General features: G+C 37.3%; 1 protein-coding gene and 1 pseudogene across 2 annotated transcripts; both read left to right on the top strand.

Moving 5' to 3' along the window:
* Nucleotides 1-60,527: 60,527 nt before the first annotated feature.
* Nucleotides 60,528-282,682, top strand: TP63 (tumor protein p63). 2 transcript variants are annotated; one of them, XM_037131775.2, is made up of 15 exons: nucleotides 60,528-60,571; nucleotides 60,805-60,879; nucleotides 146,899-147,027; nucleotides 147,838-147,970; nucleotides 208,241-208,495; nucleotides 250,310-250,496; nucleotides 252,423-252,538; nucleotides 253,632-253,741; nucleotides 254,406-254,542; nucleotides 256,424-256,506; nucleotides 259,499-259,635; nucleotides 272,753-272,910; nucleotides 275,097-275,241; nucleotides 276,599-276,692; nucleotides 279,548-282,682. In XM_037131775.2, the coding sequence occupies exons 2-15, from the start codon at nucleotides 60,818-60,820 to the stop codon at nucleotides 279,842-279,844; spliced, it is 2,043 nt and encodes a 680-aa protein (XP_036987670.1). In that variant the 5' UTR covers nucleotides 60,528-60,571; nucleotides 60,805-60,817; the 3' UTR covers nucleotides 279,845-282,682. The 2 variants fall into 2 exon arrangements, with proteins under 2 accessions (XP_036987670.1, XP_036987671.1); XM_037131776.2 differs by lacking the exons at nucleotides 60,528-60,571; nucleotides 60,805-60,879; nucleotides 146,899-147,027; nucleotides 147,838-147,970 and adding an exon at nucleotides 190,393-190,584.
* Nucleotides 80,682-112,304, top strand: LOC119039097 (acyl-CoA synthetase short-chain family member 3, mitochondrial-like; annotated as a pseudogene).
* Nucleotides 282,683-288,358: the final 5,676 nt, after the last annotated feature.

Below are 288,358 nucleotides of genomic sequence, written 5' to 3'. Positions count from 1 at the left end.
GTAAATAAATAATGAAATTTTAAAAATTGACCTGGGCATCAGAACATGGATGGATTCCCTGGCTCTGACTACTAAATGCTAGTAACATGGCCTAGTCATTGTGACAATCCAAATATCTTTTCTCACATTTTTAAAGGGTGCTTCCAAGCTGCAAAGTGCTAGCTCAAGCTCCCAAGTTCCTTGCCAGGATCATGGGAGAGATTGATCAAGTGTAGAGAACATTACCTTTGTTGAACACTTGACTATGTCAGAGATTGAGCTTGCAAAATCTGATCACACCTCCTGTAGCTGTGAATATGTGTAAGTGAGGAGGAGTGAGGGAGAATATAAAGAACACTGAATCTGTAATTGAAAGCTTGAGTTTGAGGTCACTTATTCGTTGTACACCATCAGGGTACCATTTCTTTTGCCTGGGATTTTCCACACTATAAAATGGGAATAAAAACAACAGGTTCAGTTGCCTCACAGGACTATTGAGAGATGAAAAATAGTGAAACATTTATTATATTATAAAATTTTACTTAAATAAAACTTTACATCTTTGAAAATAATTACTTTTCTCTCTTTTTGGGTTTTTATACCATCTTATTGTAATAAAACATACCTAACATAAAATTTACCATTTTAACCCTTCTTAAGTATACAATTTAATTGCATTAGGTACATTCACATTGTTGTACAACCATCACCAGTATCCACCTTCAGAATTTTTTAATCACCCCAGACTGAAACTCTATATGCATCAAACAATAACTCCCCATTACTGCTCCCTTCAGTCCCTGGTAACCACCATTACACTTTCTGTATCTATGGACTTGACTATTCTAGGTACCTCAGATACATGGAATCATACAGTATTAGTCTCTTGTGTCAGGCTTATGTCACATAGTGTAATGTTTTCAAGGTTCATCTACTTTGTAGTATGTATAAGAATTTTCTTCTTTTTTAAGGCTGACTCATCTTCCACTATAATTATGTGCCATATTTTGCTTATCTACTCTGCTATCATTTTTCATAACTATTTTTCAATTTTTATTTTTCAATTACAGTTTCATTCAATATTATTGTGTATTAGTTTCAGGTGTATAGCATAGTGGTTTGACAATCATGTACTTTACAAAGTGGTTCCTCCAATATCTCAAGTATCTACCTGGCAGCATATGTAGTTATTACCTTATTTCACTATATTCTCTACATTGTTTTTTACATCCCTGTGACTATTTTGTAACAATCTGTACTTCTTAATCTCTTCACCTTCTTTAAGAACTCACACAGCTTAACACCAAATAAATAATCCAATTAAAAATGGGCAGATGACCTGAACATACACCTCTCCCAAGAAAATATACTATTGGCCAACAGATAACATGAAAAGATGCTCAACTTCACCAGTTATTAGGTAAATGCAAATCAAAACTCTAAGAACTTAGCACTTCACACCTGTTAGAATTGCTTTTATCAACAAGACAATTAATAACAATGACTGGAGTGGTTGTAGAGAAAAGAGGAGACTTCATTCACTGCTGTTGGGATAGTGAATGGGCACAGACACTATGGAAAACAGTCTGGAGGCTCCTCAAAAAATTAAGACCACAGTTACCATATGATCCAGCAATCCCTCTTCTAGGTATCTTCCTGAAAATTTGGGGAACATTTATTTGCAAATATATGTGCGCCCCTATATTTATTGTAGCATTATTCATGGTGGCCAAGATATGGAAACAACTAATGTACCCTTCAATAGATGATTGGATAAAGAAGATGTGATACATATATACAGTGAAATACTATTCAGCCATAAGAAAAGGTGAAATACTGCCCTTTGCAACAACATGAATGGATATTGAGAATATTATGCTAAGTAAAACAAGTCAAATGGAAAAAGTCAAGAATCATATGATTTCAGTCATATGTGGGATATAAAACTGAATGCAGTAAATGGTCAAAAACAAATGAACAAAAACTCATAGACTCAGACAACACTAATTTGAAAGAATGTATGTACCCCAATGTTTACTGCAGCATCATTTACAATAGCCGAGATTTGGAAGCAACCTAATTGCCCATTGATAGAGAAGTTAATAAAAAAAGTCATGGCACCTGTGTACAATAGAATATCACAAGGTCATTAAAAAAAAGAATAAAATATTACCATTTGTGACAGCATGGATGAAGCTAGAAGGTACTCTGCTAAGTGAAATAAGCTGGTCAGTGAAAGACAAAAACCATATGATCACCTATGTGTGGAATCTAAAGAACAAAATAAACAAACAAACTCAACAGAAACAAACACATAGATACAGAAAATGGACTGTTGGCACTGTTCTCTTTGTTATAAGGAGTCTCTAAGGTGGATATCAACTTATACCACAATATTGTATGTTTTAGAAATTCTCGAGCAGCCCTGTCGGTCCCAGCTAACAAGCTCTCCCATGGGTTGAAAAATATGTGTATCAAGTTGCTCAAATAAAAATAAACTGCAGCTGCAATTCTAAAGGTTGTTTTTGACTCTAGCCCCTGTACCCTAAAGCCTTTTAGAATTTCCCCCATACACACTTGAGAGCAGGTGGTCAATGGGAAATTCCCACAAGTCCCCTGCACAGCATTTTTTCTCAGCCTGTTTCATAGTTCTGATCTATAATTTGTTTTTAGCTATCTCTTCCTGTGTCTTTTTCTTGCCCCCTATAGTGAAATGAAAATGCATGCCTTTGTGCCAGATAGCATTCCTTTTCCCTTCTCTATATGCTCCCCCTCTGCTCTTTGCCCCAGGAGCCTGACACTATGAACTGTATCAACAGGCTTTTACCTTCTACCTTCCTGTTGTGTTCAGCCAGTAAGTAGCCCCAGTAGGAAGTCAGAAGAAGGGAGAGAAATGAAGTATGACTCTTCATTTCTCTGGTCACCACATCCTGTGAGATTTACTCAGGCTGGCTGTGCCTCTTTAGAGAAGGTCACCTGTTTTTTTTTTTTAAGGCAGCTCCTGTGCAGGCCTTTCTTTGTCCAGGTGAATTTCTCATACACTTTGATTCTTTGGGTCTTGGAATGGGACACTGCCAAACACTGGACTTTGAATAAAGGGACACAAATTAACTGTATTTCTGCCAACAATTTGCCAAGAGACTTTCCCTGTTAAGGCTTCGGTCTTCTCCATATCAAATAAAATGAAATTTTGGATGGGGTAATCTTAAATGTACACTTCCCAGTTGCCAACTATAGTGTTTACAAAAGGATAAAATAAGAGAAATTACTGTACAGGTGTGAAATTTTGCTATGATTATCATTAGCTAGAATTTACATACCCATGCTCTCTTCGCTGTCATTCATCAGCTATGACTTATTGCATCTCTGCAGGTGGAAAAGGAGCTGTCTGAATTCCTTTGACACTTATTAATGTATGTGAATCCTGGTGGCTGGTAGTGTTGATCATTGTTTGCATACTTGGAAACAATATGCATATGAAATTCAGAAATGTATGATTGTTGGCTCATGTGGTCCAGATTTGAATGGCTTGAAAAAAGAAACATAGCTTTCTGTTCTTTCAGACATATTTGTCATTGTCCATCAATCAATCAATGAGCTCTCTTGGAACACTTTATTGTCATTCATGCTGATGCCAGCTTCTCAGTTATCATTGTTTTGACTCTGAGGAAGCAACAAAAAGCAACCTGAGAAAAAGAAGTGAAAAGGAGTGGTTGGCCAGGGTAGCCTTTTTATTTGGAGCCAGCCACGAAACTGTCAGCTTCCTTCAAAGTAGAGCTACTATCTTGTCATGTTATAATTGTTAGTAAATCTCCCCTGAAATAACCTAAATCTGAAAACTTGTAGTTTACTGTTGTTAGTGATAAAAGGTCTATTGAGTGGATAGGGTGACCTGCCAAGACTCATTAACAAAAAAAACACCCCCTTTCATTTCAATCATTCCTAGTGAATCCAAACCTAATGTTATGCTGTTCATTTTTTTACTGCTCTATTGCCTTCTAAATAACAAAATTAAATAAACCACGAGTTCTAAAGATCATGATAAATATTTGTTCAGTACATGACATCTGCAAATAGTTTTATTCTTTATTATTTTATTTTACTCTCACCAATCTCTTGTGAACTTTGGTTATGGTGATGTTTGGTAAACAGTGTCATTAAGACATAAAGCTAAGTTTTCTGATCCAAGACCAGTGATGCATTACAGTATGTAGACATGTTTTCATGCTTATTTTACAAGCTTAGAATATAAGCTTTTGCTATTCTTTTCAGCATCTGAGATCAGAAGGAACACATGAAGTTGCCTGAGTAAGAGAGAAGACAAAAATTAGCTCAGTCACCTGAAATGGCAAATGTGAGATTAACTCCTCAGTCTCTGGCAAGAAATATATAAACTCAAGACAAGAAGGCAAATTTATGTCTAATTCAAACTTCCATTCAATTCAATCATTATCTTTACACACCTTTCACATGGGTCTACCCCACAACCCTTCAATAAATAATGTCTGTGAATTCTGACTACACGATGCCATCTATAATCAGTTACTTCTTCCCACATCCACGGCATCTTATGATATTAAGGTCTTTATCATTTATCTCCTTGACTTTTCAATAATCTCAATTTAAATGGTTCCCATGTCCATCCTCACACTGTTATTAGATTAGTCTTCTTATAGTCATAGTAGATGTTCACTAACATTTGCTTAAAGGGGAAGCTGATGCATTTGTTTGCAGAAGCTGATGATAGATCAAGGCAACAAAGAAATATTACAGAGCCACCACAAGTTGTCCCAATAATAATTTTTTTCTGGATGAGATCTAAGGTAGCTCTTAGAAATTTCCTGTTATAGTATACTATGTTAATGCAATGCTCTCTCTCCATACTAATATTTAAGTTAAGATGCTGTCTTAGTCCGCTAGGGATGCCATAACAACATACCGCAAACTAGGTGGTTCAAACAGCAGACATTTATTTTCTTACAGTTCTAAGGCTAAGAGTGTGTACCTGTAGAGAGATGTAAAGAGAGATTAAACTCTGTTGTCTTTCCTTATAGGGGCACGAACACCTCCTTCATGAGGCCCCCGTAGTCATGAGCTCATCTAACTCGACCTCCCAGGAGCCCCATCTTCAAACACCATCCCATTTAAGATGACCACCTCAATATATGAATTTCGGGGTGGGGAGTGGGTCACAGAGAACAAACACTCAGTCCTTTATACATGCCTTGTGTTGGGGCAGGGGATATTAATTTAAATTTTACAGTGTCACACCCTACCTGCTGGCCTCACAGCCTTAGAATCACTACTTCTTAACTGTATCAGTGCACACCTCATCCCTCTGCATACTGCTGCTTTTAGGAAGGAAGGAATGTTTGTAAGTGAGACTTTAACTATCAGCAGCAAAGGGGGCAAGTTCTTCTTCAGGGGTGATGAGAAGCAACAGAGCCATGGCTCTGCTCTCTTTCTGGTGGCCACTCTCCAGCCTTTGTTTGCTTCACCAGTACTTTCCAAGGCTCAAGTGTTCTTCATTAGCTTACACGCAAGCCTTTTCACCCTGGAAATCTAAGTAACCTCTGTGCTTTTTTGGGGGTAACCCATTTATAACTCACACAAAACATATTATTCTAGAGGTTATATTTTATCTCAATGACCTGTTAGCACTTTGTAGTATACTAACATTTTCTGGCCCTGCCCTTGCTGGTGTCACTGTGCTGATTATCTCCTGGGTCTGGACCTCACAGAAATTACATGGCCCATCTCTCTCTATGGCCTGGTAACTCCCTATATTGAAGTGAATACAGAAAAGGAAGCATTTTTGTCTCTTTCTCTAGTAGCTCAGGTTCAGACTTAAAAGTACTCTTTTCATAGACTGTATTTCTATCATTCTGGCTATTCATTGGATTTCCCCCCACCCCACATAGATGTCTGTAATAGCAGGACTTACATATTAACTGTCCTTCTGCATGTTCCTTGGAATAGGAAGAGAACTAGCATTATTCAGTCTTGTAATCTGCCAGGTGAATCCTGGCTTTCATGTCATTAAAATGATAGAATTAGAGTTGAAAGTGATATGAAATGAGGCCTTATGACTTACTAGCTGTGTGACACTGAGCAATTCACTTTTCTCCTGGAAATTCTATCCCCAGTTGTGAAATAAAAGTAACATCTGCTTTACCTTCATTTCTGCAAGTCTGTAAGGATAAAAATTAAGTAATATATTTTATAGTAACAAATGAAAAAGCAAAGCATAAATGCCAGTTGTGATTATTATTATGAATAAAAAAGAAGAGAGAATGGGTGTTTATTTCAAAATAATATGTAGTCTCACGTCAGTGAGAAGTAGAAAGTGAAGACTGACAAACCCTTAGAGCAGCAGTCTTCAACCTGGTGTTCCTTTTGTCCACAGACCCCTCTTTCTGCTTTGTAGATGGCCCTGATTTTCTCTCTGTCTTCATATCATCTTTCCTCTGTGAGTGTCTATGTCCTTATAACTTCTTATCTAATGGCACTAGTCAAATTGAATTAGAACACACTTATATGACCTCCTTTTACCTTAAGTACCTCTCTAAGTCCTATCTCCAAATATAGTCACATTCTGAGGTAGTGGCTATTAGAACATCAGTATGAATTATCCTCCCATGAATTTTGGGGAGGTATAATTCAGCCCTTAACACTGATAGGTCAAAGTAGTCATCTCTATATTGTAACTTTATTGTAGTGCCATCTTTCAGCCAAATGATGTGTCAGGGTTCTCCAGAGAAACTGAACTAATAAGATAGATATGGATGGAGATAAATATAGAGATAGAGATAAAGATGATAGAGAGAGAAATAGAAATAATGGTAGAGATGGTGACAGAGACAGAGAGATAGAGGGAGAGACTGGGGTAGTTTATAGGAATTGGCTCACTTGAGTACAGAGGTGGGAAGTTCCATGACCTGCCATCTGCACGCTGCAAAACTGGCTGCAAAACCAATGGTATAATTTTGTCTATGTATGAAAGATCTGAGACCCAGGAAGCCAGTGGTGTAAGTCCCAGTCTGAGTCTGATGGCTCAGGAATGAAGAGAACCAATGTCCAAGGGCAGGTGGAGATGGGTATTCTAGCTTAAGCAAATAAATATCCCCCCTTCTCTGCCTTTTTGCTCTATTCAGGCCCTCGGTGCATTGAATGATGCTCACCAGCATTGTTGAGGGAGATATTCTCTACACTGTCTGTCTCAAATGCTAACCCCTTCCAGAAACATCCCCACAGACACACCCATAAATACTTTGCTAGCTATTTGAGCATCTTTAACTCTGTCAAAACAACAAATAAAACTATCACAATGACTAACCCTTAAATTGAAATAAGGAGGAGGTATTTGCTTATCTAAAAGTATTCAAAGGATCAGAAGAACACAAATTTCATCAAAATATGCGTTTAAAATTTCTAGTACTCATTATGAGAAATAACTAGCAATATAACTTGTATATTATGTTCCCTATTCTTGGTTAGGCACTATATTTCTTTAATTAATTTAATCTTTATAAAAGTCCTATCTGGTAGTATTATCTCGGTATTCAGTTAACATAAGTCTTCTGTTCACAAACTTATATATGGCTTCTATTTTAACTCAGAGTAAAAGAAAAAATCTGTAGAATGGCTTATGCATCCTGACGTGATCTCAGCCCCTCCTCTTCTTTCCTATTACTTCTCTGATCTCTGGTCCTTCCACACGCTACCTTGCCTCACAGTGCTTCAGCCACACTGGCCTTTTTGCCCACCTTCTAATGCTCCAGGTGAACTCCAGACTCAAGGCCCTGTACATACTCTTGTTTGTGCCTGGAGTAATAGTCTTCCAGATATCTACATGGATTCCTTCAACATGCCTTTTGTTCTTGGCCCACATGTCACTTTTTTCATTAAGCACAATTTAAGCAATTTAAAATTGCTCCCTCATCCTCCACCACAGAAATTTTTATCTTTATTTCCTGATTTATTTTTTCACAGCACTTATTACCTTCTAACATATTTTGCTTATGTATTTTGTTTGCTGGACTGGTATGTGCCTGTTGGCTCACTGTTCCATTTCTACCCTTCCTTGTTCCTTTATAGGTACAAGGCTGGAAGCCTATAAGTGATTTCTCAGATTTGATTACCACACAACCTGTGGATAAATTCTGTCATTGAGAGGATCCATCAGGAGTCTGGAAGACAGAAGGAAAAAAACAGCCATCTCTGGAGGAGTGACAGCAACTACGGCTGTCATTGTGGGCTCCAGGAAGCTCCCCACCTAGTGTGATTCTAATGGAAAAAAATTACAGCAGTACCAGCAGCATTAGTTGCATAGGGCTCCTGGAATTTCTCTTAGTGAGACAATGACAATGGACTTGTGTGTGGGGTTCCCACTCTGTCAGTTGGAATAGAGGCCCTTAGCTTCCTGCAAAGCCGCAGAGGCAGAGGTCCCAGTAGGAGTGGCACCAGCCTGGAGGCCCCAGCAGCCTCAGTGGCACAACTAACAGAGGTGGTACATTTTCTCTGGGTAACAACAGTTTCCTTTTACTCTTCTTGTCCTTGGGATGGTAGTTTCTACTATCTGGATAAATTCTCTCTTTCTCTTTTAGTTTAGTAGCTACTTTGATGTTGTTATAATCAAATCCATATAATACATTTTCTCTGTTGGAAATATATATAGTGACTTCTAATTTCCTGAATGGACCCTTGTTGATGTAATACTTTAGAGATTGCTGCCTGAGCATCAATCCAGAAACACATACTCACTGCCACTGCTGTTGCCACTGCATGAGGCACTTACAAAGACTAGGTAAGAGGACCCTTTTCTTCCCTCTGCTTTCCAGTCTTCCATGACTGTCTCCCATTCACAGAACCTAGCCAGATGGAAGCTGGCAAGGCAGTCAAGGAAATGTCTGCATCTAGTCTCCTGGGTTACAGAAGGGGCAACAATGGAGCTGAGATCATAACCTGTTCATTTATTTGAAACAAATTCCATGATTAAAGTGATTTGGACAATTCTGCCTCTAATTGTTTTCTTAGCATGAGCACCAAGTTTATTTATCATCACTGGTGAATCTTTGTTTAATACATTTTCATTGCTACTGAGCAAGAGCCCACTGTCCAATGAACATAGAAGGCACAATGGTGACATTGGCTTTTGAGAAAAGTAAGAATGATTTATTTAATGTGCAGTTGACTCTCATCAAAGAAGAAACACTGCTTAAATCTGTCCTCCTGATGGACGGTTTGGGGTGGAATTTAAGGGAAACAGGAGCTGGTTTGCAGAAGCACTGGCCAAGCAAGTTTGGATTGGAGGGTTTTGAAATATGACCCTTTATGGTATAGGCTCAAGGGAGAATAGAGAAAGCATGAAAGATTTTTGATCTGGCAGGGTTTGATTGGTCATTTCTATATTTGTCCATATGAGATTTAGGCACTAGATCTTCCTTATCGAAGGACCCTCTCTTTATAGAGGGATGTGGGTAGTCACATTTCTCCTACTCGAGTTTCCTAGACTGAAGATTCTTGGTTCCGAGATCATCCCTAGGACAGGGATGGCACATGCACAGTGCAGTCTCTGTAAAATAACTAAAAAATTGCATTAATCTCCAGTGTGCTTTAAGAAACCAGTGTGCTATTTTATCATTATTTTTATGAGGAAATTAATTCATTGAGACCTTGACACATTATTTGAGTAAGAAGCCAAGAATATAATTCAAAGTTAGTTCCCGTTGATATAAAATGGCACACATTTTCATTTGTATGGAAGAACTACCATGCTAAAGTTCTATTGCTGGTGAGGCAGAGAGGTAGATTAGTAGGCAGAATAAAGGCTTTGAATAAGAGTTAAGAAATTGGGGTTCTAGAATGCTCTCTGTCTTTCTTGACCATGTGACCTCACTTCACTAGTGAATCCTAATCACTGAGTCAACAAATTTTTACTAAGTGTCCTCCTTGTGTCATATTATATAGATATAGTAATAGACAGTATACTGTATTTTTCCATGTACCATGCACACTTTTTTGCCTGAATTTTTAGGTGAAAATAAGGATGCGCATTATACATTGGTAGTATCAATTCTGTATCCATGCAAATTTTTAAAATTTTTTTATTTATGCTTGCAATGTAATGTAGAAATTGAAGAAGATGAAACTGCTGATATTGAATGGGGTGAAGAGTTCATAGCCTTCCATGATGCATAAATTTTATAAATTTGTTCCCGGTAGGGACATAAATTTTCTTGTACCTTGCATCTGTTCTTGTGTTTTGTAATTATTTGTTACATAAAATTTCTGGTACCATAATATGCTAAAAATAAATGTTAAAATTAGTTTATAATACAAAAAAAACCCCACAAGTATCTAAATATAAATAAATAAATAAATAATTGGATTTAAAAAATAAAACAAAATTTTTTTTCTTGGAATTTTGGACCAAAAAAGTGGTTGTGCCTTATACACAGCAAAATATGGTAAGTCATCACTTCCAATGATTCACCAATCCCAGATGATTCAAAATATATCTTAGATCTTTCCATTGATTTTCCACCTTCTCTGCCATGACCTTGGTCCAAGGTGCCATTACCTTCTCTTGGGTTACTACGCTAGCTTCCTAACTCATCATTCTGCTTCACATCTTACCTCTCTTTAATAGGCTTCCACAAAGTGGTCAGAGTAGGAGAGCATTTTTAATGCCAATACAATAATAGTACTCACGCAAAAAAATTTATTCCTATCTTTTTAAAGATACCCAGATCTTGCATGATCTGACCCCACTGTAACTCACCTCATTTTATATTACTTTTCTGCTCACCCTGACATACTATACTTGCTACTAGAAGGCAACCAAGTCTTTTTTTTTGGTTCCAAAGAACTTCTCATTTGATATTATTCCTTCTACCTCATGTGCTTTTTCTCTCAGACCTTACTTAGGATATACCACTAGTCATCATAGCTGAAATATCTGAATCACTGCCCACCTGTTTCACAATAGCACTCTTCATTCATTACTCTTCTCTGTAAATTTGTAATTATATTTTATAACAATTTGTTTGATACCTTTCTGTCCTACCAGAATGAAAGTTGCAGAGAAAGGAAAGTGTGTTTTGTGTAGAACTGTATCTCCAGTGTACAGCCAGATGCTAGAAAAATATCTCTTCAGTAAATAATTAGTAAGTCATTGAAGAATTTTAAATAAAGAAGTGACTTGATCTGATACAACATTTTTAGAAAGTTGCTCTGAGGTGGGTTTGTTTTTTTTTGCCAAAAAAGGAAGATTAGAGAATGTACAAGTTTCCAAATATTCTCAGATTCTTTGATTTTGTTTTCCTAAATCTGCAGCAGAATTCTTGAAACTTATCTAGTGTCTTTCTTAATATGCCTTACTGTGACATGCATGAAAGATTAGTATTAGAACCCTCTTGTTACAAAGGAGAAAAATGGAAGTGGACTTGCTTGGAAGATCATGCAAAGAAGCTAAATTCCGTATTACCAAACACAGGACTGTGGATGCAAAGTCAAGGACTGTATGAATCTATAATCTTGTTAATATCCAATGTGCACTTTTCCCCCTTTGACATTCCTTTCAGTCAGAATAATTGGCAAGTTTAAAGAGACATCTCAAACTCGTCAACAATGCCCTTGAATGCTGGCCGCACATACTTGATTTAGATGACAAGAGCCCTTTGTATTTTTATTTAACCTCATTAGATGAGCACATACAAAATCCATAATTTGTAGGGGTCTGGAAATAAATTTGCCTACCTAAATTAGATGACATTTTCAGAGGGATTAGATTTTGAAGAAAAGTAGCAGCCATCCAGCCCAAGTGTATCAGGCATTTGTTGACTTAGAAAACTTTATTATTTACCATATATCAGAGGCTATGCTAGGTGCTGTGGACATAGGGATGTGCTACATATATGGAAACTAAGGAAGCAAATAACCCTTGAAGGGTGATGATTGGTTCATTAGAATGCATAAGACCAGGAAATATGAACCTCAATATTTGGTCCCTAGCAAGAATGGGTGAACTATGTCCCATGGTCGAAATCTGGTTAGCCTCCTGTTTTTGTAAATAAAATGTTATTGGAACACAGCCATGCCCATTTGTTTGTCTGTTTGTCTATAGCTGCTTTTATGCTACAATGGCAGAGTGGAGCAGAGAACCTATGGCCTGCAAAACTAAAAACATTCATTATTTGATCCTCTGTATAACATTTGCTAACTCTTATACTATGGTAGAAAGGCTTTATGGGCTGATTCTAGAAATGATTTTCAAGTAATAAACTTGGATGTAGTGAGAAGTACTGTCTTTCCTTTTTAGACTGAAATTTCCATAAGGCATTTCCTTACTTGTCTTATGACAATTACAAAAACTGATGGAGTTGAGGAGTATGTAGGGCTTTGTTAGAAAAATTCAAGGGAACTTGGGAGATTTCTTCCACCAATGTAGGAACAATTCCTGCTTAAAAGGTTTACTTGCAGTCATAGTGTGCTAATATGCTTAGTATCTGTTTCTGGATTTACTTTGGATCATTGTAACAACAAGAGACCTTTCCATTTTTGATTTTTGACTGTAGAGAGCATCAATGGCCTGGGCCTCAGCTGTTGCACCCTGACTTCCTTTTCGGCATTTGCACTGAGACTACCCTTCCCACAGCCACTCTTGTCCAAGGACTGAACTCTGCAGGGACCTTAAAGCAGGCCCGTTTCTTAACAATGAGAGCTCCTTGATGAGCAACTTTTGCTCAAGAGTTTATGACAACCTTGTTGAAATTTCCTTATAATCCCCACCTCTACTTTTTTCCTTCCATTTTTATGGAAGTATAATTAGCAAAATTATATTTAAAGAAAACACTGTAAGATATATATGGTAATGATTTGATATAATGTATGCATTGTAAAAAATGTTTCTGCCATCTAGCTGGTTACAATTCATCACTATATGTATTTGGTGGGAACATGTAAATTCTATTGTCTTGGCAAATTTTAATTACACAATACAGTGTCATCCACTGTAGTCACTGTGTTATGCATTTTGTTCTCATACTCACCTATCCTTTCTTCCTTCACTCCTTCATTTGGGATTGATTAGAATGATGCAGGGTATTCCCTCCAAAGTGAAGAAAAATGCCGCAGTTTCTAACCCATACCACAGAGAAGGAAACACAGCACATGCTAGTCCTCTGGAGACAAAACATGATGTACCTCAGAATACTGCTCTGGCCTATCGACTGGGTGATAGGCAAACCTGCCAGCCTTGAGTGGGGCCCCCAGCAGGACAGGGTTCTGCAGCAGATTGGGACCACAGTAGAATTAGTCCTGCCACTTGGGTCAAGTGATCCTGTAGACTACACGGTGTTAGAAATGTCAGTGGGGGAAAAGATACGGTATGGGTCTTACAGAAAATTCCATTTAGAGAATTGCAGCACAGGCCCTTTGGATTATGAAGCAAGGCTATGTCATTGATAGCAGAGAATTGTATATACCCTTTGGACAAAGCTTGTGGCATGTAACTGGTTCTTGGTAGAGAAAGAATGTTTGACCATGTATTACCAAGCTACCATGAATCTGGACTAACTGTTCTGAGCTGGGTTCTCAAACAGCCACCAAATAAAGTCAGATGGGCCCAGCCATAATCAGCAGAAATTGGAAACGGAATATGCGAGTGAGCAAGATACCTGATAAACTGCATGAGCACCTAGTCCAGGTTTCCACACCACTTGCACGACTACACTAGTGACACTGCTGTGGCTTGCACCTACAATCACATGGAGAATCCTGAATAAGGAGGAAAAAAAATCCCTACGCGTGCATTACATATGGATTAGCTTGCTTTCTGAGTACCAAAAAAAAGTCAAAAACAGGTGGTACTTCATTATAACCAGATTCAAGGATAGCCCTGAAAGACAGTTAAGAAAAAAAATATCCTCAATGCATGGATTTGAGCAATAAGCATTGCTATACCTTTTATGTGGAAGGAGATGTGACTAAATGAGTGAATATATGTAGCTCCCTGAGTAGTGGCCAATGGCCTACTTGTCTGGTTAAGAATATTGAGGAAAAAGTCCTGGCTTGTGTGGCTGTGTGGATTGAATGCCAGTATGCAAACCAAAAGGTCCCCAGTTCAATTTCCAATCAGGGCACATGCCTGGGTTGTGGTCCAGGTCCCCAGCTGGGGGGGGGTGTGAAAGGCAATTGATTGATGACAATTCTCTCACATATGGATGTTTCTCTCCCTTTCTTTCTCCATCCCTTCCCCTTTCTCTACAAATAAATAAGTTTTTTAAAATTTTATTTAAAAAGAATGCTGGGGAACAAGGATCTAGGGTATGGATTTGAAGCATGGACTGGACATATAGGAGTGGATACAAAGTATGAATACTTTTGCATCACATGTTAATGCCCACCAGACAGTCTAAAGAAGCACTGAGCAAATAAATAGACAAAATAACTTCGTCAACTGAAGTTAGGCAGTCTTTGTCATTGATCACTCCGGAATTGGCACAAGGCACATGAGCAGAGTGGGCATGGTGGCCAAGATAAAATCTACACATGGGCTCAACAGCACAGACTCATACTTAACAAAGCTGACTAGCTACTGCTGCCTCTGAATATTTAATGTCAGCAGGAAAGACCAACACTGATTCCTTAAAATAGCCTTATTCTTCTAGGAGACCAATTGCTCATTAGTGGCAAGTTGACTACATTGGGCCCCTTCTATGCTTGAAAGGCCAACAGCTTGTTTTACAAGAAAAGGTATGTACCTTAAACATGCATTTACTTTTTAAAATATTATTATTCAATTACAATTGTCCTCATTTTCCCCCGATTACTCTCCCCTGCATTACCCACCCCCACCTCCCACATTCAACCCTTTTCCATCTGTTGTCTTTGTCCATGGGTCCTTTATACATGTTCCTAGATCACCCTTCCTCTTCTTTCCCCTCTTATTCCCCTCTGACCTCCTCTCTGGTTACTATCAAGCATGGATTTACTTTTTCTATATGCCGAATCTCAGCTAGCTCCACTATGCCTGACACCATAAAGTCACATGCCCTCCAATTACAAATATAGTGTGTTGACATTATTTACTTGAATAATTACTATGTAGAGTTAACAATTTTATATACTTATCTCACTTAATTCTTAAACTTAATCTCTAATGCGGTTTCTGACAATTTCTCTATTTCACAACTAAGGGAACTGGGGCTGTAAGAAGCTGAAAATTTGTCCAAGATCATTTGCTAGAAATTTCTAAAACAATAATTCAGTTCTACTAGTCTGACTCCAGAATTCATGTATTTAACCATCGTGGCAATTATTTCCATTGTAATTATTTTTTTCCATTGTAATTATTAATGTATACATTTTTTATATCATAGGATGATTTAAGCCATTGTTACTAGCTAGTACAGAGTCTAGCACATGGTACTCCCAACGGGTTTACTGAATTTATAAAGAAAGAAAAAAGAAAGGGGGGAGGGGCTCATCTTGGGCAGAGGCAGTTGATTTCTGGACTTAATGGGGTGAAGTAGTAGTTAAAGTGCCATGACTTGAAAATTTTAGCTTCTAATTTCACTGAAGAAACAAACAACACATTACATAGTACCATCGTGACTCCTTACGTGTTTCTTTATAATATGGTATTCTAGTTATCCATTACTGAGTAACAAATTATCCCAGAGTTATATGACTTAAAACTACTTGATTATATCTCATGGTTTTGTGGGTCAGGAATTCTGAAATAGGCTTAGCTGAGCAATATTTCTGATCTGTATGATATGAACTAAAGTTATCTGATAGTCTTTAAGGGGCAGATGATTGGTCTAGAGTTCTTTAGACAGCTTTGTTTGCATGTCTTGTGCCTTGGTGGTGATGGCTGGCAGGCTAGAATTGGTTGGAATTGTTTACAGGCTCACCCACACATGGCCTTACCAGCATGGCAACTTCAGGATAACTGATCTTTTTCATGACAGCTCAGGGCTCCAAGAGAAAATGCTCCAAGAAACCCAGTGGCAAGAGTTCTTATGACCTAGCCAGAAATCACTTCTGTCAAATGTATTGGCCAGGCAAGTCACTAAGGCCAGACCAGGCTCAAGGAGAGAAGAATTATTCTCCACCTTTCAGGGTATAAAGTAGTAATAAGTGTTTTGTGGCCATTTTTAAATGACTACACTTGATTTTATACCTGAAAAAAATTTTCTTAACTTCTTATTGGCAGTTTCATTCAGGTCTCACCATTGAACAATCATTGACTGCTTGTGTGGGGAGACAACATAAAAATCTTCTTACATAACCCTAAAATAATATGCTTTTTAGGAAGGAAGAGGACAATTTTCTACCCTTCCATTGTGGTGTTAATTGAGTTTCTACTATGTACAGAGTGATGTCTGGAGGCAGGCAGAGCTGTGGCAGGGAGGTCTGATCTGTGAGGTTGGGCAGATCAGTTAACCTCTTTGACCTTTGATTCTCTTATCTGTACAAAAGGGACAGTAATATATGCCCAAAGTTTTAAAGTTCTTATTAGACTCCAAAAGTAGTATTAATGCATGAAATAATCTTATGCATAATAAAATACTTTTTGAAAAGCAGCCTTTATTAATGTGCCTATTAAGTCAAGAAAATAAGACACAAAGTGGGATATAATACAATTACACACAAATATTAATATAGGATATGGTGGCTGCCTTAAAGTAGCATGAACCAAAATCCTGTTGTTTCACAAGAGGGGAAGATTATATCTGACTGCAACAGCAGGGGAAGCTTTATTATTAATATTCAATGATTCTGCTAAGTTAACTATGCAGGAACCTAATGGGTGATATCATACTCAAAGTTCAGGGAAGTCAGAAAGTCTTTTTAGTCCAGGCATAACTGAGTTTTCTGGATGATGTCGCACTGGGCAAAATAGTTTGGCTTCTGGAAATACATCTGGACAATCCAGCGCTGTTATTAGATTTGGCCTGTGTCTTTAATGCTAATAATAAGGCCTGCGAAGTAATCTGATGAAGAAAGTGAAGGTATGCAAGATTTAATCAGAGTGGGCTGCACCCATGGCCTCTGGGAATTTTTGTCCTGTGGTTCAAGGCCCTGTGTGCCTACCTGGTAATCAAAAGGCCCACTGCCTCAGTCATCATCCCAGTTCCATATGGCAAAGGACCATGTTTCCTGCACTAAACACACCTTGCTGCAGTGAATTGACTCAGATGTGGTATTTTAATTGGCATTAAACAGAATTATTATTTAATTAAAGTGGAGGCTAATTAATTTTCTGAGTCATTGTTTGTACAGAAGATGCTATATTCCAGTCAAAACCAATTTAGATGAATAGCATCAAATACTCAATCTGGTGCCTTCGGGAGGCCTATTTTGTTTATTTACTTTTTACCCAAATGGATACCTGTACTGGGAATAATTTAAGATGGGATATTCAGAGCCATTAGATGTTACAGTGGGAGGGGGATTTACAGAACTCCTCCAGCTTGGACATTTTATAGATGGGAAAACTGAAACTCAGAGAATAAAAAGTAGTTGTCCAAGACCACAGACTGAGATAGGGCCAGGCCACTCCTGAGACCAATGGCTTCTGACTCTCATCCTAGTACTCATTCCTCTCTGCTACAAAACATGAGCTTTCTGAAAGAGGACTTATGACATACCGGCACTAGAGGCACCCTCACACACTATCTGCCCAGTAACCCCATTTCATTGTTGAAGAAATTGAAGACCAGCAAAAGAAAAGATTTGTCATGATCACACAGCTGAGCCAGGATGAGAGCCCCAATTCACCTTCTAGTAATCTGTCTACTGCAGCATGGTCTTTATGAGTAAGACCCAGAGGGTGGATGGCCCTGTTGGGTTGAAGAGTGTGGCCTGTAGAACCGTTTTTGTGATTACTGTACATTGCAAAATTAAGACTTGGGAAAAAACCTCTCTTTACGATGGGGAAAAAAAAGTCAAGTGATGCATTAGGAAGACCATAATCTTCCCTAGGTTTAGCATTCTGCCTACACTAAGCCTTACTTTTTTAAAGAATGGTTTTTCCATGAAGACTTCCTAGGACCTATGGTCATGCTTCCCTCATTGAGTGTCCCCTTTGCATTTACGTCCAGTCTGCATCTCACCACACGCATCTGAACCTACTTATAAATTCCTTGCATGTAGTTCTCTGTAATTAGTTTTGAATCTTGTCAAGAAGAGGGTCTCAGCGGTCTTTTACTTCTAGTACATCATTTCACATATAGGGTATGTGAATGGTACTCTGTTCACACTCAGTAAAGGGTAACTACAATGATTCCTGAAAGACCTGGAATGAAATAGACTAGGAAAGGCTAGAGATCTAGAACATAATGGCTATTCATTAAGCATGGGGTAGTTGAAGAATCTCTATAGTCAGGGGGAGAAGAATTTGAATCCAGGCTCTAGTAATTACTGTTCTGGCATTTTGAGCTTCAAATTCCTCATTTGAAAATGGTCACTATAGTACCAAGTTCACACATTTTAAGAACAAAATGAGGCAAGTATATAAACCACTTGCATGATGCCTAGTAAGTAGCAGGTACCCAAGCAGCATATTCTAGTTTCCATATTGCCTCAGAGCAGAAAGGAACAGATGCTTCTCAATCTCCTTATTAATAGAGAGCAGGGCCCCCAGCACTCCTAGCCAGTTTTTAGTTCTCTGTGACTTTGCCAAACATATTAGACAGGTAGAAAAAAAACTATGCTCGATGTTTTCTGTTCTGTTGCACTCTTTGTCTGAAATTTCCTCATCCACATGCAGTTCTCTGAGCTTTGTTATAAGGGCCTGGCTCCTGAAAAGCCTATGTGTCTCAATCCTAATTTAGATAGTCATTTTTTTCTGACTAAACAAGACCAAGAAGCTAATGGTGCTCTACTGTTGAAAGCTCTGAGGCCTATTTCTATCTCTTCCATAGAGCAGTGCAGGCCAGCATTCTCTTGTGAAGCTCAGAGAGAAGCCAGCAGTTTGTTCTTTTGTCCCAAATGCAGCTGGAGTGAAGAACTCCACCCTTGCCTGAAATGGTTGCCTTCATGCGGTACAACCCTTAGTGGTGAGTTATCAGTTATGCATCATCTCCAGCCATGCCCTGGGGAATGAAAGGCCGCTGCCAAGTTATTCCCTCAGGAGCACGCGTGTGACTCTTTTGCACTGCATATGAGGGTGAGATGTGGGTGGCTGGGTGTGTGGCGAAGGGAGGTAGGTGAAATCAGTCAGCAACTGTTGCATCAAGAGTTTTATGGGTTTTCCTATACCCAGACCTCCCAAATTTGGGGTTACTGAATTGCTTGGGCTTATTTCAAAGATCAGTCTGAATCTGTAGGTCTCAGCCAAGGGCTTAGGGGGCATCATAACTGCTGTGCCAGGGAAAACAGTCCTTAATGAACTTCAGGGATAACCCCATGAGGAAACAGGACTTTTCCCCAAAAGGCCTCAGGGCGATTGCAAAATTCAGGGAATGATGGGGGGTGAAGAGTGAGTTGTGGATCAATCTAGAGACAAGTAAGGGCAAGGCTGGAACAAATAAAGAACTCCTCTGGAAAAGTTCTTTATTTGTCAGACACAGGCGTTGAGAGCCAGGGAGCAACATGGCTGTTCCCAAGGGATTAGGCTGTACAGCTTGACATCCCGGAGCAGCTCTACCAGGAAGAGTTCCTGTAGATGAGGCAAGGCTAGAACACACTGGCTCCTGGAAGGGGAGGAAGTTCTCTCTGATCTAGTGGGAGACCTCACATCTTTTTTAGTCCCTCAATAAATAGATGCATTGAATTTTTCCCAAGGACAGAAAGGAAGAAGGGTTCACTTTAGCAGCAAAACAAAGGAGAAAAGTCATGCGTCCTGGAATAAGACAGGATGTTTTGAATTTCAGTTCTTTTCTAACCAGTGAGTGACTTTAAGTGAGTCACTTAATCCTTAGCCTCCATTTTTCTCAGCTATAAATGAAAGAGAGTAACATCTACCACAGGGTGTTGTTGTGAGGGTCAAATGAGGTGAGTTATATAAACAAGCACTCTAGAAAGAACTGCTAATGACAGATTAGTCTCTCCTCCTTACTTAGCTAATTTATTTTTTAACTTTTTTATTATTTATTAATATTAAAAGGTAACTGAGTTTAAGGAAGAGAGGGAGTAGAAATATCTAAGTTACAGAAAATGAGAAGAACTTCCTGTAGAAATGCTTGAATTTCCTTTCCTCTGGGGCAAAGGGAATGTTGGATGGAATTAATAACTCATCAACTTTTTTCTTTGTGCCAGGTGTTCTGCATGTACTATCTCATTTTATCTGCACAAAAACTCTTGATGGATGCACCCATTCCTGTTTTATGGATGAGGAAACTGAACCTCAGAAAAATCCAGTCACTTACCCAAGATTGTACAAGTAGCGAGTGGAGAAGCTATGACTCTATAACCACAACCAATTTTTGCTTGGTTCACAGATTCTAGCAGTTCACAGGTCCTTAAGCAGTTCACAGATCCTCTGGGGTGACAAAGCAAATGTATATAATGTAGTGGTCTAAGAAATTGCAGAGGGGCTGGTACAATAAGTTTCTGGAGGAAATTTGAGGTGTGTATTGAAGAGTGTATAGGATTTGGGCCAGTGCAAAAAAGTGGAAGTATATTGCAGATCTGAGAAAAAGAATAGACAAAGGCTCAGAAATGGTAAAACAAAGAGAATGTTCAGATGATTGTGTCTGAATGCCTATTAAGTATCTCAATTGCTGGAGTAACTTTCCTGATAGATTTCAAAGCTCTTAATCCTTTTTCTGGTTTTCTGAGGGCAACTCTAGGTTCTCAGAAGTCAGGGAGGAGATGGCTTACAGTGCTGCTTGGACAATCTAAGGAGTCATGAGGGGCCCCTATGGATGCTGCCTTGAGAAGCCTCGGGGCGAAGAAAGATCCCATCCCTACTATAACTCAGGTACATTTAAAAATAACTTATTTGAATTATTTATTACTTTGAGGTAATATTTTTAGTTTCAAAACCACTGATCTAAGTACAAAACCCTGTCTTTTGTAGAAGGAAAAATAAACTGAGAGAAGGAAAGTAATTTGCTTAAAGTTATAAAACTGTTCATGGAAAGCACAAAAACTGAAACTTTAAAATAGGTAGGACTCTTCCTCCTACTTAGATGAACCTTTTCTTAAGACTCCAGCAAATCCATATCTCGAGGTACCATCTTGCTCCAAAGTCAATTTTTGTATTTAAAGGACTTACTGAACTGGTATGTTCATCAGATGCCTGAGTTGCCAATTATACATCCCCAGCCAGGGACTCTCAGTTTCAACCTTTTTCTGTTGTGTGAGGTGTCCTATTATGTCGTTAGATGGTTCATATTGTTTATAGAGTGCTCCCTTATATAGAAATTTCTTTTTCATAGCAACAAAGGGCATCAAAGGAGATAGACGTAAAAAAAGGGAACAAGAAGTTGAGATTTCCCCCTGCCAAAATAGAAATCCGGCCAAGTGCTTTCTGGTTCTTAACTGTTTTTGATGAGTCAAACTGATCCATCAACTCACTGAAGATACAAGAATTTGAAGGCTTTACTTCATCCTTACTGTCTAAATTTCACCCCATCTGTGCCAATGAGAATAATAACGTGACCACCTGAAAATTATTTCACATCCCATAATTATCATCTTCTCTCTAAATCAATTTTGTGATTCAAGGTCCTTCTTTGGGAGAAAATTTCAAGTATTCTCACTTCAGAGAATTCACATGCTGTCTTAAAATATTCTAAGGGTTACCAAAGGTAAAAATTAAAATGTGGCCCTACAAGGTAGGATTAAGAATTCTATTAAGTAGAAATTGCAATGATGCATATTATACTTCCACCTAAAGAGACGAACTCTATTAGATTCAGTGCTGTGTGTAAATGGAGCTGGTTGTCTTGTGAAGAAGTGAGTTTCCTAGCAAAGAAAATCTCAGGCAAAATCTGGATTCCTCTCCAAATGGCTATGGGAGATTCTGCATCAGAATTAAAAAATATATATTTTTGGTGAGATTTCCTATCAAGTCCTTGTTAATCTGATATTCTAAACCTCTGTGAGGTCAGAATAACTAGAAAGCAAGATAGAATATCTTCATATATTTAGTACCAATAAACATGTACTTCCTACCTTTAAGCCCTGTTCTATCATGGTAGCAAAATACTAAGCTCAGAAACAGCCCCTAGTATATTCTCTCTGAAGAATCACAGGCAAAATGCCCAGTCTTGCCATATCAGCAGAAATACTCTGGTCATACCAAATAATGCACTTAGATTTTTCTCCTTCCTCTTTCCCAAAACTGATGGAACAGCAGGAGTACCAGAGTGAAAGAGAGCCGGACTTCACAGGGGTTTGTTTTCCAGTAGCTTAATGCTACATGATTTTTCCCTTACTCATTGCATGTCTGAAATGAGTGAGTGAAAGTTGTGGTTATCATAGGAACTCAGGCATGAAGACTCATTGAGGCCACATTTTGATACTTCCTTCCATGATTGCAGAGGCAAGGGGAAAATACCATGTTGACTCACGCCCTGTGTCTTGGAAGTTCTGTCCAGATTCTGTGATGATAGCAGAGGTATCATACCACTTAGTTTTGTAATTCTCAGTTTTAAAAAATTTCCCTAGGGGGTTCATTGATAAGTATCCCAGAGTGAATAGTGTTTATATTTTAAGAGAAATAATATAAAAAATGTGTTTCCTGAGGTGGGGGGGGGGTAAATGCAGACAACTGTAATTAAACAACAATAAAATAATTTTTAAAAAAAGAGAGAGAGAGAAAGCAGGATTCTACTCTACTAGGAAATAGTGTACCAACTTACAAAGTGCCCAGAGTGAATTAAACAAAAGGATGATCCGCCTAAAAAATGTGTTTTCTTTTGTGACTCAGAACCATAAAATGACATCAGCCAGAATTTGCATTTTTTTTGTTCTCACAACTCTCAGAAATGGGAGAAAGACAGTTGATTTTCTTTTCATATGTTTTCAGTTTTGGATTTTTGATCCTAGAAACTTAGATCTGGGAGAATCTTTATAAAGCCATAGATCTGCTCATTTTGTAAGTGTAGCAACTGAAGCTCAGCAAAAAAAAATACTGCTGAGCAGCATGGGAGTCAGCAGTGAAGCCTTCATGACCTCATGAAATGCTATTCCCAGGGCTCTTTCTAAAGCATTTGTTATCCATGCTTGCCTTCCTATGGCAGGGAAGAAATAGAATGCATTCTACCTACTGCATGCATGCAAGAAGTAACTGAGATCAGTCAGATGAGCCATGAATATACAGTTATCCCCTAGACCTTTTTTTTTTTTTTACTTACAATAGCATTGGGATAAGTAGCTAAAGAATAGATGGACATCAGATGCTTGAGTGGGGAAATATATATGACCATTAAATGTAGAAGAGATGAGAAAAAAATGAAAAGCCAAGGAGAGAGGACAAGCTAGCAAAACCACAGGAACACTGGGGTCAGTTCTATTGACTGTGCCGCCAATGGTAGCTGTGCACAACAGTATTTTGCCATGTGCATACATGCAGCTTAATTGGAATGTTGTCACTGAGCTGAATGACACATGGTAGCATGCTTTGCATGTTTATGAGCTATTGTCAATGCTGCCAACTTGATTATAAAAGAGCTTTGTTCCAAAGGCTTTGTTAATTGAGGTATCACTGTAATGTTACAGATGGCTTATAAAAGATGCTGATGAAATTGGAGAGTACTGCGATGCCTGGTTTATCACCCACCAAGCTCTCCAAATCTTACAGCTGGGGTCATTAAACTCCATCTGTGAGGTGAGCACTGTCCTAAATGTTGGGGCCAAAAGCCATTCAGTTTCCCATGTATTTATTCATTCATCCATGTATTCACCCATTCATTCAACAAGCACAAGCATACTTCTGTTAGAAACTCAGCTGTGTCTACTAATGGGCAGGATAGTCTTACAAGGGCATGTGTTAAGTTTGACCCAACCCCTTCCATATTATTCCTGTTAGCAATACACTGTTAGCAATACAATGCCCATCTATCTACACCTATTTCTAACTTTATCAGATGAGTGTCTATATATATATATATATATATATATATATATATATATATATAGTATATATATATATATATATAGTTCACTATATATATATAGTGAACTGTCCTCAATGCCTCAATACCCTCAGATATTATTGTTAACAATTAAATGCCTAATAAAGTAAATACAGATTTTCATTATTTCCATTTCTAAATGTATAAGAAGGAAAACATAACAAAAGAAGAGGAAAGCAGAAGCTTATATTATCCTTCAGGTTTTGGTATTTGCTATTGTTATTTATCATCAATGCAATAAAACATATTTATTCTCCTTTATGTAGTGACAGATCTTGGATTTTAATATAGGTTGTAAAAAATGCTTCAGAACTTGAGATTTAAAAAACTTTATAAAAAGTCTCATAAATATTTTATTAAAAAATTTTATATTATTGAAAGTTACTGTTTGTGTAAGTAGCATATATGTTGTTATTTTTACAATAACATTTATATATTCGATAACATTTTTTCCCAATAGACTGCCTGGAAACTCAGATCCAAATATGATGCTTATTCACAGAATCATATTAACCTATTTGGTTTATATGTTTGTTTACTTCATTTTTGCTTAATACTGATTTTTAAATTCCTACTTAGTAAACCAGTTTCACAAGCGGCCTTTCTCCCTTTAGCCATCTCAAAATCTAATTAAATTGAAATTAAGTAATATATGAATGATAAAATAAACATTTGTTTACATATTGTTTAGATATTATTTATTTATTGTTAGAGACAGAGATTAAGAAAAGGCCTCTTACACACCCCCTACTGAGGACTTGGCTTGTAACCCAGGCATGTGCCCTGACTGGGACTCAAACCAGCAAACCTCTGGTTCACAAGTTGGCACTCGGTCCACTGAACCAAACCAACCAGTGCTGCTTACATATTTAAAGTTGTCTAATAAGCTTTGGATTTCAACCATGATAAAATAGTTTATAATATACTAAATACAAATTAACTACTAAAATATGTATATTTCATATTTATGTATAAAACATATTTATGTATTTCAAATATTTGTATAAACATATATTTGAAGGCATTTGAAAGCAGATAATGCAGAAAAGATCTGAGGACTATAATGCTGGAAGAGTTAAAAAAAAAGCACAAATCCAAACTTCGGACTCACCTGGCATTTTCCCTGGAAGATCTTTCTAATTTGCCTGGCAGGGTGACCGGGCATGGGTGGTGATATGCCCAAGCAGAAAGCAGTGGTGCAGGCAGAGGAGGCAGAGGTTAAAGTTGGTGGCTACCAGAATGTCTGGAATTTAAGGTAAAAAATCACAGAGAAGTGAATATCTTACAAGTAAACTCCAACACATAGTATATATATATTTTTGGAGTTAGTAGCCAACTCCAAACCTGGGTACTTATGGAACTGGAAATCCCAAAGAAAGAGCCTGGAGATGAAGGTCATGCTCAAAGATCTAAATAATCATGAACTGTCAGGGACACAGGGATTAGAGCTCAGATCTTACCTAGGTGGAGGAACCTGGGTAAATACTCAGGTTTTCAGGTGAGGCCCCAGAAAAGACCATGACTAAGGAGAAGGGCTGTGTGTTATGAGTAAGGGGTATGCTTTCAAAGTCTGGGAAAAGCTGAAATAAAACTGACCTAACAAACTCCAAAACCAGTCGTTGGCAGGATCAAGATGATGTGCAGATACTTTATCTTCCGGCTTGAGAAAAGTCTTAATCCTCTTTCAAGGAAGATAACATTATTTAGAATCTCTGAATGTGTCCCCCAAAATACTTGACATCAAATTAAAAATTATAAAACATGACCCAAATTTTAGAGAAAAAGAAAAAGTAGAACCATAATGTAGTTATTAATAGAAAGTTATAAATAACTGGAATTAATATATAAGAAAAATATAGATAATTTTACCAGAAACTTAAAATTTATACAAAGTTAAATGGAAATTGTAGAATTGTAAAATACTAAACTGAACTTGCAAACTTAATAAATAGGTCTGGTAGCACATTAAAGGTAAAACAACAGAAGACAGTGAACTAAAAGGACAGGTCTACATAAAATATCTAGCATGAAGCACCAAAGGAAAAAATGCATAAAATAAAGCATCTAAGAAACATATAAGATACAATTTTAAAGAATATGACACATAATCAGAACACAGAAGAGAGGAGGAATGGATTGAGGTGGGGAGAGAAGGAAGGAAACATAAGCAATATTGAAAGAAATTCTGGTTATTTTTTAAAATAGGTGAAAGACATGAAACCACAGAATGTAAAAAAGCTTTATGAAGCTCAATCTGAAGAAACTCAAAAAGAATATCTAAAATGTACACAAGTGTAAGCACTGGGCTTATAGTATATAAGCTTTTTCTACACTAGGAAGCATTACATAGCACCCTGAGACCAGGACATGAGCCTGGCTAATAAACAGCTGTGGCAATATCACTAGTAAAATGCACATCCACCTAAATTTTATCTAGAGTGCTGAACCAGAGCACTGAACCTAAAATAGAATTCCAGAGCCTACTGAGAATACTGATCTAGCCTGGCCTGTGGACTGAGGTACATTAAGTCAAAGGAACCTGAAAGACCATATCCAGAGGAAACATCCATCTGAATAGTATAAATAGAGGTGGAAACTAGACTCTTAGAGTTTACTGCATCTATGGAATGGAATCCGGAAGTCTCAGACTGAGCCAACTCTCGGGAGACACCAAGACAAGGCAGATCTTCCAGTGATTTCTAAGGTTTTGAGGCATAACTGCTAATGCTTTGTATGGAGTCTCATGACCAAGACCATGGCAAAGCAGAAACTGAAGAGCTCAAACGGATTTGGACGATACCCCATCTTATCTCTGGGTCCCTCTAGCTCTCTTACCTTTGGCTGTTCAGTCTTTAAATTTGTAGCTTACTTTAACATTGTATTCACTCTTTCATATCTCAGTTTTTCTCCCCTACCTTAATTTTAATCCTTGCATGTGTAATTGTTTCATCGTTCAGATTTCTGCTTTCCTAGTCTTTGTTCTTAGAGTTTGCCCACATGTTTAACTTTGGACCAATTTCCAGCTGTACCAGCTACTTCACAGCTTCAGTCTCATACTTGTATCCATTTGGGCATAAAAAGGTAATCGATAATCTGGAATTAAAGTCTCTATGAACTCTCTGGACCCACCAATTCCCATACTTTACCAGGACCTTGAACTTACGATCACAGCCTGATTTCTCAAAGGTTCTCTCATTTCGAAACTGCAGTATTATGAGAAAATAGTGAAGTAATAATCTTTCTTTCAAAAGTGAGAAAACACCTAACATTAATGATGGGAAGCCAAGAGAGTAAGAGCTGCAGCAGCAGTGACAGCAGTAATGACAGTAACGTCCAGTGAGGTCTGGCATCTTCTTTCTTAGCAGCTCTTTTTGAAGCTGTGGTTGGAGGAGTTTGCCAAAGCCAAACCATTAGTAGGTTCTGTGATGCTAATTCCTGTTTTAGAGTCTGCTTCTTTTTTCCCAGAAAAAACTATCTAGTTTTCTGTCGCCAGGGATGCAGAGCAAGCTCCCTGTCAGTCTCTTTGGTAGCTGGCTTTGTCATTGTCTACGTAAAATATTGGATTTTAAAAGTGTTTAATGGACTTTGTATTGCATTTGTTCCTTCCTCTTCTTTGTCTTTTGAACAGATTTATTTTCCTCAACAATGATTTCATTTTCTTTGTTCACAAAAGCTTTCTGGGATCTTTTCTGTTACTATTGTTAAGGCAGGATGTTTCCTATTTCACAAACAAATGGATAAAATACCATTTTGAAAATTTGTAATTGAGAAGTTGTAGCATGTCAAAGAGATGGAAACAATTCACTTAGAATCATAAAGCCTTGTTTGAGAGTTAACTTTATCATTTACTCTTGCATTGAACAATGCTTAGAAAACCCCAAACCCCAGAAGAGTTTGATAATACTTGTTTAATTGAACAAATACAAACAACCTATTTAGTACTGTTTGAGGAGGTGGTAGAATAAAAAAAGGGTCATGGTTTCTAAATCTAATTCTACTTTCAATTTTCCATGCAACTTTAAGCAATACATTTAACCTCTTTAGGCTTTAGGGGTTTGGGGACTTTTTGTTGTTGTTTTTTAAATAAAATGAGAAGGTGACCTGGGTTAAAAGTTAACATTTCTTGGAGACTTACTACAGGTCAGATACCATTCTACATGTATAATTCTTTATTGCACTAATCCTGAAGAAATGCAGTTCTGTTATTGTACTTATTCAGCTGTAATATTCCCAAGATCTGACAGCTAGTGAGTAGCAGAAGTGGAGGCAAATCAGGCAGTCCAGCTCCCAAGTCCATTCTCCTAGTTATGACACACCATTGCCTCTTTAGACTTTTCCTCCATTTTAGATGTTCTCTAAGGCCTTTATTCTAATTAATGTCAGATGTAGGACTACTAAAACTACAGACTGTCAGGACGGCACTCCATTAGCCGAAAAACATTTGCCTTTTAGGGGTTTTCTGAAGGTAGGTCCAATAAGTGTTGCAAACACACATCTGCAGAATCTGGCAGTTGCACATCAGTACTTAATCTTCCTATCAGCTTTGACTAAGTACTTTTGAGGTCACCACAAATACATTTTTTCTTGTAGAAGCACATATACAAATTCAAATGTCCATTAGGAAGCATACACACCCTCTGATGCAGCTGTCTTTTCTATATAGAGAACCTAATTGAATCTCCAATCACTATAACATGTAATGATTTTTTAACATTGTGCTTCTATTTGTGATTTGAGATTTGCACTAGATGTTCAGTGAAAAGTGTACACTTCCTTTTCTGCCTAGAATGTCAGTACTTGTTTCTGGTTCTATAGGTGATGTTTTAAACCTCCTTTCTTTTTAATGACTGTGCTCTTGGATTTGAACTTCAATCTTGTGAATAGTTAGAATGTATGTTTTTGTCAAAGTCCAGAAGTCTTTTGAGAGGAAAATAGGGAATTTCTAAACTGTTAACTTTAGCACCCTGGAAAAAGCCACAAGCACTGATATTTTTTTCAGAAATACCCAGTTCTAGCTTCCAGAAAGTATTTTCTCACATGTCCTACATGTCCAGTTGGAATGAACTCAGATGCCAATCAAGGACAAGTGGTTTTCCTGGAGCCTACGGGACACTTAAGCTCCTAATTTGCTGACTGCTTTTAAAATCATAAAAACATCCAAAGCTAAAGGTTCTTCAAAATTTTTGAATTTTACCACCTCGAGTAAGAGTCCTCATTCTATCAGATGACTATCCTATTTTTAAAATATTGAATCAGTAATGAGAAGAAGTTTACTTGAATAGTTTTTCTTCATTTACGAGTAGTATTTATATGCATATTAGTCAAGTTCAGAGATGAAGAGGTCATTATTCTCAAGTTATGTTCATTTTCCGATAATGAGTAGATCAATTTCCCACGTTCAATGGCATTCTGGTAAATGAGTAATACCTGGCTCTCAGAGAAGTAGGAGGATTTGTTGTGTATGTCAATTTTATACTCCCGTTGTGGCCAACTTCAATGTGAGCCACTGGGATTTGCTTTTGTGTAGCATTGTAAGTTGGCTCCAGCACACCTCTGCTCCTCCAGTGGGATTTGGATATCACTTTTAAATGGTGCAGGCCAGTGATGCATGGGAAACAATGGGAAACAATATGCATGTTGTGGGAGTCAAGCCTTGTTCTGCCACTGACCAACTCTGTCACCTCAAAGAAAACCTTTTAACTCTCTGAATCTCTCCTCTCCACTGAACACTAAGGACAATAACAGCTTTCTTGGAAGTTCTCAAAAGGCTTTCAGGAGATGCTGAAATGATTGCTCTGGAGATCAATAAAATAAAGTAAAATAAGACAAAAATTAAAAAATAAAGTGACTAAATTTTAAGTGGTTCTTTGAAGGGGAAGAGAACAGATATAGAAAAAAAATGTGTGAACAGGAAGTCACATATTATCATGGCCTATGAAGACCTGGCCAAAAAGTGCATAATAACAGAAGAGAATTGTTAATGGATTGGACAAGCTCAGACACCCCAGACCTGCTGAAATGATCAGTGCATCATGAACATTCTCCTGTCTATTCAAACGTACCGTTGAAGGGAGAGTCCACAGGCCAAGAAAAAAGGGAGGCTCTCAGAGCAAGCCTGCCATGAAATCCCTCAGATCTTTTTATTTTTACTGGTAGGAGTTGTGAAATGCTTTTTGCATCTATAATTAGGGAATGAAGTGGAGCAGATGGCTACAGCGCAGTTATAATTAAAGTATAATGCACAGTAAAATCACCTTGTGCAGCCAGTGATGCATCCGTGCCAAAAAAATATTAATTCTCTTTGACTGTGCTTTTTAGCCTCTTCTTTGGGCTGCAGGGAATGGCTGTTTCATCATGACACTTATTTCAAACACTCTCTTTTTGTACCAGAAGTTCCATTCACTAACTCTGGATTGCCCTTTATTCAGTCATATTGCTTATAGAGTCTGCTATTTAATAACGAGTATTTTATTTTTAAAGTGGAGGCACATGATTCTCTTTAATAGCACAGTGCTATTGTGCTGCAATAGATACCCTCCTGGGTTAAGAATTTATTTATATGCTTTTCAGCTGCACCAGTAATAAGTTCTGAAGAATAAACATCTGATGCAAAAGAAGAGCACCTTTTTACCCAGGGTTCAGTTGCTGGGAAGATGAGGATAAAAACCAGTTTTACAGGAGGACAGGCACACATGTTAACTTCTAAAATGCTTAGTTTTCTCATCCCTTCCACATAAACAATAATGTAGCAGAGGAACCAGCTCTGGGCTACAAACAGATGGCTGCAGTGCTAAACCCAGCTTAGCATCTAACTCCTGTGGATTGCTAGGCCAGTCACTACCTTCCTCTTGGCCTTTCTTCCCTCGCCTGTAAGGTATGGACTGGATAAGCAGTGTGGGCCTTTCAAGTTATGCTTTTTTTCTGTTTCCTTCCTGAGTTTACCATAATACCTATTTCATCTGTAGTAAATATACTATTAGTAAGTTTTTTGAGAGAAACATGGAAAGGCACAGAGGTTTTTCCTTTAGGAGTTTTCTTGTTGTTGCTGCTGGTTTGACACAGGAAGTGAAAGGTGGCTGGTTCAAAATAACTACTGCTTTTCTTTTGCCAGGAACCATTGGACACCCCACTTAAGCAATGAATAGTCGCTTTGGGGAGTTTTATTCCACTCTAGTTGTTATTGCCTCCATGGACAGAAGCCTCACCCTCCTGAAGTGCCAGGATGTTTACCTGCTAAATATTAAATTATGTTTCCTTACTACACAAAAGTGTGTACATCACTCAGTGACCGGGACTTCAGCCCTTATCTGGAAATGAAGATGCTTTTCTTTTTATTCTCCTATCAGAAAAACTAGACAAAAAGTAACAAGAGATAGAACAAACAAAAATCTATCTTTCTCTTTCTAAAATCAGCCCCAACAGTTAAATTTTTCATCCAAGTATCTACTGATAATTTACTTTAAACTAAATGGTCAGATACTGGATAAATAAATTAATAGATCACTTGAAAAAATAAATGTATCTTTCTTAACATAGAATTAATAGAAAAGACAAAGTTATTTTACTATTATAGGGAAGCATTGTGCAAATGTTTTGGAGTCAGAGCCCTCAGTCTGAATTTCAAATATGCCACCTCATTGCGGTGTGACCTTGAACGAATTCTTTCACTACCTTGAGTTTTCTCTTCCTCATCTATGAAGAAGAAAAAATAAAAGATAGACTGCAAGGTGGGTGAAAGAAGAACTGGTAAGTATAATGCTTGGAAGGCAGATATTCATTAAATTCTATCAACTGTTTAACTCTCATCTATTTGATAAGATTTTAAAATATATTCTCACTTTTCTTCACCACCCACCCACCCCGCCCAAACCCTTACCCATGTAGCCAAATTGAGAGCCTTCCTGGTAACAATTTAAAAGCAGAAGGAGGGATAAAAAATTTCCACCCTTTTTGGATGGGTAAAGGAGAAACCTACGCCTCTGCAGTTTTCCTTTCTTGGATATTTAGCTGCATATAACCTCTAGGGAGATGCAAACAAGGTCTTGGATGAAAGCATGATGGAATATGATTTCTAGACTACCAAGTATCCAAAATTTCACCATGAATTACCAAGGTTTAGATTGCTTATGTGGGAGAAAAAAGTTGGCATTAAGTTTGGGAAATGAGCCATTTAATTCACCTGTGCTTTATTATGTTGCTTCCTAGATAAAAAGAGAGAGAGAGAGAGAAGCACCTTTATAGTCTGTAAACCTATTTGTGCAGCTTTCGTGTTCAGTATCTCATTTGAACCACTAAAAATCTTAGGTTTGTAGATAGGTCAGAAGCTCATTTTATGTGTTTTATTTACCTGGAAGCAAAGAGAGTAAGTCCTTTTCCTAAACTACCCATGTAGTAAGCAGAAGGGTTCTCCCTGAACACACTGTTTTCCTGACAAACTGTTTCTACTGTATCACAGCAGTGACCAGATTCTAACGGTGCCTTCTTTCCCCCAGTGACTGCTACTCAGGATCTCAGAGCTTTCTGGTAGCTTGTTTCTCTTCCAGTGGTATCACTTGTTCTCACTGAAACAACACAGAGTAGAAAGCGAAAGGCATATAACCTCCTAGGATCTCAATATCCTATGAATGAAATAAAAACAAAGATGCTTGCCTTGCCTGCTGATGCTAAAACCAAAAGTGAAATGCAGGCTTCTAATACTGGGCCACTGCTCATTCTAAGTCAGTACTGCTTCATTTAAATTTGATGAGAAGTTTTATATCATTAGTGAATATTTTATCAGAAGTATGTTTCTGTCAAAAATGCATCAATGCTATTTGGAGAAAATGAAAGAGTATCTGGGTTATCCTTCAGAACATGAAAGGCAGATGCAGACCATGGAGTCCTGCTGGGGCTGCGCCATGTGTGTCTTTCTCCATGCCCATGTGGTAAGGTCTGTCTCAACTAAAGAATTTATGTGTGTTATGCCACAAATTGAATAATTGTCTCAATGCTAAATGAAGACAGAACAGTCTGCTCTTCCAAAGCCCACTATAAATATTCATTCAATAAGATAAAGAAACATTAGAAAATCTCAAGTCTTTTTCTGATAATATCATGGGCTAGGAAACTGAATAAAATCTCATTAAAAACAACAAACCATCTCAGAAAAAATAAATCTTATATGGATCAGTGAGAGAAAAAGCAACAACAACAACAAAATCCTTCAGACAGGAAGGACTGTGAAGTGAAGGTAGGAAACCAGAAGTGTGATGGAGGCAAATTTCACTCAGACGGTATTTATTGACCAACGTGAATTTCAGCTTTAGTTGTCATAGTTTAAAGTGCATAAAATAGGAGATAAAATGTCTATTCAGTTTTGAGGAGACTTTATATTATCCTGACATTCACTGAGAATATTAAAGATTAGACACAGTACAAAATATTGAAACAAGAATGAACATATTCCTTCTTGCCCCAATGACATTAAGGGAAATCAAAGGTCACAGAGCTGAGAAAGGAAACAGCAGTATTCTTAAGTTTGAACCTTTGGCTAGTTCCTAGCAAGTTTTCATCCTAAATTCATTCTACCTTATTGATCCCAACATGTCAAGATAAAAACTTAATTACATATCGACTGATAACTCCCATAGACATCTGATAGAATAAATGTTAAGTCCTTCCTAGAGAAATTCACCTTCATTCAAGACTTCAAAAAAATTCCACAAATAATACTGATTAAAATTAACAATTCATGTAGATAGAGAGAACAGACTAATGGTTGTCAGAGGGTGGGAGTTTGAGGGGCTGGGTGAAAAAGGTGAAGGGATTGAGAAGTACGAATTGGTAGTTACAGCACAGTCATGGGGATGTAAAGTACAGCATAGGGAATAACCATAATAGTGTAATAACTATGCATGGTGTCAGGTGGGTATTTGAAATATCAGAAGGATCACTTTGTACAGTGTATGATTGTCTTACCACTATGCTGTACACCTGAAATGATTACAAAATGATATGGAATGTAAACTGCAAGTGAGAAATAAAATTTCAAAAATATCTTAATATTCACGCACTTGTATAATTGTCTCCCTTCGATGGAGAGGGCCAGGTGTGGTGATATTCCGATGAAGAGAATACATCAAAGTGGTGGAATGTCATTTCCATGATTGTGTGTGACCGTGACTCTGTCTCACCAACACTCTCTCACTCATGCCTCCTTAACTTCCTCGCTTTGGGGAAGTTAGCTGTGATGTGTAAGAGGCTCATGTGGCAAGGAACTGAGTGTGATCTCCAGCCAACCACTAGTAAGAAAGTGAGATCCTTAATCCTGCAGCCTTTGAGGAACTGAACCCAGAAAACTACCACATGAGTCCAGCCTTGAGGTATAGATACAGCCCTGGATGAAACCTTGGTTGCAACCTTATGAGTCTCAAAAACAGGGAACACAGTGAGGTTGTCTCTGGATTTCTGACACATTGAAACTTGGAATTAACAAATGTGTGTTGTTTTAAGCTGCTAAATTTTCAGGTAATTTTTTCATAATAGAAAACAAATGCATTATTGTATTTAAAGAAATGAAGGACAAGCCTGAAAAAGTACCAAATAAACCTTTCCACAAATAAAAATAAATACAACAATGAAAAATACAGAATAACTCAGGGAAAGGCTTTGAGCAGATTGACACAGCAAATGAGAGAATTAAAAAATTAGAACATAAGTTTGAAGTAATGACCCAAAATACAATATAGAGGTACAGAGATGAAAAACGTAAAAAGGAGGTGGGAGGAAAAAAAATAGAGCATGGTCAATATTTTTAAAAAGCACAGGCTGATAATTTTCCAGAACTGATGAAAGACACCAACCAAAGTTTCAAGAAGAACATTACAGGGAAAACCAGAGAATCTATCTAGAATCTGTAGTTGAGCTAATGTTAATATTTGGTTTAATCTTGACCAATGTACCATAGTTATGTAAGATATTAATATTTGGGGAAAATGGGTAAAGGTTATATGGAAACTTCTATACTATTTTCTCAACTTTACTGTAAATCAAAATTATTTCAAAATACAAAGCTTATTTTAAAATGTTCATTCAATAGCAAAAAGGTTATTTGTGTGAAAGTATTCATCTGTTTTTAAAGATAATTTTTCCTGACTGTGAAGATTAAAATAAATGCTTAAGACTATTATAGTAAAATGGTTAAGTAGAAGTATTTATTTGGAGTCAATAGGCATGAAGTACTAGTTTAAAATGATCATTGTGACCATTGTGCATATATTAAAATTTCTTCTAATATAAGGTTAAATGAAAAAGAGTAGATAATAATAATGTGTTGCATTATGAATATCTTTATATTCAAAAAGTCTTTAACATATATAAATTAGTATGCCTTTAAACAAAGTCTAGAAGGACATGCCAAAACACAAAATATTAGATATTTAATATTAGATATTAAAAAACATTAGTATTATAATGTTTTTTACTTTATGTATTCATAGAGTTTTTCAGATGAACATAATATATTTTTGAATGCCATATCATATCTAAGTCCTGATTCTCATATTCTTTTATTTGATGGTAAAATTTAATGAAAGGCTAGCAAATATAACTGAAAGCTTCATTTGATATCAAGAAAGAATAGTGGATTTGGGAGAGTTAGCCCTTACAAAAAAGAAGGAAATGGTCTTAAATCTCTTAAGATATAAACAGCTCTCCCCACACAAATTCTTGCAATATGACATTATTAACTACCCTAAGCTGGCTTTTTAGAGAAAATAATTTATGGATATAATAACATTTAGTTTCTAATTTAAGGGATAGAAGAAGTGTGTGTGTGTGTGTGTGTGTGTGTGTGTGTTAAGAGTAGTTGGTGTGAATACTTAAAAAAAAAAACCTGAAAAATCTTGGGGAGAGACATTTACTTAAGTAAAACATCAAATGGAGTGAGTAAGGTCTGAAAGGAATTAGAGCAGTGGCTAGAGAACACTGCAAGAACTTCAGTTTGTTAATGCTCATCCCAGCTCCTCTGCCTTCGGAACACTAGAAATGAGTTTCCTTGTGATCCACCTTTCAGCTCAGGGGCCTGAATTCTTGCACATGTGATAAGCCAGTGTTACTGAGGCTGTGACGTCTTTCAGGCAGACATACGAGGAGACAGGCAATGATTAACATGTTAGACTACAACAGATCAGAATTCCGAGTGCAGGTGACATAAAAAAATTGTATCTTTTACATTCCTAGGTTGTTTAGGTCACTTGATTTGGTTCATTTTGTACCTCATTTCCAAACAAATTCAAAGCAAAATATGGTTTAAGTACATTATCAGCTATTTACATAAATTGTCCCTGATGGTACTTTATCCTGTTTTTTTTTCTTGAAGCTAGAACACCAATCAGCTATGTCATAATTTATTGCCCAAACGCTAAGCCCTGATTATTCTGTCAGAATTATAATTAAGACTATTTTAATGTATTTTAAAAACTAACATTCACAGCACTTTAACATTAAAATCAAAAGAATACATTTTAAGAACTTCCCAAACTCCATGGCTCTCAGTAATTTATAATACTCTTTTACTCAAGATTTGGAACATCAAGTATAGATATGATAAATAAGTACAACTAGTTTCAATCTTAGGATTCAAGGGGGAAAATATTGTAGATTCATGTGATTTTTTTCTTTGCCCTTTTCTTACTATCTAGTTTAGATACCTACCATGAGCCTGATTGCATCTTACATTTTCTGAGTTCATAACTACTATAATGCAGATTTCTAATAAAACTTCTCATAAACTCCACCTAAGAAATCATTTTAGCATACATCTTAATTATCTCATTAAAACTCCCTTTAGAGTTTTTCCTATGCAAGGATAACAGGTGAGTTTCAGACATGGTAGAACAAATTGGGAGCCTAGTTTAGCCAAGTGAATGTCTCCTTTTTTTTCTTGGAAAGCAGTAATATTTAATAAAGTGATGCCATTAATAGATAGTAAATAAAAATTAAATTATAATATTTTTATTAGAGTGAGTACATTATTGTTTCTCTTTGGTGGTTTTTTAAAAGAATAATCCAATGGACTAAATCCAAATTTAACAAATGTTTTTGAGGATTCTGTGTTCTCTGGGGAAGTGTTGCCCTGTATGGCTAGCACCCAAACAACTTTACTGCCTCATCAAAGCTAAGTGGGAACTTTGCTTTTTTTTTTGTAACTGTGTACACACAGAGAAAATTAATTTCCTTTATTATTTTGGTGCTCTTGTTTTATTTTAATATGGGACCAGGGGCAGAGGCTCATGTGGAGTACATTTAACCTGAAATTGACTATACAAATTGGCTTTCAAGAGACAAAATACTGAGGATGATGTTTTAGAGGGTATGTCACAGAGGGTAAACTCTTAGTGTTTCACCTGTGCTGATCCTGTTGAACTGCACGTATAAAATAACACATATATTTTGGGAAACAAATTAGTCAGAAGTTCAGATGCTGAAATGTCAGCTGTAAGAAAGAGACTGTGTCCTCCGCCTACACAACTACGTCCCACTCAAGGACAGACAATGTAACCCATTCACAAAGTAGAGTGATGGCCTGTCTCTGTTTGGTGTTAATAATCCATAGGATTGCAATACGTCCCTAATGAATCATCCTGTTCCACTCTTGCCCCACTCCAGTCTCTTCTCCACAGGCAGGACAGAGTAACTTTTCTAAAATATTAATTGAATCAGTCACATCTCTGTGTAACACTTAAAAAAATTATTACTCTTGAAATAAAACCCGAACTCCTTTCTTGCCCTCATGTAATCTGGCTCTTTAATTTGTTACTCTGCTCTTGTTCCACCCTCCCGTTCCTCACTCTGGCCCAGACGCACTATGGTCTTTCAATCTCTTAAACCCTCTGAATTTCCCACTGCATGTGCTGTCCCCTCGCCTGGCATGTTCCTCCCCCTCTTCACATGACTCACTCCTTGTCTCCTGGATCTCAGCTTAACTATCACTTCTTCAGAAAAAGCTTTCCCAATTACTTAATATAAAGTAAGTTTACCACCAACACTCTTGCCTTTCCCTCCCACGATTCATAACTTCAGCTTCTTTTCTGCCTTCTTTAATGGCATTTAACACACTGACATAATTTTATTTATTTGCTTGTTTGATCTCCTTTCCAGAATTCTGATGGGAGTTAATGTGTGATGTAAAAATTTAATTACCCAATTATAGATTTAGCTTCACTCCATTTATCCCACCTTAGAGATAAGATTTATCAAGATACCAGCATGCAGTCCACAGCAGAGCCCCAATTCCATAGTAAGTTTTTCCTAACACCTTCTTACTGAGATGCTTTCTACATCCCCATCCTTTCTTTCCCATATCAATAAATCTGGCTTACTCAGCTATAGGTGTAGCTGGTTGGCTGTAGCTGAAGGGCACTGACAGACTTTTCCACCTCCTTCAGCTGGTATTAGTTATAAAGTAGAGGAGGGTGCTGATATAACTGCTGTAGGTGGCAAGGATTCTGAGTTACCTGCTCATAAAGGTGACAAAGCTCTGGTTCTGCTTTGGCCCAATTTGGGTGTACCATTTTTATTTTATGCTTAACTGATGCTGGACTGACTTAATAATTTGGAAGAACTAAAATAGCCAACTAATGACATGGTCATTTAGTGCCCCATGGCCATGTGTCTGCTGTTACCAGGAACTAGTAAGACACCAGGAGCTGTTTTACCCAAAGATATATTACTTTGTCTCCTGTGGATGGTATTAACTTACTCCACAATAGCAGGGTCTGCATTATGATTTCCCCAGTGTGACTTGCCAGAAGCTTCATGCTGTGTCTTTTTCTATCAGATACCTTGAGTCTTCCTTGCCACCCAGGATATGAGCCAGAGCACTATTCCTAGGAATGGAATGTTTCTTTCAGGACCCAAAGAGAACTATATATCTCTTTGCTTCCTTCTTCATGTTAGGGAATACAAATGCAGCATTTTTTCCTTTGGAAAGCAATACTGACAAACTCCTGACCACTGGATTCCTAAAGTCTTCCCTGAAGTGTCAAGACTCTAAATTCTGGCAGGGTTTGTTACCCATCCTCTGGAGCACATGTCTCTTACCAAGGCCTCCAGAAGGCTATCTCTTGGTTGTCCTGCCTGATCAACACGTAACTGATATAATGCTTCAGGGTGACAGTCTATGGGTTGAGAAGGCAGCCCACATATCTTTAGTGTACAATTTGATAAAGAGCAGGAGAGTTAAAATAGTCCTGAAGCAAAACTATAAATAAACATGTTTTCATATCTCACACAAATGTAAACTATTTATGATTCTCTTTTATAATCAAATACACAAGGATGCATTTGCCAAATCAATGAATACATATTGTGTACCTACCTGAGACCTTGTTAATCTGTTCTAGGAAAGCAGAACATCATCCTGGCATAGCAGTTACAATAAGAGATATGACTGAGCTTTCCAGAGTCTACATTCTGTCTCTGACATCCATTTGAGTTCTGCAGGGAACTCAGTTTTCCCAATACAGCTTTCTGCATTGAGAAATTAAACAGTGTCTCCCCTCTACCTCAAGGTCCATATTCTTTGGCTATTAAATGACAGCACTAATCATCATGCTTCCTGGAATGTGGTATTACTTTTTATTTATTTGCTTGGCCAAGTGAGTAGAGGGCAGTTGCAGAGGTCTCTGCTTGACCTTCCCCACTGTCATTGCTTTTAACCTGGATTCCATTTATTATGTGATCATGTTGAGCTCCCACTTTAAAAGGAAATGATGATTATACTTAAGGCCAGTGTCAAGTCCGATGCTCACTACCTAGTTAAAGTCACCTGAGTCGATAGCTGTAGGAAAGACTGGTATACAGTGTGTGAGGTCCAGTATAAATAAAAATGTGAAGCCACTTATTTATAATTATTAGGAATTTCAAGATGCCAATAATACAACACTAAACCAAGTGAGTAGACCTTCTAAATAAAGAACTCAGTGCACATCCCTGAAGTTAGCCTTGGCCGTGGGTCTCTTTAGACAAGCCTGAAGACATTATCATGGTATACTTGACATAGTGTTAAGGTTACTTTTTTCTAGGGATGCAGTTACCTCTTCAGTCAAAGGATTCTAGATCTAAAAAGTAATCCAGATTAAAAAAAAATCAAGCAAGGGATTGTGACTTTATGTTGGGTGGCTATCTTTAGCCATCTAGTCTCCATTGTTGCTTTTTCTCCTGTAGATCTAAGTAGAATTCTTGGCTTCCCATTTATACTGCTCCTTCTTGCAGGTCAAGCCTTCTTGGTTGCACCTCTGACATTGGTAGTCATTATGGTAATTATGACTTTCTGATATCTGGCTTCTACTACTTTGTGGGTAGATGAGCATTATTACCACTGATGTTATTGAGTCCAACTCTGTGACCATCTCTTCTATTGTCTTCCCCAGACTAGGAAAGAGAACCAACAATGAACTTCTTAGTGATGCACTAACCTTTTCCCCAGTACATTTCTGATAGCCTTGGAGAGCCATATGTCTTCTTTGCTACCCATTGTAACATTTCTCCTGGCAGATCTTCTGGCTTCATATCATAGAGCTATCCTTAAATGCCCATTTCCCTTAGCCTCTTCATAACTTACCTACCATCTGTCTCAGAAAACTTGTAATTTCTCTTCACTCAGCATTGTTTGTCACTTCTTTGAGACTTTTAAGAGCTACGCTACAAGTGAGCTTGCTCCATCCATGTTGGTTCTCACCAGAGTGATGAATCCTATGCCATGAGAAAGCACATTCAGCTCAATGAATTCTTTCTTATGTACTCTTTTTTTCCATTTATTTTTGTTCAGTTACAGTTGTGCTGCTTTTTCCCCACCCCCCCCAGATTTACCCCCCCATTATTCATGCCAATGAGTTTTCTATTCCTGTTCCTCTGCTTGCCCCTTCCTCTTCTTTCCCCAATTTCCCCTCTCCCTATTCCCTTCTGCTCACATTACTTCCAAGTCTCTGGTTCTATTTTGCTTGCATGTTTGTTTTGTTGATTAAATTCCACTTATAGGTGAGATTATATGGTTTTCTCTTTCACTGTCTGGTTTATTTCACTCAGCATAATGCTCTCCAGTTCCATCCATGGTGGAATAGTAGTTCTGGATAGTAGTTCCTTCTTATTTCTGCTGTGTAGTCTTCCATTGTGTAAATGTAGCATATTTTTTTAATCCACTCATTTACTGATGGGCACTTAATCTGTTTCTAGCACTTGGCTATTGTAAATTGTGCTGTTATGAACAGTGGGGTGCATAGGTTCTTTTGAATTGGTGATTTGGGATTCTTAGGGTATAATCCCAGCAGTGGAGTAATTGGATTAAGAGATAGTTTCATCTTTAGTTTTTTGAGGAAATTCCATACTGTTTTTCACAGTAGCTACACCAGTCTTCATTCCCACCAACAATGTACTAGAATTCCCTTTCCTCTACAACCTCACCAGCACTTGTTGTTTGTTGGTTTATTACTGGTGGCCATTCTGACTGGTGTGAAGTGGTATCTCATTATGGGTTTAATATGCATCTCTCTGATGGCCAGTGAAGCTGAGCATCTTTTCATATGTCTCTGGGCCCTTTGTAGGTACTCCCTGGAGAAGTGTCTGTTCAGGTCTTTTGCACATTTTTTAATTGGATTGCCTGTCTTCCTGGTGTGAAGTCATGTGAGTTCTTTATATATTGTAGATAAAACCCTGTCTGATGTATCATTGGCAAATATGGTTTCCCATGCAGTTGGCTTCCTTTCCATTTTGATGTTTTCTTTAGCCATGCAGGAGCTTTTTAATTTGATGTAGTGCCATTTGTTTACTCTTTACTTTATATCCCTTGCCTTAGGGGATATATTGGTAAAAATACTGCTGCATGGAATATCTAAAATTTTCTTGCCTATACTTTCATCCAGGATTTTTATGGTGTCACAAGTTATGTTTAAGTTTTTTTATGCATCTTGAGATTATTTTTGTGTATGATGTAAGTTAGTAGTCCAGTTTTATTTTTTTGCATGTACTTGTTGAGCTCTCTGAACATCATTTATTAAAAAGGCTATTTTTATTACATTTTATGTTCCTACCCCCTTTGTAAAATATTAACTGATCATACTGACATGGGTTTATTTCCAGGCTCTCTGTTCTCTTTGTGACTGTTCTTCTGCTGGTACCAGACTTTTTTGGTTACAGTGACCTTATAATGTAGTTTGATGTCAGGTATTGTGATCCTTCCTACTTTGTTCTTCTTTCTCAAAATTGCTGAAGCTATATGGTGTCATTTATAGTTCCATATAAAGTTTTGAAATATATGTTCTGTATCTTATAATATGTTATTGGTATTTTGATAAGGATCGTATTGTATCTATAGATTGTTTTGGGTAGTATGAATATTTTAATGATGTTAGTTCTTCCAATCCATGAACATAGTATATGCTTGCATTATTGTGTCCTCCTTAATTTTTTCTTCAATGTTCTGTAGTATTCTGAGCATAGATCTTTTACCTCCTTGGTTAAGTATATTCCTAAGTATTTTATTTTTCTTGATGTTATAGTAAAAATGATTATTTTCCTACTTTCTCTTTGTGATATTTTATTGTCCATGTACAAAAATGCCTTTGATTTAGGAATGTTGACTTTGTTTTCCATCATTTTGCCAAATTCATTTATTACCTTGAGTAATTTTTTGGAGGAGTCTATAGGGTTTTCTACATACACTATCATGTCATCTGCATCAGTGACAGCTTTACTTCCTCCTTTCCAGTTTGGATGTCTTTTACTTCTTTTTCTTCTCTGATTACTGTGGCTATGACTTCCAATACTATGTTGAATAGAAGTGGTGAAACTGGATACCCTTGTCTTGTGCCTAATCTTAGAGGAAAATTTTTAGTTTTTGACTGTTGAGTATAATATTGGCTGTATACTCCCCATATACGGCCTTTAATCTGTTGAGGAATGCTCCCTCCCACTTCACTTAGTGTTTTTTTATCATAAATGGATACTGTACATTATCAAATGCTTTTTTAGCATATTGATATGATCATGTGTTTTTTGTCTTTTATATTGTTCATGTGGTATATTACATATGTTGATTTCCTTATATTGTATGGTTCTTTCATGCCCTGAAGTGAATCCCACTTGATCATAGTATATGACCTTTTTAATGTATTGCTAGATCTGGTTTGCCAATAGTTTTTTTTTTTTGAGGGTTTTAATATCTATGTTCATCAGTGGTATTAGTAGTATTGGCCTATAATTTTTTTTCTTTGCTGTGTATTTATTTAGTTTTGGAATTAGGATAATACTGGCTTGATAAAAAGAGTTTGGGAGTCTTCCCTCTTCTTGGATTTTCTGGAATAGTTTGAGAAAGATTGGAGTTAGTCTTTCTCTAAATGTTTGGTAAAATTCTCCTGTGAATTCACTTGGCCCAGGGCTTATGTGTGATGGAAGATTTTTGATTACTGCTTTAATTTTATTATCTGACATTTGTCTATTCAGGCTTTCTGCTTCTTCTTGACTCAGTTTTGAACAATTACATTTTTCCAGAAATTTGTCCATTTCAGTCAGGTTTTCAAATTTCTTGGCATGTAGTTGTTCATACTAATTTCTTACAATCCTTTGTATTTCTGTGGTATTGGTTGTAATTTCACCTCTTTTGTTTCTAATTTTATTTATTTGGGTCATCTTTCTTTTATTCTTGATGAGAGGTCAAAGGCTGGTCAAATTTGTTTATCTTTTCAAAGAACTCACTCCTGAACTTATTGACCCTTTGAACTTTTTTTTTTAGTCTCTATATCATTGAATTCTGCTGTGGTCTTGATTATTTCCTTCTTTTTACTCACTCTGGGCTTTATTAATTGTTGTTCATCCAGTACTCATAGATGTAGGGTTATTTGAAATGTTTCTATCTTTTTTAGGTTGGCCTGTATTGCTATGAACTTCCCTCTCAGGACTGCCTTCACTGTGTCCCATAGGTTTGGGGTTGTTGTGTGTTCATCTTCATTTGTTTCCAGAAACTTTTTGATTTTTTCCTTGATCTCAGTTAATAGAATGTTATTCAGTCTCCATGCATTTGACTGTTTTTGAGTTTTTTTCCCTTGAGGTTGATTTCTAGTTTCAAGCCATTGTGTTCCAAGAAAATACTTGAAAAGATTTCAATTTTCTTGAATTTGTTTGGGCTTGGTTGTGTCATATCATGTGGTCTATCTTTGAAAATGTTTCATGTGCATTTGAAAAGAAGGTGTAATTTGCTTCTCTGGAATGAAAGGTTCTAAATATATCAGTCATATTGATTTGCTCAAATGCATCATTCAGGTCCACAATATCCTTGTTGGTATTTTGTTTGGAAGATCTATCCATTGTTAACAGTGGGATGTTAAAGTCCCCTACTTAACTATGTTGCTGTCTATATCTTTCTTGAAGTCCTCCAAGATTTTTCTTATATATTTGGGTGCTCCTATGTTGGGTGCCTATATCTTTACAATTTTATGTCTTCTTGATGGAGTCTTCCTTTGAATATTATGAAGTACCCTTTTGTGTCTCTTTTTATGGTCTTTGTTTTAAACTCTATCTTGTCCAGCATAAATCCTGCCACCCTGGCTTTTTTCCATGTTCTTTTGTTTGGAATATTGATTTGCAAGCCTTCATTTTAGTCTGTGTGGGTCTTTTGTTGTGAAGAGAGTCTCTTGTAAGGCAGCATATGTGCCAGTCATGTTTTCTTATCCATTCAGCTACCCTATGTCTTTTGATTATTACCTTATGTCTTGAAGGTTATTATTGATAGGTACTTACTCATTGCCATTTTACCCCATTTGTACCTGTGTTCCTCTCTCACTCTTTTTCTTCATCTTCTTGAAGCAGACCCTTTAGCATCTCTTGCAGTGCTAGTTTAGAGGATATATGTTCTTTGACCCTCCTTTTGTCTGTGAAGCTCCTTATTTCACCTTCCATTTTGATTGAGAGACTTTCTGGGTAGAGTAGTCTTGGTTGCAGGCCCTTGGTTTTCATTAAGTGGAATATTTCTTGCCATTTCCTACTGGCTTATAGAGGTTCTGTTGAGAAGTCAGCTGCTAGCCTTATTGGGTCTCCCTTATATGTTACTTCCTGTTTCCTCCTTGCTGACTTTAAGATTCTCTCTTTGACTGTGAATTGTGCCATTTTAATTATGGTGTATCTTATAGTGGGCCTTTTTGTGTTCCTTTTGATCGGGACTCTCAGTGCTCCCTGGAGTTGTGTGACTTTTTCTCTCATCGAATTAGGGAAGTTTTCCATATTACTTTTTCAAACAGGTTTTCTATCACTTACTCCTCTTCTTCTCCTTCTGGTATCCCTATTATACAGATATTACATTTCATGTTGTCCTGCAGTTGCCTTAACCCCTCTTCATTCTTTCTGAGTCTCTTTTCCTTTTCTTGTTCTTTTCTGGGTGTTTTTTTTTCCTTGTCCTCCAGCTTGCTGATTTGATCCTCTGCTTCATCTAGCCTATTTTTGATTCCTATTACTATGTCCTTTAATTCTTAAATTGTATTCTTTATTTCTTCTTGATTCTTGTTGATTGTTTCTATGTTTCTTTTTCATGCTGATATAGTTTTCAGTAAGTTCCTCATAGTTTCCCTGTAGTTTTTGGTAATTCTCACTGAACTCATTGAGTTTCCTTACTAGCATTGTTCTGAACTCAATATCTGACAGCTGACTTGCTTCTATTTCATTTAGCACTCTTTCTGAGGATTCCTCCTTTCCTTTTGGGGAGTTCTTTGTCTTCCCATTATTTGTGAGACTCTTTGCTTGCTTCTGCTTCTTAAAATGATCTGTTTTGGTTCCCTGACCTTGTGGTTAGAGATCCACAGGTCTATATGGTAGGAGACCTGTGAGATTCAGTGGTGCAATCTCTTTGATCTCTTGAGCCTGATGCTCTTGGGATGCCCTTCATGCCATTTTTATTGTCTTTCTGGATGTTATTGAGTTTTGATTGTTGCTGGGTCATTCTTTGGTGGGCCCTTCCCTCCAGGTGGTTGACTGAGGATCATTCTGCCCACTGTGTCTTATATGCTGCTGTGCAGGTGCTGCCAGAACAAAACCACAAAGCCCAGGAAATAAGCCCACACCAGCAAAAATAACTTTCCCCCCAATCCCACTACCAACAGCAAATGAACCAGTATTAATAAGGGTGTAAAAGATTAAGACTATTATAAGAAAAGAGAATGAATATGAGATGACTTACTGAAAAAAAATGGTTTTGAGACTATAGAGGGAGGAATACTAGTAAGAGTTAGAAGTTTAACCAATGCAAAGATAGTAAAATTCACATCATGAACATAAAAGAAAATGTAGAAGGAGGAATGTGCACAGACTGGATGGACAAGAAATTAATGTTAAAAAGCTATATGCAGGAAAAAAAATAAAACAAATCATTGAGAACACCCCAGTGGATTTCGTCTCTTTAGCCTCTAGTATTTACCAGTTTTTTCTCTCTGGATCCTCCTCTGGTGATGTCAGGTGGTCACTTCTAGGGAGTGAACAGCCTTCTAGGGAGTTACTGTGTTGGTGTCTCCTTTAGTTTTTAATCTAGTCACTGTGGACTCAGCAGTCAGGCTTAAGTCTCATAGGGTGGGACAGAGTCCCTGCTGGGGTTGGAACTATTGTCTCCCCTGAGGCTGCTGCCACTCAGGGGAGAGGTGTGCCTGAGCACAATGGCTGCTACAGTATGGTGGATGACTCTCAGCACTGGGATCCCAGAGTCTACTCTCTCATTTCTCTCCCCAGAGCTTCAGACCCCAGTGTCTCCTCAGGCATCTCCAGCCCACTCTGCTCCCACCTTTGCTGGAGCCCTGAGTAAGTGATGGCAAATGAAAATTTGTGTGCTGGCTCTTTGCGTCTCTAGCCATTTGCCTCTGGCAGAGAGTAGCTCTACTGCCTTTTGCTGCAGGTTGTTATCTGTGTACTTTTTGAGCTCTGGTGTTCCAGGCTGGGAATCCCAGCTTAGACTTTAGACCCCACTCTTCTCAGGGACATCCAACTGATCACTTAGTTATCCTTCCAGCGCTGCCACATTTGGGGGCCCTACCAGTCTTCTGGAGTCTCCACCTTACTCCTCACCAGTAAGGTTGTGCTATGGTCCCTATACTCTTTAGAGACAGAGAAATTAACAATTGTAATGCTTGCTTTTCCTCTTATGAATATAGCAACAAAGCATCAGAGCACTGTACAGCCTGGACTCTCCACCCTGAACAGTTGTGCTAGGCTGGCACTAACAAAAATCCTCATTTTGCACCCCTTAGATCGATCTGTGTAGTGCACTGAGTGAACAATCCTCCCTCCTAGTTTTCCAGGCAGTTACATGTGTGCATGTGTGCACACTCAGGCAGTCCTGGCACCTTACTCTACACTTCTCCTTTGAAAAAAGTCTCTTTGGGCACTGATGCCACTCTGAGCCACTACTTGGCTTTCCACATACTCTATCTCTCTGGCAAGTCCAAAGTCTGTCTGGGTCATAGCCAGTCACAGCCTACTTCTTTCCTAGCTCCAGGTGCTGCCACGATCCCCCACACTTACTGGCAATGTCCTGGCCTGAGACCACCACCTGGCTTGGGTACACTTCCAGCAGTATGTGTGCCTGCATGCCTTTTTCTACCCCTGGTCACTTTCCCATCCAGGTACCTCGTGGCACAGGTCTGTGGCTTGCCCACACTGACCCAATCTCCTCCAAAGTTGTTCCTGTGACAGCTGAAGTTCTGGCCCAAAGCCTGCAGACTTTCTCCATTAGCCTAGAAACCCTCCTTCGCCTGTATCCAAGAGTTCTCTGCATACCTTGACTTCCAAACTTCATATAAGCTAAGATTCTGCTGGTTGTTCACTTTGTCCTTTGAAAGATCAGCCAAATGTACCAGATGGGTGTAGGAGCAAGTGGGCTCAACCCCCACTTACTTCACTGCCTTCCTCTCTCGCCTCTTTCTTATGTAGTCTTATTTCCCAACTCCCTCAATCAAGTACCCTCAAAATCCAGATCCAGAGATACTTCTGTGACTTTTGCCAGGATGTGCTTGCTAAGTTATTAATTGACATATTACTTATTTGTTATATAATTTATTTCTTTTCTTGTTTTTGAATAAGGGAACTCTTTGACCAGCTGAGTTTTGTGGGACTCTGCCTTATACAGGGTGATAACTTTTGCTTTTCCAGGAAAGGCCTCTGTGGCGTTTTCCAGTATAAAGAAAGTGCTAGCTCTTCCTAGGAAAGGGTGGTCCATCTCTACAAGCTTTGAGGGTTTAGCAGAGTCCTGTGTTCTGCAAGATTGTGTCCCCCAGAATTCATATGTTGATATACTGTCTGATGTGATGTTATTAGGAGGTGGGGTTTTAGTAAGTTGGTAAGGTCATGAGTCTGGAGCACTCATGAATGGGATTAGTGCTCTTATAAAAGAGGCTCCATTGAGCCCCCTAGATTCTTTCAGCATGTGAGAACACATTAGAAAGTCTGCAATCCAAAAGAAGGCCTTCCCTCGACCATTCTGGGACCTGATTTCAGACTTTTAGCCTGAAATCAGAGCTGTAAAAAATAAATTTCTGTTATTTATAAGCCACCCAGTCTGTGGTACTTTGTTATAACAACTCCAACTGACTACACAGACAGTCTATAAAACCAGGTCATGGGATACATCCACTTAATGTTCCTAAACCACACTTTAGGGTTTCAGGTGTTTCCAAGGAACCTTACCGAGCGCTCAGATGTCTCTTGAGCTCTGTTCTCAGTGTGCTGCTTAGCTTTGTTTGTTTTTGCAAATAGGCCCTTATTTCTTTGTAAGCTACTAAAGAGACCATCTGGCTCTCACACTTAGCCTTCGACTGCTTGTTAAGACTTCTCACTTTCTCAATATCCCTCTGCAGAGTGTCAATACAACCTAGCAGTAGCCATACAACTTCACTTCCTCGTAGGCACAGTTCCCCCTGTATTATTTTAAAAGCTTGAATCTTAGAGCCTGCAAGAGTCTACCTCCTATAGTGGATGTTTTCCTATGTTGACAACAATGGAATCTATAGTCATGGGTCCCTACCTTGAGCCAGAAATCATTCATAATCTACATAATTCTGCATGCCACTGTATTTGCTCGACCAGTGGATGGTGAGTCAGTCCTAAACACCCAACTTTAATCTTTACTTTTGGACAACTCTCAGAACCTCTTGTATTACTTTGTGTCCTTTGAGAAGTAGACCCAACGATGCAGTTGGATGTGTAAAAGATGCACTAGGGAAAATGTCTTTGAAAGACAAAGAAAAAGGAAGCAAAAGAGGTGTTTACTTCAGAGGGTAATAAATGCTCTCTCTGAAAACCAAGAGAGAGAGAGGAAAAGAAAGATTCAGTAGAAATATTAAGACTGAAGTAAATATTCAAAAAAGCTTTGGCCAGGTCAGTCAGATATTCTCAAGTCAAAATCACCAACTGGAAGTGCCCTATTGTGTTGCCAGATGGACCTGGTTTAGTAGCCCCACTGGGCTGTGTCACTGGCCAGTAGGAGCCTGGAGGTAGAAAAGCCTAAGTTAGAAAGTGATGTGGATGGCAGGAGCACTGACTATGGCTGTCTGTCAGTTATGTGTTTCACTTCAGAGGAGTTGAGTTGTGTATGTCCATGGCTGCCACACTCTGTACCACAAATGTCCCACAAGAGCCATTTTTCCCTCGTAAGCCAATGGTTGTTAATGGAGAGAACTCAGGGTGAGACACTGCACGTTGACCTTGCGATCCTGGTTTACACGAACTACCCTCATCTAAACAACCCATGAAAACTCTCTGAATTCCATGCAATCTCTAACACTGCACAATTCAAATAAGGGTGAGCATAAGTCATTCCCATTCCTTAGTAGAAATTCTTCATGCAGATCCCAATCCATCATGGAATTGAGACACATTCTTCTAGATGTATGCATCCTGGCATAATGTGTCCCCCCTTTTTTATGAACACCTTCCAGAGATAAATTCTATACAAAACTATTTTAATGGTTGTTTCTTGTGAGTTATTTCTTAGTATAAAAGTAATGCATAAAATTTTAAAACTATAGAGAAGTATTATCGAGAACATACTTTCTGTACTCTAACCATGCCCACCAAGAAATAATTAGTATTAAAAGTTTGTGAACTTACTCTTTTGTTTTGCCTTTGCAATGGTGTCCGTAAAATTTTCCACAACATGAGAATACACTGCCTAAATTGTTTTATCTCTTCCATTAGAGAATTTTTAAAATTTTTCTTGATTTTTTGCCTTGATTGTTAGGAAAAAAGAAGCAAATTGGAGGAGAAAATTAGTTAATAAATACTTTGTATGTAGACTTTGTGCATGCATTAATATATATGTATTTGAAATATATGTATATAAGTAAGCACTCACATATGTAAGCACTTTCACATATTATAAGTAATATAGATACATGCACACATACATCACTATGTAAATATCATCACTGTATCTACTTCTTTCTCATTCTTGTTCTTCTCTCTTATATCTCTCTACACATTTATATATGCATAGTCAAAGTCTCATGATCTGATAGAGAATGATAATTTTTATTTATAAAATATATTTATTGCAATCTTTATCATAATATAAATGGTCATTTTGGTCCACGAGGAAAATTATTTATTCTGTTCAGAAGTATAAGACAAAATATATTGACTAGGAACCAAATGGTTTAAATGGGTAAGTGGCTGAGTGACAGAGTAGTGGGTTACTTACCCAAAGGTAGTGAAGAGTGATCACATTTTCAGACTCTTGTCATTTCTCCAAGGTTGTATTTTAAATTGACTCCTTAGAATCTGTAAACAAGACCCATTCAAGGGCCATCCCATGTGGATTCCCCTGTCAAGAAGTCCTGAGAATCATTTCCATCCCACAGAGGCATTTTTATCAGTGCATCCACTCCCACATGCTTAAACAGTGCGCACAACCCAGATTTCAAAATAAGTGGAGTTAACATTCTTGACTCCTGGCCCAAATGTGGGTGCTTGTCATGAGCTCATGCCTTCCTTTGGGGGCTGGCATTTGTGGTGTTGCGTTATCACAGGCTAGCTGGACCAGAAAAAGGACACTGTTAGAGATCATTTGCTAGAGACCATGCATAGCACTCCAAGATATAAAAATGTGCACAATGTATTCTGAAGCATCTGGAGGTCAAAAGTGTGCTAATAATTTCAGAGAAACAGGTTTCCCTGAGTTCAGATCATGGCTCTACCACTCTGGCTGAGTGATTGATGCAGGATTGACAATTGTCTTTTCCTCTATGAAATGGAGATAATAACGCCTAACTTGATGAATTCTTAGAATTTTAGTGGTTATTTAAATAGATCATCACCACAAAATATTTAGGAAAAATTCTGGGTTTGCAGATGTACTGTAAAGAGAAAAGGCATTGTGTGTTATTTACCTTTACTTTCTCACAGTCCTGCACAACACCAGGCATTTTTATTGAGTTATTTTATTGAGCAGATGGACTTGGATCTGGGACTAAGAATCAGGTGTAGTGCCAGCCACTGCCACTGATGCTTTTGCAGTAGTGTCTGTTTTTTAAGCTGCCTGAGTCTTAGCTTCCTTATGCATACAATGGAAGTAATGACACCGCTTGTCCTAGTCATGATGTGACATCTGGGAGGCTCCAGTGAGGTAATGGTGTCTGTGAAAGTGTTGCGTAAAACAAACCATTGTACACAGGATTGTTATTCTCAAGTCATTCATTTGCTGGTACTTATTTCTAAGTACATGAATACCTATTTTTAACATAAATTTGTTTTGAACTTTGAGTACAGTTAATTAGAAAAAGAAGTATTTAGAGTATCTTTTAGCCCCTTTTTGGGAACTGTGCTGCACAGATAAACAGTGAGCCTCAGGAAGCAACACACAAGTAAAGCACTCAGTGGTTTAAAAAAATCATCATGCCATATCTTCAGTATATATTGATAGGAGCTTGTTTTCTTGGCTCACTACCCACTCCCTGTCTTCTGCAAATGATGGTTTTTATGACTTCCTGATAATCAACTCAGACAATATGGCACAAATTTGCACATGTGTGTCTGAGGGACAGGTTCAGCCACAGCTGTCTTTCTTGGGCTCACACCACAGAAAAGTAAATAAGAATGTGACATTCTATTCTTTCCCACCTACACACATTTTCATTAATTCCAGTGAATATATTCTTATCTCTTGAGTATTAATCAGGCTTCAGACAATCCAAACCAAAAGCCCAGCAGACAAATTGCTGATCAGTTATTTAGAGACACAGCTATGCCACAGTCATTCTTTTGTCTAGGAAGCCTAGGATGCAAAAAGGAAAAAGAATATCATTTTCAACTCTTCTTTGGAGCTATTCAAGTGCAGGCACTAGGTATTATTGATTCAGTTGGTACTCACAGCACCCAACATGCTGATGGACACACAGAAGAAGCTGGCAAGGTTGTACATGTCGAATCTTAATCAAATATCAAATCAGTGAGTACCACACAGTCTTGCTAGAGAATTTCTCCACTAGAAACCACTATAAATTCAGATCTCATTACAACATTAATTCATTTTTATTTATTTGTAAAAAGCAATCAAACAAATGCACTAAATTCTGATACTAGAAAATAAAGGTCAATTTATTTGGAAGACTCAGTATATGTTATCTTTTCCCCTTTATTCTTTCAGGTATATATTTTGTGCCAAAAATATGTTATTCAGACCAAGAGTCTAAGCTATTATTGTAGATTTTTTTAATTACACCTACGTCCTCCTTACACTGGCTGTTTAGATATTCACAGATTAATTCATGGCCTATTAGCACAAATGTAGAATTTCATGTAATACATTTTGTGAACAGATATTGTTCTTGGTTTCCTTCTATTTTTCTTACCCTTGATATTTCTACTGATTATTGACTTCCTCACTTACCTACATATTATTTTTAAGTTCTTTGAAAACCTAATTGTGGAAAAAAAACACATAACATAAAATTTACCATCATAACCATTTTTAGGTGTGAAACTGGTAAAGTTATGTATGTTCACATTTTTGTGCAATAAATCTCCTGAACTTTTCCATCTTACAATACTGACTCTCTGTACCCATTGAAAAACTCCCCATTTTCCCTTTCTGTCAGTTCCTGGTGACCCTACACATGTAGTTTTTAATTTTGTATAAATATAGGCATTTGATAAGCTGCCTCAAATTATTGTGGAACAAAGTGATTTCATGTAAATGGATCAACAGATGGGTCATATATAAATGTAGCTTACCCATCTGCAGTCACAGAACTGGGGACCCTTAGGTTTGGACAGAGTCTTAACTTCATGTACACAGCCCTATATTTTGCAGCCCCAGTCTGAGGCTTGGCAGACACACCTGCTGTTTGCAGCACTGCTGCCCATTTGTGTTTCCACAAACATGTAAAGGATAAACTCTATTAAATGTACCTCTCATCATCAGTGACCAAATAATGCATTTATGTATGGTTCATAAATAATTATATACATTTATAATTATAAATTTTATACATTTTACACATTTACAATTATAAATATGCAGTGCATTTATAATTATATTTGCTAAATAATAGACAGGAGAGAAGTTGGGTTTTGATTGGATACTGATGCTATTGAATCCTCTGCTGACAATTTTGTCTGCTTGATAAAGGGAGGGGAAAGTTTCCACTGATTAGATTCTAGCTCCGAGCATTTCAAACCCTGTTTCTCTTTCACTATTCACACATTTCCCATGGCAGTTTTTGTAAGGGAGGTCCATATTGCCATATGACCTCCAGCCTGAACTTCAATGACACCGTGCCCAGTGAGTCAAGACCATGAGCAGGAGGAGTATTCTTGGAAGTCATTCCTACAGAAGGATGGGTAGCAGTAATGTAACTCTACACAAATATAACTATAAACCAAGTAAATATGTTTTCCTCAAAACCATTTGACTTGCCCTTGGCGAGATTCTAAAACCCCACAGCCACTGCATCACCACTCCATGTCGCATGAGGAATGTCGGAGGGTAAAGTGGAGCAGAAAGGGAGTCAGTGTTAGAAGATTATAGGTAAAATATCTCATCTTCGTGTATTGTATTGTACGGAAACAATAATTACCACATAAACATAGTTAGTTCCCATAACTATGTGCAGATGAGAGGTTTTGATGATTACATTTTATCACTTTACAGTAAGTCTGCTTCTGAGATGGAAGCCTGAGGAAGACACCTTTGGTGAGCTTTAGTAACTGAGCAATTCACGATACAGTGAATGCAAATTGGCGCAGAATCACTTTTGTGATATTTCTGTTCAAAGTATATGACTAACTCTAATTATGAGGAATGATCAATCAAACTTAAACTGAAGTACATTCTACAAGATAACTGTCCCACACATTTCTAAAATATCTCTGTTGCAAATCACAAAGACTGAGAATCTGTTCTGATCAAAAGAGAATAAAGAAATAGGACAACTAAATGCAATGTATGATCCAGGATTTTCTCTTGCTATAAAGAACATTGTTGGGACAATTGGCAAAACCCATAAGGTGTTCATTTTTTCATTTCAGGTATTGAACTGTGATTATGTAAAAGATTTCCTCCATTTAGTAAATACACACCAAAACATTTAGAGGAAAGGTGAATCATATCTGCGAATGACAAATGGTTCAGACACCAAAAATCTGGAAAGTGCCAAATAAGGACTTCCTGTTTCTCCTTATTTATCTCTCACTCACGTGGGCATGGAGCAAAGGAGGGGTAGGAGTGAGAAGCAGCCCACACACAGCTGTTCAGGGATGTCTGGAAAAGAAGCCCACCCACATTGCTTTTGGACACTGGGTGTGACTTGGAGGATATCAGGTTTGTCTGTTAGGGAAACTGCCAAACTCCTCCCTCCCCAATTGGCTTCTGTGTTTCCCTGCACGCTCTCTGAACAGAGAGTGTCCCTTTTCTCAGATACCCGACTGAAGCATCTTCCTTCTTCTCAGTAGATTGTGATATTAGCTTAACTATACGTTTTTTCTTTTTGATGAATTCCTATGGTGAATTCAAAGAAATTCAAAGTGAATTCCACTTTCACTTTGGTGACCTGTAAGGAGGTAGAGGTCAAATGAGAAGAAGCATGTGGCTAAACTAGCAATGCATTTGTGTGTGTGTGTGTGTGCGTGCGTGTGTGTGTGTGTGTGTATTCATTTGATCATAACCCAGCACAATTAAATTCTAGGCCCCAGCTGTCCTCTTATAGATATCCAACTTCAGCAAATATTAGATTTATAGAGAAGAAAATTGGAAAGTTTAGTAAGATACTCCTAAACAGAACTTGGTTTCCACTTTTATAAAATACAGGTTGTGGGACTGAACTAGAGTCAGGTACAGAAAAAAATGTCTTAAAACAAAAATCACCAAACTTCTGTCCCTTCAGTCTGAGTGACACTTGGTGAATTTATTCCACCACTTCCAATGCTGAAAGGCTCTCTCATGATCCTTACTATGAAAAAAGGTCACAACAGTATAATATGAAAAGGACAAAGCCTGAGGTATAGCTGTCCTGAAACTGAGAATTTCAGCTTCTCTAATCACTAAGCCACAGACAGCCAGAGCTTTAAGAAAGTATGAGCTCATCCACTTCCAGCCCCTTATGGTGGCATCCGTTATTATTAGTTGCCCTATACCTGCTGCTCTTTCTTGGTTGCCAGAACCTCTATTTTCTTTTGGAAATTCCCTTTGCCAAAGTCTTGGTAGGACTATCAATCAAAGTGTTCAGAGTTCTCCTAGCCAAACATGGCATCTTCCTTCTGAGAATTTGAATCTCACGCTAAATGATTCAAGGTTGAAATAATCTGTTAGGTCTGACATGTTTCTTCTCAGGCTCTGTGAAGTGTTTGTATGTATTCCTGTTAAATACGTACAAACCCAGCACTTGCTTTTCCAGCACTTGCTTTTCAACTTTCTCTCCCAATCAGTGAATTTTCATTTTTTTACATATTTTCATGTGTTAATTTTTAGATAACCAGAGTGAGTTTCTATCACTTATAACAAAAGAATCCTCATTGATCCATCCTTCATCTTAAAGATCAAGAATCTAAGGCTCAAAGAGAATAGGCCACTTGCTTAAAGTCCTAGAGTGTTTTGGGACAAACACCCAGACTAAACCCAGGTTAGCCAGTTTCTTTACACTACATCTGCCCTCCCATCTAGAGCTGCAGCAATCTGGGAAGGAAGGAGTTATTCCTCATTGCTAAGGGACCCAGTCGAGTGTGTTATTATTGAACTCTTAAAGTCTATTGGACTTAGGCTTCTGGACATAAACGAGTACCTGAGACCAGAATTTGTTTTTAATAACAACAAAAAGGAAATAATCCACATGTTCAACATAAAAAGAATCAGCCATAAAAAAGAACCAGTTCTATGTTAGAGACATAAGTAACGACATGGATATATCTCAAAAAAATATGTTGAGTGGAAGAACCTAGACACAAAAGAATGTATACCATGTGCTTCTGTTTATGTGATATTCCAGCATTGTGCCATTGAACATGGTAGCCACTAACCACATGTGGCTATTTAAACTTAAGTTGATTAAAGTTAGATAAAAATAAAAATTTAGTTCTTCAGTTACATGGGCTACTGTGAGTGCAAATATAGAATATTTTCTTCATCATGGAAAGTTTTATTGCTTAATGTTATTCTAGAGTATATATATCCTATACCTGATGAAAAAATCAAGAGTGCAATTCTCCAGGGTCAGCAGTGAGAGAAGATAACTGCAAAGAGGTATGAGGAAAATTTTAGGATGATAAAAGACTCTTTATCTTGGTTGTGGTGGAGGCTACATGGCATGTGATGTGTCAAGACTCCTCAAACTGAACACTTACAATTACTGAATTTCAATGTATGTAAATCATACCTCAATAAGGTTGATTCTAAAAGGTCAGGTGTTTGATGCAAATTTTGTTTTAATCATTTATAATACTTATTGTTAGTTTATTTTTGCAAAGATATAAACATATTATTCATCTAACCATATTTTGCTGGTTCCTGGAGACACAGAGATCAATCAAACAGTAAACTTGCCTTTAAGTTGCTCCTGGTCTGTAGAGGCAATGGGCCCCATGCAAAAAAGCTCAAATCTGGGAAGAAAGTAGCAGCTGCCCTTATGCAAGTGCACAATGATTCAAGGCATCAGAAAGAGGGCAGCTTCCTTTTACCTGGAGGCTTAAGAAAGGCTTCCTGTTTTTTTTAAGGATTTGTAAGATGACATAAGATATATGTCAATGGGGTCTAAAAATATTCTGGATGGAGGACAAAATATGACCCAAGCCAGGAGAGCAACCAGAAGAGTATGTAACAAGTAGATGGAGTGCATAAAAGAGGGCATGGAAAATAATTCACATGGATGTAAGTGAGCCAGGTTTTGAATACTCATGTGTAGCAGAGTGCACATTCTTGTCTGCAAGGAACTGAGAAGGAGAAAGTGTTCCTTTCTCTTACATTATGTCCAGAGTCCCAGGCCCTAATGCTGTGGTTTCCCTCAGTATTTTACCTTCCCCTCTTCTTCATGAAAGTCAAAGTTTGCACACACACCATCATTCAAACATGTACGTCATAGTTAGAAAGGCACTTGCCTCTCTAGGCATCTGAGCAGCTTATTCTATTACAATCTTTTGCCTGAAACTTTAATTGCTGAAAACATATCTAACTTGCACACCAAATATACATTTGCATAGTAACCCGAGTCCCCTGGGAGAAGAGGGAGGAAATGTATATGTAAGTGGCAATTATGGTCATTAAAATGTAATTGTCACTTACTTTCCCAGGTTGTGGAAGGCTGTGTGCTACTGGGCTGCTGTTGGATCCTAGAGAGTTTGTCTTTTTGTTTTAGTCTAGGTAACTCGGGTAACTCTCTGCATTTATTTTCACACTGCAATGGGAATCAATATTTTCCGTAATTATTTATATAAAATTGTTTGCCATTTAGTATCTGTCCCTATTAGCTAAGTAAATTTAGGGTTTTTTTATAACAACTATTCATGTCAGGACATGTATTTTAAATGTTTTTTTTTAAACAAATTAGGCTATAAACCTTTTGAAATTAAAAACATGTTAGAAATGTTTCCAAATGGATAATTTATTTGATAATCTGGAGCCTGTGCTGGTAATTTACGATATTTAGAACAGTTCTGCTTATGTCCCAGGGTAAATAAACGTCAGGCCGGAGGAGTGCATAGGTCCTGCTGCTCTAAGTCTGACGCCCAGACCAGCAGCACCAGCCTCACCTGGGAGCTCATTAGACATGCAGAGTCTCAATGCACAGAGAACCTAAATAGTCACTGATTCAAAAGAACATAGGCACTGCTATGTTCATTGAAGTGTTATTTACAATTGCCAAGATTTGGAAGAAGTCCAAGTGCCCATCAGTACATGAGTGGCTAAAAAAAAGCTGTGGTACATTTATTACCAGTCCATTACAGAAGAAAAAAGGGAAATCTTACCTTTTGCAAAGGCATGGTGGACCTGGAGAGCAAGCTGCTAAGTGAAATAAGCCAGTCAGAGAAAGACAAGCGCCATATGATTTCACTCAAATGTGGAATCTATTGGATGATGGCACCTACAGCAAAATAGATGCAGACTCATAGCAGGATGACACGTGTGGTGGGAGTTGGGAGGGTAAAAAGAATGAGCAAAAAACTTAAAAAGAGAGAAAACACTCATGGACAACAGTGAGGTGATTGGGGGGTGAGGGGGAGAAGGGTGCGGAGAGATGAAAAATGGTGTGGGGGAGAATGGTGATGGAGACTTGACTTGAGGCGGTGAACACAATACGGTGCACAGATGATGTGTTGATATGTTGTGAAACTGTGCACCTGAGACCTTTATAATTTTGTTAACCAGTGTCACCATGATAAATTAAATAAAAAGGTAAAAAAAGTGTAGAGACTCAGGCCCCATCCCAGACCTTAGAACAGAATCTGCATTAACCAGATTTCTAGATGACCTGGAGCATTAACATTTAAATAGCACAGCACTAGAGATCATTATGTTACTTTTTGCTTTATAAGTGGGAGAGGCAAAGCCCTGTGTATGAAATGATTTGGCCATTGCCAAAGGATACTGTGTATTTTAAACTTAAAAACTGTACATCACGGTTATCTGTATTTGCCAATAGCAAGGAATAAAGCCAAACACTTTAACTCCAATTAACAAATTTATAATTAATTATTAAAATGATTGTCCCTTCAAGTTCCACATTTTGTAGAACAAGCTGTTTGATTTGGCCGGGGCTCAGGCCGGCATGTTTGTGAATTTCACAATTCACAGATGTTACACACTCTCAGGCTAAGTAAGGGAAGAGAATACCAAGCTTTAAATAGCTTCTTCCTTCTATTCTGACTGAAGCAACAAATAAAATAGCTTTTACAAAATACTTCTTGAATTTGAATATCTTATAAAGAAATGTCATATTCTCTGAGAAGAACTTTGGATTGTCTCACAACTTTGACAAATACTGATGTCACCAGTTTACAGGTAGCCTGTGATTAGAGGCTGCATGGAAGACATAAACTTGTCATGTTAGCGACACTTGGGCACACATTTTTTTTTCCTGTTGGAGTCTATTTTAAATTAGCTTCTGAATCATATTTCATTCAATTTCCAAATCCACAAAACCAGGATAGGTTTACCGCCTATATTGCAAAAGGTAGTATTCCATATGCAGACTTTTCTAGTATTGTGTAATTTTGGATATATGAATAATTTAATAGTTTTACTTTCAAGGAGGTTCAGACAAAGCAAACCCAAAACAGCAAAAACAATAAGGCATAAATAAGAGAGTGAGACAGACTGATAGGGACTAAAATCAAGTAGAATGTTTATGCTAACAGGCAATTTGAAATAATTTTGTAAACTTCAAAATAGTCTCAAATATTGTAGTACTTTTCATTTTAATATCACTTTAAGAATAATGTGTGTGTGTTTGAGGTAAGATATTTAAAAAACCCAACAAAAGTTATTTTCTTTTATTTGGGTCAGGCAAAACTTCTAAGGGGTTGTGAATAGATATCTCTTTCTCTTAGTTGAGAGGAAGAGTGAGTTCTAGGTTAAATATAATCAAGGAATTTCCCTGTCTTTGCTATTTGAGATTGTGACCACAACAGGCGGTTGGCTGAAAGGGAGAATGAAAGGGGGTGGGGGTTGGGGGAAGTGGAGATGAAAAATAAACAACCTTCCTAAGCAGCTCTGTACAAAATTCAGCTCGAGAGCAGCTACAGAAGCCCTCAAGTCAAGTCAGTATGCAAATATGAGGAAGTGTTAATTAGCTGGAGCAGAGTGGACACTCATAATCTCAGTTCTGTTACAAAAGTCCAGGCTGCTGAAATTAAACTCTGATGCCATTCATGCCAGCATCCAATCACCAGAGAGACCAGAAGTTCAGAGATGCCTTCGAGTTGCCAACAAGCGTGGCCACTATACGTCAAGGATTCTAAAGCCGTGATAGAGGAGGAAGAACATATTTAGAGAGGATGCCCAGCTGGTAAGACTTGACTGTTTCTGATGTTTTAGTTCCCTGATGAATCTCATTGGTTAAAATTAAGACATGCTCCGCCTCTTTGCAAATGTGTGTGAAGGGGAAAAGTGTCTAAACTTCTATGTCTGATAGCAGTTGACCCTATTGCTTTTAGTTAGCCCTCTGGCTTTCTCTCTATATATATACACAGGTATATGTGTATATGTTATATAATTGTTCTCCCTTTGTTGATATCAAAGAGAATTGGACGAAATGAATCTTGAAACTTCACGGTGTGCCACCCTACAGTACTGTCCCGACCCTTACATCCAGCGGTGAGTTTAAATGTGACATAACTTCTGTCAAAACTTAATTGCAGTGCCTTGTGTCTTATGAGTGTTTCTGCTGTGTACAAACAGCTACCCTTCCTTGTTTAAGAGCACAGTGATATTATTTTGGACTTTCTGTGGACTTAAAGTGGTCTGTGAGCATCTTTTTTTTAATTAATTTTTTCTTTTTTAGTTTAAGTGTAAATGGACAAAATGACTAAGTTTGAAGACAATCTTCCCATGGTTTCTTTAAAAAAAATCACACCGTTTTAAGGTGTTTAAAATCTGTTATTTGCCTTGCTCAGCACTCACCCACCCAAGAAGAAGAAATTTCATTGGATAAGGATCATTTATGAATGATCTCTAAGTCAAAATAAACACAGAATAATTTTAACTTATTAAAAATAGGTAAATAGCCATTGTATTTATACCAAGGAGACTATGGCTTGTCATTCTTGCTCTAAGGAATATTTCCTTCTTAATTTATTTCATAACAAACAAAATCTTTTGACAAGTCTGAGTTTTAAAACTGGTGGTTATACTGAAGTTTATTTATGTTTACAGGAACAAACGTTTACCTAGCACTAAGAAGGAATATTAGTGAGCATGCAGGATGTGTGTATGTGTTTCAAATTAGAGTTTGCTATTTTTAAACTGGTAAATGTAATCTGAACAGTGTTTTTCCAGTCATAAAGCTATGGGAGATATTCACGTCGTATGTAGCAGTGTGATGTTGTTAATTCAACAGCATGAGATCTGATGTTGGAATATCATACTTTATTTTATAAGGCTAATGAGAGAGGACCTCTGGGTGTTGAAAACAGTAGGGTTAAGAAGGGGTTAACTTGTCACTCACCACAGGTGTCTCTTGGAGCCTCCTACTAGAAGTGAAGTGGGCTTTCTGAGTGGAGCTCAGTTATATTGCCCAGGAAATTATGGAAGATGTGTAATCTTTTTTCATTAATATAATTTGTTATCATGTAGGACGCTAATGTGGACTATGTAGGTTTGCTTTTCTTTTTGTGATGTTTCTGGTGAACTGTGTGAAAAAGCAGAAGAGAAAAGTAAATGGGATGGTTGAAAGAGAAAGAAAAAAAGAGGGAAAAGGAAAGAGAAAGGGAGGGAGAGAGGGAGGAAGGAAGGAAGAGAAGAAGGGAGGGAACAAGTTCGTGGTCTTCCAAGATGAAATGGAAACTGTGAATGATGTTTGATTCCTTCCTTGCTCTATCTGTTCTTATAGTTTGAAAATCATATTTAGTTAGAGTTGGAGATTGGATCAATAAAATGCAAACACCAAAGATTTTCTCATCTTCAAAATTGTTTATAGCCTCAAAATTTTCTATTCCACTAAAAATTCTTTTGAAACAATATTTCTAAAAGGATAATTCTGATGAACCATTAGTTGGATTATGCTTTCCTTGAAGGCATCTTTTTGAAAGTAAGTACATGGATATACTTCAGCTCTAGAAGAAATGTTTTCTATTGATCAAGAACCCACATGTTCGTCATCCTGTACACCTCGGTCTACAGCAGCGGTTTTCAACTGGTATGCCACAAGAGTTTTAAATATGCAATATCTGACTATTTAGTTGGCGATGCTGACCTCTTTTCCCTCAGACTGTCAAATAAAAACAGACAACAACCAACGCAATAGCCAGCCAGTGTGAATGAATCAAATTTGTACACATTTTTTGTCAGATCAGCAAAAAACGTTAGTGGTTAGTTTATATGCCATGAGATGAAAATGGTTGAAAATTGCTGGTCTAGAGGCATCTGTAAATATATTGATGAGAGAGGCCTGTAAATATAAATACATGAGGAAATTGCTTTTCATGTTGTTCCAACAAACTGTTAATTCATGGAGCACATCTTCAGAAAGCTCAGTTTTGGAAGATTGTAAACTTCAAAATAGTAACAGTATTTTAAAATAGTTTTAAAATTTGCTGAATGCCCTAAGCTTAATCATGGTGACTGTCACTTTTGGGGAAAGGAGGGAGGTATGTTGGAGAACTGCGAGACTGCAGAGCAGAGTGGTCAGGTCATTTTTATTCACCTAACAAATTGTTTCAGGCATGATTATGCACTTCCCATTTGTAATGGAACTTAACTGGCAAGTAAAACAAAGAGCAGAAAAATATTTGTTGCTGAGCATCTACTCTGTGCAAGACACTGGAGCTACAAAATAAATAAGCTACAACTATAATGTTTATTTAATGCTACAGTACCTGTACATTTAATAATATATTTTCTCAAATACTAGGTTGGCCAAAGAGTTTGTATGGCTTTTTCCATAAAGTAAAAGACACATTTTTCATTTTCATCTGTAACTGTATTGGTTTGGATGTTTTGAGTATGTCAGCTCTCTCCCATGTGGTGTAATTGTTACGGTGGAGAGAGAGACCCAAGTCAGGAGGCCTTCTTTCCCCACCTTGGTTCTTGTCTCCCCACAAGAGATGGATGAATTTAAGCAAGAGACAAACACGCAGAGTGGAGTTGAGATCATTTATTTATACACTTGAGCAAAAGCTCAAGTACTCGGCTAACTGTAGTGCCCTGACTATTGGAGTTTGGGGGCTATATCCCTCAGCTAGCTTCTAGAGGTATCCCTCCTTCCATCTAAATCTTGGGAATAATATACAGCTACAAAGGCTTTCTTTCTCAGTAAAAGCTCTTTGTCTTAGTAGAATCGTTATGGAGGCCCCCCTTTCCAGTACAGAATCTCAAGGACTCTGTATTCCTTCCTCCTGCTTGTGATGTTCAGAACACCCAGCAGTTTTAGTGAGATCATTACAGAAGCCCATTTTCTTAGCACACAGTCTAAGGGACCCTTCCCTCCTCCTGTACTATTTTGCTTGTAATGCTCAGGGCAGCTGGCAAACTTATCCAACCGAGCTCAGTACTGCTGAGTCAATTGGTGAGACTTGTTTTCATTTTGCTTCTTGCTTCCTGTATTTAAGTGCTTTGTTAGACTGTGATGGTGAGGACTCTGCCTTTATTTCCCCTCCAGCCACTCATTCCTAGCTGCAACCTAACATAATGATGATTGTTCTCAATTAATGTCTCGATTCGATCACTATCAACTTTGACTGTCAACCCGAGAGTGGAGCATCATCTAGCGAGAAATCTCCCACACAAAACTTTGCAAACCACTTTGGACACATTCAATAAGTCACAGCACCCTCTCCAAACACTGCACAAACCTTTTTTTGCATTTCAATTGCATTTTTACTTTTCTTGAAATAATAAAGTAGACTATGCCAAAAATGTTGCATATTTACTTTCATTTTCAATATTAAAATGGTTATACAAAAATTCACCAATTTTGATGTTTTTTTAAAATGCATGTTGATATGACAGCCATGCCAATACAATCTGACAAGATTGTTTTGGATGAAGTTCAAGAAAACTAAGCACTACTCGAACCATCTTATGGAAAAACATGACAAAAAAAACCCACTTTTTGGCCAACTCAATATTCTTAACTGTTTTGTCATATATTTTTAAGGAGTGACTTATTAGTACCTTCTCATCTATACTACTTAGTGAGTAAATGAATTAATGAATAAGTGAAAAACCACTGTAAGTGATATTGTCGAAGTATAAGAACCATATACATAGTGTGATTTGGTTTGAGTTGGTTTTCTAAAGAGACAACACTTGCAGTTCTCGGTTTACAAAATCTATTTCAAGATAGACCAAATTTAATCATTCTATAATCATAGTCATCTACATGGTTAAATTTGTCTTTTTCCTGACCTTGTCTTTAGAAAGACGTCACGAGAGAACTTTCAAAAACAGAAAGAAAAATATCTTGTTATTTTTAACTCCAAACTACCTTAATGTATGAATTTCCTTTATCACAGAATAAATGAGAGATGCTATTATCATTTATTACTGAATGTTAATGACATTCCCCAAGAGCTAATTTTAGCATACATTTTACAGTGCTATAATAATCATTCTTTCAGTTAAAATTGAATGAATGTTTTTTTTGTGTCTTAGCATATTGACATATTATGCATTTAGTTGACCTCTGAAGTTGATGCTAATTTATTTCAGTCTTTGTAAAACTTCTCTGAAAATCAAAACCGCAGTTCAACTACAGAGCTTAGATTTCCATTTCACTGATATTGAGCATTACAAAAAGAAGGTAACAGAATTACGTCTCGTCCTGTTATTGCTCATTTTTTAACAAAATATCGAAGCATAGATGAAATTATACAAGATCAATAAATAAGAGCCACTGGGGGAGTAGTATTTCCTTATAATAAAAGCTTTATAAAATAAGCTCTGTTGATTTCTTATTAGGTCAGTACTCAAAATAAACCTAAAATTTAACTTTTTGTAAGATAAATCATTGCTAATTTATTTTAGGGGTTGTAATTTGGGCCTCCTTGAATCCCTACAATTGCCATGTAGTTTTTAAAATAGGTATTTTAACCAAGAAACACTAAAAGATTAATTTTCTCAAAAGAAGCCAAAACCGTTAAAGTGCTGTGTGGGTGAGTAAGAAGTATTTCCTGTGAAAATTACATATTGATTGTGAATTTTATGCTTTTCTAGCTTAAAGGTCAACTTTATTAACTGTTCTTTCTAAATATATCCCGAAAGGAAGGGTGGTGACAGTGAACTTATTAGTGGGAGACAGTTTCATTAAAATCGCAAAAGGCATACGTGCTTCTGTGTTGGGTGCCCCCTTTACATCCTTTACATGCCTTCCATCCTTCTGCTTCTTGTTCTGCACCCCAGAAAGTTAACTTCTAAAGATCCATTGACACTTCCTTTCACTTCCGGTTCGCTCTTGTGTTCAACACCTGGGAACCTCTAGCAGGATATTGAAGGATACAAAAAGAGTGAAGTTGGGGTACGTGTTTCCCTCGCTACCTCCCTGGGTTTTCTACTGAAGGCTGTAGGTCCTGTCAGAGGCCCCTGCCCCAGGTCCAGGTGTCCTGAGTTCAAGTAACTGCTCCTTCCTTTCACTTTCCTTCAAGTTTAGGGGCGGTAACCATTCCCAGCCACCGTTAACTCCAAAAACCCATACCAAATCTCTTACCCCTTGATCAATAGTCTCTTCATTTAAACGCTCTTCAATTACTTTTTGTTCAAATACTCTTTTTCCTGCCAGGATCATGGCAAGTACAAAAATTAAAGTAAGACCATACCGTTATGTGCATAGGGAGACTTCCAAAATGGATATTACATAAGAATACAATATAATTTCTGATGTGCGATAAAGGATGTATCCATTCATTGCAATAAGCGAAGCAGTTTTTAGTAAGGCCACTTTATTAATTTTAGCCATCTCCATAGACACTAAGTTTCTGCATCTGACCAAAAAGGATGAGTCTACATGTTGCAGTCTGGGTATTTTGTTTATACTAGTACTAGAAAGGAGCAAAACAGAGAACAGGAGAGTTATTTCATAAAGAAATATGAAGGTACAATTTATCAACAGGCACTAATGTATCCACCAGTTGTGACCAAGGAAGACTTGCTTTAAAGCCTTACCATTTTCACAAGAATACGTATTGAAGACCTTTATGGCCAGCTGTGACTAGCCAAAGGATGGTGTGTTATATTCCGTATGCCACTCCTGAGCTGTGAGTGCACTGAAATGGCAGAGAAGCAGGAAGTGTGTTGGCACAGTGCACACAGGACTTGTCAAAAATCCGGATAATAGTTTTAACTCTACCACTAACTCATTACGTGACCTTCATGAAATCACTTAAGCTGTCTAAATCAAAGATTTCTCACAGGGTAAGTAGGGATAACAAACCTGGTCTACTATTCACAAATAAGACTTTGAGAATTAAGGATGAACCCAGCTAAACTGTGAAATTCATGTCCATGGTGTATTTGCTCAGTCCAACTATTTTGTGGGCAGCACACCAGCAGACTGGGGAGTCCTTCCCAGCAATAATTAGTCTTCATGTAGGCATACCTTATGTTCCATTTTGCTCCATATCATCTTTAAATTAAGGACAAAGGTCATCATGGGTCTGGACATGATCTTGGCTTGTCTCTCTCCATGCTTAGATTTTAGATTTGAGAAACTGAATCCCAGAGGGGTTAAGTGATTTGCTGAAAATCACAGAACAAAATAGCAGAACCAGGTCTGGAATTCAAGGCTTCTGACTCCCCAGCTCGATGCCATTTCTATAAGGGTACCTAACATTCTATGAGATATGCATAGGACTTTGTAGTTGAGAAAGTGTTTCTCATAACATTATGTATCTATCTACCTAGAAGATGAGTAGATATGGTAGACAGAATAATGGCCTCCAATGGTAGCCATATCTGAATCCCCAGAACCTGCAAATATGCTATATGACACAGCAAAGGGGAGATAAGATTGCTGATGAAGTTAACACCACCAATCAGCTGGCCTTAAAACAGGTAGATTAACTTGGATTATACACGTGGACACGATGTAGTCATGATTCCTTCCACGTGGAAGTAGGAAGTAGGAAAAAAGAGTGATGTGATGTAAGAAGGCTCCACAGATGATGGAAGGGGATCGTGAGCCACGGAAGGCTGGCAGGCTCCAGAAGCCTGAAAAGGTCTGACCTGCAGAGCTATAAAATAATACAGTATTGGTAAGCAGTAAATTCGTGGTAATTTGTTATAGTAGCATTAGGAAACCAATTCATGGGATTAAGGGTTTTTAATCTCCATTTGCAGCTATGGAAACTAAAACTAATTTGTTTTATGTGTTTGTTTAAAATAGTCCATGAACTTATGCATTTATTTATTTATCTTGATGCTGAGTGGGGAAGGTAGAAACTATCAGTCAAATACAATCCTGGACCTCAGAAAATCCAGAGTAGAACCACATGCACAGGCATAAGACAAAAAGGTCCGAGGAAGGATAGAAGAAGCCAGGCAACCTGGCTGCAGCCTGCAATGGCAAAGCATTCATCCTGGAGGCAGCAAACTAAAAGGGTGATTTTTGTTAGTAGCATCTGTTCAAGTATCTCAAAATGCTTTCCATGGACGTATGCCTGACTCTTAGTTAGTAACTAAAAGTGTGAGGCTCAAATTCAGGTTCAGGAATCATATAACTTCACTTCTGACCCCAGGAATTCAGAGGGATGTAAAAGCAACACCCCGAGACAATGGTTTGATAAGTCTAGGTGAAGCTTTGGAATTGCACGCAAACAAATACAATTTTCATTCATGTAGTTCTTGGACCACTCTTGAAAAACAGCTCCACTATTTCTGGTGCTGTAAGGATCCCCGTCATTCCTAGGTTTTGTGATGCCTCCCTTTGAAAAACTGACATTGAGCAGCAGAAGGAATTAAAAATCAGTGTTTTCATCAAGCACCTCAGTTGATTTGTTTGTTTGCAAACCTAATTTTGAGAACTGTTACCTATAGTGAGTGAAACTTGGACCTAATGTCCCAACAGAAGCTCATAAAACAGTATCCAGGGGTATGAACAACAGACAGATGCCTTCCAAAAGACAGACTTCATGTACTCATTTTACTTAAAAGCCAAATGGATTGTGAGATTAAAGTGGCAATTTTCAATCTGTTTCAAGTTGAGAGAGCCAAGTTTCTGATTAGCTGTTTTGCAGCTCAAATTTGTCCTGACAGGGTTTCTATCTTCTTTAAAGCACTCAGCAAGGAATAGTCCTCAAGCAACAAGTGATGGATGGAGAAAGCACTATAATTATGATCAAAGTCCAAAGACTCTGGTCTATATAATTATGCACTTCCCAACCTCTGAAAGTCACTTTGTTCCATTTAAAATAGGATGAGAAATGGACATGGGGTGAGATGTACTTATTGGTTAGTCAAGGTTTTGGAAATGACAGTTATTAACATTTCTGTTTTACCGTAAGCCATAATATTTGTGGATGATTTAGATGGGGAGAATTGTCTATTCTTGTTCTTATCATTTGCTTTCCATTCTTCACTTATTCCTCTCTATTTATTATGAATTAGATTCTTCAATTTCAAAATGAAATCATTAAGTTTAAGAGAAATGTAAGGGCTCAAAATCCCCTTACCACTTTCAAATTTTCAGTGCCTTTTTTTGTTTGGTTTTTTTGAAATGAAAAAAATTTAATTTGCCAACTTCAACAGCTACCACCCACTCTCACTTCCCATTAATCTAGGTAGGTCTCTCATAATTGAGGGCAAAACCAGCATTCTAATAAGGTTAAGACTGTTAAAGCATTTTGAGGCAAGAAGTACAAAATTGAAAGCTGGTGAGATAGTTTAATCATCCACATGGTTACCTAGAGTAAATTTTTAATGTAACCTTTATTACAAAGGTAGTATAGAGTGAAGTAAATAGTATATTACATATAAATTCATGATAGGGGTAACACTGCAATGGAGACTTTGCTTTTAAAGTCATGTATCTTATGCATTAAGATCGCTGATTGCATTTAACTTAATCCCCCAGGATATTCTGACATTGCCTCAATTTTTAGAGCTTTCTTGAAAATACCAAGCTTTAAATCTTTTATTTGAAATTCATCATTAGCTTTTTTTGATTCATTGAAGCATCTATTTTATATTTGATATATATACACATAAAACTGAATTAAATAGTGCCATTTAATTCTTAAGTCCATAATGATTATAGTATATTTATTGAATTACTTATTCAATGAGAAAACTTTGCTCCAATTTTTTCATGGTATTGCAAACTCCTCTAAATAAAAAGTGGTAATAAGATGCATATTTCATTTTATTATTATTTTTAAGATTTTATTTATTTATCTGTAGAGGGGAAGGGAAGGAGAGAGGGAAAGAAACATCAATGGATGGTTGCCTTTCGTGCGTCCCCTGCTGGGAATTGGCCTGCAGGGAACCAGTCTGCAACCGAGGCATGTGCCCCGACGACTGGGAATCGAACCACAATTGTCTGGTTTACAGGCCCACGCTCAATCCACTGAGCTACACCAGCCAGGGATCATTTTATTATTTTTTAAAGCACTTGTTATCTCAGGCAATGAATAAAAACTTTGTGCTTGACAAGATTTTTGCACTAAATTAGGAGCAACAAAAATACTTCTGGTCAAAGTGAATTTTTTTCAACATCTCAATTGATAATATACACCTAAAATATCACAAGTACAGCCTTTAATAAAGGCTGTTGTGGTTTTAATTGTGATCACTTCAGTGATTGTGATTACTTTAATTGTGCTAACTTGAAATATAAATGAACGACTTCCTCAGGTTGGCACTGGTATGCATGTAGGCCCTCTTAGATTTTACACTGGCTGACTCCCTCTCATGTAGAGCCTAATGGGACACAGTATCTCTTCTCACTGAGAAAAACCTGCAGCGTTGCCCTGTCTGTGAATCCGCTACTGGCCTATCTGGCATTTGAAGTCTGACCTTATTGTTCCAGATACAATTTAAATACAGTTTCACCTTTAAGTCTTGAATTCTTTGAAATGGTAAAATAGAAAGTTCAGTTTTTCCTTTGTACTTCTCTTCCTCTCTTTTTGTCTTTCTCTCTGTCATAGGAGCTCTGTATTTCTTTGCTTCTTAAGAAAACAGATATACCTGAATAAGCTAAAAAATATCACAAAGCATTTTTTTAACCAGCCCATGCTTTGCTCTGCCAATGTAAAATTTGGGCATTTTGTAAGAAAAAATGAAAAATTGTAACAGCAACATCTCAAAAGTAAAAACATAAAACTGATAAAATATATGACTTGGATTTTATAGGAAAAATGTTTTAAGTATTAGTTTATCTGAGTTGCTAGGCACATTTTAAAGGGTTTTATAAATGCTTATAAATGTAAAATACTGTTTGGAGTGATAAGGAAGAATAGGAAAAGGGAAATGATGAATGCCTGAAATAATTCTACCTTTTCGTAAACTACAAAACTATTCAATATGTTCAGTAAATATTTACTAAAGGCTAGATGTTGGATATGTGACCAATATAAAACTCGGTGTTTATAACAATTTGTTTTTACTATTACAAATCTGGTTCTAGAATCATCTGAATTAAGTGAGAAGTAAAGGAAGATCTTCGAAGCTCAGGCAAACACATAAATGCCAGAGCACTTTAGGTATCTTAGATGAACCATGTTCAGGTAGAAGTACTTGTGACTGGATATTAATCATATACAATTATTTATTAAATAAATAACATGTTCTCAACCATAATGGAAGCCAGCAAAGAAAAAAATCTGGTTAAAACAGTTGTTTTCCATGTCATCTTCTAGGTAGGTAATTATATAAATTACATAAGAACTCTCCCTTTGTCATGCATTTATCGTATAACTAACTGCATAATGATCTCATAGCAATGCAACTTAATACACTTATCTTTCTCTTTATTGAGCCTTTAGGTTGACTATAAGTTTTACTATAAATTAAAATATCACACAGCCACCTTTTTTTAGTTACTTACTTGAGATTGTTCTAGGGAACGAATATTGAAAGTAAGCAAAATAATATATGTTCAATTCATTCAAACTTCTGTGTATTTACTTGCATTATGTCATAAAATATATTTTTAGTTAATATTCCCAGTTTGCAGAAAAGGAAAATGATTCTCAGAGAAATAACCTATTTAACTAGGGTGACTTAACCAGTAAGTGGAAGAAACTCTGTGTGTTTTCATTCTCACCTGAGTTAGAATTTGAACCCTGGACTCTTACCTAAAGATTTTGCCGCTCCCCCCCTAGAAAATGCTGCCCCCTAAAAAGTGAGAATGTGGCAAATAACAGGATGTATTCTTTTTTAAGTTTCTGGAAAACATGCCTATTTGAAAGGGTGTGCTGGTGTATTTTGCCATAGTTCCAGCTTTGGATGTTATTACGTCTTGCTAATTTAATAGATGTTAAAATGAGATGTAGTTTTAATTAGCAGTTTTTTTATTAACTACAATTACAATTATAATTACAGAAACTACAATTACTAATTTTAAAACATCTCAACTTTTGATCCTATATTTTTAGAAAATGAAGATGAGACATAAACAAGCTAAGTATCTACTATATATGGGATTCTTACCATGTGCCAGAAACTGTTCTAAGCACTTTAAATATTTAATTTTACACTTTAATCTTTGAACCACTTAAAGAGATAGTCGATATTATTATCTATTTCTAATCAAGGGATAGTAGCATAATGCTTAAGAAACTGCAGTTGGGGGTTATGGGCCTTGATCGATTCTCTCTCTACCAGTTGTTAGATCTGTCAGCTTAATCTCTATGTGTCTGTTTTTTCATGTATATGTGAGCATAATAATAGTAGTACCTAAGTGACTGGGTTGTTTTGGTAATTGAGTCAACTATAGAAATAGCTGAAGACAGACTCTGGCACGTGGTATGCACATATAGGTAGTAGCTCTAATTATCATTATTCTTTTTAAAAATATTTTATTTATTTATTTTTAGAGAGAGGGAAAGAGAGGGAGAAAGAGAGGGAGAGAAACATCAATGTGTGGTTGCCTCTCACATGGCTCCCACTGGGGACCTGGCCTGTAACCCAGGCATGTGGACTGACTGGAAATTGAACTGGTGACCCTTTGGTCCCCAGTCCGTGCACAATCCAATGAGCTACACTAGCCAGGGCTAATTATCATTATTCTATAAATGAAGAAATTGAGGCACTGATCGACTCTGTAACCTGCCCAGGCTAGACATAGCAAAGATGAGTAAGATCCTTATTTCTGCAATATGATTTTTCTATGGCCAGTAAATTCTATGTAGGAATAATTTTTAAGCATAAAGAAACTTACAAAAGGGACCCTAAAAACTAATTCACATTCTAGTAAAATAGTTTGAATCCAAAAAGGGGAAATGTTACCAAGTATCATTTTTACCATTAATACAACCCTGAAAAGCCAGAGTTGAGGACAATCTAATAGACTTATGGAAATGCATAACTTTCAGTCAGAATTAATAGGGCCTTATACACAAAGTTGCAACTGCACAAACTTAGAACTGCCCAATTTGGGAACTTGGGACCACTTCCAAAACTCTTTTTTTAATTATCTTCTTTCCTTCACTATATTTTTTGGCAAAAAAAAAGTGATTTTATATTATTTTTTAAATTTTTATTTTTACTAATGTTTGAATACAGTTGTCTCTATTTCCCCCTCACTACTTTCCCCCACCCACCTACCCCCACCTCCCACCCTCAATCCTACCCTGTTTTGGCTTTGTCCATGAGTCCTTTATACATGTTCCTCAGTAATTTTTCCACCTTTAATAATCTTTTAATCCTTCACTCTTTTTGCTACCTCCTTTGCTGCTGATAACTCATAACTGCACTATACACTAATTCTGTTATTGTAATTTCCCAATTTAGATAGAACTCTCTTCCATGTACTTTCAACTCTACCCAGATTAACCTTACTTTTTCCCCATTTCCACTCCACTAATATGATATCCCTTTTCTATTGTGATATTCTGACTTAACAACATCTTTTGAACAAATTTTCTCTTCATATTTGACTTTTTTCCTTTTACTTTCTGCTAGAATATCTTAATTAAAAGCTGTTCTTTCCCTGGAAACACTCATATTGCCCACTGATCCCAGCTGAAGCAAAGCCTTCTACACACATTGATTTTTATTCAGAGGACATGAAAAGAAACGAACATATATCTTGCACAACACTGCTGTTTTCAAATTCTTCTTTATCTACTACCAGTCCACAGTCCCATGTCTTCTGAGGTCTCTTTCATCAAAGAGATTTACTGAACTTCGTGACAATGCATTGCTCTTTCGGAGATTTTCCTTCGTGCTTTGGCTCCATTTTCCTCTTCTGCCATCCTTTGGCAACTCCTCTATTCCTTTGATAACCTTCCTACAATATAAGTCTCACAGTGCCTGGACGCCCTCAACTGAAGGTGTTACAATTTTCACTCCATTCCAGACACCGGCCCACACAACCATGTCCTAGACTTCATCATTACCTGAAGTTATTCTGTCCTAAATCATACTATCTTTACTTCCCTTTCTGGTCACAATCAATTTTTAAATTTATTTATTTAGTTTTAGAGAGAGGGGAAGGTAGGAAGAAGGAGAGAAACATCAATGTGTGGTTGCCTCTCACATGGCCCCCCACTGGGGACCAGGCCCAGAACCCAGGCTTGTGTTCTGACTGAGAATTGAGCTGGCGACCCTTTGATCTGCACCCCATGCTCAATCCACTGAGCTATACTAGCCAGGGCTCTGGTCATAATCTATTATTGGCCTATCTCACACCCCAGTCTATATTGAGTCTGTATGCTCTGCTCACCCTCACAATCGCCTCTGTGAAAGTTCAATCCTTTCTTCAAGTATTGTCTTCATTTTTATTTATTTCATAATGTGTTTTGTGCATGCTTCCTTGTAAGTTTTGGTTCACATACTAGACCCTCACTACTCAAAGTGAAGTTCACAGAATAATATAGAATCTGGGGGCCCACATCAGTCCCAATATGTGAGGATTTATATTTTAACAAGAACTCTTGGGGGAGTCGTGAATACATTAAATTCAAAAAGCATTTTTCTAATCTATTAATTCTCCAGGTGTGGTCCTGAGAGCACAGCAATAGACATACAAATTTTCAAGCCTCATATGAGCTCTACTGAATCAAAAAGCTGGAGATGTGGCCTAGCACAGCGCTGTTTAGTAACACATCCTTCAGGGCACTGTAACGCACACTGAAGTTTGAAAACCCACATGTTCAACTTTCAGGGGGAAGGGATGGCTTGTTTATTTAGATATTTCTGTGTCGCATATTTTCAACCCTCATTTTCTTACTATGCTGTTTTGTCTATATAACATATGCTACCTTCCAAAATACTATTCCATTTACTCAGTTACTGTTTATTTTTTTCTTATCTGTCTATCAACACTGCAAAGTACAAAACATGAGGACAGGATATTTGTCCACTTTGTGCCTTGACTTATTGCACTTAGAACAGCATTTAGCACATGTGGGTGCTCAGTAAATAACTCCTGACTGAACAAATTATGGATAAACAGTTTTAAAAAATATTTAGTTGCTTATATTGCTTTCCCTGATGACCAAGAAACAATTTCTTTAAGAAGAGTGAAATATTTTTATTGAGAAAGTTTTTTTTCTGGAGGGTGGGAGTGGGATGAGGCTTTAGAGAGTTGGGAAGCAGAATCAAAGTCACAGAGCTGGTCACTGGGAAAGTCTGAACTGATATTCAGCATTTCTCATTCAGAATTAATTCAGTGTTCTTCTTACTAAACTCCTCACCTATCCTGTTTCTAAGCCTGCACATCTTGTTTATTCAGATTCCTTATAAGTTCTTCAGGGTTTTTGTCTTATAAAACCTTTTCACATAGAGTATTTGAGCCACATAGATATTTTTAGTTTCATCTTAGAGATAAGGAAACTGAAGGTAGGGACCCAGTGACTGCTGAATGTCCCTCACAAGGATGCTTCATTGAGGACAAAAGAGGATTCAATTCCTGGGATCTAATCTAATAAGATTTTTGTTATTATATACTATTTCTTTCTTGCAACTATTCATTTAAAAAGTGTACCAAGTACCATCTATAGCATATTCCAGGCACTAGTGAGAAGAAACATACCCCTGATATTGTGGATCTTATACCTTCAGTCCACTTGTAAGCCCAGGATAAGTTGAGAGGAGGAAAGTTTCTGCATAAAAATGAGGCACAGTAAGGTGTATAGAGAAAGGATGTCAGTGTTGGAAGGAATGCTATACTCAGTGAGATGTTTGTTTAAAAAGGCCTCTTACGTAAGGTGACCTTTGAGTAGAGATCAGAAAAGAAAAATCAAGGAATTTGGGAAAGATAATTTCAGGCATGGAATGCAAGGAGATCAGAGTGGCTGGAACAAAAAAAGTAAGAAGAAGTTAGGAAATAATATCAATGGTCAGTAAGTAGGGCTGTAAAGAATATATACATATATTTTTCTTTTCTCTCATAATGATTTTTTGTCTTACATTTTAAATAATAACTTTTGTTGTGTGCTGAGTGGGGAAGAAACTATAGAGACCAAGTCTAAGGGCTATTGTTCTAGATGAGACAAGATGGAAAACTGTGGTAGCGTCAAAGGTATGTGTCAAAAGGTGATCCACAGAAGTGTTGACGTTGACAGAGATGGACCTTATTTTGGGTGTACGTGTCATCTGTAGAAGGCACATTACCTGAGTACCTCTCAAACTTGAAAGCTTAGACGCCTATGTGTCAGCATGAGATTAATTTCTTGGTTAACCAAACACTCAGATATTAATATATGAAAATATGAAAGCCAATGTACTACCTCTTAAAATGAGAAATACAGCTACTTTGAATAAGCTTCTGTTGGCCAGTAAGCATACATTTTTCTGCAGACACATTGTTGGAGGATACCAAATAATATTCGACATATTTGTAGGTAAATATAGTATAGCAGGAAAATGGGAGGTAGCTGGATAATTCAATAGCTTGCTGCATTCATCTCCCACAGCTAACTCCACAAAGGTATTCCACATAGAGACTCGTCTTCTTGGGCCAGAATATACACGTGCTGACACGGAGTTAAAGACCCAACCATCAGAACCTCTCTCTCTCTCTCCTTGTTCTTCAGCTCTAACCAATAACCAACAAATTCCCCCACCATCCACTAGCACATTCTTCCTTGAGATATGTCAATATATTTGATCAGTTTCATTCTAGTTTTGGCAGAGATCGTTTTATTTCTTTAGTGACCTTGCCAAAGAGATCCACTATATTTTTGTATTTACACAGGGCAATCAATTTTATTTCTCAATTTCTGATTTGTCCCAATTATATGTTATTGTTATAAATGAACAAGTTCTCCTAAAACTCTGTACTAAATTTAAATTGATTGAATCAACACAAGTACAGTTTTCAAGTCATGGTGCCTGCTGGACATTTTTATTGCTATTATAGTTGTCATTTTTATCATAATAACTCAACCCAATTTTCCAGATGTTCCAGTTCAATTTACCTAAAACTAGACCTTTTTATGTGTATGGCAGGCAGGTTTTCATGAGCTATAATTGTTAAGCAAAAATTCCTGGAGTGTTTAATTTTCATAAAGCTTTTGCCCATCTTTAATTTATAATAAGATGCCTGTGTAGTTTTCTATAACCTTTATATTTTTAAGGGATTAAATCTAAACTTATTCTTAGTCTTTGTTATTTTAGCACCAAAATAGTGTGTTAAGTGGAAGTATCTCAGGTCTTTCATGTGGTTCTTTGTGCTTGGGGGAGAAATGGTTGAATTTCAGCCCACCCTCCACTGAGACTGAAGAGATTAAAGAATCAAATGATGATTACATTCTCTCTTTGTGTGTGTTTATGTTATTCAGTGTAAATGCTATATACCTAATCTCTCATTTATTTGTGAGACAACTTCATGCTTATTAACTAAAGCTGGAATAGCATAAAATCCATTTGCTAGAAAGATGTCTCAAGTACAAAACCAGTAGATGTATCCCTCTAAAATATGAAGTGCAATATTTATTTAAGTGAAAGAATGTTAACACCAAGTTTTTAATTTTAAAAAGTTATTCCAAAGAAACAAATGACAGAGATCATTTATGATGAAATAAAAATATAGCTTATTAAACACAGGTGTATGTATAAGAAAAGAAATTATATTTAGGAAGTCGAATATTTACATGGGATAAAAGTGCCCACGTTTTTGGTGTATATATTTTTAATTTTGTATAAACTAATTTTAAGAAGTATTTTTAGCTGTATCTTTGTGGGAGAAAAATAATATTACTAAGGGTGTGTTTTTGTTTATTTGGATTTTGGAAGAGACTGAAGTTCTCAGGTATGCCAATATTGTAATGGCTTTTTACAGAAATATTTTTTAAAATAACCTTAAAGAAATGATCAAGAGAATAAATAAGTTGAAAAATTTAGAAATTACAAACTCTTTTCCTTTTTGTATTAATTACCTGATTACTCAGAAGTCTCTTATGTTCGGAGACACCCAACACTCAAATTTCAACATAACATTTCCTGGCCCAGCTTTTTCATGCCATGTCTTATTATTTTCCATTGTCACATGCCTTCAGTACAGTTTTTGTTCAGCTTGATGAGTTGGAAGCTATCTTAATTGGGTTACTGGAGAGAAGCCAAATTTTAGCATTTGCATTCCACTGAGAACACCTGAATGAAAGATCACGAGACAGCTCTTGGACTACAGCACCCTGCAATGAATTCTGTAGTGATGTCAAGCCTTGATTATCAGTTAAGAAGAAATGCCATAGTTAACGTGTTCATTGACTCACAGAGTTTGAGGGAGGAAAAGAAATGTTAGTGACATTTTAAAGGTACTTTTGGTCTCTTGGAACAGAAGTAAATGAAAATTGTGAGATCTGCTTCTATGTAGAATTCTGGTTTAACTCAAACATGCAAAAATCAGGGGTGTCCAAACTTTTGGCATCTCTGGGCCACACTGGAAGAAGAAGAGTTCTCTTGTACCACATGTTAAATACACAAACAGTAACAAAAACTGATAAAGATCTGTACATAATTTTCATGATATGAAAATGTCAATATGCCATCAACATAAGCAAAAAAAGTTCTTTATATAATAACCCAATTGTGCAGTGGCCCTTTTGATAATCTTTTAAAATTGTTGCACAGGCCTCAGGTTTCTGATGACTAATATAGAAAATATGCGTATCTAAGTAAAAAAATGTCATTGATTTTTAAAAATAGTTTTTATTATAAAAGTAAAAGAAAAGAGGGAAACATAAAAATAGCGGGATGTTTGACCACAAGTGCATCAGTATCTGGTTTGTTAGAAATAGTTGCAATTCTCAGTGAGTTCTCAAGGGGCTCGTCAGATATTTCAGTTCTAATGTTACTCTTAATGTGTTTGATTCTTGAAAGTAGTTGTTTGCAAGTATAGGTGCTGCCAAATAGTGATGATGTGAATAATGTGTGATTGTGAAGCAAGGGAGATTTGTCTCTGGGAAGATAGGATCTATAAAAGTCCAGTAAAGAGACGTAATCAAATTTTTCTTTATGTTGAAGGTCAGATTGAAGCTCTGAGTTCCATTTGAAAATTGGCAGGTAACATATTTATGTCAACTGAAAATGGAGCCACACATATAGCAAAATATCGATTATTTTTTAGAAAATCTTGAAATCTATTTTCAAATTCTGCTATCAAATCGAAACACAAGGCTGCATATTTTTTGCTGTTCACAGGACTGTGTTCAGCCCACATGTCAAAATACATAAAATCGTTTGCCTTAATTTAAGATTGCCATAATCTCAGTTTCATTTGGAATGCTATTATGGTTTGAAACATGGTATTGATAAGTTGGTTTTCACCTTGAAGATGCATGTTTAACTCATTTATTTTTAATAGATTTTATTTATCTTTAGAGGGGAAGGGAAGGAGATAGGGAGATAAACATCAATGTATGGTTGCCTCTTGTGTGTCCCCTGCTGGGAACTAGCCTGCAACCCAGGCATGTGCCCTGACTGGGAATCGAACTGAGATACTCTGGTTCACAGGCCCACAGCTCAATCCACTGAGCTATACCAGCCAGGAACAACTCATTTAAATGACCAATAAAATCCACTAAAATTGCTAAATTGGTAATCCAGTTTTCATTGTCAAGTTATGGCACAAATTTGTTTTTTGATACCATAAATGACTTGATAACATGTTGCAAATCATAAAATCTTTTCAACATTTGTCCTTGACTTAGCCATCTTACTTCCAGAAAGTAAATGATGTTGCCATAGTCAGCATTAATACTTTTAAGGAATTCCTGGAATTGGCGATGATTCAATTCCTTGGCTCGTATGAAATTCACAGTCTTAATGATGATTTGCATGATGTTTTTAAAGCTTTTGTGCATAAAAATTCTTGATCTACTATGTTGTGATACTTCACCAAAAGTGAGTTTTAGGTGGCAATTGCATTGTCTTCTATTAATTTTATAAGCCCTTCTCTTACCCACCATCACCAAGGCACCATCTGTAACTATACCAGATGTATGGACAATGGACCAAAAAACTCTCTTTACATGTTTTTTACTGCCTTATATAAATCTCTTGATTAAGTTGTATCTTTTAATAGCACTAAAGAAGCCATTTCTTCAGTGACATCATATTCGTCATTGATGCCTCTAATAAAAATGGCACACTGAGCCATTATCTGTAGCATTGGTGCTATGAACCATTGCCAAAACATGAAATTTAAAACTAGCAGCTTTACTATCCAAACTTCTTTCAATAGATTTTCTAGTTTCTTTACTTCACGTGGCTATGGTCTGATGAGACAAACTGATTTTAGAAATATCTCCCTTTTTTTCAGGGCAAATTCTATCTGCCACACTTTCTACAGATTGCTTAATAAACTCAGTAAGTGGTTTTGCTATTTTTGCTATTAAGTATTATACCACATAGTTTTCACAATGGAATCTGCCTGCGTTGTAACTTTTTGAAAAAAATGTTGTTGAGAAGACAGACTTTTTTCAGTTGCATTATTTGTTCTTATGACACAATCTTTCATATGCATTGAATTTAGCAGCGTGTTCTTGCATATAATGCCCCTTCAAATTACAGTCTTTGAAAACTTGTACAAATTACCTACACACTAAGCAGAGTGCCTTCCTATTTGCCTCGACAAAAAGTAGTCGCCTGTTGACTTTTCATTGAACAATCTTCCTTCATCTGTAATTATTCTTTTTCAAAGTTCCTTTTCTTTTGAGATGTTGTAGAAGCCATGCTGGGATTAAAAAATAACAATGCATAAGGGACTTTATTTACTTTTATTATGAAAAGTAATTGACAGGAAAATAGAAAGCAAGGTCAGGGCCCTTCCACAGCCCTCTTGGCTGCTGATGTGGGGCGAGATGCCAATTGTAAAGCATGGCAGAGATAGTATGAGGTGCTGCCAAGGCGTGGAGGTACCTTTAATGATCAAGTAAGAATGCCTACCTGGCTTCTAAATAACATTAAATGTCTAACATTGCAGTGATTGGTTGAAATATTGATAATCACTGCCTCGCCCAGTCACCACGAGCACATGTAACGTCTGATGGTGTCAATTCTACTGTCTGCCCTTGGAAGATGACACACTGGAAGCCTCACACCACCATAAAACTGAAGCCGTGCATGCATGCAAATAGCGTGAGCATATGTACATTTATTTAATGGGACATTGTGACATGTAATCACAAAAAAATTTCAGAATGTTTTAAGTACGTGTATGATTTTGCATTGGGCCGCATTCATAGCCATCACAGGCTGCATGCAGACCATAAGGATGGGCTGTGAGTTGGTCAGCCCTGATGTAAATTAGTCAGAAGTTTCTCAGTATTTCTCTTACAACCAAGAAAAGCTGAAGAAACTGAAAAAATCAGTAGCTTTAAAAAATATTTTTCAGAGAATTGAGATTGCAGGACAAATGGCATCATAAAATCTGAAAAGATGGTTTGTTCAGAGAAATATACTAGAGATCTGCTTATTTGAAACAGAAGCCACAAAGTGGTAATACTGATGAATTACTTGAAGTTTTATTAACTAGCTGAGTGAGAGGCCCCTTGGAACTGCAGTTTGGGGGAAACCCACTTTTGTGGGCTTCTAATAGGAACCTGTCCAAATATTCAATTTGAGCATCTCAGTAAGATCCCTCACTGAAAGGGAGAGAATGAGGAATCACTGAGAAATATATAGAGATTTTTTTTTATACTCCACCACAGGCCCATGATCTGAGGAAAAAACTTTGCCAGAAAAGTTCATCACTGGAGGATCTTCCTACTCAGGCCACAACCAGGCTTGATGTTTTAAGAAAAGTAACACAGTGGACAGGGGTCAGGACTTCAAGGAAACAGATTAGGGATATTGCAGTCAGAAAGGAGAATAAGTGTTGGAGGAAATAAAGCTATACCATTGAGAAATAGCTGTGAAAATAACAACCCTAAGATACAGACCCACTAAAAGACTGAGATTTAATTAGAATACTATAGACCTTTTCCCCTCCTCAATACTTTACCACTACAGCAACTAGACTCCAGTATAATTGCAGTAGATTATAGCTGAAAGAGCTGAAAAGCCCAGACTCTAACAGAGGAAGGCCCAAAGTCAAATGAGATAATGGTAAGGACAATGGATATATTCAAAGCCTCTGATATCTATATCTAAGCAAATTTTAATTATAGCCTGAATTCCAGCTATATTAACATAAATCATCACATTTAAGGTCAACTTATTTAAGGTCCTATTACCCTATTACATGTCTAGCTTTCAATATAGCATTCCAAAGCACATATAAGGTAGAAAATTACAAAATGAACAAAATAATCAAGATAGCCTCAGATATGACACAGGTGCTGGCATTATCAAATAGGAGACATGCAAGAATAGATGAGTGAGATAAAAGGAGAAGTGGAAAATTTTAAGAAAGAAAAAGGAAATGTGGTAATGAAAAATACTATTACACTAATATGATTAATCCTAGTTATGTAAGGCTTGTTCAGCATTCAAAAATCAATCAATGTAATCTCATGAAAAATCACATGATTATATTAATAGAAACTGCAAAAATATTTGAAAAATTCAAAACTATTTATAATAAAAAAGACTCAGAAAACTAGGCATAAATGGACTTCCTTCAGATAATTTAAAAAATCCTACAACCTACAACTAACATATTTAATGGTGAAAAACTAGAAGCTTTCCCCTAAGATCAGAAATAGGCAAAAACGTTCTGTCTTACCACCCTTTTCAATATCATGTTTGAAATCCTAACTGATAATATAAGACAAATAAATTAAATAAATGTCATACAGATTGGAAAGAAATAAATCTTTTTTGTTTGTAGGTGGCAGACTTGTCTACATAAGAAATTTAAAAGAATCAATCCAAAACTCCTAGAACTAATAAGCAATTATAAGTCAAGTTGCAGCATATAAATTTAATATGCTCAAATCAATTGATTATCTATATCCTAGCAGTGAACAAGTGGAATTTGAAATGACACACAATACTACTTACACTAGAACACAAAAAATTGAAATATGTATAAATCTAACAAATATGTATAAGATCTATATGAAGAAAACTATAATACTGTGATGAAAAAATCAAAGAATAACTAAAGACATGGAAGATTTAATATTGCCAAAATGTTAGTTCTTCGCAATCTGACCTATACATTCAACAGAATTCATATCAAAATTCCAGGATGTTATTTATTTTCTATTAACAAACTACTTCTAAAGTTTATATGAAAAGGAAAAAGACCCAGAATAGTAAATACATTATTAAAAAAGAATAGTGTTGGAGGACTCACACCACTCAACCATGAGATTTAACAACATAAAGCTACCATAATCAAGACGGTTTGGTATTAGTGAGAAAATAGGTAAACTGGTGGAACAGGATAGAGCTCAGAAATAGATATAAGTAAGTAGAGCCCACTGATCTTTGACAAAGGAGCAAAGTTAGTGCAATGGAGTAAAGATATTTTCTTTTTCAAGAAACGGTGCTGGAACAAGTGGACATCCATGTGCAATAATAACAACAAAATAATCAAACCAAAAATAGTTATAATTTAGACACAGACCTTACTTACACTCTACATAAAAATAAACTCAAAATTTATCACAGACTTAAATGTAAACCTCAAAAGTATAAAGTTCCTAAAACTATAACAGGAGAAATGTAGATGACCTTGGATATGTCAATAATTTTTAAGCTATAACATAGAAGGCAGCATACATGAAAGACATAATTGATAAGCTGGAGTTCATTAAAATTTTTAAAACTTCTCATCTGTAAATGACAATGTCAAAAATGACTAAACAAGCCATGGACTGGCAGAAAATACTTGCAAAAGACATATCTGATAAAGGACTGTTATCCAAAATATACAAACAACTCAAATGAAACTTAATAAACCCATTAAAAAGTGGGCAAAAGACCTGAACAGACATCTCAACAAGGACCATATACAGATAGTAAATAAACATATAAAAAATACTCTACATTTAATTCACAATTCCATTATGTGTCATTATGGAATTGTGAATTAAAACAATGAAACGCCACTTTCCATCCATTAGATTGGCTGAAACCCAAAACTTTGACAACACAATATGCTGGCAGAGACACAGAGCAGCATGAACTCTTGTTCATTGTAATGGGAATGCAAAATGATACAGCCATTTTAGAAGACAGTGCGGCAAGTTTTTACAAAATTAAACATAATTTTACAATGTGATCTAGCAATTGTGCTCCTTTGTTTTCTTCCCAAGTTGAAAACTTATGTCCATATGAAAATCTGCACATGAATATTTGTAACAGTTTTATTCGTAATTGTCAAAAGCTGAAAGCGACCAAGATGTACTTTAGTAGGTGAATTGATAGACTGTGGTATATCCAGATGATAGAATATTATTCAGCGTTTTTTAAATGAGTTATAAAAATATAATATATGAAGAAACTTCAAGTTCATGTTACCAAGTAAAAGAATCTAATCTGAAAAGGCTACATAATGTCTGATTTCAATTGTATGACATTCTAGAAAAGGCAAAACTATAGAAATGGTAAAAGAATCAGCGATGGCTTGGGTTTTAGGGAGAAATGGATGAATATGAAGAGCACAGAAGATTTTAGGACAGTGAAACTACTCTGTATCATACTATAATGGTGGACAAATGTCATTGTATATTTGTTCAAACCTATGGACTGTACAACACCAAGAGTGGACACCAATGTAAACTATGAACTTTGGAGGATAATGATGCATTTAGGTGCATCAAGTGTCATAAATACACCACTCTGGTTAATACTGGCTGAGATTGTGTACCTAAAATAAAGTAGATTTTAGAAAAAACAAACACAACCAACAAACCAAACAAAGAGACCAGTAAAACAGGAATGAAGAATGTCTGTGCCTTCTACATAGACACAGACAACAGTATGGTGATTACCAGAGAAAAAGGAAGGATAAATAGTGATGAAAGGAGACATTACTTGGAATGGCAAACACGCAATACAATATTCAGATGATATAAAATTATACACCTTAAACCTACATAATTTTATTAACCAATGTCATCCCAATAAATTCAATTTAAAAAAAAAAGAATTCCATGAATTCATCAGTAGACTCATAGCCCACATCCAAGGAACAAAGCAGTGAACTGGAAGGTAGGTCAACAGAATCTTCCAAAGCTGAAGTACCAGGAAAAATAAAAGTGCAAAAATAAAATAAAACAGAGCTTTGAGACTATATCCAAGTGTAGTATACTTATAATTAGAATATATGAAGAAGATAGAACTGGCCAAAAGAAATATTTAAAGTAACAATGGTTGAGAAATTTCCCCAAGTATAGAAACAAAGAGCCATAGATCTTAAAAGCTCAAATAATAAGAAATAGGATAAGTTCTAAAAACCAAATGCATACATACACACACATACATAGGAAAATCATATTTAAACCGCAAACAAACACAAACACAAACTTGGAAAAAAGATGAGAGATTTGGAGGATATGAGGGAATCCCCCTACCTAGAAAGAAACAAGGATAAAAAAGGAATAAGAATTATAGCAGACTTCTGAAAAGCTGTTCAGAAATGTAGACAGTATAATGAAACACTAAAAAACCCCCTCAAAACAAAAAACACATGCTTAGAAATCTGCACATCTGGTGCAACTATTTCTCAAAAGTGGAAGAAAATTAAACACTTTTTAGAGAAACCAAAACTAAGGGAATTTATTGTCATTGAGTTTGCCGGAAAGAAATGTTAAAAGAAATCCTTAAGACAGAAGGGAAATAATATAGGTAATATGCTTGAATAAAAGTATTTTTCCTACATGAGGCAAGCCATAGGATTGGAGAAAGAAAATGCAGGTAAAATAAAATATATATTTTTATATTTTTCTTATTCTTAATCGATCTTAAGAGAACAGTTTAAAACAATAGTAGTAATGATTATTTAGGTGATTAAAGCATACACCTATGAGATAGGAATGACAGCAGGGTTCCAAGGAATGAAAATGAGGAATTGGCAGGTTTTTTATTATAAAGTACCCATACTACACATGAAGTAGTACAATGTTACTTAAAGGCAGACTTAATTAGTTAAAATTGCATAATGTGAACTCCAGGCCGATTTCTAGAAGAAAGTTTAATTGTAATTGCTACGTGAGAGAGATGATAACATGATATCATATAATATGCTCAATTAAAACTGAATAATGCATAAATAGAGTTGATGGGGCAAAAAAACAAATGCCAAAAAAAGAAAAACTCTTATCAACATGGTAGGTGTTAATTTATCAAGAGCAAAAATCACCTTATTGTGAATGGCCTGAATATACCCATGAAATGATAGAGATTGTCAGAGTGAAGTGGAAAAAATTCAAATGTATGTTGTGTACAAAAAACTCATTTTAAATGTCAAGATTCAGATAACTTAGAGGTAAAGGGATGAACCATTCTAACAGTAATCAAAAAGAGAAGGAAGGAAAGGTGTTCCTAGATGGCTTTAGAGAAGGTGGAAGCTGCATTCACCTGCTCCCCTCCCAAAACCAGATTTACAGCTAACTTACAGAGCAATCAACCTGAAAACCAACTGAAAGCTAGCTAAACTGAAATATAATAGCCAAGGATACAGAAAAAGTTACAGGGAGACTGGTAAGAAGGATGGAGATGCAAAATAGGCCAGTCCCTGCACTCGGACATGGCAGTGGCAGTAACTGAGAAGAGAAATAAACACATAGAACTACATAAAATAAAAAGCTGTGGCACCACAAAAATATCAACAAAATGAAAAGATAATCCACTGCATGGGAGAACATATTTGCCAATGATATATCTGATAAGGGTTTAATTTCCAAAACATATGAAAGACTCCTACAATTCAACATGAGAAAGACAATTCAATTTAAAAAATGGACAAAGGACTTGAGTAGGCACTTCTCCAAAAAGGACATACAGGTAGTCAATGGACATATGAATAAATATTCAATGTCACTAAATATCAGAGAGATGCAAATTAAAATAACAATGAGATACCACCTCTACCTGCCAGAATGGCATCAATAAATCAACAACAAGTGCTGGCGAGGATGTGGATAAAAGGGAACCCTTGTGCACTGTTGGTGGGAATGCAGACTGGTGCAGGCACTGTGGAAAACAGCACGCAGTTTCCTATGCAGATAAACTTTAACAATTCCGAAACCACTATACTTGTATACTGGAATTAAGTAATTAAGTTAATTATTTGTGGATGGTAATGTCAGATTTCCCAACATTGGAGTGAGAGGTTATGGATAAGCAATTGGAGGGAACTAGACTGACCCATGTGATGATGGATTAGAGTTTGAGACATCAGTATGAATTCATGCATGTTTTGCTTAATATTGATACCAATACCTATACATTTCTTTGCTCTGTCAGCTAAAGAATTAGAAGCATTACCATCCCAGTAGCAATTAGAATGCCTAGCACTAGGAATTTGGTTTTTAATGCCTGTCTCTAATATTATAGCTTCTTGGAAAAATAATTTACTCTTGGGCTGGGGCATATACACAAGATGAATTTGGAGCATTTTGTAGTTCTATAAAGTAAAGATTTACTAAGATTAAAAACCACAAACACAGTGATGGGGTTATGATGAAGGGACAAAGGAATCAAATATAAAGCTTCCAAAGCTCAAAGCTGAAACCATTTGAGTAACAAAATTAATAAAGTAGTATTGGATCATCATAAAAACATTAAATCAATATCCATGAGTCCATACTAATATGAATTATGTGACTGAGTAAATAAAAATATGACCGAATAGGCAAATTTCCTCAACAGAGGAGTTCTAAATGATTTATGTCAGTACTCTCTCCTCGGGTAGGTGGATCAGAAATCCCTACCCTTTCAATGTAGACTACACAGGGTGCCTTCCTTCCCAAGAACATAGTATGGAAAGGGATGAAAGGGAATAACTTCTAAGTAGAGAAATCAAACAAACACTGCCCAGACAAGTGACCAAGATAAACACCAAAAGTCTTCCGTAACTCTGTAATTCAGAGTTTCATTTTATACTCCCATTCTTAAATTAAAGACACTGAAAAAAAGTGATTTTACATAAATATATCACTTCCTATCTGCTCTTTAAACCAGTCTTTTTTGTGAAAGGGGTAGTGGTTCTTCAGATTCTTAAACATATAGTTTAAAGAGAACATTAGTAAAGTTGAGGAAATGTAGTTGGAATCCAAACTTGACCACTAAGAGATTTTCTTGGATTCATTTTTTTTTCCTGTGTAAAATGAGGAGTCTGTAGCTTCAATAAAGTCCTGAAATGGTTTTTATTTTTTATTTTTTTAATATTTTATTTATTTATCTTTAGAGGGGACGAAAAGGAGAAAGGGAGAGAAATATTGATGTATGGTTGCCTCTCGTGTGTCCCCTGCTGGGAACTGGCCTGCAACCCAGGCCTGTGCCCTGACTGGGAATTGAACCATCATCCTCTGGTTCTCAGGCCCACACTCAATCCACTGAGCTATACCAGCCAGGGCCTATAGCCCTGAAATGGTTTTTAAAATGAGTTTTTGTAAAATAGATTTTTTTCTGGGGTACAAGTTTATGGTTTTGACCAAATTCTAAAAAGTATCTATTACCCATAAAATAGCTAAGACTCTCTTGTCCTGCTAATTTCATTCTGTGAACATCTGGAGGATGGTAATCTTTACCAGTATTTACAAATATCAGTAAATACACAACTGATTTTTAAAACACCATTTGAGTTTCAGAGAGGGGTGATGATAGTTAATAGTAGAGGATGGAGTCTGAAAGGACTTCAAAGTTGGCAGGAACCATGGAGTCCATGTCACTTTAAGCCCTATTTCATCAGTGGCAGTGGTAGTCAAGACTCAGAAGAATAAATTTACAGACATACGAAAGGGTCTCAAATTTTTTACACTATTCCTTACAGTCCATGAGGATGAGCTGCTATAGATCTTAAAGAATGTCAATGTCAGTTCTAAGCAAGATAAACTAAGATACCTAATTCATAATTTGAATGCCTCATTCATTCTTTTGTTGTCATTCTTTAATTTACTTATGCTTTTAGCAAACAGTATGTTTCTAATATGTGCTAAGCACAATGTTAAGTGCTTTGGATACAGAAAATTACATTATAATATACAATTTCTTGAATACAAATGAAGTGCTTTAGCTCATTTAATTCTCAAAATATTTTAAAGACCTAATAACATGGAGACTCATTACTTATCTCCATTAGACAAGAGATTACATTAGTTGTCTGTGCTTATTCAGATGGTAAAATGCATATTTGACCTTTTAACTGAGATCTGACTGTCCCACAGGCTTTATTCTTTTACCTTCTTTACCTCTTCCCCTAACATCTGCCCTTAAAGAACTTAGAGGTTTGGGGAAGAAGTAGACATGTAAAACAATAATAGGCATGTCAAAATAATAACAATAATAATAAAATACCCAGCAATATTAGTCAACATAAATTGAACAAATTATTTGTTGAGAGTATTATTTCACTACTCACATCCTTTTTATACAATAAATTGAAAATATAAAGGTTAGAAGAGTTCTATTCAAAGTCAACATTTTTTTAAACTATCAAAATGACAAACTTTAAAGCTAGAATAGTCTTTCAAGATTATCTGGCATTGCTTCCCTTGACCAAGATCACATAGGAACCAGAGCTAGATTAGAAACATTGAGGACTTCTGCTCAAGACGGAGGCCTAGGTAAACACACTTAACTTACTCACACAACCACAGAGAAAATTACAACTAGAGCTGAAAACAAATAACACCCAGAACTGTCAGAAAATTGAGCTATATGGAAGTCTGACAACCAAGGATTTAAAAAAGCCACATTCATCTAGACTGGTAGGAAGGGCGAAGACTCAGAGAAGGATGGAGAAGCTAAGAGATAAGGTGTTGTACAGAGAAGAGGTGGCGGTGGAAAAAGCTATCCTATATTTACATGTGGTGAATAAAAATAGAGAGAGATATCTTGGGAGTGAGCAAACCCAGCCCTAGGCCATACTGCACAGCTCATGTTTCCAGCATCAGGAAGATAAACCCCCATTAACTTCTGGCTGTAAAAACCAGTGGTATTTAGGGCAGTGGAAGAAACAGCCAGATTTACAGAAGACTCTACTTGAAGCAACCACATGGACTTAAAACCTATGTAGACTCACCCCTTCTGGGATTCAACATCAGAGCAATAGCAGGAAGGGCACCAGTCACACAGGACACATGTGGCAGGCAAACCTCCAGAATCCAGGCAGCTCCATTGTCCTTCTCCCAAACCCTCCCCCTACACAGAGCCACAAAGCAGTGAAGCAGGTCACTTCACTCTGGTGATTACCTAGGACTCCGCCCCACACAATTTACAGGTGCCTTTTCTACAATAGGTCAAAGACAGAGTCAAAACAGGTCTAGCTGATACAAACACAGGGAGGCTATCAAATTGAGAAGATAAATAAGGGCCAAATGAAAGAATAGAACACAACCCTCAAAGAGAACTATACCTATCAGATGCAGAGTTCAAAACACTGGTAATCGGGATACTCAAAGAACTCACTGAGTACAGCAACAATATAAAAAAGACCCAGGGAAAAATAAAGGTTTACATTAAGTGAAACTTTAAAAAAATCTACAGGGAACCAACATTGAAGGGGATGAAGCTGGGATTCAAATAAACAATTTAGAACATAAGGAAGAAATAAGTATTCAAACAGAACAGCGAGGAAAAAAAGAATTGAAAAAAATAGTATAAAGTGCCTATGGGACATTTCCAAATGTACCAACATCCGAATCATAGGGATGCCAGAAGGAGAAGAGAAAGAACAAGGAATTAAAAACTTATTTGAAAAAATAATGAAAGAAAAATTCCCCAATTTGGTGAAGGAAATAGACATACAAGTCCTAGAAGCACAGAAAGTTCCAAATAAGTTGGATGCAAAAAGAACCACACCAACACACATCATACTTAAAATGCCAAAGGTTAAAGATGAAGAGAGCATCTTAAAAGCAGCAAGAGAAAAGTGGAGATTACCTACAAAGGAATTACCATAAGACTGTCAGCTGATTTCTCAAAGGAAACTTTTCAGGCAAGAATGAACTGGCAAGAAGTATTCAAAGTGATTAAAAAAGCAAGGACCTACATCCAAGATTACTCTATCCAGCAAAACTATCATTTAGAATGGAAGGGCAGATAAAGTGCTTCCCAGACAAGATAAAGCTAAAGGAGATTATCACCAAGCCATTATTACATTAAATGTTAAAGAAACTTATTTAAGAAAAAGGAGAAGATCAAAACCATAAGCATTAAAATGACAACATATTCACAATTATGAACTACTGAATCTAACAAAAAAAGTAAGCAAACAGCAGAAACAGAATCATAGATATGGAGATCTTTTGGAGGGTTACCAGCTTGGAGGGGGAAGAGGAAGAATGAGGGAAAAGGCACAGGGATTAAGAGGCAAAGTTGGTAGATACAAAATGGACAGGATATTAGTACTATGCATGACCCATGGACATGAACTAAAGGGTGGGATTGCTGGAGGGAGTGGGGGTACTGGGCAAAGGGGAGCAAAGGGGGAAAACTGAGGCAACTGAGATAGCATAATCAATAAAATATATTAAAAAAAGAAACACTGCCTCAGAATTCAAGACTTCTGGCCACATAGTTTATTCAAGATACTATTTTGTAGTTTTTTCTTGATAAAATATCAGCAAAATGGTATCATAAGACTTCATTATTTGTATCTTTTTGTTCTGTTTAGCTGATCTTAGTGTCCTTAGGCTATTGGTCAATTTTCTGCCTTGGATATTAAATAAAATAAAGTTTTACCTACTATTGTAAGAAATGAAATATTAACTTTTTGGTGTAGTGTTTTAAAAAATCCTTAAGTTTTCACATGTCCATATGGAATGAGACTATGATTTTATTAAAGGCATATGGGGAATGGCTAGAACTGCTCATATCTGCTCAGAACAGCTGGTTATTAAACTTTCAGGAATTTTGCAAACCAGTTTTTAAACAAAGGCAATACTTAAATATAAAGTACATAAACTTAGAACTAAATAACATTAAAAATGAAGGCATGAATAATCAGAGTTATTAACTTAATTATTTTATTGCTACTATGCTCTTCAGGTATATACTAATTGCATTTGCGAGGTGAAACTGCTCCTTATTAGAGAGTGCTACCACACATCTCTTCTCTATTCTGCACTCAATGGCACTATTTCTACAGCTTAAAGTTGGTCTTGGTTGTAGTTGTTACACAATGGAACTTGACATTTACTGCGACTCAGGGATATTTTCCTCATATATCAGCATATCACTGGGAACAAGAGAATATCACAAATATCAATTGTTTCTCCAGCCACAAAGGCAAGCCTTGTTTGATATTTTAATCTGGTGCTTATGTTAAACTCCTTTTGTACAGTATCAGATCCCAGTTTGGTATATTCTATGTAAAAATCCTAAGTAGATTTGAGTCTAAAAAACTTGGGGATGAGGTAAATGTGATACTTGCAGCCATCACTACTTGCTTGAAGCTATGAGGGGACACATCTGAGGACTAAAGCCAACATGTCGAGGATGATAGAGAAAGAAAAAGAGAACTTCAGTCCTTAATGCTCTTACTGAGCCACTGAATGAATTAATTCTGGATTCACACTTCAGACATCTTGTAATGTGAAAAATACATTATTTTAAAGACACTTGTAATTGGGGTGTCTATTACTTACAACAGAAAGTAACCTAGCTAATATACCAATTACCCTTTTTATAGATAAAGTCAGCTAATTTCTACAGCCAAGACAAGAAAGTTCACTTAAGGTCTTATTAGCACTTCTATTTTAAAGGCTTGCTTTTTTATTTTTAATTTTAAGTATAACTTTGACTTAATTATAGCCTCCAGTCTATGAAAGTGCTATTTGAACCTAAGTTCTTTATGTAAAACATAATCAGAAAGAAACTTTTTAAAAAGTGTGAAACTCCAAATTTATATTCACATGATTATTAGTGCTAATGACTATGACAAATATCCAATATCTAATCTCAAATAAATATAGTTTTCTTTAGCAAAATAAGTGACATAAGAATCCAGTTATTTAAATATTTACGCCTTTCTTATTTTTGGAGGCTGTGTATAGTTACAACATACTTATCAAATATGTTATCAGTAAGCATGCATCCAAGTATAAACTAATGTGTAACATTTCATTAAACACTATTCTTCCAATTCCTTGGATATTCAAATGGCTATAGAAATAACATCTACTGATCTGATTTTATACTATTAAAAATATGATACCTTAACAAAGAAACTCCATTTTGGTTGAATAAGTAAGAAGTAAACACTATACATTAACCAGAAAAGTATCACATTAATAAACAAAAGTAATACCACTGGCACAAAAATAATGGTTACAAGTTGGAGGGAATCATTTCTTCTATGCAACAGAGGGACCAAGAATAGTGAAATAGATTTCTATGGTAAGTATGGTATCATACAAAAACGACACAATTGAAAATGTTCAGATTCAACCTACACTCTGAATTCCAATATTCTATTGAAAGAAAAGTGAGAGAGAAGAAGAAATAATTAATATTAATAAGTGATTTGAAATAGACAGAGTAAAATAGTAAAAAATACAATATTATTTGATCTTTTGCTTTTTTGTCTTGTGAGTTATCAGGGATCTGGAGGGCAGTTAAAGAAATTCTTTGCAGCTTATGAGAAGAATAATGCATTAAATAATGCATTATTTTAAATTTAAGCTTATTTTAATTGATGATTCTCTAGTAAGATAATTTGAGTGTAATCTTGTAATTGGCTCAATGTATATTAAAAAGTAAACATTTATATGTGTTTGTTAACTCATATATATTTGCAAAAAATGGATTTGCTATTTTAAAGTGATGATATTGGAACTTATATTTGTGACCATTTATAAGCACTAACATTGGACAAAATATATGAGAAAACTTTTCAGGTATTGACAAGAAATAGTGCAAGTTTGCTATACTCGAAAGAAAGAAAACTCATGAGGTAAGTTCCTTGATTGTCCGTGCTTTCTGCCTGAGAACAATGTCCTAAAACTCTGCACAGTAAGCTGAATCTTAAGCAGAGTACATTGCTGCTGTAGCAGGAATCTGTAGGAAAAGGCAACAGGAGGAAGACCTTTGCTGAGTGGAGAATTCCAAAAATTGCACAGGTGTTCCTATCAGGTCTCCGGCTAAGGGCTGAGCTTCCCAAGATCAGGAAGAGACAACGTGAGGCTTACAAGCAAGCAAGTGCTCCAGAGATGAGAGCAGAACAGAAAGACTGCAGACTGTGTCTTATTGGAGATATTGATATTCCAGAAGTAGAGCGGAGAGTTCTTGTTAATGTCCTTAGCATTCAGCTGATATATCAGAGAGACCATTCCTTAGACATCAGCATACTTTTTCTGTAGAAGGCCAGAGAGAAAAATTTTAAGGCCTCTGGTCCATATGGTCTCTGTTGTAAAAATTTAACTCTGCTTCTGTAGTATGAAAACATTTATAGATAATATATAAATAAATAGGTGTGACCGTGTTTCAATAAAACTAATTACAAAATAACCTAGTGTTGGCCAGGCTTGACCCACAAGCCATGGTTCATTAACTCCTGTCCTGTACTAAGGCCTACTCTCTACCTACTTTTTTAAAGCCTAAAACTAAGTATTGGTAATATCCACAGAAGATACAGAGGTTATAGGTTAAGTCTCACCAAGTTAGAGGAGGTTGAGAAACACTTTAGGTCTATACAGATATGTCCTAACAAATCATAAAACTAAGCTAATATAAGTTCAACATAAATACTCAGTATGTAAGCTACTTGTTTGTACAAAAACTCACAAACTTTTAAAAAACCCACAAAATCCAGTGTATCTACATCATATGACCTCAAATACTCAGTATAAAATTACCTCATACAATTACAAGTCAAGAAAAAAGTCAGTATCAACAGACTGAAATAGCCCTGAGGTTTGATTTAACAAACAAAAAGTTTAGGGAGCGATAATGAGTAATATCAATAGGTAAAAGGAAAATATATGTTTAATGGTAGACAGATGAGGGAATTTAAACAGAGAAAAAATGTAAAAGACAAAATATAAAATCTAATATTAAAATGTGCAATGAGTAAAATTTTTTAAAGCTGCCATATAAGCTTTACAGTAGACTGGAGATAGATGAAAAAAGTATCAGTAGATTTGAAGCAGAGATTATTTAAGATGAAAAAAAGACTGAAGAAAAATCAACAGCACCTCAAGGACATATGAGGCAATGTGAAATAAGATTACAAATGTTAAAATTCTAGAAGGAAAAGAAAGCGAGAATAGATGACAAAAGTGTTTAAATAAGTAATAGATACAATTTCCTCAGATTTTATGAAAAAGATATGCTTATAACATTTAAGAAACCCAGGAAACTCCAAGCAGAAAAATATTGGGTTGGCCAGAAAGTTCATTTTTTTTTCTGTAACATGGTTTTACTAACGCTTAGTTGTCTTTAACTTCATTTGAAACAATTGTTAGATTGTATTGTGACAGCTGTCATAACAGCATGCATTCAAATAAAAACATCAAACTTGGTGAATTTTTGTGTAGCCATTTTAATATTGAAGATGGAAGAAAATACGCAATGTTTTTGGCATATTATGCTTTATTACTTCAAGAAAGGTAAAATGCAACTGAAGTGGAAAAAGAAGATTTGTGCAATGTATGGAGAAGGTGCTGTGATCCATTGAACATGTCAAAAGTGATTTGCGAAGTTTTGTGCTGGAGATCTCTTGCTGGATGATGCTCTATAGTTGGGTAGACTAGTCGAAGTTAATAGCAATCAAATCAAGACATTAATTGAAAATGGTCAATGTTATACCATACGGAAGATAGCCAACAAACTCAAAATATCAAAATGAATAAAGTTATTGCTAAAAAATAAAATACATTTTTTTGGCCAACACAATACAAAGGAAGCACACTTAGGTATATCATAAATACATTTATAAAAGCCATCCTCTAAACAAACAAACAAACAAACAAATAAAAAAACTTAAAAGGAGCTAGAGAAAGTGAAAGAGCTTTATTCAGGGAATGATATAAATTATGCCTGGTTTTTCATTAGAAAAGTAGAAGCCTAAAGACAATGAAATGACAATTTTAAACATCAAAAGAAAAAACAAAATTAACTGAAAATGAAACAAAATTAAAATACACCCCCGTAAACCTGGATGCTATATTAAGTGAAAACATCTTTCAAAAATAATGGTGCATTGAAGACATATTCAGAAAAAAATGTGGCAAATTTGTTGTTATCTAGCTTGTACCAACAATGAAAATGTTAAAGGAAAATTCTTCCAGCTAAAAAGAAATTATACCAGATAGGAACTCAAAAATAGAGGAAATAATAAACAACATCAGATGTAATAAATAACTGAGATGCAGTCAAAGTAGTATAGAGGAAATGTTACAGTTTTAAATATCTATATTAGAGAAAAGGTTTAAAGTAAATGATATGTTTCTATATTAAGATGATAGAAAAGGTAGAGCAAATTAAAGCTTGAGAAAATTAAAAGAAAGAAAAATTAAGATATAAACAGAAATTAACCCTAGAAACAATAAACAAAGCCAACTGGTAGCAAGACCAATCAAGAAAAAATTTTAAAAAATCACAAAAGGCAATATCAGGGCTAAAAGAAGAGGCATCACTAGAGATACTGAAGACAGCAAAAAGAGAATATGGGGATGCTATGAGCACCTTTATGCTAATAAATTAGACAACTCAGATAAAACTGACATGTTTTTAGAAAAATATAACAGACTGTATATAATTGACTCACAGAGAAATAAAAAGTTTTAGACAGCTCTAAATTTATTCAATAAATTGAATCCATATCGAAGACATTCTTCACACAGACAACTCTAGGCCCAGATATTTTTACTGATGAAGTTAATGATATAGTTAAGCAAAAAGTAATATGAATATTACATAAACTCTTTCATAATATAGAGGAGGAAAAAATTCTCCTTGAATCATTGTTCGAAACCAGCATATTCCAGATGCCAAAATATGGTAAAAACATTACAAAAATAAAGAAAGAAAATTTTATACTAATATCTCTCATGAACATACAGGCAATATCCTAAAAAAATATTAGCATATCAAAGCTAGCAGTATATAAACTAACAGCATTTAATGACTAAGTTGTTTTACCCCATAAATTTAAAGTTTGTTTAAAATTTTAAAACCAATCAACTTAATTTACCACATTATTGGACTTAAAGAAAAAATTCATAATTATCTGGACAGATTCAGAAAATGTGTTTGATATAATTTAGCATCCTTTTGTAGTAAATCTAGAGAGGAAGAGATTCTCTTAGTATAAAGGACATCTACAAAAACCTTCAGCTCACATCTTACTTAATGAAACAATGAATTATTTCCTAAGTGGGGAGAAAGGAGTTTGTTCTTGCCAATTATATTCAATATTAATCTAGAGTCTCCAGTGAAAACAATAAGTCAAAAACAAAAAAGAAAAAACAAAGTCAAACACATGGACAATAAAATAAATTATGATCAGAAACATATAAAGTAGACCAAAGAAAATTCTAAGGAATTTACAAAAAGTGCTAATAAATGTTTACATAAATAAGACATATGTTTTACATAACATATTTATGTTTATAAACATATTTATGTTTACATTAAACATAAAACATAAATAAGAAATGCTAAACTTTGCCAGAAACAAACAAAAGAAGCCAAACTAAAAATGAGCTGTCATTTTCTGCTGAATAAATTGGTGATTTATTTTCTTTTTTAAATTTAATATTCATTGTTGAGTGGGTAACTTCTTATATGGCTAGTTTAAAATTGTTAAGCCATCCTGGATGAAAAGAGGACAATATTTTGCAAAAGCCTTCAGGAATTTCACCATTTGATCTAACGTATTCATTTCTGGGAATTGATCCTAAGGGAAAAAAAATCAGATGTAGACTGTATACAAAGTGCTTCATTGAAGCGATATTTACAATAGCAAAAAAAAAAAAAAAAAAAGACCCAAAGAAAGTCAATAATAAAATGTCTTCTATGGCTTTCAACAGTTGAGTTTGCCTCAGAAGTCTTTTGCCCTTGTTCTGCTCTAAAAATTCCTACTCCCAAGTAACACAGGCATCACTCTTGTATATGACTCCACAATCCTCTCTCCAGATTTCCAGGATTCTGACCCCATTGCACCAAAAGCACCCTTTCACTTCCTATAGTAGGCTGAGGTTCTTAGAGAGGATGGATCTTTGGATCTCCAGGATCACAATTATGGAATGACGTGAGGAGAGCATTATACATGACATTGATGAGTTCTTAAATACACCAAAAAGCATGCTAGACACTTTCCACATAATATCTCATTTAATGCTCACAAAAATTTTATGCTTTGTATGCTTTTAACATTTCCATTATAAAGGTGAAAAAAATTAGGATAAGCAGTGAAGTTCAGATATGAGCCTAGGGTTATCTTGTTCTAACCATCAAACTATTAATGATTATAAAGACCTAAAAACAATAATATCTAACTCATATTAGATAACTATGTGTCAGGCATTGTATCTATTTATTTCAGCTTAACAAGCCCATGAAATGGAGACTATTACTACCTCCATTTTATATGTGAGATAATAGTCACAGAACAATTCAAACAATTGTCCCAGGGTTTACAGTTAGGGAGTCTCAGAGCTTGACTCCTAATGTGGCTTCATAGCCACATCCATTACTCTTTTCTGTGTTGGGAAACCCCTACCATCTGTACAATGTTTGATAATTTATAACACATGCTAAACTTTTTTGCTTCATTTAGAAGCAAACAAAGGAAGCTTTCAAATCTTGCTTTGAAAACTTGGTTACTGAAATACAAGATGCCAGAGCAGCAGACACAGTAAGAAGCAGGAGAAATACTATTTCTAAAGACGATGGGCTATATTTCTTCCTCAGCATCCGGTGAATCAGTTTCATCCCCTATCATATGCAGCATATTGAATATCTCACCATATAGTTGGACAACCTCAGTTTCCAAACACAGCCCAGAGGATGACTTCATCCCCTGTTCCTTCATTGGGAACATGCTTTCCTCTTTATACTTGAACATGAAGTCATCGCAGTAGCCTGCCAGTCGTACCCCTGCTCACTACTTCTGAATCTCTAGAATCTCTGTCTTGCATGACCAGGAATAATAACTCAGCACCTGCTCTCAAAGTGTTAAAGCGCCCAATGTTCTCACCAGAAGGAAATCTGTAGAATTCAGACATGTCACCTAGGATCAGTAAGGTTTTATATTCAAAGTTTTGGACAGTAACAAGATTTGATTACATCCTAGACATCTGCAGTTTCAACAACTGCAGGAAAGCAGTTGGTGAAATATCATTATGACTAAATATATGAGTGTGAGTGGGTGAAAGAGAACCCATAGTGTGATGTGGTCTTCTTTTAGAATTCTGGCAACTCCTCATGACTATAGGGCAGTGTTTTTCAACATTTTTCATCTCATGACACATATAAACTAATTACTAAAATTCTGTGGCACACCAAAAGCTATATTATATCTTTTTGCCTATCTGATAAAAAAAAAAGTATAATTCTGATTGATTTACAAAAGATAGTAGTTACCTACCTTTTTTGCTCCAAAGTGACTTAAAAAATCGGGTGCCTATATTTGTATATAAGGATTTTTGGCACCAAGAATTAATAAATCAGATGAGACCTTGTTAGTGGTATGACCAATAAGATGCAGCTCTATTATATGACCTATATATTTATGGTTCAAGACCATAAACATGGTCAGGGCACTCATACCAGAAGGCCACTGTTGTATTGGATGTTGTCATTTTTCTATTTGACAATCTCTGGGGAATAAAGTTCAGAGTCCCTGACTAAATAGTCAGCTATCAAATGTTTTAAAAATTCTGAAGCACACTGGTTGAGAATAGTTGCTATTGGGCCATATTGCTCAAAAGAAATGCTTTTCTTTTATTTTTATTCTTTGATTCAGTAATTCCTCATTTATTTGGTACCTATGGTTTTCCAGGTGCCAGGAATATAAAGCTGAGCAAGATATATTCTTTGTTTTCAAAAGCTAACATCCTATAGGAAAGAAAGATGGCTAACGAAACAATTCCCATGCCCGTAAATACTATGGTGGACAGCTAGACAGGGAGCTATAAAGATAATATAGACAGAGCTACCAACTCCACTATAGGAAGTCAAAATGCTGGAAAAAGGCCCTAGCTGGTATGGTTCAGTGGATTGATCACCTGACTGTGAACCAAAGGGTCACTGGTTTGCTTACCCATCAGGGCACATGCCTTGGCTGCAGGCCAGATCCACAGTAGGAGGTGCATGATAGAAAACCACACACTGATGTTTCTTTTCCTCTCTTTCCCCGTCTCTTTCCATCTGTAAAAATAAATAAATAAAACCTTTTTAAAATGCTGGGAAAGGGAATTTCAGCAAGTGTGAATTACATGTAAGTGGGCACGAAGGTATGAATAGAGCTGTGTTTTGAGAATTATGGGTAGTTTAGTGTGTCTGAAGCTTATGACAAAAAGTGGGAGTAGTTTAAGGCAGAAGAAAATGTGTCACCTTGTGGGTGATATTAAGGGGTATAGACTTAATTTGTGTATCTTTAGGGTGTTTGCAGCTGTTTATTCTTGGAATGGCAGTATGAAGAAATATGGATGTAGAGGCAAAAATAAAAAAAGTATTTGTTAATAATACCAACTGTGAGGAGAAGAATAAGAGTATGTAAAGATAAGAGTCTCTGTTGTCTTACTCTATAATCATCTATAGTATTCGAATTTTTATGGGAATGTACTAATGTATTATGAATATAATAATAAAGACAAACAAATATAGAGATAGTAAAATATTTTTTAAAAGAAGAGAATAGGGAAGAGCATGAAATATGACAGGCCCAGGAAAACTAGAAATGAGGACAGCCAAACAGAATACTAAGAAAATGATAAGCAGTTCCTAAAAATACCTGAGATCATTTTAAATATAACCACAGATAGGGACCAGTGAATAGATAACCATAGCACAGAAGGGACTCCAGAGGAGGGAGAAGATTGCGTGAGGCAGGAGGGACCAGAGGAAAGACTATGGCAGGGATTTTAAGGGATCTGGATGAGTTAGAGTTTGTAAAAAGACCCAGAGCCAAATGGACTGGAGGTGGTTTTTATCTCTTCTTCCGGTTGTCTTCCTGCTGTTGTCCCTTGTGTGTGTTCCCTCCTTGGCCTCACTTTGTTTTGAGTATTTCCAACAGTTTTGCTCCCTGCCTTCAGTATATCACTTTCTTTTCACTCCTGCTTTTACTCATTGTATTCAGCTGCTTCTGTTTTCTAAGGCCCACGCAGATGAGGCTTTTCAGATTCCACCTGCCACTTTTGTCTTCTGTATCTGATTTCCTGTAGTGTTCGTGTTGAACCTCTCTTGTAGGACATTATTTTCTGTGTACTCCATTATTTTTTATAGCAACCCATGTGGGACCTATTTCTGGGTTTGGTTTGTAGTTTGTCTTCAATAACTGTGTGTGTTCAGTGGAAGAAAGAGGGAAGGATAGAAAAGAGAACAGAAGGAAAAGAAAGTTCCTCCTCTCTCAGTGGTTTTTCTATAAAATTAGAAATTGGGAACAATATTTATTTAATGCATTTGTCTTACCTTTAAAGAGTGAAGGGGCATATCAGACCTTATATATTTCTCCTTTTTAAAGGAAGCAACAACCTGGAGACAATATGAACACACACATACCATACCCCCATACACGCATATATACACACACAATGAGACTATAATATTTAAATACAAACAAGCAGGAAAAGGAGAAAGAAGCAGTGAAAAGAGCTCAGCTTTGGAAACTGAAAACTCCATATTCCAGCCTTGCTATCCATCAAGTAACTCAGCAGTCTTGAATGTTGCGCTTCATGTTTCTGAGTCACAGTTTTCCCCTGCACAGTGAGGAGTTTGGCTAGAAAGTCCATACATTTGTTGGGAGAAGGACAGGGAGTGTGACTAGTCCCTCTGGGAGAGGAAAGTCGGGTAAGAATGTGCGCCCTGAGTGTTCAGGTACAGATCCATCCCAGGCACTGATTCCTAAGGTTTTTTTTTAAGATTTTATTTATTTATCTTTAGAGGGGAAGGGAAGGAGAGAGGGAGAGAAATTATCAATGTATAGTTGCCTCTCGTGCGTCCCCTGCTGGGAACTGGCCTGCAACCCAGGCACTGCCCTGACTGGGAATCCAACCTCTCTATCCTTTGGTTCGCAGGCCTGCGCTCATCCGTGCTCAATCCACTGAGCTACACCAGTCAGGGCTGATTTCTAAGTTTATCCCTTCCTCTTACTTGCTCCTTTCATAAGAAAAAAAAATAGAACCAGTCTTTGCTTCTTGTCCTCCTCCACACAGACTGGGAAAAGAAGAGAGTGAATAACCCAAACGAGAGACGCTAGGGGCAGGATTCACTCAGAGGCAGGGTGGGAATGCCATTCAGAGAAACCGAGACATAGCAGAGCAGAATGCCTTGATTCTTTGGGAACATAAACCCTCACATACTGGTTTTTGAAGTATGAATTGCAGGTTGCTTTTTCAGAAACAAAGATTCATGGACTGCTAAAACTAGATAGGATTTTATAGTCCACTTAATTGAAAAAGAATAACTCAAAAACCACCCAAGAACTAAAAAATAATTACAAAGTTCACTATCTTTCCAGGTAAGGAAACACACTACCAGTTTAAAAAAAATCACTGGCATGTCTATTGAGAAAAAAGATCAAGGTTTTTAAGGGTTAGAAATAAGAAGTTCATTCTGTTTGAGTTACTGCGAGACTGAAAATTCACACTCTGAATAAGAGAGAAGTTGTTTATAGCTCTATACACAGTTGGATAAAATAAGTCACACCATTCATTGGTCAGGAAAAAGTCTTCTGTTAGGTTTAATAGAGTATGAAGAAGCAGGATGACTTCAAGCCCACAGTCCCTTATTGGCTCACTTGATTCCACTCAGTTGTAATGAAATAGAAATGTTTCAATATTCACTAGGCTAGAATTTATGTAAATGCAAAGCTTTTCCTTTACACAATCTAACCCTTTCATTTTAGAAATAGGAAAACCAAGACAAGAGATAGAAAAACACTTGCTTGGTTTGAAGGACCTCATCTCTCTGTCAGAAACCAGTTTCTTTCTACCCTTCATATCAGCCTGTGGCATGACTTTGATGGCCCCTTTCCCAACCCTGCCCTTCCTTGACACCAATACTTCTTTGTAAATTGGAAACCTAATTTGTGCTCTTGTAGAAAGAAATAATAATTTCAAACAAATTTGAAATTAGAAATGACAATGAAATGGTCAGCTACAAGAAATAGTGAGGTAACCGATTACCTGAGTTGGCCAACAAATACCAAGACAACCACATGGCAGGGCCACCATAAAGGAATACCAAGCTTTAAATGGGGTGAGGGTCAGGGTTGCACTCCATGCCTTTTAAAGTGCCTTCAAAATCTAAAACTTTATGATAGAGGGACTGTGAACATCATGCTATCATTATCCCAATATCTTTTCTATCATATGAGTATTGAGAATGCCAATGGTGTCTTATTCACAGTTCTCTGTAATGTAGCAAGAGTTCAAAAATACCTGCTAACTGAGTGAACATATAAAATGTGAAGCAAACAATTGGAGGTCTGTTTGGAATGACTTCTATCAAGATTAGAATGTGTTACTGCTCTTTACTTCCTTTTCATTACAAAGAAACTTTCAATGCACGGGGGTCTGAATAGTTGCAACTTGTTTAACTATTATGCTCTGCAATTTTATTGGAGGCAAAGTAAAGCAGTGACTGTATCAGAAAGTCCAGAAATAAGATTTAATGACTGGTTCCTTAGAAAGATTTTGGTGTTGGGGGTTGAATTTAAAGAAATGTTTTTGGTTTGGACAAAAATACACTAAAAATCTTAAAACTTAAATGTTGTAGGGGTTGTCTCCTTCTCCCTCCACCCGGCCCCTCACCAATGGTAGAAATAAATAACTTCAAATCTAGAAGAGAAATATAATTTAACTCAAGTCTCCAAGTCTCAAAAATGTAGAAATATTATCAGTCAATGTGATTATAGGGTGTGATCTTTCCTAATTTAAGAAAGATTTATTCCGGGCCCTTTGTGCCTGAGGAAACCTCCTTGATTGTAGACAGACTCTTGGGATGCAGTTTACACACACTTCTGACACTAAAAGTACTGACCACAATGCCCCTTTATCCAAGAGACAGCTGTTTAGTTTCCTCTCACTCTGAAGTTACTTCCTGACTCATTCTGCCCCCTAAACCCAATTGAGTCTTTATCACTGTGCTCTTTAGCAAGTGAAGATGTGGGTGCTGATAGCATTCAGTCCTCCAGGGGTTTATGGTCACAAAGTTTGGCAAGAGAGCTGATCAAAAAACCTGTTATCCACTGTTGCAGCATTCCTACTCACCTGTCACACCCTCTGACCCGGCCAGGAGCAAGTAGATGCCCTGACTATGTAAGTGGTAGCTTGAGAGGTCATGGGAAGGTTTCTGTTTACAGCAGGTGACTCTAGCTCTACATGCTTATTAGAGAGATAAAACTGTTTCCTGCACCACATTACTCTTCACTGAATTAAGAATCTCAAAACATTATAGCCACGAGCTACTTTACAGGTCATCAGGTATTAACTTCTCACTCTACAATGGCAGGAATGAAGCCCCAGAGAGAGGAAGTAAACCTCCCTGAATTACACATCTCAAAAGGCAGATGTGGTTTCCTGAATCCTGGAATACTTTCCACCATACTGACCTGAATCCATAAGCAACAGAATGACAGAGTGGCTGACATACAGTTACCTTCTTATAGGTGGTGAAACTGAGACACTGAGGTTTATTTAACTTTTACCCCATCATTCATCTACTTAGTGGCAGAGCTTGTTCTAAAACAAAGTTTTTTCACCTAAAACTTTGAGGTCCGTTGGTGGGCTTCCAGGGTTTCCATGAATTGTTAGTACGTGAAAATGTGCCAAAACAGTGTGCAAATGTATAGCTTTTTCTGAGAGCTTTGATAACTTCCATTAGATTTTCAGAGAGGTTCTGATGCCCCTGAAAAATGCATATGTTTTAGATTACCTGCTCCTAATGGCAGTTATGATTTTTAAAAATCCCCTCATGCACAAGAGGAGATTCTGCCTTGAATTATTGGAACACTCTTTCGAGTCCTTCATGTCTTTGTTAAAGTAATATTTCTATAAATGGGTCTGCTTTAGATATTAGTAACTACTTTATGGGATAGGCAGTTAAACAAAGATGGAGGGTAGATACTGAAAACAAGGAGTCAGTTTTGTAAATTTTTGTGTATTTTTATATAAAAATCTTTATATTTTTATCCATGAAAATCTTTGGGTATTTTCATCTCTAATGTAATGGTAATTCTTGGCTTCTTTCCTCTGCCTCACTACACCCCTGCAATTCTGAATAACACAAACAATTAACTATTTTGAACTTAGAATGAGATTAAATGGTTTTAAATCCAGGCTCTGCTACTTGCTAGCTTTGTATCTTGAAAAAGTTGCCTTTTAGGACCTCCAATCTCCTGGAAAATCTTTTCAGTCAAATAAAATATAGTGCTTTCTACTGCATGGGTGAAATCAACAATATATACAGAAGCACATGAAAACTGTATAGAGTATGTTTTTACTTAACCTGCATGTCCATCATCAGTTTAATGGGGGTCAAGCTATTCAGCAGAAGAGGATTCTGGCTTTAACATTAATTTCTTCTTTTACATTGGACTAGTCATTCTTCTTCATCTTCATTTAGGACCTCTCTTTCCTTGTCTGATGATTATGGTAGCTAAAACAGATTTCTCCTTTATTTTTAGCCCTAGCATTCTGTGGTCTCCCCAGCTGTCAATGAAGTCTCATCAGATCTGTGGAAATTATTATTATTGCATGATTTGTTCACAGCTTCACCTTGCTAAACTTCCTAGAGAGACATTTTTTGCATTGATCTTGCATGATACTCTCACAGCCCAGGAACTGAGTTCCTCAAGAAGTAACCTAAAAGCCAGGCGGTGAAAGACAAATACCATATGATCTCACCTTTAACAGGAAGCTAAACAACAAAACAAACAAGCAAGCAAAATAAAAACAAAGACACTGAAATAGAGAACAGGGGGACAATGACCAGATGGGGAGGGGGAGGAAATTTCAGGGGAAAAAAGGGAAGGATTTATAGGAACTAGTATAAAGGGCACATGGACAACAAACAATTAAGGGGGATAGAAATGGGAGGGACGTGAAGGGCATGGGGGGGTGGGCTGGGATGGGAGTAAAAGGCAGAATATTGTAGTTAAAAAATAATTAGATAAAAAAAAAGAAGCAACCTAAACCTGGCTAAAGTAAGGGAAAATGAGGAATGATGGCTTAGGTCTGTTATTGGCTTACTTAACTCTTCTTTGAATTTCCCCTTTCTGTTGTCCAGATCAACTGAATCTAGGTATTACTCATTTTATTTATTAGTGTACCATCTGAAAATTACAAAAGTGTTGTTAGAAGTGTATCCAATTCTTCTGTGTGATACCTTACATGTGTTTTCAGCTAGAGTTAGAATACATTCCTACCCCTCATCCCCTACCTCTGGTAATCACAAATCTGATCTCTGCTTCTATGAGCTTGGTTTTCTTTTAAGTTCTTTCCTTAGGCACTTGACATTTACTTCAACAAATGTAAAATACTTCTGAAAGACTGATTTTGTTTTTAGAACATACACTCTTTGTTTTTTTCTTTCTCTTTTCTTTCCTTCTATTCCCTAATCTTTATTCATTCTATTCTTTTTTATTTTCTTTACTTGCCTTTGCACTTTATTTTTATTTCTATCTTGTGTTATTTACTTTCTTCCTTTTCCTCTCCATGCGTACATTTTAAAATATCTATCACACTTAATTCCAATAGGAATGTGACATAACTTGCAGTGTAATAGGCCAAAAATAGACGAGGGTCATGGTGAAAAAAAACAGAACCTTTCCTCCTTCCATAAGTGAAAATAAATTTTTTATCATTTAATAATAAAATGTAACAAAAAGCATAAAATATAATGCATAAATGCATTTTATTCTGAATTTGAGAAGGAAAAGACTCTGAGCAATTGAACAATGGGAGGAAAAAAGTATGGTTACCACAAAATGAGTGAACCAGAAAGCATTTGATAAGAAACAACATTCATATATGATTAAAATGCTGAATAAAATGGGTGTAGAAGGAAAGTACCTCAATATAATAAGGGCTGTATATGGCAAACTGACATTAATATCATCCTCAATGGTGAAAAACAGAAAGCTTTTCCTCTAAAATGAGGAACAAGAGAAGGACATCATCTCTCACCACTTATTCAACATAATTCTGGAGCTCCCAGCCAGAGAAATCAGGTGAGAGGAAGAAATAAAAGGCATCCAAATTGGTAATGAAACAAAAAGTGTTATTTTTTAGATGACATGATTCTGTATACAGAAAACCCTAAAGACTCCACAAAACCCCCTCAAAAACTGTTAGAAACAATAAACCATTATGGTATAGTTGCAAGTCACAAAAATCAATGTATAAAAGTATAATGCATTTCTATATACTAAGAATAAAATATTAAAAAATAAATTATAAAAATTTATTTTGCAATAGCAACAAAAAGAATAGAATACCTAGGAATGCACTTAACAAAGAATGTGAAAGACCTATATACCAAAGACTACAAAACATTACTAAATGATATTGAAAAAGACACATGAAATGGAAAGACATTTTGTGTTCATAAAATGGAAGAATCAACATAATTAAAATGCCCATATTACTCAAAGCAATATAGAGATTTAATGCAATTTCTATAAAAATCCCAATGCTGTTTTTTAAAAATATAGAACAAAAATCATACGACTTGTATGGAACCACAAATGACCTCACATAGCCAAAATGATCCTGAGAAAAAGAGTGAAGCCAGAGGTATTATACTACCTGACTTCAAATTTTACTACAGAGCAATGATACTCAAAACAGCATGGTTTGGGCAGAAAAACTGACACACTGACCAATGGAAAAGAATTGAGAGCCTAGAAATAATGTCACATGTATATGGGCAAATGATTTTTGACAAAGGAGCCAAAACTATACAATGGAGAAAAGAAAGCCTCTTCAATACATGGTGTTAGGAAATTTTGAAAGCCACATGTAAAAGAATGAAAATAGATTACAGTTTGTTTCCATGTACAAATATTAATTCAAAATGTATCAAGAACTAAATATAAGACATGAAACAATGAATTACATACAAATCATAGGTACTAACCTCATGGAGCTTGGTCTTGGAGAAAGTTTTATGAATTTGACCCCAAAGGCAAGAGATATAAAGGCAAAATAAAAGGAATGGGACCACATCAAACTAAAAGCTTCTGCACAGCAAAAGAAACTACCAACAAAACATAAAAGCCACCCACTGCATGATAGATGCTATTCACAAACAACAGCTGAAACAAGGAAATAATATCTACAATAAATACTTCAAAATAATAAAATACCTAAGAATAAATCTAACCAAAGATGTGAAAGACATGTACTCAGATAATTATAAGACACTGAAGAATGAAACTGAAGAAGACACAGATAATTGGAAGCACATACATGTTCATGGGTAGGAAGAATTAACATCATTGAAATGCTCATACTATCCAAAGCAATCTATAGATTCAATGCAATTCCTATTAAGATGCCAATGATGTATTTCACAGAACTAGAACAAATATTTAACAACTTATATCGAACCACAAAAGGCCCCGCATGGCAACAGCAATCCTGAGAAAGAAGAGCAATGTTGAAAGAATCACGCTACCTAATATCAAACTGTGCTAGAAGATCATAGTAATCAAATCAGCATGGTATTGGCATACAAACAGACACATTGATCAATGGAACAGAATAGAGAGTCCAGAGATAAACCCACACCATTATAGCCAATTAATATTCAACAGAGGAAGCAAGCACATAAAATGGGCTAAAGATAGTTTATTCAATAAGTGGTGTTGGGAAAATTAGACAAATACATGCAGAAAAATGAAATTAGACCACTTTCTTATACCACACTCAAGAATAAATTCAAAATGGATTAAAAATTTAAGTATTAGACTAGCAACCATAAAAATCCTAGAAGAAAATATAGGTAACAAAACTTCAGACATGGCCTGTAGCAGTATATTTTTCTGATACATCTCCTCAGTCAAGGGAAACAAAAGGGCCTACTTTCAGTAGATGACAGGATAAAGAAGATGTGGTCCATATATACTATGGAACACACGTCAGTCATAAGAAAAAATACTGCCATTTGCAACAACATGGATGGACATTGAGAATACTATGCTACACAAAATAAGTTAGACTGAAAGAGTTAAGAACCGTATGATTTCACTCAAATGTGGGATACAGAAACTTCTTACCATATGATTTCATGCAAAGACACAGATAATAGTATGATGATTACCAAAGGGAAGGGTGTGGGGGTGCAGTAAAGGGTAAGTAGAGCCAAGTATATGGTGATGAAAGATTATTTGACTTTAGGTGGTGGACACACAATGCAATATACAGATCATGTATCACAGAAATCTACACTTGAAACCTATATAATCATGTTAACCAATATCACAACAATAATTTTTTTTTTAAATATTAAAAAAGAAAAAGAAAAGAATCTAGAGCTGCAAGAAGAGGCAAAGAAACTGAGGTGTTGGGAAGAGCATCCATACACTTATGAGTGGCTGACCTGTCTACCAAACTCAAGCTCATCATCTCCATCTCCAGGCAGATGTAGCATGATTAAGTTACTGCAGCATGACCTTTAGCAAGTGTAATAGAAACTATTTGATATGGTCTCAAGACCAGATTTCAATGAAATGTATACAAAAGAAAATGTTTGCAATTATCCTCCCCCTCAGGAAAAAACTAAACAAACAAAAATAAACAAACAAAGAAAAGAATAACTATTGTTTTCAGTACAGGCACCTATTACATACAATCTTTGACTTATGATCTTGTCTCAAGCATCCACTTACATAGATTCATTGGTAAAATGACAGGAATGGATAAAATGGGTACTTCCCTGACTCAAGATTTTTTTGTAAATGGAAACAAAACACATTAAAAATATATGCATTGTAGTGTTCAACTAAATACTCAGATTATTTTACCTAATTCATTAAAGATCTTTTATACATTCATATTCCTCAGAACAATTTTGGATTTTGAGCGATGGATATCCAAGGAAATGTTTTCCTTTAAAGTACACATTAGTTAAACCCAAGGGAGGAGAGGATGAGGTGTGCCAGTATGAATTAAAGTTGATAAAATGACTGAAACATAAGCACTTATTTAGGGATATCACCTTAGGTTCCTCTTTGCTGTGACTTTTTTTTTTCAGATTTTTCTAGATTTTTGATGAACTTGACTGTTTTAAAAACTGTTGGTCAGGTATTTTATAGAATACCCTTCAATTAAAATTTATTGACTTTTTAAATGCTAAAACTTGGATTATGGGTTTTGGGGAGGAAAACCACAGAGGTAAATGACATTTTCATCACATCACATTAAGAATACATACTATTAACTTGCATAATCACTGTTGATACAGGGCTGATGAACTGTTTATCAGGTTTCTCTAGCATAAAGCTATTTATTTCCCCTACTTCCCTTTGGAAGAAAGTCACTATGTACAGCCCATGCTTGTGGAGTGGGGAGTTATTTTCTACCTCTTTGAGGGTATAGGATCTGCACAAATTATTTAAAATTGTTCTACATGGGAAATTTGCCTTTTCTTCCACATTTACTTATTTATTTAATTATTTCTTGATATGAGTCATATCAAGTCAAACGAAGTCATATATGAAGTTATATAATAAATAGTTATTTCATACTTTGGGATATAATTCAGTACCACTTTCTTTATTTTGTAGTTTAAATTGCTGCAGTTTGGGCCATTGGGAGAGTTCAGTTGATTTCTGTGTTGCTTTGACATGCTTTCATTACTGTCTGTGTATATTACTGTTTCTTTAAAATGTTTTTGGCTCTTTCTTAATTTATGCCTATACAATATGTTCCAGGCTCATCTTGCATGTTTTCTGTCCCAGTCCCAGAGTCAACTATTTATTCAAAGATCCCTGGTTCCTTTTACTGAAGAGCAATATTATAAACCAAGATCTGGACATTAGGTGTTCTCTCTGCTGCTGGAGTGTTTTTGCTTCTAGGCCATCTCCTCAGACAGAACAAGGAAATATTTACACTAAAGTATGTATAATTTATAATAAGTTTTATATGCAACTATCCATTCTATGTTAAGCTAAATATGAATTTAAAGTGATGTCCCCAACTTTTATCCAATACCACATGAACTAGCTTGCTCCCCTTTTTTATCTATATCCACCCATGTCCTGTGGACATAAATGTTTATTCTTTTGCCTACACTGAGCTGCCTTGATTGCTGCAGCTTCACAGTATGTCTTAAAATCACGTAGGGTCTTTCTATTTTACTTTTCTTTGTTTTGTTGGTTATTTTATATCTTTTGCCTTTCCACATAAACTTTAGAATCAGTTTACTAGTATCATTGTGAACAACAAAATGTGTTTCAGGACACGATGGGCCATGACTAGTTAAGAAAATGAGGATCATTTGGTTTTACCCAGAAGATGTATTTATACAAAGACACAAGACTCTTTTACAGGGCAGAAATAGATATTCCGTAAAGTTGATGGCATCTCTAGGCATGAAGTTAGGATTTGGGATGACGACATGCAGAACCAGAAGGCTCGGTGTTTAGGAAGTACTGCGGTAAAGTTGCTGTTACTCCTGGGGCTTTCTCAGGACTCTGGAAGAATCAGGAAACAGCCAAAAATTTATACTTTCAAAAGTTTCCTAGATGCTATGATACCATGGATGATGGTCACAGGGATGAAAAAGGCTATTTCCTATCTATGTTGAGTTGATGACGTAATAAATGTTACTGGTCACAGGATTTCTGCAGGTGCCATTGAAAAGTCTGTCCTTTCCCGAGGCACTGTGGCGGCTTCTGCTGTTGTTGGCAGGGAGGATCTTTTAAAAGGTCAAATCCCTTTTAGCCCTCTGTGTGTTGAGAAAAGATTTACATACAACTGAGGGACAAGTCTTGAAAGAAATTGAGAAACAGGTTAGATGGAGCACTGGCCCTGTGGCTACTCTTCAAAAGGTAGTGTGTGTCAGTTACTCAAAAGCAGATCTAACAAAATTTCTGGGGCAGCTCTGTCTGTCCTTGTTAACAGCAAACCTTATTTGGTAACACTTAAGTAGAAGGCCCCAGCATTTTTAGTCACATAGAAGAAATGCTGAAATAGGCATCATAACTTTTTTTTAGTTACTTTGAGTCTATTTTCTAATTGAAGTCAAACTTTTAAATTATTTCCCAAAGCTAAATGTTTAAATAGGGTAAAAAATAACTTGCTGTGATTTTGATTGGGATCATGCTGAACATATAGATTAAGTAAAAAAAAATTGACATCTTGACAATACTGAGTTTTCCAGTCTGTGAACCAAAAATATACCTCCAAGTTTTCCGATCTTTCTTGATTTTTCATGAGTTGCATAGTTTGCTTTATATAAGTCCTATACTAAGTTTATTAGCTATAATATTGTTAGTTATAATATTTAACTCTATACTAAATATTTCTTTTTGGTATTATCATAAATTTTAAAAAGTTTTAATTTCTAATTATTCATATCTGATTGAGAGGAAATTAACTTTTACATAGTAACCTTGTATTTTGTGAACTCATTTTATTCATTAGTTAAAGAGCCTTCTGTAGACTCTTTGGGATTTTCTACACAGACAATCATATATCTATGAATAAACAGTTTCACTTCTTTCTTCCCAATTTGTATACATTTTGTATGCTATTCTTATCTCATTCTACCAGTTAGGGCTTCCAGTACAATTTTGAATAGAACACCTGAGAGAGAACACCCTTGCCTTCTTCTCAATCTTAGGATCTTAAAAAGTGTCTGGTTTCTTGCTATTATGCGTGACATAAGCAGTTTTATTCTTATTTTTTGTAAATATTCTTGATAAACTTGTGGAAATTCCTCTTAATTCCTAGTTCCCTAGATGGATATTGGATAATTTCAGATTTTTTTCTATATCAATTATCATGATCACATAGTTTTTCTTCTTTAGCTTGTTCACACAGTCAAATAATTTTTACATGTTTAATTAAAATGTCTCTTGCACTTTCATAATTAGGGTTTTTTCCTTGCTTCTTTCTATTTTGCTTTTCTCATCAATTAGAGCTGGCAATTATTTCTTCCTTTAGGTAGGAGCTATAAGTTACACTTCATAGAAGGAAATAAAGTAGTTAATGATACTTTTCTAAAGCTAGGGTACCTGAGATCACAGTACAGCTTTACTTTTTAATTGGCTATAAAACCATATACACATCACTCCTTCATTTTCTCTACTTGTAAAAATAGACTAGCAATAAGACCTGCCTTGTTATGGGAATTATATATATTGACATATTTAAAGTTCTTAGAATAGTATCTGCATATAGTAAATTATAAAACTGTTTTTTATTATATCTTTATCATTCACTCACACCTAGCACATTACTTTGCCCACTGTAAGTAAAGGCCTATTGATTTTACTCAAACCAAATGGTATTTAGATTACTGCTTAAGGTAACTTTTTGAGTAATATTTTATTACTTTATATGGTGTTTTATTTAGATATAGAACTATACTACTGTAGAATTGACAATGTATAACAGATTAGTATCAATTATACTTGCCTCACAAAAATTCTACTGGAATAAAAAGGAACAGTAAAAATTAATACAAATAGATTCAATTAAACTGTTATTGAATGCCTACTAAATACTGACCACGGTAAAGTTTGTGGGCCACAGTGAAATGACCTCCATGATTTCTGCTTTCACAGAACTTATAGTCTAGTTGAAAAGACTAATTTTCCTGTTTGTTTTTTAAATTAATAAATGATTTCCTTCACAAAACACAGTACCTCTCCTGCCCCAGTAGTTCCACACTCCCTGCCTCATTTTAACTCTCGGAACAAGCCCTCTGAAGTTGATCCTGATACCCTTTTTGAGCTCTCAATTCTGTCCCATTGGCCTGTGTGTATGTTTTTTCTGCTATGCTGCTTTGGTCATTGCAGCTATGTAGTATAGTTTGATGTCAGGGATTATGATCACTCTGGTTTTGTCCTTTTTTTTTCTTATGCTTGCTTTTATTTGGGATCTCATATAAATTTTAGGATTATTTGCTCTAGTTCTATGAAAAATTCCTATTGGGACTTTGATGGGTATTGCATTAAATCTGCATTGTATTATAATGCTTTAGGAAATATGGTTATTTTAACAATGTTGATTCTTTTTATCCATGAACACAAAATATCTTTCCATTTTTTGTGTGTATTCAAGTTCTTTCAACTTGTAGTTTTCAGTATACAGGTCTTTCACTTCTGTTGTTCAGTTTATTCCTAGGTATTTTATCTTTTATTTTTGCATTTATAAATGCAATTATTTTTATTTTTCCTTGATATTTCTTCATTAGCATATAAGAATGTGATGGAATTTTGTATATTGGTTTTGTACCCTGCAACTTTACTGTATTGGTTCCGATAGTCTTTTGGTGGAGTCTTCAGAATTTTCTATATGTAGAATCATGTTATCTGCAAATGGTGACAGTTTTATTTTTTTATTCCCAATTTGAATGCCTTTCATTTTTTTCCTTTGTCTGGTTGTCCTGGCTAGGACTTCTAGCAGTATATTGAATAACAGTGAGAGTGGGCATCTTTGCCTTCTTTCCTATTTTAGAGGAAAAGCTTTCAGTTTTTCACCATTAAATATGATGTTGGCTGAGGATTTGTCATATATGGCCTTTATTAATTTGAAATGTTTAACTTCTATATGCATTTTATTGAGTGTTTTAATCATAAACAGATTTTTTATCTTGGATGTCAAATGTTTTTTTAATCTATTTACATGACGATATGACATTTCTTATGTTGTTAATGTTGTATATCACATTGATTGATTTACATATGTCGAACCATTCTTGCATCCCTGGAATAAACCCCACTTGACTGTGATTTACTATCTTTTTAATGCAATGTTATATCAATTTGCTAGTATTTCATTTAGAATTTTTGCATATATGTTCAGCAGAGATATTGGCCTGTAACCATTTTATGTGTGTGCATGTTTTTCTTGTCTGGTTTTAGTATTAGAGTAATGGTGGCATCAGAAAATGAGTTAAGGAGTATTCTTCCTATTCAATTTTTTGAAGAGTTTGAGGATAGTTATTAAATATAGTTTGTATGTTTGATATACTGCACCAATGAAGCTATCTGGTCCTGGACTTTTGTTTTATGGGAGGCTTTTGATTATTAATTCAATTTCCTTACTAGTGATCAGTTCATGTAGGTTTTCCATTCTTCATGGTTTAAACTAGAAAGTTACGGAAAACTGATTTTTCACAAAGGTACCAAAAGCATGCAGTGGAGAGAGAATAGCCTCTTCAATAAATGGTGTTGGGAAATCTGGAAAGCACATGGAAAAGAATAAAACTAGACTGCTATCTGAAACCATAAAAATAATAACCCAAAATGAATTAAAGACTTGAATATAAGACCTGAAAGAATAAAGTACATAGAAAAAAACATAGGTATTAATCTCATGGACCTTGGTCTCAGAGATGGTTTTGTGAACTTGACCTCAAAGACAAGGGAAGTAAAAGCAAGTAAATGACTGGAACTACATCAAATAAAAAGTTTCTGCACAGCAAAAGAAACCATCAACAAAAACAAAAGGCTACCAACCAAATGGGAGAAGATATGTGCAAATGATACTTCTGATGAGGGGCTAATATTCTCATACAACTCAAAAATAAAAAAAGCAAAAACCCAATTAAAAAGTGGGCAGAGGATCTGAATACACACTTTTCCAAGGAAGATATACAGATGACCAACATTCATATAAAAAAGTGCTCAACTTCACTAATTATAAATTATAAATTCGTCTGTGCTGGAGGATTAGCCCCGCCGAATTGGCCCTTCAGGAGTACCTTGGCTCTGGAGCTGCATTAGTGTGTTGGTTACTAAGCATCCAATGGATTTCTTGTTGTTTTAGGAGCTCCCCTGGGAGACTTAAAGGTTTTCAGTGAATGTGAAACATCAGAGAGAAACTGTAGGGAAGAGGAATTGACGATGCATCTCAACTTTCCAAATTCATTTGAAACCAACTTCCTCCTCAGCCGAAATGATTCAGATTTAAAAACCTCCAGGGGCCTCTCTGGGACTTTAGAGCATTAAGAGAGCTTTTTCCTGGCTGTCATAGATTATCTCTCCATTGTTTTGTGACTGGTTGAGGGGAAGATTTGATTGGTAAATCACTTCTTCCCTAAGGCCTTTAAATTCTTTACTCATTCAAAGATAAGTAGGATTCTGACAATACATTCCACCAAGCTTTCTTCCTTGCCAGGATCCCAAGGCAATCAGCCTGTGCCTTGTCAAGGGTGTAAGGAGCAGGGCAGAAGCTAAAGGGAAAGAGTAGAAGAATAAAGCCCAGGTTGAGCAGTGTTGGGGTGGCTGGGGTGGGGTGGGGAAGAGTTGTCCAGTCTGCTACTCTGTTTTGAACTAGATACAGAATCAGGACTGATCAAAAAGCACAAACCTGAATCTGAGTCTTAGCTCTATCATTTGAAATGTGATCTCGGGGAGCACTGAACTCTCATGTTCATTTTCCTCTTCTGTTAAGTTCACTAAATATTTTATTTCTCAAAGTGTTACTGATAAGAGTGAATATAAGAAAATATGATGTATATATAAAGAATAGTAGAAAATTAATAAATCACATCATTAACAATAGGAATTGACCACTGACTCTGGCAATATGCTGTGTATTTCATACTATTTCACACTTCATCACTTTGCAATCTTCAAAGTAAGTGCCATCTTCATTTTTATTGTTCAAATGAGACATACTAGACTTTGTAACTTTCTTCCAGCCAATGGGCCAGCACCAGAGCCAGGCCCAACTCACATCCATTAACTCCCCTTTTCACTGCTGCTGTCTCTTGGGGCCCAATCCAGAGGGCTGTCTACATGAAAAGGTCTGCCAGTCTGAGCTGAGTTTGTATATGATGGATTGAAAGGAGAGGACAAGAGAAGAGTTATTTATGGTTTTAAATAAAAGTAGTTTTCAAAATCCAGTTGCTTAAGTCCTAAGAGAGAGGAAAGCCAGGAAATGCACCAACACTGTAGTTTGGTTACATGGTCATCAATGATCCATAGAATTTAGAGCTCTGCAACTTGTTCTTGTTCTCAAAAGAGAAGGAAGCAGAGACTGATAAATGTGTGTTGACTTATCCAGAGTCACAAGTCAGTTGTTGGGAGAACCGAGGCTGAAATACAAGTCCCCAGCATGCCAATCTACCACACCTTGTACAACCTCAACCTGCCTCTAACGGAGGAACTGCAGTCAATGAATAGCCTCATGATTTCTAACAAAATCTTACCCACTGCAAAGGACCTGATAGCATCACACTTCACTGTGAGTTAAAGGCACTTTGTTGCTGCTACCTGTCCTAGAGATCACTTCTCTGGGTTTCTGTTTGGAAAACCAAGCCACATCCATCTTCTTTCCACTTACCAAAGGATTTTATTTACACATTAGGCTACTCCTGTGCAACAGGCTTGAAGAAGGAAGAACCACAGTGGTGGCAGGAAAATGATCAGCATGGTGGAGTGTGTGAGTGTGTGTGGATAGCTGTGTGGACACCTGTGTGTGGGTCTGTATCATTTTGACTTAAAAGGTCACGTAGCAAGGTCATATCAGCTTACACTATTTTCTCCCAGAATACTCTTTATCTTGCTTTCTATGTGGCAATACTGAATTAACTTTCCAAACCCCAGTTCTCATCACTTCCTTTCTGAAGCAACCTATAGCTTATAAAATAGTTTCTTTGGCATTCTAGACAGCCCAACACTTAGATACTATTTATCCAGTGTTCATATCTTAGTTCATCACCATCTCAGGGAAACGCCTTGATACCAGGTTTGGGCCTTACGTATACATTCACTGTTCCCTGCATCCTCCACACACTTGTCAGAGTCGTGTAGGGGCGATTACTGTGTCTGATGGAGGTCTGTCCTCCTCACTAGGCTCTAAGTTTAGGAAGGGACAGGCCTCTTGTTCAGGGCTGTTTCCCCAGGACCTGGTACAGTGTTCAGCACAGAAAACCGCCCAGGAAATATTTCTCGCTGAACGAGTAGTGTGGCACTTTGTATTACGCACACATTTGTGTAACTTGTACGATCATTGAATTCTGTTTCCTTAGAGTTCAGTGCAATGTTAGCACTTTTATAAAAGTTTTGAAATAGTAAAATGAATAAAATATGCTGAAATCCCTTCTCCATGGAAGTTTTATGAATCTTGAACAATCCAGGCAGCTAGAAAAATCCCTCAAATTGACGTTTTCTCCTTGAGAGGAAAAAGTATATAGAAATCGAGTGTCCCAAATATTTGCAAAATGCTATGCTTTTTAGCTTTATATGTATCTAGCTGTATGACTTCCTAGAAGTACTGTCCACATTGGTGTAATGTTTTCGTATAACACATGGTCATTAAACAGGTTACTTAGTCATGGGCAGCTCAGGTTTTTCCATGCCTCAGCTGTCTGGGAAGCTGTACAGTACAGGCCCAGGAGCTGGGACTTGGGCGTCAGAATGGGTCATGGTCTTTGTCATTTTCTGGGTGTGTCAATCAACCAGATTACCTGGCCACTTTGTGCTTCAGTTTTCTCATATGTAAAATGGGGTAACAGTGAAACCTACCTGATAGGATTAGTATAAAAGTTAACTGGATAATAGGGTTCATTGGTAATACTGGCTAATAATGCATAGTGTTTAATATATAATCATAGTTGGTAAATAAGTTTGAGTTACTAAAGTAAATGTATCTAGTTATCTGGGTTCTCAAAAATATCCTTATAATAACATATTTTTATTAGCTAAAAATTTAAGTAACTATTTTTAGGATTTTGGGGCAGAAAAATAAGAGGGCTATGAAATGAAGCAGGTGTAAGTCACCAGTCTCAAGAAGTGCTAAGAACATGTGTTCTAGTTAGTGTGCAATACACAATACATGTCTTCAAACAATCAATGTTACATCAAATAATGAACCACTTCGTAAGCTGATTTCATATGGTGACACCCTAATTTATAACAGGAATATCAATACCACAAGAACAGTGTCATCATTGTGAGGTGGTTACAACCCTGGAGGGGTCATGCCTCTTGCCCTTAAGTTAAATCAGAACCACTAATGGGCTGGAGAGCATGTAGATTTCATAAAAACAGATTTAATATAAGATAAAAATTTACATTTAGAAAATTGAAAAGAAGCCTGTCGCTTTTAAGACATTCACTAAAGGAACATCTTCTTGGGGATATATTGGATTCTCCAAACGTGTGAAAGATTTTTTTCATGTCAAAAGGTAGAAAGGGAGACTGGTTTAGATTTGAAAGCAGACCATTTGCCACTTTACGTTGCTCATATTAGAAAGCAAACAGCAGCCTTCTGTGGATGAACAATGCCAGCAGCCCCTTAACAAGAACAATGACACTTCAGGGCCTGAAATATCCTAAAAGAATGCCAAGACTGGCCTGGCTTGCAGAACTAAGGAAGAATTTATTAATTCGATATTGTCTATCTGGTACTCTGTCTACCAAGGCATGGGCTTTTCTTACTTTCATCTGAAATGTGCTTTTTAAATATGGAGAAAATCTCTACATTGGAATATTTTACAATTACTCCCTGGTTTCAGCTCCACCACCCCCAATACAAATAACTGGTGCACAGGATGACAATTATGGCAACTATTATTTTGGCAAGAAAATAGAGAGGTCAGGTTGCCATTGTGACCTTTGTCCTTAATTCTGTTTTATGTACCAGAGACTCTTCCTATCTTCAGCCCATGGGCCTTTAGCACCTTAGGATGTCCAGCCATACATCTGATGTCAGCAAACTTCTCTAACACCTACAAGTCAGAATGACCGAGATCCTCTATATCAGCCAGGAGAACGGTATCTAATATTTAGGAAAACAGATTGTCTCCTGCTTTGCTTGACAAAGTAGGAACAGAGAGAGGGCGTGAAACATTGCCTAAAGCCGGAGTCCTAACTCCACACCCTGCTGCTTCAATGGAAAGGGGCCCCCAAACTCAAGAGGAACAATCCTTCACATTTTGCATAATTTTTTCTTCCCACAAAAAGATCCACACCCTCTACATACTAGGTCTCTTCTCATTTTGTTTCACTCTGATTCCTTGAAAGCACGCTTGCTAGCTCACTAACCTAAGATTTTAGTGATATATATATAGATGAAGCATTTTAACTTTGCTGATAATTGCTGTCAATATTGAATGATTTTAGAACTGTACTAACATACAATTTTTAACAACACAGTTCTATAACATTAGCTAAAAGCAGAGTTTTAAAAAATCACCTACTGTTCTATTACTTCAGTGAATTAAACATTTCTATTTTCCAGTTCATTTTCAATATCTAGCTAGATGTTTGCATAATGTTTGAATAACTATATTCATAGCAGAAATAAAGTTATATTACTTATATTTCTCACGTCTGCATTTTTCTGAATTTGCCATAAAGCGATTATTTTATTGTGTTAGGGGCAAATTTTGTGAAGGAAGTAAAAATGTACAAACTACCAGTTACAAAATAAATAAGTCAAAGGGATGTAATACAAAGCATGGAAACTATAATTAATAATACTGTATTATGTATTTGAAAGTAGCAAGAGAGTAGATCTTAGAAGTCCTCACCATAAGAAAAAAAATTTTATAACTGTATATGGTGACAAAGGTTAACTAGATTAATTGTAGTGATTATTTCACAATATATACAAATAGCAAATCATTATACTGTAGGCCTAAACTAATATAATAGTGAAAGTCAATTATACCACAATAAAAGTAAGAAACTTAAAAAAAATCAGTAAGGCAAATTTAAAGCTCAAATTCAAAATATTTTAAACATTTAGTATACTTACAGAAGTAGAAACTTAATTAAAAATTGATCTTAACTATTCTTTGAAGTGGCTTTCCAATATTTGTGACATTAGCCATAATAAAAATATGCTGTGTATGGAGTACACACATTTCATACATAGACATAAACATCTATGAGTTCTGTCCAGAAAAAGTCCAGCCGTTGTTAATATTACAAGAATGTTTTGTGCGACATCAGTGTAACCTCCCAGCCAAGGAGAGTGGACTGGAATGCGCAAGTGTGAACAATGATGACTTCACTGTACTAGTCAGTGGGGGCAGTAGATGCCATCGGGTGAGCATGCGGACTGTGTGGCCATTGAGTTCACAATGACTGAGTGACTAGAGCAACAAATCTGTATCAAATTTTGCATTAAGCTTGAACATTCCTCTGTGGAACCTATTTAGGTGGCTCAGAAGGCCACAGCCGTGGGCAACTGATGATTGGCTGCTTCATCACGACAACCTGCCCGCTCATACATCATATCTTGTGCAGAGATTATTGGTAAAACATCAAACCACCTAGCTGACTCAGCCCCCCTATAGCCCAGATTTGGCACCCTGTGACTTCTGGATTTTCCTAAAACTAAAACCACCTTTGAAAGGGAAGAGATTTCAGACTATCCATGAGATTCAGGAAAATAGGATGGGGTAGCTGATGTTGATTGGGAGAACTGTGTGAGGTCCCAAGGTGCCTACTTTGAAGGGGACTGTTGCATTATTGTCCTATGTACAATGTTTATTGTATCTTCTTCAATAAATGTCTCTATTTTTAATTGTACGTGGCTGGATACTTTATGGACAGACTCCACCATATAAGTTGAACCATGACATTTCATAAAACTACATGCACCAGGATCTGATATATCCCATTTGTTCCATTCCAGTTATTCCTCTCTCCTTTCCCACCTCTCTCTTTGTCTCTGCCCCTTTCTTTTCTTAAGCTATCTGTAGTCCATAACATTGATCTTGACCTACAGACTGATGGATATTCTTTAAAAGCAGCTTTGACAATATGCAAAATAAAATGGCTTACTAACATTGAATTCAAACAACGATATGTACTATCTTTTAACTTAATATGTGGAACCAGTTTCAGCAAATAATTTCTCTGCCAATGGTAACTGTCAAAGGAAATATATTCACTTAAGGAAACCAACTTGTTTTTGTGAACAAAAGTCTGAAAGAAACCACAGTCTGTGTTTCCTCTTTTGTTCATTGGCTAGAATCAGATTTTTGATTGTCACTTTGTACATTTTATATTAAAATCTTAACTCTGACTATGGTATGTATATAACAGCATTTGATTTGGTTGTTTCTCTGGCCTGCATCAATATAATATCTGAGGATTAACTCAAATGTTCACTATGCTAAAGTGGCTCCATAAAGTGGTTCCTAAAGGCACGTTTGCTGACTGTGAATGGACAGATTGCAGAAGGGGCTTGTGAAAGAGCCATTAGAGCAGCTCTGTCAGGGGCTTAAATCCCCAAGACCACCTGCACTCAGCAATGAATGCAGAATCATTCATTGATTATTTTGTTATTTACTATTTTCTTAGACTATAATTAGTATTGCTGAAAATGCTAGAAAAATAACAAAATATGCAAGGAAAGAAGAACTTTTAACTTTTCAAAGTACTTAAAATTATTATTACCATTCATAGATTCCATGCATCCACAAATTGCTCTATGACTCAGAGATGTTGATAAAACAGTAAAGTTATAAACCTTGCCATTGTTCAATAAATTTTAGAGTGTCAACTTATTTTTTCACCTGTTCCTACAAAAAGAAGTCATTTCACATATCTAGAATGTAAGTTTTGTGGTGTATGTTATTACCTACCCCATGGAGTTATTTAGTTTTCAGCCCTGTTTTCTTTTTTCTTCTTTCATATCACTTTTGACCATTTATGTTATAGTATACCACTTATTTATATATAACTTAAATTTAAAATTCAGCTGAAATATGGATATTTTTCACACAATTAAGCCAGCAATTACTCTTTGGTTTTATTGAAAACAAGACCTGGCTGGTGTAGCTCAGTGGATTGAGCATAAGTCTGAGAACCAAAGGATCCTGGTTCGATTCCCGGTCAGGGCACATGCCTGGGTTGCAGGCCAGTTCCCAGCAGGGGACACACGAGAGGCAACCATACATTGATATTTCTCTCCCTCTCTCCTTCTCTTCCCCTCTAAAGATAAATAAATAAAATCTTTTTTAAAATAAAATAAAATAAATTAGATTATACAATGATTAAAAAAGAAAGAAAACCTTCCACTTTACCCCTGAAATTCCCTTCCCTCTGGTCACTGTCACCCTGTTCTCAATAAACAATTAGAACAGGAACAGAAGCTTAGATACAGAGAATGTTTTGATGGTTCCCAAAAGAGAGGGGAATCAAGGTTGTGCAAAAAGGATGAAGGGATTAAGTGCAATTTGTTTGTTACAGATTAGGCATGGAAATGTAAAGTACAGCATAAGGAAAATATTAGCTAAAGAATATACATGTATAACCCATGGACATGGACAATGGTGTCAGGGTAGCCTGAGGAAGTGGGTGGAGGGCTGGGTAGAAGGGGGCAAAGAGGGAAAAATTGGTACAGCTGTAATAACATAAGCAATAAAAATAACAAAAAAGGAGAAAAAAAGGAAAGAAAACAAGAAAAATAGAATATTAAATAAACATTAAATAAACTACTACTCTCCTTTTTTTGGTAAGCTTTTAAAGTTGCTTTTGCAACAAAATTACCATGAAATTTTCCTATTTATAATCTAAATACCTTTGTTTTTAAAAGGAATTGACTCTATTGACTACTTGTGGCTTTATTTCATCAGTCTTTGGCAAACATTGAGATCCATATTTGACTGATGCTCATTATTTTTTGGTTTAATTTTTTTCTTTTTCCATTATGAGTACAAACTCTAAAACTCAAATATAATGTTGGAACTTTCCTTTCCCTTTATTTTAAGTTTATCTTTACTTGATGGAGTTTTACGTTATTTATTCTTAAAGGAAAATATAGTAAACAGACATTGATTTATTGTTATTAAAGAATTATAGCTGCTTTTTAATTTATAATGACTTTAGTAAATATTTCTGTGGATCATTCATCTTGTCTTCATTTTTGAAAAATTGGAGTCAGTGTAGTGTAAGGAAGGAAGGGTGTAACGAAAGGGTTGCGGTTCTCCTTTAAAGACTTGGGTCATGCAATTTAACCTTTCTATACCCATAGGAGTGATACTTGCGCCTTTGCTTTACTTTACAGGAATATTTTGGAAATGGATAAATATATGTATTAATAAATACTTTGAGTACCTAAAATAAAGGCACTTATCATTTACTTAGTAATAGCAAGCAGAATGTGTTGTGTGAAGAACAGCAAGAAGATGTATAATAGCAAGAAGTACAGATATTAAGTACTTAAATCTATTACACTTTAAAAAGCAGTCTAGTTTTTATTGAACTCACACTACACTATCAAGTCATGCAGCTCTGTGTATGTGTTGGGGGAAAGGGTGAGGAAGAAAAGGAAAAGAGGAAACATACACTAACTGAATATCGCTAGGTGCTAGATCTTGTCAGTGTGCTTTCTCAGGTAATCCTTCTAACAACTTCATTGGTTATGTCCTGTTACCCCCGTGTTGTAGAGGAGGGAAATATAACTCTAACGGGTCAAATGACTTGCTTATGTCTGACAATCGGTAAGTTACTGAGCTAAGGATTTAAGCCGAACTGCAAAACTCAGCTTTACAGGGCATCACAAAGTTTTTCTAATTGCTGCTTTGGAAACTTTTGTTTGGAGCTAATGTAGGAAAGGACAGAGCTAATTTAATTAAAAGAAATAATTTACAGTACCCAAAGAGATTTCCTTTTTTAACTTCCCTCAATGTTTCCATTACTGTTTTAGCTGAAGATGTAGATCATGTCTTATTTTATCTTGCTCATTTGTCGAACTCTATGTCCTGGACTTATAAAAATACACTTGCTAAAGATGAGTTAAAGGGCAGGACTTATACTGCAATTTCTTGGCTCAGTTATTTATGTAATTAAAATGCTGTTTCCGAGAATGACTGGAGGTTGAGCTAGAGGAGGACATTGGAAGGAGAAGCAGCTTGTGAGTTAGGGAAATTCCAGATGACCAGGATCGCCAGATTTCCCGCTGGCCCTTTATTGCTAAATGCTGCCGCCTGCTCTTCTTGCACAGCTGTGCGCTTCATTAAATAGTGATGTCTACAAATCACAGCAGTGTTAAAATGCAGAGCGGGGGAAAATTCCTCTACACTGGCTGCTGCCAAGTTCCTAGAGTTTTCACAGCACACTCACCAAACTACCTCCTTACCCTTCAAAAACTGTAAGTTCAATATCAAGAGTGTATTCATCAATTATAGTGCCTGTCTATTCTCTTGGGGAGTTTGAAATATTCTCTTGGAGAGATACATTGGTAAGAGTGCCCATGTCTAAGGCAACTTGGTATGGGTCTTGTTTTGGCAGATAAAGCTTCTGACCTTGATTTGCCACTAGTTTTCTAATTGAGTCGAGGAACATTGCCTAATCATTTGAAACATATTTTTTTTCCATCCACAATGTGGGTATAGTGCTATTCAGAAACCTGCTTTGTGGAGTTTAGGGCCAAGATCCCAGCCGCTACTGCTCAGGGAAGGAATAAATGGTACATGAGTTTAAGTAGCAGTATCTGTGGAGAATTTATGTGTGCAAGACACTATGTTGAGTGAAGTACAGGATGACAACATAAGAAAAGGCTAATTAATATACAATAATAGGACTAGTACAAGATTAGCTCTGATGTCTTGTATACTAAAGTTGTTGAAAATGTACAATGAGAATATGAGAAAAATACAAATTCCATCTGCATGGATTGGAAAAGTTTTGAGGGGGAAGTAACATTGGCTCCAGGCCTTGAAAAACAGATAAATGGAGGTAGTTCTGGTGGAGAAAACAAATGTAAACAAAGATACAGAAAATGGAGTTTAGTGGATTAGCAGAATGGTGTGTTGCCTTGTAATGCAATGGTAACATTGTAACTATATTATAATACAAACAGCATGTTTGTCTGGAAACTAAGAAAATAACAGCCTAGTTGACTTCATAGGGATATATTGTCTCCAGCTCTACATCTTACCTTATAGCTGCTGGATTCTTGCATTTATATCCTATGCCATGCCCTTACAGGCATTTGAATTTGTGATCCTTCTGCTTAAATAAAAAAATGGAAGGGGATAGGTGGTTTGAGGGAGCTTCTGTAATAGAAGGCTGTTGGTCTGCGTGTTGGTGGATGGACAAGAAGAGCAAGAATTGAAGGACCAACGTGGAAGGTGATCTGTGGGCCTGCAGTCCCTGGCGGAAAAAAAGTAGTAGCTAGTGAGTGGGCAGGACTTGAGACTGCTTTTTTCTTAAAAGTTTCACCCAGTCCAGAAAAGGAAAACACAGAGTAATTCAAGTTAACGTGCATTTATTGAGCACATACTTGCACAAACACTGTAATAGGCACAGTGGTAGATATTGATATATAGTAATGCATTTTCCTTGTCTCTAGTTATAAGGAATAAAAGCAGACAGACATGTGAGCAACTAACTATTGCACAAGGTAGAATACAGTAAGAGCTAGCAATTTGCCATGGGAGTGTGAAGGCAGATTTATTTTGACTTGGAATGGATAAGAAATATTTCTAAAGAATTATATTTGAAGTGAGATGTAAAGATTAGCTGTTGATTAGTAAACAAATATGAAAAAGTATTTTGATTAATGGAAAGAGTAAGCCATAAAATGCAAGAATTATTTTAGAAATTAAGACAAGGATGTGATTTATACTTTATTATGAGATGAAATTAGGGTCAGATCTTCACACAGCTTCAAAGTCACATCATTGAGTTTGAACTTAAAATTCAACCAGGAGCCACTGAAAATACCTGAGACATGAAGGGACAGGCAAATCTATGAAGGAACTCAGGTGTACCAGGAAGTTCTTTATTGCCACGTATTATAGCTTCAGAAATGAGCTCTATTTGTCTGAGAATTCCTCAGATCACCATGATATAGGGGTGTATGTCAGGGTGTATTAGTATTCTCTTAAATTTATTGATTGATTTGAGAGAGAGGTGGGGAAGGAGAAAGAGAGACATTTTTGTTCCACTTATTTACAGATTCATGGGTTGCTTTTCACATGTACTCTCACAAGGGACTGAACCCACGACCTTGGCATATCAGGATGACTCTCTAACCAACTGAGCCAACCAGCCAGGGCTGGAGCTCTAGATTATTTGGGTTAAGGGTCAGATATATACTGAAATGCACAGACCTAGCTCTTAATATGGGTTTGATAGCCACTCCGTTTCCATCCCCCCCCTCCCGTGGGCTCTCATAGCATTTGACTTATTCTCTGTATTTCTGGCATGTGACACACTTCACAGCAAGTAACAGGTACTCAGTGAATGTTCACTGAATGAACAAACTGCAGACTTGTGCGGTAGAACCTGGTTATCGGCACTTGAGTAAACAATCCACACAGGAGCATCTGGCTTGGAGCAGGACAGAAGACTGGCCTTGGGTAATTTCATTTGGTCCTTGAGTAGCTGGATAAATAGCTCATTTTCCTTAACTGAGTCTCCTTCATTGTGATTTCACAACATTTACAATCATATGATATATTAATAAATAAGCCAGTCATAATATAATAAGTACAAATCAATTTCTAAGTCTTTTAAGAGACATTCAAAATCTCTAATTAGAAAATATGTGATTGAGGAAAGCGTTTGTCCACTATGAAAAGAGTGGTTAAAGCTTGATATTTATTCTCTTCAAAGTATGTTTTTAATAGTTTCCATTTTTGCTTAACACATCTGAAACCTACATGCAATTTGGATAAATTTGGATGTCTAACTTTCTAGTTTGTATAGGTTTGTCATTAATACTCAGTGGTATGTTGTTATTACCTGTAGGTAAATTAAAGCACACCACGCAAACTGAATTGTGTGCGTGCATGTTGTGTCACGTATGATGGCATGGGATCCTCATAAGCTGGAATGTGGAAAAGTCTTATTAAATTTCTGTGTGTTCTCTCTTCAAGTTCTGTGCTCTTCCCTGCTATGACATATTGATACGTGGTCATGTTTCCAGGGTTCTCTCCTATTTCTGGTGCTCTGCTTGTCCAGAAAGTTTACAGAGACACATGCAAAGGGATTAGGTCTTAGCTCTGGTCCTTTTTCATAGGACAGACTTATTGCCTAAACCATAGAATTTACCAGAGAAAAATCCAGAGATATCAACATTTGAAAGATAAGTACATGCAACATCCTGCTTTGGTAGAGGTTTGGTGTGGTGTGCATTTATTGTCAACTGTCTGAAAATCCTGAGAAGTCTTCTTTCCACTCTAGTTTGAGTAAATGTCTCAAAAACCTCTCTTTTAAGAGAGGTTTTTGAGATTTCGGATAGATTCAAAGATTCGGATGTTTCAAAGATTTTGATAGATTTCTCTTGGTTGGGGATCATCTTTACATCATTCCAAAGTAATGTACTCTCAAAAACGAGAGGTCTCTGGTTTCTTAGGAGGAAGCATGAAGGAGTAAAAAATGCTGAAGATTTTATGCGGCATGTTTCTCAGAATTACTGAGTCAGTTCTACACACATATGCCTGTATGTATCCACACATTTACATAGAAGGTATTTTTAACTAATTGATTTTAGAGAGAGAGAGGATGGAGAGAGAGACTTTGGTTTATCATCCCACTTATGGATGCATTTATTGGCTCATTCTTGTATGTGCCCTGACTGGGGATCAAACCCACAAGCTTGATATATGGGGTCAGTGCTCTAACCAACTGAGCTACCTGGCCAGGGTCTAAAAGGCATTATTTTTAAAGTGTTGTCTAAAATCCCAAATCCAACACCCCTCAAAAAAATCCAAAAAGGAATTTTTGGTATGTGTTCAGCAAACTGTTTGATTTTTCTTCTGGGCGCAGTTATCCACATTTTTCAACCTCCCTTTAAGTTTGATGGGGCCATGTAGCCTTGTTCTTACCAACACACCATGGACAGGAATGCGGCAAGCTACGTCAAGACCTTCTAACCCAAGATTACCATACATTCTTTTCTTAGTCCCTCCCATCATATCCCTCTGGTTTCCTCCTCTCTTTGCATACAGGCTGGATAGAGAGGACCCTGGGGCATTATTTTGAGCCCTAGAGGGTGGCCTGGGCAGCAGATGGAAGGATTCTCGATCTCTGAGTCACCACCTGTAGGGAGCTGCTCAGGAGAGCTGCCCGAAAGGAAATATCTTTGTTAAGACTTTGTGTGAGTGACAAATAAAGTTTGATTGTGGCATTTGTTTTGAGATCATGGAGTTTGTTTTTCAATATAGTTAGCTTTTACTCTAAAACAAGGACAGGTAGGGCATGACCTCACAGCTAGAGGTAGTTATCAGGGGGGATATATTGTGCCTCTGTATCAATGAGCTACTTCTGTTTTTCTAGGGAATATGTTTTGATCAACATAAAGACCTAATAGGTGTGCCCATGTCAGCAAATTGGATTATTGCAATTTCATACTACCATTGATGGTAGATGACTATACCCTTAATAAGGTCAAAGTATGGAGTCTGAGACCATCACTGTGGTGATTTTGGGTGTAGTCACCATGATACGTAAATCCGATGCTAAAAATTATAGCAGTTAGCCGGGTGAAGAATTTGAGTGCTGTATATAAATCACAATGGACATTAGTGTGGGATACTAAAGATTTATCATTGTACAAATATCTGTGCAGTGATTTGATTTGTTTGTTCTTCTTTTGTTAAAAGAGACCATAAAATTGTCAAAGAATTTACTCTAAAGGTCCTTGAATACTAAGTCTCCCAGAAACTGAACCGTACTGCTCATTGTAATGCCTGTGTCTCCTCATTCCCAGAGGTCTCAGGATTTGTCTTTAGACCGCAGTCTGGAATGGTTATAACTATTACCTCCCTTTCATTGAGTACCTTCCAGGTACTGTGTTAGATGCTCGAATCTTACAGAAACATAATGAATTAGGTATCTGTATTCCTGTTCTCTAAATGAGGAAACTGAGGCTTAGATGGTTTAAGTGATTTGCTCATGGTCAAACAGCTGTAGTGTGGCAAGGCCAAGATTCCAAAATTCATGTTCCTAGTCAGTGCTCAATGCTCCTGTTATGGACCTTTGTATTCTTTCATTATATTATTTTATATTAGTTACCTCTCTCTTATGACTAATGCTCCCTTTTATGGAATATATAATCCCTTTTATGAAATATATTATCATATATATTGTATATATATGATAATATATTATGTACATATACATATATGTGTATATTGTATATATGTGTATATATATACTTTTATGTGTATATATATACTTTTATGTGTATATATATACTTTTATGTGTATATATATACTTTTATGTGTATATATATACTTTTATGTGTATATATATATATATATATATATATATATATATATATATATGTATATATACAATCCCCTCTTCCCTTGAGTGAGGCCAAACTGCAAGGGATACTATATTTGTTCAGGAGCATTACATTGTAATGAGTTTACATCAGAAATTTATTCTCAGATTCTCAGTCACCAAACTTTGGATATAAGTAGAAACAATGTAATAATTTACTCACTCTATGTTCTTATTTTGAACTTGCATTTCAAAAGACCAGGCAAGCATTATTCCAAAATCACTTCTCTTTTAAAAAGATGAAATTTACCACTCTGCTTTCTCACACAGTGACAAAATTGGAATGGCCCTCATTAGGAAAGAAACAATACAGCCTTTGCAACAGTAAACAGTGGAGATGTCTGAAATCCATAGCTCTAACTGTGACAGGACTGAAGTGTTTGATGATAGCCTGAATTTTACAGCCAAACCTTTGAAAATGAGCCCAAGAGAAATAACAGTTACCCCGTTCACATCCTTTTCCCATCGAGGCACTAATCTAGTTTTCTGAAAATTTTCTCCAATGCAACTACCTGTCATAACTCTTTCTTGGAGGAGACCAGTGCTATGACACTCTCCAAGTATCTTTAGATCAAATTCGCAACATTGCTTGCAACAGCTTCCTGAAACGTAATTGCATGCACGTATAAACAAAACACACCGTGTTTTCTGCCCCACAGCTGCTCCTGTGTTTTGGCATCTCTGAAATTTTAGTTACTAAAGCTGTTCGATGACCTTCCCAACACAAAATATATAAACATCATCTCAACTAACCACAGATCATCTCATAATAAATAATGTATTAAATATCACCTTTCATATGGACCAAAGCATTTACTGAGCTGGGAGAGAGGGCATTTGCAATAATTGTGACAAAGGTAATTACTTTGAAAAATAAAGTTTTTTGATAACTAGGGTGGGAACAACGTAAGTACAAATGGCGGCTGACTGCTGTTAGAAAGATCTAAAAGAAATTGGGGAGGGGGACAGCTATACTGTTCTAATACAGCTATGGCTATAGCTTTTTAGTTTTCTATGTTTGTATTTTCTTTATTTTTGTTTTTTTATTGTTTGTGCTATTACAGCTGTCCCAATTTTTCCCCTCTTGTCCCTCTCCCCAAACCCCATTCCCACAGTCAATCCCCACACCAATGTTCATGTCCATGGGTGATGCATGTATGTTCTTTGTCTAGCTTTTTAAAAACAAATATACTGAATTTGAATTGTTCTGAGCCCATATAGAAACAATGTGACCTCACAAGCCTGCAGGTCACAGAGACTATCTGATATCAGGGTTATAAACACCTTGCTTAAAAGAAATTTATCTCATTAATCACAAGTAATCACAGTTGTCTAATCCCTAAGCTGTTTGCACTTATGTAAAATCTGACAATTAGTCCTGAGGACATCTATTCTGCACTGGATAAAGCTCTTTCCTTTAGAGCAGTTTTGTTCTTTAAAAAATTTTTCTTTTAACGTCCAATGGTCACTCTTTATCCTAAGCTTAGAAAAAGAAGACAGAATTAGTAGCAATAGAGAATGTATTATATTCAAGGAATAAATTAAGAAATATATTAATGGGGAAAAAAGAAAGCCTGCTGTGTAATCTGCAGTTTCACTCAGGCTCCAGGAGGCTAAAATTAAAAATTGTTAAAGACATCTAATGCTCTGAAGGACAGGAGATGGGTAGTGAAAAAAAACTAACATCGACTACCAAGTGTCTGAAGGGCGTTCCCTGGGGAAAGCTTGGCAGCGACCAGAGAACCACAACTGAAGAAGAGAGCATAGATTTCTGGACCAGGAGTGATACTATGTTTATTTTGAATAAACTAGTTATAGGGAAAAAATAAACCGGAGATTGCTGCATAAATAACATTACACAGACCAAGAATGAAGATGGTTGCCATATCATTTAGAAATCAAACAATAACTAGAGAAAATAGTCATATGTTAAAGAAGCATACCACATTTTATTTTTTAAATATTATTTATTTATTTATAGAGAGAGGGTAAGGGAAGGAGAAAGAGTGGGAGACAGACATCAATGTGTGGTTGCCTCTCATGTGTCCCCTACTGGGGACCTGGCCTGCAACCCAGACATGTGCTCTGACTGGGAATTGAACCAGCAACCCTTTGCTTCACAGACCTGTGCTCAATCCACTGAGCTATACCAGCCAGGTGCATACCATATTTTAAAATAGCCAACTAACAGAGATTGATTTTTCCATGGGGTTGAGAAACTATGAATGTGAGGCTGGCTTGTTGAGGTAGGGAGGTGGGGGAAACAGGATAAAATAATTTGAAATTACCTTGAATCATTTACCTAAAAAAAATCAGTTGTTGTAGATATTTTTACAGAGAAATATATTTAATGTAAGTCAGAATATAATGAAGGGAATTTAGATGTGTGATTGTCTCTAGTTTAAGTGTTCTGTATAAGGAGCAGAGACATAACTGCATGAAAATGGGAAGATTTCTCAAATGGCAGAATTGAAGAGGATTATAAAAAATTGTCAAAAATAAAATGCATAGATGCAAGAGGAAAAAACCATCCACAGAAAACAGTGTTCTAAATTGTTCTGGGGGACGGCAGGGGTCTCGTTCGTAGGAAAGTCATGCTGCTCTAGTAATCATGACTTTTTATCTCACAGTCTCACATAGCATCTATTTTAAAACTCATCTGTAGCTTTATTGAGATGTAAAGATTATTTTTAAAGTGTTGTCTAAAATTCCAAATCCAACCCCCCCCAAATCAAGCTTTTATTGAGAAAAGCTTGTTCTGAGTTACAAACTTCCTAATCTGATCTTGTAGCACGAATCACATTGAGTCTGTTGGCCCTTGACAATTTTCCCATACTTCACATTTCCCTAGGTAGGTGCTATTTTTGCATCTCATTCGTCACAAGATTTTTATACACCCAAACCATTCTTATAGTGGTTTGGGTGTACAAACCATTTGCCCAGTCTCTTGCCCAGTCTCTCCTTTATCATTTGAAGTATAATTAAAATTTTATTTTTTAGGTCGGGCAGCAAACACCTTTTTTTTTTTTTTTTGGTAAAAGATCAACTAGTATTTCCAGCTTTGCTGGCCATCAAGTCTTGTCCTAACTACCCAACTCTGCTGCTGAGGTGTGAAAGCAACCATTGGCTGTATCTCAGCAAATGAGCATGGCTGTGCTCCAAAACTTTATTTATAGAAGCAGGCAATGGTAGGTTTTGTGAGTGGTGGTTTGTAGACTCTTGTTTTAGATGAGAGTCTTTTATTTTGCTTGATCCAAATTTCCTTTGAGAGATTCTTTCTATGGAATTAGTTATGCCTCTCTTTTTTCTGGACTATTTTGGAATTCTTTTCTGTGAAGTGTAAATAAATGTCTTTAATATGGTCATACTTTTTATACCCTTTAATCTACGACTAGCATGGGTTAGGTAAGTGAAATGGCATTTAAGATGCACAGAGCCGCCCTCACTAGTGGCTTAGTTGGTTGGAGCATTGTCCGGTATATCAAAAGGTTGTGTGGGTTTGATGCCCGGTCAGGCATATACATGGAGGGAGGGAAGGTCACAGGGCCACACTGCAACCACCTGTAACCACCTGCTGAGCATCACTGGGCTGCTGGAGTGGTGAGAGCAAAGGGCCCGTCCATGAACACGGTTCATCTCTGAGTCATGTTGAGAAAGGCAGCCTTCTTGCAAGAAGTGGGAAGCCAAGAAACTCGGAAGGGAGTTGGTATCAGGTGTGGCTGCGATCAGAGGGCACTGACAGAGAAGATCTCTGTGGAGATCCAGTGGCCTGCACTGAAGTGTGGGCCGGGATAGATCTTGGTACAGTGAGGAAGCCTGAAGAAGCCCTTGCAGCCCTGGTATTGGCTTGCAGCAGGCAGTTGTCACCGGGGGTCAGACATAGGCATGTCTAGATGCATTTTCTGGTGGCAGCTGAAGGTGGAAAGAGCTGGGTTATGTAATAGTTGAGGAACAATACATTTGAGGCCTTAAAATAAAACAATAATAAAATAGAAAGGACACTTAGTGATTATCTAGTAATTTGATAACCTTCTTTTACATGTAGGGGAAAGTGAAGCCTTAGAAAAGGGATTTCCCCAAAGTCACCTAGGCAGTTAGTTCCGACAGAGAGAAAGAACATGGGTTTTACTCCCAAGTGCTTTTTCTCTGCGTTGCTCTTTGTGATTAGGCACAGTAACGGTGCAGGGCACCATGAGAAGCCTTGGGTTACTCTGCTCAGGTGAGTGTCAGGAGGGTGTAGTGGCCCCTCCTGCTTTAGAGGTTCAGCTAGAACTTTGTTTCATAAAGGGACTTCTCCAAACCACCTGGAAGGTCTGTCCTTATTTATTTCACATGCCCAGACTCCCCTCCCTGGGAGTCAGTACTAACCAGCTGCCCAGGTGACTCTGATTTGCTATTCTTCCCACTAGGGAATCACAGAGCTAGACAATAATTCTTAATCATGCCACACATTAGAATTGCTCAGAAAATGTCTACATTTTAAAATAATACTCTTGCTTGGATCCCACTCTTCAAAATTCTGATTTTGTCTGTTTGGTGTAGGGCCTGGCCATCTATATTTTAAGCATTCCAGGTATTCTGACATGTAGCCAGGTTTGAGTGATAGGAAGCTACAAGAAGCCTGAGAGAGGGGGAGTGCCGGCCTGGAAGGGGGCCATAGCAGACACGTGAAGAGGTTAGAAGAACTGTTTGGAGAGATGTTATCGAGGAGACGAATTAGGTCAGAAGAGTGCCATTGTTCAGGAGGAGAGCGGAAAAGGAGGGGCTAGAAGCTGGTGGGCCTTTGGGGAGAGTAATGAGGTTCAAACAGCCTCAGCTGGAAGCCTGATTATACAGAGACAGCAGGGCTTAGAAGAAAATCTTCGAAGACACCATCTCCGTCTCCAGGCTGAACAACTTTTGGCTTCCTCAGCAAGTGAAAAATGGCATAGGACAAATGACTCAGAAGGAAGTTTTTTTTGAACTGACAGGTAAAAACAATAATAATAATTGGGCAGCTATAGAAGGGAGAGTGTATCTTATGCCAGCAATTACAAGGTTTTAGTACATGAGATAGCAAAGTCAAAATGATAGACCCTTCGGATTGGAGAGCCGTAGAGATCATCGGAGTCAGCCCCCTCACTTCAGAAAGAATGAACTTGAATCCCACAGAGGGGCAGCGGCTTGCCAAATATCACCTGTAAGCCAGGGGGCTCCGACCTCCATCTGTACTAACAGGGTGAGTCAGTGCAGTGTAATGGGAACACAGGCTATGGAGTCAGCCTGGCAGGTTTGCTGTCCTCACTTGGTGGAATTACTTACATTCTCTGTGTCTAACTTTATTATGGGTTGTGGGGTGGATTAAATGAGTTAATATCCATAATGTGTTAAAACAATGCCTAGCATTTTTATGTGTTATATATTAACTGTAATTGTTATACCATACTGTTTTTTAGTCCTCACTCGAGGGTATGTTTATTGATTTGAGAGAAAGAGTCAGAGAGACAGAGAGAGAGACATTGATGTGAGAGAGAAACTTTGATCAGTTTCCTCCCATAGTTGCCCCAAATGGGCATCAAACCCAAAACTTTTTGGTGTGTGGGACCACACTCCAACAAACTGAGCCACCTGGCCAGGGCCACCAGACCATTGTATTCAGTGATTAAAATATAGCACAGTGAACAAGATTGAGATAATAACTTGCCTATTTGAAGATGGACATTTGGAAAAAATTCAGATTTAAAAACTCTAAAGATATTAAATTTAGGTGAATCCCAAAGCCATGTGTTTTCTGTAAAGTGCTGATTCTGAGTCTCACTCCAGATCACGAACAGATCCTCTGTTAAGGATCCAAGGTCCTTCTCCACGTGAGGTAGATACTGTTTTCTTTCCCACTGTTCCAGGTATGAAAATTAGGGCTTAGAAAGGCTGACTAACTCGCCCAGCATCATTAACTTTGTACATAATACACAAGAGGCTCTTCAGCCAAATCCTTGAGACCCCAGGATCACCATCCAGCCAGTTACCATGTGATCTTGAGGAAGTGAATCCCCACTGGGCCTCAGTGTCCTTATCTGTAAAATGGGATAATGTTGGTGTGGGCATCATAGAAACTTATAAAAATTAACACATCAGGTACATCACAGAGGACCTTGTTGTCCATAGAAGTGGTGAAATATTAACCATTGTTTCTACTACAGACATTTGCATTGTCATTTCTACTCTACTTTCCACGCATTTTCTTCAACAAGCACCTATGTGACACCCCCTTGGTGCCAGGTACTAGACTATGGAGCCCCCCAAAAAGGCCAGAAACTGAAGTCAATGAGGTTTTTATCTCTAAGAACCAACCACGTCAGTAGAAAACATAAATAAGAAACTGTACTATAAGATAAGAAATGCTTCTGATCAGAAAAAAATAAGAAGTTCCATAATAATTTAGTAAAAATGGGACTTACCTACTAGGAAATTGTAGGAAATACATCATTTTGAGTAGGTGAGTTTTCTAGATACACATATAACCTTTAAATAGTACTTTATTTTTCCTTTTATATTGGAAGGCAGATATTTCTGAAAATAAAGCATACTTTGCCCTCTTTTTAAGCCAAGAATAGTGTGTGCTATGTAAACTTCTCTCAGTGACTCAGGATCACCACGGGGAACTTCATTTTGGGGGTTGTGTTATCACATCAAAGTCTTTACGGATTTCTGAGGGGCATGTGTCTCTTTGTTCTCCTGCTTGGTTTGTAAATTTTTTTCTTTCATTGTTGCAAAGTACCCACTTTTCTCCTCACAGAAGTCATTGTTATCTATCAGGAAAAGTAAAGACTTGGAAGTCAATCTAGCCTGTATTTTTATGCTAACCCTACTAGTCTGTATAAGCAAGGGCCATTTATCCATTCATTCAACAAATGTTTATGAATGCCACATTATTATGTCAGAAATTATGTTATTTATAGGGATGCAAAGATACATATTCACGTAAGTTTGTGTCTTCAAGAGGCTATAATGCAGAAGTTTCTTAATTGCTCATAGCTGTAATTTCCTCACATCTCCAAGTAGAACCGATGCAGTAACTAACACTGAAGTGCCAGGAATTATCCTGGAAGGTAGGGGAGGGATACAGTTAAATATACATAGGAGGATTCCAGTTCATGAAATCCCCCATGCTCCCATTCTTTACCCACAAGCATTCTAGAGTACTTCCAGGTAGTATTCGAGGTCTTGAAAATGCAGCAGTGAACCAGGCAATCTGCTCCCACTGAGTTTACATTCTGGTGGTGGAAACTCACAACAGACAAGTAAATAATACATTTTCAAGTGAGTGATCTAAAAAGACACATAGAATTAGTACATAGAAGATGAACCAGAGGTGAAGGGGTCTCTCTGTTTCTCCCTGGTTCTTTTCACAATGGTGTCTACAGATGTGTTGCTCAATAAATAAGTCCTTATGATCTATGACTAAATATAAGGCATTACTGCTAGGTACTGTCTTTTCGCGCGTCACATCTTATTCTGAAAAAAAAAAAAAAACCTCTAAAAAGTTGTGGTTTCTTATTATATAAGCCGTTTTTTTTTCCTTTTGTCAATTTGTATGTTTAGGTATTGCTGCTAAGGCAGTAATTGTTTAGGACAGAGGGTGGGGCACAACATACAAGACTTAGAGGATTTGGTAACTGAGAGGGAAAGGTCACTCCCTCAGAGGTAACCACTGATGAACTAATACTGGATGCACAGAACTTTGATGAGAGGATTTGGGGTTTGGGTTGTACAGTAAAGGGTTATGGAAGGAGCAAGCTGTGGGCCATTAGGTCTTAAGACAGGTGGTAGTGGGCAGAGAAAAGCTTTCTGAAGATTAAAGGGAAGTCATCTATCTATGGTATAATGAAGGAGAAATGGACATTAGAAGCACAAAAGAGATTTTCTTAAGACTTCTGTTTACCAGTTCAGCAAGAGTACACAAAGAAGAATTCTTTGGTGAAGAAACATTGTTGTTCAAATGGCGGCAGACTTAAAATGTTAAGGTGTAAGTTATACTCTAAGTGCATTTTACCCTTTTAAGTTTCATTGCCAAGAAACTGACATATGGGTTTGACTTTGGGGTGAGCAGAGTGAAGGCGCAAACTGGTCATTTTCATCACAAAGTTGAAAAGAAGAAAATTTCATCTAACAAAGGAAAGCTGTTAGTGGACCTGATTTAGATTATATGAGTGACTTTCTGGAGGAGGATTTATCTGAAGCATGTGAATAAATTTTCTTCTCCAGGGCACTTGGGCACTGTTGGGTGCGATAAAGAGGTAATTTACTAAAAGGCATCAAGGTGCTCTTTGGCATCCTTAAAACTAAGCATGATAGTTTATAATGATAATGGTTGCAATAATAGCAGAGTAAACTGAAAGTGTGGGAATGTTTCTGAACTAAAAATATAAAAGGAAATGTGTGATTTAGAATGCTCCTGAAGCCAACCAAAAGACTTGTCTGGGGAAGATTCAGAGAGGCTGGTAACAGGCGTAAGCAATAATGTAATGGATTAATAGACTGGCTGGAGGGAGGAAGGAAGGAGGAGAGGATGGGAGGGGAGAGGGAGGGAAGAAAAGCCATGTTCAGAATTTTGAACCACTTTTATCTGAGAACTGGGGACATTACCAGGGTATTAGTATGCTCTCTTCCCCTTGTGAAGCAATAATGACTTCAGCTACTTTGTCCAGTGCTACGGTTAACAGTCAGCTACTTATGCAACACTGCACATCTGCAGAAAGGTCGGATACTCTGTAATGTCATTCACTGATCAGTACTAGCTTTCTCAGGCCATTTCCCCACTTATTTTTAGGAAAAATGGTAACTATTGTGATAAAACAGAATTAGTAGGAAATTTTGTCCTTTTACAGAAAAAAATAATTATGCCAACTATGAAAACTTCCCAAGTTTTATTGCCCAATTTTTATGACAAATAAAAATTAGAAGTCATGTATGTGATTTAATAAGGCATAGCTTTTGAAGGCATACAGTCTTAACTTTAAATCCCAGCTCCATCATTTTCTGAATGACATTGAATGACTTTCTTATCCTCTCTGAGCCTAAAGATTGTCACACATAAACGAGAAAAACAGGCCCTGTGCCGTGAGAGCTTCCCACAGTCCACAGCAGTTCTCTCCTGCCACTCAGCAGGCAATAGAGCACGAACCAGAATGAGTGACCTGTGCTGGTTTTCCTGCCCTTAAGAAGCTCACCATCCAGTGGGAAGTTAACAGTTGGAACACAAAAGGTTATGACAAAGGATAAAAATTAAACAAACATTGAAAGTGTTTTATTTTCAGAACTAAACTTAAAAAACCTCCAGAAAAGCAAAATGTCTCATTCATCACTAAATTCCTACATAACTTTTCACATAATAAATATTCACTATACATATAGTTGAATGCTTTGCATGTAAACCTTTCATTGAAATAAATGTAGACAGAATTTTATTAGTTTTTGTTTAATCTGAGCAATTTTACTATACTTTTCAAAGGGCTTTCAAAATCTGATAGAAAAATAACTAGGAAGTGACCAGTTTTAAGCATTTTTTTAGTATAATTTAAGTTTAATATTTTATAATAATAAATGATAACAATGTGTTTAACAAGTGGCTTGGGAAATTCCAGAAAATTTAAGTCTGCATTCATTACCCAATACTCAGCTCAGCGGTGGATCTGGGGAAAGTTCTTCAGGTCCAGGTCTCTGTTTCCCATAAAATAGGGAACAGAACTAGGCAGTCTTAAGGGCATAGCCAGTGTAGACTTTTATAAGTTCTTCAAAGGTTTAGTCTCCTGTGCGAACCCATCCTCCCAACTGTGAGCTCAGTTGGTGAGAGGGCCTGCTCTCGTGGAGATTCCTGGTAGCACATTTTCTCTCTAGAGAAGCAACTGACACTCTACCAAGGGGGCCTTTGAGTGAGAAAATCTAAGAGCAGCCAGTAAGCTTCTGGTGTGAGTCACTACTAAATGCTTTTTTAAATTTTATTAAGTGGGTTAGGGATTCATATAGAATTAAGTACAGTTCTACCTTTATAACTTTAAGTTTGGATGTTCTAAATGAGAGTAAGGAAGCTTTAAATATCCAGAAAATTATAAGTCTGGGAACTGGTACAAAAGGCCACAAGGTGGGTTATTCATGATGAGAATTAGTATCCAATGCATAAACCTATTTCTATTGGTTATTGGTAAAGACCTAAGTTAAATACAGTATAGCTAGAGTGGGCCAGTTCTTTTTAAATTTCAGCATTTTCTTCAATAAGAAAAACTGAATTAATCTCTGAAATCTATTAATTCTAAAATCCAACTATAAAACTAAGGTTGTTTTAAACTCTGAAATTTTAGGGATATGGAGAATTTTCAGGAGTACTGAAGGAAATTACATGTAAGACAAATTTGGGTGATGACTTTTAGGGCAAAACAGGGAAAGCAGGAAGAAATGCAAATGGTCAGCAGGTATCCCTTCATGTTTTCAGGTGAATTCTACAAAGAATAGCTTTGTTTTTGTTTTCTGAGTTAATACAAAGAATTTACAATAGTTAATCTAGGGAAAACAAACTGGAAAAAATTGAATTCAGGCTTCCTGTTGTTGGGCATAACTGGTTTGACAAAACCATTTGAACAGAGTGATTAATCTGTGAGTAAATTGATACTGAGATTTCACCCGAGGGCAAAGCCCTGGAGGAAAATAGGATTTATCTCACTCCTCCTGCCCTTATGGCACCAGCTAATTTCTTTTCTTTCTTTCTCTCAATGTTTTACATATTTATTCAGAAAATGGGAATAGAAGCTGAGTTTTCAAAGAAGAGGCTTTGAAGATCCCCAAGTCTAGACCTTTGATTTTTTTTTAAAGATTTCATCCATTTGTTTTTAGATAGAGGCGAAGAGAGGGAGGGAAACATCAATGTTTGATTGCCTTTTGCACATCCCACCCTGGGGACCTGGCCCACAACCCAGACACGTGCCCCCTGACCAGGAATAAACCAACGACCCTTTGGTTCACAGGCTGGCACTCAATCCACTGAGCCACACCAGCCAGAGCTAGACCATTGATTTTTGATCTTTATCAACACCCTTTCTCCAATGAAATCTTGCTCAGAACCCTGAGACAAGCACAAGCCACACGACAGACATGGTGTTAAGAAGGAAGGGTGTGTAGAAGCCTATTCGTGTGTAAACTGCTATTCATTTACATGTGAGCACAGAGGCAACACGAATCTCAGGGCTCCATGAAACACAGTCTGAAAACCATTGATCTGTAATGAGAAACCCCACTTTCACCTTCCATAATGAAGCCCCTTGAAACTTGAATCCCTGAAGGAGGAAGTTGCCCAAGTCAGTGTAACAAGCCAGAGACAAAAATGATCTACAAAAAAGTGAGAAGTGATGGGGGCACTGTTTTGGTCCAGGGACATAGATAGGGGAAGAACAGTCTGAACTGGAGGGAATTGAAGGATAATTCAGGTTTAATAAAATTATTTTTGTGTGACACTTTACTATCTTTAATGGACCTTTCAGATGCACTATTAAATTAGTTCAATTCAGCAACTATTGTCTGGATACAAGTTCTGTAGTACTTGATACAAATTAGACCACCGTATCGACCACTAGGCACGTAATTTCATGTAACTCTCTCAACCAAGCCACAAAGGCAGCATAGCGTGAAAAGACCTCACAGTACGTCAATAGTAGAGCTGAGATTTGAATCCAAGTCTGTCTCTCTCCAAAACCAATGTTTCTTCTGCTCGAAAAGACCATATTTTAAATAAGGGACAAAGCCATCCTTTGTGGGGAGGAGAACCCCTAGGACTGGGTGGGCTTCTGACAGTCTGCAGAGCGGAGGGCACAGTCAGGAAGCGCAGGTTCCTGGGGTAGGGAGACTTGCCCAAGGTTTTGCCGCTGGTTAGTGGTGACATCCAAAACACGGGGAAGGTTTTTTATAAAGGAGTCAGAGAGAAACTAGAGGAAAAATGTAAAACAATGTAATGGCAGAGTGAGCACAGAGAGGAAACACAACTTCCGTGGGGAAATACTGAAAGAAACAGAAATAGATGAAGACTGTGGGGCCAAAGGGGTTTTTCTTTTTTGCTTTAGAGGGACTATTTCTTTCTTCCACTGACTCCTTCTTCTGGAATCAAGCTCATATTTTTTGTTATTCAAGATCTAGGGTAGATTAACTACCAGTCTTTTAAGAAACTACATCTAAGTTTCTGCTGACTTAAAAACTTGCACGCTTTTTTGGTACTGATTCTCACACAGTGACTATCATTATTGCTGAGAATGTACTTTGTGTTCTGTGTTTATGTTCGAGGGCTCACCTGGCTGTCAGGCTACCAGCCATAGGGTATATAGGTCTTTGGATGAACTTGTGGGTCCATGCACATCACAATTCAAATTTATTTGCACTTCGGTGTTTGAATAATTCATTTCTTCACCTTCATATTTTTCACTGCGAAAGAATTTCTTTTACTTATATTTTCCCCATTTCCTTCTCCTTCGGTTTTACCTGAGGAAAATGTTTATTGTAAATCAAACATACCTAAAAGTGTCACTCATGGAATTATTTTCCATAATGCTCACTTCAGTATTGAAGCTATAAAATTTCACTTCTTTTTACTCACTAGTAGGAAGTGTACAAACCAAGTCTATCCCAACTCTACAGAGAAAATAAGTACAATTAATTTGCCCTTTCAATTTAAAGGCGTTGTATTTTCAGATGCTCTCCTAACTATAAATAATTTTTAGGTGTGGTCTTTGGGGACAATACATACTCTGATAGGCCACTCTTACTTCTTTCTCCACCAGTTTAAATTCCTCACCTTCCTCTATGTATACATGCTTTTTGACTCATACAGACCTCTAGTGTCTTTGTTCTTCTGGCCTTATCCTTGTTCTAGCCCCTTTTTCTGCTCTTTCCAATTTGGATCCCAAGCTACTCTTCACAGGTTCTCTCAGTTGTCTGGCACCCAAAACATATTCAGTGAAACAATAGTAATGATTCTTTTATCTATTTTTCTCTTACTGTTCTCAAATGGTATAAACCAGAGGGAGTTACAAAACTGTGCAGCTGGGACTATGGAAAAATCATGTTTCCTAACCTCATGAACATTTTTAAACCCTCATCTTTTATCTCCAACTAGCTACTCAATGCCTTATTCCCTCTTTTTTTTAGCAGATGTCCTCACCTCCTGCTTCATCAAGAAAACTAAGGTTATCAGGCGTGAACTCTGTTCCCTGTAGATATATATACCCCTTTTGTATTGTCTCCTTAATTTCATCCTGGAATGAGGGGTTTAGTGGCTTATCTGAGCTTTTGCTATTAACTCCTTCCTATCTTCTTTCAGGACCATTCTCTAAGCCAGACGTCTCCAAGAGTTTGGCGTCTTTGGGCCACATTGGAAGAAGAGTTGTCTTAGGCCGCACATTCAATACACAAACATTAATGTAAACAAAAAACCCCATAATGTTTTAAATACATTAACGATTCTGTGTGGTCTACATTTATAGCCATCCTGGAGCCGCATGTGGCCCGTGGGGCCGTGGGTGGGACACCCCTGCCCTTTCCCACGTCTTAAATTTCTCTCTCTTGCTATTGGCTGCCTCCTTTCTGCTTTACATTTCAAGTATAATTCAAGTTCTTCTCATGCAAATATATCAAAGTAACATTTTCCTTTATCCCCTATTTACTCCTCAAATCCCTAAAATGTACTTTGTGCTTTCATTCATCTATGGAAAGTGTCAGTGTCAAGGACCCCAACAACCTACTTTTACCAAACCTAATAGATGACTTTCAGGATCCTCTGCCACATTCAGCAGTGTCAGGCCTTTGAAAAATTATTTTTCTTCTGGCTTCTAAGACCCATGAACATTTCAGTGTCTTCTCGTAAACTTCTTAGTTCTTAGTTTCTCCAAATAGATCCCCTCCTATCTTCATTAACCCTGCTATGCATAGGCTGTAGTATCTCTCCTCATTGATTCTTTTTACCTTGTAGTAAGGATTTCTGCTTCTAAACTTCTGATCCATTTGTCTTTCTAAAGCTTAAGCTTATTCAACTGTCTGCTTTACTTTTGATATATTCCATAGGTACTTCAGGCTGAGTATGTTAAGGTGGGACTCATCTCTCCTTTCAGTGTAAACCAGGTCTCCCATCTATATTTATTAATTTAGTTAGTGGAATCATCAGCCACTCAGTCCAAGAAAACGGCAAACATGGTTTCCTGAAATCTTCCTTCTCTTACATTAATAACATACATAATATTTGATTTAGCCTTTTCCCTAATAATCAAGTTTGTCCACATCTTTGCCTCCCCATGTCTATTATCATTCAACTGTCTTATTGGAACTGGTGCACCAACTTCTTCAATAACCATTTTGCCTATAAACTGCTCTGCTCTAAATCCTTCCTTCCTGCAATGTTTAGATGTATCAATATAAAACATATTCTGCCTGTGTCAATCTGACTGTGCCAGTACTGTAGAGGTGGACGCACCAACCTAAATATGTGCAAAATTTTGGTTCTAAAAATTTTATAGAACTTAATACACACAAAACACACATTCATTTGTATGTGTGTGTGTTTATGTGTATTTAGTTTTATAAAATAAAGTAAGAATTTCTGAATAAGTTCAGTGGATTGTATCAATGTGAATATCCTGGTTGTGATATCACATGGTAGTTTTGCAAGTTGTTACCATGGGGGGGAAACTGGATAAAGGGCATTTGTGCTCACTCTGTATTATTTATTATAATGGCATGTGAATCCACAATAATCTCAAAATAAAAAGTTTACTTAAAAATACCTTTCAAAAGTATTCTTCAATACTCAGAAGTATTGAAGTATTTGAGCTTTTATTTTGCCATAGCATACAAGTTTCTACTTCCCTTTTCAGCTTTACCTCCCAACATTCTCCACCACAAGGTTTTGCACTGTACTAACATTACGTTGCATCTAATTTTCTTACATACATCAAGTTATTTCCCAGTTTAGTATTTTGCCTATGCTCTTGCCATAGGCTGATCACTCATACTACTAGTCCTTACTTAGCCTTGCAAATTTCTCATCATTAAAGGTTTTTTCCTTGACCCCTTAAATGAGATGGTATATTTCTTCTTTGTTTTTTTATAATTTTATATACACTATTACTACATTTATTAGAGATTTGTTTTTCTGTCTTACCTTCTACACCATAATCTCCTAGAGAATCAGACCATCTTATTCGCTTTTTATTTCCAGTGCCCACTGTACTCTCTGGCAAATAATAGATGCTCTGTGTATGTGTTTGACTTTAGTAAATGAAAGTGCTTCTCCTTACAGTTTTGAAATCAGCAGTAAATTCAGTGTTGTTATCTCCTATTATGGAACAAGACCAGAGCATTCATTTGCAAATTTAAAATGATTGACTATTGTAGTATACTATTTAACTCTTTGTAACAGAAGAAGTAATGTTTAACAGCTTAGCTAATTTCATCCTGGAATAAAATTAGTCTACCGATAATGATAATGAGCTATGTACTAAGATGATCTGTGCAGATAACATGCAGATTTGGAGAAAGCATCACTTGAGAAAGATGATATTTTACTTTCCATATATATGAATCAAGGTTAATTTTTTAAATGTAAAGGTAAATTTGAGGATCCAGCAGCCAAATAAAACAAACAGAAATAAGATTAATTTGCAACATATTCAGATGTTTGCTTATCCTTTAGTCTAACTAGAATTCCACTCTCCTATTAAAAACCACCCACACACACACATCAAAGTAGGTAACTAGTGATTAAGAAAAAAAAGTCTAGGTCCAGAAACTCAAGTTTATTGTCCTTGGGCATGATGCTAAGATGGTAGTTATGAGAAGGGTGATTATGCTGAGGGTGAAACTTAAGTTTCTGAACTTACTTCTGTTCTCTGATTCTACTTTTTACTTGCTGGAGGCTGAATGAGCAGATGATCAGTTAAGACACTTATAAAATGAGTTTAATAATAGGTCAGACTTGCTGTCAGAACTAATGAGGGAATGTTTATTTTCTTTTTGAAATATACAGAACATAGATGTTGGATAGCAGAAGTGTAAGGTGTAGCAACATTATTAGTTAAAGAGACAAGCTTTGGTAGAAGACATGATTGCCTGATTTTATTGCAAAATGAGATCTGTGACACTACCTGAAGAAATACAATTTTGCAACTTATAAAATTTACTATATATATATATGTAGTAAATACACACTTGCATGATTTTGAAGATTCACTTGCATGATTTCGAAGATTCACTTAATTTTCTTTTTCAAGTATGATTTAGTTTAAATATTTTGTATGCATAAATACAGAAACTATAATTATAGTTTCATTTTTGTCCTTTTAAGGTTCGTAGAAACCCCAGCTCATTTTTCTTGGAAAGAAAGTTATTATCGATCCACCATGTCCCAGAGCACACAGACAAGTGAATTCCTCAGTCCCGAGGTTTTCCAGCATATCTGGGACTTTCTGGAACAGTAAGTATCAAATCAGCAGAAAAAAATGTTGTATTTTAACTAGTTTAATTAGGTAAATGTGAATTGACATACTATTGTATTGGTAAGGTATATTTCTAAAATTGATAAAAATCAGTTAATATTATTGGAAAATTTTTATTTTCTCCAGTGGTATCTGTGTTTAAAATGTAGTGGGTTCTCCACTGCATTTTGCAATACCATTTTCCAACAGCAAAAGTCATTATTATTCCAAGGTGGTGTAGTTTGGGAAGATCAGAAGGTAACTCCAGCCCAACCCAAAATAACCTCCCCAACAATTCCCTGGTACTCAAAGTCCATTTGACTTAAAGACTTGTTTACTCTTACAATGGAAATACACCACAGAGAAAGTAAAATACTAAATTATGTTGGTCATTTATGTCTTGCTAAAAGAAGATTATCTTCTTTCTGAAGATCTGGATTGGATAAATGAATAAATTAAATGGAAGATGAAAGAATATCAGAGCACTTGGGACCGTAAGGGAAGAGTAATAAAATATTCCATCCCTGATACCTTTGTTCCTTCCCGTGCTCCACCCAGCAATTCTTTGATGGGGGCAGGGTTCATAATTCCTATTTTACAAATAGGGCCTAGGGCCTAGGTTTGAACTGCATGTGATTACACATGTAGTAAGTGGTTAAGCCAAGATTCAAATCTAGGGTTTCTGATAGAAACCACTGAACCTGGCCAACTCTGAGACAGAAAGAGCTAATGTTTACCAACTGGTAAGTGTGTTTCAGTCCCTTTCCAAACCCTAACATACTTTTTTGTTTGTTTTTCCTTTATGATAGGCCCATATGTTCAGTTCAGCCCATTGACTTGAACTTTGTAGATGAACCATCAGAAAATGGAGCAACAAACAAGATCGAGATTAGCATGGACTGTATCCGCATGCAGGACTCAGACCTGAGTGATCCCATGTGGGTGAGTGGCATGGGCCTCTCCTTTGGTGTGTGAGCCATGCTAACCTTTGTTGCGCCTGGCTTTTTTATGGCATATGAAAAGGCAGGTGGCTCTTAATGGGCAAGACCATTGGAAAGTGACCCAATTTGGTCAGCAGGGAGAAATGTAGGCTTATAGATTCTGCATCTGCCTCAACTCTCCATAATACATGTTTCCACTGATGGGAGGGGTGGGCTTGGAAATGATTTTTTACATCATTTATCTGAATTGTTCTTCATGCCTATCTTGAGTTAGAGGGAATAATACCAGCCCAAGTTTTTACTGGGGAAAACAGAACCAGAATCTAATCTGAATTCTGTCAAAACACTTTCTATAATACTATGGCAGACTGCATCTCTCATGGAACTGTCCTTCTTTAATGAAGGAGCTCTGAGAACACACATTTCATTACCTAATAATAGAATAGGAAGAAAAAAGATAACAAATGCAGAAATAGGCTTCCTGTGGCTTTACTGCTGAGTTACTTATGACCTTAAGCCTCGGTTTTCCATCTATAAAATGATGAGAACTTACATGCCACATACCTGCAAGACAGCTAAGGAGCACAATGGGTTAATGATAGTAAAACACTTTTCTGAGATGTTTAGATAAAATTTCTTGTACCTCTGCAGTTCTTAATGGTGGGGAGTTTCTCTCTCTCTCTTTTTACATTTTTAAAAACATATTTTACTTACCACGCAAGTCCTGCTGTTTTTTTCTTTCGATAAAAATTAAAAACAACAAAAAAACTTCTAGAATATTATTTAATGAGAAAGTGTGGGGTGTCATAGAGTATCCAATTATGTAATGAAAGAAAGAGCTTTATAAAATGTTTTTTTGGGGAAGGGGAGTGTTAAATGACTTTATTTTATGGAATGGCCTAAATGAAAGGAGCTAAGTAGATGTTTTGGAATGCCTTGCCTATTTTGTCTAATATAAGATTTTACAGGAATTTTCACAATATACTTTTTGATACATATTGTACTTACTGAGAGAAGTTGGACTGGGGAAATAGAGGAAACAACCCAAAATGAAAAGTTGTAACTTTGCAAATACATCATGTTTTGTTACTATATTGAACAGAGAAAAATGTTATTCTTTCCTGGCTCCTTCCATTCTAACGGGAATATAGTCCTCAGCTGTCCTTGAACTACTGAAAAGAAACTGATAGATAAATTCAAGGGGTGGGTCATTCAAGGCTTTGGAGTATATTGTTATTTAATATAAAGGTGTATCAATTCTTATTTGGCAGTGACTTAGAAATGTCCTCAATCTACTAAATAATATTGGCTCAAATTAATAGGTAGCACTTGCCTAAGAAAACCTATCTTTTTATATTTTTTCAGAGATTTTCTGTTCTTACTCTCACACTCATAAAAGCAAGCAGAAGTTATAAAGTTTAAAACTGAGAATCAATCCTCTTCATTTAAAGTTCCTATTGTTATATTTTTTATACTGAAGTATTTTGTTTAACGCACCATGCTATTTCTTGCTTCTTTGTTTTGTTAGAGATTTTCTCCTTGAGAACATCCCTTTTTTTTCCTCCTCTCTGGCCAATTTCTATTCATCCCTCAACACCTAGTTATCATGCCCTCTCTGAGGAAATTTTTTCTGTCACTATTATTCACCAGTCTGAATTCGAGATCATTCCTCTGAATCAACCTACATATATATTTTAGGCATATTACTTATTATTTCACATTACAGTTCATTTCTCTGTCTCTAAAGAGTACAGGGAATACAGCACAACCTGACTGGTGCGGTGGAGACTCCAGAAGGCTGGCTGGGTGCCCACGGGTGGCAGTGTGAAAAAATAATTAAGCAGCTGGTCGGATCCCCCTGAGAAGAGTAGGGTCTAAACCCTAAACTTGGATCTCCAGCCTAGAACATCAGAGTCCAAAGAGTACACAGATAACAAACGGCAGTGAAAAGCAGCAGAGTTGCTCTCCACCAGAGACAGATGACTGGAGATGCAAAGAACCTTTTAAGGGGCCAGCACACAAATTTTCAATTGCAGCCACTTACCCAGGGCTCTGGCAAACGTGGGAGCAGATTGGGCTGGAGATGCTTGAGAAGAAACTGGGGTCTGAAGCTCTGGGGGGAGAACTGAGAGAGTAGACTCTGGGATCCCAGTGCTGAGAGTCATCCACCATACTGCAGCAGCCATGGTACTCAGGCACACCTCTCCCCTGAGTGGCAGCAGCCTCAGGGGAAACAATAGTTCCAACCCCAGCAGAGACTCTGCCCTACCCCATGGGGCTTAAGCCTGACTGCAGGGTGATTAAATTAACAACTGACTGAGAAGGCCACAGATGGTATATCTCTGGAAGTCTCCAACAAGCTGCCTAAGGTCAGATGGAGTCAACATCTGACATCACCAGAGGCAGATCCAGAGAGAAAAAACTGCTAAATACTAGAGGCTACCAAGATGAGATTCACTGTAGTCTTCCCCATGATTTGTGATATTTTCTTTCTTGCACTGCTTTTTAACATTAATTTTTGTCCACCATATGGATATTCCACCTTGTGTATATTCTGCCTTCTTCATTCCCTTTTTTAGTTATAAAGTAAATTTTACTTTCTCTCTTCCCATTTCTTGGACTCCCAACTCTTATTAGTGCTCCTCCATATACCCTCTTGAAATCATTTTTCTTTCAGTAGGTCATCTCATACCCTCTCTCTTTTCTTATAACAGTCTTAATTTCTTTACACCCTTATTAATACTGGTTCATTTGCTGGTGGTAGTAGGATTGGGGGGGTATTTTTGCTGGTGTGGGTTTGTTTCCTGGGCTCTGTGGTTTTGTTCTGGCAGCACCTGCACAACAGCATATGAGACGTGGTAGGCAGAGTGATCCTCAGTCAAGCACCTGGAGGGAAGGACCCACTGAAGACTGACCAACAACAATCAAAACCCAATTACATCCAGAAAGACAACATAAATGGCATAAAGGGCATCCCAAGAGCATCAGGCTCAGGAGATCAAAGAGACTGCACCACTGAATCTCACAGGTCTCCTACCATAGAAGATCAAACCATAAAGTCAGGGAGTTAAAACATCATTTTAAGAAGCAAGCAAAGAGTCTCACAAATAATGGAAAGACAAAGAACCCCCAATCAAATGGAAAGGAGGAATCCTCAGAAAGAGTGCTAAATGAAATAGAGGCAAGTCAGCTGTCAGATATTGAGTTCGAAACAATGGTTATCAGGAAACTCAATGAGCTCAGTGAGAATTACCGAAAACTACAGGGGAGCTATGAAGAACTTACAGCAAACTATATCGGCATGAAAAAGTACATAGAAAAAATCAACAAGAACCAAGAGGGAATCAAAAAGGAATCAGTAGAAGAAATCAAAAACAGGCTAGATGAAGCAGAGGATCGAATCAGTGAGCTGGGGACAAGGTAGAAAAAAAAATCTCAGAAAGAGCAAGAGAAGGAAACAAGACTCAAAAAGAATGAAGAGTGGTTAAGGGAACTGCAGGACAACATGAAATATAATAATATCTGTATAATAGGGATACCAGAAGGAGAAGAGGAGGAGCAAAGGGCAGAAAATCTGTTTGAAAAAGTAATGGTGGAAAACTTCCCTAATTTCATGAGAGAAAAAGTCACACAAATCCAGGAAGCACTGAGGGTCCTAGTCAAGAAGAATCTAAAGAGACTTACTTCAAAACACATCATAATTAAAATGGCAAAATTCACAAAGAAAGAATCTTAAAGTCAGCTAGGGAGAGACAGGAAGTAACATACAAGGAGCCTTGATAAAATTAGCAGCTGACTTCTCAACAGAAACTCTATAAGTCAGAAGGGAATGGCAAAAAATATTCCAAACAATGAAAATTAAAAACCTGCAACCAAGACTGTTCTACCCATCAAGGCTCTCAATTAAAATGGAAGGTGAAATAAAGAATTTCCCAGACAAAAGAAGGCTCAAAGTATACACTTCCACCAAGCCAACACTGCAAGATATGCTAAGGGGACTGCTTTAAGAAGATGAAGAAAAAGAGTGAGAGACAGAGGAACACAGGTACAAGGGGGGTAAAATGGCAATGAATAAATACCTATCAATAATAACCTTAAATGTATATGGATTAAATTCCAAACAAAAGACATTGGGTAGCTGAATGGATAAGAAAACATGACTTGCACACATTATGCCTACAAGAGACACACCTCACAACAAAAGACCTACACAGACTGAAAGGGAAAGGTTGAAAAAAAATATTCCAAGCAATGTACAGGAAAACAAAATGAGCTGAGTAGCAATACTTATATCAGACAAAATAGACTTCAAAACAAAGGCCATAAATAGAGACATTGAAGGACATTTCATAATACTCAAGGGAAGAATCCATCAAGAAGACATACATTTATAAACATATATGCATATCATAGGAGCACCTAATTATATAAGAAAAATCTTGGAGGACTTCAACAAAGATACAGACAGTAACACGATTATAGTAGGTGAGTTTAATATCCACTGTCAGCAATGAATAGATCTTCCAAACAAAATATCAACAGGGATATTGTGGAACTGAATGATGCGTTAGATCAAATGGACTTAACTGATATATATATAGAGAGAGAGAATATTTCATCCCAAAGAAGCAAAATACACATTCTTTTCAAATGCCCATGGAACATTTTCAAAGATAGACCATGATAGGACACATAACAGGCCTCAACAAATTCAAGAAAATTGAAATTTTATCAAGCATTTTCTTGGAACACAAGGCCTTGAAACTAGAAACCAGTCTCAAAGAAAAAACTCAAAAGCGTTCAAACTCATGGAGACTAAACAGTATGCTTTTAAACAATGAATGGGTTAATAATGAGGTCAAGGAAGAAATGAAAGTTGCTGGAAACAAATGAAAATGAATAGAGGACTCCCAAATGTATGGGACACAACAAAGGCATTCCTAAGAGAGAAATTTGTAGCAATACAGGCCTACCTAAAAAAGATAGAACTATTTCAAATAAACAACCTAACCCTACATCTACAAAAACTGGATGAACAATAACAAAGCCCAGAGTAAGTAGAAGGAAGGAAATGATCAAGATCACAGCAGAATTCAATGATATAGAGGCTGAGAGAACAGTTCAAAAGATCAATAAGTCCAGGAGCTTGTCCTTTGTAAAGATAAAAATATCAACAAGCCTTTAACCAGGCTCATCAAGAAAAAAAAGGAGAGGACCCAAATAAGTAAAATAAAAAATGAAAGAGGTAAAATTACAACCAATACTACAGAAATATAAGAAATTACTACAAAAAATTATATGCTAAGAAATTTGAAAATCTGAGTAAAATGCACAAACTTCAAGAACAATATCTTCTTCTAAAACTGAGTCACGAAGAAGCAGAAAACCTGAACAAACCAATAACAGCTGGTGAAATTGAAACGGTAATCAAAAACCTCCTGGCACACAAAAGCCCTGGACTAGAAGGTTTCACAGGAGAATCTTACAAAACATTTAAGAAAGATCTAACCCCTATCATTCTAAAACTATTCCAAAACTCCAAAAATAGGCAAGACTCCCAAATTCTTTTTATGAGGCCAGTATCATCTTAAACCCAAAACCAGGTAAAGACATAACAAAGAAAGAAAACTATAGGCCAACATTGCTGATGAACATAGACACTAAAATCCTCAAAATAATGTTGGCAAACTGCATCCAGAAATACATTAAAAAAACATATACCACAATCAGGTGGGTGTCATCCTGGGGCTTCAAGGATGGTACAATATTCATAAATCAATAAATATAATACATCACATAAACAAAAGACCAAAATCACATGACCATATCACTAGATGCATAAAAAGCATTTTATAAGGTACAGAACTCATTTACGATAAAAACACTCAGCAAAGTTAGAGTACAGGGAGCATACCTCAACATAATAAAGTCCATAAACAAGAAACCAACAGCAGACATCATACTCAATTGGCAAAAACCATAAGTTTTCTCACTAAGATCAGTAACAAGAGAAGAATGTCAGCTTTTACCACTTGTATTCAACATAGTATTGGAAGTTCTAGTCACAGTGTTAAGACAAGAAAAAGAAATAAAAGGCATACAAACTGAAAAGGAGGAAATAAAACTATCACTGTTTGCAGATGACATGATAGTGTTCATAGAAAACACTTTAGACTCCACCAAAAAAAACTACTCGGCCTAATAAATGAATTTGGCAAAATAGTAGAATACATAGTCAACATTCAAAAATTCAAAGCATTTTTGTATGCTAACAATAAAATATCAGAAGGAGAAACTAGGGAAAAATCCCATTAACATGGCAACAAGAAAAATAAAATACTTAGGTATAAACTTAATTAAGGAGGTAAAAGAACTGTGCTCAGAAAACTACAGAACACTAAAGAAAGAAATTAAGGAAGATACAAATAAATAAAAGCACATATTGTGTTCAAGGATTGGAAGAATTAACATCACCAAAATGACCATACTATGCAAAGCAATTTTAGAGTTAATGCAATTTCTATCAAAATATCAATGGCATATTTCACAGATATAGAACAAATATTTCAAAAATTTTTATGGAACCATAAATGACCCTGAATAACCTCAACAATTCCGAGAAAGAAGAATAAAGTAGGAGGTATCACAATACTTGATATCAAACTATATTAGAAGACTACTGTAATCAAAACAGTCTGGAACTAGCATAAGAACACACATAGATCAATGGAACAGAATAGAGAGCACAGAAATAACCCCAAGTCTCTGTGGTCAATTAATATTTAATAAAGGGGGAAGAAGTATAAAATGAGGTAAAAATAGCCTCTTGAACAAATGGTGTTGGGAGATCTGGACAGATACATACAAAATAATGAAACTCAACCACCAACTTACACCATACACAAAAATAATTTCAAAGTAGATAAAAGACTTAAATATAAGTCACAACACCATAACAATCCTAGAGGAGAACATAAGCAGAAAAATCTCAGATATTCCATGCAGTAATATTTTTTACCAATATGTCCTCTAGGGCAAAGGACAGAAAGGAAAGAATAAACAAATGGGACTTCATCAAATTAAAAAGCTTCTGCACAGCCAAAGAAAACATCAGCAAAACAAAAAGGAAACCAACCATGTGGGAAAATATATTTGCAAACGATACCTTGAACAAGGGTTTGATCTCTAGAATATATAAAGAACTCACACGACTCCACTCCAGGAAGACAATTCAATTAAAAAATTGGCAAAGGACCCGAACAGATATCTCCTAGGAGGACATACAGAGGGCCCAGAGACATATGAAAGGATGCTCAACCTCACTAGCCATCTGAGAAATGCAAATTAAAGTCACAATGAGACACCACTTCACGCCATTAAGAATGGCCATCATAAACAAATCAAGAAACAAGTGCTGGAGACGCTGTGGAGAAAAAAGAACCCTAGTAAACTGTTGAGAATGCAGACTGGTGCAGCCACTGTGGAAAACAGTATGGAATTTCCTTAGAAAACTAAAATTGGAACTGCCTTTTGATCTGGCAATTCCACTGCTGGGATTATACCTTAAGAATCCTGAAACACCAACTCAAAATAACCTATGCACCCTAATGTTCAGAGCAGCACAGTTTACAATAGTCAAGTGCTGGAAGTAACCTAATTGCCCATCAGTAAATGAGTGGACCAAAAAACTGTGGTTCATTTACACAATGGAATACTATGTAGCAGAAAGAAAGAAGGAACTCCTACCTTTCATGACAGCATGAATGGAACTAGAGAGCATTATACTGAGTGAAATAGCCAAAGGGTGAAAGACAAAATACCATATGATCTCACCTATAAGTAGAACCTCATCAACAAAACAAGTGAGGAAAACAGAACCAGAGACATTGAAGTAAAGAACAAACTGAGAGTAACCAAAAGGGAGGGGGAGGGGCATAATAGGGGAAATGTCATCAATGACCATGTATAAAGGACCCATGGACAATGCCAAAGGAGGGTACTATTGAGGTTTGGAGGTGGGAGTGGGTGGGGCAGGGAAAGTGATGGTGGAAAAATGGAGACAACTGTACTTAAACAACAATAAGAAATAAATACAAAAAAATGTTAAAGAGTATAGGGCCCATATTTCATCATGTCCTTTATTTGTTACAGTGTTTTGCACATAGTAGACCCTCAGAAATTTTTGAATTAAAAAAAAAATGAGACTTTGAAGTTATCTAAGAAGTCAAAAGTTCTTTTCAAAGAGCCTTGTTCAAAAGAACTTTCTTCCCTCAAAGTATTGCATTGGAGAAGAACCTGAGCTCCATTTCTTCTTGCACACATTTTTTTTTCTATGTATTTTAGAGATGCTATATGGGAAATCTCCACCCTTCCCCCATGGGGTAATTACACAATACAGAATCTCCATACTTTTCACTCCTATGAAGAGATATCATTGCTAATTAGGATTGCTGAAACAGAGTTTGACCAGCATTTATTAGCACCTTTGAGCTTGAAATTGTTTACCAGATTAAATTGAAGGTAACAATTAGAAAACAACACCCAGGCTAGAAAAATTTGAAATAAAGTGTAGAATTGAAGTGAGTCAGAAAAAGTAGAAAACAAAAGAATATGGGGTTTTGTCAGTAGAGGGAACAAAATAGGTTACTTGGAAACAGCTCTAGAATAAACTTAATTAATTTTTGAAAATTGCCTGTCTGTGTTTCCAAAGAACTAAAACATTGGTAATAAATTATTGGTCTATATGAAGCCTGGGTCTAACTCAGTCTGACAAGTATTTCAACATCCTCTTATATGTCCATGTGTGAGGGCCACATAGAGGAGACTAGGTAATAGCAATAGTTCTATGCAACAGGAGTGGCAAAATTGTAGGCTTGTTCAGATGTAACTAGTTCCCTGCTTTGGAGGGTAAGAGCTAGGATCCTCTGAGATTCCTAGTCCTTCTAAAGTGACAGCTGCTACGACTGGTGTCACTGGAGCTCTTTTGTTCCACTATGTGGCAGCATATTTTTCACTTTTCTGTGTACAGGTTAATAGCTATGTAGTTCCAAAACTCTGCACATAAGTTCCTTTCCTCTTGAATATAATATAAAAACTTGGAACCTCAGCCAAGCATTGTTTTACTATGCAAGAAATATGAATCCGCAGGCATGAAATGACAAGTCAAATTAAGGACAGAAATCTTAAAATTGAGAGTGTCACTCTATTTTTATTGATTTTTTTTATATACCCTTCACCTTAACCACCAGTCCTGAAATGAGATCATAATGTGTTTGTCTGGTTATTAACAAAAGAAATTTGAAATGTAGAGAATGTTTGTGTCTTTTTTATTAGAATGATTTTAATGTCACTGAAGAATGTGCTGCCTTGGATTAGCAAGGCCCTTGTTAGCTCTTGATTCTGTATTTGGTTGTCTGATATATGACTTTACATCTCAGTTTTATATTTGTGAACTGTCTAATCATGTCTATCATATTTTCAAGAGGTAGATAATGATGTTAACACCTGAATGTTCTACTGAAATGATTGCTGCAAACTACATAATTCTTTTTTAAAACATTTTTATTGTTGTTCAATTACAGTTATTCCCATCTTCACCCATTTCTCTCCCCTCCCCTCCCCACTCTTCACTTCCCCCATTCACTCCTCCCCACCATGGTCTTTGTCTATAGGTCCTCTACACATGTTCCTTGACGTGGCCCTTCCCCTTCTTTAATTTTGCATTTTTTTATTCTTTATACTTTGAAAGAAGCCCTGTTTGGCTGAATTAAATTTTTCCCTGGGGATTTGAGTGGTAATTATCTAACTTATCCATTTGTATAAATTCTTACTGTAGCAGCCCAGATATACCTGAAAAGTCTTCCCCTCTCCATATCAAAAGAGCAGGTAGTATGTTTGTATTTGGAAAGGGTTACATCATAGCACCTAGCATAATGCTTTCCATTTTATATGACCCAAGATTCATATAAGATTTTGTTTTTATATACTATGTTCCATCTTCTTGTTCAATCAATCCTTTTATCATTATATTTCATTTTATCTTAATTTAGTTTGCTTTAAAGTTAATGTCTTTGTATAAATTAGCATAACCAATCTAACTGTATTTTGATTAATGTTTGCCTGGTAAATCTTTATTCTACCCTTTTATTTCTAACCTATATTTATTACTATATTTGAAGTAAATATCTTCTAGACAACATACAATTGAATTGCTTTTATCCATTTTGGTAATTTCTACCTATTAATTAGTATATTTACATTTAATATTATTGATATTTTTTCAATCATTTATATTTTGCCTGTTTTCTTTGTTCTTCTGTTTCCTTTTAAAGCTGTTATATAGATTATTTGACCTATTTTTAGTATTCAATTTTAATTTTTTTATTTTGGTTTCTGCTATATCTCTGCATATTTTTAGTGGTTGCTCCGAGGACTTTTCAATATTCATAATTTTTCACAGTGTATTGATAGTCACTATTTTACCACCTCAAATGCAATCTAGAAAACTGACCACAATGTTGGTTTTATAACCTTCTCCCATGATGTTGTACTGTCATATATATATATATACACATATATACACATACATATATACATACACACATATATTACATCACAGACACTGAATACTTCATAAGGCAGTGTTATAATTGTTACTTTCAACTGCCAAATATATTTTAAAGAACTCAAAGAGTAGTCTATTTTATTGAACAGAATATTTATCCTTGACGTTGTCCTTCCTTTGTATCAAAGTCATAGTTGTCATCATAGTTGTCACTAGACATTATCAAGAATACAAAATCCCATGAATATTTTCACTTATCAGAATGAATTTTTAAGGAAAATAAATATCTGTATTTTCTAATCAAGATTGTGTATCATGTCAAAGCTCTAAATTGCTGAATTTTTAATTGATCAAAAGTTTATAAATATTCTTTCCATAGTTCTTTAGCTCTTTATCTTTTGCCTTACATAATGCAAAAGATATTGAAAAAGAGTGAAAAGACATATTTTTCACTCTCCCTATATCCACACAAACATATACACACACATGCACAAAATCACATATACATTCACTCACATATAACTCAGTTTGAACCACATCTATAGCTACTTTTAAATATTCTAGAATAGCATTATAATAGTTCTTGGTATGCCAAGTGTTTTAAGCTTTCATTTTATGTGTGTGTGTGTGTGTGTGTGTGTGTGAGATACTCTGTGTGCAAATTATATAAATATATATGATACTCTCTGTCATATATATAAATATATATATGATACTCTCTGTGCCAATTATATGTGTGTTTGTGTGTGATAATCTGTGTGCAAATTATTTTTCAGTAAGTCACTTCAGTTTGGCCGCAAGGGGTTGATTGACAGCATTGCTGCAGGATTCACTCAAACAGTTGAAATCTCCCTTCCTACATGCCTCGTCCTGGGTCAAAAAGCAGAAAGGATATGATTCCTGATATGCCACATAAACATCACTTATTATCTATGTGTCTTGGTCTCCAGGCACTTGAGATGCACAATGTTACCCAGTTGTAGGCCTGACGTCAATATCCATAGTTCACTTCAAAGACAGCATCTCTATCTTCCTTCTCTTCTTTTCCTATTTTGGTCTTCTTCAGGTTCCCAGACCTACCCTCACAGCACGGCTACCACCCCCCTCTAGTGCCTCCTATTCATTCCTTTGCTCCTTTTCAAGTTCCCTAATTCCCCCCTATTTCCACTTCCCCTTTTCTGGTCTTCCAGATGACCAAGACAGTTCAGTAGAGTCAGATTTGAATAAAGGCTTTAAAAAAACCTTTCTAACTACCTTATATTTAAGGTTTTATGATGTATTACTTACATTAGAATTACAGCATGAGATTTGTATTCAGAAATAATGAAGCTGAAATCTTGTCTTTACCAATTTCAGCTGTGTGAACGTGATAATCCATGAGCCTTTCTTTGCTCATTTATGTGGATAGGTGTAATACCTACCATAGACCCCAGAGAATTGTGATGGTTATTTTCATTCAAATTATCTGATTTGTTTTCATTCAAAGATCCTAGCAAGTAAATTTATATAGTCAATTAAAAATTATTGTTTTTGTTATCACTTGTCTGTGCTATCTTCCTAAGAATTCTGTGAGATAGGTCAATATGTATTACTTTTTTAGTAAAATACAAATAAATATATCACTCTTATTATAAGAACAATTCATGCTAATTAAAGTAACTTTAGAGGTATCAAAAGCATATATAATTCCTACCTAGTAATGAAAATTATGAACATCTTAGTAATATTTCAAGTCTATTTCTTTTCTAGAAGAAATAGATTTCATTAAACATATTTGGATCATGTCATATAAATTTTGTCATCTTTTCATTTACATTCTATGGTAAGCATTTTTTATTTTTAAATCTTTAAAACAAATTGCTGTGTTATATATAATTACATAGATATACAATAATATGTTTAACTGTTCTCTTACTCACAGATTTTTAAGAATATTTATATACAAGTTATTTTGGGCTAGATACTTAGAAATGTAGTCATTAAGTAACAATGTATGAACACCAGTGTTCTTGATACCTATTATCAAATTTCTTTTCATGAGCCCTATTATCCCTTAATTTGCATTCCCACCAACCATGCAAAATTGTCTCTAAACTCAAATTCAATTTTGGTTATACAATCTCTTCTTCAAAATACGCAAATACTTCTAGCTGATTGAAGGAATTTTTGTCATTTGCACATCAAGATGAAATAGTTCCTCTTGATGCACACCTTTGACCTGTAATCTGTGGAAGGGGGTAGTAGTTTTGACTGGAGTTGAGTAGGACATTTTGGAGAATGGGGCATCTGTGAGTAGAGTGGGCGGGCCTAATTAGGACAGAAACAATATGAGGAAGGAGGTCATGAAAGAAGGATGGGCAAAGTACATTGGGCAACGTCCAAGCTTAGTCTTAAACTTAGTCTTAAATATGGGAATGGATATAACGTTTCTCCTTTTCCATCCAGCAATCTGAATTCTTTCTTTAAGGAATCCAATTAGCCTTACCTCATGGCTAGAACCATTAAAATAATTATTCAACCAAAATTTATGCCAGATAGAATTTTATGAGTTAGCTCTATGAACACAAATGAAACAAAAGCATATTAAACATGACAAAACCCCTGTAATTTTTGGAAAATGAGTTTGTAGTTACTTATGTTGCTAATGAGGTAGCTCAATATCCATTCAGTTTAGACTGAGTTCAGCTGTCCCTAGAAGAGCAGATTGTTTTTCTGTTCTGTCCTTTGTACAGCGTAGCCAATCGGAAGGCACCACTTTGTTCAGGAGTGCCAAGCCAGGGACTTTACCTTAAACACAAGTATGCATTTCAAACCTTGAACAAACAGTCTGCTTAATAAAATATAGGAAAGGATTTTTTTTCTTCTCTGGAAATTCACAAACATCAGTTGATAGGTGACAGATCCTCCCTCACAAAAGGGGCTGTTTGCTTTCTGCTTTGGTGTTTGGGTGAACGGCAGCTCTTGCCAGCAGAGAATTTATTGCCTGCGGGGAGGTGTTTGCAGTCCTAGTGTTTAATCTAAGAAGAAACCCTTCCCTCTGTTTTTGAGGAGGAAGAATTGGAAATGATAGCCCCAGGGAAATAGTTCCCCTAACACCTGTCTTTGGTGTAACCTCAACAATGTTACTCAAGACACTGTGCTCCCTGTGTGTGCATTCAGAATGACAAAGTTGAAGAGGGCAGATAAACAGAAAGGGATTTTAGCAGAAACGGGGGAGCTGATTCTGACCTTGCTCTTCTTAAAACCTGATCACGTTGAAATCCTAGCATGCTGACTTAAAGGGAATCTGATTTGTTTGAAGTAATACCCATGTTACTCTGACAACCAGTTTATTTAATAGAGTTTTAATCTATAAAACTTGGAAACTTCTAGAATACTAGATTTAGGAATTTTAGGCATGATCTAGTTCTAATTCTGCTTTCCTTTAATAGAAGGGAAGACTAAAGTACAAGTTGATTATTGTTGAATTCAACATTTTTAATAGTTTGTGGGTGAGTCAGGATTAAACCCAACTTTCTGAATTTCTAGGTTTGCCTATCCATCTACTATCAGACAGAGTGGTAAAGAGTTCAGTCTCTGGAGGTCAGTGGCTGCCTCTATTTCAATCCAGCTGTTACTCACTCTTTGGATGACCATGGCTAAATTGTGGTATATTTCTGAGCTTCGCTTTCACCATCCATCAAATCAGGATGATTGCGTGGGAGATACACCTTAGAAAAGCTGTTTTGAGACTTGAGATATGACATATGAAGCACTTGGCATGGTAGCTTGCATGTAGTCAGTTAGTGGTGATGATTGTTGCTCATCTGAGCATGATAAATCTGGAAAATGGTGATCATTAATTCCAATTAGAGCAATTACTGATACAGGGAAATATATAATTTGTATAGATTTGTATTTTGGTATTTCCAAAAAGGAAAGTAATATTTGAAGATATTCTAGCATGCTATAAAATCTGACTAGGTCATTCTTTTCCATTTTAAACTAGATGATATGGAGTTTTTCTTCAAATTAAGATCATTTATTATTTTTATCTTTACCCAAGGATATGTTTATTGATTTTAGAGAGAGAGGGAGAGAGGGGGAGAGAGTGAAACATCTATCAGTTACCTCCAGTATGCATCCCAACTGGCGAACAAATCTGCAACTTAGGTATGTGCCCTGACCAGGAATTGAACCCACAACCTTTTGGTATACGGGAGGACACTCCAACCAAACCAGATCTGAGCAACTGGCCAGGGCTAAGATCAAAGTTTAGAGCAGACGTCTTTAAAATCTGATAGTGAATGGGAGGGTGAACTGGCTGCAACCTCTGTCACCCCATTGGTTGCCAGGGCTGATTCATCTGATCTTGCTGGAGAGGTGTCCTCTTTCTCCCTCCCTACTCCATGTGCATCCCTTTTGAAGCTGTGTGCTTGGTGGAAAAGGACAACCTTCCCTGACAGAGGAGAAGACTGTTCTTCAGTCACATGTAGAGGAGTAGCTGTGCTCCCCTGCTAGAACCACCAAACAAACTCTCGAGGTCCATTTGTAGGACATTGTAGGGTAGTCAAGCTTCCAAGATTTCAGACACATCCAAACGAGGTACTTACTGTATGTGGCAGTCTGCCTTTCTTTTCAGAAAAAAAAATAATTGATAGTCCCTTGTGTCTATTAGGTCTCATAGACTTCACAGACAAAAAAAAATTGAATTACTAAATATCATTTTTAGTTATTTAAATATTATTCAGTAATTTTGACATAATGAAATATTCCATTTTGCACTACAGTAATTAGAAACACAAGCTTTGGAGTTGGATATACTACCGATATACCTAGATTTGAATTTTAAGATGCTAATGAAGTGGCAGCTTCATGGACTCCTAGATAATTTAATAAATTGGTTCTCACAGTGTAGCTTCAGAGCCAGCCCCAGCAGCATTACTTAAGAACTTGATATGAAGTGTAATTTGGGGGGTTCTACTCTATATCTACTAAATCAAAAACTGGAGAAGGAGGGAAACAACCTTTCAGTAAGCCCTCCAAGTGATTTTGATGTTTGAGAATCACTGGGGAAATCCAGTGATTCAACATATAGATTTTTACAGGCAGAAAAACTCAGGCCTCAAATGGGGAGGGGCTTACCCAAGGGTACAGAGCCACGTTGAGAAGAAACTTTTAGGCCAATCTTTATTTTGAAATATTTACAGCTGTGACTCATCTTAAAATGTGAAATTGTCTTCAGGATTATGGCATTTAGAGAATAAAATGTAGAATATTTTAGAAGAAATAATTAAATAGACAATGAGGTATGTCTGGAAAAAGTCCAGCCATTGTTAATGTAATGAGTCTGGTTTGGGCCACGACAATGTAACCTGGCAGCCAAGGAGAGTGGACTGGAATGCACACGCATAAACAATGTCAACTCCACTGTACTAGTCAGCAGGGACGTTAGACACTGTTGAGTAGGCATGTGTACTGTGTGGCCTTGGCATTTAAAATGAGTGAGTGGAGCCACGAATCTGCATCAAATTTTGTGTTAAACTTGAACATTCATCCCTGGAAAATGTTCAGATGATTCAGAAGGCCATAGCCATGGGCAACTGGTGACTGACAGCTTTATCACAACAAATGCATCATGTCTCATGCAGTTTTTTTGCTTAACATCAAATCACTGGGATGTAGGTGATTCATCCTGTCCTCCTACAGCCCAGATTTGGCACTCTGTGACTTTTGGGTTTTCCTAAAACTAAAATCACCTTTTAAATGGAAAAGATTTCAGGCCAGACCATTGATAAGATCCAGGAAAATACAACGGGGCACCTGGTGGCAATTGGTAGAACTGTGTGTTTCTAACTTGCCTACTTTTAAAGGGACTGAAACACCACTGTCCTATGTACAATGTTTCTTGTATCTTCTTTTTCATAGCACATGGGTAGATACTTTCTGAACAGATCTCAGATTTATGAAATAGCTTGGCTACATTTCATAGCACATGGCTGGATACTCTCTGAAGAGATCTCAGATTTATGAAATAGCTTGGCTACATTTATCTTTATCAGTAAGATGGTGTTAAAGAAATTCTCATATCTGTATTTCTTTAATGGTAGAGATGATTCATAGGAATCTTTTTCCTGGCAAAATGCTTGCATTTCAATTTATACTCTTACCAATTCAACAAGTATTTACTGATGATTTTCTAAGTTCAAGTTACACTGCTCAGGGCACAAAGTTTTGATATAATAGCTGAGTCAGGTGGGGAGACAGATATAAGATCAATGAACTAGATTATAAATTATCTAAATAATCATACCAAGAAAATATTTGACGCTTAGCACAGAGGGATGAATAAATGGGTATCCAATAGGAACAACAGACTAGATTCAGTCATCGGCAATGACTGCTGGACCGTATGATTTCAGAGACAGTCTTGACATCATACTCTATGGAAATGATCACTCTTAGGCACCAAGCAGCTCAGTGGTCCTGCATCCAACAAACATTTAATGGTTGCTATACTTGAGAGAATTTGGAGAGTTTGTGAATAAATAAAGAGCACATTCTGCTTCCAAGGACCACCTCGTTTGAATGTAGACGTGAAAGTGGATAGCACCAGAGGAGGGTATAGATAAAAGTCAGCAGGAATACTGGTGAACATTTCTATTTCAAATCTTGGGAAATACATTGGCCATATGAAGGCAAAGGGAGAGAAGTTATTTAAGGCAGAGAAGATCATTTATGTGTTTTAGGGAATAGGCTTAAATGTGTGAGGCAATCAGTGAAAAGAGAAGAGAAATGGTGATGCTTACAGAAAATTGGGGAATACGTGCATCACCTAGTAATGCAATGATTATTATTATTTAATTATCTGGACCCACAGAACAATAGAACACACACACGCTTTTGGTTATCAGATTGAGACTCTTTGACTTAAGTGTATTCATGAATCCGGTAAACTGTGTAATGGGTCCAGGAGGGTTGATTTGTTTTGGCTGGAACCCAACAAGCAAAAAGGAGTATGGAAACAGACAAATCATTGAGCTGGGGTCAGTTTGAGGAAAATTGTAGAACATTCTAACCTGATGGCCTTGCTGAATTGATTGTAGGACACGGAATGTGGGTAACTAGAGGATGGGCGGCTGGAGGTGTGGAGGTGCCTGCAGTGTCCATGATCTCAAACTCTGCCACGTCATGAGCTTATTGCCAAAGGAAGCAGTGTGTTGAGATGGTGATTATGTCTCTGTGGAGGACCATGGGACCTATTAATTTTAATGTCTTCAACGTTTTTTTCAGAATATATTAAATGCCAGTTCTTGAAGTAGGACCAGAGATGAGAATGAGAGAAAGTCCCTTTACTTTACAACCTAATATGGGATAAAGGTACAAACCTCACTAATCAGATAAGGATCACATTGATAAAATGCTGACGTGTAGATATAAAACAAGACTGATACAATCAGTAGCTGGGTTGATTATTTCTGGTTAGGGAGATTATGAGAGTCTTCATTTGGTAAAAGGTAAAATTCAAAGTGTTTGTGTGTGTGTGTGTCTGTGACTTGGTTTGTGCAATATGAGCCTCTCACTTTGTTGATATGTGTTAGTTGAGTGGAGTGCCTATCAGAAGTCTGCAGTGATTTGAGCTTAATTTTGGTCTCTTTTGTGTAGCAAAGTTATTCTTTGTATTTAGGAAAGACATAATTTACCTATAGATTAAATAAAAAGGAGTTCTTACTTCACTGTGTTTACTTATCATCCTTCCAAGAAGCTGAGAGCTCTTAATGGATATTATTCAAGCCATTTCTCACCACACCCTCTTACAGAGGTAAAAAGAAAACAAGTATTTTTAACGTCTCAATTTTGTACCTCTGTAGCACAGAGTAGTGAATCAGAAACTACAATTTTAGAGGTAAAATCCACATGATTTGTCTTGGAAGTAAGTATGCTTTCTTTCAATAGATGTTATGACCCCCCTCCTTTCTTTCAAAGCAGAACTAGATGGCCTTATCAAATATGGCTTTGAAAAATAGCCCTGTCTTTTAGATGTCTGGGTTGGATATCAAGAAGATTTTTCCATAGACTGAATTTTAGTAGAGCATCATGGATTTAGTGATGTTGGCTTCCTTAGGTGCAGGGGATCAGCACAAACCATCTCTGCTACTGAATTACATAGATACAGCCTACTTCCCATCTAACCAGGGTATTTCAACATCACATGTAAAATGGAGTTCATAAGGGGTCCTTTGGTCTAGGAATAAAATTTAAGTTTTTAAGTTCTTAAGTTTTGAAAGGCAGTTAGACTTCAGCAGTCATGAAGTTTAGCAAAAACAAACAAACAAAAAACAAAATAACAAGCAAACAAACAAACAAACAAACAAAAAACAGTGGCCCGAGAGTCAGGAATGTTGGCTTCTAGTCCTCATGTTCTTGTCACTCATTGACTTTACTTCCCCCACTGGGCCCTAGTTTCTTTATGTGAAAAACTTGAAATTGGACTAGGTGATTACTCAATTCTCTCATTCTCTGTGATAGATAAATTGCTGATACTTTTCTTCCAAATTCAGTCTTGGCAGGACTCCTCTTGTGTCTTAGTGTGGCTTTGATGAGAACATAAGCCAGGCACACATTTTCCAGAACCATTCGCAAAAGCACATATACACCCGTGTGTTCTGTTTGAAACGTATAATAAAACCTACTCTAAATAAGTTATGTGGCATAGAATCTAAAGAGTTTGTGACGATCTTTCTTTTCTTCCTATTCTGTGGGGCAAGGGGGCTGGGGAGACTTGCAAAAAGTAGAACACACAAGCAACGTTTTTCTATCTGAGAAAATGAATGCTTCCTAATCAGTGCTTTTTGTGGAGGCGAGGTGGGCGGTGAGGGATTACACTCATAAAGATTAGTCATAAATACGAATACTGTCTGGAGCTGGTGAAAGGAGAAGTAACTAACTCCTTCTGTTACTCTCCCACTCCCTCCTCTAAAGCACTGCCTCTCTAGCTTCTTCCCAAGTCCCGGAGGCACTCTTCCTTCCAAACAACTACTTGCCTAACCAGTTCATTGGAATGTCTTTCTACAGACTGTCTCCTCATTCAGATTTCTTCTGAAAATGAACCTCTCTAAAAGCATAAATCACCTTAAAAAAACATTGCTGAATGTTGCACACGAAATCTTTTCTTTGTTTAAAAAACATGCACAAGCAAACTTGCCTACCCCACCTTGAAATAACAACAACAAAGAAAGCAATTAGGGCAACAGTTGCCCTGCTCCTTTTAAAGAGAAGACTTTTTTCTGGGTTGCATTTGTCCTTTGGGGTGACAGGAATTAAACTCTTTTGATGTAATCTTTTCTGCTTATCACACGCACACCTCCCTGATCCCTTATCCCACAGCCTAAGGGTGATCGTATGAAAATATTATGTGTATGATGTCTTGGCTGGAATTTCAAAATTAACAAATAATAAAATGTGAAGCAAAAGATATAAACTACAGATGGACACAGATTTTGTTACACATGTTACAAAGCTGGCCTTTGTACAAACATATAAAAGGGTCTTAATCTAGGAATGAAGTGTAATAATTATGGAATAATGTACTTCAAAACTTTACTTCATTGTATAATAGTGTCTCAGACAATAATTGAGGTATCTGTGAGGTTTCCTTTTTCTTTTTGACCTAGTTGACCATCTAGTCCGACTGATAATCAGGAGTGGTAATGATTCACATAAGATTTTCCTATTCTGATTGTGTATTAAACTAAAGTAAACTAAACAAGGACAGTTTGTGGTTTGAATTCAGTGAGGAAAATGAAATGAGTAAAAGAGCTGCTGCCTGAATTTGTGCATTGATACAGTGTTGTAGAGTTTAAATTTCTTGCTTCATCTAGTGAAAGTGTAAATGGCATGGAACAAAATAGGCTCTTTATTTGCTGTTTTTGTTTTTGAAGAAATTCCCAGAATCACTTCAGGTTTGGCAAATTTGAAGTTTGATTTTAATTTCTAATTCTCCTTCTATAACAACATGCTAAAACTAACCTTATTCACCTATCAAGGAGTTCAGCTAAAGAGTAGCTCATGGCTGGAGTCTAGAGAACTAAATTGTCTAATAAGCAATAGAAACAAGCCATTAACTTATGACTGAATTACAAAAAGAAAAAGTTATCAATTCAAACATTCCTATAGACCATATGGTCTACGTGCAAACAGGCTGTTGTGCACTTCAGGAACTGAAGTGCTGGTCATGAATTCTGTATCACTGAGCCAAGTGGTCCGACATGCGTCACAAAACCTCTCTAGTTTCAGTTTCTTCACTTACAAAATAATCTAGACAACGGACATTCAAATAGAGGTATTTTGTGTTTAGACTTAGGTATCAAGGGTTTCCTAGAACAACCCTTAAGAGTGAAATCTCACAGAGTATGCCAACACATAAAATAAATTAAGTTGTATTTTATTACATATTTATCTCAAGGGATCAGTACTTTGGGCTCTGTGTTCTAATACTGTGGGTATATGAATCACTAAACCTTTCTGAGGTTTAGGTTTTTTTTTTCTTTTATAAAATGAGATTAATATGATTATTGTAAAAATTAAATGAGATACTAAATATAAAGAGATTATCCCAATAACATAGCTCCATAAATGCTGAGTTTTAAAAATATTACTTTCTGTTAGATCAGTCATGAAACACAAAGGGTTGTTTTAAAGCAAGAGGTGGTTTTGTACAGAAGTTACATTGTTCCACAAGGCTCAGGATCCAATTCTTATTTTATTTTGGTGCCATTTTAATTCTTCTGTAATTCTTTTTTAAAAAGTTGAATCACAAAGATTGTAAGTAGTTGCAAGTTATTTTTTCTACACTTTCTTGCCAACCCTCTGAATAATTGCGTATCGAACTGTTCCAAGATCCTGAAAGAGCAATGGGAACTTTTTTTTTAAGTTAGAGTTCTATCAAACAATTACTTTCATTTGTTATCATAAAATAATAAACAATTCTGACCCCAAATCCAAAATCTATCATATGCGTTAAAACTACCCGTGATGGAATAGCACCTGCTGTGCAGTGGGGCCGACTCACTGTGTAGTTGACAGTACTAGGCTGTGACAAGGGCGTGTACGGAAACGTTTTGGCAGTGGCATATGAATGCCATAGTGGGAGTTCATGTGGAGATTCAAGTGCATCTAATGGATAAAATGCAGGTCTGGGGGAAAAAAGAGCACAGGTGCACAACTTTCTGGCCAATGATGGCATTTTTATAAGAAGTACTGGTATGGGCACGGATGTGGCCAGAGAAGTTTTATTCTGTTTTTGGCACAAAACCAGGTTAATGTGTCTGCACAACCCTGGTCAAAGACCATCCCTATCATTTAACTAGTGATGTGAATTAGGGCAACTTACTTCAGCTCCCTGCACTGCTTCCTCTATTTGTAAAATGTGGATTATAATGCTAACTTCCTCATAGGCTAATGTGAAAATTCAATCACATCACGTAAATGAAGCATTGAGAATCATGCCTACTCTTAGTGCTTAAAAAATATTTGCTATTGCTGTTTTCTGACTGTTCATATGTGTATTTTTGAAATGTTTAATTTTAAAAAATACTGTAATTTCTATCAGTCTCCAACACTGATTCTATGCAGTGATCAAGTTAAATGGTAGAGTAAAAAATTACTGTGTGTAAAAAAAAGTAAATTTTTTTTCTTAAATGTTATCTCTAGTCAGCCCCTTTGGGAATGTTATAGGTGTTGTTACCTCTGTGTGTGTGTGTGTGTGTGTATTGTGATTTATGTTTGAGAAAACAGATTTATTATCTATTTGGGTTAGAGATCTTAAGCCCAGTGGATGTACCAGGGGTGTCTGACTTGTACCCTGTGAGTCGCGTGCTGCTCAGGATGGCTGTGAATGTGGCCCAAGACAAAAATCACAGGTTTACTTAAAACATTGTGAGATGTTTTGGTGATTACTTGTTGCACTGTATTTAATGTGTGGCCCAAGACAACTCTTCTTTCCGTGTGACCCAGAGATGCCAAAAAGTTGGACACACCTGACAGAGGTTATGTTTGGTCCTTCATTGGTATTCTTCCACTTAGTTGGCATTTGAAGCATAATAACTTGGTAGAATTCATCAAATAGAATAAATATGGCCTCTGAGTAAAAATGTTATTATAATAAACAGTATACAGTAGACATGATTTATGTACCCTGTCAGGGATGTATCAAAAGAGAAACAAAACTTTTGAAATGACTAAACCCATTTAGACGTTCGGACGTGCTACATTTCCAAGTGACCACTTTGAGCAGTTCAGTCTCTGGCCCATCACTTTGTCACTCATCTTTAGTGAAAGCTTATCAGGAGTATAAGGAAATGTGTCCTTATTTTAATGCTGATTTTTTCTCAGTTATAATTATCTTCTGCAATTTGATCACTCACTTTGCACACTAAATGTGGTAGTGCTGAATACATTTTTGGTTAATTTTTTTAAAGGTTTAAAGATTGGTCACCATTGATTATATTTCAAGAATGAGTCACAAACTGATTTATACATTACAACAGATTGTTCACCAGGCTCAAAGCTCCATGAAAGCAGAAATCAGACTTTCCCTCTGTAGAGCACATTACAAAGCTTGGTGTCAGTGCCTAGCAGATGCATTTTAAATGGTTTGGAGGTACAGTGGGCTCCAGAAAGAAGTGGTGCAAACTGAACTTTTAGAGTGTCCCACAGAACCTAAAGGAGACTGCATAAAAAGTCCTTAATATTCTGTTAATTTAAAATGGGGTCAGTTCTAAAGTTGGAGGTACAATGCTACCTTATATCAAACTATACTATAAGGCTATAGTAATCAAAAGAGACACATAGAGCAATGGAACAGAACAGAAAGCCCAGAAATAAACCTATGCCTATATGGTCAGTTAATTTATGACAAAATAGGCAGGAACATGCAGTGGGATGAAGACCATCTCTTTGCAAAATGGTGTTGGGAAAATTGGAGATATACATGCAAAAAAATGAAACTAGAACACTTTCTTACAAAATTTACACGAATAAACTCAAAATGGATAAAATGCTTAAATGTAAGACCCCCAAAAACATAAAACCCCTAGAAGACAACATAGGTAGTAAACCTTAGACATTGCCCTTAGTAATAGTTTTTTAGATACATCTCCTTGGGCAAGGGAATAAAAGAAAAAATAAACAAATGGGACTATATCAAACTAAAAAGTTCTTGCACAGCAAAAAAAAAAAACTATCAACAAAATGAAAAGATAACCTACTAAATGGAAGAAGATATTTATCAATGGTACACCTGATAAGGAGTTATTATCCAAAATATATAAAGAACCCATACAACTAACACACACACACACACACACACACACACACACACACACAAACACCACAATCCAATTAAAAATAGGCAGCCCTGAATACATACTTCTCCAAAGAAAACATACAGATGGCCATAGACATATGAAAAGGTGCACAATGCCACTAATTATCAGAGAAATGCAAATTAAATGCACAGTGAGGTAACACCTTGTACTTTTTATAATGGTGATCATCAATAAATCAACAAACAAGTGTTGGCAAGGATGTGGAAAAAAGCAAACCCCCATGCACTACTGATGTGATTGCAAACTGGTATGGCCACTATGAAAAAAAGTACAAAAGTTTCCAAAAAATTCAAAATAGAACTACCTTATGACCCTGCCATTCCATTTCTGGGTAAATATAAAAAAAAATCAAAAACACTAATTTGAAAAGATATATTCAGCCCTATGTTCACTGCAGCATTATTTTCAATAGCTAGGCTATGGAACCAATCCATGTCCATCAATAAGTCTTTAAGTAAAGAAGGTGAAGTGCATATAAACAATGAAATGTTACTCAGCCATGAAAAAGAATGAAATCTTATCATTTGTGACAATATGAATGGGCCTAGAGGGTATTACACTGAGTAAAATAAGTCAGACATAGAAAGTCAAAAGCTATATGATTTCACTTATATGTGGAATCTAAAAGATAAATAAAACAGAAACTGGTGCAGTGACACAGAGAACAAACTGATGGGAGAGGGTTTGGGGAACCGGCTGAAAAAGGTAATGAGATGAAGAAGTACAAATGGCAGTTACAAAATAGTCACAGAAGGAAAGTACAGCATAGGGTGTATAGTCAATAATATTATAGTAACTATTTATGAGGTCAGATGGATGCTCAACTTATTGGGGGATCACTTTGTAAGTTATATAAATGTGTAATCACTCTGCTGTGCACTTGAAACTACTATAATATTGAATGCCAACTATAACTGGAAAAAAAATAAATAATCAGGCATACGGCTACTAATTATTTTTTAGCTTCATGCCTCTTCCCACCCACATTGGTCCCCAGCCTATCCTTTGCTCCAGCCAATATTTCCTTAACACACGCTTTTAATTTTTTTCTTAATATTGTTTTCCTTGCCAGGAAAGACTTCTTCCTTCACCTAACAGGTTTTAAAGGGACAACTTGCTTACTAAGACTATTTGAAGTTTACTATATAAATAAATTTTTACTTTGTGTAACTTTGGGGTGAAAAGTTTTAAAACCCTATTAGCTTATTTTTAGAGTCAATAGTGTGGACTTAAAATTTCAAAACTGACAAAAATCACTTATAAATCCAAAAGTAATGGAGACAAAGAAATCATTTTCCTAGTACTTTTCTCTGAAAAAGAAGAAGAACAGCAACAACAAAAACTTCCATCTTCATCCAATCCAAAGGGAAAACACAAAAAGCTACATTCTTTTTTTCCCCTGATGCCATGGCTAGTACCTAATTAGAATATGGAATACTGTTGCCAAAAGAAGAAAATATTACTAATGTTACTGAAAATTAATTAGTGTTGTCTACGATTCAAAGTAAATTAAAATAAAGATTAAGTGTTAAATGTTTAAAAAAGAAAATAAAATCAGGCCTGTTGTACTTTGCCATTTTCTTGACATAAGGTTTGAAAAGTAGATGCAATCCCCCCAACAATCTCTTGCCCATCCTGCTTGGATTATTTTGCTATTTCCTTATGTTATCTATCAATTTTTTGTTCATCTGGAATGTGTAAATATCCACTTGAAATGCTTCTTTTAAGCAATTTGCATTAGAAGTAAGCAGCCAGAGTTTGGGCATTCAGGGAATTATCTAAAGGGATTGTGCCTAGAAGGCTGTTTTTTTTGTTGTTGTTTTTTTTATCTTTGAAGAACATTTTTTCTGACTGTATGCAAATTTGAAGAGGCTAATCCAAGTACTAAAGATTATTAGACAGGACAAAACGCTTCATATGGCAAGTTTTTTTCTTGAAATTAGTCACTTTCAGTGTATAAATCATGTTCTGTCAGAGGCTTTCATGTGAATGAATCAAAGTTAATTGCAGTATGGATTTAGAAAATGGTACCTATTCATCAAAAACAAACAAATAAATATCTTGTTTGAATAACCTTCTGCAGTTTAAAAGTTATTTCACACCCATTATCATCCTTGATCTTCACAACCACATGCAATATATTTTTCATGCCATTCTAATTATATTAACTCTTTGGATTTTTGGTGTAATTAAGTATTATTAAAAGCCATTTAACTTCATTAGTGTACAAGTTAGTATGTATGACTAAATGATAGACATCCATAATATGTTAGACTGTTAAACTATTGAAAATATACCTCTTGTTCTGGATTTCCAAGTTTAAATAATAGCATCTCAAAGATACATGTTCTGTAATATTGTTCCATCTGCTGCCTGCATGTGACATTTTTAATAAAGCCACCAAGAAAGGTATTTGCAGTATTGCTTACCTGATTGGTCATGAAGAAACCCTTACTCTCTCTAATTACTCATGTTTTATTTTTAATATTACTAAAAACTCTATTCAGACCTCCTGAGTTGAATAGTTGGGCACACTCAATAGTATCACTACTACTTAGGGTTAAATAAAGGTTTGGTTGATTGTTTGGTTATCAGAGAGTGAGATCTTGGCTCTCATTCAATTAAAGCAGAAAATGTCTGGGCAGTGTCAGTTAATGTTGGTCAATAGGTCATTTCTGATCAACATTCAGCAAATTCATTGATTGATTCACTTCTTAAAATCTATTGAAACCTTTCTCTCTACAAGACCTTGTTTAATATTTGTATGCCCAACCTAATGGTTTTAGTTGGGATATTCCTTAGTAGGATTTAGTAGTGTATTAGAAACCTTGTTTGTTGAGTGTGGCAAAGTGATAAATTGTACTTTTGTTTGCATGGCTAATTGTAAGGGTTTAGAAACACTCCTTTGATGTACTAAGAGCAGCTAATGAAGACAGTTAAATAAACAAATCTTAATAATGAATCTGGGAGTTCATACAGACACAGTCTGCAAATTTGCCTCTTGTCCTTGGCCCAAACTTTTATGTCTCTCTTCCCAAGCAGAAGGTCTATTTTGAACTTAATGGAAAGCCAGCTTTTAAAATTTATAACCTAACACTGTACTGCCTCACTTAGAATGTCAGTGCTTGTAACTAGCTTTAGAAAATCATTTAGTAGCACACGCTTTTTTTTAAAACCAATTTGGAAGCTGAAGCTCAGAGAAGTGAAGTGAGAAGCCCTAAGTTACCTAGCCAGTTGGTCAAAGAGCCAGCCTAGAATCTAGGTTTTCTGTTGGTATCCACTGTACTATGATGCTTCCTTAAAATATATATATAGATGCTTCCTTAAAATATATATATAATATGTAATATATATATATATATATATATATATATATATATATTTATATATATATATAATATCTCTGGAAACTAACTATATTTCATCAATTGATATATACCAACTTGAGACTACTAAACTTTTCTTTGGTTAATGTTAAATGGTTGCTCTCACATTGTCATTTTTTTAAACACAGCTCTTATTTACTTGGAGAAAGGATGAAGACTTTCCCTCAAATGTGTTTGGTGCTTATTCAATGCCAAGTGTCGTGCCTAGACAATCACATTTGATGGAAAGGTGGATTAAATTTCTGTTTCATTTTCAAGAATTGTGTTCTAAGAGCCTCTCACCCCGAACTCCCAGACAATCTCCTCCTGCAGCCTTGGTGGTATAATGAATTAGTCTTGCACGAGTCTGCGGCTTCTGGAGGGCTAAGAAGGGGATCAGATCCTCTCTTTGTAGTGAGACAAGCTGCCAGAGAAGTGATTGATACTGCTACAGAAGTAGGACTTCAAGGAAGAAATAAGCAGATAAGTGGGGTAATAAGTACATAATACACTACTTTTCACTTAATGTCTTTTATCTGAGCATCTGAAGGCAGCTATATCCTCAAAAACATCAAGGTGCCTCCATGTAAAGAGAGAATAGGGTCTCTACTTTTACTCAGTGCCTCTTCCACAATCAATAAATCACTGAAAAGATTCCCAAAGAAAAACCAGTGATGAAGATTTTTATTTCCTTTCTCTTGGAGGGTAAGTCACCAGGATATGAAGCAATCAGTCTAAAAGTTATATTGATCTTGATGCAATGTTCTCTAAGCACTTCCCCTATAATACTTGGGTTTGAAAATATACATATATAAAAACTTCTACAATAGGAATGAAGGCATTTACTGTATTTTTAAATACCTTCTGACCATGGGAGGCTCACTGACTCCCTTTAAGTAATTCTCATTCTTGCATTTATTTTCCACCTAAAAAATTTCCCATGTAAACCTTATTTTAGGTCAAAGTCCTTAGATAGTAAATCTTTCATACAGCTTCAGGCCATTATGGCTCCAAGGAACTATTGTGAAGTGAAGCTGTGTTTAATAAGGTTGATGGATCCAGTTAGAGATCTCCCTGAGTATACCTTCAGTAATTTTGTGTGCATCTTGTTAGTTCAGACAAAGAAGCTAAGTTGCCAAGCCAAAGTTTTTCCTTTTAGTAGACCATGACTCAAAATTCAGAAGCTACTTCCTAGGAGAGTTAGAGAACCATACTGACTGCCACATGTTTTTGTAGGCAACTCTGTTCCTTATTTTAAAAAGACAAGAATGATTTTCTAGGAATTCAACCACCAAATATAAACACTAAGTGATATTAAAAATATCATGGAATCATCCTGTTCATCTCTGCCTTTGTTTTTGCTGTTGCTACTTTAACTATGTCGCGCGTATGGGATTAAGTCCATGTGTAATCTTTGTTTGTTTTTTTCTTTAATTAAATGTTACAGTTAGGAGAGATCTTAAAGGTCATCAGATCTAACCACCCAAGCAGTCTGACCTTTAGTTCCGTAGTTATAATATGTAAGGAACTGGCATAACTTAAGAAGGGAAGAGAACACAGGTTCATCCAATCTGTGTTCCCTGAAGATCATAAAACATCACTGGATATGAAAAATATGAAGAAAAAAACACCACTGATGCATGGCTAGATGTTTCAGGTTTTACAGTTTGTTAAAAGACAAATTTGCTTTCTTTTAACAAGTAGCATTTCCTTTAAAACACATTCATACTTGGCAGAAGATGAAAAAGAACTGTGTATACTTAACCGTGCCTCTGCAGCCATCTTTCAATGTGACCGAATTCTTTCGTGAGCTGATGGTTCTCTAGTTGAGATCATGGAAGAAAGAAATTACGTGCATGTCTGTGAGTGTCTGTGGGGAAGGGATCTGATAAGGAGAACACAAAGATACTGCATGTATCACTGTTTCCGGCCATCTCAATATACTATTGGTTATTCTAATCTCCTCTATTTTTACCTTTCTTTCTATAATTTATAAAACACTATCTTGTTTGATAATCCTCGGTTGCCTTGAACATGAGGTCATGTAGTGGGTGGTTTAATACAAGTGAAATGCAGTTTTAGGTTTTCCTCTATCCCACATATTTAGCAACTCTTAGAACCAAGACTTGAAGGCAGACCTTTTGACTTGAAGGCACTGCTCTCCAAGTCTAGTTTGAATTGCTTTCGAATATAGCATCAGATACAGCACATCAGTCTGTTTTTATAAAGTGCTGTACAAAATGTTAGTATATCCTCTCATCAAACATATCCTCAAGACCCAGGTACTCAATTGGCTGTATTGGGTACAAGTCAACACCTTAGAGAAAAGAAATTGAATAAAAACTACCTATAAATGAGCCATTTGACATGAACTGAGTATACTTGGTTTAACTTAATAGACTGTGAACTCATTCTTCCCCAAGTCAGTCTTTTTTTTAGCACGTATCTGGAGGGTGCTGTTCCTCTTGCTAGGTTCTAGGTGTTACCCTTTCAGTGTGCAGTAAGAACTATCTTCCACACAGCTACCAAGATCCTAATGTCACTTTTTTCTTCTGTGTCCACTGCAGTTTGTCATGCTGTTTGTTTGGGGGTATTATTTGCTTCCAGGCTTTTGTGAGGTGTCTTCCAAGGTACTTGGAAGATGTTCTTTGAGTGTCTAAAGCATCTTGCCATCATTTTTTACTGATATTCTATCTTTCCCTTTTTCATTTAACTCACAGATTTCCTTTACCTTTTATAATGCCTGAATTTAGAAATGAAAATATTACCACCAGAGAGAGAGAGAGTGTGTAGCATTTACTAATACTTTAATGTGTTTAATAGGACAAAGTTTTACAGATTTCAAAGCAGAACTTGAACTGACCCATGAGATGCAGTTCTGGTATCCTTGGAAGACAAGCCATGGTGACACATGTAAACATGTTTTTCTCTTAGTTAAATGCAAGGGTAATGCAATTATTTCAAATAGGGCTACAGTACTAAGAATGAGGAGACCCATTTCACATCCATAAAATAGTTGCAATGCAACAGAGCACTTATTTTTCTCTTTTGGGTTGTATATAATCTGTCTTTAAAATGAAAGTGTTTGGTTATATGATCCTAAAGTTTCTTAATGATGTAATTTTCTTCAGTTCCACTTTTACCACTGCTTAGAATTACCACTCATATATTCTCATCACTATAAGCTAGGCATTCTCTTCCATCTCTTTTCTTTGAAATACCAATTTTTTTCTCAAAAAGGTAACAGAGCCCTGTCTTCTTTCCCTGCTGTTCTTGCTGGGGCACAAGAAGGGAAAGTGACACCATTGTTATGGGTGCGTCCACTTACACTCCTAGGAAATAATGGAAAGAAGTATTTATGAGCCAATGCTTAATTGGTTACTAACCACTGAGGCTCATAATCTTATAGAAGTGTAGTGATGAAGAAATGAGACTTTGATTTCCTAAGTTATTCTGAGAGCAGAGGCCAGCTCTGGCAGGGTTGGAATCCTCCAAGCCTGTAGTTCTAACTGTAAATGTCAGCTCTGGGCGGAGAGAACATTGAACTTTCTAATTAGCCTTGTAGGTAAGTCCTTAAAGAAACAAGGATGCAGCACCCAGCAGTTTAAAAAGGCATTCTGTGCATCATTTGCTGAAGGTCAGAGGGCAAACGCTGTTGTGACAGTTGGGTAGGCTCGGAAGGAATGCCTCTCTGGGGAAGACGAGACGGAGAAGAGCAGTTGATCATGATCTTTGGTGATAGCAATGGCGGAAGACATTACTTTGAATTTGGCGTACTGTTGATATTCTTTCAATTCACATGAAGATGTTCTATTTTTAATCCAAAGAGTTAGAAAAATGGAACTATAGGAGATAAGAGGTAGTCTTCCTCGGACCTTTATCTTCAGGGAAGTTAAATTGTAAATTATTATCATAAAGGCTTAGTTACCTTAAATATGAAAAATATAAAAAGAATTCAACTCTACCACAGTCAGCCTTATACCAATATATCTCTCCTACTGTATCTCCATCTCCCATGACCTTCCGTACTCACCCGACTCTGTCTTATTTTTCTGAATACATAATTTAGTACCTCTTTCTTTTGGCCCATGTTGTTGTTGTTTTTAGGAATGTCTTCCTCTTCCTCCTCCTCTTCTTTCAAAATCCCTCTCAGCCATAAACCCTTAGCTCCTTATGTCTTCATAGGGAATCAATCACTCTTCCTTCTGTTTCCATAGCACTGCTACTTGACACTTACTTAGTATTTATTTTAGTCACTATTTCATATATATATTGCATCTTGGTGGTAAGTGTATTAGTGTGTATATGTAATCTTCCACTAGATTAGGAAGTCTGGGGACAGGTGCTGAGTCTTATCCTTCATTGAGTCCCATTGCAAGGCCATATACAATAAAGTATAAATTGAATGCTTGAAATGAAATGTACAGGTGTGTGAGTGAAAAGAAATAAAATGGTCTCCAACCAATGGACTTTAATATCCCGTCTAGCATTAACATATCTCAAATGAATCTATGATTTGAAATTAGAATAAAATCAAAACAACTAATTTTTAATCAGCTACTATTTACTTTAGCCTTGAGTTTCATTTTTATGTCTAGATTCCCCAGTTAAGAAGAGAGAAGAGGTAAAACTCCAGTTTGAGAATTTTCCCAGTGAGGTGAACTGATTAAACATTTTTGATCTGACCCTCTCTAGAATAACAGTGAAAATCAAAAGGCAAGGAGACTGATGTTTGGGTATCGTGCATGAACTTTAGTTTACCTAGTCTTCAAGCTATTAACCGTGACTAAGATTTTATTATGGTTGCTAAATAAAAATGATAGGAATGTGGTCTATTAGAGAAATGAGTTCAAAGAGAAAAAGTTAACTACGTCTTTTAGACAGATGCCCAGACATCTGCACTGTGGTTTGGTCATAATCTTAGAGATTCAGGACACACTACTTAACACTGTCAGCGATTTGGCCCTTTGACACTGTAGCTTAAATAACTTACCCAGCAGAAATCTGTTGGAGTTACAAAATCTGTGAATGAAAAAGAATCATTAAAGAGGATTGTGTGGTTGATTAAGATGAAAGTAATATACCCATTCCATTCCCTTAGAAACTGATTTAGCAAATAATCTCTTAGGTTTATCTTTCCTTTTGCTCCACCGTGTGTGTGTGTGTGTGTGTGTGTGTGTGTGTGTGTGTGTTCAGGTTATCTGTAAAGTGTTCAGACTGTTTGCCACATATTCTTTATCCTTTCTGTGGTTTGAACACAACTGTACTTGTTTCCATCTGAAGAGATGATTTCTTCATCATTACTATGAGGCTGTAATATTTTGTTTCCCTTCACTTTTAAGCAACATATGTTTTAATTCTAAAGCACATTTCAGTCTTTGCTAGAAATTACTTATGTATTTTATAGTGGCACTCCTCTTGAGTCTTTTTATTAATCTCTTTTTGATAACTATTGCAGGTAGTCCAGTTAAAGATCTATGCAGATAATGGTTTTCTGTCTCTTTCTCCCCCACAAAGTCAAACCAGTGGCCTCTTTAGGCCAGAAGATCTAGTTGAACCACCCAGGTCACAGAGGCACACCTACTTGGTTGCACCACGGTTTAATCGAGTTGTGAATCAGGCTTGGGAAGCTGGAACAAGGTTAGTTTATTGTGTCTGTAGCAGAAGGAAGCTAAGAAGATCAACATTAAGAGAAAAAAGCTATTGAAAGTGAAAGAATATCTTTGGGAGTCATTTGTGACTGCAGGATCTCTGATTTCTCCTTCAGACTGTGCAGACAAATTGATTTACTCCAGACAGACTTACTCCCCATTATTGGGGTATACATGTGAGGGGCTTATCTTTTCTGTGACAGAGCAACTTGTGTGGCTCAGGAGAGCATGCAGCTTTAAACTTAGTGTGTGAACTTGAATATAACATTTAACTCTGCTGTAACTCAAACTCATTATCCGAGAATTGGGCATATTTTATGGTTCAATCCAGAATAGGCATCTGGCAAACAGAATTTCAGTGCTGATTCTGCACACTTCCTAATCTGCAGGAACTACACAACCAAATCAGGCATCACCCTTGCCTTCGAGCTCATATTCTAGTGTGGGGTTCATGAAAACAGAATTTAAAAAGTAATGAGATGGATCTATAATAATTTATGTATCCTCAGAATTGTATAAATATTTAGAGGCAAAAGCAACTGGCTGACTAGGAAAGACAAGAATGGGTGCGCAGATGCTGGCGCAATGCTGAGTAAGTAACACACACACACACTCAGATGTTCACACAATGAAGGTAGTGACTTACATGAGTGTTGGAGAACATATATGAGTTTGCCTTTCAGAGAGAATAGAGGAACCTGGCTGTAAAATGATGAAATATAAGATATATGTACTGTCTGGCTGCAACGCATGATCCTTTTCCCAATGCTCTTATTATTAGCTCTACACTTCTGCTGCCCTCTTTGGCCGTTAACAGAGCTTTTTCAATAGAAGGACTTGATTAAGATCATCCTAGCCAGAAATAGCAAATATTTTAAAACTAGAATTGTGCATGGGGTTCTTACCACAACACTGGTATATACTCTTGAAACTGGACTTTGTTTTCCATTTTGGTAAACAATCCCCAGGTTTCACCCCCAAACCTTTCTTTGTAGGCCCTGCTTTCTAATTCCAGGGATGCTTCACTTTCTTTTCTACTCATGACAAAAATGACACCAGAAAGCCACTTATTTTGATGTCTTTATTATTATTAATAATACTAGTTTTTATTTATTTTATGTTTTATTATTTCAATTGCTATTTACATTCAATATTAGTTTGTATTAGTTTCAGGTGTACAGCCTATTGGTTAAGTAATCACATACTTTGCAAAATGTTCCCTCTGGTATTTCTCATACCCACCTGGCACCATACATAGCTATTACAATATTATTGACTACATTTCCTATGCTGTCCTTTACATCCCCATGACTATTTTGTAACTACCAATCTATACTTCTTAATCCCTTCACGTTTTTCACCCATTCTCCTAACCTCCTTCCCTTCTGACAACCATCATTTTTTTCGTGTATTTATAAATCTATTTCTGTATTTTTTGTGTGTTTATATTGTTCCTTAGATTCCACATATAAGTAAAATGGTATGGTATTTTCTTTCACTTAGCACAATACCCTCTAGATCCATCTATGCTATTGCAAATGATAACATTTCTTTCTTTTTTATGGCTGAGTAATACCCCATGTGTCTATGAACCACAGCTTTTTTATCCACTTATCTATTGATGGGCCTTGGGTCACTTCCATAGCCTGGCCATTGTAAGTAATGCTGCAGTGACCATAGGGGTACATGAAGTTTTCATTATTTTTGTAGGCAAAAGTCTCCTACACTTCACCCTTAAAGTGAGTGGAAATAGTTTCCAGAGACAGGTCTTTTTTTTCCCATGGTCTGGTGCCATAGAGAAAAGACACTGGAACTCTCTGAGCATCTAAATTAAAAGAGACAAAATGTGACTTTGTCCCCTGGAGTTCATTCAGGACTCCAAAGCAAATACACCTTCTTTGTATTTTGCCTAGATTTTTTTTTCCTGGAAAGGGCACAGAGGATTTATGTAATAAAGAAAGTTGCATTGCCTGAAAATGCAACCTCCAGGAAGAATGAGGCGTCCTCTGTCCAACCTATTACTTATGCTGAGGGAAGAAAAGTTGGTCAAAATAAACTGGTTTATAAAATCAAATGCCTCATAGGCTCTTCAGAAAGGGCATACCACAAGGAAAAGGTGTGAAATGTAAAGTTGATAGGGATATTGTGTGTCTTTATCAACAGTGAAACTCAGACTGTGGTTAAAGAGTCACACATGAACTCCCAGAAGACTAGAATGGCAGCAGTATAAGATGCCAAATACATAACAAAACCGAGTCCAATAAACAGTTCGAGATGGAGGTGAAATGTCCTTCTTTGGGTAATATAATCATTGATGGCAGACCCAGAACTTAACCCAAAGTCCATGACTCTTCAGACAGGCATTATACTTAAAGGCAAGGTAGGCTGTCTTTAAGCCTACCTTGCCTTTAAACCCCCCTATGATTTTCAGTAGGGGGATTATTTAAAAGCTGGTATTATATTGGAATATATCCCAGTGTGGAACAAGAAGTAAAGGTTATGTGTTATGCAATTAGCTTGAGTGAATATTTGTTCATCTATCCTTTCAACAAAAAGGACTAAATCAAAATCACAGAGGTAAGAACTGGACCTCAGGTTTCTGCTGTGGATTCCAGTGCCCTTTCCTGGTCTGCAAGCTGGCAACTGACTGCATGGTCTGTTACCACCTACTGTGGTGGCAGCCATTTGGAGGGTATGGCAGGAAGTAGAGAGGAAAGCAATTAAGTATCATTTTAATCAGACTACTATTGAAACATTAGAAGATTTGTATTTAAAAAAATTATGACTTTATAGAAGATATTTAATAGCCATGTCCAGAACTACAGATGTGGATAAATAATATGATAAAAGGGTACTAAAATCTATTTAAAACATATCATAAACTAATTATTGCTATATGATTGGTAAGGGGGTTAAATGTTATAACGGGAGGTGATATTTTGATTTTACCAATAAAGATTATTAAACGCTATGTAAACATACCAGTTTCCCAACAAACACAGTTGATTTGATTTAAAGACCTGCTCTTGCACAAGTAGTCCAATCAGTGGTGATGGAGATGAGTATGTGTACTTTAATGAACAATATATACTAGCAATAGGAAGACATTAATTTTGTTTGTGAGGTTGTACTCTAAATTTTCAAAAATACTTTAAATAATAGTAGCTCCTAATGATATTGTGGTAGAATCAGCTCTGTTTTATGTTTTTGATCTAAACATAAACTGGTGTAATATCTGGAAATCATTGTAGCAATATCTATTGACTTTTAAAACACTTTTATTTTCTTAATTAAATAATTTACCTTCTGATAGTGTAGTATCAGAAGGTTATAGTGTTAAAGAAAAACAGAAGTGAATTGAAAGCCCAATTATGGACAAACAGCTAAATTAAGTCAATAAGACTGAAACAATTTTAAAACATTATTTAAAAAATGTATCTAATTATTTAAGTATCATGCATATTAATAACAGGTTAATTTTTAAAATTAGACAAATGCATGTATTTATACAGATACATAGAGGCATACTTAACAAAATATATATTGGAATACATATTATTATGTGTACAGTTTGTAAAACATACACAATCACATGGAATATGTACCTCTGGAAGAGAATATACCAAAATTATTATAGTGATTACCTCTGTGTTCTGAAATAAATGACAAAAGATGTTATTTTTATGCAGTAAAACAGAGTTCTTCTTCTAATATACATAATGTTAAAAAGCAAATAAACTTGGAAAATATGCTAAAAGGTTAATAACTTCATTAGTGAGGAAAACACTGCTACACTTATGGAGTAGGGCTGGGGGGAATGCAAAGGACATTAATAGTCATTTAAAGAATAAATACAAAGGGCTAATAAACATTGAAATACAGGTAAGAAAATCTCACTAGCAATCAAGGGGATTCATATTAAAATAAGAAAATATTTTTTCTATTGTAAAGTTGGAAAATATAATCCTTAATACGTGGCTCATATCCTCATAAAAATGCAATTTGATGCAGTTCTTTTGGAAAGTGACCTAATTTTGTACCTAACAAATAACAAGTATATAACCTTTGACCCAGTATTTTTTTAATTATAAGAATACATAAATGCTCATAGTATAATAACAAAAAATTATGTTGAATATGATGCTAATTTTGTTTACAGAATACATACATGAACACAGAAGAACAAGTAACATTTTTTTTGATTTTTTAATTTTGTCTATGAAAATAATGTTTGTGTAAACTAAGAATTTTTAAATGCAAAATGAAAGAAAATGTGAGCAGAGAAAACATCTCTATATTTATTTTGACATGAACTATTTTGGAGCCCTTCAAAAGTAACAGACTATTTAAATCTGGGGGAGCAGTTAAAGACAGTGTTGTTATTACAATCATAGAGTGAGCTAGCTCTGGTCAATGAGCTGTACCACTGCTACAGACATGACATTGAAGGAGGGTGAACTCTGGTTGGAGGATACATGAAGACACAATCTGACTGTATAGCACAGTGTTTAAGTGCATCTGGGGGCCCAAATATACAGGTTCTAATGTTGATTTCAAAATTTAATATTTGCTCCTCAGTGTCTTTATCTTCATCTGATATAGAGATAAGGGAAAATACTGAAATTGTATACCTTTTTATAATTAAATTAGATTGATATACAAAGATCTTTGAAGAGTACTTGACCCATTAAAAAACACCAAGAGAGAGAATCTAAACCCTGTCTACCATTTTACCTTCTACTCAAAGGTCTACAAAAATTAATTATAGCTTGATCATAACCATAAGATTTAGGACAAAACTTATCTCCTGTTCGGTGCCCATAAGGCTTACACACTTTTCAGAGCTTTGGAATTTGATCTGGGACTAAAGAGATAGTTAATGTACTTGAATTAATTTAGCGGTCTTCAGTTTTTTCCACAGATGCTAATTTTCTTATCTATTTGAGGCAGGAGGGGAAAGAAATCACTGAACTTGGGAAAGATTAGAGCTTTGCAAGTTACTCCAAGTGTTCTGTGGGTCACCCTTTGGCTTCATGGCAGCAGGAGTTAAAGTGACCTACCAGTAATTGATTTAGTTCCGCAGCAGTTGGAAAGTCCCAATATTTCTTAGCTCTTTCACTTAGCTTACACATCCTTTATAAAAGTCCAATCTTTTTTTGACTATTGAAAGTTTGTAGTGTTGATGATTATCCTTTTTGATAAATAATTATTGAGGGTTTGATGCACTGTGCTTGGATTGAAAGCATCATTTCTTCCTCTCCTTTTTTAATTAGATATTGTGCATTGATTTCTATAGGGAAGGCATCTGTGTCATAACAAATACTTTGGGTAAGGAATCTACTGTTTGATATTTCAGTTCTTACAGAATTAAACTGTTCATTTGAATTCTTCAAGCTTTTCCACACAAAATGGGATATGATGAGCAGACATGCATTCCAGGCTCCAAAGTGTGTAGCCTACTGGGGGAGACTGAGTACACTACTTTTTTGCATTGTAAGATTGTATTTTATTATTTTAAAATATATAGTCATATAAGAGAAGATTGAAATTTAGCTGCAGAATCAGAAAACTCCTCATAAAGGTGGCATTTAAAATTTTTGAAATGTTTTAATTTATCAGGTAAAGAGAATGGAAGCATTTTAAATTAAGGGACCAGGCTGAGCCCAAGGGCAGAAATAGTCATTGGAGGACAGAATATGACAAGCAGAGAGAAATATGGGGAAGGGGAGGAAAGCACATTACTTGGGACCAGACTCTGAAGGGCCCTGAGTGCCTATGGAAATACTGGTTTTGTCACATTGGCACTGAAGGAGCCTGAGGAGTGACGTGATCAGAGTTATTTAGCAAAGATAAACTGATGGTGAGGGACCTCGAAAGGGGAGGGGAGAAAGTCAGAGACAGTGTTGGATTTTATTTTTTTTAAACCTCCCTCAGGTAAATTTTGGGTTAAGCATAGAAGGATTGATTTGTTTAGAACCAGGTGCATGTTCTTTCTTGGAGCCTCAGCTGCCGCTATAAAAACAACCTTACTTTAATAAATGACTACCCAGACATAGCCAAACTTACCCAACCCTCTTCTAACTTCTTTTTTCTCATAATTCAATGGAATTAAGGTCTTCATGAGGGAACCCACAAAAATATTTATCTTCATTCCATGGCTTCATGAAACCTAAGCATTACCCTACTCTCTACACCTACCCCAACCACTGAATGCAGACAAAGATCCAGAAGTGCAAAATGCTCCCAGTTTTTATTTTCTAGGGTTCTATAGGGACAATATTGGTCTTTACTTGACCTTAGAGAAAAATACTTTAGAACTTATGATAAAGGGTTGAATTCTTCAACATATGAAGAGCTTTTCCACAAGTAACTTTTAAGAAGACTATTCAACAAAATGTTAACAGTATTATTTCAGGAAAGCCTATGTGTTATCCCCTGATTTTGGGAGATTCCTGCTGCCAGCAGACTTCATTTATGGCAGTGGTATCTTCTTCCAGGAGGAGGTGCTGACCCCAAATTCTAAGGCCATGAAACTTTGATAAATCTGGGGGAGATGGCTAAGAATAGAAAGTTACCAGCTGCAAATAGAGTTGTTCTGACTTCTGAGGGCTTGGGAAACCCACTTAAATTCTCCGAGTTAATTTATCTGCGAAATGGGGATAATAGTACTTACCTACATCACTAGGTTGTTATGAAAATTAATACACATTACTAAACCTTTGAGATCCAAGGATAAGCATTGTTTTGTGGCAAGTGCAGTAAATAACTTTCAGCTTAAGTAAATATATGGTATTTATATCAGGTATTCAAGCTAACTCTGAAATTAAATGTTATCAGATATACTTTAATTAGCTCTTTTACAAAAATGTTTGTGCTAAATTCAAATTTAAATGCACTATTAAATATTTTGTTGTTGTTGTGAGAATATCTTGAAGCAATAGACAGACATTTTCTCCCAAACATTGTACCTCTTCCTTTGTCATTTCAGCATTTTAGTATTTGTGCAATGAACTCGACTGCTTCAATTATACAGTTCAGAGATGAGCAGATTAAGGTACAAATATTCAGGTAAAATAAGAAGAATGCAAATAATCCTCTCAACCACTTACGTGAATTCAGGACAGAGACTCTTATCTTTGTAGTGCTCTTTAGAAATCATTTAGTTCTGCCCCTCATTTCGCAAATGAGGAACCTGAGTCCAGAGTGGTTAAGTAACCTGCCCCAAGGGCACAGAGCTGGCTAACGACAGAGCTGGGAACAGAGCCGTGTCTTCTAGTTACTCCTGTTACCCCAGTCCAGAGCTCTTTTCCCTCGACTGCCCAAAGCAGCCAAGACAGATATCTTATATCTAAGATGTGACAGTCTTAAATTTTGTCCAGAATCGTAGTAGTTATGTTAGGCAGAGACCATAGTCAGACTAGATCGAACTGAAAGCTGAGGTAACAGATAGATGAAATTTGACTGTTAGCCCACCAAATTCTGATGGAAATCTTCTGATTTTGTAAAGATGAGATTTCTTTACATTACGATCGAATGTCACCAGTTGTTGAGACTGTGAACCCTAGACTTAGGAGTTCAAACAGTTACAATATCCCACCAGTGTAAAAACGAATCCAGTAATGACTTTCTGGGAAGTTGTGCTACCTAGTGGTAGTTACTCTGGAGCACAGATTCCCAAACCTGACTCCTACAGAACTGCCTCCCAGGCTATGTAAAATACAGACATAGGGGCCACATTCCTGGAGCATCTGCTCTGGGAGGTTTGGGGGCAGGTCCTGAAATCTGTTTTGAAAAGCGCCTGGGGTCACCCAAGGTGGTGAACCACTGGAATATAGCACAGGTCTAAGGAATCCACCACCTGCTTTCTACTATTGACCCTAAAGTGGGCAGTGGTGTAGAATTTAAATACATGGTACAAATAATTATACTGCACTTTGTAAGTATTTTTTTGTTGTTTGCCTTGTTAGTCAGTGATCATTTGGTTAATTACAGGTAGTAAGAGGTCATCCTCCCAATATTTCAATGAGAAAGTAAATGTGTTTGATATAAATTTGTCCTGTTTTTGGACACTTTAGATCAAGTGAAATTCTTTTTACAAAATAAAAAGGAAACATCCTTACTAGGAACTCAGAGGCTTTAAAATAAATATCACCGCAAAGATCCCATCATACTTTATGTGCATGTTTTGTATTGATATGAAAGAAGTAGAGAGAAGGCAATGCAAGGTCATAAATATATTGGGGGACTTTATTACTAGTGTTTATACACCAGTCTATTCTGGATTTTACTTTCCTTGTAATCTTCTTCTAATTTTTAGAAGGAATCTAAATATTCACTTGTAAGTATCTTGGCCAGTTTTAACTTTGAGGCAGCACAAAGGGAATTGACTTCCCAGTTGGGGCTGGGGAATGATGTTAAGATGTAAATCTAACCGAATTACATAGAATATTCTCTCACCAGTAATGAGAGTATTTTAGTGACTCACACAACAACCATCAGGGTGCATTTCATCCTTACTGAGTCCACAGTAACCAAGGCTATGTTCTTATGTATTTATATAAATCTATTTTTAAGGCAAATGCTAATTTGTCTCTCCAACTTTAAGATTAAGTCTTTCTATTAATAATTTGTTACTTATTTATAGGAAAGGATGTTATCTTTGGACATTGATAAAAAATAAATGTAATAGAGGAAATAAATATTGAAATAGATGAACTATTTATTATATCGATTCATGTCTCCAGAGATTATGATAAAAAGAAATAGTTTTCATTAAGGGCTTTAAAAAAAAGTGGGCACACTTCCCAGAATTTCTATTTCCTGCCCATAATATGGATGTTTGTTTGTTTTTACAAGTTAACGGGACCACGCTTTGAAAATCAAGTGGCTAATGTTAACATAGTTTTGTATGAAACCACTGGTATTTCTTTGGGGAGAATGAGTTGGAACTTTTCAGGCAGTGGATTTTAATTTTTATATTGAGGAAATATAACCATGGATTTGAGTATTTTCCATTTATTTCTATCTTTGTGTAATCATTTTTGAAACTCCACATCTAGGTTAAAAAAAACAACAAAAAGGCAACAACCCCCTTCCAAAAGCTTTCCTTGAGTTTTACTTTTCAGTTGCAAAGTGTAAAATAACTTGCTGAAATACCTTCTGTAAGTCATGGTGGTGGTATGCTTTGTGGTTTGTTTGGGGAGATTTGGTGTTGTTTTTAGGAGAGGGTGTCCTTTCTTGTGAAAGAGACAAGGGAAAGTTTTACCTGTCTGTCTCTCCTGCTTTTTTTTTCCTCTCTTTCTTTCTTTTTCTTTAAAGATTGGTGATAAGGAATTCTAACTACTTAATGAGATGGGAGAGGCCTCACTCCATTGGAGTGGAGGAGTCCAGGTGGAAGTTGATGGATTGGACAGGTAAAGAGAAGAGTACCGCCCCCTCATGCCTATAGTTGGGTATATATTAAGGAACCTAAAATTATGTACAGAGAGAGAAGGAGAGAGAGGGACTTGAGTTCTGTTATCTTCCTAGTAGATTCCTATTGTAAGGGTCTCAGAGGGGGTGGGGGGGTTGGCAAAATCCTGGAGCCAGAAGAACGGACAGCGGCACTGATCAATCTTACAGCTAACATGTTGTACCTGGAAAATAATGCCCAGACTCAATTTAGTGAGGTAAGGATTTTTAGCTCTTCATTTAGAGATGCTTTTTCATTTTTATTTAAAAAAATAAAAGCTTATGTATTTGTGGTTCTCAGTTACCCAGCATAATGTTTTTTGTAAATTGTGTATAGGAATCTCCTTTTCTTGGTTAATATTTTCTGTGGTGACTGTAAGATTTTTATTCTTTAGTAGAACATGAAAAAGTAGGAAAAACGGGAAAAGAAAACTTTCCGGTGGCATTATACATTTGAAAAACTTAATATTCAGGAGTTTATAAAAATCACTTTTTGTAAGAATAAACTGAGAGAGCAGATCACATTCTGCTAGATACATTGAAATGACTCCTCTGTGGGGTATTCATATACCAGTAAGACTTAGTAGTTGAAGGTGTCTCAACTCAGATAAGTTCTCGGTTCTATCTTCAGACTTTATCCTAAAAGCAAATAAAGATTACTTCAACGTAATCAGACAAGAATTTTAAAGTCATCTTTGTTTTGAGTTTTATCAATCCGGAGACCCACCTAAACCCCCGAGGAGACTTCAATCATGTCTCTATTGTCTGGTGATTGACTTAGACATTTGCTGTGTTCTTTTGGAGCAATATGATATTAAATATTTATACATGCAGACCTATAAATGTGTATTATTACATAGAGCATTTCATTTAAGGAATTAATGATCTGCCTCTCTGATCTCTCCTCGGCGTTTGTCTCAGGGATTTAAATCACTGGGCAAAGGGATAAGAAAAAAACTCCTGAAGGGACCATAAGGCTTTGAGGAAGTTTCCTAAGGTTGAGGGAGGTCTAGCAACAATATTAGTTTACATTCCTCAGAATAGGGCAGCTGTGTTGACACTAATCACATTGGGGGGGGGGTGCTGTGTGAAGAGAGCCAGTTCAGTGTTTCCGATGAAAATGCTTGCAGGTGAATGCTTGGAAAAGTAGGCTAGAGTGCTGAAACTGAGCTCCCGAACATTCAAACAAAGTGCATGGTGCTCTGGTGTGGACGGCAAAGGGAAGAATCCAGCGAAGGCAGCCGAGCAGGGCTGGTGCTGTCATATTGACCACACTATTGTCTAGACACCCGAACTGTGTAAATACAGCAGGGGAAACATCAAGCTTTCTAATGAAGGAAAAGGAAGTGCCTATTTTCCTTTAAAACATTCAGCAGGCTTGCCTGTCTTCAGTGGAGAAACTTGAGTTTCTTGTTTTACTTTAATATTGAAAGTTAGCTTAAACTGTTACCAAAATAGTTTAAAAAAATAGAGGTAACTTTTTAAAGTATCTAGTTTCTATTTGATCCAAGGTGGTCCAATTTTAATTGTTAAATAAAAGATCTATCAGTCATATCATATCTGACTTTGTGTTTGTTCATGAGCTATTTTACGACCAGTATGTATAAGCAGGCTGGGATTTGACTCTGTGTGTCTGAGTATAATGGGGTAGAAGCAAATGTTGGTTTAGTGATATTTGTAAGAAAAGAATAAAGTTGATGTAAAGTGGAAAGAAATTATTTTTTCTTGTGGAAGGAAGAAAAAACCCGTGCATAAATGCTGCGGTTAGAGGTTATCTGTGGGGACCATTGCCTTTAATGGAGGCATGGTGAGAGTATGACATCCTTATGATGAAAGAAAATACTTGTACATGAGTTGGTGTTTTTAAAACTTTAAAGAAATGTGTGGTCAGGTGCTCAAAAGGTAGCAGTTGTCTGTTTTCTGTTGGAATGTTGCTAATGTACATAGAAAACAGCTACAAAGAAAATGTGTCTGGATTTCTCTCCCTGCCTCTTTTTGTGTATTATCACTGTGAATGTCATATCCTTCTGCCAGTCCATGTACTAGGCATTGTCTTCATGGCTTGATTTGCATTCTAGTCTCATGAACAGCTTTCTTTTTCTGCATAGGGTTGTGTTTAACTTCTGTAAAAACGCAGTTCCACATCTGAGTTTATGAAGTGCCCGGGAGTATGTGGCTCTGGGAATCCTGAAACTTAACTCAAAGTTGTAACATTTTGGGACTCACCTTAAAGCAATGTTTATCAGTAATTGTCAATACAGAAACAGCAATCTGCTATTATCACAGAAGAACTGTGAAAAATTGGGCCCATGAAGAATAAAACGGCATGCACTAAGTGTAGAGGACATGGATGTAGTGATGGGTGTCTGGAAACAGGTTGGTATAACTAAAAAAATAATAATAATAAGCCTCCTGGATAATGGAGCCACCTGCAATTGGAAAGACAAATGATGACGTTACCTTGCTGAAATAAAAACAGAGCTATAGCAGAAAAAAAAAGAATAAAGAAAACATATAATGCCCTATGAGAGTCAATATTATTTTAAAACTATAACCCATTCTCAAACTTCAAGTACTTTTTAAATTTATTTGCTAGGAACTTCTTTGGGTTGATAACTCAAAAATAATATAAGAACACCATATACCATTTTCCATAAATTTCCAGTTCCTTCCCCTCAAGCAGAACTGGCTTTTGGGAAGCGGTTGATGAACAGGAAGGGAAGAGAGCATGGGCAGGATGTAACAGGAAGGCTTCGGGTTCCACCCTTGGGTTACAATGGAGAGGCCTCGAGCCATCACCGCACCATTGTGCCAGGCTTGGAATGACACAGCCTCTGGGACTGGTCTTAGACTTTGAGAGAAAGGCTCAAAGGAAAGGAAATTCTTGACAGATTAAGTTTTAGCTAAACTTTCTGCCAGTAAACTGGTGTGTGTGTGTGTGTGTGTGTGTGTGTGTGTGTGTGTGTGTGTGTGTGTGTGTGGAGAAGGGCTGGAGCACAGGGAGAGAGAGAGAGAGTAAGAGACTGAGAGAGACAGAGATTCAAACTCCTCATTAGAAGGCCATTTTTATTTTTTAAATATTCCTATCTGGGGTCCCAGGTGATGGGGGAATGGTATTTTGAGGGATGGGTGACAGTATTCTAAAACTAAACAGGACTTCACAGTTTGTATATTGAAATACCTCTCTTTACAAAAGGAGGTTAATAATTTTTCTTTCTGTAGTTGAGGGAGGTATAGGTTTAGACATGTGTCCCATTTACCTAATCTTCTTCTCTTTACTAACAAGGAAAGAGAGATCTCTAAAAATGACTGTTGTGAAAGTAGATGCTCCAAAAAACTCTATATAAAGAACAGATGCACAAATCTAGAGAGCAAAAAGAAAATGCTGAGGCAAGAATACAAGCTCCCAACATCCAGGTCATTGCCATAATTGTCCTCAGGGCCCGCATGGTCAAAGGAAATAGTCTTTCTTGTCAGTACTAATTCCAAGGGCTGCATCCTATTTTCCACATGGGAGTCATTTTTCTCTGACTAGTTAATAAATGCATTATCTTAAGTTTGTCCGTGCTGTGCCCCTGAGATGTTTAACACCTTAAATATAAGCACAGTCAGTAAGGAGCAGAGGCTGCAGGTTTAATTCAGGTGTCAACCAGGCTGTTTATCACTCTGTGTCTCCATCTTAGATTGCACTTCTTGTTTTACAATCAGTTGCCCTCAAGCCCAGAGGGGACTGGGAGAAAGAGATCTTAGATCACAGATCGTAGCTCATACCTTCCTTCACTACTATTGCAGAAATGAGTGGTGGTAATAAATCACTTATCCTTTCCCTAGATAAGGAAAAAGCATGTTTGGTTTGGTTTGTTTTTTAGAAGAGCAGTGACCCTCAACAGGGGTGTGGAGAGTACAGTAGAAAGCATGAATGAACGCCTGGGTTAGCCAGAGCAACCAAAAATATCCTGGGTGTTCCTTCATCATATCATACATTTTCTGAAGCAAAGCTGTTAAAGTTTTCTTAGATAATGAGACTATGTACAATTTAGATTCTATGTTTTTCCTATTAAGAGAGTATACATCTGAGGTCACGGAATCTATGTGACCTTCAAGAAAGGATGTGGGTGGAACTATTGAGAAATATATGACTACAAGTACACCCCAGCTTCCGTGAGCTGGTATGATTCCTTTGGAAGGACCTGAGCTGATGGGATGGAGGGAGGCAGGTAAAACGTCCTTCCGGCACAGCATAGTTGTGAAGTGAAACTTTTTTCCCTTGTTGAGTACATGTTTAACTTCTAATTGTTTTATGTCAATAAATAAGGAAGAGCCAGTACAGATGCTTAAAAGACATCTCAGTGAAAAAATAAGTGGGCTCTTTCCATAAAAGTCTTACTCTTGTGAAAATAAAAATTCTCCAAGCCCAATGAACTCAATTTTCTTTCAAATGTGTGATGAACAAAAAAGTCATAACGCTGATATATCATCGTTGTTCAGTGTCGATTTAGCGGACTGGGTTGCCTATGAAGGATATCTAGTAGGGAGTGAATTTTGGTTTTGGAAGAGACTGTATTGAAATATTGGGGTAAAACAGGCACAAGAAAATAGTAAGCAGTGGCTTATTCGTGTACTACTTTTCTACGCATTTTATACTTTCCACTTCTACCTTTCAGTTAAGTTGTAATATTCATGACTAACAGTATGGAGGAGAAGGAACAGGTTAGAAGGAGTGGGTTACCCTTTTTTAAATAAATGTTTACTGAGTGTCAGTTACATATAGAATGGTATATGGCTATAAAAATGGGTAAGAAACAAATCCTGCACCAAAAAGTTAACAGTCTATAAGGGGAATGACAATATACATACATAACAGAGAATATATTTTCAGTGTCATATGAGAAGTGTGAGCAAAACAGTGTAAAGGTCACAGAAAGAGCGTACCATGAAGCAGGAAGATGGAGGAAGTCAACATGTGTATGCAGGATGCAGCTGTACTTGGAAGGACAGGTGGAGCTTTCTGAGTCTTAGAAGAGGGAAGGAGGATTTCAGATGAAGAAACAAGCCTCAGCAGAAGAGCAGAGGTGGAGTGAATGCTGGTGTACTCAGAAATCTCAAAAAGTGCAGATAGAATTGAAAGCATGAAAGAAGTGGGAAATAAAGTTGGAAATGTAAGATGGAATGGCTCACAGGGGGCCATAACACATTTAATACAGAGGCAGTGATAAGTCCTAGAAAGATTTCGGACCGAGGAGTGGTATAATGGGATCTGTATGCTGCATTTGGGAGCAAAAATGGCTTTGCTTAAGGCTGCCTACAAGTATAAAACCCTTTTCTCTGCATGGCACATCAGCTGCCTGTTTTGCAAGAATATCCTTTGCTTCTTCGGGACTCTCATATGACTTGTGTATTCTCTGCCTCCAGCTCTCTTTAATGGCTGTGGCCCCTGCCATAGATAAGTTGGGAACTGTTAGTTTTGGTTTGTCCTTATGTAATTATGTCCTATTCAAATATAATTATTAATAGCACCACTTGCACTTTCAAATTTATTCCAGTTAGAAGACAAAGTATATGGTCATCCTATAAACAAAGACCTTACTCTCTAGTTTATTATTTCCCAACCCCTGACTCCAAAATGATAAAGTTTACAAACTTATACTACTGTAAACCAGATAGAGTGATTTTGATATCCAAGCCCCAAACTATTTAGATTCCTTCCCCCACAAAAAGAAGCATTTCCTTACAACCCTGCATTTACAAAGCTAATTGAGTATAGTCACTGTGGTCGGCAACACGAGGGAAGCAGAAATTACTAAGTTGCAGTCACTGGTTTCTAAGAATTCACAATCTGAGAGTGCACATAAAGCATTCATAAATGACCCCAGTATAAAATGGAATGTAGTAAGAGACACCAAAAGGTCTCAAAGACTGGGAAATGGCTTCAAACTGTTCATGACGAAGGCCATATCTCACATAGTTTGAGGGTCAGAATTTAGCCTAGAGTGGAAAGGAGGAAGGTCATTCTGTGTAAAGGGTAGAAAAAAAAAATACAAGGAGAACAACACAGGACCAGATAAAAGGGCATGATATATTGACTTGGAAAGAAAATGTTGATTTAAACACTGATCTGTATCCATTACGCAGGTCAAAATGGAAAGATTTTGTAGAAATAGCAACAAAAGATGGTACGGGCTTTTATCTCACTAGAAGCTAGAACACCGCCCATTTCAAAAGCATGGGGAGTATTCAGTATTCGAGATTCAAAACTTTGTGTGCTTCAGGCATGGTAAGTGGCATTATGTAGGGAGGGAGAAAATAACCCAAAGGATTGTTGGTGACAGGTGAAGTAAGGGTTTCCCGTTCTCATTCCTTAGACAGATAAGGTGCCTTACACATTTAGGGATTCAGTAATCACGTTTTAAAGTCAATCAAAGCTGAGAACAAAGTCCACACTGATTCTTCATGTTAATTAGGATCAACTTTATTGAGTGTTTATCTTAGAATCAGGATAAGAAAACCTTGTTCTCTGGACACTTGCTTTAAATGCAAATAGTGATCCTGGAGCTAAATGAGAGATAATACACCAAGTATGACATTTGTCCAAGAATGAGAATTCCCAATTCTAATTAGAAATCGATAGAGGTGAAGCAAATGTGGATGTCCCATTTAAGAAACAAAAAAACCCCTAAAATGAAACAGCAACAACAATAACAAAAAACCCAACAATATAAATTAAGATCTTGGCATTTCAAACAAAAATCTTTGCCATAAACTTTCATATTGCATTTTGTTTAAGGACGCACATTTGCATTTAAAATTTGAATAGAAATATTGGACAAAAACATGTGTTTACTCATATTAATATACTCTCCTTCCACAACCACCTTCATTACTTCTATTCCAGCCAGGAAGAAAACGTAGGCAATTAAAAAAAAGATAATAGTGGGGTAGGCAAAGGTAGCTTCATAGGGGAGGCAACTCAGTGACTTGATTTAAAGGCCTTAGGAGTAGGTGGGAAGAAGAACTGGCCTCTAGGATAAATAAAGGGATGTTGAAGCTTGTAGCTCATTTCTTTCTCTTCCTTTCCCACTGAATCCTCCACATGTGTAGACTGTCTTTGGAAAATTATCCAGTGGTAGCCTGTGATTGCCCTGCATTTAACTGTGTGAAAACACTAGGGGAAATAATGAATTTCCACAAACTGCCACCTTGCTATACAAATCTCCTTTGCAGAAATAAGTTAAATGAAGTGTCTGTCAAGTCTTTTAAAAAACAGTACTTTACACTTCCCCACATTTGGTTTTCCTATTTGGACTGATAATATAACACATCTACACTATTTAAAAAATTTTTCCTTTCCATCTTTTGCAACACTGACCAAAAGGAAAGTTTCTTATTTCATGTTTGACAACGACTAACTTTATAAACACTAACTTTCTTTTCCAAGGACAAGGGACAATAGTACTGTCATGTAGGTTTAAGCTAAGATAGCATCACAGGATAACGTTTGCCTGCCAAGTTAAAATCCAGTAACTGATGTTAAGCAGAAAGGCCGCATGGGTTCTAGGTGAGGGAATAACTGGCAAGAATGAAACTTGTGTGGAATATTAGTGGATGTGTATAGAGTGTAAACTGATATCTCATGCAAAAGTTGTGATCCAAAGTGCATGTTGTCTGTGTTTCTTAATGGGAAAAAAATTCTTATGAAAGCTGAAAGAGGGAACTTTGAGTCAAACTATATGGTGTGTTGCCAGAGGCGGAAATTTATGAAACACTCTCGTCAGCTCTTCTGGAAACACTACAAAAGAAATGGTTCTACTTTCTTATTGGTGCTAAAGCCACTAATAGGTGCAGTTTAACATAATACCCCTATGAGAATTACCACCCCCAAAGTGAGCTTGCCTTGGAAAGAGCTCTGTACATTTTCTTTTTCCTTTTAAGCTTGCACAAAACACCCAAAGGGGCCATTTCCAATCCAGGCAGTGATCTTTCTCAAGTTTATTCTTTCTCAGATCACAGAGACAATGAGGAATATGCCCTGTTTACTCAAATCAGTCTGGATTAGTGTCACTCTATTGATGGAGTCAGAATTAAAAGGAAAACCATTACCCTCTCAAAGGGCAACATCAGATGTTTTGGGAATGGCTTGATTACTTTTAAATAGAGCATGCAAGACTCTGTCACCAGACTGAGTTTGGGGACTCTACAAGACAGACACAGAGAAATGGTTACAGTGGGTGGAGTAGAACGCTCTTTGTAAGCCTTGGGCCTGGGAAATTATTTCAATACACAACCACAACCAGCTTGAAAGGCTAAAAATCTGAACTGTGAGAGTTTAGAGAAGATACTTTTTTCTGACTTCTTTCTGCTGTGCAACACCACCACCCTATTATTTACCTCCAGGACAAATCCTTTATAATTTTTTAAGGCTTTGCTGGGGGACACTTCATCATTCAAAATTTCTCAGAATTCCCAGCTCCCCAGCCCCATTCAGAATAACCCCTTCTCCTTCTGAACTCCTGTGCTTCTCTGCTCCTCTCTCCTTACTCTCCATGTGGACCAGGTACCTTCTTCCCCATCTTGGAGGGCAGAGGGTACATGGTATGCCAGAAGGGATATCTTCACATAACAATGTGGCATATTTATGTACACTTACAGAAATAGCTCTTTGTAACTGATCTGTGCAAAAAGTCATGCAATCACACACATTGTACAAATCCTGTCTCCGCTTGTATGTTATGAATCATATGGTTTTCCTTGACATCTTGCTAGTCTTTTGTGTGTGTGTATAATGAGCCCAGAGAGGTATTTATTTCAATCATATTTCAAGTGGCAAGAACATTTTCAAAAGCCAGGGCAGTTTCCTAAGGAATGACATGTACTCTAACAGAGGTAAACAGTGTAAAGTGTGTGCTGCTTTCACTTAATTGATTACTCATGAAGACAGAGAGTGCTTTTGATTAAAAAAAAAAAACCCTGAACAAATCAGATTTTTATCTGGCTTTGCAGTTCCTTTTTGAAAGTGTTTGCTTGCTTCCACACTGTTCCCTAGATTTACTTTGTCCCCTGCATGTCTCTCCATCATCAGCAGAGATGAAGGCGGTTTGAAATGGATGAGTAAGCTTGATGATATGCAAACACATTCCCCTTTTTGCTTTCTATGGTTACTACTAAAGGATGTTTGAGAAATCTTTGTCATTATGCTCTTACAAATGGTGTCCCAGTTTTTTTCTGTTCAAATAAGACACTAATAAGCTGTTGTAATTATTAAACTGATTGACTGATTGTTACTTTTCTAATGGGGTAAACAGAATTAAATGAATAGAGAAATATCCTTCAAAGTATTCTTCTGCACAGCTGGAGACTTCATCTTTATTTTGCTGTTACAAGTGACAGCTTAAAGGGAATAGCCGAATGTTTCATAACTCACCATGTCTAATTACAAAGCATAGTAAACAACTAAAATCTTTAATTATCTCAAATATAATGAAAAATGTATCAATCAAAGAAGAACTTGACAAGCAAAAGAGAATTAGGACTTTTGAAATAGTGTTCCTCATTTGAATATGTATGGAATGGTGTGACTGAGAAAAATACTCCTTGTTTCATTAGTTTTCCATTTTCCAACCTCTGAGTGTCTGCTTTCCAGTCTGGAAAATAAAGTCACGAATTCAGACCACTTGTAAGAAATGATCTTTAGGTTTTATAAACTACAATCTTAGTTCCTCAAAACATACATTTGTAAGCCCCTAATTATGGCATTATTCTAAAATGCATTCTGGGTAACTGGGCAGAAAATCATGGAATTTAAAGACAGAGGGACCAATTTTGTGGCCCATCTATCAGAAGTTAATGTCTTACTCTCAGCTTTTTTTCTGGGTGATTTCTTCTCTAAGCAATGCGTCTTTGACCACAAGCACTGTTGGTAGGAAGTAAATAATTACGTGAACAAAAAGATTTGGATTCTTCTTGCTGACCTAGATGCATTAGGAACAAAATCTAGACCACCAGGTAAAAAAAATACCACAGTGGCACAAAAATGTGAATGCATTTGTTTTAAGGAAGTAGAAGCTCATTAATAAAGTTCCCAGCTAGGTGTGCACAATTGAGGATTAGTCACTGCCTTGTGAGTGACAGGACTGGCTATTCTGCTACTAGTTCCCCGCAAAAGCTGAAGCTGAAAGCACCATTCCCACCTACCAAAACAAAGCACAACACAAGGTAAAGGTCACGGAGATTATTGGCAGATGCACTATAACCTTCACCTGGCAGTACTTTATTTATAAAGGGGTAAATCTAGTTGGGAGACAGACTTCAGCCTAAAAGTCAATATCTAGTTGTGTTAGAAGAAAAGGGATACTTTCTGCAAGTGGTTTTTATTTTGACAGGTTTTGGCTTATTCTTTTAATGCATATCTCCTGAGCACCTACCACATCTCAGATACTTCCAGATACGAGACTCAGCACTAACCATGCTGGATAAATTCATCTTCCTAAATTTATGTTCTAGCAGAGAAATCCAGCATTAAAAATTATTAGTACAATTGTAATTGTAATTATTTGACACAAAGGGAAAGTTAAAGTGTTATGACAGTATTAAATAAAGAACACCTGTCTGGTTAAAGGGGGCTTTCCCTGAGAGATGCCGGTGAAGCAAAAAGTTACAAAAGGAGTGGGACAAACGTACATGTGCAAAGGCTGGAGGACTGAACCAGCTTTTCACTTTTGAAAAACTGAAGAAACGGCTTTTTGGTCTTCCTTTAGTGAGCAGAAGAAAGTTTCAAGTAGCCATGTTACAGACTTGAGGCCTTTATTTTGAGAGAATAGGAACCACTCAAGCTACTGCCGCGTGGGAATGACGTGATCAGCTCCGCAGTGAACTCCAGGTGGTAGTAGCTCCAAGGAGCTTGGACTCACTCTTTGTAATTACTCACATTCCAGGAGCCGTTAAAGCTTGATATCCTGTCTTTAATAAATAGAAAGTATTTTGGGGTATAAAAAAGGAATGCTTGCAGTGAGTACAACTTTTAGAGAAAAAAAAAATCCAGGCAGAAATTTGAGTGACTCTGATCCACTTAAGAAAGCGGGTTCTACAACCAGATTTACAGGTTTCAGGTTTGGGCTCTGTCACTTACTACTCTGAGCTAGTTACCTAATCTAGTGGAGCTTCAGTTTCCTCATCTATAAAATATGTATAAAACATGGGATAATAAAGCCACCGTGCTCATGAGGATTAAGAGAGTAAATACATGCAAACACTCGAACACCGTGAAGAAGTTACTACTGACTCGGAGTGTTCACAATAGAAGTGATAGTAAGACCAAACACTCTTTTGAGTATTAGAAGATGAAATATGGATGTTCAGTATGTTTCATATTTTTAAATAATTTTGGGGAAGGGACAGGTCTTTATTGACAGTGTTCCAGCTTTGGGGAGGCTCAGCGCACTTAGGCTCAGGGCCCTCCTTCCCCGCCGCGCTTCCCTTGTTCCCTAAAAGGCTATAAGCCAATTTTTAAATGATCTCAATAGTCACAGTTATTTCATTGAAATTGAGATCTTAAGTTTCAGATCATGGTGAGCAAAGCTATTCCCTGCAATAAAATGTGGGGGGGGGGGGGAGGCAGGGGAATGGTGAGGGGAAAATGGAGACAGCTGTACTTGAACAACAGAAAAAAAAGAGAAAGAAAGAGAATTTAAAAAAATAAAAATAATGCTCATCACGTTTAATCACCCCATTGTTTTCATTCATAATTTCTGGTATAAAAATTCTTTTTAAATATTTTAGAGTCACTTTAAAAACCAACAAGGCATTACTGATGAGCTTCTAAAGTCACCATGATATGCTTTCTGTATAAGTGGTTTAAGCTTCACTGCAAATTTTTATTACTGTATCCTTTCTTCACTTAATGTTATTATGTTTGCTAAGTAAATTGTCAAAACCAGGGATTGTTATAGATTGAAAATGTCCTCAAACATGTTTTTGTTCCAGCTTTAATAAGTCCTGGTTCACTCTAAAGAAACTGAAACTCTATTTTTTTCTACTATCTGGATCAAGAATTACTGAATATTGAAAGTATATCTTTCCCTTTTCTGCTAAGGCCAGTGCTTCCTTGGTATGTAAAGTGATGTAGATTGATTTCAGAATTGAGATGCTCCTGATTATAATTTTTTCATTTGTCATTATTACTAGAAGGGAGTACTTACTGAAATCGTAGAATTTTAAGTTTATTTTTCCTTAATTTAGCTCTATACAGAGTAATTTAGCTATATTTGGGTCAAGTTCTAATTTCAATACATCTAGCACTTCTTGGCTTTCAAATACAATGTCTACCATTTGTTGACACTGTGGCCACCTCATCAGCTAGTTTTATATTTATTTGTCTCTGCTGTCGGACTGGTGTTAGTTGGGGCTTTTAGAAAACTCTCCTAGGTTATGGAAACTTGTTCTCAAAGGAATCTTGACTGTCAGAACACAATCCATTCTGGTAAACGATCTGCATACTGTCTTTCTAGGGTTGTGTGTGTTGATTGCTTTACTCTTACACATTGTTTATTACAAGGTATGAGCGCATTTTACCTCCAAAGGTTTACTCTTTAGGATCATTTGAACTACAAAAGATGTGAAATATTTTGCCTCTGACGAAATCTGGCTTTGAGAAAATTGTGATGATAAATACATTCTTAAGATGGAAAGAAGGTACTTTAACTTGACATTATAACACAAATGTCTTCTTGACCTTGAATGGAGCACTTTAAGTCAATTGTATTTAATTCTAGCATAAAACAAACTGTAATTGTTTGAGGTGAGGCAGGTGGTAGAAGACTGAAAAATGACAAGTATTTCTCCCTGAGGCAGTGCTTGTTGAGAAGTCACTGTCCTGCTGATATTTGTGGATGAAAATGTAGTGATGTCGGCTAGAGTATAAGGGAATGAATGCCTTGTAAAGCCAGGGTCATGAAGAAAACTTTTTTTCCTGTCCCAGAAGGGGCTTTAGAATGTTCACAAAAGCTTGTCCATGAAACCAAAGGTAAAAGGTTATACCAGCTGAGGAAGCTGTATATGCTGCCTGAAACATTTCCAATTTCTAGGTTTGGTTAGGCAATTTGTATAAAGAAAAAAGTTATTTTCTTTAAAGTAATCTCATGGCATGTTAAAATAGCTCTGCAGATGAGCATTTTCATTTCTAGAAGAACATTGGAATGGACTCAGTCTTATATTTGATTATCAGAATCACTCTCCCTAAAGGTAACTAAGATCCGTGTTGTTCCAGTACCTTGTCCTGGGGTAGGCAACGCATTAGGGACAGTTTGGGACTTAGAGCCCTGCATCACCAGAGTCCGAAGTCCAGAGTCCTTTTACATTGGTAGAATTTGTTCAAGAATGTAAGGAGTGCTGAAAAATGGTGAATTTCCTAACCTCATAACAGTCATTCAGTGCTTATAAATATAATTTCTTCCAAATGAAATGTGGGCAAATAATTATTTCCTGTGACAAGGGAACATTCTAATTGAGGTAAATGAATTATGTTATATATTCTAACAGTAACCTCTCCCATCCCTGATTTCTCTCTCATTCCCATTTCCCTCTTACCATATATCGTTGGCTGTTATTGCCATGTGGCCGTAGAGTACTTATTATAGATAGTGAGGTCTAGGAAAGAGGTTTTCAGAAACACAAATTATATCTGTGTTTCCATTGGAGGTAAGCCCTTGTTTCCATTGTACTGATCAGATGACTCAACTGGAATACTTTTCTGATGTTAAATCCCTTTAGAGGAAGGTAAGTGCATTAAATAAGTATAAATCCAGATATTCAATAATGAGTTTTATTTATAGAAATATCTACTGAAACATTATTTCTGAGCTGATGAGAAGAAAATTCAGGCCTGTGCTACATTCAGAATTTAAGATCATTAAACAGTGTAATCCAGGAAAGAAAAATACAATGAAACCGAAGTGATTGCATTTATAGGATACTTTTAAAGCATTGACCAGTCAGAAAAATATTTTGATCTTTTATATTGTTATTTTAATTCTAAGCATCCAAATTGAATTTTAGTGAAGAAATAAATTAGAGTCTGTAGAGGCTATGAGAATGCAAAATGGCTTATGAGAGGGGGAATAAAAACACAAAAAGAACACAGTCTTCCTATATGGGGCAATGGTAGTTATTTTTTTTTCTTAATGATGAAAAGAAGCAGTTTGAGATTCAGCCCTGGGGTCTCCCTACACTTACCACACCAGGTTCACGTTTCAGAGCACCTCGGGCTCTTCTGTAATTATCCAGAGTATGCTGAGTGTCTGGGACCAAAGTTGTGTCATCCTTTCAGTGGTCAGATCAGCTAGTCTGTAATGAACCTGAATATAATTTCAGCTACAAGTGTTGGTAATTTTCTGGGGCCATGGCAGTGAGTCTTCTATGTGAAAGTTGTTTTATAAGAAATGAGGCATCTGTTTGAATTCAAATGAAGTTGATTATTTTACTTTATCAGGCTTACAGTAGCTATCAGACAAATTGTGGTCATTTCCATCTTTTATATTTTGTGGAAAGAAGACTGTTGCCTCTTATAGATGTGATAGGAGAAATAGGAAACATTTTTCATTCATTCATTCATTCATTCATTGTCTCCAGAGTAGGTTAAGGTTATTCAGAGATCAAGGTACCTAGTGGTTAGAAAGGGACAGTCTACTTCCTATTTCATTTCAAATATTCTAGTAGCTTTTGTCATATGAGAAGCACATGGGACACAGGGGACCCCCCACAGAACTCTCCCAAGGGCAGATTCTATGACTGATATGAAAATGTCACGTTCTAACTTCTGAGCCTCTTTTGTCATTGTAAATAGACATTAAGTTAGCATCCCAGCTTAATGCAAATTTCTCCCCTCTGTTTATGGAATTCCTGACAGTAAAGAAGGGGCAGGATTACTGTTCCCTTCACTCCACCAGTTTCACTGTGGTGAAAAATGAAGGACAAATATTACGCACATTACCTTGGCAAGTTTAAGACATTGGTTTTTAAGTAAGCTGTGAAAAGTACCCAAGTGGATTTCCAATAATACATTTTTTTTTATTTCAGTGTTTTCAGCTAATTAATTCAAAATTCATAGTTTTGATTTTATGCTTTTAAATTTATTTTTAATATTATTGAGCATACTCCATGGGTTATGTTTATTTAAAGTGAAATCTGAGAAAAATTTAAATTGAAATGTATCTTTTCATTTTTACCTTGGATAGTAAGCAGCTTTGCCCACGCCTGAGTAATCTAGCTTTAAGTTATAAATTGAGGCATTTGCTTTGAAAGCAAATCCTATTGTGGTCAAGTAAAATATCTCACCTGGAAATATATGTAATTAAAAATAATGTCATTCACCCCTGACTGGTATTGCTCAGTGGATTGAATACTGGCCTGTGAACTGAAAGGTTACAGGTTTGATTCCTGGTTAGTTGCATGCCAGGTCCCCAGCTGGGGGTATGTGGGAGGCAACAAATGGATGTTTCCCTCTTTCTCCCTTCCTTTCCTTCTCTCTAACAATAAATAAATATTTTTTAAAAAAACATGGCACTCAAAATCATGTTTCATGACTTTTGGGATATAGTTTCTGCTACTTTGTGGCCACCCAATATGTTCAGTCCAGGGGTCTCCTTTGTGTCTCTAAGATAAATGGAGTTTCCACTTCTCTTAAGAGAAGCACTGAGTGTTTGCTCATTGGCTTTTAAAGCTGGGTCCCAAAACTTGACTCTTTACACATATTGAAAAGAAAATTCAAAGGGCCATGTTTCTTTAGTCTCATCCAAGCCCACAATTAGCTTAAGTTCCATTCTGGCTGGCCAGAAGGAGGGGGAAGGGGGTGGCCCAGCGGGCATTTTACTGCCTGTGAGAAAGTGCTCCTCCAAGTTTCTTTGTCCTTTTGGTCAGGCATGGCTGCCTCCCTAATTGTACTGCTGGAGGGAAGCACGTGCCTCTGGGAGCATTATCTGATTCCCACAGGACCTTCGGAAGTGCTTTGTATATTGACCCTTAACTTGAACACGAATATCTTTCAATCCCCTTCTTGGGTTCTTGCCACATGCTTGGAAACCTAACAGCTTTAATTTAGCCAGGGGTGTGGATGCATTTGTATAGGCCTCAGGTTTTTTTTTTCCCTCTAGTTGTCTTACCTACATTTTTGCTGTACTTGCCAATTGGGGAAGCTGGAGGTAGAGGAGAAGAGATGCAGAAGTCAGAGGGGAGAGAAGGCGAGACGAACAGCTGCTCTTGTCAGCATGGGGATAAGTGTAAAGAGATTAATAGTTATTTGAAGAGCAAATGGGGATGTGGCATCCAGCAGTGGAATGCGAATGTATAAATGTAATGGAACGAGCAAGCGGCCGTTAGCATTTAGACAGATGCTCGCTGGACTGAATGGAATGGCAGAGTTCATCTCTTCCCCCCACGTGACGTGAAATACACAAGGTTTAGTGAAATACTTTTATTAAACGTTAGGTTTAATTCACTTTTTCAAGTGTCTATTCCTTTGTGAGCTTTTTCTTCTCCATTGTTTTACATAGTCTGAGTCTCAGACCTATACAGGGTGGGGCAAAAGGAGGTTTACAATTGTGAGTATGTGATACGCAGAGTTTATTCTTGTATTATTGCTTATTAATTATTAAATTTTCTAATGAACAACTGTAAACCTACTGTCTCCTACCCTCTATATCAGCTGAAGGGCCAGACAACTCATTTATTTCCTTGATAAAATAGGTACCACACACAGTACCACAGAGCTGCCTTCTTCTCCTTCTTGCTTTTCCTTTGGCCTCCCTTCATTAACTGGGAGGAAGAATGAGATTTCCCTGTGTCTATACAATAGGCCCCCTTCTGGAAATGTGTCCGGTTTGACTCAGTTCAGGAATGACTTGAACTGATCAGGCTGACAGTTGTGGTGGTCTGGGCAGGGCCCTGGACTCTGAACCAGGAGATTTTGTTTCGGAATCCCCATTCTTTGCTCATTAGCCAATGCTCAGGTAAATTGTTTCCCCTCTCTGACAGCAATGTAGTAAAGTTGTTTTGCAGATTAAATAAGAAGAAACTAATTCATTCTTTCCATAAACATCTTATTGAGTACCTCCTCGGTGCTCAGTTCTGTTCACATACAGGCGTTTTGCAGCAGAGCAACATGAGCTACTACACTTCTGAATTATATTGAACATAGAATATTAATCATAGCTATGAGGTATTGCTTACATAAATTGTATTCTAGAAAAGAATAAACTGCTAGGAAATTAAAAAACAGATTAAAAATTAGGTTGTGTCTGGACTGTCATGTTGGTAGCTTTCAAACTACACAGCTGGCTCTAATCCTGCTACCCATGCCCCTTCAGTCTTTAAGAAACTAGCCCTTGGGGTCAACTCTGGATACTCTGGAACAGAATTTACAGTTGTAAAACTATATAATGTATACATTTCATATACAATAATCTGATGCTTAAATCCCCTCAAGAACATATCTACCCTGTGCTGAACAGCATGGCAGAAGAAAAGGGGGGGGGACAGGAAAAGCAGGAAGTATTCATTAGTTTTAAAGAATTCCTGAGCAGCTACTCAGGACTAGGCACTTTTTGCACTGTTTGTGAATAAAAACATAGTCTACTTTCAAATGCTCTTGAGAAGGCCACACTCTCCAAGGCTGCATCCAGGAGCTGTGTCATCCGTGCAGGCCATACAACATACACAGGCATGTCTGAGGCTTCTCTTGTTTTTGTGTAAAGCCAATTGGTCATTTTACCTTGGTTGTTAGAGACCTGAGGTTGAACTCTGTGGAATGCGTGCACCAAATGATGTCTTTTTAGGAGCACTGATCTGCAGCTTAAATGTCTAATCTTGGGGTTTCTGGGTGTCCTGCAGCCACAGTACACAAACCTGGGGCTCCTGAACAGCATGGACCAGCAGATTCAGAACGGCTCCTCATCCACCAGCCCCTATAACACAGACCATGCGCAGAACAGCGTCACGGCGCCCTCGCCCTACGCTCAGCCCAGCTCCACCTTTGACGCCCTCTCACCATCGCCTGCCATCCCCTCCAACACCGACTACCCGGGTCCGCACAGCTTTGATGTGTCCTTCCAACAGTCCAGCACCGCCAAGTCAGCCACCTGGACGGTAAGAGCACTGAGAACCAATAGACAGGCCATTAAACCTGACCTCAAGTACAAGGGCCATCTTTAACACCCCCCAAAGACTTCTCTCCCTTCAAAGCTGAGAGATTTTCCCTACCATATTGAATGGTGAAAAAAATTTCCCCTGTCCTCTGAGGGCATTTTGTGCCTGAATACTTAACAGCAAAAGAGAGAGAAGTGCCAGTTAGTGGGAAAAGCCTGGATCTGGGAACCAAAGGCTTGTGTTCTGGTGGGCTCCGAGCAGTTTCAGCGGATGTGTTTCTTCTTGCCTGATTCAGGCTGCTGGGAAGTTCTTTACGTGTTAAGTTTTTTGAAAAATGTAAAGCATTATGCCAACAAGAATGATCATAATCATAGGATGTGTGTTTGCAGTCCCTAGAATGTAAAATGGTTACCAGTTTCGTATTTTGAAAAAGTAAACATTAAGGGGTGATTTAAAAAAAAATAAAACCACAAATATAGCATCTGTAACAAGAAATTAAAACCTCATTATTAACGCAGGCCTGTTTGTTTATACATGCAAGTTCTATAACATGAATTATACTTTATTGATACATATATATTTATTACTTAGAAACATTTCCCCCAAAAGAAGCCTCTAAAACTATGTATTAGAGCCCTGAATTAATCCAGCAATATTCTGTTTTAAAACACTGAAAAAAGTTTCCATATATAACTTTTCTAAGAAAACATAGAAATATTTTTAAAAATTGAAAGGTACATAAATGTTTAAAGTTTATTTTGTAATGGCTTATAATATGAGTAAGACCAAATATAAGGGAGGGGACCTATAAGACTGGTTTTAACTGGTTGATCAAAGTGGCATGCATGTTTGTCAAACAATTTAATGTTTTCATGAATTATAGAAATGCTTCCAAATATCATCATCTTGTCGAGAAGTAGCTTTAAAATTGTTTTAACAGCCCCCCCCCCTTACTGGCAAATAGGCTTCTTTGGAAAGCATTCTCTTTTGTGTTATAGGATCCACTCACTACAGGCTTTAATCCAATTGAAAAGAGTTTTTGAAATAGTCTGCATTCGTAACACTATATTCCAACATAATTTTACACGTGCTCTTGTTTTGACCCCACTTCTTTGTGGACTAGGTAGAACACGTTTTATAACTCCCATTTTACTAGCGGGGAAAGCTGAACAATGTGGAGGTCGGGTGAGTTCCCTAAAGTTACAGAGGTTTTTGTGTAACTGGCCCTATTTCTGACTCTGCTCTCCCCCACTAAATCGTGTCCTTCCTTTTTTCACCATTTCACATCAGGATGTCCCACATAAACATTTATTTTTGTGCTTTTTTTTTTACGATTTAAGAAGCAGTTTTGTCATGGTTCACATTTCAACCATGTCTAATACTTAGACTTGATCTCTCCTTCATGTGTTATTTATCAATTGTGTTATAAACTTTAGTCTCTTTTATAGTAATAATCCTGGAGATGGACACTAAAGGTGAGTCAACTTAGAGTCCATAGGCCTTAAACAAATATTGGTTGATCAATCTAAGTGATCCTTTGCTGAAGAACCAATCAAATAAGCGTGTCATAAATAAGAGCATTGATGTGTTTTAGAATAAGTGTCACAAGTTGTACATTTGTAATCACAGTTGTTCAAGGCTGTTTCTTATTTGGCACACTCAGGCAGAGTTCCACTGTATTAAAAGTGAGCACATTTGAAGGGACGATGGATGGGCAGATTGGAGCCACTAAATGTTAATCACTTCTCTTCTGAAATGGTTTAAGAACTATAGGGATGGAGGCTCATTACAGGTACAACATCCTATCAGCCTTCCTCTTTCCTTCCTCCTGCCTCCTCATTCAGACATTTGAAGGCTTTCCCCCCCAGATTTAGCACAATCCTCACCCATCTTTAATCATAGCACCTCTCTTACAGAAGTAAATTGTCTCACAAGAAAAGTTTGGAGATTGCTACACCATATTCTGTAACACCTATTTCTTAGGCATTTGTGTACTTTAAAGCAGTTTTTCAGAATAAAACACTATATTTTAAAACTGCCCACAAACTGGAAGCAGCTGAAGCAGCTGTCTTTAGAAAGAGGCCACACTTATTGCATATTATTTTGCTGATTCTTTAACAAAATCTTTTTAGTATCATTTTATCACTTGTCATCCTTTCGTGTTGAGTCTTTTCTTTAATTTCTGGTGTACTTAGAATTACTGCCAAAATGTCATTAATATATTTAAAGTATATATGCATATTTTCTTTGCTTTCTCTATATTTTAAATAACAAATGTGATTGTGTTTCCAGTTTCGTAAAAATATGGTATTTATTTTAAACTTCTCCCAATGAAATGAAGTGTGATAATGTTGTTCCATATTCTCTATTTCACACACACATGCACACACATCAACACTGAATTCGGGATTTAGTTTCAGACTTCTTATGTCTACAGTGTTTTTGCCACTAGTTATCAAGGCCTACCGTTTAATTTAATGGAGTTCTGGTCTCGTATTGTAGCCAGGAATCATCAGTCATAGGATAGTTGACAGAATGATAATTTGGAAATGGCAAGAAACTTCGGTGCAGATTTCAACCCTGAAATTTACTAGCAGCATATGGAACCTGCCCAAAGAATTCAGTCTATTCAAACCTCACTTTCCTCACCCACAAATGGAGATGTTAATACTTTTCTTATCATGAGGATTATATGACACATGTAGGGACACCTACCAGCACCTGGCTAGTCATAGGCACATGTAAGTGTTCAATGAGTGTGAGTTTGAATCCCTTCATTTTAGGAGCTTGCTGTAGTTTTGTTGAGGGTTCATTTGTGCAAGTAATAATTTGAAAGAATGCAAAGCAAAATATCTTCTACTTCTTTTCTTAGTGCTTTTGGGACTGTGATAGTCATCCACAATCCAAATCTATGACTAGATGACACAGGATGACAGTGGGCTGTCCCACAGACGGATTTCAGGCTGGCTGTGCTCCTTTCCCAGGCCTGGGCAGACAGATGCCAGCTCAAGAATAGGCCCTTTCCAGATTTAAGGACCTGCAGACTCCCAGGATTTATTTCTCATTTTTATTTTTGTTTTTATCTTTCCTGGAGGGTATTTTTTCTTTGCTTTTAGAGAGATAGGAAGGGAGAGAGAGAAAGAGAAACATTGATATGAGAGAAAAACACGGATTAGTTGCCTTCTCAGAAGTGTCCTGACCTGGGATCAACCCGCCACATGGGTATGTGCCCTGACCAGGAATTAAACTTTTGACCTTTCAGTCCAGAGAATGATGCTCCAACTGACTAAGCCACACTGCCCGGGGCTATTTCTCATTTAAACTGCCACTTGATTTATAGGGATATCTTCTTTTATTCCCCATGTTAAATAACAGATAACAGTGAACCACAGTTGTTGAAGGGTCAGCATATTAATTTGTGGTAGCAAAATACTGTAGGTCACCTAAACACTCAGCAGTGCAGAACTGGCTCAGTATATTGTGGCTTATCCATATAGGGAAATACTCTATGTCCATTTAAAAGAATCCCAAGTACTGATCTGCAATGCTTTTGGCAGTGCTAGTGGGGAAAAGATAAGCTTTCTATGGCACCTACTTAAGAATTGAGAGTATTGGTAAGGACACCACTTCTAGGGCCTGAGTGTTTTCTTTTGCTCTAGTGAAGAGGCCTGTTTGTGAATATAGGTCAATGTCTTGATTATTAGACTCATGTACCTCTCTCAGTTTGAGAGCTGTTTTCTTTTTCCCTCCCACAACCAATGGCACGCTGTATTCTGTGTGCAAACACTGTGAAAATCCTCAGATTAGTGGTTTTTGGTTGTGCTCACTTTGAGACAGCAACCCAGCCTTAGGAAGCATGACCACTTTTTGGTACGGACTATTTCTTCCTTCAAAGACTTCAAGATCTTGGACAGTAGGCACTCTGACCTAGGGCCCAGCACGATGTCCAGCATATAATAGGCCCTCAGTAAGTATTAAGAAAGTTTATTTTTCCCTCATGGTTAAAGGAAACAATTATAGTTCCAAGGAGTGTTCTGCAGTTCTTTCTTATCTGGGTTATTAACTGTCCATGAATTTGGTCCCTTTTACCTCCACCCATGATTAATAGAGAGCATTCTTCCTTTGCCTTTCCTAATTGTGCCAGCCTCATGTTGTGCTCAGAGCTTTGAAGAATCTGACTTGAGTAAGTGGAGAGTCTAAGGAGGTGGCATTTGAAAGGGGAACAGCCAGTTCCTTGGAGAGTTTCATTGATCCCAGCACATTGGCCTTACAAGCCGCTCCTCTTGGCTCCAGAGGAGGGGTGAGATGCATGCATGCCTGTGGCCCACCCTCCCTGCCATCAGGTTACCTGAAACGTAAGACTTCCAGAATAAGGCTGCCAGCTCTGCAGAAACCTAATGCAAGCCAGCCCATTACGTGGCTTTCTGGAATCTTGGGACTCTCAAGGATGGCTCATCAAAGGACATGATGTACAGACAGACTTTTCAATGGTGAATACAATTTATCAGCTTCCTTTCACAAAGGGAACACTTCTCCCCTAAGAATTGGAGCTCGAGCTGGTCTTACATTTGAGTGGCTGCTAGATTTCAATGGTGAGGGACCAGGGAGAAATTAGTTGAGTTGGCTCCTGCCAGTGATACATTTGTTAATCATACATAACAAGGTTATTTTCACTTCTCGTTGTAGCTGTCTTGTAAATCTCCCAACATACATTTAGAAGTACCTTTTTATACCTTTTCCATGATTGAAAAAATTTTAAGTTTGAGCACATTCACCTGTTGCCTAAGCTGTTTCTTAGTTCAGAGTATTAAGTAAGAATATTATAAATAAAGTACTTGGACTCTTAGTAATGGTTCACGTTACTTACTTAACTCTTGACTTTGGACTTAAAAATGAATTTCCATTGTAAGATGTTCTGCAGAGGTGTTGTCTCAAGTCCAGAACAGAATAACTTAATCAGCATGTTTGCCTGAACTTATTTAAATTGATTCTAGATCAATGCATTTGTAATAATCTAAGTTTCCCTAACACGTTGTTTATGGCCCACACCACATGATACTGAGTAATATAGTGAATGCACTGTAGAGTTTCTATTTGAAAAAATTAATATTGATTCATTGTACCCAGTATTAGACCATACTACTGATTAAAAGGAAATAAATGGCAAATTTAAATAAAATTGGCCTTTCTTTTACTATTGCAAGAAGCATAACAGCAAAAACCGTTTTTGTGTTTCTTATTCTTTCTCTTGCTCCTCTTCCTTTCCTTCTACCTTTCTCTTTTCCCCTCTTTCCTCTTCTTCTCCTTCTTTGTTACTGCTGTCGTTAATAGTGGTCAATTTGGTTTTGCAGATATTACCAGCCACTAAGTATCTTGTTTTTTCACTGTAGCTCCATTTTCTCAGAATGGTGCATTTATATGGGAAAGATCCTGATATGAATCAGTCAGCAAGGAAAGTTCCAAAAATAGGAATGTGATCATCAATCCCTTTTTCATTGAACAAGTAACTTTGGTAATGGAGATGGCGAACCCAAATATCAGTGGGACACAGGAAGGCAGGATACTTGAGTCTCCTGGTGCAAACAAAGATGGGAGCAAATTGAGCTGACATACCCTGTGTACAGGGTATGCATACCCTGCTTTGCAAGGTATTGCTGCTTTGCAACCCTAGCCTGTTGTCATGGAGGAGAGCAGGCCTAACGTTACATGAGAAATTTTTCAAGAACAGCTAGAAACTTGAATTTGCACATAATATCTCCATCTCTTTAAATGATAGTATATATATTTTTAAAGCTGTAAAACATTACAAACCAAACAAAATAATAGGCAGGCTGAATGCCATTCTTAAAATATATTAATGATGACAAGGAATGATTACTTAACATTTAAATAAAATAACTGGAAACTAGAGTAAGCATCCAAAAGAAAGGTTACTAATTAATATATTCCATTCAGAAATAATAATTCTTTATCCCTTTCAAATGTTTTATAGATCCCTTTCTTCCTACAAAAACCTAAGCAATATACATTGTCAAAGTAGATTTTTCTCAATTTGTTTTTTGCGGTAAATAACCTCCTTACCTCCACAGTCCTATACATTTTTATTTGTTAAAAAATGTTGTGTAGTAGTGGGTCCTTTGCGGAAAGGACCTCATTTGTTTGTTTTTGTTTTCATCATTACAGAATGTATGGGTTTCTGTAACTTAACTCTAAAACTGGCCAAATCTGTCATTGGAAAAGGGCAACAGGATTTAAAAGGCTCCCAATCAGTTTTCTGAGCCCACTAACTGATGGCCTGTTTCTAATTGGCACATGGAGAGTGTGTAGGAACAAAAACCACCTGAAAACTGAGGTATAAACAGAGAATAATGTCATGAGAATTTTTTAATGACTCAAGGAAAACGCAGTATATCATTAAGCTCCGCAAGCGCTCCCTCAGAGTGAGCCCTGAACGAGGTCGGCCCCTGACTGTGGGATCCCGGCTCCCGATGCATTCCCATATGAGCTGTGCACCTTCTCCAGTGCGCCTCCCCCAGTGTGAGCTGTTTCCGGAGTGTGGCCAAGTCTTGCAGAAGTTCCCACCCGTTCTGGTGGAAAAGAGCAGATGCATTTTTTTCTCAGGAAAGGTGTCTAGCAATCACCTGTCATGTCCTGAGTAAAAGCAACTGCATGTGAAATAAATCCTCCTCGTTTTCTATCAGCAGCAATTAGTGTGTCTGCTCAGGTCACTAGGACCAGAAGGCAACTTGAGATAGCATCGCTTTCTGCCCAACGACTTCCAATTCTTTGAGATTAAAGAAGAGTTTATTGTGGAATAGAAAGGAAACATCTTCGACTCTTTGAAGTCCTGCAGATGTTTTCTAGCCATAGAATCATTTTTAGAACAAGGGGTCCTGTAATTAGGCAAACAGAGGCCTCAAGGTAATGATCTGAGCAGCTCTCTCTCCTGTGGCTTTTAGTGATGATTATGGCCCCACGGTCAGGTACCTCTCAGCTGAAATGTAAAACAAAATAGTTGGTGGCCAGAAATCCAAATCTAGTTTATTGTGAAGCAAACTGGGGAGGGATTCTCACTTTACAAATAGAATGAGCCTTCTCTTTTTGTTTGAATCTAATAGTGAAGAATCATTATTTCTTAGTGAAAAAAAACAACCCTATAATTTGCTGCCATAATATTATGAGACAGGTCAGAGGAACTGGAACATAATTTGTTATGTTCTGATTGTTTTACACAGAGTTAATACTGAATTTTCAAGTTCATCCAGCAGGTGTTCCTTCATGGGTTACTCATTTCATTTTTATTTTTACTTTAGTTTTTATGCTGTTTAACCCATATCGCTAATCCTTGTGAAAATTATAATCAATGAAAAGAGGACACCATTTCAAAAGACTTCTCTTTGAAGTCTTAACACAACTTTCAGGTTGTGTTAAATAAGTCTAATGATTACTTAACAAGAACCCTAATTTGAATTTAGGAAGTCATCTGACAGCCTGGGAAGAGTGTGGCTCATGACGTAGAACACAGGGCTCCGAAGGGCAGTTTTGGGGTCCTGGGACCCTGTGTGGTCCGAGGCAAGATGCTCAGCCTCCGTCCACCTGTTATATAGGTCCTGGAATACCACAGGGCCTCGAATAATGTCATTTCAATATAATTTTGATGAGCTGCTGTAGGCACTTAACTCTTATTTGTATCAATTAGCCTGTGGTAAAACTGGTTTCTTTATAACTCGCTTTGCCGCTGTTCCAAGAACCTATGGAGGATGTTAGGCAGACTTACATTTACTTGCATGAATAGATGACTATATATAATCATACCCATGCTTACAATTCAGGCAGTTTTCTGAGCTTTTCCATTTAGAAGCAGACATAAGTGGAAAAAATAGTGATATATAAATCCCAATAAATAAATGAGATAAAATATATATGGGTGTATATATACATATTTTAATATAAAATGGTTTTTATTAAAATTAATTGGGTCCTATAATTGTTAGTTACTTTTTTCTTAGAATCTCAGAGTTTTATTGCTAACTTTTAGGAAACCATTAACAAAGTTGAAATTATGATCATTTTGACTGAATCGTTAGAGGAAAATTTGCTCTTTTTCTTTAAGATGCAATACATATGCATATTTACATAAATTCAAGTATGTTACTCTAGTTGAGTAACAAAAGAGTTAATTTATAATAATTATAATTTGGCTGAGAAAGGTATTTCTTTTTTCTCCCCTTTTACTTATTTTGTTCTTTTACCCTGTGTTTTGAGATTTTCATATTTATGAATATACAGCCCTGATGTTAAACAGTGGAAATTACCTCTCCTTTTTTTTTCACTCCTTTGTCTTCTTGGAAAAGTGAAGTGTTCTTATTTTTCATAAGAACAATGTTATAATTATGGATTCCATTTCTGAGCAAGGGATTGTCATCAAGTGTGTCAGAGATCTGATTCACTCTGCATCATCAAGCAAAGCCCTGACTACTGTAAATCACTGTAATCATTTAAAATAGCAAAATCATTCTCATAGTCCTATAAAATTTGCTGAAATATCCCATGTGCTTTGACATATGTGTATTAAGTTTACTGAAACATAAAATTTTAAGTTATTTTTATAAGTGTGACTTCAAAAACAGATATGCTATTATAATTAATATTTTATTTAGCATTTTGACATGCCAGGATTTTGAAGCATTTGATGTGTAGTAATTTTATGTTTCTCAAAATTTTCTCTAGGAAATTAGAATGAACACTTATCCAACATTGCTAAGGGTGATACTGGGAAAAAGAAATTCTGTAGTATAGACCATTCTTTCAGAGATTGGATTGACTTTTGAAGATATTACTAAGAATTTTATCTATTAAAAAATTGGATCTTATTTAATCTGAAAATAATAGGCTTTGTGTGTGCCTGCCACTGTGCTCTCTACATAGGTGTGTTGAGAGGGTGAAATGCCCCAAAGGCAGCCGGTTCTGAGAAGGGCTAGGAGCACTAATGGACAGAGCTCTGTTCCTTTTGGGTGATAGTGAGGTATTTAAGGACACAAGCTTTGTATTAGATACAGGGTTGGTGTTGCCTCTAAACACTATGTGTTCAAGTTTATTGCCTATACTTGTCTAACTTTTCTATACAAAACCATAGAAGTAATGGGGAAGGCTCTTGGGAAATAGTGTTTATTGATAATTTAGATAAAGCAGATTGACCAACAGGCAACTGGGAAGGTATTTTCCCAATACAAGTTGGGAATAATATTTTCTGTCCTTCCACAGTTAAATGGATGCATAGAAAATCTATCCTGTTGTGAAGACAATTGGCAAATAACTATTTTAATCAGTCTACTGAAAATAAAAGCATCAACCTGTAGGAATTACCATAGATACCTGATTCATAGGCTTATGTTGTTCTTTCATCGTACTCACTGGTAATAGATTATATTTAGTATTTATCTTCAAAGAGTATGCCTGAGAATCATAATATAATTTCACAAACATTAACTCACCTGTGAACCTTTTGGTGTAAAAGCTAGAATGTCACCCCTGAACACAGTTTCCTGGGAACTGCGTTCTAGAAAATGGAAAATGTTTTACTCAGTAGCAGAACCACAAGGAAATACAGACTTCTTATAGTCTAGTGTCCTACTCAAGAAGCAGTTGAATACATAGCAATTTGCATGCATTTTACAATGTACTCATATTGCAGAATAGATCTCTTCCCTAGCATGCCTCGGTTTTCAGTTATAATGCTTTTCTTCACATGAACATTGGAGGTAGGTGTTAAAAGGCATAAGAACTGGGAGCAGATTTTTTAATTTAAGTTTTTATTGGTTCTCTCCTTAACCCCCAAGCAAGTGTAATTATCATCTTAGATACTTTTGGATTAGGAGTAAGAATAGGGAGAGGGTAATGAAAAGGAAGGGTATGAAAGAGAGGAAGTGAAATGCTTAGAAAATAGTGACTGGGTCCTTCTAGAAAAGTATAGCGTGCTTACTTCAAATGTGTTTCTGGGTGTTTTCTAAGATAAGTTTTCAGCTTTTGTAGTATATTTTCAAGATATGGACATCAGTTTAGAGGAAAACAGCCAAACCAATTCAAATAGAAGGTTCAAATTCAGTGCAGAATCTTTACTTTGTTGATCACTGCCTTCTATAGTTTGCTGTAAGTTTTTGCTTCAAAGTATCAGAACATACTCATTTTCTTTGTCTTCTTAGGCAAATTGACTGAGCTATTTCAGGAAAGGAGCAGAAAGGGAACTTCTTACTTTTTTTTGGTCTAGAAAGTCTTGTTTCTTTTTGAGAACTGTGTTGTTTTTTTTTCAAAATAAGCTCAATACTAGGTGGTCTTAGTCAATGAATATGATAAATATGTCATTCTCTATAGTTTTTCTAAAATGCTTTGAAGTTTCCAAGAAAGAAGGTTTCCATAATTATCTGGCAGTATTTTAGTGAAATAAAGGTAAGCAATTAAAATTTAAGGTCCTTTTTATATGTAGTACTGATAGTTTTATTTTGGTAAGAGTGGGGCTTGATGCTTTAGTTAGTGTCATAATGTAGTTAAAGCAGTACTTCAACACAGACACACTGTACAAATTTTTAAATGTTCTTTCTACCTGTTAGATGGATTCTTTTATTATGATTACTTTCTATTCTAAGCTTTCCTTCTCACTGACTTAGAACACAACTTAACTCACAGAGCTTAGATTTGATTTTGACATTGTTTGCCTTTGTACAGAAAATATCCACGTATACTACAAAGTAATGACCAGAGCTACCTGGATATCTCTTATCACTGGTCTCAAAAGAGGGTTGACCATGCTCACCACATGGAGAATAAACACTTCAAGACAAAGTGAATTAGAAAGGAGAGGAATTGAAATGGGCGTATTTTGCCTGTGTGCTGCTCACCCTGTTAAATGAACAGTGAGAGAGGTTACCTCCTTCTAAGACTGGCTTATAAGCATTTCTAAGCTAACAGATTTTTCTTTTTTTAAATGGTTTGAAATTTGTTTTGAAGTTGTTACTTAGGCATATGGTTATGTGGCATAGATTCACTCCTATTTTATTGCTTTCTTAATTTGTTTGACATTGGAATTTAGACTTCAGACACAGACAGTTTAGTACTTTGAAACATTGAAGCAGAATAGAGAATTATTTTTTATAAATTCCTGGTTTAAAATAAAAACGTTCTTTCAACTGCTAACTTCTAACAAGATGTGGTATAAAGCACATAATCCTGTAACATGAGAGATACTTGTAGTACATCTGTTTTAGTTATCTTGCAAAAAATGAAGGTAACAAATTTGATTACTTTCTTAGTGCTTAGCTCCCAGCATATCCTTGCCTTCTCCTAAAAGCAGGGCTATGGCTCTTTTACTAAAGGACAAACTAAAGTACCTAAGGAGGCAGGGTGGTGAGTGGGAAGAATTCAAGTTTTATGGCCATAGACCTGGGGTTGAGTCCCATCTCCCTCTGTGAATAGCCTTGGGCAAGCCTCTGTCTCTAGGGCAGCTTCTAAATGGGCTAACACATCTTAGGTAGCAGTGTTATTGGTAGGATGGATATAATGAATGGAAAGCACCTCAGACTGTCAACCATGTGCCTGGTATATGTTGATTTTTATTAGGATGGATCATAACATAAGGGTTATAATTTAGACTTAACTTGCCCCCCGCTCCCAGATTCATCAGGTCTGTAACAGGGTAGGTACCCTCTTTATGGGATAACTCCACCTTTTGGTACCCAGCCTTCCGCTATGTAGAGGAGACAATAAGTTAGAACAGTACTTTAAATCCTTTACCCCAGTTAGGAGCAGTGGGAAATGAATGTCCATGTTGGGCATCCTGAGGCTAAACTCTGTAGTGTTTGATAAAAGACACGTGATTTCTAGTTTTTGTCCTGTAACATTTGTTTCAATTGTGCACTTTGTTATAAATATATTATTTAAATATAAATGTCTCCTCTCCTCATTAAAAAAATGTCTTGCAAACTGAAGTTCCAGGAAGATGTGTAATATTTACCTTGTGGCTTTGAGTTTTACCCAGGCACACTGCCACGGGCACTTCCGATGTGCAAGTGCCTTAAACAACTTCTTAAGCAGCACAGTTTCAGATAAGTTAATGTGCTCTGGAAGAGAGCACAGGTGTATTTATTGATTACAGCTGCAGCTCCCAACTTACGAGGACCCATGCTATGAAATGGTGATATTGTTAATCTGTTGCGCAGCGCTCCTTATTTATTGCCAGTTGCCTTGAAAATAGCCAAGTTCTAAACTAATCTTGTTTGGAGAGCCCCAGAGGCCACAATTACCCCAGAAGAAGGAGGCCAGTTCCAGCCCAGAGTGAGGAATGGTCAGGGTTTTCTAGGGATGGGATGCACTGCCCCTAGTGGTAGTGAGTGTTCGGCTACTAGACAGCGTGAAAATAGAGGCAGGCAAGACGCTGACGCAGGTTTTAGATGAGGAAAAGAATGCTGAAGTTCCCTGTGAATGGAAAATTCTGTGCATCCAGGAGAGAAGGTTTTTTTTTGGCTACCAGGAAAGAGGAGGACAACGATTGACCTACTCTGAGCCAGGCAGTCAGTGATGTGGGGAAGAGGGTAAACTTTCCAGTCTGCTAATGTGAGCAGGTAAAGTAAAAACACAAGCCTGCTGTGCTCCCCCCAAGACACCAACACTAGTCTTCTGCCTAGAACTGGGGTCTTGTATAGGAAACTGGAGAAAGTAAGGTTCAAAGGGTGGGACGGGGCCAGCCTGTGTAGGTTAAGACATATAAACTATACCCAATGGGCCATGTGCTGACACTGAAGACTTTTTGAGCACAGGAATTATCATGCTCAGAGCTGTACATAAAGTCAATTAGTTAGTAGTATATGGAGGAGGTTAGCTGGAGAGGGATGGGAGTGACAGAAGCAGTTTAGAAAAGGCCACGGTTGTGCAGACAGGAGATGGTGGGGCTGAGCCCTCACTCTGTTATACAGTGCACTCAACACACAAAGACAGAAATGGGAGAGGGCAAGTGTCGGTTCCAAAGACCCTGCTCCTTGGGCTGCAAAGGAAGGAAGTGAGAAGGAATTGAGACCAGGGAAGGCACTGGCGTGACTAACTGCCTTACTAGAAGAGATCTGTTAGTAATGGGTGGGCAGCCAGCCATCTCCTACCTGGGACCTTGGTAAATCGCTTTACCTTCCTCTTACCACAGTTTTGTCATCTTTTACAGTGAGATCATGATGCCAAACTGCTAGGGTTGTCGTAAGGATCAAATGAGATAACGAGGGGAAATGGTTTGTACACTCAGAAGCCTATCCCCATGCCACCGTTACTGCTGCTTTAGGACACACAGCAGAGAAGGCTTGGACTCTCCCATCCTGTAAAACTGCATCCACATTCTTTCACCCGGGGTCCAAGCTTAAGGTTCTGGCTGAGTGAGGTGACTCATATCCAACCTATTTCAAAACTCCCTACCATCTTCTCTCTCACCCCTTGTAATAAAAGCAGGGAACCGACTCGCTTGCAAACTCTTGACCCTGCTGCCTTTCCTCTCTTGCTGAGGAGAAACCCAAGGAGTCTTTAGAACAGACTTCACACCCTTCTCCTGGACTGATGGGAATGGCAGGCTGTGGGAAATAAGGACCTTTTCATGAGGCTCTTCTAACTGGAGTGTGTGGTAGATGCTTCCCTCTGCAGACAGTTATGTTTTCATTAGAGTGGCTTCTATCACTCAGATAACATTGCACCTTTTTTACAATAGTTAAGCACAGACACAATAACACTGTGCCTAGGTCATGAGCCATCCCTCCCAGGGACTAATTTCCCCCTTGAAGAACTGTAAGGGGAGAGGCTCCTGTCAGAATTCTCATGACTGAATCATTGCCATGAGCTAACGTCTCCAGCCTCATGAGTCAGTGCTGGTCCAGGCATCAGTCCTGCAGGTAAGAAAAATGAAAGGCGTGTGTTAGATTCCCCTTTGGTCAGCAGTCTGTGCACAGGGAAAGCAAACCAAACCATCATCAGATGGTGGCATTTTAGAAATCAGACATTTGGTTCTTCTCCTGTTTAAGAATGTAGAATGAGCGTAAGAGTTTTCTTACAAGTTAATAATAACCGGTTTAAAACGCTGTGATTTTTGCATGTGTTTTGTTTTCCTTCAGGCAGCGTAGGTGAAATGATGTGTTTGAGAGACGGATGTTCTCGTAAGAGGCAAGATGGAGCTTGCAGGGGAACATCTGCAACCAACCCATTCTGTGTAAGGCAGGGCCAAGACTTGTTTGTGTTTTGGTGCCTGTTCAAACATGTCACATTTTTTAAAGATTTGTAAAGTTTTAGAGGATTCCCTTTAAAATGAATGCTATTTCTTTTCATAGTTAGTATATGAATTTATAGCCTGATGCTTAAAATGTATCCCTCATGGTGTGTGGGCAATGCCAACGTGGACCCAAGTGGGAAAAACTGCTTGTCAACATAAAGTGTATACATAAGTATTAGGAATGTCAGGAGTAGTTCATGAATCTGCCTATTAACCCAGTGATACAGAAAAAGAAACTGTGCTTTTACATTTTTTAAATGATCCTGATAGAGTTTGGGGGCAAAGAATAACAAGAGAAGCACATGGATATTTGCTCCAAGGGACTCAAGAGTTATTGCTTAAAACTTGACCAACAAGAAAATAACAGAAGGGGAGACATAAGTCAATAAGAAAGAATAACTTGAATACTGTCAAAATCAGTTAGACAGCAGGATTTTTAATTGCCTCTGTTCCTCTCTGTCTTTTGCTTTATCATACACACCCCCCCCCCACACACACACAGACATGTCCTATGGGAGAGGTAGTGAGAAGCCAGCTGGTGTTTTTGTTTGTTTGTTTTCTTGCTTCATAGATATTACTTGTATACCTTTCTAAATCTATATACTTTAAGAAGTAGTGGCAGTAGTGGCAGTAATGGCATTTTATGGCAGTGATCTCCTTGACACACCTTTGGGAATGTGCTGTATGTGTAACAGACATTTGGGGTTCACGAGAAAGGTGGATGTTCCCCATTACTCCTGCAGCCCCTCCTGTCTTCTCCCCCATTTTTCCCCTTCTTGCTTCTTTTTTGTTCTGTCCAGAATATGAGCCACATGGACCAAAAACAAAGAAAGCAAAGAAAGGGTAGGGAGTGATAAGAAAAATAGTAAGGGAACTTCCAGACTTGAAGTTTAGTAGTTCTTTTCCATAAAATTAATCTCTGGGGCCTCTAAAAGCGGAGGTTAGTATAATGAAAGATTTCTTGCCCATAAAACCAAATCTTGTCATACTTTCTGAGGACTCTATAAGTATCGTCTGAGGCAAGAACGAGCATTGCCCTCGGCTTGGGAAATTCAGAAGCAGTTGGTCACTGAAATGAATCTGGGTTGATCATATTTGATTGATTTCCTGGGAAGGAATGAATTCCTTCCAGAAACTTAATTTCCCTTTTGTTTATAAAGAATTTAGAAATGATTTTATGGACACCGAAAATGTTAACATTGCATCTCTCTAGAAAGTGAGACTATGTATATTTTTCGTTTTAACTAGTTTTAGTTTTTTCTTTTTAACTTTTCTTGGCACTTAAAGACACATGCAAATTTAACTTGAGAAAATATTAAGAAAATACAGACTGAATTAAATTAATGAAATACCATATGAATACAGAGGTAAATATCTGAGTGAAATACCCCAACAAAAAAATAAGGAAGACCCTTAATCAGTAATTTTAAGAAATACCAGCCATATGGGAAGTCAGTGATTGCATGCAAAAGACACTTAAAATGGATTTCATTGAATGCTTTACATTTTATCTCCTCAGAAGCTTCAGAATTACTACCCACCCACACTGGGATAATGAAGTGTACACCTATCATGGCTTGCATAGGATTTCTCCAACTGGTGCTTTGTATATTTTACATCACATGAACGTGCACACATGTCCCTAGGTGCTTTTGTTGAAGTCATTAAGTCTCAGTTGTTAAAATTCATTAAATCACAACTTTAGTTTCAAAGTGCATCTCTTGAGCACCAGAATGTGCACACACTTTGAATGAAAACAGACATAGCTCCACAGTTTACTACAAGTGACCAGAGTCGTCTGACACTCGGTGTCCTCCTCTCTGAAGTGTAGATAGCCACCCGTGCAAATTGTTGGGGGTTCGATGTGTGAAATCTGTGGCCCAGTGCCTGCCACTGAGCAGGCCCTCGATAAATTGTTCTGGTTACTATCAGAGTGAGATGCTATAGAGTAATCATATGAGTAGGTAAGTTAGCCCTTCTTCAAAGAGCTTGCAGTGCATCAGGGCAAAGTGACAAACCCAGCTGTAATTCAGTGTGACAGGTGCTATAATCTGCCTGGAATGTCCCCTACCTACTACCCGCCTTGTCTGCCAGGCAGACTCCTACTCACCCTTTAAAATCACTGGAAGCCTTAATTGTAGATGAAGTCTTTCCTTGTCGCCGTGCTACCCCCGACACACGCATACTTGCTCAGGATTTTCTTATCTTCACTACGCTTTGTTCACACATTCGGAATGACAGTGCACAGCGTGCCTGTTCACCTCTACCCTGTGGACTCAGAGGCAATAACTTTGTCTTTTCATCTTCGTGTCTTAGTGCTGGCACAAGAATGGGTCTTAACAAATATTGTCAAAAAGCAAAAAAGATTCCTTGTCTGAATAAAGTGTGTTGTAGCACAGAAAACAGACTGATTTACCTCAGCTTCACAGAGGATTTGACATTTCAAGATGCCCCTCCAAAGATGATCAGGGCCGTGCAACGGGGAGGAAGAGAAAGAACATTCCAGGAGGAGGACCCGCAGGAGTAAAGGCCTGGAGACATGGGCATGTTCTGTAAGTGTAGGCGTGGTTAGCAGTCTGCTATGCCTGGGCCCTGCGGCGCCTAGCAGAATGGGAGAGAAGCAGAAATGAGGCTGGAGAGAAGTCCACAGAGCTGGGTTGGGAAGGGCTCTGAGTCATCCTGAGGGGTTTGGCTCCAATCTTGCAGGCATCGAGGAAACATGGAAGGGCCCTGAGTGGGGAAGGTGACCTCATATTCTACTGAAGGGAGAGAAGTGGCAGCAGTGTGCAGGTGGGAAGGAGACGAAAGGCAGGGAGGCTGATTGGGAGGCTGTTGCAATAATTTAGGTAAGAGGTGGGGGAAAGGAAATGGAAGTGAGAGTGTGAGGTTGGGAGTTGATTTGCAGTATATATTTTAGAGCTAGAAACCCAATTCCTGTAATCAGGGTGCTTTTGTATCATCCTAACATAGTATCATTTCCTACACAGTTGTTTAGAGCTACACTTCACCAGCACTGCAGTAACCAACAAGTCAAATGCTGTATCCCTCAGCTGTTTGGGGAGTTTGGGGTTCTGTGCTTTATTTTCTTCTCTCTAGGATTAGTCTTGGCTATTCATTCCTTTGCCTTCAGAGGACCCACAGGTCTATAGTTGGCCAGATAAAGGAACGTGTTTTCTTTTCTCTGGCTCTGCCTTGCACTGGAAATTTCTGGGAGAGTTATATTGATTAATAAAAGGAGCGCTCTAGCAAGGAAGCCAGTGACTGACTTGATGTCCTTGGCTAGGCTGTTGTAGAGTTTGGGGCTTCAGTTTTCTATCTAAGAAATGTATTGGACTAAATTCTTAAGCCTTCTTCCTGTTTCTTATCCTATATAAGGACTAACACTTGTGTCCTTTTACTGAGTAAAAAAGAGTATATCTAACAGTAGCTCAAAGAAAATGGAAGGATCAATATTTAGTGAATTTACTTATGAATCTTTTTATTCCTTTTTTAACATTAGATATTGTGGATATATAACAAAGGATATTTACTGGTAATAAACTTTTTTCATTTTTATTGGTACCCAAAGAAAGATTCAAAATGTTTGACTGATATCAGGTTTCTAAATCTCACGATGAGAACTGGACTAAGAGAAAAGACTATGCAAACCCCTGACCAGAAACTATGAAAAGAGGAATCAGGAGTCCTATTAAATGTTTCTTCTTGCTGTAGTGGCTGGAACGTGCTGTTTCTGAGATGTGTACCACACAGATTGTTCTAATTGATACTGTATTTAATATGGTTAAGGACTTTGAACACCCATTCTGAAGGCTAGATCCATGCAAACAAGTTAGAATCTGATTTTCAGTTTATGCAGAATCTGCTTCCCCCGCCCCTCCGCCTAATTATCTGACCCAGATATTAAGGGCGGGAATAAAAGAGCTAGAGAAGAGTGCATGCATTATTTTAAAGATGTAACTAGGCAGTGTTTGAAACAACTTCCTTAAAAAGTAGTTCATTTACTTCCAACTATATTTTAGTGTCAATGATATCTATACTGCTCTGAGAATGTTATCCCGATATTTGTCCTTTTAATAATTTAATTAGCAACCCAAAATGTAACCTTCACTTTTTTCAACTGAGATAAATTATTTTTTCTAGGGTAAATTTGTATTTATTTCACAGGCACATCTCATCTGATATACAGTATTCTCTCTGTATACAATTTGGGAGTTATTAATACTGATTAAATATTATCTATACGGTACACCTTCGTTTTCTCAGACTGTGGAATGAAAGGCAAGTGGTCATTTATGGGGATTAGGGTGCGATGAAGGAGGGGCTTTGGTGAGAGCATGGAGCTCTCACTGAAACAAAGACAGCACGGCCTACCTGGAGCTCAGATTTTAGATCTGACAAAGGGAATCTGGGTGGCGAATAAAGCTAGACCTTAATAATGGGACTTAGGAGCTACCTTTTTAACAGTCTGTCACAGTTCTTGATGCAAAGGATTGATAACCTGTGGGTTTGAAAAACAAAGCAAAACAAAATCTTTCTTTCAATGTGATTTACTACAACTCCCATTTTCAAAGCAAAGGTTAGGGACAAAGTTCATTTGAGCAAAATAAGAAAACATCCTGAAACCGTCTGGAAATTGGATATCAGCATGCATTTATTGGGGTGAAAAACTTCTGGTTTAGTAATAGGAGTTGAAAACATTAGCATCTTCTTATAATAATGAGTTTGTATCACAGACCTCAGGGATATATTTATGAATCTTAAATATAATTTTTCCTTTTATTGGTTTTGTGTGTGTCAGTTTCCTTTACATAGAATGTAATTTTCTTGTCCTTGCTTTAGTGTGTTTCTGCTGGAGTCGGAGTGGGTAAGGTAGGAGGTTTCCACTAGGAGTTCAGAGTTTTTTGGCAGGGAAACCGGAGGAGACCTGTAATTATAATATAAGACAAGTTAATATGTATCACAAGAGAAAATAAAGATGCATTTCCTCTGGGGCTTTGAAGGAGTAAGAGAGTATATAGGCCTTCAGTAAAAATTGTTGAAATAAAGGACTGACTGTGTCAACATGGAATGAATATCACTTGAAGGTCTGGAGCAACTGAAACAAAAAATCCTGTGGAATCCTGTAAGGTTTCAAACGTTGTATAAAATTGTCCCATTGCAGTACTAGGGAAATGGAAAAACCCCAAAAGCTCCTGTACCGGCATTTTGTGAACGAGGTGGGCGAGAAGCGCTAACTCAGAGGAACAAGCAGCCTGTCCCTGCCGCCGGCCTGGTTTCCCTGGCCGGTGCCAAAGCTGCAAACTTCCCCTGAAATGAAACTGATAGGGGCTTCAGAGTCTAGTGAGGTGAGAACAAGCTGGCGTCAGTGACAGCAACAACAAAAACCCTTGTGATACTGATGTGGAAGATGGTTATTTAAACCTGCCGGTTCAGGTTCCTGGGATCCCGAGTTCCTTCTGTGCCTATGAAACTATTTCCACTTGAATTGATTAGTTATCTTTATTATTCATTTTCCACCTACTGAATTGGGTTAAATATAAATCTGTTGAAGTTGATAGCATAAGTAGGGAGAAAGTTTCACAGTTTTCATGTAGGTATTCCGTAAATTATTTTTGATAATTTTTATGTATACATTTATAAAGTACAGATTATTTTCATTTCCATGCTATCAAGTTTCACAGCACTCCAAGTTCAGTGTTGTTATCCTCATCTTCCTTTTAAGGATGAGGGTGCTGAAGCTCACAGGTGAAGCGAGAAACCTGCATCCCTAGGCTGCTAGGTGGCGGAGCTAGGACTCTGGTTTTTTGATCAGTTGTTCATTTTACAGTAGCTTTGCCACTCTATTCCCAGTCTGAGAGCAGCAGACTCAGAGCCCCTGCACTCGGGGCCCCTTCCCCTTTCTAATCTTGTCCCTCGACGACAGGAGTACTGTGATTAAAGAAGTGGGCATTTGGCTGATAAATAGTAGGCTGTAATTTATAACATATAGGGCTTCCATGTTGATTTCTGTTTTGGAACTTGGTGTTCCACGGAAGCTGCCATGCTCTCATGGAGAGCATCTTAGGAGATGCGACTCTTCAGACATTGTGCACACTCAGATTTCTTCTTCTCATTGGGTTTTACTAAGTGACTGGCTAATGGAAAACACGAAAGTTGGTTGAGACTCCCCTGCATAGGGCTTGACTAATCTTGTAGTCAACCCCAAGGACTGCCAGATAGACAGCTGTTAGAGGCAACATCCCAAATCCAAGGACAGTCCTCAGAGTCAGCTTTCTTGAGAAGGGCTGGAGCTCTGATAAAGCTTACATGAAGTAGCTGGAGCTAGAGACAGCTTAGCTTCCAAGGCCACAAGTTATACTAATGACATGGGAAGGATGAGTAAAATAAAAGCTGTTCGCTCCTTTCTTCGTTTTCTCATAAAATACAATGTTTGACTTTACATTTCTTCCTCTGCCAACAGAATTGATTATGCTTATTCTTCTGTGTATGGTGTCATGGTGTCTGAAGTTGGCAACTGAAGACCAACTCCAAAATTTAGATAATAGAGATAAAACTGGAATTGTTGTTTGTTGAGCATCAGGCAAAGAACTGCATAAGACACTTCACATTATGCTGATTCACATGTCAATTCTGCAAGGGAGGCAATTAACACTCACATTTTACAGACGCGGAGTTATTTCCCTCTCTGGGCCTGAAGTCGTCTGGTGAATACACAGCGGAGCTGCAGTCTCAGTTCAGGAATGAACGACCCTTGAGAGGAGGGCCCGTCTTACTAGTATCTTGACCGTCATTATTTGTACCTGTTTCTATCATAGCTATGGTTTTTGCCTGTGCAATTTTAAGTGCTTCCCATGTGATAAAGAGATCAAGGGCAAAAATGAGCTGGATCTTTCCTTATTTCTGATTGGTATACAGTCAATGGGATCAGTTTTGCTCAGGCTCTCCCTCATTCTGCTTCCTTTACTTTGCTCTCAGGGTGGAGACATTAATGAACTTGCCCTCAGAGTAAGCTCTGTGTCACTCATTACTTAATTTTCTTCATGTTTCTCTGCCGTACCTAAAACAAAGTAAGTGTGGAGGGGTCTGGGTGGTGGTGGACAAGAGAGCTGTGGTGACGATAGTGGTGGCATCAGGAAGACAGGGCAGATGAGGAGGGGCAAGTAAGTACTTCACACCAATATGTGGATACATTTATCTCTAGTGTAAGAAAAATTGTGCCTTTGGCTTGAAAACTGCCTTCCCGATTTGTGAGCATATTCAGGATTATGTAAGTGCAGCGTCTTAATATCAAGCCCAACACCTCTCACCCAAAGAATGCAGAGTGCTTTGCAAATAGTAGAACACACAGTACATGTGTGCTCTAGGGGCCTTCTATTTTTATTTTTTTAATGCCCTATTTTATAGACTGGGGAGTCAAGACATAGACTTCTACTGATCTCTCCAGGTAGACAAAATAGATTTAGGACTAAACACTAACTCCAATTTCCTGTGTCCTTAGAAACAGACCACACTGAAAGATCAATCTAATGTCAAAAAAAAGAAGCAATTTTCCCTACTTTCCTTTTTTATAAGAAGGAAGACACAGATTACTTAGTAAATATATTTGCATGAAGGGTAAATCTTGAAGCATTTGTTTTATTAAGACAGTAGTACCTGTTTCCACACCCAAAGAGGGAAAAGTGAGCTCTCTGCTACACTGATTTCACAACTAGTGTTTTATCAATTAGAAAAGATGATTCTTTTGCACTTGGTCATTTGTCTTCACACCAAGAACCTGTGAATTCAGAGTGGAAAATATTTTATTTCGAAAGATGCACAGGAAAGAAAGAATTGCTGTGGAGAGTTGTTCAAAACGTACATATATATTAGTTACAGGTAAAAGGAAGAAAACAAACGGGATGTGTGTGCGCATGTAAAACAGATTTTGCAGGTTAAGAGACATGACGATACTTGTAAGGTATGAAGGAGACAAGACCAGAGGCGCCGGGAAGCTTGACTACTGTGGAGTGCTCCGTTGAGACTTGTCTCTGCCCCGTGGCCTGCAGCGTTTATGTGGAAATTGGGGACGCTTTTACTCGTTCCAAAGCCTTACCTGATCAGACCTGTCCAGGTTTGAGTTTGGGAAAAAAAGTGTTTGAAGTAAACAGGAAAATTACTCACCTTAATGATGTGTTTTACTGGCACTGACAATGCTTTGATAGTCTGACAGATTCTTTTTTTTTTTAAAGTTTTGGAAAGGAGAGACTTGGGGGGAGTTTAATAATCTATTTGGACAACATAGACTCCTATGCTTACTCACTTGCTAGTCGGGCTGGGGCGGAGGGGAGTGGCCTTTGTGCCATTCAAATTTTGGAATTGCTCCTCCTAATAAACTCTAAATCAGAAATTTTCCACTAGGGCTTTGTACTGAAAACCAACAGAAGTGCAACTCCATTTATTCTAGCACTTCGTGAGCATGTGTCTCCTAATTGCACTGCTGCTGTTCCCACAGGATGAATTTTCCTCGTACTTTGGCTGTGGGTTCCCGAATCTGTAGGTTGCTTTCATCTATGATGGTGACTAAGACCATAATCCAACTGGTTTGATGAGAATTTGGTGCACCAAACAGAGCAAGTACACCGGCCCTTCCACCTTTTTTTTTTCCATCAGAAAACACAATTCCTAAATCTCTGCACCAAAGCCTCAGTTTAGACTCCAGTCATTTTGGGAGGGCAAATCATGTGTCTATTGATATTTTGTTTAAATATAATAAATGGATGTTGATTTAATAAACTTGGTTTTTTCCTTTCTTTTTTCTTTTGCTAAACTGTTAAAGGGTACACATTTCAACTTTGAGAACTGAGAACTGGATCGTGAGTTTCTAACTATTTTAGTCTTGATTTTAATAGAGATGCATGGTCTGATCCCATGAAGAAGCCTGTAAGGCAGAAAGCCTGAATCCTTAATATGTCCCTGACTCACTGTGACCTCAGTGGAGTCCGTTCTTGGGCCCACATTTGAACCCAACGCGTGTAGACTTACAAGGTTTGAGAATTAAATTTATTTGAGCTTTATATTTTCAGATTCTGTGTAGTTTATGAAGTTACACATAGGGTGATTTGTATAGTCTGAAAAAATACAGATAGATGATTAAATCTGATAAATTTTAACAGCTAAGGCTAACAGACTAAAAGGAGGAGAAGAAATCATAGGGATAACAGCCTTTGAAACAAGAGATCTTTGTTAGCTCACTCCCCTTAGTCTTCTGGGGAGTCTTTGAGCTTTTTTGAGGGGGGGGGGCTAAGTCCTAGTTGGTAATGAATCAGGCAGCCAGTAAGAAAAAGTGAGTAGAAATGTCGGCAGTGGTGTTTGTGTACCAGGCTTTTGGTGTCTCGGGTATAATGAGCATAATGAAAGCATCTCCATACATTCTTATCTCTCGCTTAGTCCCTGTTCTGTTAGCAGCCATCTGCCTGAACCCAGAGCAAATCTGGGTTCAAATCGATGTAAGATGTTCCACAGAAGTGGGTTAGGAAAGATTTGGCTTGCAAGTCTGACGTTTCCATCAGCAGGTCTATCTTTGAAGCAAGTGCTCAGAATGAACATTCCTTTGGCCAATGGATGGTGGGTTATTTCCATGAGTATGTGCTGTTTTCAAGAGATTTTATTCCTGATTCTGTGCCACTCCACATTCAGCAAAATGACAATTTTGGAAGAAGAAATATTTTTACTTGGTTTCTCTGAGATAAATCAAATGTAAATGTGCAAATTAGAATATCAAGAAGCCTCCTTTTAAGAGGAAATATTCCTATTTCAGTTGACATATATTATGAAATTGAATATGTGTATAGTGTTGGAGGTTTACAAGAATCACCAGCACTTATGAATGGTATTTTCCCCTAAGGAAAATGGAATTGTTTAGGAAATCTTCTAAGATTGGGACTAGTAAGCAATTAGAAAGTGTACCTTGTCTAGGGTTGGACAAACCATAAAGGTTCTGCCCGGTGACATATAGACATACGGACGTCAATTAGCCAAATTATGCCACTGTTCCTCATCTCACTCTCCCCAGAAACTTAGAGCCAGTGACATGTTGCTGACTTAGTTTTGACAATAACTCTTGTACCTGTCCTAAGTATCTCTGTTTCCCAGCAAGCCCACATACCTCTAGTTCAGCCGGGCTGTTGGCTCCATCCCCGCTCATCCCAGCTCTTCATCTTCAGAGTCAGATGGAGGGATCCTTCTAACACACAGCTCAGATGAAGGATCACCGATGGACCGTTGTTCGTGACTGCATGTTGACCTCTCAGCATGGCATGTTCTGATTAAAGTGTACTTTTTTGGCCCAATCTCCCACTAATAATAATAATCCCTTTCTGTTTGTAAAGTGCTTTATATTTTTCAAAACACGCATGCATGTTATCACATTTAATCCTTCCAACAAACCTGTTCGGTTGGCAGGTATCACCCTCACTTCTCCCATAAAGAGTTATGTAGCTCTCCTTGAGATCGCACACCAGCTTGATGCATAAGGGAGTGAGCTTCCTGCCTCTCTGTTCCCCACCGTGCGCCCGCCTTGAGTCCAGACGCACACTCTGCGCCACCGCTGTGGGTGTCGCTCCACCATCACCAGAAGACCCTTTCTGTTTCATTGCTCCCACTCCCGCGCCTGTTCATGCACTATTCCCTCTCTCCAAAATAGCACCCCCCACTCCTGTCAAAATTCCCTTTGTCCTGAAACAATATTGGCAAAATGTTACTAATTGTTGAAGAAAGGTGATGCATCTATAGAATTCAATACATTTAAACATTTTAATATATATATATCTTTCCCAACTAGGGTTGTCAGATTTAGGGGAGGGGGAATCTAAGATATCAAGTCAAATATGAATTTCACATAGTCAACAAAATATTTTTAATATAAGTGTACCCCGTGCAATATTTGAGATATGCTAAAAATGCATCATTGTTCTTGAAATTAAACTTTAACTAAGTGTGCTAGATTTTATCTGGCCATCCGACTCCCAGCTCAAACAATAGCTCTTTAAGTAGAAATGAATTTTCCATCTCCTTCACCAAACTGAGCATTAGTTCAGCATTAGTGAGGTGACAAAAAAAATGGCAGATGAGTTTAAATACAAGGTGATCTGCCACTGGTGTCTCCCGCAGCCTCCTGTGTCTCTTTTTCTTCCTCCTGTCTTCTTTCCCCTCTCTCTTTACTCTTAGCCTTCTTCCCCTCCCTGCCTTCCTGCTTCTGTTTTCTTTGTAAGTGCCATATGTTTTTCCTTCCTTTCTTGTCTCTCCTGGTAATGTTGCAGATTCGTTGGCAAGGGCAGCTGCTCTTTACAGGTTTGTTCTAGTATTTTTCTTGTTATTGCTACAACATTTTAATAGATGTACTTAATAACCTCACAGTCTAAGACAGTCATGTTGCATTCTTTTATGTATCAGGGCTAATTAGAATATTAAGTTTATAAACAAAAAATGAGCAAGATGAAGCATGTTTCCATCTTAAATGGACTGTAAAGAAATAGGAAGTAACATTATGATAAGCCTTTAAGAAGTGTTGTAAGTGGAGGAAAGGGTTTGTTGAAATCTCCCCACCTACCAGCTCCCACTCCCTCCCCTACTTCCCAGCAAATGCAGGCACATTTTAGTGGTCCTCACGGTCCCAAACTACCAGTCATGGGACGAGACAGCTCAGAGTTACTTTATTTCCTCGGATTTATTTTCAAAGCGGGAGGTGAGCAAAAGTTTAAGACTTGGCTTAAAGGTATTAAAAGGCAGTTCTGATCTAATTTATTAAGTTACACCTTTCCTTTCTGGCAGTATATTAACAATACCCCTGAAGTCTCAGCATTTCAGCATGTTGACTTACTGTACTAATCTGTAATAAAGGAACTCAGCAATTTGCCTGTAACATGGTGTAGTCTTGGAAGAAATTCATCTTGTCCTTGTTCACTTGGAACCTTAGGGACAGCTGTAGTCAAAGGAAACTTTAAAAAAAGGAGTTTAAGTCCCTTAAACTTTTCACAAATTCATTACAGAACACTTAAATGCACCTGGTATATTAAGTGTCATAAAAATACGGTAAGTCAGAGGAGGTCAGCGTGCATTGCCTCTGTTTATGTTTTGAAATCTGCTTGCTACTCATTTCCCTCATTTTTAAGCCCTATTATATTTACACCTGGGCATCCATTTCTCCGAGGTGAAAGGAACGAAGGATATAAAATATCAGAGTAGCAGTGATTCTCAACAATGATTGCTGAAGAGATTTAACCACCATTGTTAATCTGACTTTAGTTCCTGACACAAGGCCAGTCCAGTAGGATTACAGTTTAAATATTGTGGGTAGAAGCACAAAGTGGAACTTGTAATGCTTTCCCCAACAGAAAGCAACGTAATAAAACACGATGCATTATGAGGAATGTCAGAAATCGAATGAAGGACCCAGTGATATTGATGAGAGTTATAGTGCTAAAACTGACCCTTCCAATGTGTTCTCTTTCCATCTTTACTTTCATTTCTTTGTTTCCTGATTCCCCTGGAAGTGTAGCTTCCCATATAATATTAGCTAGTACTTGAGTCAAAGATTAATCTTTAGAAGTTCATATTGAAAATAATTTGTGTCACTAAGTTAATTTTGCTGTTCACTGGTCTCTCAGTAAAGCTCTCCGGTGAAAATAACCACTGAGACTCACCACGGTGACGCAGTGACGAGAGCTGTTGTTCCTCTAGATCTGGCTCTGGCGCTGGACTCTGTGAACACACGTCACATGGTTTCCCTACCACTGAACCCCCACAACAAGCTTCTGGCGGTTAGTGGTGTTATTTCCTTGTTGGAGATGAGGGACTGGGGTTCGGGCAGGCTTCACCACTTGGCTGGTCTGGCTGTCCTCTTCCCTGTTGCCCTGAGCTGTTGCCATGCAGGCTGAAGCAAGGGCACTACCAGCAGGGGGGCCTGGAATTGAACCTGGCCCTGCTACTTAACAGCTGGGGAAGACAGGCAACTTGTTTCAACTTCCTGAGTTTCAGTTCACTTAGCTGGCAAATGAGAGTCATAATAATCTACTCCCAGGTTACTGCAATGGTTATAGGGCATAAAGAACTAAGCAAAGCCCCTAGACGAAATCATGTTCAGTAAGTGTTCGCTTTTAAAAAATGTGTATTCTTCCAACATGGGTCCCATTTTCTTAAGCTGCACCACTCAGGTCCTAGTGCTGAGACTATTGGATCATACATCAGGCATGGCAGACACTGTGGCTCATTAAAATGTGCAGGTTTTCCCTTTTCATTCAGTAATCTTCAAAGCTGTAGGTCTTGGGGGTGGGGAGTGACGGGGGATAAATGCAGACAACTGTACTTGAATAACAATAAAATAATTTTAAAAGAAAAAGAAAATTGTAGCTCTGGATGGTATGGCTCAGTGGATTGAGCATGGGCCTGCGAAGCAAAGGGTTGCTGGTTCAATTCCCAGTCAGGGCACATGCCTGGGTTGCAGGCCAGGCCCCCAGTAGGGGGCGTGTGAGAGGCAACCACATATAGGTGTTTCTGTCCCTCTCTTTCTCCCTCCCTTCCCCCTCTCTAAAAATAAATAAATAAAATCTTTAAAAAGAAAACTGTAGGTGTCCATTTTACTGTTTGGAACCTGAAATTGGAAGCTATAAAATTATTTCAGGGATGAATTGAGTTATTTTCCTTCTCAAAAGAAAAAAACGTGTTAAACTCCTGATTTTCTAAATCAGATTTGTATGTGTGTGTATGTGTGTGAAAGAGAGAGAAAAATAAATAAATGGGTAACGATAAGCACACACAATAAGGGTTTGAAGGGCATTAGCTGCAATTTTGTAAACCTACATTCTGGCGAAGTGATAACAGTTTTTTCAAGGCTGCTCCATACCTTCTGGGACTTTGGAGGCAGAAATCACTTTGGTGGTTATGTTTCCTATGTGTGTATGTCTTAATAATATATTCTGCTTACATCATAAATATTTACATACATCGATCTTTCCTAAGTGGTAAGTTTCTGGAGGGCATGGATTGGTCCCCACCTCTTTCTGTCCTAGCAGGCAACACTGTGACATGAGCAAGAAGAACTCCAGAAATGCAGGGGCATCCTACATGTAGCATACGATGTGCATATATGTACAGTCAGGGCCCTGGATTTGAAGTTAAAGGCCAGATTAGGGGCTTGACCTCATCTTCTACCCTTATTTTGTGAGCAAATGGTTTACCTACTTGAGTATCTGATCCTTCATTGACAAAAGGGGATGCAGATGCTTTTCTCATAGTGTTAGCTGAAAGTTAAATTAATAATCTGCAAGAAGATGCTCCATAAGTTGTTAAGGATGGCCCAGGTCAGTGGGTAGTGTTGTCATTTATGGAAATCAGTAGATGCTATTACCCTTCCCATTGTTTAGGTGTATTTTCCCACCTGTTCCTACATAGCCTTCCCATAGAAAGAGAGTTCCACGGGCTTAAACGAATCACCTTGATTGGAAAAGAGGGCTCACGTTGAGGGTTGGTGTCTAAATGAAACTCCAAAATAAGCAACGGAGCTGAAGAAAGTCAAACAAATGTGCTATTGTTTTGCAAAGGGTGTCTTGCATATTACATAGTAATAGGGGGATACGTGTCTCCAGCAAAGAATGGTTTCTGAATGTTTCAGTTCTCTGGGAAGAGGTTTAGAAACTGTACACTGTGATTCATTTTCAAAGAGAACACCAGATGTGTGTAGCAGTATATACAGTAACTTTAGCTCTAGCATCGGGTTGGGGGATGGAAGGACTGCCACCAGGAAGGACTTTGCTTCATTCAAGAGCCATAGTGTGAGTCACTGTCCTAGACCAGAGGAAATGACATTCTCCTGGTGGGCAGGACCACTGTCTTTGTGTGTCAAGGCTGCCTTCTTGATATGCCAAGGTAGGGGCTATGAAAACAGTGGAGTTGCAGGAGAAAGCATCAGGTTTGGGCCACAAGGGGAGAGAAAGAACAGGTGTAAGAGTCCAGGGCTTTGCAGGGTATTGGGAACAGTAAGGTAGACATAGTAACAGAAAGGAAAGATACTTTCTTTTCTTTAAGGGCAAATGATGGCTGAAAACTTGGAGGGTGACCTGGTCAGTCAGATTGGCTACTTCTGTGGTTAAAGGGAAGCAGATGATTGGCACAGATTGTCTCCTGTCTGGAGAATGTGTGCCCAGGAAGCTGTCCAACGGGCCCACCAACCCTGCCCCGGGAGAACACCTTGTTGGGGAAAAGGCTATAGGAGTGTTTTAGATCATGGGGATGGCAGCTGGAGTCACAGGTTCTAATTCTTTCTTATTACCGACTTCCGGTGTGACCTTTCCTATGAGTCTCTTCTCTCATTTATAGATTGAGGAATTAGATGAGCTATGTCTCGGGGTGTGAGGAAGAGTTCTCTGCCCACCAGGATTAATGCTAGGAGAGTTTTTGCTCCCCAGATAATTGTATTTCCCTGTATTGCTGAGGCATGTTGTAATTACTTTCACTGAGGGACAAGGAGCACATGTATGACAGGTAGTCAGGACAGTCGTTTGTAGGTGTTTAACTGGTTCTGAAAAGAACTCCCTGACATGCATTCTCATTTCTCCTGTTCATTGGAATGTTGCTTTAAATATTCACGCCCCAGTCTCTGCACATGGACAATAGAAAAGGCATCTTGTCCCAGCTTTTTTTTCCTTATTGTTGTGACTTCAGGAAACATCCAAGGGAAGCTAAGTCTGATCGGGCATCTGCTGTAGACCAGGCACTCTGACAAATGCCTTCCAGTGAAGGCAACTGCAAATGGTGTTACTGGTCAAGTAGGGTTGTCTGGTAGTGGTAGTGGCAGAAGACAATAAATAAAAGGTCATTTTACTTTCCTAGGGAGATAAAATTGCAACATTACCTATCAGGCCTGTCAATTTTTTTTCAAGTTGGCTTTGCAAATTCATACCCTCAGGCGGCTAGAATGAAGCGGGTGGGCTCCACCCCCCTCTATTCCAGGGTTGATGATGACATGCTGTTCCCTCAGTAGGAGGCTGCAGCTGCCTCCCAGGCTGGTGTCCAGCGCTGACCACAGGGCTGCCCGTGGCCTCCCAGCTTAGTCCCAGGGCACATTCCTCCCTGCCAAGTCTTTGCTGCTTTGTGGTGCTGTCTGGGTGCCCCCAACACACACACCTGCCAGGCCCTGTGGGCTCCAGGCTGGTCTTCACGGTGAGCAGGTAGCAGACAGCCCACCTGCTTGATGTCAACATCTGTGGGTGCGGCCCCAGGAAGAATGTGCCGCTCCCAGCCTCAGCTCAGGTAATTAATCCCCGCAACTGACAGGTGGCAACAGGCGGCCCTTTGGCTGGGGCCATCAGGAAAAGTGCTTGGAGGAAGGATTTTTTTTTGTGAAACTATCAAGAGCACAATTCGTACATGTCTGGCACCTAGACAACTGTGGCAGGAAGGGAGACGGGGAGGAGAAGCGACTGCCTTGCCAGACGACTATGGGGCCAGTTTGGGGATCTCTTCCTGCCCACCATTATGATAGATCCAATGGGATGTGGTGGCTCAGGACCTGCTTGCAAGCTTGCTTTGCAGAGTTCCCATTCCTGTGAAGTACATACAGTCTGAAGTGCAATGCCTTACTTGGGAATAAAGAAACTGGAGCCCAAGAGGGGAAATTACTTGCCTAAGATAACGCAGGAAGTCAGTGGGCAGGTGTAAGACTAGAACCTTGTCTTCTTGACTTCCTGTGCACAGTTCTTTGGGCAATGTTTTCTGTGCCGTTATACGGATGCAGGATAGAAATGAGGTGCTAAGACTGGTCTAGTCCCAGGAAGGATTATTAGTTAGCTCTTGAATGATATTTTGGTTTTCCACTGACCTTTTAAAGTTGACTTCTCAAGGAAACACCCCCATTCGGCCCTCAAGCCGCACACATGCATGCACTGTCTCATTTAGTTTTGGGTATTTGGGTACACCATCCATCACAGCCATTGTACACACTAACCTGTTTGTTTAGAGTACATTTGCTTAACTAAAACTTTTTGACAGGATTACTTTTAAATTATTAAATGTTTTAGAAAGAAGCTGAATATCTCCTTATTTCCACTTTATTTTAATCAACCCAAATTTATTCAGAAGGCCAAAAACATCGTTGATGTATTTAAGCCTTAACTTACCTTTCACTAAGCCCCCACCGACCCTCCATTGTAGCTAATTTGTCCTAAGTGTTAGTGGCCATAGCTACATCTGGTTTTATGTACCCAGGTGAGTTCTGTGGGATAATGGCCAATAGGTCATATTGTGCATAGTGTCACATTACAGAAGATTTAAAACATTTCCCGTTAGCAGTTGTGCATGCCTGATATGGGTTTATCTGGAAGCTGGCATGACAGTATCAGGATGGCTTGGACGCTACTCTATAGAGTTGCTTCCCTTGACAGTGGATTGAGTCTTGAGGTAGTTACATAATTATTGATTTCTTTATTTTATGGAATATTATTGTATCCATATCCTTGGACATTTGTGGGTCAGGGTAGCCTTGTGACATGGCATTTACATAAGATATGTTGCTTTCTTCTGGGAGAGGTTAATAGAGTGAAGTTTTGAGTTTTTAAAAACTTACCGGGTTGACTGTGGTTAACAGAATCATGTAGGTTTCAAGGGTACGTTTCTACGATACGAGATCTGTGTACTGCACTATGTCCACCACCCAAAGTCAAACCATCTTCCCTCACCACATGTCAGACCCCTGCACCTCCTATCACCCCTCACCCCCTTCCCTCTGGTAACCACCACACTGCTGTCTGTTGTTGGTTTATTTGTTTGTTCGTCGATGGACTGGAGAGGTGGGGTCTTTGCTGCACCTTCAGGAAATGGAGCTGTTGAAAAATTATGCAGGTGCGTGCCGATATTAGCTGGCATCTCTATGCATTGTGATACCGAATTACCAGCCTGGCAGCCAAGAGCATGTAATATAGTATGTCTACTGAGGCAGGTGGTGACGGGGAGGTTGTAGTTACAGGAGAGCTCCCCGCCCCCTTCTCTTTGCAACATATTATTAGTAAAGGAGCTGAATTTACTCTCGTTTTCCAAAATCCCCTGGAATCATTTTATCTGAACATGATATTTGGCTCTGAGCATCTCACTCCTCAATATGTCAAATTCCCTCCCCTCCATCCCTCCCAAAACAAAACAAAACTTAGGCAAAGCTCGCTTTTCCTTTTTTTTAGGGATATTGTGTAGCAAGGGTTTAGTTTGTGTGTTAGTTTTGAGGTATTTCTGTTTCATGCCACTGTAGAAATACTTTGTGTGCATGTTTAAGACTGTGCGAGAGGAAATTTGTTTAAAGCTCAAGAAAAAAATGGCTCTTCATTTTTGCTCATAGGCTACCACTTCCTAGGAATAAGCACCATATTGATATGCATACATCTACATAAGTACACACATTGATTCCTATACTTTTTGTGTTTTTCTGACCAAAAGTCAGAATGATTATCAACACTTTTACTTCCACATTCTTTTTAAAGAGTTTTCTTTGTCAACATGTACCTGGTAACTGGGCTCTAACAGATTTGCAACATTGAATAAAATTTTCTAAATAAAAGAAACATGGTAGATGAACTGATATAGCTCCCTTATTCTCTTCCTTTGAATTATTAAGTTAGGGTTTCAGGAGATCGCATGAGTTGCCTGAAATTTCTCAGTGAGGGTCAGGAATCTGTGACTTCATCTGCGAGGTCAATTACTTTAGGAGTGAATCTTTCACAAATGGTTTTTAAAATATCTATCACAGTATTTCATTTTCTAATTTTACATGAAGACTTGCCTAATTTAAAGAGACACAAGTTTCTGTGCTGTCTTACCTAAATATGTAAAAGGAAAAAGGATAACTATGACCACTGCTGGTTTATCAAGCCTGGGACCTGAAGGAGTAAAACTGGTTCTTAAAACAACTCGTGGGCATTTCATGTTATTCCTGTATTCAGGATTCTCATATTATAACCTTATAATCCTGTAAGAAATTGGTGATCATATTTTTTTGGATGACCTCCAGGCTTTATATTTGTGTTTCTATTCATATTGTATATTTATCTAATTCATTCTGGTGGCAAGTATACCAGTTCCACTTTGGCCCTATACTATGAGCGTTAAGACTACATGGTACATGGGGAAGCATGTTGGTCTGTGGGCCAAGATGATCCTTGTTGCTGTGTGTTTTGGAGCAAATCTTGTCTCATTTCTGGTGCTTGGATTTCTCTTGTGTAACCGAAGTGGCTGAACCAAATCATCTCTAAGCTTTTCCTGGTCTAACTTTCTAAGAAAAGCCTAGCAATGTTCTCTTGAACTAAAAATGCCTTGAAACAGGTGACTCAGCAATAGAAACACAAACTCAAGTCCTTGGTTTAAAATAGCAGTTTGATTTTCTGTAGAAACTCAGTCACTAGAGTATGTGATGTACTTGAAAAGGTGTTCGCTTTCCGGGAGAAAGGAAATCTGACTTCATCTCCACAATGCCTAGATTTAGTTGTGTAACCTTTCGAAATCATTTTTTCAGGGATGCTCTCCGGACCCTTCAAACTAAATAGAACCCCACATTTTGGCATGTCTTCCTCTACTTTTTCTTCAGAACATGTATGACAGTTTTAGAAAGAACGTGTTTAATGTCAGTATTTCCTTTAAACCAATTCCCTTAGGGTAGGAGATACTGCCAGTTCCCTGGGATCCAGGACAGAGCCTGGCATGAAGCAGGGCTCACTAAATATCGATTGGATTAACTGATGTCACTTCTGTCAGCCTAAATTTTACATCTGAAAATTCAGGGGGGAAGACGGTTTGGACAATACATGGTATAAGGTTCCTTCTGGGTTCTAACATCTAACTTCTATGTTCTCTATCTTCTAAAATTCTAAGCCTGAAACAATTTTGTAGGTTAGTGCTGCTTGTGCTAAATTCATTCACTAAAAATTTTAATTAAGAGATATTTCAGGTCCTGGCTGGTGTAGCTCAGTGGACTGAGCATGGGCTGTGAACCAAAGGGTTGCCAGTTTGATTCCCAGTCAGGGCATATTCCTGGGTTGCAGGCCAGGTCCCCAGTGGGGGCCACGAGAGAGGCAACCACACACTGGTGTTTCTCTAACTCTCTTTCTCCTTCTCTTCCCCTCTCTCTAAAAATAAATAAATAACATCTTTTAAAAAAGAGAGATATTTCAAGCATATAAAACATGGTAAGTAAATTTAGACACCTTATGTGTATCTAACAAATGTTAAAAAGCTCCATATTGCTTTAAATATTTTCTTTAAATAGAATATTACAGATAAGGCAGAAGGTCTCATTCCCCTGTCACCTACTGTTAAAACAAATGAAATACATCTATGGCTAAAAACATCGATAAATCTTGCAAACACAGGAAGTGCAAATAGCAGATTACTAACATTAAGTTTTGAGCAGCATAATTTAAGTTTTAAAGACACAAAATTATAGTACATGCACTTATGAACATATATATGAGTATTTTAAGTATATAGAAGCAGATAAACCAAATTCATTCATTATTAAAACAAATGAATCTAATAACATGGTTTAGAACTTAGTGAGTACTAGCAGATCAATATGAAATGTATGATTCATTATAAATGGTTAATATTCAAACTTCAGCAGGCTAATTATCTGGCAACAACTACTTTCTGATAAAGTTGAAATAGTGTTTTCACAATGCTCCCAAAATTACTTAAGCTACACTGAACACTTAACGTGGAAAATTTTAGAAAGATGAGGCTTCAGTAATTATCCATAATATGTGGCTTTGACGTTGTTCTTTGCAGTTGACTAAGGCTTCTGATACCTGTAATTTTTCCCTCCATTCTAAGGGATGCATATTGTATATTATAATTTTTTTCTTTTGCAAGAGGTAAAGTGACTGCATAAAAGCCTAGGAATAAATAGAAGAGGCAGAAATCAAATCTCATCTTTGGTCCCTAGTCCAGTAAAGTTGCTTCCTGTTGTTGGTGTGGGTTAAGAGCCCTTTTCCACTGTTCTTGGCTTTGAGAACTAAGCCTTTTCCTCTTTGTTAATTCCAGTGTTACCTCATGTTATTTTATTTTCTTTGTCCAAAAGTAAAATAATTATTTTTCCTTTTTCCATTTGTATGAGAGTCCATTGACTAAGTCAGGTACTAATTACCTATTGAATATTGAGAGCCCTGTATTAACACTAACTCTCATTCATTCTGCTTTGCTTTTAGAAAAGGGATAAGCAAATAACATATTTGTGTAAGCGTCTTTTTTTCCTAATGAATAATAGTACTTGGTCTGTTTTGGTGCTTCCCTGCATATCTTTTATAATGAAAACTAGAAGAGTGGCTTTTAGTAAGTCTAAAACATTTCTTCCATCTCTCCATCTTTTCATTTATTCTGCTGCCTTAGGTTAGAGCCTCTTCATTTCTTGCCTAAATTGTTCCTGATAAGTCTCTCTTCTTCCTACTTTGTTCCTATTGCTTCCTACTTGTTCCTGCCAGCTTCATTTAACTTACTACATAGAACTGACTGGGCTTTCCCCTGCTTTACAATGCTCGGTGACTCTCCTTTGTCTGCTGGTGGAGTCCACCTGTTTTTTGTAACATGCATGGATGGTCAGAAGCTGGTAACTGCCTTCCTAGCTTAGACTCATTGTTTTCTGCTCTACCCCTCCTCATACTTCTCCCAGCCCCATCTATATATTTCAACCATAGTTCACATCCCCTTGCTTATATTTGTGATATTCTCTCTTTATGGAAACAGTGCTTTCGGCCTTTAATGCCTACCTGAAATATCACAACCTCTGTGAAACTCTTCTTCTCTACTTTGGTGGAATACATTTACTTTTCTCCTTCTTTTTTTTATCTCCAACCAATCCATCAGCAAAAATCTGGTTAAAATATATCGGAAAACCAACTGTTTCTCACCGACTCCACAGCTGGTCTTTGCCTCTCTCACTTTCCACTTGGGGTATTTGCAGTAGGTCCCTTACTGGTCTCCTGATCTCCCTGCTTCTGTCTTAGAACCTTAAAGTCTGTTTTGCCCTTCACATAACAGCTAGAATCTTATTAAAATGAAATTAAACCATCTCACCTTCTCAAACCTCTTGCAGTAGCTTTCTATCTCACGTCAAAGAAAGCTGAAGTCCTTAACCCTGGCCTATAAGGCCTTGCATGATCTGGCCCCCATATGCTCTCTGATTTCTGACCTTATCCCCCATCACTATAGCCTTTGCTCACTTCTCTCCAGAGTTGACACATTGCTTGTAAATTTTACATGGAAATTCAAAGGACCTAGAATTGCCGAAACAATTTGGAAAAAGGTGAATAAAATTGGAAGACTTAAATTACCTGATTTTAAGATTGACTTTAATAAAGTTAGATTAATCCAGACAGTGGGATACTAATGTATGAGTAGACACATAGAACAATAGAAGAGAAAGCAGTGTCCAGATAATAAGTTGAGCACACATGGCCTATTAGTTTTCAAAAAAAGATGTCAAAGCAATTCAACCAGGGGAAAAGATAAAGCTAATCTTTTGAACCAGTGGTGTTGGAACAACCGAACATTCATTTTTTTAAAAGATTTTATTTATTTATCTTTAGAGGGGAAGGGAAGGAGAGAGGGAGCGAAACGTCAATGTATGGTTGCCTTTTGTGCATCCCCTGCTGGGAACTGGCCTGCAACCCCGGCATGTGCTCTGACTGGGAATCGAACCGCGATTGTCTGGTTCACAGGCCCGTGCTCAATCCACTAAGCTACACCAGCCAGGGATCTGAACATTCATTTTTAAAAAAGGGAAAGGAGGAGGAGGTTGGGAAGAAGAGATAAAAAAGAGACTGAAAGTACATATAGGACTAAGTGCAAGAGCAAAGATCATAAATCTCCTACAAGGAAACATAGAAAATACTTCTAACATGGGGTTAGACCAAGATTGCTTAGGCCACAAATAACTTGAGCACTAAAGGCAAAATACTGATACATCTTCAAAATTAACTGTTTTAGAGAAGCACAGAAAACGGGGTAAAAAAGGTAAGCTACAGACTGGGAGAACATATTTTTTAAAAACTTACATAAGATAAAGGACTTGTATTCAGAATACATACAGAGCTTATTCAACTCAAAATAAGAACAAAAACAATACAATTAAAATGTATAGAGTATGAAAGATTTGAACAAACACTTCAAAAAAAATAGCAAATTAGCCTATAAAACAAATAAGTGCATTACTTTATTATATGAAAGTATAATTCAAATGTATATAAAATAACTATATGAAAAATGCTCAATGTCATTAATAATATGGGAGATGCTAATCTGAACCACGAGGGGAATCACCACATACCAGCTGGAGTGGCATTAAAGCTGACAATACCAAGTGCTGGTGAAGATGTGAAATGCTCATACATTGCTTGTACCATGTGCAGTGACACAGCTTCTTTGTAAAACAGTTTGGCAGTTTCTTATAAAATTGGGCATACAGTTACCCAGCAATCACACCTCTAGGTCCTAATCCAAAAAAATGAAAATGTATGTCTTCACTAAGATTTATAGATGAAGGTTCATAATAGTTACATTCTTAGTAAATACAAAATGGAAAAAATTAGTGAATTGATAAATAATGGGATTCCACTAAATAATAATATGGAGTATGTGGAAAAATATGGATGAATCCTAAAAACATTATGCTAAGTAAAAGAAGCCTGACACATGAGATCATATACTTTATTATTTAATTTTTATAAAATTCTAAAAAGGCAAATGCACAATGAGAGAAAGCAGGTATTCAATTGCCTGGGAAAGGGCTGGGGAGAGGATTAACTGCAAAGCAGCATTAGGTCATTTTGATGATGAGGGAGGTGAGGAAGAGGGTGGAAATCATCTATATCTTGATTGTGTTAGTGGTTACACGAGTGTGTACAATTGCCTAAAGTAATCAATTTGCACTTAAAAATGGATGTACATGATAGTAAATGATGTCTTAAGGCTGATTAAAACAAAGCATACATACCCAAAAGAAGAGATTGGGTGTTAGAATCAAAGAATTTCAAATCAATGTTGGGAGCATTTTAAAGCTGAATGTTAAAAGTCCCAGTGGGAAAGAAAGAGAGGCATTAAAAGAAGCCAGAGCTGTTCCAATGTGAACTCTCTGTTGAATTACTGAGGTATTTAAAAATCTTGGCATATATCAGGTTCTCATTTTTTTGTGATCTTGCAGGGGCCTGGAAAATTGGTGAAGATGATAGTGCCTATTTGGTAGTGACTAAGGAAGCAGGCAAGTCTAAGGAATTATGAATATAGTATAGGCCAGGGAGACAGAATTTAGGCTGGAAAAATATTAAATGTCTTCGCAGAACCAATTAACAATCAGTGAAGCTAATCCAGTGGCAGAAGCTTAGCTTTGTAAAGAACTGGCCATGCCAGACCCTCTAGTAACTGACTGGCAGGCATAGTAGCTTAACCAGAAGCCATAGTCCAAATGTTTCTTGGCCCTCGTCATCTATTTAGATGTAGTCAATAGAAAATCCTCATCACTAAAATTGGAAAATATGGTCTACAGTACTAGATCAATCCTAGCTTAGAAATGATACCGAAATTGGCCTGGTGTGGTATGGAGAACAGAGGAAAAACATGAATGCTCCAGATAGGGAATAGCATGTTTGAATTGTGGGTGGTGTGTTTGAGGCATTCAGAGGTTTGTGTAGAACATGGGGTGGAAGTGTGTGAGTTTGGTGGAGTGAAAGGAAAGAATGGAAGAGATGAGGCCAGAACATAAAGGGCCTTAATAAATCATGCAAGAGAGCAGAACTTTACTCGTGAATTCCCCAGTTCTGTAATAGAAGTCCTAGCAGGCAGCTGGTACAGTATGAGGGTTCAAGGTGGCTTCCAGGGTTTTTTCACTTCTTTTACTTACTGCCTCTCCCTACACTTATATGAACAAACATTATTATACTGAGAAACAAAGATGAATTATTGATGTTAAGTAGACAAATTTTGAGTCCATTTTAATGTTAAAGAAGATTGTATACCTTTACATTGTTTTTTTTAAAATAACCATGTTGTTGAGAAGTAGAAGAATGTGAAAGTACAAAAATGTGTACCCCCAAGTTGAGAGAATAGAGGAATGAGGGACTATTATCAGACAAAGACCGACTCCTATATGCTGGTTGCTAGCCAGCTCTTCTCTGTGACCTCAGACAAGTCTTAATTTTCTCTATGCCTTAATTTTCTTATCTGTAAAGTAGGCGTAAAAATATTGATGCATTATCTGTTATCTGCAGTTCTGAAATTCAAAGAGCTCTGAACACCAGCATTGGTTTTGTTTTAGTTTCATAAGTTTGTACCAAACTCATCTGGTGGGGAAATCCAGGCTGAGTTTGAGGCTTTATAGTCTTTTCCCAGAGGGTGTGTGTGTTCATGAATTTGCCAGAAATGTTCAGGTTCGGTTATGGAGCATCGCCCTAGATCCCGCTGACGCTGTTTATAATACATGCTATGTAACCTTCCCTCCCTTCCTAAAATCTAAACAGGTCTGGATCCTGAAACTCGTGGCCCCAGGATTTTCAGATAAGAGATCATGTATCTGTAATACCTTCCTCGAAGGGTGATGTGAAGATTACATTTCTCACAAGAGAATTGAGAAAATGGAGAAGCTGTTCTTATTTATTAAGTTCAAAAATTAGATTCCCTTCTCTCCATCCCTGAGGACAAGTGAGAATTAACACCTGATGAGGCCCAAATATATTCTTAGTAATCTGTATTTTAGTCTGTCAAGTTTGATTTATAGTATATCAATTATTGAAGTGGAATGTTTCTCTTAACTGTCCTTCTCTAAACACTTATCATTCTTTTTTTCAATCTACATACTTGGATGGGTGCCTTATTTGCCTTCAGGTGTTTGCTGACAGACTTTCTTTTCATCCGTCTTTCCTACGGTGCACCTTATGAAACTCATGGTTAGATTACTAATAAAAATACAATTTATTTTCTTGGAGTTCTCAGTAAATGTGAGCTCTTAACATGGCCTAAGAAAATATCTTTGTTTTTAAAGTCATTGGTTAAAAACACTAGAGCAAAAATATCCATCTAGATTTCAATCAGTGCTTCCTGAGCCGAATTTTATTTCTGTGGTTGATTTTTTGGCATGCGTCCTGTTTCTTCAAGCTATCCAAAACCCTTTCATTGCATTTAATCCTTGACCTGCGGGCCTGGAGAGCTGATTATGCAATGCACTTTTAATATTAGGAAGTGTTTAACTGAAAATTTCATATGCTGAAATACTTGGGATAGAAAGTAAAATTATTTAAATACATGTTATATTTCGAAAAGCAAGAGATAAAACACCTTTAATTGTGCTTTTGCCTTCAGTCAGCATTGGGTTGGAACAAATCAATAATGACTCTTTGCCTCTTTGGCTCCTGCTCCCCCACGTCTTTCCCCCAGAAGGATGTTGTTGCCAACTTATAATTACAACCTGTGTGTGTATGTTTACCCTTGTTTGGGTAAGTGTTACTAGGTGCTCCACTCTTGGCTGGAAATTCTAGTGCCTGGGTGGTTTCACTCCAGCATCAAAGCGAGTGGATTGCAGTGATGGGGGACTGACCCAGAGAACAGGGGTGCTAGGGTTTACTACGGTAAAAGCACTGGAATGGAGACTTTCTGTACTGATTCAGAGGTGGAAAGAGAAAGCAACACAGGATAAGACTCCCCCCACCTTTTGATTCTAACTGGTCTCATATTTTCTCAATCCTATTTTGCCAGTTCTATAGCCAACCAAACAACTGAACAACCAACCACCAAAATTCTTCTCCCTGCAGAAGGAAGTGTGTGCAGGAAAGGTTTCACTCACTTGTAGATGCAAAAGTCACCATCTTGATCCTTTCACTGCATTATTTGCTGGGTTACATGAAGCCAGTCCTTCTTTCATGAAAGTATAGAATGGAATGGCCACTTGCAGATTTTGCATTCTCTTAGGTTATGCTGTTAGAAGTCAAGTGTGGCAGTTTGGGGGCATTGTTGCTTTGTTGTTTTCTAGCTAGTTAACTTCGAGTAAAATCTCCTCACTCTCTGCCAGATATTTCATCTTAAATTTTTTCCCATAAACCCTAATTCCTGGGAGTCTTTTCTAGAGTGCTGTAAGGGCAGGATAATCTGTTTAAAATCACTCAATTCATGTGAACATAATTTTTCCATTTAGTTTCTGGTGCTCTATAAAGCTGGTAATGGTATTAATCATTTAAACCCCCCTGAAACCCAATTTCTTCATCCTAAATAAATAATTCTATAAATGCATTTTGAAAAATGTTAAATTTTTGGTAAACATTAGATTTTTTTATATAAAGTAGAAAAATTCTTAGCTTGATTAATGAATATAACTCATTCTATTAAGATTGCTCACTGTCATGTACATAGTAGCCAATGGTAAACATACAACTATAAAGACTCTAAAAGGTAGACATAATTTCCTTGCTTTGACTTGGGGTGTAACAATATCTTCTATATGTTCTTCCTTCCATCATCTGCCTGTCTGTAAGCAGTATTCTACTGAGCTGAAGAAACTCTACTGCCAAATTGCCAAGACGTGCCCCATCCAGATCAAGGTGATGACCCCACCTCCTCAGGGTGCCGTCATCCGCGCCATGCCTGTCTACAAGAAAGCTGAGCATGTCACTGAGGTGGTGAAACGGTGCCCTAACCACGAGCTGAGCCGTGAATTCAATGAGGGTAAGGAGAAGAGGGTTCTTTGGCTATTCATCTAAGCTCCTGGAGAATAGAGGTTCTATGAAGACTTCTGTTTGGAGCCCACTTACCTGGTTCCAGCCTCTGCAAACTGATGGCAGCTTGGTCTACCTTTTATGGCTAACAGAGTATCTGAGACTAATGATCAATATATTTGTGGCTTTCACAATGATTGAGCTATTTAATTTAATGTTAGTAATGACTGGATAACCTGGACCTGCCTTTCTTTTCCCTACTTCTTATTTTCCCCTTTTAAATACAAGGAAGGTATAAGAAAAGCAATATGGCATTTGGTCATTTGGTCTATTCAGCACAGGCTAGGGAATCGAGCTTTCATGCTTTTCCCAGAATGATTTTCAAGGGCTGACCAGTTGAATGCTAGAAGGGTAAGAGGAAGGAGCATAATAGGTGAGCAATATGAAAAAATAGAAAAGTAAGAAAGAAAAAAAAGGAGAGAAGAGAAATAATAGGCAAGAGGAGTAAATAGAAATCTGCAACATAAGGCAGGGGCAGGCAGGAAAGTGAAAGACTGGGCTTCTGGGAACAGATGTCTTGGACCCACCTTTAGGGTCTGTATCCATGCCTGTATGTATTCTGAGCCACGGATCCAGCAATTGCTTTACAGGAGAGCTCAGTATTTCCAAGGGTTCACTGACACTTTATAGTCTAAGGGTCTGTGAAGGAAGTCTAAGAACACAGAGAAGTGGGAAGGAAGGATAGGAGAGTGTACAGGATTCATAAGAGCGATGAGGATGTGCAGGAAGGTTGGGAATTAGAATGCTTTCTGTAGCAAATATATTTAAAATGGAAAGATTACTTGATAGCTAGAATATATGAATGTAGAGAATGTAAGAGACAATAGAGAAAAATAGTAGAGGAAGAAAAAGAGTGGATAAGAATTTCAAATTAGAAAATGAGGTTTAAATCCTTCCACTTAACACACCTAATTTTTACACACTAATTTCTAGTTCTTTTCTACAGGGCCTCCTTACCCGCCACACCTTCGCATCCTGCTTTTCGCTGAACAATGTGCCATAAAGAGTATTTCCTAAAACTAAGTCTTATTATAGGTTTTTATAACTGCCCTTGATCTATCAAGGTGACATAACTGTTTATTTTTTCTCAGTGTGACATAATCACTGTTTTTACTTTTTGCCATAATAGATGATGTTTCACAGGACATCTTGACACACTTAGCTTTTCACTGTTCTTAAATACCAGTTTTGGGGGAATAATACATGGTCAAAGGTTAAAAACAACTTTTATGGTTCCCAATTCTTGGATCAGCCTCTTTCTTTTGGATCCTGTCCAATATCATAATTTTTTGAAACTTTGCCTATACTTTTTTTTAAAAAATGCTTTCCCTTTCTTATTCTTCAACCTTGGGCTTCTTCAGCACAACAAAACCAGTAAGTGCCTCATCTTGATAACCAGAGCAAGGTCTAAAGTTGGAGACTTTATGTTGGAGAAAAAATAGGCAAAGGGAAAGTGATCTACTTGCCATCTGTTGCCATTTATTTATTATTTTTTCTGGTCTCAAGCTGATTTTTTAAAATTAAATTGTTTCCTTTCCTCCTATTTTTTATCAACTAGCAAAATCTCCTCTCCAGATTCAAAGATATATTCATATGAGTTCTCTAAAATCTTGAATTATTAACCTTAAACAACAGAAACATAGGACTGGCCCCTCCAATATATATATAACTATGTCAGTCCTTTCTGTTGCTGTAAAGGAGGTGATACCTTCATGACGCAGATATCTGGCAATAAGATCTTTTCCTTTTTTTAAGGATATATATTTCCCCTATAAATCATTGCTTTGACCCCCAGTATTCTGTCTTTGCTGTTTCATTTTGTTTTCTTTATTTTGAGGGTGAAGAACTAACTGCTTTGTCTTTCTTTGTCCTGCAGGACAGATTGCCCCTCCCAGTCATTTGATTCGAGTGGAAGGGAACAGCCATGCCCAATATGTAGAAGACCCCATTACAGGAAGACAGAGTGTGCTGGTACCTTACGAGCCACCCCAGGTAAAAAGATACTGACTGGGCTGAGTGGGGAGAGGACTTATTTGAGCGATAGAGGGTGTTTCGAGCATTTGTTTCTTAGTCCTTGTTATCAAACACAGAACCTTTTTGTATCCCTTCTCTTCATCTTCTCTACGCGTGGCTTCTCTATCTCCTTCAAAACTAAATTGGCCCTGCTGTGGCTCAGTGGGTTGAATGCCAGCCTGCAAACCAAATGTCACTGGTTCGATTCCCAGCCAGGCACATGCCTGGGTTGTAAGCCAGGTTCCTTGCTGTGGGGCATGTGAGAGGCAATTGATTGACGTGTCTCTCACACGTTAGTGTTTCTCTCCCGCTCTTTCTCCCTCCTTTCCTTCTCTCTAGAAATAAATAAATAGAATAAAAAAATTAATAGTTCCCATCTTAAAAGCTGATAATGATAATAATTGAACTTGCAGTTGGGTTAATAGATGACCTTCTCTTATCCAGAGAGCACCAATACTGGATGCAGGTATTCTTACTCTGCCATTGGGAGACCCTGAAAGCGATCTCTTAGTTGAAATTTGAATGAACAGGTTAGAGAAGCAGAACACTGGCATAGGGAGACCAGAGTCTTAGGTGCTGGCTTGCTGTGTGAACCTTGTTACTCCTATTCTCTGGACTTCAGTTGCTTTGGACTAGAAGGTTTAATGCTAAGGACCTTTTAAGCTCCAGAGTGTTATTATTTATGGAATTGTATCTTCAAATCTATGTAAAAAGGGAAAATATTCATGGAGCATTGCTGCTGTTTCTGGTACTCTTTTCAGTTCTCCCTTTACAGTGATATTCATATATTCAGTGAACACTGAATTGGGTGATACATAGCAGCTTTCAAATGAATTGGGCCAAAGATGATTCTTTTAAAAGGCCTATCGCCCTGATAGTGTCCCTTATTGCAAACATTAGCTTTCAGCTTCCCAAGAGGTGAGGCAAAGAGAAACTTTAATGGGTTTTAGGTTCTAGAAAAAAACATTATCACCTCTTCAGGAGTGGAATTGTTTATGTAAATAGAGGAAGAACTGAGAAGGAAGAACATTAGGTCGGATTGTTAACACAGACTCTTTTTCCCCATGTTCAGGTTGGCACTGAATTCACGACAGTCTTGTACAATTTCATGTGTAACAGCAGTTGTGTTGGAGGGATGAACCGCCGTCCAATTTTAATCATTGTTACTCTGGAAACCAGAGAGTAAGTGGCACGGGCAGAATTGTCATTCTGCAGAAACCATGGGCAGAGGGCAAAGGGAAATGGTGTTTGCTTTATCATTACTTTTGCATGCACAGCAGAGAGCTGCCCTCGATTTTATCCTTTGTGCTTTAAATCCTTGCTGCAAATACTTACATAAAAGATCTAAGAATGCAGAGACAAAACAGGGTGGGTAAACATAGAGGGGGAAAAAAAGAGGGAAGGCATGCAAGTCGCTTCATACCTGAATTCCTGACATTTAACTGGAATAGTTCTATTAGACAGTGTTTGTTTTCTCGTGCCCCCCAAGGCATTTAACAGTTTCTTTGAGTGAGTCTGGGCTGCCTGTGGGGGTTTTATCCAGAGACATCCACTGGCTTAATTCAAGCTTCCTTCAAAATATGTAGCTAAATACAGCTGTTCAGCTAATGGCTTGGAGGTTCTTGGCAGAACAAGTGGAATGTTATTTACTAATACTGCTCGTGGCATGTAAGCACTTTTGTATTCTGCCAAGTGCTTTGGGGTGCACCCTCAAAGCAGCTTTGACTGAGCTGATGGTGGTGATGGACTGGTGATGACCAGCAGTGTAAATAGAAGAACTTCAGGGGACCTTTAAGATTCTTTTAATTTGATCCTTTCCTTTCCTCTCCTCTTCTGTCCTTCCTAGTGGGCAAGTCCTGGGCCGACGCTGCTTTGAGGCCCGGATCTGCGCTTGCCCAGGGAGAGACAGGAAGGCCGATGAAGACAGCATCAGAAAGCAGCAGGTCTCGGACAGCACAAAGAATGGTGATGGTACGAAGCGCCGTAAGTAGCTGTAGTGGCCAATGGAGTAGGGTTAAGTCTATCTCCAGATTATAGGGGTGGGGTGTGATACTAGAGAAGCTGTATAAAGGACCAAAGGTCTCTATAGGCAAGTATGACTTGTGGCCCCAGAGGCAGTGGGAATGGCTCTTGCACTGATGGAGGTGTTGAGATGAACTCAAGGTGTGCATCACACTTTCACAAAAAACAGTCATTGTGAGGATTTCTTAGTCCAGCAACTCTCAAAATGTGACTCCCACACCAATAGCATCAGTATCATCTGGAAACTGGGGAGAAATATAAATTTTCACTTCCAAGGCTTGATGAATCAGAAACTCTGGGTTTGAGGCCCCGCAGCCTGTGTTTTATAAGCATTCCAGGTGACTGTAAAGCTAGCTGAAGTTTGTGAATCAGTACCTTAGCCTATAGGTATCACTTTCTCTTTCTGTTACTGAGCACAGGGGCTGGAAATACATCCGCCAACCTCACTGTCTATGGGGACAGTGAGATGTGAGAACACTTTGTGAAAGCACTGTCTGAGAATATACAGATCCGGATCTCACTGAGTCTTGACACTGAGGCCACAGTTATCTTACTGATAGTGAGGCTGATGATCCGGGTCAGTTGTTTTCAAACTCGTTTTGTTAAGCAGACAAGCTTTTTGAGAAATGAAATATTTCAAGGAACCCACAGTGAAAACTGGATGAAAGCCGTGGGGCTCTAGTTGAAGGGAACGGGAGCTGGGGGTGGTCTGCAGCCCCAGGCACACCCCTCAGAGGCCCAGCCCTCAGCTAACAAAGGGTGACAACCAAGGATCCACACTTGCCTCTACCCAGGGAGGTTTGATTCTAGAAGGGGTCTTGTGTAACTCTGGTATCACTACGACAAGTTTTGTAAAGTGTGCCACATTATTACATATTTCATGAAAGACTTTTAATGTTATTACTAATTAGTATACAGAAGAAATAGAAATCATACTGTATTTTGCAGGAGAACCATAAAATGTCATCATATCTCATCACTGTCAAGTTCTAACTGTTCATTGTGATTTGTCCTTCCTATTAGGCTCTTTCTCTGTCTGATTATTCCTGAAAAGGTCATATATGAATAGTTTACATGTGCTTAGGATGTGAATTATATGTTAACTTTAAATACAATAATATATAAAAAACATAAATATAATTATATTCCCATCCTAATTTTGCTCTTGAGGCTGCCTGGTGGCATAGTTCCTAAGTGTTTCCTAAGCACCTCAAAATTGCCTTACAAAATAATGAATATTGATAGTAATGGATTATCTGAACTTTGGTGGAAGGATCATTTCTATACCCTAGATCCTGGATATAGCTTCTAATTTTGGAAACCACAGGGATGCACGAGCTTAATTTACTGAAAAGAAAACTGAGGTGCTGGGAAGTGAGCCTGCTTGTCAAAAGTTTCGTGTTGCATATACTAACCTGGGAGGGATGAAAGTACAAGTCTGAATACATTGGCAAGACAACCTCTACAACAAGCATTTACCACCTTGGAAGATAAATGACTTGAAAAGTGCAACACAGAACCAATTTATCTTCCTTTCTGTAACAGCTGTTCACAGACACAAGCCAGTGAGTGAGACACAGGGATTCCTGCAGCAGGACTTAAGCCACAGGCCGTTTCCTTGCATCCCAAAATTCTTCCTTTCTCTTGTTCTGCCTCACTTATCCCCCACCTCATTATCATTAGGTTTGCATTTAACATAAAATGCAATCATCACCAATTAGATGGGTGCTCAGATCTGGGAAATCTAATCATGCAGGTATGGCTGGTGCTGTTGTCTTTTAGGAAATGTATTATTGCTTCAGAAATATTCCCAGGATAAAGTTTGCCTTTTTCCTCCCCTAGCTTTTCGTCAGAACACACATGGCATCCAGATGACATCCATCAAGAAACGAAGATCCCCAGATGATGAACTGTTGTACTTACCAGTGAGTCGCCCTTGAGTATTTCATGGTTGCTTCATTTTCATCTTCTTTGAATGAGCTGTTACTCTGTGGTCATATTCTTCTTATTTGTGACAATGAGAATGGGGTAATGAGGGCTAATGAGATAAAACAGGGAAACTATTTTTTTTTAAATCAGGAAATTCCCTTCACTCCATAGTGTTGAAATATATTAGTAGTATGAACTCCTCTACTTACTACTCACCTGGTCAAAGGTACTTTCCTAAAAAAATCTTTCTTACTCAAATATTTAAAATTAAATTGTACTCGATTATTTAAGAATGATAATATCCTAGATGACATGGCCAAACTGATCTAGGATTAAAATTTTGTCAAAAGGAGTTCACAAAATCAGTCATACAACATTTATAGAGAAGTGACTGTGATTTCTTTTATGGAGTGCTATAGAGAAAGCCAAGCAAGTCAGAATCCTCAGTTATATGCGAATGGCCAGAGGACTTAGCCCAATCATTGTATAAGAAATTGTTCATTCTGGCAAGGAGCACTAGTCCTCTCATGATCCTTAGGGTGCCTGTTGTCATCTGTGGTTGTGGTTTGTTGAAATCTTACTCCCTTAGGTCTTTGCCAGTTAAGAGTGGTGGCAAAGTTTTGGTAACCAGTATAGCCCTTGATGCCATCTAACCCAATATGAGACACAGGCAATCATGGCCAGATTTGACTGGAAGCTGCCACCCTGGGATTGAAACTAAAGCAGCTCAACAGGTTTGGGTGTGCCATACATGTTCACTACTTTCTTTGAATCCTGACTATCAGGGAAGTCGACCGGTGGCTGGTAGAACAGTCACGTGGTGAGTTTGCTAAGATTCTCCATGTCATGTTTCTCAGGCTACATATAGAATCTGGTATGAACTTTAAGGTAAACATAATGCTGATACTAAAAACAGTTTTCCATCCTCTCAACTGCAGATACCAAAATCCTATGATTCTCAAGTCCTTGATGTGAAACAGCATAGAGCAATGCATAGAGTCTGCCCTCCACATCCACATTCCCAAGCATGGATCAGAAATACTGTTTTCCATCAGATGTTGGTTGAATCCATGCATGAGGAACCCAGGGATATGGAGGGCTGGCTGTATATTTATTGAAGAAAAAAAAATCTGTGTATAAGTGGACTAACACAGTTCGAACCCATGTTGTTCAAAGGTCAACTGGAATACAAAAAACAAAAACCAAAAAACCTAGTATGTTTTTAGCTTCTGACATAGGAACCTTTTGAAAAGCTCTTTTTAAATGAAATCTGTTTGTCCTAGTGAAGGGAGGTACTCTGTAGTCAGTTACATCTTATGTTTAGTGAAAAATTAGTCAAAACATATGACTTCACTTACATGTGCAATCTAAAAAATAAAATAAGTGAATACACAGAACAGGAGTAGACTCATAAATACAGAGAACAAATTGATGGTCACCAGATTAGGGGGGCAGGGGCAGGAAGATAAATGAAAAAGGTGAAAGGGATTAAAGAGTACAAATTTCTCATTGTAAGAAGGTTATAGGGATGTAAAGTACCGCTTAGGGAATATTGTAATAACTGTGTATGGTGTCAGATGGGTACAAGACTTATGAGGGTGATCATATCATAAACTATATAAATGTCTAATCACTAGGTTGTATACCTGAAACTAATATAATATTATATATCAGCTATAATTGGAAAATAAATTTTTAAAAAACAATAAGTCACACCAAAGTGTGTGAAGAAAAAGAAACTCTTAACAGAGTATGAATATGATTGGTATTTGTCGAGTGGCAACTACACTAGACCTCAAGCATTTAGGGATCAGAGAGCTTGCCTTCTAATGAGGAGAAAAATAGGCATAATGCCATGAAATAAGCATCTCAGTACAGCGAGACCTGGCACTGTGGGAGTACACAGGGAGGACAGAAGACGAGTCCTGAAAGAGCGAGATCAGGAAAAGCTTCTCGGTGAAGGCGATCCCAGAGCTGGGTGAATAGGCATTAATTCAACAAAGGGTAGAGTAAATCTTTCTGAATTCTGATAAATTCTGGCTGTCATACCAAGGGTGGGGACTGGGGCGAGGACTGGGGCGAGGCAAGTGAAGTGCCTAGGGTGGAAAATTTAAATAGGCACTCACTCATTTGCAGGGCCCTGCAAATTGCCTTGCTGCCTCTCTCTACTCCTGGCCCTGCTCATACATTTTAAAGCTTTTAAGAGACTGTCTTAAAGAGAGAAACACATTTTACCCCAGCTGAAAATGTCTGTCCTTCCAGAGGTAGTTGCAGGTAATTTTCATTATTTGCGATAGTTACACTTTAAAAAGTCACTGCAAGCAATGTACTAGCAAATATGCAGCCATTCATTGTTCCTAGGGGAAATGCAGGTTTAGGCTTCTGCAGCCTCTGGTCACAGCACTTTCAGCACCTGAGCAACATGTAACCTTGTTTTATGTATGTTTCTGTTTAACGGCACTTTATTTAATATATGCTGTTGACTCATTACAATTAAACTCACAGCCAATAGCACTATATTGGTTTATAAGCCCAAACGAAGCTTATCTAACCTGTATTTTTTCCATAAGGCACATACATCATAGCCTTCTTTTGCTCAAAACACTAGACAGCACTTCAGCACCACACTCAGGAACTACTTTAAGTAGCAAATTCACCACCAACAAACAAAAACACAGTGTGGAAATGTGGCACTAAATAGCCCCCAGAAAAGAAGCTTGTTCACAGCATAAGCACTGAAACACGAAGGCAGAGTCAGGCCATGTTCAACCTCAGCTGGAACGTGCATGGGTAACACAAATTTTTGTCACTCTGTTCCTAGCTGCAAATGACCACCAAGTGCTACGGAATACTGGTTTTCATGTTACAAATAAATGTCCACAAGTAGGTGAATTCATCAACACAGAACCCCTGAAAAATGAGGATTGGCTGTCCTGATGGTTGTAGAGGTCATCATTTTTCTTTCTCTCCTTCTGCCCATTTTCCTAGGTGAGGGGCCGTGAGACATATGAAATGCTGTTGAAGATCAAAGAATCTCTGGAGCTCATGCAGTACCTTCCTCAGCACACAATTGAAACATACAGGCAGCAGCAGCAGCAGCAGCACCAGCATTTACTTCAGAAACAGTGAGTGTGTCCATGTGTCATTTTAGAAGGCATTAGTCAGAGTGATGTCCTATTAGGGTGATTGGTGGGTGATGCAGGAGGTGAGGTTGAGAGACAGCAGGACATGATAGGTTCAGATGATCTAGTGTGGGGCACCTTTTGCACTTTCAACAGCCTTCTGTGTTTATTATCATAACCTTCCCTTTGAGAAGTTCCACCTGTGTTCTGAAATTGAATCCAAAGTATTTCAGCTGAATTACAAAGAGACACTAGCAGAGTTAGTTCTCTTCTCTCTACCCTGATCTACCCCATACACATCTAACAATATAAGAATTTTGAGTATGCATTCTATTCAAGTAATAATATGTGTATTTCAAAACACGTATAATCTTCCCTTATCCCAGTGAGTTATCTTATACATTTCCCTGGATACACACAAACCACATATGGGAAGAGCCATTGTAGAGTAGGGATAGCACATAGGTTTTACCATAAGTGACTTCCTTGAGTGCTCTGTTGGGAATGACTCTGAGACCTGGTGCATGTCCCTTGGGAAAGTGTCTGCATGCAGAAGTGCAACATAGCCTCGTATTGTTGTGTTTTAGCGTCCCTGATCTAGGTTTCCTTCCAGCAGTATATTTTTGCATAAATTGGGCCAGATTTTGGAAATATATATATATATATATATATATATATATATATGCACACACAACCATTTATATATTAATTTTTACCTTGACTCTTGGATCTTGGAGGATGTGAATTGATTTATGACTAACCAGAATAGAGTAGCTCTTACATAAGGAAGGGAAGTTGGTGAATCAGGACTGTACTTCCACTTAGCCCTCTGTGGTTAAGAATAGCACTAGTTAGCTTAATGAAAATACTATGTCTGGACTGTAAGTATTGCCAGAGTCCCTGTAGATATATGTAAAATGTATACATTTTGGGTCCACTTGAGTAATTCAAACATTTGACTTTACTTTTCAGGCAAAAAGAAATGAAGCCAAACAATCTTGCCTAAGGCAAAGATTATCTTTTACAGTAGAAATAGAAATGAACAATACATAAACTTCTCTCATATATTAGTAACTACTATAAAGAAGTAGCTATGGCAGGTATAATAAAGAAGGCTTGTTGTTCTTTTTTTCAAGAAACATGAATAGAACCGAGGATGTTGGACGCATCTCTCCTGGTCAGGAGGCATCCTCTAAGGCTTATCGGCTATGGGGCGAGGGATGGCAGGAACGGGATAGAAAAGATGTGCTGTTTTAAAGGACGTTAGGCTCTTGAGTGTTAAGAACCTCTGTACCTGGAAGGGATCTCACCATTTACCTTTACCATGAAAATTTTGCAAATCACAATTTTAAGCTTTGAAAGTAAGGTGGAGTAGAAAGGTTAACCATGAGATTCCTTGGGAACATGGAGTACTGCAAAGCAGAATTTAAACTGGAAGTTGCAGGCAAAATTCCCATTGCCACTCCCATAGATTTTTTAGGATATCAGATGGAAATATATGTTGACATGCTTAAGTGGAAGACTGTAATTTAGTTCTTACAAAACCATACAACAGGGAAGAAAGAAACAGACCTGTAATGCCACTTACAAACCCAGAGAAGATAAGAGCCTTCTCCAAGATATGCATGCTCTGGTACTAAGAAACTCTCCAGAATTGTCTCCAGTTCACTCTGGAAAGCTTTGGCTCAGCCAAAATGACCTCAGAAGAATGGAACCATAGCATATCTTGCTGGCCTAGTTGCTCTGCAGTCCTCTGTTTGGTCTTCTTTCTAATACAGGAAAAGTATTGCCAGGACAAATTGATGCCTATTAAGTGGTGTGACTTAAAAAATCTGACCACCTCGCTTAGAGTTGGCAATTTTTTCCTATAATGCACCCATAGTAAATTCCATGGGCTCTGTGGTGTGCATGCCCTTGTGGATGCCCTGCTCTGCCCTTGTAGCACAGATGCTGCAACAGCCAATATGGAAACAATGAGAGTGGCTGTTACAGCAAAGCTTCGCTTTATGGCCACAGAAACTTGGTATTCATATAATTTTCACATCATGAAATATTCTTCTCCTTTGAATTTTCTCACCCTTTAAAAATATAAACTACATTCTTTACCGAAGGGCCAAATTTGGCCCTTTTACTATATTTTGCAGGTCTTGTTCTAGATACATGTGTAGCTCTTCCTTCAATGTTTCTTAAGGCTCAGAGTTTTTAACAGGAGTGTTTGGAAGCTAATATGTGTGTTCTAAAGTAGAGAGGTGTTAGAGATTTTGCTTGTCCCAGAAGGTTAGGCATGCTCTTCCAGACTCAAAATGCGGATAATGGTGCAACCCCATTATGAGCTAAGGCTGTAATAATTGACTTGATTCATATAATGAACTAGCAGTGAAAATATGCTAAGTGAAAAGCCCTAAGGATAGACATGAAAAAGATGGGGTTCCTGTCTTCCCATAGGTTTACAATTTAGTGATGAATTCATAGCCAGAACACCTTTTGAATTTTAAGAAACTTCTGAAAATTTATTTTCAGCATCCTGTAAATGAAGACAGTTTGAGACAGCTTCCCAAAGTCAAACAATAAGGGTTTGAAAAGCTTGGTGACATAGTTGCAGAGACTTTACAAGTCAGGACAGTCCCCCTCTGTCGGTGCAGAACACATGCAGTTAGTGTTTGTCTACGTGGTGTACATGAGAATACATCGCCTGGTACCTCTGTACAATCAGTTATCTGGTGCTTATTGTCTGACTGGCCGGCATTATTTAGGGAGAAATTATTTTCTAATTCTTATTTCATAAGGCAATCTGTTTCATCAAAGAAGAAAATGCATCTTAAAATTGAGTTATTTTTATTTAAATCCAAAATTTTAAAGGTATATTATCACTTTATTGTATGCATAGCCACTGATACATAGTGAGGAATGAGCAGCCTCATAATGACCTGGGGTGTCCATTTAAAGTATCATTGCATGTTTTTGTGATGCTTTCTCAGTCTTATAAGACCTAACTCTGGATATGACAACTTGTGCATGGAAATCTAACAGACTGCAAAATGAAATCTTTACAAAACATAGACATTTAGTCTGATTTTGCCTTTGTTACATTATATATATGTGACTCGCCAATGATTAATATGCATTTATATAAGTTCTCCTGTTGTATTCTTCAGCTGAGTTTTTCAGCTCTTTTATTTTCATGCATACCTCCTAAAAAGAGCATAAATAACTAGACAAAGAAAAATAAAAATCTAGTTTCCTGGCAATCATTTGAAAAGAATAAATCGGCTCAGAAATGCCTACAATAGCCTATGATTTTTCTTTCTAAACACATAGTTCTAAGTTTATGTGGTAAGGAATCAATTTTATGCTTTTCTTTATAGTAGAGGGAAAATCAGTGGGAAGGGAATATACTTCTGCAAGTTGGTACTAACATATTTTCAGTTTAATTACTTCTATTAGATGCTCACTACATGTGTTCTCTCTGCTTGGTTTTTATTTGTGCATGGTTTTCCTTTTTCAAAAGTTCCGTCCCAATTACCTTCATGATCATAGGCTTTATGAAGGATAAAATTTACAATGAGTTTTTGTGAATCAAATTGTTACAGGTAAAATTGTTTTTCGCCTTTAATAAATAAGTGAGATTTTAGTTGATTTGTTCACAGTGGAATAAACACAGGGGTTTTATAGAGGCCAGAACCTAAGGGGAGAACAAATGGGACCCATTTTTGAACTGAACACCTTATACCTTCTTCATATTTTCAAGGAACATTAAATCTTCAGATAGCTTTACAGACCCACTTGAAACATTTTTAGCAATCTTTAGTTTTGTGTATTTTAGACCAATACTTTTTTTTTTCCTTGTACTTGGCTTTCACCCTGATGTCTGGCCAACATCGCTTACATTTTTACTTTCCCTAACTCTTGATTTCCCATGGAAAGTTACAATATTTTTGACTTTATATAGGATAGACTCATTTTAATTTTAATATGATTATGTGATGTACTGAGGAGCCCTTAGTGTTTTCTTTCCCCTTATCATCACTTGACAGTTGTGGCTCATTAGTAATACAGGTCAGAGAATATTAGTGCAGAGCAGGATCTTCAGGACCATACTTCTAATGCCCTGTGGCCCCAATGAGCTACACCTGTGATTTTTATGGCCACTTCATAATAAAAAGATGAGAATCAGATTTGGAAGGTACAGTTCTTTGCATTGTTCTGGTCTGCTTCGTTAATTAATAAAATTATAATAATAAAACAAAAGCAAGCATCTATTTCCATTTTTTCTGCTTCTGTATCAGTCAGCTGATACTTATTCTTGCGGTTTCAATGTAAAATCCAATCTTTTTAAGCTAATTTGGATATGATTTTTTTCAATAAAGTTGATAATTTTTCTTTCAATTCATGTATCTGAAGATGAAGCAAGCAATATTTTCAGGATCATCAATGTAGGAGAGTAGAGGACACAAATCTCAATGATACATGTGCTTAATATCATATTTCTAAGTTTTATTAAAAAATCTTACCCATTTCCAGAATATTTGTTTGAAATTGCCAGTTGCATAGATCAAACACCAGATGAGTATTGGTAATGTCATGTGGTTTAACCTTGTAGGTCATAGAACTGCATAAGCTTTATACAGTGTTCACAGTGTTACTCTCTGAACTTCAGTGCTATGTTAAGAAGTCATCAGGGCAGAGATTCAATACCTCTGAATTGGTCATGAGCGTAAGGACTCAGATTAATTAAATTCAGATAGAGCAGATCACTTTTCTAAACTCTCATATGTCACCTCAGAAATTATGAGTTCTAGGCCTCAAAGTTTGAACCCCTATGGCCATTACATTCTTATCTTAACTGAAACATAATTTCTCTGTGCTGGCTCATTCAGGCCTTAGTCCATGAGACGCACCAAATGTAACATCCAAATGAGTAGTAAAAGCTATAGTCCTTTAGCTGACAGTAAATTACTTCTTGACTAATGTATTCTGGCATATTTTTAAAGATGATCCAGCTCTTGCTGGTGAGATAGTTTACCGAATCCCAGCCTTAACCAAGTAACAATGCCTTTGTTCCTGTGCAAGCAGTAACTAATTGGGATTTAAAAGCTAGTTGGTAAACTATTTCCAAACAGTTCATGGAATTGCATAACCTTTAGCAAAATAAAGGGATTTGTTCCTGGCCTCTTTGTGGCATAATTTATTTCTTAATTATGTAAAAGTTGCTTTCATGTATTTGATATGTGCATTTATAGGCCAAGTTTGTGACCAAAGGATTAAGATATTTATCCATGTCAATCTGGGCACATAATAGTCCTTTTAAATGCATGATGATACAGCCCCTCAGTCTGATAAGATCGTATTTCTTCATACTTCATAGGTAGGCTAGACAGGAACAGTAATCAGGTATCTTAATTGGGCAGATGACATTTTTTCAAAAGATTAATTCTTGTCTCTGCATTCCCTTTTGCAAATAATCAAGCCCTAATATGCCCAGGACTGTGCTGAGCACCTTGACCTACCTTGTTTCAGTAATTCTCACCTGAGTCAGTTGTGGAGCTTGTTTAAAAAAATACACACACACACACACACACACACACACACACACACACACACACACACACACATACACACACCTGGGCCCCAACCTGGTCTCAGAAGGAATCCAGGAAAATGCATTTAAAAAATTATAGGTGATTCAGACCCTTCTGATTAATTACCACCACCTTTTCTAATTTCTTCTTCATAAGGGTTTTGAGGAATCATCTCTGTGTAACTTTAAAAGAGAATAAAGAGGAAGGGACAAAAACAGCTTCATGGGCATTCTTTTCTATCCTATGATCATGAACGTAGGGGGATGGGTTTCTGTACTCAGTAGATTTAAATATATGAAGTCCTAAGCTTTCATCTTTTGTTTTCTCTGGTTCCTCTCTGCAGTCTCCTTTCAGCCTGCTTCAGGAATGAGCTTGTGGAGCCCAGGAGAGAGACTCCAAAACAGTCTGACGTCTTCTTTAGACATTCCAACCCCCCAAACCGATCAGTGTACCCGTAAAGCCCCTTCTTTGTATTTTGAGTGTATTTGTTGTGCTTCTGTATATGTTTCTGTTTGTGTATGTGTTTGTGTGTGTATCCAGCCCTTGAAAGCAGGACTTGAAGACACTGGCTCAGAGACACAACTGTTCAAAGTCACTAGAGAAAAAAATCTTTGAAGGGACTCAAAACTTTACAAAGAAGGACATTTTCCACAGATTCTGCATCCTTAGCTTTAGCATTGACCAGTCAGGAACACCTGTGTTTATGAGCTTTCATGTTGTTTCTCGGGAGGGAGGAGCTTCAGTTGGGAAAGGGTGTTAAGATGTTTATTAGAACCCTTTTCTGTTACCTTCTGTTGTGTTTCTAAAACTCATAAAGAAGCTTTTGAGCGGGTCTCAAACTTAAGATGACTTTTTAAGAAAAGGAGAAAAAGTTGTTATTGTCTGTGTATAAGTAAATTATAGGTGACCGAGAGATTCATTCAGGCCCTTTTAATGCTGGTCATGCAATAATATTGCAAATAGTAAACTAAGGTGTCAGGTGTACTGCTGGACAGAGAGGTGAAAATTACTGCAAGCAGCTAGTGTGGGAGCTGTTCTTTCATTCTTTTGAAGAACTTGCATTACTAGTATCCTCTCCTCATACGTGGGTAGAAAGTTCATTAATGGTTGTGTCAGATCCCACCCTTGCCACCATATGTCAGCATCTATGATAGCCTTCCTTGCTCATGGAAACCCTAGAGACTTACCACCAAAACTGTTGTTTAGACACCAAGGCAGGTAAACCTATTTTGTCATTTTAATAGGAGGGTAAAACCACTCCAGTAATGTTGTTCTAGGCAGTTATATAACATTCTTCAATTCCCGAAATGGAGTTAAAAGTCTTGTCACCAAATCTATGATTAATGTGTTTGATTGGCACTCCTCTTCCTCTGTTCTGCTGTAATACTGGCAATATCACTGACACTGCTGACACTGCTGAAACTCCTTTGTCCAGGAGCCTGGTGTTTTGTTTATGTGATGCCCAAGCAGACACATGTTGAAACCAACACTCTTGGCCTAAAAATTAAAGATAGAGTTGATTACTTGCTTCCCTTCCTTTCCCTTCCCTTCCCTTCCCTTTCTCTGTCTTCCTTCCTTCCTTCCTTCCTTCCTTCCTTCCTTCCTTCCTTCCTTCCTTCCTTCCTTCCTTCCTTCCTCCCTTCCTCCCTCCCTCCCTCCCTCCCTCCCTTCTTTTTATCTTTCTTTTTTCTGTTCGAAGAGCTTAGAGAACCTATTTCTTTCCATTTTAAAAACATGTTTTAAAATAATGTAAAGACTTAAAGAGTTTAAGGATCTCCTTTTTGCCTCATCTCTCCACACCAGGTCACCAGCTCTTGACTCTGTGTCACCACAAAAATTATTTCTTGTTATTGAGGCTGTTGCTTTATGGATGTGTAAATTTAATTTTCAATAAACTTTTGCATCTTGGTTTATTCTGCAGTTTTTCTTTTCTGTCTCTCTTGCCTTTTTAAAATTCTTTAAATATTAGAATATTTCCATGTAGTGCTTCAAGTACATATACTACCATATGTAACTCTAAAGAAAAAGAATAATAGAAGAGTTACTTTGGTTTTGTTATGCACCCTGTCATTATTTCCTGCTTTTATTTAAGATTTTATGTATCAAGATCATCAGCCCTAAAAATAAACTGCAATGAGTACACTAACTTGAAAATATACTTTAGTGCTGTGTATTTAATTTTATCATAAGGAAACATGCACTATACTGTTGGATTGGCCAAAAAGTCCATTTAGCTTTTCCTGTAAAATGAAAAACACATTTTTGATTTTCACCAATAAGTTTATTGATTGGGATACATGGAGTATGTTGGCTCTCTCCCATGTGGTATAACATTGATTGTTCTCATTGTTATACTTTTGACAAGTTTGATCTGTCACAGCACCTTCTCCATACACTGCACAAATCTTTTTTTTATTTTTTTTGCATTTCAGTTGCATTTTTACCTTTCTTGAAATAATAAAGCATAATATGCTAAAAATGCTGATTATTTCCTTCCATCTTCAATATTAAAATAGCTACACAAAAATTTAATAATTTTGGTAAGTTTTTTTAAATAAATGCTTCTATGACATAGGCATTAGAAAATTTCCATCCAGAAATTTTAGTGGAGGTTGTTGTCCAATGCTTTTTAAAAAATAAATAATGATATATTCCCATCTTTGAATAGGTGTGTTAGAAGCTTCAAAAACAGTTTTTCTAAATAAAAATAATTGGTTTATGTCTTAAACGTACTTAAGAAAAACATCTTTGAGATAAAAAGTATATTAGTAAAATCAGGTGATTGTGTTACATTTGCAGTGTTTTAATTAATCTAGTAATTTTGATTTATAAATCCCCAAAGGGTTAATGTGCATGTTTAGTTCTTTAATGTTTGCTTTTTTCAGAAGTTTTTTTCTTTACTCTATTTTATGTAAGTATATTGGTGTATTTATAGTGACTTTTATGTAAATGTAAACTGATGGAAAATATTTTATAATTACAGTTGATCTGTCAAGAAATTAAAACATTGCCCTTTGTATTTAGAAGCACAATTACCCAGCTGGTGAGCTAGCATATAAGCAGGGCTGTATAGAGGGTGTAATGTAGAAAAGAAACAATCATTTTCTGATGGTTTATATCTTCCCTTTTTAAGACCTTCCTCACACCAGGGGTGTTTTGCTCTACTCAAATCTCTTTCCCCTCTCAGACTTCTACTCCAGAAATGGTTTGGTGAAATAGGTTTACTCTGAGGTATCACAAAATTATACTAAAGAGTTGCTTTTTAATTGGCAATGGAAGATTTAAGGCAAAAGAAGAAAGCCTTTGAGGGAATTCTAGGCATCTCCAGCAAAGTGGTAAAGATGAAGCTGAATTTGTGTCTTCCCAAGAATTTTGACTCTCTACCACCTAGATCAAGGGTGTCAAACCCATTTTCACTGAGGTCCAATCAGCCTTGTGGTTGCCTTCACAGGGCTGAATGTAACTTTAGGACTGTATAAATGTAACTTAACAGTTAAGTGAGAGCTCGGCGCTGCTGCCAGGTAGAAACAAGGTGCCAGGCCAGATAAAACAAGGTGGAGGGCTGGATTCGGCCCATGGGCCTTGTGTTTGCCACCTGTGACCTAGATAGTTACTGAACTTAAAATCAGAAAATGTGCTTTCTAATCTTGGATGATCTAAATGTCATTCGTAGCTCTAAGATGCTGAATTTAATCTTAGCCATGTACACAGAAGCCTAAGTTGTTAGAATTAAGAACTGGGACTTCACTTTACCAGGATCGCTCTGCAAAAGTAGAAATGCATGAAACATGCCTTTTTATATTGCTCTTGTGTTGGATCCCTAGGAGAATCTAGTATGCCTCTGGAGAATACAGCCCAAGGCTTATACCTTGTTATTTTTCAAGAAGAACTATGCTCTTACTTTTTTGTTTTGTTTTGATTTGGTGGTGGTGGGAGTGGGGTATGAAAACCATAATAGCACAGGTCCTGTTGTGCTTGAATATTTTATTCATTTCTTCAGATGTACCATCAGTCTTTGGGATTGTCTACTCAAGGACTGTGGCATTATGTTTGTAAAGGAAAAATATTTTTAAAAAGGTTGTTTTTCAAGGCCTCAAATTTATTCAGCCATGTTCAATTTTCTACAGCACATAGTGGTTATCAGAATATTATTTGTATCTCAGACATTGAAAACTTAATGTTGAATAAACTACAACATTCACAGGGTGATCTTTCACCCTGTGGCTTTAATACCCACTTCTACATTAAAGGAGAAGCATTAGAAATTTCTGACCTTTTCAGACTCTCTTATTCCCATTCATTCACTCATCCTAATTTCTTTATTTGTTCAATTAAGAATCCTTGCCACTTCCTCCTATTCTTAAACATATACCTCTTATCCCCTTAACCAAACACTAAAGCATTAAACATTTGGGGCTTGAGAGGAAGAGTAAAGGTAACCAATGTTTTTCCTGAGCACCTACAGATTATATGACAATTTCTGGGGTTCTTACGTAATCTAATCTTCATAGCAACTCTTCTAGAATGTGTCTAATGGCTGATGTACAGATTAAGGAAAAGAGACTCAAGACACTTGCATAACACAGGCAATTTGTGCCAGATCTAGAAGGTTACCCCAAATGTTTTGGTTGGCCCCAAAATTCATGTTCCTTTTTTGCTCATCTGTGGTTTCTAAACAACTTTCCTCAAAAATAGTTTAGGTGGCTTATAATAAATGAACTAATAAAATGGTAAAAAATACAGAGTATAAAGGGAAAGGGGAAAAAGACATAATAGGATTCTGAAGAAGGCATTTACTATAACTGAGGGTCCTGGGAAAATGCAAAGCTTTTATTATATTTTTATTTTCCTATTGGTGGATGTTAATGGTTCGAATAGGGCTTCCATCAGCTCCTGTTGTGTATTTGACTGATTTGGGGGAATGGGAGAGACAGATAGAGTTCTCTTGAGGTCACACAGACCACCCTGCCTCCGGAGTCTGGGAAAACAGGCTTCCTAGGTAATTTGTGGTAGGCAAAGCTGGAAGAAGAAGCACCTAACAAAACATGTCTTGGGCACCTTGCTTGTGCTTTCCTGCACTTGGATACGGACTTACAGATGTTCTTAAATATATGCAGCTGGGCTGACTCTCCCACATTGTGCAGTAGATTTGATGATAGCTGGGAGGCCCACTTTACTATATCCCTTGCTACCTGATCTGTCTCATCTCCCACATTTCTCTTATGACTTCACCCATTTCTTTTTTTTAAATATTTGATTTATTTATTTCCAGAAAGAGGGGAAGAGTGGGAGAGAAACATCAATGTGTGGTTGCCTATTGCACACCCCGTCCTGGGGACCTGGGCCACAACCCAGGCATGTGCTCTGACTGGGAATCAAACCAGTGACCCTTTGGTTTGCAGGCTGGCACCTGCGAACAAAACCCATGCCAGCCAGGGCGAATCCACTGAGCCATGCCAGCCAGGGTGACTTCACCCATTTCTTGATTTTGTAACCTGTTGCACACCACCCTCTTATTTCTGGGAAGGTGCCACAGAATGGGGAAAAAGCACTGGAAGTAGGAGCTAGGAGACCTCTCTACTCATCATTTGGCAATGTGTGACTAGGGCACATTTTTTCTTAGAGATTTATATTTACCCATCTTTATAATAGGCATAATGATTTTTGCCATCCCTCCCCCACCATACTATGTCCTCCTCCACAGGGATGTGAGAATCTTTTAGAAAATGGATAAAGGAGAGCTTAGTAACCTGAAATATCTTACAATTGGGAAAGCTTATATAAACATCTGTTTGTGCAACATGGATCTATCTGTAACTTTGAATTCTTGAGAAGGACTAAAAAGAAAAATCAGTGCCTTCCTACCTTAAAGGCAGTGATGCTAATACGCAGCTGAACTGTTAATCATGCATTAACCGTCATGTACATTTATGCAAATGTGTATAGAGCACATTGTTTGCATTCCCCTCGCTGTGGAATAGGGCCACCCCTGTTTTGTGTAATCATGGAGAACAAGTGTGGCAGCGTCACAGACCGAGTATACAACTGTAACACTTATGTACTAGAACCATTTTTATTATGTTTTCAAACACTATTATACCATGTTTGTTTGAAAACTGGGTTCATTTATGGAGCCTTCAAGATTTGTATTTTATATATAGTTGTGTGTGTATATACATCCATACACATGTATACATGCAAATAAAAAGGAAAGAAACATTATTTCTTTCTCTGATATAAGTGTCCCTGCAGCAGTGAGGAGATAAACAGAAACACAAAAACACATTTTGTTGATAAGTCTAAAAGGGGAGCTTCTCCCATCAAAGGTTTGAAACATGCTCAGAGTCTAATCTTCACTCTGTGGTCACAGTAATTATTCACTGCTAATGCCACACAGTCTATAAAGTTTTTCATATTACCTATTTCAGTTTTCACTGCAGCCCTACAAGGTAGGTTGGATTATTATCCCCATGTATCCACTACTCCCTGAGCTTCCCAAAGGTGCAACCACCTCTCATTGGTTTTCCTTCCTCTGGCATCGTATTCCCACAGCAAGTGTGTATATGTATTTAGTTTATACAGTTTCCCTGTGAGAAAACAAATGCAGGGATATTTCATGGCTCGCACAGGGACTTATAGCTTCCTAGTATATGCTGGAGGAAGACTTAAACTTTCATTTTCTGACTTTACATCCTGTCCTGACTCTAGTGGAGATTAGTTCTATCTATATTCAAAGAAGAAGTCAGGAATGGCATTTGAGTCTGGAATATCGTATGTAATATAATACGTAGTGTGACAAACCAATTCTAGTAAATTTCCAAATTGAAGTTATGCTGAATGGAAAACTTTTTTCCCTCGTCTCCCAAGAGACTTGTGGAAAGTCAACAAAACAGTTGTTTGGACTCCAGGGCTCTCCTGCATATAGCGGCTATTGGCATTCCAAATGGTTAGTCTGTGGCCCATGAACACCTCAACTGACAAAGCCACCTTTCCATGCTGAGGCCTCTGCATAAAAGCAGGCTCTGAGTCCAAAGGCCCTGTTTGATTGATTGGCTTTGTAGTTATTTTCTGGATATACCAAATGGCCTAGGCAGCTACAAATGAAATGCCTCAGTTACCATTTGAGCTTGGCATCTCCACATCTTTTGTAAGCCTTTGAATCTTCATTCAGTTCTTTTCCCTCACTGATTTTTAAGCTTGTTTAAATTGACAGGCAAGAAAGGGAAAAGGGGCAGAGACAATGATAAAGGAAAGAGGAGAGTGCAGTTATTCTGCCTCTCACAAAGGAGAAGCTTTAGAAAGATATTCAACTTTGTACTCTACACATTTAGGGAAAATATGATTTGATGATAGCATTGTGACCCCCCCCAAGTCAGAAAATGTTCTCAGGTGGGAGTGCAGATAGCTTCTTGTTGATTCTAGAGGAATCGTTTTGCAGCTGTACAGTTTAAGGTTCGTTTTAATCTGTGACTTGTTGGGAATGACCAGTCCCCATGCTTCGGTGTCCCATGCTCGCCATCATTTGACCTTTTTATTCCCAGGACCTCGATGCAGTCTCAGACCTCATACGGTAACAGCTCCCCACCTCTGAACAAAATGAACAGCATGAACAAGCTGCCTTCTGTGAGCCAGCTCATCAACCCTCAGCAGCGCAACGCCCTCACTCCCACCACCATTCCTGACGGCATGGCAGCCAACAGTAAGAGCATCTCCCTTTAGCAGTGGCTGAAGGACCCCCAGGGCTAATGTGAGAGGAAGACTCTGCTCTGGGGTGGGGGAAAGGCTTGCTCTTAAGCTAAGGGAGAGGCACAGTGGGACAGAACAGATCCAAGTTGAGTGGCTTGAATTTCTCACAGTAAACATTTTCTTGCTTTTGAGGTATGTGGTTCTTTACAAAGTACTTTGGTAGAGATGAAGAAGGCTGTTTCTTTAGTAGGGATAAGAATCTCTGTGAAAAGAATAATCTGCTCCTATCAACATAGGTAAAGGCTCACCTCCTAAATCCTTTGAGATAGTCAAAGGCAAATACATCCAACATGTGGGAAGTAGCATGGTGTGGTGGACTTAAAACCTAAAATATATTACAGTTTGGTCTTTATTGCAATGTCACTTATGTAACTATGAACAGCACACCTCTTTGCTCTAATGCTCAGCTTTTCATTCATAAAATCATTACTCTGCGCAATTTAACATTTTATGATTCTGTGCCCCTGCAATCTTGACCTTCCACTTGTCTAATCCATTCTGTTCACAATTGTGAATGAAATGACATAGGGAACGGAGTTTCCCTTTCACTTGTTTACACTCAGATTTCTCATAATAATTATAACTTAAGTATAAATTATAACTTTGTTTCTTAACTATAACTGTAAGAAACAAAGTGAGATTTGGGCATCCAAGTAGATGGTGATTGGTATACAGTTTTGTTATAAATATAATTATTTTGTCCACTAGAACTAAATCTAGCAAAGTGGATACCCAAAGTTGAAAGAAAGAAAAAGGATGGTAAAAATGCAGAAGGATGTATAATATCCTCAGGGATGCAGGAGTCTGAATACTGTACATGCATCCTGTAACCCTCCCCCGCTTCATAAAATGGTGCCTCAATACTCTTTTGAAATCTTCCAGCATTTTTACTAAGCCTTTTGTATTTTCAGTGTTTCTTTGAAGAGACTGGGTTTCCTTAAAGGAGTTGAGGCAGGGTAGAATTGGGATTCCCTATGGTCTGATGGCACATGTTCAGATTGTGGTGCGCTGGAGACATATGTGGTAGAGCAACAAAGACTGAGAGCCAGACTGCCCTCTCAGTAGGGATAAATGAAACCTAAGGCTCAAAACCTGACTCCTTGACAATAAAAGAAAAAGTAGTAGTTTACTTTTTCCCTAATTTTCTTTCTTATGAGATCTTAGAGTCCTCAAGTTTTTCTTGGGATGACCAAATAGTAGTAATGATAATGATCCTTCACATTTGTGTAACATGATTTGTCTACTTTTTCGTATGTGTACATCATAATTTTCCTTTGTCATCATCAGGAAAGTCAGAGGAGAACCAGTGAGACACAGCTGTCCTGTGCTCTTTAGCTGGCCAGTCAGTGGCAAAGGTCTTTGCCCTTTGGCACACTACTGCTCACTAAAGTAGAAACAAATTACATTTCATCTTTTTGTAGACATGTTGTTTTGACATTTTTTACCTGGGAACAAAATTGGTTTCATAAATATTATTAAGCTTTTCTTCTCTATAAGTGAAAGCTCACAGTTTATGGTTTAGTAAAAAAAATAAAGAAATTCAGTGTGTTGATGGTGTTCCCAAATACAGTCCTGAAATAGGCCAAACAAAGAGCTAGAATTTTCATTTCATTTCTCCTCTCATATCTATAAATACTGCAATAAATCCTCCTATTCCTACATAAATATAACTCCCTCATCTACAGATTTGTTCATTTGTTCACTTGACATAAGTTGACTGAGCATCTGCTCTGTTCCAGGCACTGTGCTAAGATCTTTGGGAATTTTTGGAGATAGGTTCAAGGTCTAATCTCCATGTTTGAAGGGATTAATTTAATGAGGAAGGCAGAAATACAACCCATGAAGGCTGAAGCAATGAGGAAAATATTAACATCGGGAGCAATGAGCAGTTGGATAGAGCTTTAGAACTAGAGAAAAGTGGGAAGAGATGGTACAAAAGTTAAGAAGTGTGTTATCAGTTTTTGGTTTGGTAACTGTTCTGACTGATGAGATGTAGGGTACATGAAGGGGTGTAGTGAGAGATAAAACTAGAAAGGAAGCCTGGTAGATTAGGTACATTAAACCAGGCAAAATGGACCACCGGGATGCCGGTACATGATGATGGTAGTAACCCTCTCTGTTCCTCCTGCTTCTGTTCAGTTCCTATGATGGGCACGCACATGCCAATGGCTGGAGACATGAATGGACTCAGCCCCACGCAGGCCCTCCCTCCCCCACTCTCCATGCCATCCACCTCCCACTGCACTCCCCCACCTCCGTACCCCACAGATTGCAGCCTTGTCAGGTGAGTCCACAGCATGTGCCCTTGGGGGCCTGTCCTAAACATCTCTGGGTGGTGGAGGGTGGACACTGTCCAAAGTTAATAGCACAGTTGGAAAGAAAGAACGCATCCCTGTGGTTGAAGTTCAGCTACTATTATCTCTGATCTGTGGAGTGATCAGCAGTGTATAATCAAGGAACATCACTGTAATCAACATGGGGAAAAGTGAAAATATACTTTTATAGGCATATAATTTTTCATGCCTGTTCCCCCAGCTTCACTTGCTCTCTACTTCCTCCCTCACATATTTAAACTGTCAGTTTTGGCCTTCAAATTGGTGCCCAGGGCTGGGGTTCCCAAAAAGGCAGTAAACTTGCTATCTTGCTCCCTTTTCTGCTCTCTAGGCCTCATAGCTCTTAGCTACCGTGGGATTATTAATTTGAAGTTGCATGTCCATAAAAGAAGTTTCATGTTAGTAAAAATGACAGTGACTTTCAAGGAGCTGGTGACCTCTGCTGCTTTGCTATATGGGAAGTGGGAACACTTGAGGCAAAGTTCAGATAGCAAGAAGAGAGATGTGCATTAAGCCTGAAAGATCTGTTTCCCACAGAGGCAAGAGTATATGCCCAAATCTCATGCCTAGGGCACATCATCTGCCCCTGCTTCATGTGCAGAATGATTCTTTCACTTGGCTGCTAGAAAAATGTATGTTGATCTCCATGTGATTGGTGCAATAAAACTAGCAGCATCAGTCAGAGGGATGGTAAAATGGGTAGCTTATCCCACCCAGTGTCTGGTTCTGTGACAGACAGTGGTAGCATCATCAGTCTGAGATCAGCACCAAAAAACAGAGGGAGTCTGTATTCTGAGGACAAAAAAATCAAAAATCATTAATGACTTCATGGCAGAGTGGCCTATAATTTATTATAGTTTCATGAACTTATCCTAAGAACAGGATCCATTCTCAGAACCATTCTCAGAACCCGCATATATGAAACAAAGTAGAGGTGCTGTTTTTAAAGTGAAGAGCCAGGAGGCAAGAGGTCTGAGAACCTGACCACTGGACTCCTTCCCTTCACTGCACCCCTGCTATGGCTCCTAAAGCATGTATATCGAGTCCCTTAGAATTCAGTCACCATTTGAAAATTGCTGCCCTGCAGCAATCCTTACAGTTGTTTTTAATTTTTCTAGACCTGATGTTCGAGTCACTAATTATCCCCAAATCTCAAAGCCAAGGACCACATACTTTTCATCTATCTCTTGAGTCTCCTCTGTAGGGCATCCCAGGGCAAAATGTTGGGTTTTCCTTTATCTCGCCAATGCAGTTGGGGTGAACTTTCTTTTTCTGTTTCCTCCTTCCTCTTCCCTCCTCCCGCTGCAGTTTCTTAGCGAGGTTGGGCTGTTCATCATGTCTGGATTATTTCACCACCCAGGGGCTGACCACCATCTATCAGATTGAGCATTACTCCATGGATGTAAGTAACTGTTAGACTTTTCTCTTGAGTTTTATTTCTTCATTTCCTCCCTCTGGTGACATCCACCTTCTAGTTTAATCCCCCTGGCTTTAAAATTTGTTTTTGTCATACTCCTAATTCTCAGTTTGGATGGAATCCATAACCATATTAGAAAGATTCCCACACCTCAGCTTGTACACGTATGAGATGCTTACGAATCAACCTTTCTCAGCTTGTCTGATCAGTCAGTTATTATTGCTTGCATACTACGTACAGAGTGGGAAGAGGAGATCTAGTTCCCACCTTCAGGAAATTTATAATCTCTAAATTCAGAGAACTTTTGGGATGTTCTCATTAATTGGTATTAGATCCCAGGGGGGATAGCAGTAAGCACGTGATACTTTTCTCACTTTAAAACGTGGAGACAGAAATATAGGCATTTGCCATGATGAGTTGATGACAGAATCAGGACTATAACCCTAAGGTGTAAACTTCTGGCCCTTAACTCTGTTAACAGGCCTTTGCTGGCTTTCCTTGAAGTTGGACCTTAAGGGGATCAGCTGTTCCTCCCAGTGAGAACCATATGTTCCTTCATCTTCAGTTCTATCAGAGTAGGGCTCAGACAGCCCTTAATCACTGGAAAAGACCACTGGTCATGGGTTTAAATCCTATCTCTGCTTTTCAGTAGCAATGCTAACTTATGCTTACCACTTTGCCTCTTTGGGCCTCAGTTAATCAAATTGGGTTCAAAATCATGCTCATCTGTCTTCTATATTCTTTGGTTTGTATTTTGGAGCAAGCTGGATGGAAGGGGACATTTCTTGCTTCCTACATCACTTCTTGAACTGTTGCTCACAGGGGCTTTTATTAATCTGATTTCCTCCCAGGCTGCCCTCTGTGCTACTCTTCTTGGGGTTAACTGTCCTGTCTACCAGCTTCCGAAGGTCCCTTTGGACTGGTGGAAGATCCTGTCTGCCTTCGCTTCTGCTTCTGTAGCTGAGACTTTTTTCCCTCTCCTTGAGCACCGATGCCAGAGATGCCCTTGCAGCACGAGAATGCCCCAGCCCTGTGGTGACATGTATATGCTGTGCTGCCCCTATGCCCACCCCTCTTCACCCCATAAATCAGCTCTGGCTGCTGCTCCCTGGTGGTGAAAACTATAGAGAAAGCTTTCAGAGTTAGTTCTGACAAGTTTTAGATAAGTTTACATTGACACCTATCCATTGAAGACAGCAGAGGTACCCTGTGTTTGAGAGCCCTACATGAAGGAACAGAGAATGTGTCTCTTCTGTATTTTTTAAGTTATACCTTCTACTTGCTCATTTGTCCCCACTGAGAAGTGTGTCAAGATGGCTATTAGGATCTGAAGATGTTCTCCACAAGTACATCTCTGCTGTGTTGGCTAGGTCTTCTGCCAGTGTCTGGACCACAGCTTTCTTACCTGTCAGTTATAAGTTAAAATCTATCTAGAGAGTCCTGCGCATTAATGGAGCCCAGTTTATAAAGGGTTTGAACTTATTTGGAGTTTCCAAAGCCTAAAGAACTATGCTCACTTTTCTATTTATGAGTCACCTTCTCTATAATGTATTCTTCTTCTAGAATAGGAAATTGGAGTACCCATACTGCACATTTCTAAATCAAGAAAGACTGGGAAGCTATCTAATTTCTGCATCCTCACCTCAACTTCTTCCATCTCATTGCTGGAAATAGACACCTCTTTTCAGCTTGTCTCTGAATACTGGTTTAAGTTATTTGGCACCCCTTCCTGGAAAAAGAATGTCATTAAGTTTGGGAGTTTTTATAAGTATCCCCTCTAAGATGCAAGGATGGGTTCATAGTAATACGACAGTAATAATACAAATGGTTTAGATTTATATAATATGCTTTAAAATTTGCAAAATATTTTAACATTCACATTTACATGAGTTCACAATGACCTAAAAAGGAATTGTATTCCATTTTGCCAATGAGGCCAGTAAAAAATAAGTGACTTGATGAAGGTCTAGAGCCAGTCAGTGCGAGCAGAACCTTTGTGTCAAGGTCTTCTTGCTCCAAGAAAAATGTTCTTTCTACCCACCATGCTGTTCCATAAAAAAAAGGAAAAATAAAATAAAATAAATATGCCATCACTAAAACAAGCTAATGAAAAGCTACTGTAGATAAATGTAAGAGATGCTATGACCATTAATTAAGCTCAACCATGTTCATAATGCCATCTACCCCCATCCATAGAACATGGGCACATACTCTGCATTTTGATGCCCTGATTTATCCGAGCACTATGAAACTGTGGCCATTAGGGTAGTTTTAGGTGCAGAGGCTGTGCTGAGTCCCCAGTCCATTCACTTGTGCAAATTTACACTTGTGAATTTTTCTGATCTTCAGCTTTCCTACCTAAAAATAAGTGCAATAATATCTACCACTAATCTGAGCATTAAGTGAGATTATGAATGTACAATAATTAGTACAGAGGCTGGCATGTAGAAAATATTTAATAACTAACAGAAATCTTTTCTTCTCATCACCTCATTTGAGTGGTAGTAATAGTGAGAAGGTACTCTTTTACCTTATGTTTTTGTTCTGGGATTTTTTTTCCCTCTGATCTAACTGTTGTCCCTGTTTTACTAATGAGAGAACTGACCCAGTAAAGAATGAGTGAAGTGCTATCTGCAGGCAGAGGTGGCATCTCAAGGCTGTACCCTTGGGCTTAGTTGCATGTAGTGCCAGAGGTTATTGAAGAGTTACTTTGTTTTCTAATTTAGGGATCAATAAATTCAGGTCAGTTAAACCAAAGCACTGGGGAATGACAAAATGGTATAGACTAAATGTCAGTCTCTCAGCCCTAATTCTCCCTAACTCCCTTTCCTACTGCACAGGATTTGGCAAGTCTAAAAATCCCTGAGCAATTCCGACACGCTATCTGGAAAGGCATCCTGGACCACCGGCAGCTACATGACTTCTCCTCCCCTCCCCACCTTCTGCGGACCCCAAGTGGTACTTCGACAGTCAGTGTGGGCTCCAGTGAGACCCGGGGTGAGCGTGTTATTGATGCTGTGCGCTTTACCCTCCGACAGACCATCTCCTTCCCACCCAGGGATGAGTGGAATGATTTCAACTTTGACATGGATGCTCGTCGCAACAAGCAACAGCGTATCAAGGAGGAGGGGGAGTGAGCACTGCTATGTGATCTCTTTCCATACTCTTGCCATCTGCCCACCCCCTACAAGGCCCTACAGCTTGACCTTCAAAGCATTCCCTCTCTAATCCTCTTCTCAGTCTGGTATATTAAGGAAATGAGAAGTAAGAGGCTACAGTTATCTGATAATCAACCTGAAGTCTGATTCTGATTCTGGCTTTAAGCCTTCAAGTCTATTGCTTGTAAGACTAAAGTTGCTATGGATAGGTAGAAATGAGCAAAAAAGCAGTTAGTGTCTTCTTAAGCTGCAGAGATCTCTCATTGACTTTTATAAAGCATTTTCACTCTTATAGTCTAAGACTATATATTTAAATATATAAATATACAGTATATATTTTTGAGTGGGGGGCATTGAGTATTGTTTAAAATGTAATTTAAAGGAAAAGAAATCAAGTTGCACTTATCAACTTTTTTGTTTAATTTACTTGTTTTGGATGGCTTATGTATACCCCTTCTCTCAAGTTATCGCATGCATGGTAATACCTGTTTAGAGCTTGTGGCACATGTGAGTGACAGTTGTGTATATGTCCTTCAGTCCTTTTGATGCTAAATGAATGCCATATCAGACCTTTGGGGAGATCAAGTTGTACTGATCAGTACTTATTATGTAGGTGAGACCATATACATACGTGCATGATTCCCTATGTTGGTATATTTTATGTTACTGATATCCCTACTAGTGATGGTGATTTGCTCTGGAGTTATTTAATCCAATTACAAGAAAAAATTCATATTCACATTATCACACACCACAGGGAGGAAATATCCTCTCTTGCTTGGAATTTGGGTGATGACTAAAACTTAAAAGGACCAAGGCAGCCATTTCAAAAACACCTGGTATCATTTTTTGGATATATCAGTAATTCCCTCAAGTTTAAAACCAGACATGTGATCTCTTAGTATTTACTGGGAAAACATTTGTGGCCATTATAGGAGCCTTAAAACAGAAATTTATGCCTAGATTGGCTAACTCAATTACACATTTGCTACCCTGGATAGAATTAAGGTTGAGTTGATTGGGATAAATGCCATCTCCCTAGTTCTTACAGTGAAGTCATAATGCTGATTAAGAAGAATATCCAGGAAAAGCAGATATTATATGGAAATAATGAAGCTCTGCTAAACAGTAAGAGATCCCAGTGAGCCATGAATTGAAATTGGAAGACCTCTTGAAATAGAGATAATATTATTTCATAAATGTTTCTTGTAAAGGCTCTCCTATTTTATAAAGTTCTGCATGTAGAGGCTTCTTTATCTTTCTCTCTTCAAGGTTGAAAACAGGAGTAGTGATTTGGAAAACATAAAATTATGAGATTATTTTCCTTCTGTGGTATCAGATCACTATGTCACTTTTCTTTTTTGATCAATGAGGGTTTCACTTTGTTGGAAAGTAACTGTGAAAACCCACTTCCCCATTTGCTCTCTTCTGGACTGTGCATAGACATAAAAATGTCCCCACAGTCCCGAGGATAAGCCTTCCATGGGAGGAGCTGTTGCTTGAACCACATAAACCAAGACTTGTCTTCAAAGTTTAAAAAACATGACAATATTCCACTAAAAATTTCAGAAGCATATTTTGTAGCAAATACTTTTTTCACACTGTAAAACAAACACTTTGTATATATGCTAGTGAGCTCTAAAACCTTCTTCTATTTTTTAGTAAAGGGCTCTCATTGCCCATAAGCTTCCATTTTTATTTTAAAGTGCAAAAGGGCTAATGTGGCTCTAAAATATGATGTATGAGTGTCATCTGAAAGTGTATATATGTTTTGAGTGTGAAATTGCATATTTTGTGTTTGTTATTTTTTTTCTTTTGGGGTTAGTGGGTTTTTCAGAACCACAGTTGAAACATTTTATTATTATTATTATATTATTATTATTATTATTGTTTTTATATTTTCATTGAAACACCAGTTAGTAAAACTAAGGGGTCAAATTAAAGAAAATGTCATAACTGTAAGATGGGGGGAGGGAAAGTTGTTGTTTTTTATTATTTTTATTTTGTATGTTAAAGAGAGTGAGTCCTGGATTTCAAAGTTTCATTGTGCTTCAGTGGTAATAAGCACTGTTAACTTGTGGAACAAGCAGGCAGCTTTGAAAACTTATTGAGGGGAAGAGTGAAAGCTGTGCCTTAGCAAAGCTAAGAGGACAAATGGCTTCCTCTATTGTCCTGAGTGTTTGAATAAATTTAAGGGCTTCTTTGGACCTATTTGAGCACTGTTTCGATGGCACTAGGGACTCAGAAATCCGTGTACTGTATCTCATGGGTTTGGCATTAGCTGAGCCCAGGTGCAACTACTGGCCTCACCTCCTGGTGGAAACGCTTTGAGTATATGAATAGCTAGGAGAATGGGGTGATAGAATATTGAGGGCAGATGAGTAGGAGTGTGCTTAATGAAGTTCTTGTGGCCTCAGCTCAATGCAGTTAGCTGAAGAATGGATAGGATTGTGTTTGGAGGTGGTTAAAGACACAAATGGAGAACAGAACTTTCTTTGTTAAATCCATTAACATTTATCTGTTGATATTCCCCTAAAATGCTGTATGTGGGATGTTGAATGTTAAGGGTTCTGTTTTTTTTATTTTTATAATTGTATAAATATTAGTAAATGTTAAATGTTTTATGTACCTTATTAATGTTTTTGAAAAAATAATTTCTTATATATGTGATACCTTTTTTTTAAAGCTTCATTTGCTTGATTTTTGGTATTTCATATTATGGGCCATTAGTGAGCCAGAGGCAAATCTATAAGTCACTTATGTTTACCAAGACATGCAATAAAATTTAAAAATAAATAAAAATGCATTGAGAAATGGTGTTGATAGTGTGTGTGTGTGTCTTTAACCACCTTATGTTTAGTCATTGATGAAGAGAATTTTCATGAGAAAACATTAAAGAGGTTCCAATATCGATGCTTCTTATCCCAGAACAATATAATCATTATTTTGTCATTTTAGCCAACCTGTGAAACAGAAAAGATCAGAAAGATATTCTCATTTGGTACTCACAGATTTAATACTCTGAGGTCAGAATGAATGTGCTTTGGAGCAGAGATGAGATACTTCTTATGTCTGAGAGAGGGGCTTTCCCATGGTGCTCAGCAATGACCTGAGGACCAGCTCAGCACTGCAGGGCAAGGGCACAGATTTCCCAGTTGTGTGTGGGAACTGCATTGCAGGTGGTGGGTTCTACACATATTCCCCTGTAAATTCAGTGTTAAACATCATCTTTCAATTATATGCATTGATTCAGTCAATAAAATATCTGCTATCAAATGGTTTAATTATTGTATTCAAGAAATGAAAAAGCTCATTCTTGTACAAGCTAACATCAGATGTCAATTTAATACCTTAGATTTATAGATAACTCTACAGAATAACATTGTATATAATATACACTATTTAAAGCTATGTTTTCCTTTTTATAAATAGCATCATATTATGAACATATACATTCATATAGGCAAGGCAGGTTCAGGTTGAATAAGGGGTGACAAAAGATTACAATTCTCATTCGTTGAAACGTAAGTGATGAATCCCCTCAAAATGGTTGATACAATGTTATTGTAAAAAAAGTAAAAATAAAACAAACATAAAAAGCAATGAAAGTGGTTAATCCTCAGTATATTTTAAGGCACCTTAGATTCAACTGTAGTTACTTATTTATTTACTTTTGAGTAGTTCTAACCATTTGTATGGATTGGTACTTTGTGACTTTTATTCTGTTAGCTGCCCTTTAAAGTCCAGAAATATTTTTTTTAGTTTCATAGCAAAATTGAGGGAATAATGTGGATATTTCCCATGTAGCCCCTGACTCCACATGTGCCTGGCCTCACTCATTATCAACAACTGCAAGAGAGTAGCACACTTGTTAAAGTTGAGAAACCTGCATTGACACATCTTTATTACCCAAAGTCCACAGTTTACATTACAATTCACTCCTCTTGGTGTTGGGCATTCTCTGGGTTTGGACAAATATTTATGCCATATATCCACCATTATAGTGACATGCAAATGGTTTCAATGCCAGAAAAGTCCTATTCAACTCTTTCTCCCCCAAACTCCTGGCAACCACTATTAACGTCTGGTGATCTCTGTACCATCGCCATAGTTTTGCCTGTTCCTGAATATGACCATCATATATCTAGAATCATACAGACTGTAGTATTTTGAGAGGGACTTCTTTCTCCTAGTAGTATTTATGTAAGTTTTATTCAAGGCTTAGTAGCTCATTTCTTTTTAGTGCTGAATAATATCCTATTGTCTTGATGTACCAGTTTGTCTATTCACCTACTGAAGGACATCTTGGTTGCTTCTAAATTTAGGCAATTGTGAATAAATAAAGTTGCTGTAAACATCTGTGTGCAGGGTTTTGTTTGTTTGTTGTTGCTTTTGTGGACAACTATTTGACTCTTTGGGGTAAATGCCCAGGAGCATGATTGCTGGATTGAATGGTAAGAATATGTTTAGTTTTGTAAGAAACTGACAAATTCCCATCCAACTGGCTGTACCATTTTTCATCCCCAGCAATGAATGAGACTTCCTGTTGCTCCACATCCTTACCAGCCTTGGTGAGGCCAGTGTTCCAGGTTTTGGCTGTTCTAATAGGTGTGTGGTGCTATCCCACTGTAATTTGCATTTCCCTCATGACAAATGTGGACCATTTTTTCATGTGCTTATTTTTTATCTGCATATTTTTTGTGAGGTGCCTGTTAAGGTCGTTGCCCATTTTTTAAATTACCTTGTCTATGCTCTTATTGCTGTTTTGAGAGTTCCAGAACTGTTTATTTTTTTAAAGAGCAAAATTCATTTATTGCATTATCATAGGTTCTGTTAGACCCTTGACAAATCTAAAATGCAGAAGGGAAAGTTAGTGATTTTGTCTTTTCCAAATCTTGAGATAGTTTCTCATCTTACCATTCCTGGAATTACTTGATCAATACTTATCAACCAATTCGAATGAACCAAAAAGAAAAAAAAGACTAAAGTTTTAGAAAAAGGAAAAATGGTGGAGTTGTCCAACACTGTGCTATCTAATAGGGTAGACATGATTTAAAAGTGACTACTCCACACCTGAAATGTGGCTATTTCAAATTGACATATGTTAGATTTCAGATACTTATAATAAATATAAAGAATGTGAAATAGCTCATTGATAACTTTATGTCGATATCATGTTAAAAGATAATATCACAGATTAAATAAAATCTACTAACATTGATTTTAGCTAGTTCTTTTTATGTTTAATGTACCTACTAGAAAATTTAAAATTATGTATGTGGCTTTCATTATGTTTCTATTGGACAATTGGCCTAAAAATAGGATACATTAAAGAGTCTGGGAGGGTGGTTAAATAAATTTATATTCATAATTATCCAGTTTTCTTACTATGTGGCCCAAAATTATTGCATCATTTTTCAAGAAGGTATAGAATATGAGACATTTATCTTTATAGTCTTCTTTTAGTTTTTCATAAGAACTCAGAAATTTTTATTTTCTCCTGATAATGGCAAAGAAATTAAAATTAACAGATGTTTCAAAATTGTTATCTACAAAGATGAATATATTTTTAAATATTTTATTTATTTATTTTTAGAGAGAGGGGGAGGGAAGGAGAAAGAGAGGGAGAGAAACATCAGTCTGTGGTTGCCTCTCACATGGCCCCCACTGGGGACCTGGCCAGCAACCCAAGCATGTGCCCTGACTGGAAATCAAACCAGTGACCCTTTGGTTCACAGCCTGTGCTCAATCCACTGAGCTACACCAGCCAGGGATTCTCCAAAGATGAATATTTTTTAAAAACTGCCACTGTAGGCTCTAATAATGATGGTAAAATGGATGGTCTAGGTTAAATCTCAAACTAAGTCTTCATGTGATGATATTATAGATGAATTTTCTCAAACAAAAAGCTCAAAGGTTGTGCAATACAGCTCTCAAAATGAAACAGATATATGTTTCTATTTAATAGTTAATTATTCAACAAGTAGAACTTTACCATGTAAATTTTTAAGAAAATAACCTGATCATCCTATTTTTAAGAAGACTATGTAACAGCATTCTTTCATGACTCTTGTGCACTGAAATTTATCCAATATGCTTCAAAAGTGGACAAATACTGGAGGTTGCTGTGTATCAAAAGTAATAGGAAGAAAACAGATCATGTAGAAATTTAAGTCCTTGAATAGGTCACTGTAATTGGAGCTTGTAAATATGAAAATTAAAATATTTTTCAATTTTGGAGCAAGGAATATGGTAATCTTTTCAACAAAATTATGAGCCATCAAATGTTCCAAAACGTTTTCAAGTATTGCATTGTGATCATGCAAATGCAAGATAAACATTCAGAAGTAATAATAAGCTGGAACATTTGACATCAACATTTATAAGATGGTTATGTCTCAGATTGCTTGATAGTCCATGAGCAGTTAATGCCATTGAGAGGATATTTCTCAGTTTGCCTGTATATATGTACATGTAAAATCATTAAAACAAAGAACAAAATTTTAGGTGTACTGTACTTAAATTCTTATTAAAATTTCTGATGATGTTGTTTTTCACTATCTTTTCTCTATTTCATTCACAAATTTAATACAATATTTTAAAAGAATTAATAAAATGAAGATAATACATAATGACTTTTTCCTGTTACACTGTTAGTTATTAGAATAACTTGCTCCATATTAGTAGTTACAGAACACCAAAGACAATGTCAATTAAACATGCATACATTATCTAAAAATTGCAAAGACTTCTGAGATCCAGAGATCATATTTGTGCTTTTGTTTATACCTTCTGTGTTATTTAGGAAGGTCACCAAAGGACCCTAGTGATTGCGCTCCTGATAGCAAAATAAAATAATGGAATAAAGGGCTGTGCATGAGTGGCTGGTATACGTTGGAGCCTTCCAGACCCAGGGAAGATACATGAGATCTTGAATCAGAGCACCCACACACTGGCAAGGGGTGTGTTCATTCTCCCTTCAATGATTCTGTCTCATTCACATTTTACAGTCCTCTTACAAGTATACTAGAGCGTTGGACACTTTCAGCCTTGAATATGGATTTCCCAGCATCCTCTTTGCAAAAGTTTTAGTGTCCATTATTTTTTGAACTTGATCAGTACTGCATTTTTGCCTGGTGCTTCCAACTCATGGTGATGCAGATGTGTGAATTTTCATGGAAATACAAAGAAGCAGAGTGGAAAGAACACCAGACTGAATAAAGTGTGGTGACAGGGTCCAGATATTTTGTCCCCTGCACCTCAGTTTTAACATGTGTAAAATGAAGGATGTGAACACCTAACTTCTTAGTATTATGATAGTATTTTTTAGGAGAGACCTGAAGGTTGGCATAAAACAGCTCTGCCAATATAGATATGCGGTTATAATTTTAAGACAAATTAAATATCTCAAAGCTCTCTCTCCCCTCCCCCAATAAATGGAAAGATACACAGATGAATAAGTAGATTTTTTTCAGATAAGAGTAGTTTAAAGTGGTAGTTTAAACTGGTACTTTTAGAGTCAATGCTGGGTGTGTACTTGAAATTTATGAGATTTGTAACTCTCTGCAGGATTAGTATGCCAAGTAAGTGGGTGGCAAGTACTGGCAGGTAAATTTCTCTTTTGTGATTCTGATCAGAATTTTAGGCCTAGGATCTTCAAGGTACAGTATTTTGTAATTTGAGTAAAAGTTAGAGATACAGGACCAAAAGAGAGAAAGAAATTTCTAGCAAAAAAAGCTTGGTTTAGGGAGCAGTAGATAGTAAGTTAAGAATTTTATGACTCTCTAACTCATCTGACCATGGCACCATAATTTTGGGAATACCACAATTTATCTGTAAAAAAATGTGATGACTTGGTACAACAGTTTTATATTTCTAAACTCTAGGTACTACCTTCTCTGAGTTGATTGTTCTTCCCTACCATTTTTCAGCTAAGTTTGTATCAGTGGTATTCAACTTACCACCACCTTCTTAATACTACTCATCTCCATTGATGAGTAAAAGTTAGAGAAAGCATTTTTAATGCCTAGGATACAGAAAGGCTAGAATTTTAAATGAGAGGAAAGGGAGAGAGGACACAAAGTTCAACCCCTTGTCAGGTTCTGGGCTATAAAATGAATAGAAATACTGCTGTGTCATTCCACCGGGCCTCCTGCCAAGCAGGTGATGGATATATTCAGAACATTTGTTCCCAAGAACTCTGGAATCATAGTGGCATCAAGGTGCCAACTTGTTTGGTATATTAAAACAAATCCTGATATTCCTAAATTTCCAGCATAGAGTTTGTAAAAAAAAAAGTTCTAGGAAATTTACTTTATGGAAACACTCAGGAAGCAGAATCCCCAGAGGAAGTATATCTAATACCTAGTGTTTAAAATGATCTTCAGGCCACTGGGAAATGTGTGTGTATGCACATTTGTGTTTTTCTTCTATTACTACTTTTGAGATAGGGGCATTTCAACACCCTCTTCTTTTTCAGGGACTCAAGGTGTT

This window comes from Artibeus jamaicensis, unplaced genomic scaffold (genome assembly GCF_021234435.1).
Source record: "Artibeus jamaicensis isolate MK-2021 breed Jamaican fruit bat unplaced genomic scaffold, CSHL_Jam_final scaffold_474, whole genome shotgun sequence".
In the NCBI taxonomy this organism is placed as follows: domain Eukaryota; kingdom Metazoa; phylum Chordata; class Mammalia; order Chiroptera; family Phyllostomidae; genus Artibeus; species Artibeus jamaicensis.
The sequence above is the reverse complement of the archived record's forward strand: the minus strand, read 5'-3'. Positions and strand labels throughout refer to the sequence as shown.

Bases quoted from the DNA above. Each gene is read 5' to 3' on its own strand.
- TP63 (XM_037131775.2), top strand. From the start codon at position 60,818: ATGAATCTTGAAACTTCACGGTGTGCCACCCTACAGTACTGTCCCGAC. The intron at 208,496-250,309 runs GTAAGAGCACTG...GTCTGTAAGCAG, and splicing joins CCAAGTCAGCCACCTGGACG to TATTCTACTGAGCTGAAGAA. The intron at 256,507-259,498 runs GTGAGTCGCCCT...CCATTTTCCTAG, and splicing joins ATGAACTGTTGTACTTACCA to GTGAGGGGCCGTGAGACATA.